Source organism: Orcinus orca, chromosome 15, assembly GCF_937001465.1.
Source record: "Orcinus orca chromosome 15, mOrcOrc1.1, whole genome shotgun sequence".
Lineage (NCBI taxonomy): Eukaryota > Metazoa > Chordata > Mammalia > Artiodactyla > Delphinidae > Orcinus > Orcinus orca.
Genome location: NC_064573.1, coordinates 69,729,558 through 70,004,517, shown reverse-complemented (window position 1 = coordinate 70,004,517; position 274,960 = coordinate 69,729,558). Strand labels below are relative to the sequence as shown.

At 46.6% G+C, this 274,960-nt stretch overlaps 1 protein-coding gene across 5 annotated transcripts; it reads left to right on the top strand.

Moving 5' to 3' along the window:
* The first annotated feature begins 51,595 nt into the window (after positions 1-51,595).
* Positions 51,596-253,587, top strand: SEZ6L (seizure related 6 homolog like). 5 transcript variants are annotated; one of them, XM_033412785.2, is made up of 17 exons: positions 51,600-52,578; positions 174,990-175,760; positions 176,584-176,717; positions 178,716-178,908; positions 180,824-181,009; positions 184,591-184,756; positions 187,399-187,565; positions 187,964-188,158; positions 189,965-190,103; positions 213,994-214,190; positions 220,574-220,768; positions 223,467-223,658; positions 241,215-241,409; positions 244,525-244,557; positions 246,348-246,456; positions 247,797-247,899; positions 250,365-253,587. In XM_033412785.2, exons 1-17 carry the CDS (start codon positions 52,485-52,487, stop codon positions 250,392-250,394), a joined length of 3,099 nt encoding a protein of 1,032 aa, XP_033268676.1. In that variant the 5' UTR covers positions 51,600-52,484; the 3' UTR covers positions 250,395-253,587. The 5 variants fall into 5 exon arrangements, with proteins under 5 accessions (XP_033268679.1, XP_033268677.1, XP_033268676.1 ...); XM_033412784.2 differs by having other exon boundaries at positions 51,601-52,578; positions 246,345-246,456; XM_012538199.3 differs by having other exon boundaries at positions 51,601-52,578; positions 246,342-246,456.
* The last annotated feature ends 21,373 nt before the right edge of the window (positions 253,588-274,960 follow it).

The following is a 274,960-nucleotide window of genomic DNA, read 5'->3' as shown; positions in this document are numbered from 1 at the left end:
GTCCGTTCTGAAGTCATGGGTGACTTTTCACTCCCTTCTGAAGGCACCGTCAGGGTCCTCCATCCCCACGCAGATTTAACCTTATCACCTTGTGTTGTTTAGGGCACTGGAGGAGGGCAGAGACGGTGGATTCGGAACCGTCGGGGATCCACTGGGTTGTTGCCAAACGGGTAAGCACTTACTTTGCTGTTTCTCAGAAGAATTTGCTACTTCCCTATCAGAGCTGCAGCACCCACACTATCAGAGCGGGCGTGCAGGATCTCCTCCCTGCCCCGGGGTTTGGGAATGCAGCCTGAAGCTCCTGAGTAGCTTACCTTGAAACGTCTTTGCTGGCTCTTGGTCTCAAAAAGGAGTGTAAATTTTATGTTCTATTCAATATTATCTGCATTTGTTTTAATATAAAAATGTTTTGCATTATCTACTTTTTCTGCCAAAAAAATCTTCAAGTAAAGATGATCTAGGAAAATGAAAAACAAACAAACAAAAACACAAAAAACGTCGGGTCCATGTCCAGCCTCCACTACTTACTAAATATGTGTAACCCTGTTCAAGTGATTTTGCACCTTTCAGAGCCTCAGTGGCCCCATCTGTGAAATGGGTCTGATAACAGGGTGACATGCCCTCACAGGGGTATTATAAGGTTGCAAGGGGGGACTTCCCTGGTGGTCCAGTGGTTAAGGCTCCGAGCTTTCACTGCAGGGGGGACGGGTTCAATCCCTGGTCAGGGAAGTTCTGCATGCCGTGCAGTGCAGCCAAAAAAAAAAAAAAAAAAAAAAATTTAAGGGGACAAACTTTCTGGAACACTAAAGAGGAGGGTAGAGAGGTTGCCCAGGGTCACCTGGCCACTGCCTTCTCCTCCCAGGTGTGGCCATGGATCTAAGGATGGGGCTGCATTTGCCTGAGGACTAGAAGAGGCCCAGCTGTCTGAGATTTTCCTAAGACGGGCATAGACTGTGAAGGTTCAATTGAAAGGAGATAAAAACCTCAAGTAAACGGGCTTGTGGGGCCACGAGAAACAGGCGTTTCTGGGATCTGTCAGGACACAGGTCTAACCTCACGGAGCGTGTGTTGGAGTTGGGATGAGTGGGCAACATCTTCTCCAGTCAATACCTGGCCATCTACCCGGGAGCCCGCAGAAGGCCAAGTCACTTCCACAGCACCCAGGACAAAGTAAATGCATTATAAATGTTACCTGTTTTTAATCACAAGAACAGTACAGACCCGTTCTCTATTGGCTGCTTGAGGCATCTCGCCCTGATCTGGTTGTGTTGAGAGCTGGGGTCATCCCCCTTGGTATAAAAAGATCAGTTTGCTGAGCAAAGGGTCCTTCCGGGCATTTGAAATGACTGATGAGAATGTGTGTGTCTCTGTGTGTCTCTGTGTATGTGTCTCTGTGTATGTCTCTGTGTGTGTGTCTGTGTGTGTGTGTGTGTGTCTGTGTGTGTCTCTGTGTATATGTCTCTGTGTGTCTGTGTGTGTGTGTGTGTGTGTGTGTACACGCCATCTAGTAACCGCTCCCCGGCTGCTCAGTCACCATGCACGGTGCTCACCCCACTCTGCCCTGACCAGCCTCCACTCAGCCAGTTTCCTCTTCAGCCTCCTTACAGCTGCATCTACTCCAGCCTCTCTGTTTCCCCTCTCTGTTCCATCTCTTGCCAACCATCTCAAGAAAATCTCGCGTCCTTTCCAAACCGACTGCCACATTGCTAGCTGACAGTTTCCTCCCCATCCTTTTCTGAGCCCCCTCCCACCACCAGCCCAGTGCTGGGGACTTTCCGAAGCTCTCAGCCCTCTATCATTGAAGGGAGATGCTGCAGCCCCCTGTAGGGAGGAGAGAGCTGCCACCTGTCAGCATCGCCACCTCCACCAGCCAGGATTCTCTCAGCAGGAGTGAGATCAAAACTTCACTCTGTTCCCTGCCGGGAGCTGAAGGCTGTGCCCTGGTGCACCGTCTCTCTCACCTGAGTTTCTGGACCTTGTACACGCAAGGTCCTCTACCTAGAATTCTCATTTCCCCACCTCGTCTTCATTTATCTAACTCCTCCACTAACTTCAAAACTCTTCCTAGACATCACCACCTCCAGGAAGCCTTCTTTGATCCCCAGACTGAGTGAGAGGCCTCCTCTGGATGCCCACAGCTACCTCAGTTTCCCCCATTAGAGCGTTCAGGATACTGAATCATCATTGCCTGACTGTGAGGTCGTGAAGCCAGGCTTGTTCACCACACTATTTCCATGACCTGGCACGTAGGACACCCTCAGCCGATTGCCGACGTTGTTTAAATGAATGATAAAAATGCGATCTGCCCCCAGGGAAACAAACACGACTGTGTGTTTCTGGATGATTTTCCAGGAAGTTTCCCCAACATAGCCTCTGTTCCAGAGACAGCTAGAGTTTTCTGGCTCATGATGTATAAGTTCCCACAACAGTGGTGGAGGGTGTGGCTGAGAATCCAGAGATGCTCTTCTCTGTCCAGCCTGGTGCCAAGGCTGCGCTCCTAACCTCAGCCCCTGCAGGGTTAGCCGGAGCCCACGTGGCTCAGAGCTGTCCACTGACTCCACGGGTGAAACCTCAGTGGGTTTAGGCAGGGACGGGTGAGGGGTCCAGTGGGGACCCAGAGTATTCTCTCTGCTAGGGCCACCGGGAGGCTGTCATATTATCGTTTGTCTCTTATAACTCCTTTGGGGAACCTGCCGTCATAGAGCATGGGGGTTTTGGTCCTAGGAGGGTATTATTCTCTTGTACAACTGTACGATGGTTTCTGTCCATTGCTATCCGAACGTTGCCTTTTCTAGGGACCTTTAATGATATATTTTTACCTAAGAGCCATGAAGGAGCTTGGCAAATTGTGTTTTCCAAGGATGGAGATAGATACATTCCCATAAACTCTTCCTATAATGGGACTGACACTCCTTCTGCTTAGAAGGGGGTTTGTGTCTCCTCCCTGGAATCTCTTCAGGGACTAGTGACTGTTTCAATCAATAGGGTGTAATGGAAATAAAGCTATGGGGTATCTAAGACAAGATCATAAGGAAGGATACGGTTCTTTCCTGGAGTTCCCCCTCCCCCCCATCTTCACTTCAGACCGCAGCCATCTTGCTAGGAGGGAGCCCAAACCAGCCCATGCTGAGAGACCGCCTAGTGGGGCCATGCTGGGAAGAACTGAGCCTACATCCAATAGTCGGCTTCAACCGCTTGTCACAGGAGTAAATGAGACTCGAGATGGTTCCAGCCGCAGGCTTCAAGTCTTCCAGCTGAGACCCCAGGCATCATAGAACAGAGATGAACCATCCCTGCTGTGCCCTGGTCTGAATTCCCAGCCCCCAGAACCCATGAGCATATAAATGGTGGTTTTGCTGGGTTCTGGGGTAATTTTTTATGCAGCCGTAGTAACTGGAATGAGACTGGAACACAAAAATATAGGGCAACTCCAAGAAATTGTAGATGCAGAGAACTGGGTCACGGAGGCCACCAACCTCCCATTTCTGTATGAGCAAGGGCTTTAAAATCAGAACCCACCAGCTAAAGGGGAATACCACAGGGGACCACCTCAAAGGATTAAGATGATTAATAACCCCATCTTATAGATGAGGAAACTGAGGCTCGGAGAGAGTGGCCATGAAATGATCAAGCAGAGACCCACCCACATCCAGGCACACGATATATATAATGTAAGCATCTCTCCTGGTGAGAATTGTAACAACAGTGAGGATTTACTGAGTGCCCATCACACGTCAGGTGCTATATGTAGTCTTCACCACACTTCTTCAATGTAGTCATTATTGTTCCCTTTCCACAGATGGTAAAATTAAGGCTCAAGGATGGGGAAGTGACTTGTCCCTGGTCAGATAGCCGGAGGGTGATGGCCCTGAGTTCTGAACCCAAATCTGCTCCACCCAGCCCAGGTGGCTTCTCACAATTTGTGCTACTTGTTCCCTTACTGACACTGCTGGCTTCCCCCCCCCCCCGCCCCGTTCCGAGAGCACAGATGATGTCTTCAGTGTTAAGTTAGTAGAGGGTGTGGCTACTGCCTTCCAAGTCAGAGGCTCATGGTTCAGATCTTTCATCTGCTACTTACAGCCTGTGTAACCTTGGGGTAAGATGTCACTTAACCTCTCTGAGCCTCACCTTTTTTGTGAGTAAAATGGGATTAAAATGCCTTCTTGCTGTAACTATCAAAGGAAACACAATATATAAGGGACCGAGAATGGCTCCCAGTAAGCATTAAGGATCTGATCCAAGTTGGTTTTCCTCTCTTAATCCCTATTCAAAGCACCTCCTTCCAAAAGGGTTTCGATAATCAAACTGACAGCTTACAGCAATTGAGAGCTTTGTCGTGTAGTTTGGCATGGTTTAACATGCTTGACATAAATTGCATTTAATCCTCACAGCAACACCATGAGGTCTGGATACTATCGTTATCTTTACAGATGAGAAAACAGAGGCACAGAGATGTAAAGTTGTTGTATTAATGTCCTAGAGCTGCCATAACCAAGTACCACAAACTGGGTGGTACTAGTTTAACAGCATAACAGAAATCTCGTCTCATGGTTCTGGAGGCTAGAAGTCCAAGAGAAGGTGTCAGCAGGCTTGGTTCCTGCCGGGGGCTGTGAGGGAGAATCTGGTCCCTGCCTGTCCCCTAGCTTTGGGTGGGCTGCTGGCAGTCTCTGGCCTTCCTTTGCTGCAGAAGCATCACTGCGATCTCCGCCTTCATCTTCACACAGCGTTCTCCCTGTGGGTGTGTGTCCAAACTTGCCCTTTTGATAAGGACACCAGTCACGGTGAATTAGGAGCCCACCCTACCCCAGCGTGACCTCATCTTAATTATATCTGCAGTGACCCTGTTGCCAAATAAAGTCATGTTCTGAGGCACTGAGGGTTAGGAATTCAGCATATAAATCGGCAGGGGTGGGGAGCACAATTCAGCACATAACTGTTGACTTATCTAAGTTCACACGGTTAGTAAACAGTGGAGATCAACTTCAAGTCCAGTTAGGCTGCCTCCAGCACCCGGTGCTCGTGACCACACCACTGATAATGATCCGAATACCCCATAGGTGGATGAGGCAGAGGATTTCCTGGGAAGAAGACATCGCTTGCAATCCCAGTTGTGCTCCCTTAGAAGCTCTCTGGCTTCCCAAGACCAGCCCCCATTCTGGTGGTGACTCAGAGGCAGCCTGGGAACACTGGGGGTGGCTTCACCAACAATTTTACCAGAGCACAAGAACAGTTCGTTTGCTAAAGCAATTAAAAACGTAATCTGTGCTATTAAATGCCTCCTCTATTTTTCTGCTGTATGCATCCCCCAGCATGCTGAGTTATATGCCTTCCCTAATCATAGCTGGCATGTCATCTCCCTCTTCAGCTGCCATCCTTAGAGATGATGGGGATTCAAGACAGTTTGTTTTAATGTCAGGATCTATGTCTCTGATAATTATATACACACACCCCATTTTCGGGGAGTTCACTGCTTGAATAAGAGGCTAGGTTGACAGCTCTGACATTCCAGCCCTCGCGTCAGCTGCAGATAGGGTGCATGCCAAGGGCACAGGTACCAGTCTCATCACTGTGGGAGTTCACTCGGAGCTGGCTTTCGGTAGCGTCAGATGACAGTCGCTACAGAGTCTGAACCAGAGATGTCAGTCCTTGACAGCCCAGACCATGCAAGGAAAAATCACCCAGCCCACCACACTGCCTTTTCCACAACACGTACCATTTGGATATGTGAGAATGAAAAATGAGATGTACACATAGAGAGGATACTCTGGTCCTCTTTTAATTGGAAGCATTTATTGTTGAGGCTATCATGGGGGTGTGAATGGAAAATATCACTAATTAAGTACCTACTATGTGTCAGGCACTGCTAGACCATTAACATTGTCTAAATTTTCACAATGACTCTAAGAAGGCATATTTTATTGCCATTTCTGGATGATTAAACTAAAGCACACAGAAGAGAAGGATCTAAGTAAGTTAGCTCAGCTGAATTGGATTTCAAAGCTATGATTTGACCTCTGTATGCCACTTTACACTTTTGATAATACCTTTTCATATAACTCCTTTTCCATGATCCTCTGAAGCAATTCTTGGCTTCATTCATACCTTGCTGGACCTTTCTTCATATTTCTCTTTCTGTCAAGGTTCTTCTCTGTTGTTCTATCGTTGAATAACAATGCTCTCTAGGGATTTTCTATGCTCATTATCCCCACTACCCAAAACCCTCCCTAGAAGATCCCACCGAAACCAAATGGCTTCAGCCTTCAGCCACAAGAAATAATGACGTTATTTCTTGAATGAATACATTTTAAAAATTAATCAACAAACAAATGAATAAATGAATGGAGGGGTGGATGGATGGATGGATGGAGAAATGGGAAGATAGATGGGTGAGTTGGAATTGCTAGGCAATATTCTTAAGAAACTAATGACCTGGTATAGGAGCAGAAATGTACAGAACTAATGATACCCAGCTTAATATTATACTGAGTTCTGAGGTATAAGGATTTCATGCTGTAACAAACATGGAAAGTACACATCAGGTGAGCAGAGGAGTAAGGGAATTAGAATAGGCTTCCTGAATAAAGTGGAACCCAGGATGGATCCGGAAGATGGAAAGAAATTGACAGATGCACATGGAAGGAAAGAGTATTCCGGGAAGAGAAACCATTGAGATCCCTATACATCTAGTCTCTCTATTTTACAGTGGAGGAAACTGGGACTCGGGCAAGATGAAGTGAGAGTCAGAATTCACTTTCCCAAAGCGACACAAAAAGTAACCAAAGTGACATGGGATTTAGACTCAAGTTTGGCAGTCCTGACAGCAGATGATTATGATTTGCAGATGACTGGAGAATGAGGCAATAGCTAAGTATAAATCCCTCCTCAAGTTTGGATAAGAGGGTACTCATCTCTTACTGAGGGTCATGGTTTTTGGTTGAGTGTCCAGCCTCAAATGAGAGGCAAGCTGAGACTGGAACATCCAGGGGGAGGTGGGAGCAGGGGCTGAGGCAGAGGCTCGTGAGAGGGGGCATCCCATTAGCCCTGACACACTGTCCGACAGGGACAGGCAAATCTGGTCCCTACTGGGCAAGTCCATTATGTAAGTCAGATTCGGGATCAGGGGCTCGTGTGGAATAGAGAGATGGCCCTAACTGCTCTTGATCACCTACTATGTTCCAGTTCTACATAAAACTCCCACTTATTGACCCTTCATTACATACCTGGTGCTTTATTAAGCGCTTTATGAGGAAGCATCTATTATAAACATCTCCATTGTACAGATGAGGAAACTGAGGGTCAAGGGAAATTACTGGCCCAAAGTCACATAGCTTATTAGTGGTGAGGTGTACAACTGGAATAGGTATGTCTGATTCCAGGGCCTAAAGACTGTTTGCCTACATCAGAATAGTTAATCTCCTTAACCGCCCAATGGCATTCATCTCACCACCCCACCCCACCTTTATAGAGGAGGAAACTGAGGTTCAGAGAGGTACAGCAAGCTACAAACCGTTACACAGCAGTGGGAAGACAAATTTGAACTCAGGTCTCAACTTCAAACTTTCCCCTTTACATTAATGCAGCTTCTGTTTATATGCAATAAACCCAGTGGGTTGGAAGGAAGTGGTGAAGGTGTGGGACCAGGGTGACTCTTTCTATCCTGGATGGAAGCAGGTGATGTATCTAGATCAGTGGTTCTCAACCAGGGAGAGTTTTGCTCCCCTAGGGGACATTTGGCAGTATCTGGAAACAATTTTCATTGTCACAACTGGGATGGGGGAGGAAAGGCTACTAGCATCTGTGGGTAGAGGCCAAGGATGCTGCTAAACAGCCCACAATGCACGGGATGGTCCATCACAGCAAAGAATCATCCAGCCCAAGTGTCAGTAGTGCCAAGGTTGAGAAAACCCAATCTAGACCCTTGGTGAGTGATGTGGGGTTTAGGATTTAGCCATGTTCTTGGGGTTCCAACCATAGTGAGAAGGAGGTATGCGTTGGAGATAAAGGCAAAGGCAAGGCTTTGGGCCAGAAAGAGGAGAGAGATGCTCGACGTCTCACCGGCTGTGTGACCTTGGGCACGTGACCTCACCTCTCTGCATCTCAGTTTCCTTGCCTATGAAACGGAGAAGATAATACCTACTTCTTGGCTGGTTGTGAGGTGGAAATGAGTTCACAGTGGTTCTCAAACTTGAGCATGCTTCAACATCCCTGGAAGGCTGGTGACAGCACAGATTGCTAGGCCCCAGAGTTTCTGATTCAGTAGATCCGGTGTTGGGACTCAAGAATTTGCATCTCTGATACATTCCCAGGTGATGGTGCTGTTGGACCAGGGACTGCTTTCTGAGCCCCAATAAGTTAATTCCTATGAAGAAGTTAACAGGGCTTCCCTGGTGGCGCCGTGGTTGGGAATCCGCCTGCCAATGCAGGGGACACGGATTCGAGCCCTGGTCTGGGAAGATCCCACATGCCACGGAGCAACTGAGCCCGTGCACCACAACTACTGAGCCTGCGCTCTAGGGCCCGCAAGCCACAACTACTGAGCCCGCGAGCCACAACTACCGAGCCTGCATGCCACAACTACTGAAGCCCGCACACCTAGAGCCTGTGCTCCACAACAAGAGAAGCCACCGCAATGTGAAGCCCGTGCACCATAACGAAGAGTAGCTCCTGCTCGCCACAACTAGAGAAAGCCTGCGCGCAGCAACAAAGACCCAGTGCAGCCAAAAAAAAAAACGTTAACGCATCGCCCAGCATATAATAAGTACTCAATAAATTACTGGCTATCACTGCCAGCTTCATCATCACTATCATCATCATCATCACCATTGCATGATCCTGCAGGCTCAGAACTTTCTGGAAAGGGATCTGGATCTTGCTAGCAGCAAAGGTGACAGGAATCAGGACAGGCATGGTGGGAGTGTGTGACTTTATGTCCCCTGCTATGTTCCCTGTAGGGAAGGGAAGAGGAAAGAGGGTATTAAAAATCCTGTTCATGGGGCTTCCCTGGTGGCGCAGTGGTTGAGAGTCCAACTGCCGATGCAGGGGACGCGGGTTCGTGCCCCAGTCCGGGAAGATCCTACATGCCGCGGAGCGGCTGGGCCCGTGAGCCATGGCCACTGAGCCTGTGCGTCCGGAGCCTGTGCTCCGCAACGGGAGAGGCCACAACAGTGAGAGGCCCACGTACCGCAAAAAAAAAAAAAAAAAAAAAATCCTGTTCAGAGTGACACCTCCTGAGCCAATGAGGGTGAGCATAGGGGGCTGGGAATGCAGAGGGTGTGAGTCAGAGGATCCAGCTGTAGTAAAGCAGGGTCATAGCAGTCTACAGCACTGGGGCTCCCTGCAGGGCTCTGACATCTGGCAGAGCTGAATTTGAATTCTGGTCTTGCTTCTCCCCGGCTTTGTGACCCTGGATAAGCCACTTATCCTCTCTGTTCCTCAGTTTCCTTGGCAAAATGGGAAAGATACTAATGGTTTCTACCTTCCAGAGTTACTTTTGCAAATTAAATAAGATATTTATGGAACGTGTTTAGCATGTAGCACTCAAGATCTGAACTCTGTTGTTCGTCTCCCACCCTCCCGGTGCCCTGAGAATAGAAAACATTAAGATCCTTGACTTCCTGGCCTGAGAATCCGCGACTCATTCTGGAAGCCAGAGCTCTGTGTCTCCGGATCATTTTTAATTTCTTTGCATTTTCCTCAGGGCACCTGCCTCTTTGGATGAAGATTTGAATTGTTACCTCCTAGAGCCCATAATATACCTCACCTCTCTACAGACAAAAGTAAATATAATTAAAAAGTGATTATAATCTGGGACTACTTTCATAAGCTTTGCTAGACCTAATTATACAGTGAGCGCAAGTCTCTGGGCGTCAGATCCTTCCTAGGAGGAGCTTACTGACACTGTCAGCTGTGTGCTGGTTGAGCAGGGGTGAGATTTGTGCTGTTGGCATCAGGGTCTGAGCTGCAGGAGGGGCACTGACCCAGGGCGAGCCATGTCTGGGCTTCAGTGATGCTCTTGGTCCTGTGTTTGTTCATCCAAGGAGCATTTATGAAGCATCATCCATGGGTCAGATCCTGCTCTCAAGTCTTATTAAGGGAGAGGGGCTTGTCAATAAAAGCAGAGTGATAAATTCGTAAAAGGGCACTGATTTACTAAAGAGGATATAGAGATGGCAAATAAGCACATGAAAAGATGCTCCACACCATTAGCCATTAGAGAAAAGCAAATTAAAACCACAGTGAGATATCACTACACACCTATCAGCATGGCTGAAATTTAAAAAAAATAGTGACAACACCCAGTGCTGGCAAAGATGTGGAGAAATTGGATCACTCGTACATTGCTGGTGGGCGTGTAAAATGGGACAGACACTCTGGAAAGCAGTTTTGCAGCTCCTTACAAAATATGCACATATCATAAGACCTGGCGATCACACTGGGCATTTGTCCCAGAGAAATGAAAATTTATGTCCACACAAAAACCTGCACATGAATGTTTATAGCAGTTTTATTCATAATAGCCAAAAACTAGAAACAACAAGATGTCCTTCAGTAGGTGAACGGTTAAACTAACGGTGGTACGTCCACACATGAAACACCACTCAGTAACAAAAAGGAAAGAACTGTTGATACCTGGAACAACCTGGATGAATCTATAGGGAACTATGCCTGGGGGTGGGGGGTAGCCAACTGCAAATGTTACTGTATAATTTCATTTATATAACGTTCTTGAACTCCAAAATTATAGAAATGGAGAACAGATGAGTGGTTACCAGGGGCTAAGGAGGAGGTGGGTGTGGGAGGGAAGTGGGCGTGACCATAACTGGGTGACAGGAGGGACCCTTGTGGTGGTGCATCAATCCTGTATCTTGATTGCGTCGATGTTAACATCCAGGCTGTGACATTGTACTCTAGTTTTGCAAGATGTTACCGCTGGGGGAAACTGGGCAAAGGGTGAGTGGAATCTCTGTATTATTTCTTACCACTGCACGTGAGTCTACAGCTCTCTCAAAATTAAAATTTTAATTTTTTTCAAAGAGCATTGTCTCCCTAACTAAAACCATCCAAAGTGTCCTACTGACTTTGTAATAAAATCCAAACTCTCATCTTGACCTACAGACCCCACTGACCTCCCAAATCATCCCACAATGCCACATTCTCCAGCAGACTCTAGCCACCCCAGGAAGCTTTCATTTTTGTCTCTCATATGATTTCAAACCTCCCTCTATGGTGTTTCCTCTCTGTGGAATATTTTTTCCCCACTTCTTTTCTCTTCAGCTCCTTCACATCATTTGGATTTCAGCTTAAATGTCACCTCCTCATGAAAGCCTTCCTTGATTTCCTCCAAAGCAGACTCCTCCACAAGTTTTCTTTCCCTGTTCCTTTTGCTTTGCTTCTTTTCATAGCACTTCGAGTAATTTATAATTATTAGTGTGTTTCCTGGTTTACTTACTTTATTTAGCCTTTTCTGTTAGACTCTAACCTCCTTGAGGGCAGGGACCACATCAGCCGTGCTTATTAGTGCCTCCCCAGAGTCAACTGAGTAGCCGGTACATAGAGGAGACTCCATAAGTATTTGCAAGCAGAAGGAGAGAACAGCAGGGAAGGAAGGAGGGAGGAAGGATGGAAAGAAATGAGAGAGGAAGAGAGGGAGAAAAAAGGGGGATTGGAAGGAGGGCAGGGTGGGTTTGGGAGATGGCAAGGAGACGGCATCAGTGGGACTTTGGCTGTGGGTGAAGGCAGGGAGGAAAAGTCTGTGATGACACCTGGTTTTGGCTTAAGCATCCTGGGGTTTTGGCTTAAGCATCCTGGCAGATGCAGGGACCATTCATCCTTCCAGAGGAAGGCAAGTGTTTATGACGGGAGAAAGGGGAGAAGTTTGAGTTCATTTCCAATGTGTTGATTTCCTTCATGCCCCCGTCTCCTCATATCCTTCTTTACTTATTTATTTATTTTTTTAGTATCTGTTTAGCTACGCTGGGTCTTAATGGCGGCGTGCAGGATCTTTGTTGCTGCGTGCAGGTTATTCGTCGCAGCATGAGAACTCTTAGTTGTGGTATGTGGGATCTAGTTCCCTGACCAGGGATTGAACCCAGGCCGCCTGCATTGGGAACGCAGAGCCTTAGCCACTGGACCACCAGGGAAGTCCCTCCCCATATCCTCCTGCAACTGGTTATCTTGTGTATACAGAGGAGCCGTCTTATCAAACCCATGTAGGGCCAGTAATTCAGTGAATCAAAAGGAACATGGTTAAAACTGAGAATGAAAATGATAAATTCCTTAACACTTGTTTTTTTTTTTTAATTCAAAGACATGGGCATAGATTCACTAACCTTATGACAGAAGGGAAGGCTTTTTTCCTGAGTATGTTTTTGCTATTAGGGCTTCCTATAATTTCTCTTGCAAAGCCACCACTGGGTGCTATGCATTGACTCTGAACTTTCAGTCACCTCCCACACTTAACTTGATAGCGGGAATTTTTTTTTTTTTTTTTTTTTTTGCAGTACGCAGGCCTCTCACTGTTGTGGCCTCTCCCGTTGCGGAGCACAGGCTCCGGACGCGCAGGCTCGGCGGCCATGGCTCACGGGCCCAGCTGCTCTGCGGCATGTGGGATCTTCCCGGACCGGGGCACGAACCCGTGTCCCCTGCATCGGCAGGCGGACTCTCAACCACTGCGCCATCAGGGAAGCCCGATAGCAGGATTTTTTTTTTTTCCCCAGGAACTCTCCTTTTCACTGAGTTTTTGTAGAGCATTGAGTTTCCTATTCATAGCAACATTTTCTTTTCTTTTCACAGTACATTTAGTGTAATTGGTTTACTTAATTAAATTGTATAATTATAAAAACAGGTACAACTGGCATAAACAGGTTTGGGAATAGACACAACTGACTTGGAGGAAGCGTACAACTTGGCAGGGGGGTTGCCAAGTGTCCCATCGAATGAGAATCGTGTCTGTAGCCATCACAGGGTGGTGGGTATCCCTTGTCATGTTTAGGGGAGAGAATGAGTATCTGTAAGCATGGCAAGTTGGTTAAGAGGAAGTTGGCTAAGATTCCATTAGGTATTTACTTAAACGCATAGTTAATATAAACCTGGCACCTGGTTTCTGCCCAAAGCTGGAGCTAGAGCAGATCTTTCCAGAACCTTCAGGCTGTGAGGTCCGCATGTCAACAACTTTTTACAAAAGCAGCCAGGATCCCCTTTGCTACTATCCCTGATGTTTGTATATATAAAATAGAAGTCTGATTTCCGGTATCCCCAAAACTCAAAGGAGAGTCAAGCTCCTCCCTCCTGAGAAGCCCGAGGCAGCCCATTAAAGGGCAATGACTCAGACACTGAGATCAGGCAGATGGGATTTGAATCCCGACCCAACTGTTTATTGGCTGTGTCTTCCTGATCAAGTGACTTAAACTTCCAGAGCCTCAGTTTCCTCATGTGTAAAACAGGAGTTAACATGAATGTATGTGGAATGCCATATTTAAGTGCAGCGCATAGTAGGTGCCTCATAAATAGTAGTTGCTATCATGATTATCATTGAAATCTGGGAGAGGGGCTTCCCTGGTGGTGCAGTGGTTACGAATCCACCTGCCAATGCAGGGGACGCAGGTTCGAGCCCTGGTCCAGGAAGATCCCACATGCCGCGGAGCAAATGAGCCCGTGTGCCACAACTGCTGAGCCTGCCCTCTAGAGCCCATGAGCCACAACTACTGAACCTATGTGCCACAACTACTGAAGCCCACGTGCCTAGAGCCCGTGCTCCACAACAACGGAAGCCACGGCAATGAGAAACCCGCACACTGCAACAAAGAGTAGCCCCTGCTCACCACAACTAGAGAAAGCCCACACGCAGCAGGAAAAACCCAGTGCAGCTAAAAATAAACAATAAATGAATGAATGAATAAATGAATGAATGAATGAAATCTGGAGGAGGTAGGCAGCCCACCCAACAGCCTCTGGTCATGCAACAAATAAATGTTGCTTTTATGTCCTAGAGAGGGAAAAAGCAATTTCCATTTCCTCTCCCACTTGAGTTGATTGCCGTTTCCTTCTGATTAATATTTATGAGACTGGCTTTGTGCCTTTGCAGGGAAAGGGCCCTGTTTGTTGAGCAGAGGTCCATAAATCTGTGTGGTAATTCTCCTCCCCCCTGCTCCACTGCCCCTAGAAGCAAAGATAGCTGAAACAAGGCACCCATGAGTTTAATGGGCAGGAGACACTGCCCATAGAGAAAGCTGGTATGAAAAACCTCTGCAGGAGCTGTGCTGGGGGAAACCAGGGCCTCAGACTCCTGGGATATCAGGGTTAGAGGATCCTCAGAGGTTGTCAGGTCTGATTTGCCAGCCCAGCATTGATTCTACCTGCTCTGGTCACACCACTCTGATTTTCACTGGGAAGCCATCATTCCCCACCTGCAGGGGGAGTCCAAGATCTAGGTCTGGTCAATCAGCATAGTCCAGCCTCCTTCTCCACAGTGATTGGCTTATAATGGGCCCATGACTCAAGCTGGCCCAATCAGAATGAATCTTGGGCCTCTTACAAAAGAGGTGCTGCTAAGCTGGGAGAATGTCAGTTTGGGAGTGCCAGAGGTGATTTCCTGGAGGGTGCCTTCCCAAGAAGATAACCAAAACAGAACCCTGGGAAGACAGAAACAGCCACTTCTTGATGATGTTGTTTGCGTCCTGGATGCAGCTGTGCCTGAAGTCCTCCTCCCGAAACTTCACAGTTATGTGAACCAATAAATGATTATTATTGCATTGAGTCAATTGGATTTGGCTTCTGTCACTTACAATCAAGAGAATCCTGTGACTTTTTACCCCTTTGTTTGATAGATAAGAATATTGAAGCCCAGAGAAATGATGTGACCTGCCCAAGGTCACAGAGCATACTTGTGGGCAAGTCCAGTATGGGTTGATTTTTGTATTTTAAAAACACACTTTAGGCAAACCTTTTTTTTAAAAAAATGCTAACGACCAATGTTGGCATGGTATGAGAAAACTGCACACCCATGCAATAATTAGAAAGCATGAATATTGGTAAATCTGGGGGGCATTTCGGAAGCAGAATAGTTAGAAATCATGTTGATATTTAATCTGCAAATAGATCATATTATACAGAAATCATGGCTGCATGAATCCTGCCTAAAATATACCTATCTTTTCACCCAGCAATTCCCCTTGAAGAATTTGTCCTACAAATATTTCTAAAGAACCTACAAAGATTTAGCCACAAAGATGTTCATCACTGTACTGTTTACAATAGTATAATTTGGAGTGAGGAGAAACCTTAATGGGAAAATGGTTAAAGAAGTAGGGTATATCCATAAAATAGAATACCATGAAAGATTAAAAATCACGTTTATGAAGAATATTTTATTACACAGGAAAATAATCTATTAAGTGAAAAAGGCAGGTTACAATCTGATTTATACCGTGTGATACCATATGACCCAACTTAAGGGAGGAAGCACCAGTATTTACATACGTATGCATATGTGAACGTGGCACAGAATACACAGAGCAGAAAAATAAGCCAAAGTGTTAGCAGTGTTTATCTCTGGGTGATATTTATTTGCTTCTTTGTGCTTTTCTGTGGTTTCCGAATATACTACAATGAACATGTGTTACTTATATAATCAAAGAAAATGGAAGTGTAATATAAAAAAAACTAAATGATGCAGGTTGGTAAGAAATAACTGGGCCAGCCAGCGATGGGGACGTGGTACAGCCTCTGTCAGCTACTTTGTGGGCTCCACAGAGGCTCCAAAATAATTGCCTCAACAATAGAACCGAATCCATAACCTGAATTATTATAGTAGCAAACCTGTATTAAACCTGCACTCAGACAGGTTTAATACAATCTTAATTCTCACATCGACTTCTAAGAAAAGGCATTATCAGTCCCATTTTACAGGTGAAATAGCTGAGGCTCAGAGAGGGTGAGCATGTTGCTTGAGGTCACACAGCTGAGCGAGGGCCAAGGTTGGAATTCAGACCCCATTTATCTGAATCAAACTTTAGCTTGTGAGGACTACCATTCTCTTCTGTCCTGGAGGAGGCCTGGAGCGGTGGCCCATTTTACAGGGAAGGTAACTGAGGTTCCGTGGGGTGAAGCTGTTTGCCCAAGATCGCACAGCTGGGAGATGGCCCATAGGTCCTCAAAGTCTGTCTGGGTGCTATCTGCTGCGCTGACTGCCTCTGGACCAGCCCAACTCAGGCTGCGGTGGGAGGCACAGCCTCTCACGGGTCTGGGCTTGGGAGAACTGCCATGTTAATTGCCAGAATCAATTGGTGCTGGTCCCACACAACTCCGAGCCTGCTGAGACCTGTTTCTATGGCCTGCAAACCTCAAATCGACCACAAGTAATGGAAGTCATTTCTAAAGAGGTGTTTATTGTTACCAGACTCGGCTGTGTTCTGAGCTAGCATCTATTCCTCAAACAAGTGAAACTAAAAGAGCCTTTGAGAAGGAAAGTGGAGGAGGAAATTCACCAATTCCACCTGACCATTCTAGAAACGGTGCTCCTGGCCCTGCTTTGGCAAGGAAGCTGCCCAGAGGCCTCTTTAAATTTAAGATCTGAGCGTGGAGCTGGGTTTATGCTGACTCATCCCCACTCTCTGGCCCAAAGCTGTCCTCCTTTGGGGCTCATGTATCCGTCATTCCTCCAACACGTACGGAGCAGGTGCTGTATACCTGGCATGGCGCTAGGCGCTGAGGTTACAGAGATGAAGGAAACACAGTTGCCCGCGTGGTGAGCTCACGGGCTAGAGGGGGAGGCGGAGAGGGAGACAGAGCAATCATTCACTCAGGGGATGCGCTCATCCATCTCTTCTCTCAGGAAATATTTAGTGAGTAGCTACTCAGTGTCTCCAAACCATCCTGGGACTGAAGATGTGGTAGGGCGGGTTCTTGGGGAAGGAGAGCCTGAGAAAGGGTTCACAGGCAGTAAAGAGAAGCCCTCGAGAGGGTCACCTGTAGAAGGGTGGAGAAGAATGCAGGATGGGGCAGAGAGAGGAGAAGCCACATACAGACCAACACCAGCCTTGACCAACCCCATGAGGGCCCTGGAGCTGGGATAGCCTCCCAGCATTGGTCCAAATTGGACCATACCAATCACTCACTGGATGTGACCACCCCGAGAAGCCCATGACCTTGGACGAGGCAGCTTTCTGCAGCTAAGTCTTCCCTGAATGGGACTGAGAGCAGAGCGCTGCCTGCCAGCAGCACTGGGAGAGGTACCTGGGTGGTGCATCCCCAAGTCCATGATAGGAGAAAGAGTAATGAACAAGACAAACACAATCCCAGCGCTGCCAGAGCTTTCCTTCTGTCTGAGAAAACCTATTCCATGGAATACCTAAAATTGAGCAACCGAGACTGATCTATTCATTATTTTTTTATTTTTATTTATTTATTTATTTTTTGCAGTATGTGGGCCTCTCACTGTTGTGGCCTCTCCCGTTGCGGAGCACAGGCTCTGGACACGCAGGCTCAGCAGCTATGGCTCACGGGCTCAGCCACTCCGCGTCATGTGGGATCTTCCCGGACCGGGGCACGAACCCGTGTCCCCTGCATCAGCAGGCGGACTCTCAACCACTGCGCCACCAGGGAAGCCCATGATCTATTCATTATTGATTAAACAACTACTGTGTTCCAGAGACTGCTAAGGATAACAGCCATGACAAGAGAGATGCAATCCCTGCCTTCACAGAGGCATTAGATAGACAGTTCCGTAATGAATTGTTTTAGTATAGTTATGACAAGAGCTACAATGGAGAAGCAAAGCATGGGTTATCGTAGAAGTACATTTATCTCTAACGGTGTACAAGGTACAAAGGCGTTATCTGTGATTCATTCTAGGTGATTCATTCTAGGGTAGTGCATTCAAGGAAGGCTTCCCAGAGGAGGTGACATTTGAGCCAAGTCTTGAAGGAAGAGTAGGAGTTCACAGTAGGTGGAAGCAGAGGGACGCACATTCAGAGAGAAGGAGACAGCTTGTGCGGAGCTACAGAAGTGCGAGATTGTGACCCCCAGATGGAGGAAAAGAGTTTTTCACAGTCAGGGAAATGCTAAGGTGACCTCAGTCAGGCGTTTCTCCACGACATGACAGTGACCATGAGTCCATCTGATGCAGACTCTTTCGTAGATGCCCTCGGCAGCTCCCAGGAAGGTGGGGGGCCCTTAGCCCGGTTGCTGCCTCAGCCATTACCTCCCTTCACAAAGTCCACGGAGTGTCGATGGCAACATTGCTTTCCTTTCAGAGCAAAAATGCCTACACAGCCTGCTTCTCTTGGACCAATGACATCTGGACTCTTTGGCTGTCAACCGTTTCTATAGACATCCCTTCAAGCCTGTCCCTTGGCAATAACAATATTAATAATAGCTAATGTTTGTGGAGGGCAGTCTACGTGCCAGGCGTATGGTTAAGTGGTTCCTCATATCATTTCAAGTAATCCTCATAAGCCCTATGGAGGGGGTACTGTTATCTCCATGTGTCAGATGAGAAAGAAATCTTCACAGAGGTGGAGTCATTTACACAAGGTCACATAGTCAGCAAGGTGCCTCACCAGACTCGAGCCCTGTCTAACACCAAGCCCAAGGCCAAGTTCATAATCACCATGAAACATACCTCCCTGCACTGCTGTCACCTCCTCCATCACCTTGAACCCTGCGTCCATGCTTGAAGACCTGGCTTCTTAAAGAGCTCAGGTCGTTTCCCAGTAGGAAGCTAACTGGAAAAGGTTTTTCTTACAAAAAAATAACTTTCCTCATTACCACATACACACACATTGTAGAAATATTGTTGCATAAATGAAAGCAGAACAAAGAACAGTATCATCAATTCCATCCCTGCAACACAAGGGTGGTTAGTATTTTGATACATTTCCTTCAGGTTTTGTTTAGAACATTATTTTTGTTGTTGTGGATTTGTCTTTCTGTGGTTGAGATCAGTTACCCAGGCATTCCTGTGTATTATAAGCATTGCCCAGGTTAGCATACATACTTTGTAATCATCAATTTGAGTGGCTACATAATATTCCATTATGAGCAGAATGGGGCAGGACTTACTGGCCCTTATTTTGGACAGTTAGGCTGTTTTCAATTTTTTACTTGCTACAAGTACCACTGCAGCGACCATGCTTGTGTCTGTAAAGCTTGTATTTCGTATTGAGGATCATTTCACAAAGAAAGAATCTCAGAAGTACAGTTACTGCAACCAAAGTCATAAACAATTTAAAGTATCTTGATATGTGCCTGCCCCTGTTGCTTTTTGCATCGATACAAGTGGCCTCTGGCAATGAAGGAAACCAACAGTGTATTTCTCTCTTTATTTCCTTTGTTCACACAAGTAAAACGCGTTCGTTATAGAACAGCACTGCAAGTTTTTAATAACCCTAGATTGAGATTTCTTCCCCAAGGTCGGGGGAACTATCTTTCTCTCAGATACTGCCAGTTTTGTCTCCTTCATTCTTAAAGTGTCTCATTTCCAGCACCTGGAAGGGTTACCATAGCAGCACAGAAAACTTCAGGTGGTCATTAGCTCTCAGGAGCTCAGCATTATAAGAATAGGACAATTACAGCAGCCACGTAAACAGAACCAGTCGTTAGAATTTTTCCACGATAGCCTCATTTGGGCTGATCCCACTAGGATGTTCTCCTGCCTTGCAGAATTGGCTGCTGCAGCTGCAGTAAACACACAGAGGTGTTCCAGCCCTCCTGGATATCAGGACTGCCTCGGTACCATGAAGTCCATGCAAGCAGACCTCCGGCATGGGGGGCAGGGGGCCGTGGATGTGCTGACTGGCCCCCTGGCCCCACCCCCTGTTCCCTTCCTTGCTTCCAGTTCTGACCTTGTGACTTGTTTCTGGTTGACCTTCTTCCCCACCTCAGATCACAGGGGCTCCATCAGAGACCTGGCTTCCAATTCCTTGTTCATGAGAGAAGCCTATCACCAGCTACTGACCTCTCTCCCCTCAAACCTACCTCTTGAATCTGCCCCCTCCTCTCCACCTCCATGGCCACCCCTGCATGCCCCCACCCCCCACCCCATCATCTCTGGTCTGGGCCAATTGGTCTCCCTCCCTCTGCTCTTGCCCCTACAGTCCGTTCTGCAGAAGTCTTTTTCTTCGTAAATTAAAGTGTAGTTGATTTACAATGTGTTAGTTTCCCGTGATTCAGTTACACATATATATACATCTTCTTTTTCATGTTCTTTTCCATTATAATTTATTACAAGATATTGAATATAGTTCCCTGTGCTATATAGTAGGTCCTTGTTTATCTATTTTATACATAGTAGTGTGTATCTATTAATACCAAACTCCTAATTTATCCCCCTACTTTCCCCTTTGGTAAGCATAAGTTTCTTTTCTATGTGTGTGAGTCTGGTTCTGTTTTGTAAATAAGGTCATTTATTTTTAGATTCCACGTATAAGTGACACCATCCGATATTCGTCCTTCTCTGTCTGACTTACTTCACTTACTATGATAATCTCTAGGTCCATCCATGTTGCTGCAAATAGCACTATTTCAATTCTTTTTTATGGCTGAGTAATATTCCATTGTACATATAGACCACATCTTCTTTATCCATTCATCTGTTGATGGACACTTAGATTGCTTCCATGTCTTGGCTGTGATAAATAGTACTGCAATGAACATTGGTGTGCATATATCTTTTCAAGTTAGAATTTTCATCTTTTCCGGATATTTGCCCAGGAGTGGGATTCCTGGATCACTTGATAAGGAGAGTTCTCTCTCTCTTTTTTTTTTTTCTTTTGTGGTACGCAGGCCTTTCACTGTTGTGGCCTCTCCCGTTTCGGAGCACAGGCTCCGGACGCGCAGGCTCAGCGGCCATGGCTCACGGGCCCAGCCGCTCCACGGCATGTGGGATCCTCCTGGACCGGGGCATGAACCCGTGTCCCCTGCATTGGCAGGCAGACTCTCAACCACTGCGCCACCAGGGAAGCCCGAGAGTTCTCTTTTTAATGAAGTTGGAGTCAGCACTTGAAAGTAAGAATCTAGTCATGATGAATCTGGTTATAACCTTGCAGTTATTTCCCATTAGACATTGAAGTCACCTCGCCTCCTGCTGTAATATCTCATCTTTTTTTAACCTGCCTTTGCCATGCTTTTCCCTCTGCCAGCAGTGCCCTTCCTCCCTCTTTGATTTCTGGACTCCTCCTCACCATCCAGGTCTCAGCTTAAATGTCACCTCTTCAGGGATGCCTTCCCTGACCAGTCTCAAAACAGGATCTGAACCCCCTCCCTGGTGGACCTTGTCAAAGCTCCCTGGGCTTTTCCTACATAGCACTTGTTATAGTTTAAAACCATGCCTTTGGGTAATTTTTGTGTCTGTGTGTGGTACGCGGGCCTCTCACTGCTGTGGCCTCTCCCGTTGCGGAGCACAGGCTCCGGACGTGCAGGCTCAGCGGCCATGGCTCACGGGCCCAGCCGGTCCGCGGCATGTGGGATCCTCCCGGACCGGGGCACGAACCCGCGTCCCCTGCATCGGCAGGCGGACTCTCAACCACTGCGCCCCCAGGGAAGCCCAATGCAGTATTTTTTATGACTGGCTTATTTCACTTACTTTACATTCCCACCAACAGTGCACAGGGCTCCAGTTTCTCACCAACCCAACACTTGTTTTCTGGTTTTTTGATAGTGGCCATACTAATGGATACGAGGTGGTATCTCATTGTGGTTTTGATTTGCATTTCCCCAATGATTAGTGATGTTGAGCATCTTTTCACTTTCTTATTGACCATCTGTGTATCATCTCTGGAGAAATATCTATGTAAGTCCTAGTTTTGAATCAGGTTGTTTGTTGTTGTTGAGTTGTAGGAGTTCTTTATGTATTCTGGATATTAACCCCTATCAGATAGACAATTTTCAAAGACTTCTTCCATTCTGTACATTGCTGGGTAATTTTTGATAGTGTGTCTCTACCCCACGACTGTAAGATTCAAAGGGCAGGGAGCAAGTCTGTTCTCTTTATCAGTGTATTGCAAGCACCTAACACGGTGCCTGAATGTAAAAGATGCTCAATAAATGTTGAATGAATGAATGAATGAATCAGTCAATCAAGTACTGTTTGGAGACCCCTTTACTGGGCCCTCCTGACAAGCCTCCTAACGGCTGGACCCCAAGTAGACTCCAGTAGGGAAGTGGGAGGCATGTTGCCACAAGAGTTCAAAGTTTTTTGTTTTTCTTTTACTTCCATTCCTCACTACAGCTTTTTCCTGATGACTAAAAACCTATTTTATGTGAAGCTGCAGTCTTTGCTCGTTTTCTTTCCCCTTGCACTGAATCACATTTTGGTTCACGGCAAAGCCAGAGCATCTCCAGTAACCGAGCCAGGAACAAAACCTTGAGAGAATAAAAGAGGGAAAAAAAATCAGCTTGCTCAGGCAAAAATAAATGCTGGAATCCCTGGGAAGTTGCCTGCCGCCAGAGTTCTTGCAGGAGAGCCAGAGCCGGAAGCTGCTGGCCTGCGGGGGGAGTTAGCGTGGGGTTTGATCTGCCTGCTCGGAATGGCGACTCCGCGAGTCTTGACGGCAGTGTCAAGTGTTGTTATTAGATGTGTGGTCCCCGCGGCCAGGCTTGGAGGGCCGACTCCACGAGGCCAAGAGGAGAGGAATGAGCTGGATATTTGCTGTGACAGCGCTCTTGAAGCGGAAATATCCACGCGGTAGACTGAAGGCAGACCACTTGGAGGGAGCAAAGGGTTGCACCTGAGGCGGAGAGAGGGCGCAACAGGGAGTGGAAGGAGGATGCAGCCCTGTCCCTGGTGCGCAGTGGTCTCCCTGGATACTCACATAGGAGGAATACAGTTGAGACAGGCTCTGGGTAGCTGGAAGATGCGGTCCCACCCTCGTCCCCACCATCAGCTCCTGAGGTGACCCCTGACCCCTGGAATGGTCTCTCTCCTTTGGACCCCTAATCCCCTAAAGCCCCGACCACAGGGCTGACTCTGCAAGATGCTTTGAGGGCAGGGACCTTGTCTGTCTGTTCACCACTGAATCCCTGGCACTTGGTACTGGCCTGACAGGGAACAGACTTCCAATAAATATTTGCTGAGTGAACGAATGAGTCATTCTGTTCCACACATAGTAGATGCTCAGTGAGCATTTGTCGATGAATGGGCATATCCCTGCATGATTCATTGTGGCAGCCTGGGTGTCTAGCCCAGAGCCAAGGGTAGGTGTCATAAATTTGATGAGTGAATACATGAATGTGTGAATGAATAAATGAGTTACTCTGGGGGCACACAGTTGAGTGGTCAGTGCGTATTTGTTGAATGAATGGATGTGAATTCCTGTGGTAGCTCAGTGTCTAGTACAGAAGTGTTGTCATACCCAAGTTCGTGTGCCTGACACACAGTGAGGCCAAATAAACCGAAACATCAGAGTTTGGAGCAGAGAAACGTTTATTGCAAGGGCCATGCAAGGAGAATGGGTGGCTTGTGCTCAAAAGACCTGAACTCCCTGATGGGTTTCAGGGAAGAAGTTTTTATGGGCAAAATTTGTGGGGAGGGCTGCAGGGCATGTAATCCTCCTCTGATTGTTGGTGGTGAGGTAAGAGGGTGGTGCTCCAGGAATCATGTGCTCAGCCTGAAGTTGCCGTCCTCCATCTGGGTGGGGGCCTGAGTTCCTGTAGAAGAACTCAGAGGTCTGTATCAAATTGTTATGCACATCCCCTGAGAAGGAACCAGGACCCTGTCCTAGGGCTGCACTATTGTTTCTTTCTGTATTCCTCACTCTCCTAGTTAGTAACTGCTTGAGTCTATCCTTTGGAACTCAGGGAAGATCTGGGAGGCTGAAAGTCTTTTTTCTACAAACAAGAAATGGGGGACACGGAAAGGCTTTTTTGCCTAGGAGGGCCTCACAGGGTCCTGCTCAGTTTCAGAACCACAGAAAGGCAGTCGGAAACTTGATGAGTAAATGATTGAATGAATGACTCTTTCATATTCACTACAGTATCTCCAGTACTTACCCCAGGGCCTGGCAATGAATAGGTGCTCAGTAAATGTTTGTCAGTGAGTAAATTATCCTAAGAGTACAGCAGCGTGTGCAAGGTGCCTGCCGGAAGTGCAGTCCTCGCCACCACCAGTGTTTGTTTCTTACTTTAACTGCCTAACTTGGGTATGAAAAGGCCATAATTACCAATGCTAAATATTGGAGTTAAGAGATTAAAAACTTTTAACAATTTTTTCACTCTACACTGGCCCTTGTATCCTTGAGATCAATCACATGCACCTCAGGAAGGGGTAACTAGGAAGCCTGAATCTCTCCCCACCCCCTCTCTGTCTGTTTCTGTCATTTGTATATACACACACATCTCTCCACAGCTGTGTATATGGGGATGTGTACGGACTCTCATGCTCCTGGACATAAACATTCAACAGTGCGTGTGCACTAACCTTGTTCTTGGGTTTAACGGGCTTCTTGCTGAGGTTTGAGCTTGTGAAAAGACGGCATTTTGGCCAGGGAGAGCAGGAGACTGCGGGGTCTAGAGTTCCTTCCCTCCCCTTTCTCCCTGCACGTCTGACTCTCTCCATCCGTGGCCACGCCTGGAAGCCTTCTCCGAGGAAGTCACTGCTCCCTCTGCATGCACACATGCACGTGCACAGATACACTTCCACACAGCCACTCATTCCCACACGCTCACCCACACACTCACACTCACACCCACACCCACATCCTTACACACGCTCACCGCCTCTCACACACACTCATGAGCTGACACTTCCTTGCACACGTGTACAGCCGTCTGCTCACTCACAAGCCCTTGATACTCCCGTGCGCCATCTCACACTCACAGACTCACGCTGACTCAAATGCACACTCACACACGCTCTCACACTCACAGACTCTCATCTATTCACACTAGCTGCACCTTTGACCTTGAGCAAGTCCTTAACCTCACCGTATCCATTTTTCCTTCCATGAATTGGTGGATAATTCCCAGGCTAAAGACATATTGGTGGAGCATCTTCTAAAGGCATGTCCTCTGTTAGTTCCTGGGGATTCGCAAGTGTAAGGTACAGCCTGTCTCATGGACCTTGAGTCTTATCAACTGAAAAAAATGCACAACCTAAAAGTTGAGAATTATGTCTTATTTGGTAGACATACTAAGGACTTAAGCCCAGGAGACAGCCTCTCAGAAAGCTTTGATGGACTGTTCTGAAGAGGTAAGGAAGGAGCCAGGATATATAACAGTTTTTGCAGCAAAAAGCAGGTGGTTAGAACATCAAAAGATTACTGTTAATTAAAGAAAAAAACAGACATCTCAAGTTATTGAATTTAGCTCTTTTCTATGTATGGGAAGATGCAAGAGTCTGGGCTCATTGAAATCATTCCTTTGACATGCACCTTAGCTGTCCAGGGCCAGTATCCTGTTTTTTTCCATCCTGAATCCCCTCAGGCTGCACAGTCAGGGGCAGCTGCAGTGGCTGAGGGCTTGATGGCCACAGCATCCTTTGTTTACTGATGCGGCAGGTGACTTTCTTCATCCACATTCTGAGATGAGAACCGTGAGCCCACGTATAACTGTTATGGGTTGAATTGTGTCCCCCGAAATTTATATGCTGAAGTCTTAACCCCCAGCACCTCAGAATGTGACATTATTTGAAAATAGGATCGTTGCAGATGTTGTTACTTAAGATGGGATCATTGGGGGGGCTCTAATCCGATATGACTAGTGTCCTTATAAAAACGGAGAATTTGGACACAGACACATAGACAGGGAGAATGCCACGTGAAGATGGAGGCGGAGGTCGAGACTGTGCTTCTAGAAGCCAAGGAACAGCAAAGATCCCCAGAAAATCACCAGAAACGAGATCAGAGGCATGGAGCAGATTCTTCTTCACAGCCCGCAGAGAGACAACCCTTGTTGACACCTTGATCTTGGACTTGTAGCTTCCAGAACTTGGGACACCAAATTTCTACTGTTTAAGCCACTAGTCTGTGCTCTTTTGTCATGGCAGCTCTAGTAAAATAACACAGTAACCAAGGGATATCCAAGAAGAATCTGCTTGTTCACTCACCAAGCATTTCCCAAGGCTGCTTTGTGCTTACCTGTGAGCTCTGTGAGGGCAGAGGCTGTCTCTGGTTTGTCACGAGGTCCCTAACTCAGAGCGCAGGCACAAGAAATCCTGCAGATGAAAAGATGAATCAATGAGTGAACAATTGGTACTGAGACTCTAGACATATAGTCTGGGGGAGTCTTTTCACAGTGTGGTGATGATGGATGGATGTATGGTACCTCTGGAAAGCAGGATCCTAGCCACAGATATGTGAGCCTCCCTGGAAGGAAGTCAGATGAGATACACAGCTGATGTTTACATGATCTTTTTTTGTATGGGAGGTAAAATCCTCTCAGTTTGTGGACTTCATAACTTATTCTGAACGTATCCATAGCAGCGTAATATATTGATATTAAAAACTGTATTTATATTCAAGTCCTTGTGCCCCTTTTGCCTACCTTTCCAACAGCAGAGAGGAATCCTATCAGATTGCCCTCAGGGAACGGAGGCAAAAGAAATTGAGAACCAAAGTATTGGCTTAGAGTTCTTAGGCAGACTTCTGTGAATCTACAACAGAAGCCGTGGTGTTGAAAACCATGGATTTCACCTGAAAATGTCAAATGTTTTAGCAAAAAAAAAAACCCGCCTTCAAAAAAAAAAGTCTGGATGCTGGCTTCAAATATCAAGAACCTGGGACATAAATCAGAGTGCAGAAGACAGTGTGAAGGCATAATATCCATTCTTCCATGTCAGTGGGCTGGAAAGAAGAATCTGCAGGGTCCTGAGAAGGACCCCAGGGTCCTGATCTTTAGGCAGAAGAAGAGACAGAGGGGCCACTAAAACTTCCCCAAGTTGAGATGCATCCCAGGGCTCCTGGCTCCCCAGATAAGCCTGAAATCAACATGGCTCCTGCCCATAGAGGAGCAATAACCCAGGGAGTTGTCTAGACTTGAGGCAACCTCTCAGAGCTCCCGGGGGAAAGTAAAACCAGAGCCCCCCAGCTGGAACCAAGAAGAATGGCATGTGGGCCTTACAGCTGCAGGCCTTGGTGCCCTTTGGGCATCAGCCAGGTGAAGGCTGACCCCTGGGACCTGGCACAAGGTCAGCAGAGGCCAGCCAGGACAGAAGCCTTCTCTGGACTCAGATGGCACCCAGGGATAAGCAAAGGGGATGAGGGAGAAGAAGCCTGAATTGTCCCAGTAACTGCCCAAAAAGAAACTGAGTTTAAATACTCGCCTCCGGAAGTATCTCTAACCCTAACCACACCCACCCCAAAGTAACTCCGTTGCCTTGACTTAGCAAAGTTAATACAGTTGGCCCTCTGTATTTCTGGGTTCCATGTCCAAAGATTCAACCACATTCAGGGGACTTCCCTGGAGGTCCAGTGGTTAAGGCTCCGCACTTCTACAGCAGGGGGCATGGGTTCAATCCCTGGTCTCCTGTATGCCACGCATCCAAAAAAAAAGGAAACAAAGATTCAACCATATTCAGAAATATTTGAAAAAAAAATTGCTTTCAGAAAGCTCCAAAAAGCAAAACTTGAATTTGCTGTGCAGTGGCAACTGTTTATATAGCATTTACTTTGTATTTAGAACTCTTTATACAGCACTTACATTGTATTAGGTAGTATAAGTCATCTAGAGGTGACTTAAAGTGTATGGGAGGATGTGCATACGTTATATGCAAATACTATACCACTTTATATAAGGGACTTGAGCATCCGTGATTTTGGTATCCACAGGAGTAGGGGGAGTAGGGTCCTGAAATCAATCCCCTGCAGATACTTAGGGACGGCTCTGCCTCTGTTCACAAAGAGGGTCATGAGCTAAGCTGAGTGAATAATGAAGAGTAAAGTGCACAGAAGTCTGTGGCCAACTGTGACTGTATATCAACTGTGGTTAACTTTGAGATTAAACTGAGCTGCTGGAGAGAGACTTGTGGAGTCTCTTGAATTTGTAGCTCTTGTAGGGTAGACAGATTTAGCAAATAAAAATTCAGGACTTCCAGATTTTATCTGGCAACCCTAAGATCTTGGCCCCCCTTGCCTAGTGCTCAAGTGCAAACAACCAGCTCTTTGACACAGGAGGTTGGGGTTCTTTTTAGGGACCTTAGAGAGCCCCTGGTTTGGGATCTGCAAAAGCACAGTGTAGGAGCAGCCCCAGAACACACCAGCCTCCACCTCTGTAGTGACAGATATTACAAATAGATTGCTGAACCTCAAGATTCTTTTCAATACAACACTCTAGACAGAAGCTAGCAGTGGATAGGAGTTGGCATACAAGTCGGAATTAACTGCCCTCCTTGATTGAATTTGAATTCAGACTCAAAGAGGAAAAGAGTAACCACTGAGTAACGGTGCCAAGAACAGAGCCAGGTGTCCTTGCTCCCCAGCTGGACACTTTCCACTGGAGGTGCAAAGTTCTGTTGTGCCGTATTTATAGCTCCTTTGTGAGCAGCATCACGCCCCATGTGTGCAGGAGAGAGGATACCAAAGATTGGTCTGTGCAGCACACCCTCTGGGCCAGCCCCAGGAGGGACAGGTTGCTGCCATGCGTATTGACATTCAGGGAAATTGGTTCTGAAGCCACAGTCCTGAGTTCACATCTTCACCTTGTACTTCCTGACCGAGCAATCCTGAGCTTTTCTTTTCTGAGCCTCAGTTTCTGCATCTGTGAATTGGGAACTGTTGGCCTTTTCCCTGCTAGGTTGTTGTGAGGATTAACATGAGATGATTTATGGAAAGCCCAACCCCTGGCTTTCCTAAATGCTCACAAAATGGTAGTTGGTACCATTCAAGATCCTGCAAGACAATCCTGGTGCCTCTAAAATCCTCCCCTCCAGCTGCTGTGTTTCTTTGCACGAGGCTCTCCAAGGAGAGTGCTGTATTTTGAGCTTGGTTAATGAGTCATTTGCACCTAAGAGCAAACAAGAAAAATAAAATGGCATAAAAGGAAGGACAGTCAGCATCGGAAGAAGTCTGGACTTAAGCCCCTCGAGGATGTTCTGCAGGCAACCTTGCCTGTCCAAGCCTCAGTTTTCTCATTTGTGCAATGCGCATCGAGCTGTGTGTCCCTGGGGGCGCTTTGATGGCAGGGGAGAGCGTGGGTGTGTGCGTGCCTGCTCGCCTGGACACTGCAGGTGGTGAATTCACGCAGCATAAGCTCATTGGCCAGGAGCACACTGGCCTGGCATCTGGCCTGTGGCGGGCTAGGCTCCCTGGGCAAGAGGAAATGAAGTTTGACTCAAGCTCTCCTTAACGCTCCACTGCGGCTGGCCAGGCCTCCCTCTGCTGGGGTTAGCGCTGAAGACGGGGCTGAGCTTGGCTGGGGGCGTGAGGCTGGAGGGAAGCTGCTCTGCCAGGCGGAGGGTGGGCAGGAGACTCTAAGTCACACATCACTGCAGTCAGCGGTGGATCCCATCCAGGAGGAGAAAAACAGAGAAGCGGAATTCAGACACTCCTTCCCAGTCGCTCATTTCTGGACTTCTCCCCCAACAGAGGATGAATATTATACAAAGTGAAAACTGTCCTCGGCTGCCCTCCAGCCTTCAGCCACTGAGGTGCCCGGGTGTGAGCAAACTGCCCAGGGGCTTCCCGGCCAAGAAAGCAGGGAGCCTGGACTCACGTCCAGGTCTGTTAGATCCCCAAACCCAAGTCGTTAACTAATTAACATGCCCTTTATGAGAAATTTAGAGGGTTTGTCTGGAGGAAAAGAAGGGGGGAAGGAATTAACATTAATTTTGTGTGTGTGTGTGTGTGTGTGTGTGTGTGTGTGTGTGTGTATAAAACTAATTGGTAATTGGTCAGGCAATATATTGGCTCCAGACAGGTGTTTTTTTTTTTCCCCTCCTGACACCAGCCAACTCTCTGATTCTCTGAAACCAACTGGGGGTTTTACTGTTCAGTTCAGTTCTGACATTGATGACCCAGAGTCAATGCAGACTCCTCAGGTTAAGGGCTCGGTCCCACAAGACTGCCTTACTTTGGTACTGGTCACAAGTCGGGGGTCCCCAGGTTATGAACACTTCGACCCAACTTGGCTACACATTCCGGGGGTCCAGCACCCCCCACCTCCAGGGTTGAATAATTCACTAGAATGGTTCAGAGAACTCAGGAAAGTGTTTTACTTATTATTACTGATTTATTGTGAAAGATATATCTCAGGAACAGCCAGATGAAGAGATGCACAGGATGAGGTGGGGGGAGGGGTGCAGGGCTTCTGTGCCTTCTCTGGAGTGGGCGTGCCACCCTTCCAGCACCTGGACTTGTTCAGCAACCTGGAAACCCATCACTTCAGGGTTTTATGGCGGTTTCAGTAGTAGGTGTGATTGATTACATCATTAGCCACTGATGATTCTCCAGCCCCTCTGTGCTTCTGGGAGGGGTGGGGCTGAAAGTTACAAGTTTCTAATCAAGGTCTTTCTGTGGACCAGCCCCCATCCTGAAGCTATGTAGGTACTTGTTAAAACAGAAGATGCTTATCACTCAGGAAATTCCAAGGATTTTAGGAGCTCTGTGCCAGGAACCTGACCCAAAGGCAAATAGCTGTCTTGTCATGTTAATTGACTCACTACTATCCTGGTAGCTTTAACTCTGTTTACCTTACTTGGGTATCATAAAGACCAAATGAGTTTATGAACATAAGGTAGTTAAAAAGGTGCTTGGCACATAAAAAGACATCCAAGAATGTCTATTTCTGCCATTATTTTTGTTTCTGTTATTATTATTACCCAAGATCAAATTGCTACAGAGTGGTGAAGCCACATTGAAAGCCAGGTCTGTATAATTTTTCCCCCATCCCTGGGTCACCCGGCCAGTAGTTCCCAGACATTTGGACATCACTGATCAGTCAAAAAAGTAAGCAAATAAAAATTAAAATAAATACATGCGGATTGACATAGTGTTTCCATTTTCTTATAAAAATGACTCCCATCTCTTACCACCATCGTCTCATAAAGCAAAGGCATTTTAGCACCTAAAAGGTAGGGAAAAAACATAATTGCAGGGTAGAGGAGAGCCCTTGAAATTACATGAATGTGGCTTTCTGAGTACTCTCAACATTCTTCTTCTCATTTCCCCACAGACCGGTGGAAACCTCATCAGCGGCCAGCCCAGGTTTCCGCCCAGGTTTCCAAGGCTTTGGTGGGGAGGTGGTGCCGCTGCGCAGAGGTCTGGGTGTCAGAGCATGTTTCTAAATTAATGTGTTTTCAGAAAAGTGTCAGCTGATAAGCAGCTGGAGAAAATATACATATATATACTTTTTATACTTGTATATTATATATAATTTGTTCTTCCCCAGGTAATAGCACAAATTTAACAAACCTGAAAGAAGATTTCTTATAACAGTAATGTAGAAACAGACTGGGATGAGCTTATCTCACAATGTATAGGGGATGCATTAAGCAGAAGCTGAGAAGCTCCTGGTATGAATACCAATCTGGGAATAAGCCCACGGGACTCAGACACACCTAAGCAAGCACTGATTTCCTTCTGCGTCAGTCGTGCAGGGGCGGCAAGCGTGGAGCAGGTCTTTCTCTGTAGCCAAGTCGAGGCAGCAAACCTACAGGCCGAGTCAGCCTCCGGAGGGACTGAGAGAACAGATGAAAGGGGTTCTGAGATGGGAGCCTGGGCCCCTGGTGACTGGAAAGGAAAGCCAGGGCTGAGCTGCCGATGAGAAAGGGTGGCAGCCACAGGCAGCTCATAAAGCTTGGGTCTACATGATAGACGAATGTGAAGTGGAATCAGATTTCTGCCACTTCCTACCTCTGAATCTCAGCTTCCACATCTGTATAATGGGCTGGTAGTATTGATCTCGGGTGGCCTCGGCCTGCAGCGGCTTGAAGCAGGATGTTTGTTCCCCAGCCAGAGATTGAAGTCGGGCCGTGGCAGTGAGAGTGCTGAATCCCAGCCACTAGACCACCAGGGCCAGTGGCCAGTGACAAGGCCTTGGCCCATTGGCTTTGTAGAAATGAACTTCCATAAAGAGATAGAAAGTAGTGAAACAAGTAAAGTGTTTATTAGGAAGAAAAAGAATATGTGTGAATAGATACACACGGGCGAGCTCAGAGAGAGAGTCGCGCCCTCGTGGTAGTTTGAAACACTTATATGGGGCATTTCTTCCAAGTTTCCTCTGGCCAGTTGTCTTGCTTTGGCTCCGAGTCCATATCTTTTATCTGGGCAGGGCTCAGCTCCTCCTCCCTCCTGCTGTTATCTTTATCTTGGAGTATCTGTCCACAGGGGACAAACTCCAGCTGCTCAGCCTGGGGCCCATCCATCTCCTACCTCACTAATAAGTTGAATCATGTGAAATGCCTTTTGTTTTGTTTTGTTTTTGCCGTACGTGGGCCTCTCACTGTTATGGCCTCTCCCGTTGCGGAGGACAGGTTCTGGACGCGCAGGCTCAGCAGCATGGCTCACGGGCCCAGCCGCTCCGCGACATGTGGGATCTTCCCGGACTGGGGCACGAACCCGTGTCCCCTGCATCGGCAGGCGGACTCTCAACCACTGCGCCACCAGGGAAGCCCCAAAATGCCATTTTTAATAGGTAAAAAAACAGTTCATAATAAAAAAAGACAGACTTTAGCAAGCACTGGTGAGTGTGTCAAGAAACTGGAACTACGTTGCTGGTGGGGATGGAACGTGGGACAGCTACTTTGGAAAACAGTTGGCAGTTACTCACAAATTTAAACGTAGCCTTACCATACGACCTAACAATTCAACTCCTAGGAATTTATCCAGGAGAAGTGAATACACGAAGACTTGTACATGAATCTTCAGAGCAACATTATTTGTAATTGCCAAAAAGTGAAAACAATCCAAATGTCCATCAATGGCAAGTAGATAAACAAAATGTCATCTGTCCATACAATGGAATAAAGAGCAATAAAAAAGAAAGTATTCATCCATGCTGCAACGTGGATGAACCTGAAAAACATTATGCTAAGTGGAAGAATGCAAGAGGTCACATATCATATGATTCCTTTTTATGTAAAATGTCTAGGAAAGGCCTATCTAGAGAGAGACAGAAAGCAGATTAGGGCTGCCTAGAGCTAAAGGTAGGAATGGAGGATTGACTGCAAATAGGCAGGAGGGGTCTTTTGGGGGTGCTAGACATGTTCTAAAACTGGATTGTGGTGACGGTTGCGCAAGTTTATAAGTTTACTAAAAATCATTGCATTGTACGCTTTAACTGGATGATTTTTGTGGTCTGTATATTATACCTCAACAAAGCTATTTCAAAAAGTCAAATGTTAGCTGCAAAATATATGAACGAAAAACTGATAGAAGTAAAAGAAAAAAATGATAAATCCACAGTTATAGTTGGCAATTTCAACATCCCTATTTCAATAACTGATGAAACAGTAGACATAAAATCAAAAAGGGTGTAGATAACTGAAGAACGCGATCAACCAACTTGATCTAACTGGCGTTTATAGAACACTCTGCCTAACTACAGCAGGATACAAATTCTTTGTACATTAATATGGAGCACTTTTACCAATATAGACTGTATTGTAGACCATAAAACAAGTCAATACCTATAAAATGATTCAAATTATACAAAGCGTATTTTCTAAGCACAGTGGAATTAAATTAGAAATCCCTAACAGATATCTGGAACATTTCTAAATATTTGGAAACTAAAAACACACTTCTAGGGCTTCCCTGGTGGTGCAGTGGTTGAGAGTCCACCTGCCAATGCAGGGGACACCGGTTCGTGCCCCGGTTCGGGAAGATCCCACATGCCGCGGAGCAGCTGGGTTGGTGAGCCATGGCCGCTGAGCGTGCGCGTCCAGAGCCTGTGCTCCGCAACGGGAGAGGCCACAACAGTGAGAGGCCCACAAAAAAAACCAAAAAAAACACACCACACTTCTAAATAACTAATGGAGCAAAGAATTTTAAAAAAAGGGAAATAGAAAGACATTTGAACTGAATTTTTTTTTAACTGAATTTTTAAAGAGGGCGACATATCAAAACTTGGATGCCACTGAAACAGTACTGAGCGAGAAATTTAGATGTTAAACACTTACGTTAGAAAAGGAGAAATCAATGACCTCAGTTTATACCTTCAAAAACTAAAAAAAGAAAATCAAGTTAAATCCAAAGTAAGCAGAAGAAAGGAAATAATAAAGATCAGAAATCAATAAAATAGAAAAAAAACAATAGAATTAATGAAAGTAAAGCTTGTTCTTTGTGAAAGTTTAACAAAAGTAGTAAACCTCTAGATAGAATAATCAGGAAAAAGAAGACACAAACTACTAATATAAGAAATAAGAAAGGCAGCATTGCTACAGATACTATAGATATTAAAAAAGCAAATTAGGGAATATTATGAATAATTCTATGCCAATAAATTCAACAACTTAGGTAAAATGGACAAATACCTCCGAAAGTGCCAACTACCAAAGCTCACTCAAGAAAAAAGAGATTGCCTGAATACGCTGCGTTTATTAAAGGACTTGTGTTTGTAGCTAGAAATCTTCCTACAAAGAATGCTCCAGGCCCAGATGACTTCACTGGTGAATTCTACCAAACGTGTGAGGACAAAAATAATACAATTAAATACAAATATTTTCAGAAAATAGGAGAAAAAAGAACTTCCCAATTCATTCAGTGAAGGCAGCATTACTCTGATACCAAAATCAGACAAGGGCATTACAATCAGATCGATATCAGTCATAAACATAGACACACAAATGGTTAACAAAGTGCTAGCACATCACATCCAACAATGTATAAAAAAGAATAATACATCATGACTAAGTGCAGTGTATGCCAGAAACTCAGGATTGTTTCATGATTTGAAAGTCAATAGATGGAATTCATCATATTAGGGAATATAAAAAAGGAAAATTAAATGAGCTTCTCAGTAGATGCAGAAAAGCATCTGACAAAATTCAGTATCCATTCCTGATAAAAATCCTCATCAAATCAGGAATAGAAAGAAATTTCTTTAACCTGATAAAGGGTATCTACAAAAAAAAAAAAGAAAAGAAGAAAAAAACCCTACAGCTAACAGCATCCTTAATGGTGACAGACTGAATGCTTTCCCTCTTAGATCGGGAATGAAGCAAGGGTGTCCACACTCATCATGTCCATTCAACATTTTGCTTGAAGTTCTACTCAGGGCAATGAAGTGGGAAAAACAAATATTAAATGCATATTGATTGGAAAAGAGGAAGTAAAGCTAACATGATTTGCAGAAGGCATGATTGTCTCTGTAGAAAATCCTAGCGATTTTACAAAGGAATCCTTAGGAATCCACAAACAAGCTACTAAAAGTAATAAGTGAGTTTAGCAAGGTCATTATACAAAAAATGAATTGTATCTCTATAAACTAGTTAACCCTTTGGAAGTTGAAAGTTAAATAATACCACTGCTATAGCATGAAAAATGTGAAATAATGATAAATTTGACAAAAGGTATTTAAGAGCTCTACTCTGAGAACTATAAAATATTGTTGAGAGGAATTAAAGAAGGCATGAATAAATGGGAGAATAAACCACATTTATGGTTCAGAACATTTAATAGTGTTAAAATGTCAGCACTGCCCACACTGATCTACAGATTCAGTGCAATCCCAATTAAAACCTCAGCAGGACTTTTTGCAGAAATTTACAAGAAGATTATAGAATTCATATGGAAAAACAAAGAACCTAGAAGAGCAAAAATCATTCTGAAAAAGAACCAAGTTGAAGACCTACACTGCTTGATTTTAATATGTATTATAAGGTTACAGTAATCAAGACAGTATCGGTTTGGTATTGACATAAAGACAGACATATAGATCAATGGAATAGAATAGATAGTTGAGAAATGGACCCATACATGTATGATCAATTGATTTGCAGTGGTGTTGCCAAGGCAATTCAATGGGGAAGGGACAATCTTTTCATTAAATAGCGCTAAAACAGTTGGATGGCTATATGCAAAATAAATAAATGAAAGAACCTTGACTCTTACCTCAGATCGGATACAAAAATTGCTCAAAATAGATAATAGATTTAAATGTAAGAGCTGAAATTATAAAACGTCCAGGAGAGAACATAAGAGAAAATCTCTGTGGACTTGGATTTGGCAAAAGTTTGAAAAATACGACACAAAAAAATCACAAACTGTGAAAGATCATTTAGTTGGATAAGATCGAAATTTAAATATTCTGTTCTTTAAGACGCACTTACGAAAATGAAAAAGTAAATCACAAACTGAGAGAAAACATTTAGAGAACGTGCATCCAACAAAGGTTTTGTCTCTAGGATATATGAAGAACTCTTACAACACAATCATTAAAAAATACAAAAATCATTTAAAAAAAAAAAGTTTTCGGCCGTTCCGTGAGGACTGCAGGATCCTAGTTTCCTGACCAGGGATCAAACCCGTGCCCCCTGAAGTGGAAGCACAGAGTTCCAACCACTGGACAGCAGGGAACTCCCCCAAAACAAATTTTAAATGGGCAAAAGAATTGAACATAACACTTCACCAAAGGAGATATATGGATGGCAAATAAACAGATGAAAAGATGTTCATCATCATTAGTTATTAAGGAAATGAAACTTAAAACCACTACACACCCGCTGTATGGCTTAAATTAGAAAATTGAGTTATACCAAGGGTTGGCATGGGTGTTCAGTGACTGGGACTCTTACAAGCTCCTAGCGGAAATGTAAAATGATGCAACCACTTTGGAAGGCCATCTTGTTGTTCCTTAATTAGTTAAACATACACCTACTGTATGATGTAGTCATTTCACTCCTAGGGGTTTACCTAAGAGAAACGAAAACGCATGCCTCACCAAGACTTGTAAACAAATTCTTGTAGCACCTTTATTTGTAATAGCTAAAAAGTCAACAACCTGAATGCCCATTATACAGGTGAGTTGACGAAGACAAATTGCGATCTATCCATGCAATGCAACGCCACCGGTATCTTGATACTTCTGATTCATCTAGTATATTTCACCACTTTCCTTTACAGCATCAGATTACGGGGAAAGTCTGCCTGATATCAGAGAGCTTAAAATAAAACACTCCGAGGGTATATCCCAATTTCTTTACAGACCCACCCCAGGCCTTTGTACCCTCCATGCCCAGAGCCCATATCTTTATCCTGATTGAGAGATCCAGTCCCATTTCCATATAGTCACATAGTTTTATTCATCTCAATATATCCTATTCCTTAAGAAGATAAGTAAGCATGGTCACATCTTCAGACCTTTGTTAAATGGAAAGAAGAAGTTTTCTTTGTCTAACCACACACAGGAATTTTGGCTTGGGAAGTATGGTTATCAGACTCGGTTTGGATTCCTACTTTACCTTTTCTTGCTGTGTCTTTTCCCTCATTTTGGATTCCCAGAGTCATAATGTCATCTCTTCCTTTTGTCTCTACTGGGGAGAGGTAACATATTAATATAGTATAAGATAATGTGGGTTCAAAACCTGGCTCTTCCACTTAACTAGCTGGGTGACCTTGCGTGGATTACTTAACCTCTCTGTGCTTCAGTTTTCTCTTTTGGAAAATGGTGATAATCAGAGTAGTACCTCCTGGAACGTTGAAAGCTCTTCGCGTTGGGCACATAAGCAGTCGATAAATACTTGCTTTCCTTAGCACATGAACCCAGTATCAGGAAAAGTTCTAAAGGTCTGATTCACCTTATCACACTGCCTTATAAAGATCAATTTTAATAGCTGATCCCCCCAGAGGGAGATTACATTTCAACATAGACTTGTTATAGGAAATAGATTCTACCTGGGATTTCAGGCCTGATCAAATCATGCTGGGTGGAAGAGGGGCTAAGGGCAGGCTTTACTGTCAGGGCCCAAATTGTGTCCTAATCACAGTGTACATCAGAACTACATGAGAAACTCCTTGAAATCAACATCTCTGAGGGATGAGCCTGGGAATCTGCATTTTAACAAACCCTCCAGATAATTCTCATTTCCAAGAAGGTTGTAGAATCCCTGCCTATGGGATGCCTACCAGAAGAGAAAGTCTCTTTTTCACTCTCTCTTGCTATTACATTCTTATGTTCTTTTCTCCCCAATTTCTTTTGTTGGGGGGAGGGGGATGGAGAGTGGTGCTTAAAAAAAAACACCCCAAATTTAATTACCTGGAAATCTTTTTTCTTCTTATTTTGTTCTTTTCAGGACTTGTATAGTTTCATTTTTTTATTTTTATACCTATGCGGTAAGGTACGTATAGAATTTTGTATCCTGCATCCAATTAACATTATACCATCTGTATTATTTCATCCTGCTACATTTTTTTCTCACACCTTCTCTTCCTCACCCCTTGCTTCTCTGTCCAGGTGACCATCTAAGGTGGCTAGATGGGTATGTGCCTGTGTCCACATTCATCTTAATGCAAGTCTATAGTTGCGTACATTGAATTTGGGGAACTTGATAGAGCTTTGGTTTCTCATACTGTGTGTATTTTATAAGCATTCTGAAATATTTTTTTTCCTGCAAGCTAAATGAATAAATAAAGGATGCGGTTAGTCTGCCTGTGCCTAAAATTCATATAAGATCTCTATAGTGAAGCTTGCTTTACATTAATGAGGATTATATTTACTCTTTTCACCTCATTTGCAATTACTGGGTGAACTCAGGTCGCCTTAGTTCGTGACCATCATTAGTGCCTGTCAATAACAGAGGGTGTGCCTCAAATGCACAAGTACCTGGGAGCTCATGACGTCTTCCCTCTTCTAGCGGAGGGCAGCTCTGGCCCGCGAGGTGGAGGGCTGGGTTCTGATCATACACGTTACTGCAAATTAAATCTCTCCCTGAGCCTCAGTTGTCCCATCTGTAAAGGATGGTTATTAGGCCCAAGTGGTGCTTCTCTCAGAGAGCCCTGTGGACCACCTGCTTCAGAATCACCATCATACCACTTAAAATGCAGATCCCAAGGCCCCACCCTCGGCCCATTGAACCACAACCTGGGGTGGGGCCCAGGAGCCTGCATGGTCAACAAGTCTCACAGTTGGATCCCATGGACTGTTAAAGGTTGGGAACTACAGATCCCTGTGGTTGAATATCCTGGCAGTTAATCTCCAAACTCTTCTTTGTTCTTTCTCAGGCAGGAAGGAGTTAATCCTGGCTAGTCAGTGTGGTCCTCACCTGCTCCTGCAAGAGCTGCAGCATCTAATGGAGTCAAGAGCTAGAAGTCTACATCCTGGTACATAGTCAGTGGTACTTTTCATATGGATGGGAGGGAAAGAAAGTAGAGAGGAAAGAAAAAAAAAATAGATAGCCTCCTTTCAACTCGAGGTCTCTACAAATGCTGCTTTCTTAGCCAGGAATGATGTCCTATGAATGATCTCCTATCTACTTAACTCCTGAGCTCTTAATGTCTTAGCTAAGAACTTGCTTCCTCCGGGAAGCCTTTCAGACCTCTCCATCACGTTGCGTGTGTAGATAATGCTAACCACTCTCCTATGACCTGGTATTTCCCCCCAATGTAATTACTTGTTAAATGGCTAACTCACCCCAGTGGACAAGAAAATTTCACCCATGTTCCCAGAGTGCATCAAAAGACCTGGCACATAGTAAGTGCTCAATGAATAAATATTTGATAAATGACGTGGACATGGTACCTGGCTCAGCTTTAACATTAGAGCCAAGGCTTTCCTGGGCAGAGCTAGCGCTTCAAGAACTATCTCTTTCTCTCTCTCTCACGCACACACATACACCCACACATACACACACACACACACACACACACACACACACACACACGCTGTTCCCACCCCCATAGCACCCCAAACCAGCCAAATGGCAAATTGCACCCAAAATCTGGGAAAAGCCTTCGACAAGTTATCTTAGAATAGTAACAGCTTCTGTCCCAGCCAGTGCTGTCACAGGCAGCTTAATTATGGTAATTAGCCACATTAAAACACGATTATAACATAAAATTGGAATTAGTCATATAACACATTCAAATTTTTTGGTATGCTTATTGATTTTCTTTCCCTGTTAATCAGAGGGCTACAGTAAATTCAGATAGATCTGGTACAATTAAAACTGAGCCTGTAAATGCTAGTGAAAATTTTAATTAGCCTCTGTCTTTTGTTAAGGACAGTGAGGTGAGGATGTATCTTTTTACAGGGAACATAATCAAGGCATTTGTCTTTGTTTTCTGGATCCTAGGTGGGGCAGACCATACCGTTCTCATTCCTTTTTAAGAAGTGTTTTGAAAGAAGATGCAAGTTGTGAAGACATCTAAGAAATGCCTAAACAAGAAGTGGTCGGTTTAAAGAAAAACAGTCGCACTTGGTGATTGGAGGTATGTAGACAAAACAACCAATTGAATTGAATCATTCTCTTTTCTGTAGGATGGAGTGGCTTTGAAGTTGGGCAACCACGAGTTTACATCTTAACTCTGCTGTTTACTAGCTGTGTGATCTTGAACAGACTTTGTTTTGCCTCTCTGAGCCTCAGTTTCCTCATCTGCGAAATGGGGATAATGGTAGACCCTATCTCACAGGATGATTGAGAGAATTAATGGGATTACACGTTTTCAACGTGAAGTAACACCTTAATAATTAGGAGTTGTTACCGTCATCATTATCATCATCATCACCACCATCATCTTTATCACCATTAACATCATCATTATCATTTTCATCCAATAAAGAGAAGACTCTTGTAATACCTGCCATGACTCTTGAGCTTCATGGTGTAGGGGAAAGGCCATGAGTTTGGATTCAGGTAGCTCTCTAATCTGTGCCACTTATAATGTATGCAACCTCAGGCAAGTCATTATATTTCTTTCCTTATTTGTAAGGAATTTTCAAGGGGGTGTTGGGAATGTGACAAGGGATGCGGGTCATGCCTGGCATGGAGCTAGCCATGTGAGCCATGTTGATTCTCCATCTCGAATATCCAGTCCCATCCGCTCAACAGATTGCTTTGGTGGTGGTGTAGCTCAGGCATGTATAGAATATAAAAGCAAGAATCTCCAGGTTTCAAATCACAGCCTTCACTCAGAGGCTTTTCTGTGCTGCCTCCTGCGAGGCCCGTGTCCCACTGTCATGACTTTAGTTGCCGGGAAGTGTTTCTGCCATCTGTGTATACAGAAGAGATAGTAGAGCTCATCAAATATTCCATGTGGTCCCCTGAATTTCCCAGCCTCCCTCGCAGTTGGAGTGAGGCCATGTGACTCCTTCTGACCAGTAGACTGTGAGCAGAAATATGTCACTTCCGTTTGGAGGCAATTAAAGAGCGGTGGCTGGGAAAGCACATGTAGAGATAACAAAACTGCAAGATGGAAGTTACCAAATCATCAAGTCACTGCAGGGAGGACAGCTGTCCTGGAGAGCAGTGGAATCCCTGTTGGACTTGTGTGAGTGGAAAGTAAACCATTGTTGCATTAAGCTACTGGAAGTTTGAGGCTTCTTTGTTACAGCAACATAACCTAGCTTATGCTGATTAATACAGTGATTGGTCTCTGCCATGAAATCCACTTTTTTGTTTGTGCCTCTTGCTCTGAATGCACTAATGGCTTGTTGGCTATTGGCCATTCTCAGACTGACTGATGCGCCTTTTTTCCAGAACTGATTTTAGGTAGACTGGAGGGGAACTGGGGCTTCTAAGTTCAGAGATTTGCCATAACGCTCATGCCCATCGATGCAGCCTACAGCTGGCCCCTCACTGTTCGGACAGCACAGGTGACTGGGAGAAACAAACATGGAAAACTCAAAATAACAGGGTCCTTGCATGGGTCATTCATAGCCTCATAGACTCCTGCCCATACTGGGGTGCCCAATGGAATTGATATGTCAGATATCATGGGCATCTAGTGTTTCCCCTGACCAGAATTCACGCCCATCTTTATTTTGGTATCAACACTTAGTGTTTTTTTTTGAGACCCACTCATCAGATTCCGGCTTGGTGGGCTTGTCAATCCAGAGGCTTTACCCTCTTCTGTCTAAGAAGTGGGCACATGACCCAACCTCGGTAGTGATTCATACCAAGTGCAGCCTCTTTAAAGGACTCGGGAGGGTCCCAGCTTCCTAGGTCCTTAGAACTGCTGTGATGCTGTCCTCAGACCTGCTTTCCCAACTCTTCTTTGGTCTGTGAGATACTCCTATTCTTCTGACAAAGCTCTCCCACCTTTTTCTGGATGAATTTAGCCAGAATCGGCTCCTTTTCATCAAAGAGTGTTAAGTAATACATAATAATGAATTCCATCCAATATTGACAAAGCCCCTGTCATGTGCTGGGTACCATGCTGGACTCTGTTGCCCTATTACTCTAAGTTTGGAATGACGTTTATGATTGATGGCCTAAGATAACAAAACTCCGAGGTTAAGTAAAACACAGACTTTTAAAAAATAATTAATTAATTTATTTTTGGCTGCATTGGGTCTTTGTTGCTGCGTGTGGGCTTTCTCTAGTTGCAGAGAGCCGGGGCTAGTCTTCATTGCAGTGTGCAGGCTTCTCATTGCGGTGGCTTCTCTTGTTGCGGAGCACGGGCTATAAGCGTGTGGGCTTCAGTAGCTGTGGCACGTGGGCTCAGTAGCTGTGGCTTGCGGGCTCTAGAGCACAGGCTCAGTAGTTGTGGCACATGGGCCTAGCTGTTCCATGGCATGTGGGATCTTCCCGGACCAGGGCTCAAACCCATGTACCCTGCACTGGCAGGTGGATTCTTAACCACTGCACCACCAGGGAAGTCCCAGTAAAATGAAAACTTATTTATTCATTCAACAAACATACTGTGAGTGCCAGTTATGGGCAAATGAACATCTAGGTGCTGGGGATACAGGACTGAAAAAAACAGACCAAAATTTTGTTTTGTTTTGAGAACCACTCATCAGATGCAGGCTTGGTAGGCTTGTCAATCAAAAGGCTTTACCCTCCTGGGCTTCCCTGGAGGGGAAGCAGCAAGGAGGACTCAACGCAGGCAAAAAAAAAAAAAAAAAAAAAAAAAGGCTTTACCCTCTTCTGTCCAAGAGGTGGTCACGTGACCCAACCCGGGTAGTGATTCATATCAAGTTCAGCCTCTTTAAAGGACTTGGGAGGGTCCCAGCTTCCTAGATCCCCAGAACTGCTGTGATGCTGTCCTCAGACCTGCTTTCCCAGCTCTCCTTTGTGAGACTGATATTCTGTTTGGAGGAGGCAGGTGTAAATAACACAGACAATAAAAATACAGAGTAATCAGATGCTCAGAAGTAGTATATGGAGAAATAAAGCGGTACAGGAGGATGGGTAGCATGTGGTGTCAGGGGTGGGATAAAGAGGGCTTTCAATTTAAAACTCTTTGGTCAGGGAAGACTTCACTGAGATTTGAGCAAAACCTGGAAAATGGAAACGTGCGTTCTCTTGTTCTTGTATTCCAAAGTCCATTTTGCAGGTGACTTGGTTTATAGGGCTGTTGTGGAGACAGGACTTGACACTTAAAATGCACACAATAAACATCAGCTGGAAAACAAGTACAAAGAAGCCATTTGGATGCCAAGTCAGCACTGTGTGTGGGGAGCACCAGCACTCATCCTCCAATCCTAAACCATCACCCTAGGGATGCTGCATCCCAGCCCTGAAAACTGCTGAGGCTGTGGCCTCACAGGGTGGTTTGTAATCACCAGTCCCCTTCCCCCATCCCAGCTCCCATGCTGCTCTAATTAGGGACCTCGGGCAGCCCCAGCTGCCGGCTGTTTCTGCTGCTCCCAGCCACTGCTCCAGAAGAACTGGGGGTGGGGGAAGAAGGGAGAGAGACAGAGGCGGGGAGGCAGGGAAGGAGAGAGATACAGACAGAGACACACACAGAGAGAAAGAGAGAGACAGAGGGAGGGAGGGCGGGACGGCGGGAGAAGAAGAAGAGAAAACAAGGAACAGAGAGGGAGGGAAATGCATTACCCAAGCCTGAGAGAGGCAGATGGAACTCCTCTGCAGTGAGCTTGTCCTGGGTGGCCAGGGTACTTCTAACATCTGCAGTTCCTCCCAGCTGCCCCACCCTGCCTACATTCAAGAAATACTCAAGGGCATAGGCTCTGGACACTGGGTTCAGATGGACCTGGGTTCAAATCCTGTCTCTGCCATTGCCTGGACGTGGGAACACAGGCCGTCTCACAAGTATCTGAGTCTCAGTTTCATAATGCCAACTTCATAGGTTAGAGAGAGGATTCTGATGTGAAGCATGGAAAGCACCTAGCCGCCTGCCGTGCACACAGTGCAGGGATCTTGGCTCAGTCCTGGCTCTGGGTCCTTGGACTCCGCCCGCAGGAGACCCTGGTCCCACACATTCACACAGAACCGTGATTGGGACTCTGAGAACCCTGAGCCCAGTGGCTCTTTTCCCGGCTGCACCCTGGGATCACCTGGGGAGCTTTAAAGAACACAGATGCCCGAGTTCTCTCCCCGAGAGAGTCTGATGTAACTCACTTGGGATGCAGCCTGGGCATCAGAATCTGTGAAAGCTCCCAGGTGATCACAAGGTGCAGCGAAGGTTGAAAGGCACTGCTTTGTCTCAGGGTGTTGATTTAACCCCCCCGCCATTTATTCCCAAAGAATGAGAGACACTCAGACAACCTCTCAGACACTTTCGACAGCCTCTCAGACCAGCTGCTTCTTCTTTTTCTAATTTGGTTCGACAAGCATTTATTGAGCATCTATCTGTGCTCCTGGCACACTGTTAGAATCAAGCACTGTTCCTGTCCTCCAACAGCGTGGTGTCTGGGTGACCATATCCTGCTACACTTGAGGGGACCATGGGAAAAACTGGGAGGAGAATATCTCACCCAGATTGCGGGATGGGTGGGGAAGGAGGGAGGTTACAGGATCAGACCTAAACTGTGACTTGAAAAACTGAGTAGCAGCTGGCCCAGCAGAGATGTGGAAAGAAGAAGGGTAACCCAGGTGGCTGGAACAGTACGATGTGTGAACCATCAAGGGGAGAGGGACAGAATGAGGAGGGGAATTACCTCCAGGCAGGTCTGTGAGACAGGAGGACAAAGGGCAGGAGTGGAAGACAGCAGAAGCTTTACAGCCATGCCAAGACCCCTGGCCTTCACATTATTGGCACTAGGGAGCCGTGGCAGGCTCTAGGTTATGAGGCAGTTTTGATCCCGTGCACAAGTATTGAGAGTGCGGCTGCCTCTGAGTGCTGGGGGGTGGCGCCTCCAGAAGAGGAAATAGCCTTTGTTTGGCAATTTTTCCACAAGCAATTTTATTCCATTCCCTTCCATCCTGTAGAAACATGAAGTTATCCAGAGAACATCACTGCCATGGTAACGGTAAGAGAAACAATGCACCCATTTGTGTAAAACTGTCCATAAAGCCTGTTTATTTTTCATACCATTATTTTAATAGGTGGGGGTGGCAGTGATGGGATGGGGAACAGCAGGCTTTAGTGGTGCCGCTAACGTCGCCTTTTCTTGAAACAACTTGAAATGCTCACAGGCATTCAGACATTGGCACTCAGATCATGTCTCCGGCTAGGAACTCCCGCTGCTTTAGAATCTTACAGCTAGGAAGCATCCCCTGTTCCCGGAACTGAAAGGCAGTATGGTCAAGTGGTTATAGACTCCCTCCTGGGGTTTGAGTTCCCGTTCTGTCACTGGTTGGTGACTGTTGGCAAATTTCATTACCCCTCTGAGCCTCCGTTTATTCACCTGCATCATTCATCCCCCTTAGAATCTAGGGGGAGAACACAGATAGTACACCTGGAAACACATAAGGAAATAAGAAAGATGATTTTAGAGAGTGATACGTGCTTAAAAGGATTTAAAACTGAGGAAGTTCTCTCCAAGGAGGTGCCGTTCTGGCTGACCACAGGATGAGAATGAGCCGCGTGTGTACCTATCAGGAGGAAAGACCTCCCAGGCAGGGGATCAGCAATCACAAAGAATAAGAGACAGATCTGAGTTTGGAATGTTTGCAGCTGGACCTTCGTAAAGGGAAGCACAAGAAGAGGTCAGAGAGGGCAAAGGGGCCAGATCTGGAGGACCCTGTAGGCTAGGGTAGGAGTTTGGGTTACAGTGATACAAACTCCTAGGGTGGTTGCAAGGATTAAATGAGATATTGAACAGTAAACTCTAAAGCAGCTGCTTGACAACGTCAGCTTATCTTCTCACCAGGGTATCTGCAGCCCATCATCTCTTGAGTGTGGAAGCTATTACCACAGTGATCGAACTGCAGACCTGGGAGGGCTTTCAGAGATCACTTTTCCTAATTATTTTCCTTTTTCATATGGGTGAATTAAGGATCAGAGAGGGCAAGGGACTTACAGACATCGCACAGGAGTCAGTGGGACAGCCTCTGGGCTCTCCGACTTCTGCCCACTCTCCCTTGGGCTCCTGGACTCAAGTCCATCCATGATCTCTAAAGAGAAATCCCTTGGTCTCTGTTCCTGCTGGTGCCAGGTGGTTTTCCTCCTGGGGAACAGTGTGGGGTAATGGAAAAACACAGAGCCTCAGAGGGTCATCAGACATTAGTCCTCTTCTCCCGCCCTCCTGTCCTCCTGGGAACAAAGGCTGGGCTTTGGCTGGGGAGCTGGAAGAAAGGTCAGGTAATGGGTCAGCAGGGACCTGACAGAGCCTGGTATTTCAATATTCCATTATGAAGAGAATGGTGAGATAGGAGAGGAAGGCGAAGGGCTAGAGGATGTTTCTGCAACTGAACAGAGCAGTACCGCCTTGCTTAATTTCAAGTGAGGCGAGTCACATGGAAAATGAGTTAGATTGGCTAAGTCCCTGATGGGCTTGGGTGTTTTACTGATTCTAAACCCTTAACCCCAGCTGGACTTTCCTCTGGTTCTAGGCATATAGAAATACACTTAACAAATCCTGTTAGAGAAGAGCTTTTTATGGCATTTGGGCCATGTCTTTTCACTTACAATCTGTATAATACATGATAATTCCTCCCACTTACTGAGCACCTACTACAGTGTGGGTATGTGGTTCAGCACTGAACATGCATCCTGTCTCTTACTATTACAAAAGCCTCGGAAGTAGTTACTAATATCCCTTGCTTCGTATAGACAAGGAAACTGAAGTTCAGAGGTGACACATACAGGAGGGAGTTCTGACTCCCTCAAACTCAGACATGTCTGACTCCAGGTAAACCTGCTGATTCCAGAGGACTCAGGTGCTCATAGGGTCACCAAATATGAAAGCCTTAGAATAGCCCACAGGTGTGTACTTCTATGCAGCTATAGGCTGTTCTTCACGGTCTGAAAAATGTGTGTGTCACCGTTTATAGTGCCAGCAGAGTATATAAATATACACAGTACCTTGTATTGATTTTTTTTTTCTCACCTTTGAGATTCAAAAACCTAAACCCAGGAAAATCTCCCGGCTGGGTTTGCAGGAACTTGACCGTGGGGGTCCCATCAGATCCTATATGTTTGTCCCTCTCCTTCAGCCTCCTTCCTGTTTCTAACAGTGTCCTGGTTTTCCTTCTTGTCTGGCCAGACAGGCCTCTGGAGAATGCAGATCCATCTTGCAGGCTCACTTTGTATTCTGTAAACTTTCAGTTTGAAAATAAAGGCAAATCTCTGCTGTGCAATGGGCATTTCTCAAGAGTCAGGACAGGTGATAGAGACAGATCCAGCATTTTCAGGAAAATCAAATGGGCATAATTGCTTCTTTCCAGGTAATGTGGATGCACTGGATGGGGGCGGCTGTGTCACAGCTGATCATTCCCTTGTTAGCGTCTGACCAGAGGGATGTGATAGCCACGGGCTTCCTGCCTGGGGGCTGCACAGGCTCAGCTTATGAAGATCGGGTTGAAAACACATGATGAGAAGATGCTGGTTTGATGCTTTGCCTGCTTTTCAAAGACCCAGGGTGGATTTGTCTCCTGGACTTTACTCTTGCTGGGTTTTTTTTTTTTTTCCTTTTTACTCGCTCCCTCTCTTTCAATTTCAATATGTCTCTTTTATATTCCATTTTTACTCTAAGACAGAAGATTTTTTCTCTTTTTTATTTTCCTCCAGTGATAAAGACGTTTCCAATTCCGGATGTTCCTAGGGGGAGAAATTGATGCTGGGTTTGGGCGGGGCAGGACTGTGAATAAAAACTGACACTTCCTGTATTGTATGTTGATGGGGAGAGTAATTACTGAGTATAGACTACCTGGCACACTCACAGTCAAGCCCCTGGTTAATTATGATCTGCGTAGACAGAAAAATGGCATCAGAGAAGTATGATGACAATGGCTAGCATTTATCGCAACAGCCCTTTTTCAATCTCAGAGCCTTGCACTTGCTGTGTCCTCTACTTAGAACATACTCTTCCCCAGATCTTCATCTGGTTACCTTTTTTGCACCATTCACTCCTCTGCTTAAATGTCTCCTAGCCTGGGAGGCCATCCCTGATCACTCAAAAGGAATGTGCCTCGTCTACTCTCAACTCATCTTGTTTTATCTTCCTCATAGAGCTTTCTGAAATTCTTATCGAGGTTTTACTGTCTATCCCTCACCTGACATGGTAAGCTCCAGAGAGCAGGGACTTTGTTTTATTCATTTATGTATCCCCAGTGCCGAAAACGGTATCTGGCACATAGAAGCTGCTCAAAAAATATTTGTTGAAAGGATGGATAGATGGATGGATAGAAGGATAGATGGATGGATGGGTGGACAGGTGAATGGAGAGTTTACTACATGCTACGTGCATTATCCTAAGGGCTTTATAATGATTGTCTCATTTAATCTTAAATGACAACCTTTCATTGAAGCAGCTTCAGAGAGGTTAAGACAGTTGTTAAAGGTCACACAGCTGTGTGTAGGAGAGAAATAATTCAAATTCAGTTCTGTCAGGTTTCAAAGCCCACTTTTAACCACTCTGCTTCCCCTGGCATAGAACATTAATCTTGAAAAGGATCTGGGCACTCAGGTTACCAGACTTCACTAGACTATCAGCTCTAGAGAGCAAGAGATGGAGTCTGCTGTATCCACAGCACCTTGCATAGAGTTTGGCACCTAGTAGTCACTCAATAAATAGTAGATGCTCAAACAATATTTGCAGATAGATGGGATAGATAGATGGAATAGATGGATGAGTGGGTGGACGAGTGGGTGGGTGAGTGGGTGAGTGGGTGGCTGGCTGGCTGGCTGGATGGACAGATAGGTGGATGGGTGGATAAGGAAACAGAGTCCCAGAGAAGCTGGCGACTCACCTAAGATCACACAGCATATCAGCAGGAAAGAGATCGGAACTCAGGACTCCTATCCCAGTACTGTCTGGCTCACAACACCAAACATTTGAGGATGAAATTGAGTGTTTTCCTGGTTTGCACTGGGCTAAATGCTCTAGTTTATTGGTTCAAGGGATGCTCTCTGTAACCCTATAAACTAAGTGCTATTGTATCTCCTCATGTCACAGTGATATTATCCACTTGTGTCAGTCACCTCACATGGTAAGTGTTATTTTTATCCCTACTCCTCAGAAGAGGAATATAAGGCTCAGAGAGGTTAAATAACTTGCCCTTCTTACCCAGCAGGAAGAGGTGAGGCTAGAATCGAACTCTTTGTCTCCACTGGACCAATATTAGCTGCGTAAGAGCTGATTTGTCAAGTGGCAACATATAAAGTAGACAGAGTTGTGAGCACATGTCATCTGCTCTGCAGAGAATCTGGGATTCTCTGCCTAGGCAGCAGTGGGTAGCAGGAAGTCCACCCTGACGCCAGAATCGAGGCCAGAAGTGCCCTATGGTAATAGAGCATAAGCCTGAACAAAAGGTAGACCAAGTACATGATATTGAGGGGGTCATTTTGCCTTCCTGAACCTCAGTTTCCTCATCTGTGATATGGGTATTGAAATTGTGCTCGGGGAAGATTTTCATCTGCAAGCTGCTCTGGTTCCTTGTAGAATTCTATCCCTATCATGGTATTTCTTCTTGGGGAAAAAAAAAATATGTCAATATTGCTCTTAGAGAATCCCCTTATATTCCCACCATCCAATTTCAGATTACTGGGTCTGTGTCCCATTCTCTCAGGACTTTGTGCCATGTTTCAGCTGGCAAATGGAATGAATAAATCCCTGCCCATGTGTTCAATGAGTTAAGGGTTTGCAATGTCATTTCTGCCACATAAGACACCTGCATGCAAGCAACTGATCTTCTAGAGGCCCTGTGACTTTACCAAAAGGAGTGTCTCTGATGGTAGACTTTTATTCACTCTGGTCTCCTGGTAACAAGGAGGTGTGGAAGCACCAGGGAACATCCATGGAATCATAGCATAGAGGTAGCCATCAAATACCTGGGAAATAGCATATTGAGATGCAGTGGTTCTAACTCTGGACTCAGGCCTGGCATTGAATCCTGTCCAAGTGACCTAAGCTGGGTTGTGCCGCTCTCTAGGGCTCAGGTACTCATCTGTCAGATGGAGACAATCACACCTCACTGGCAGGATCATTGTGAAATTATATTATTATAGCACCTGGCAAACAGTAGCTGCTTATAAACATTAGTTTCCTTGCTTCCACGTGTGGAGCTGGCCTATCTCTGTTTTCCTGTCCCTTGCTTTCTCCCTTTTCCTTTTCCTCCGTCTTTCTTGCTTGTTTATGTTTCCATTCAACAAGTATTATTGTGAGCCTGCTGGATGCTAGCACTGTGTCAGCACTGAGCGGATGGTGATGAGCAAGACAGGCAAGGCCACACCTTACAGAGCCCCCCACCCAACCCAGCAAAGCAACGGGGATGCTTCATCTTCCCCAAAGGAGAAATCAGCTCTTGGGCACCGTGTGCCTCAGCCTCCCCCCTTTTATCTTTTTCTTTTTTGAGGTACGCGGGCCTCACGCTGTTGTGGCCTCTCCCATTGCGGAGCACAGGCTCCGGACGCGCAGGCCCAGTGGCCATGGCTCACGGGCCCAGCCGCTCCGTGGCATGTGGGATCCTCCTGGACCGGGGCACGAACCCGCGTCCCCTGCGTTGGCAGGCGGACTCTCAACCACTGCGCCACCAGGGAAGCCCTCAGCCTCCCTCTTTATCAAAACCGATTGGCTTTACTGCCAGGAATGGAAACTTCTTGCAGCCACTGATGGGGTTTTATTGGGGGCTCTCTACCCCCCAGAACCTGATGCAGATCTGGACCTGTAGTGAGGACCCTGTAAAAGAACACTGAATGCGTGAGTGAGTGGGGAGGCTTTGGGTGTGGAGGGTCTTTTGGAAACCTGGACCAGACTGCTCCCTCCCCCCTCCTTCCTCCTCCACCCAGTCAGCAGCTCCCCCACCCATTCTTTATAGGGACTCCCAGCTCCTCCACTCTGCTGAAGGCATATTCCTCCCCGCTGCTGCCTGCAACCTTCTCTCCATCTGCTCCTCTGCCTGCTCAGGCTGCAACGTGGGGATAGTGTGGCAAGGTGGAGTGGAGGGAGGGAGAAGGAGGGCTTTCTAAATTGGGGTGACAGGCCTGGGAAGCTGGCTGGGTCTGCAAAAGTAGTCCACACAGTGAGTCTCCAGGAGTGGGTGCAAGCTTGTCCCCGTTCCAGCCACTGCCTGTGCCCAAGCATCTGCCTGTGCCCCCCCATCACCCCTATTTGTGGAGAAGAGACAAGTTGCTGAGAATCAGGGCTGGGCAAGAGCAAAGCGGATGAGAGTAGGCCTTGAACTCCAGCTCAGATGGGGGAAGGGAGTACAGCAGGGCTAAAGGACTGAGCTGAGAGGAAGCCTTGGTGAGCTCTGGTGCCCCGTTAACAATGGAAATGTGAGAAACGGTGCTCAGATTAGAACATGGATAAATTTTCAGGTTGGGCTTCAGGGGTGTACAAAGCCCCCGGGTATTGGACGCACAATTTTGTGGCCATTTGTATCCTTCTAGGGAGATTGACAGCTCCCATCAGATCCACAGAGTTTGAGACTTTCTAGGTTATGGGGACTCACTTTGGAAATGCGGAGGGCTGTCAGGGAAGAGGCTGGCTGGGGCCGAGAGAGCTGAAGTTGGGATCTCTCCGAAAAGATGAGCAATGGAAAGCTCTAGACTGCGCACAGGCTGAGGGCTGCGCTCGGTTTTGAGGCCTCCATCTCACCTTCCGGAAGATGGTCAGGACGCTCTCCAGCCTCGCCTCGCCGGCGCAGGGCTGCAGTGAGCATCCGCCAAGAGGAAACGCTCGGCCCACAGGACGCGAGGGGAATCGGCGTTAAACTTTGCAGGGCCGACGGGCCAGCGGCCAGAGGAGGAGGCTGGCACCCCGGGCGCGGCCGGCCCCTCGCGCTCGCTGCCCGCCCGCCCCCTCCCTTCCTCCCCGCACTGGCTCGGCACAGACTCGGCCCCAGCCCCTCCCTCCTCCCGCTCGCGCCTCACTCGTTCGCTCGCTCGCCGGCTCCTCCTCACTCGCCCGCCCGCGCCCGGCGCAGCTTGGCCAGAGCGTTCGCGGGGCTGAACGCGCGTCCGCCCGGGGGGCTCCGGCGGCTGACCCCGGCCCGCGGCCCCCTCCCCGGCTCCCGCCTTCCCTTCCTCGCTCGCTGCCTCTCTCCTTCCCCGGCTCCCGCGCCGTCCGCCCGCCCCGCAGCCCGCGGCTCCGCGCCCCCCGCAGCCAAGATGCCCGCGGCCCGGCCGCCCGCCGCGGGACTCGGCCGGATCGCGCTGCTCCTCGCTCTGCTCCTGGGAAGCCCCGCGGCCGCCCCGGCAGAAGGTAAGCGCCCAGAGGGGCGGGGCGGGGGAGGGGGCAAAGTTGCCGCGAGTGCGGGGCGGCTGGGGGTCCTAGCCGACCCAGACGACTCGCTCCACGTCTGCCGGGATGTGGAGCGGGGGCGGCTGCCCAAATTCGGGACTAGGAACCGCGTCCCCTTGGCCCGGGCTGCTGGGAGTGTGGAGGTGGGGATGTGTCTGAAGGACTCGGGCGCTTTCCTGCCTCGGCCGCGGGCTCCCTTTCTGCCTTCCCGGCTGTGCGGCTGACTCCCCTGTGCAGCCCCAGAGAATCTCCTTGGAGCGGGGTCGCCTCCAGACCCCAGATTCCCGGAGCTCTCTGCAGCCGCACCCGGGGCCGGGTGCCAGGTAATTCTCACCCTTTCGGGGAGAGGACGAGAAGCGGGGGCAGCTGACCCGCCGTGCAAGTGAGGACTAGACTCGAACAGTGCGTCTGGGGGCCGTCGCAGTGCCGCGTCCTCCCACGCTAGGACCCTTTGCTTCCTTTTGGTTCAGGCTGCCCCGAGGGACCGGGTCCCTGGACCGATCCCAACCAAGTGTCTGGAAGCCGAACTTGGGTGTGGCTTTCGCCTGGAGGCCAGTGGAGGGGGCTCCGGGTTCTCAGAACTTAGCGGGGGAGGGAGAGGAGATCTTAGGTCACAGGCGGGAACCTGAGCGGACTCCCCCCCTTTCTTCTCTCTTCAACAGCCGGGTGTCTCTTAACACTACTCTGAATTGGGGGCGGGGCGGGGGGTTGCTAGTTTCACCCGGCACGTGCTAGCCTGTTGGGAAGAAGGCGGGGTGGGGGGGGGTGTCCAAGTTTAGCGGAGGATGGCGGCTCCTTCTTCCCAGACCTGGAGCCGCACCCTCTCCTCCACCCCGCTGAGGTTCCCCAGGGAAAATTGTGGAGGGTGGTCAGGTGTGTGGGGCTGTGAGATGGAAAGGGGAGTATGGCGCCGAACTCATCCAAAACTAACCCGGAGAGCTTCGAGGGTTTGATCAGGCCACGAGGAGACCCCAGAGTGGTGGGAAGCGTTCGTAGACCTCGCCTTTTGAAAGGTCCAACTCCTGTTCCCAGTAACTCGCCCCTCACGTGGGAAAAAGCAGGCAGTGCAGGGTCTCCCCAGGCTGAAGACAACCCGGAGGGCACACACTCTGTCCATCTGGAGCCCCGTGTTTGGCTTCGACCGTCTTGACCCCGAGCTAGGGGACCGGCGGTGTCCCTTCTCCCTGGGGAATTCTGGACCCCTGGCGCGCGCACCTGCTTTCAGCACCGAAGGCCACGGACAGCTCTCTGCTCGCGGGCACTGGCCCTGGGTCTCCTTCTCTTCAACTCTTCCCCACGGCCTGGAGTGCCCTCCTCAGCATAAATCAGGCATTTTATCCCCCACCCCTATCTCTTTAAATGTGGAGCCCAGAGTACAGAGCAAAGGAAATAACTCATCACCTTTTGTTTAACAAAGCATATCGTTAAAGAACCCCCCTTTTATGAGGCAGTAATATTCACAATTTACACCAGATCTGGACAGTTTCTCTGGGAAAGATGGGAGAAGAGAATCGGCTTAAATAAGTCGTTTCCACCACAGCATGCCCTTTCTTAATTAGCTGTCTTTTCCAACAATGGCTTGGTGGCCTTGAACAGAGTCCAGATCTCCCTCCCTCACCCCCCTTTTGAATCTGAAACCTACCCAGTGGCTTGCTGGCTTTTCTAAAGTGATTCTACCTCTGAGGACGGCACTCTCCGATATACCACCCTCCAGGAAAAATGTCTTAACGGCACATATTGAATTGTCATCCAAGACAAGGATTTCATATCCTGCTTCCTCCCCTGGCTTCAAACACAAAATGTGTGTGTGTGTGTGTTTTAATTTTTAAGACATTTTACATTATTTTTTCCAACTGCTCGACTCTGTAGCTAGCCAGCATATATTTTTAATTAACTTCAGGTCGTTGCCAAATTAAAGTCAACCGGTGTACTACTTCGGAAGGTTCATTAATAACGGTGTGGTTCTGACTCCAAGACTGTGAGTCATAAGGAGGGAGTAAGGGTAGCCTATGAGCATTTGGAAACAATTGACCTTCCACAGTATATTCTGTTTTTAACGTGGAGCCCAACTTCCACTAATGTCAGATGGAGACCCATTCGTCTCATTCCGTGTTGCAAGCTGGTCCTTCTGTTTGTGGTGCAGTGAGGAGATTTGTAAATACAGTACTTGAAAGAGACTTGTTGCTAAATTCTTATGTAGGTCACGTGATTCTCTGGGCCATTTTGCCGTAAGGCATGAATAAGTATAAAGTATAACTTGTTTTTGAAGAGGCTTCTTATTGTCTAAGATATGCACATGGGCTATAGCTGTAACTACATGCCAAGACTGCAGAGCCTGAGTGTAATCTCTTTTCTTTTTCCTTGAATTAATAAAGTAAATTCAGTATTGCTTAATAAGACTCAAATGTGCGGCTTCCTCCAGTCTCTAATGTACCCTGTCGTTAGATTCACTTAAGGACTATTTTCATGGTGGATCGGCTTTTTTTTTTTTTGATCTGTGGAGTTTTAGCCGCCCCTGCTGGGGCCACCTTATCAAAGCCTGAGGGATTCTTGGGTTCGCAGGTCTCAGCTGGACATTAGGAAAATAATGTTATATTCCTTTCCTTCCTCTTCCCAGGCAAAAGGATGTTTCCTGATCAGAACGGTTTGTTTTCTAGTTTTGCTTACAAGTTCATTCCTGCTATTCAAAAAGCGATTCGAAAGGGCTCCATTTACAGGTCCTCATATTCGGTCCACATTCTGCAACATGCCATTGGCACAGACCTCCACTAGGGGCGCTCAAAGCTACGGTTGGTGATTGAGGGCAGAAGAGGTGAATTCTGACCTTTGGAACCACCAGGTGTGTGCAATGCCAAAGGTCAGTGAAATGGAGCTCTCCTATTTCTAAGAGAAAAATTACTTGATGGTGCTTGATATATGCGGTGAAAAAGAGGAAGGAAAGGTGAAAAGAGGGAGGGGGGATGCCCCAAGGAAGGCATCATTAGAATACAGAGTCCAACTGCCCTTTTTTTTAATACCAGTTTGTGGTTTCTTTCATGGAGCCAAATTGCAAAACACCAAAGAGGCCATGGCAAGGCTGTTCTGAGGAGTTTGACTCAGCTGGCCACTGGGATTAGATTTATAGGGTTCCAGAAAAGAAGTATGTGGTTTTGGAATCGGAGCGACCTGGGTCAGGCCCAGCTGCGTTGTTTATGAATGTGTGACCTTTGTCAGGTCGATCTTCTCTGGGCCACCATTTCACTACCTGTGGGATGGGGATGGAGGTGGGGTGGGGATTAATGGTCCCAGCCTGGAAAGATGGTTGCAGTGATTACATAGCACTTATACCTGTAAAGCACCTGGCATGTAATAGATACTCAAGTAATGTTTTCTCCCTTTTCTTCCCTACTTTCCAAAGAGCAAATTGCCCCTCCTAGTAGTCACCTGGAAAGCAGATCCCTGAAGTTGGTGTTGGAAATGTTGGAATAAATATCTGGATAATTTAGGCCCAAGTAGAAGGGTTGGAGGTAGGGTAACGAGTAGCCCAGGTGAGAAATTTTCATGACCTGGTGCAGACTCCCTTTCTTTTCAAACTCTCATACTGTATCTCTTTAAACCTCAATATTACCACCAGAAAGCAGAGTTCACTGTACCAGAGATATAGGATAGCAGGATAGTGGTTGGAAGGAAGACCTAAGAAGAGAGTCTTCTGGAAAAAACAGTGATCCATTCATTCATTTAACATTTACTAAGCACTTCCTATGCATGCAGCGGGCCCTGTATTGGGTGCTGGAGACACAGAATAATATGATTAGGTCCTTATCCCGGTAATGGCAACCTAGCAAGAGAGACCTGCTGGTAAGTCACCAGTGTCTACACCATGGGATACGTGTTGGGAGGGGGTGATTGCAATCAGAGTGCAGGGATCTCACAGGTGGTTGTGTTTAATTCTGGCCAGAGGTAGTCAGTGAAGGCTTCCCTGAGTTGATAGCATCTGAGCTGGCCCTAAAGGGATGTGACAGGTACCAGCAGCCACGGGAGATTTCTTCTTTGGGGCAGTGATGATCCTGAAGAAGGCTTCACTTTCGGAACACATCACACACCTGTGGAATTGGGGAAACAGGAGCGAGTGGGCAGGGAAGGGAGGCAGTCACGCACGCGCACACGTGAGAAGGATAGAAGGATCCTGGGATCTGCCCACCCTTTTGGCGTTCCCCTGGATTGCATGGGCCGCTGAGGAGGTGAGAGCTGGAGCAAAGGCCTGTGAGCCGCGGTGTTCACTGTTATCCACTAGAGGTTGTGATGACACCGATGGAATCCTCTCCGAAGACAGCCGAGCCCAGATGCTGAGTACAGACAGCAGTGCACAGCCCTGGGTGAACATTGCTTTACAGGATTTGCATATTTGCATAATCCTCTGGTTACTGTAGTTCCTCTGAAACCCTTTGGTGGTGGTGGAGGGTGGGGATTGGGCAGAGAACAGGGCTGCTTTCAGGGGAGGTTAAAAGGGTGATGCATTGGGCTGAGGTCAGTGGACCCATGTGACGTAATTTACTAGACCATGGCTGGGACTGTGTCAGCGATGAAAACAGCATTTATCGAGTGTTGATTTCATTCCAAGCCTTGTGATGAGTGGTTTATATAGATTTGTTCAGAGCATCCTCACAACAGCCCCATGAGGTAGATGCTGTTATTTTCCTAATTTTATGGTCGGGGAAATCGAGGCACAGAGAGGTTAAGCAATGCGTTGAAAGTCACAAAGCCAAGAAGTGGTTTCAGTCTGGCATCAAACCCAGGCCTGAGCCAGAATCCTTTAGAACCATGCCCCACTACTGCCTCTTACTTGCAGCATTCCCCAGGCTCATGTGCAGATTCTGCAGACCCCTGGGTGGGTGGGGGGGCAATAAATACTTGTCAGGTGTGTGTTGGATGTGTCTCCTGTGCCTGCACAGTTCCTGGCACATTGTAAGCACTCAAGTGAAACTGGTCAAATTGAAGTGAGTCATAAAGTGAAGTAGGCTACAATTAAAGTGTAGGCAATTGACTCATAATCATTATATCTAACGAGTACTTAATATATATTCAGCCCTCACATGGGATATTTAATCTCCACCATTTCTCTGCATTGTGTGGGTGAGGGGCTGTTGTCCGTTCAGGAAGCTCACAGTTGTTAGCCAGGAGGTTGCAGAGGTAGGATTTGAATCCAGGCAGCCTAGCTGCTGCGTTTGTGAACTTGACTGCTGGGCACAGCGCCTTCCAAGCTGGGTCCTGCTGTGTTTCCAAGTGAAATGTGTACAAAGCATGCTTTCACCGTTAGTGTGCAGCCCGGCGGGGTGGGTCCAAACCCCAGCTCACCCAACTCCAAAGACTGACAGGACAGAAACCAAAATCAACTAGGATTTTCCCAAGCTCTTAATAGCTCTCAAAAAAAAAAAAAAAGAAAAAACATAGGGGTTATTCTTCCCAGGCAGGGAAAGGAGACTTCATGAAAGAAGGTGGGAGATACAGCTAGTTCGTTGGTTGATTTTGAAGCTGTGGCTGTTTGTAATTTCTCATGTTCCCAGGCCACTCAACCATTCATGGAGAACTCACAGTGTAGCTTGGTTTCTGTAAGCCGCTGAGTTCAGGACCGAAGCTCAGCCATCTCCTAGCCATGAGCCTCAATTTTCCCATCTGTGAAATGGATCACAGTAACCACTACCCCGTACACAAAGCTGTCCTCACAGGGCTGGGATGAGACCCAGGAGTCAAGATGCTTTATGCACGCCAGGAGTTCAAGCTTCAGGGAGATGGGTGCTGGCACGGAAAGCTGAAGACCCCAGACACCTACCATGTGTTTCTTCCTGGGCTTGTTATGAGAGAATTACAAGCTATAACGTGCTATTTGCCATTGAGCGTGCGCTACTCTGTGCCACAGGACCGTCCACGTGCTTACTCTGTATTCACTCATCTGATCCTCACCCAACCCTATCAGATGATGTCACTAACTACATGTTACTGATGAGGAAGCTGAGTCCTAGAAACATACAGGTGTCATGGCAATGAATGATGGAGTTGCTTAAGGTGTCATGGGCAAGCAATGATGGAGTCAGGATTCAAACCCAAGACTGGTTGACTCCAAAGCCCAGGTTTGTTCTAGATGCTAGAGTATGAGCATATAGGTGTCACATAGCAATGGCTAAATGAAGAGCTGATGCAAATCCAGAAATCAAGGCGGTTTGACTGGCCTCCAGGAGGGGAGATGTCTCACCCAGTGGCAGATGCCGGGTATCTCACAGCAGATCACAAAGAGGAGAGAGAGTTCATACCCACCCTGATGGCTTCTGGGTGAAGCACCCTTCTTGTCTTCTCATGCTGTTCCTTCATCCTGGACTGTCATCCTAGGAGGCTGAAGGAGTTCAGAGAGGACCAGATTAAATTCCCAGATAGCTGATTTAGCATCATGATTTTGAGCTCTTTGCCTTAGCATTCTGAACCTATTCTGGCCTGGTATATAAAATGGGAGGGTCGTGTCTCCCTTGAAAGACTGTCAAGAATGTATGTAGCTATGTGTAGCCCATAGCAAGCACTCAATAAAAAGTTGCCTTTATTGCTAGTATTGTTCACTTGGTGAACTTCTATTCATCCTTCAAAACCTAGTCCCTAATTGTCTCTTTCTATAAGACCTTCCCTTGCCTCTCTCCTCCTTATACCAGTTATGAATGATCTTCTGTCTCCCCGCTCAACGTGTTCTATTCCCCTGTTATGCGTAACTCACACACTGATGTGTTACCAGTTTACATGCCTCCCTCCCACTAGACAATGAACTTTCCAAAAACCTCGGCTGAATCATACTCATCCATAGCTCTCTTAGCCTGTATCTAACCCAGTGTAAGTGGTTACATTTACTCTGTTAAATGACCTTTCATCTTAATCTTAGCGGTGAGGTGGTAGAGTCCTGAGATCTGCATTTCATTCCCGGCTCCTCCTCCTGCATCTGTGTGGTCTTAGGCAGCGGGTATGAGCCTTGGTTCCTCATCTGAAAAACGAGACTAAAAATAGAGTCCTACCTCATAGGATTGCCATGAGGAAAATCAATGAGATAATAGATGTGAACTCACTGAAGAATTCTACAAATAGGAAAAGGAGAAAGGAAAATTAGAAGATGAGGGAGGAGAGAAATTTTCTAAAGAGAAAAAACCCACCTTTGTGCAGACACGTGGCCACAAGGTGGACCATTCATTGACTGCTTGCTGAGGGCATCTTTCTTTCCAAGGGGAATATTGGTTGCAATTATTTACCCTGTGGCTTAGCTCATTTAATATTAGGAACTTTCTGGACACCACACTGGTTGTTGTAGACTCTGCCTTCTCTTGGCTCCCTGGCAGCTGCAGAAACAGCAAACGCCCAGCTGAAAACTGGGAAAGAATAGCAAAGTGAATGAAAACCCAGGCTCTAGAGTCAGAACGATCTGAGTGTAACTCTGTTGCTTTTCATTAGATGTGTGACCTTGGACAAGCTGCTTTGTCACTCTGAGCCAGCATTGGGCCTCATTTGGGGGTAATGGTCTATTCTCTGCCCACTTCCCAGGGATCATGGGATGGAGGGGGGGCCTGGTATAGAGATGCTCTGCCACAAAAATAAACAAGCTACCCTTCCTGGGATCTGTACTATTCATCAGACAGTAGCAGTTCTTCAGGCTCCCCACCTGCCTCAACCCTCCCCCTGATATTTTCATTTTATTGAGGAAAGAGACCCAAAGATGAGAAGGGACTGACTTACTCAAAATCCCACCGCAAGTGAGTGGCAGAGCCAGGACTGGAACCTCTGACTTGTGTCTTCTCACTCCCATTCTAAAGTGACTGCCTCCTCTTTAAGAACCGTAGAATCCCAGCTGTCCTCAAGCGTATGTTCTGAGACCCAAGGAGATGTGGCAATGAAAGCCTTAAGGGCATCTGTCTCCATTAAACCAGTGGCATCCCTTACCCACATTGGATATTTACATTATGTGGCCATGGTGGAGTGGCTGCATTAAAGGAGCTTCAGCAGAAGCTGAAATCAAGCTCTACCTCCCTCCTGTGCTGACTTGGCACCTGAATCTTCGAGGCATCAGTGGACCAGCTTGCACCTGGGAATGGAGCCATCCGAGCAGATGGCTCGAGTCAAGCAAGCAAGAGTAAAGCCAGGGAGGCTCAGAGAGGTGCAGGTCCCAGGCCAGGTGCACCTCCCGGGCTTCCTTGCCCTCACCGTGGGTTGTAGAGAGTGGCTGATTGAGAAACCCAGCATGGGGCGTGGGGTGTAGAGAGCCAGGGAGGGGTCGCAGGAGGCATAGATGGTGTGGTCAGGACCAGCTTTGGGCAGAAAGGACACCAGGGATGATCCAGGGGCTGGAGGTGAGGGCAAGGTGAGTGGATACATCTAATACATGGGATCTGGAGCTTGGGATAAGTCGTAGAAGGAAGAAGGGTGGGTTTGATCCATTGGGTGACAGCTTCCTTGTCTCACCCGTTCCCAGCTTGGGGGTAGGCACGTGCCAAAGCTTAGCTCATAAATCAGTGAGTTCAGGATGCTGAAATGAAGCATTGCCCCAAGATCAGGAGTGCCCCTGGGCAAGGCAGTGTAGTATATTAAAGAGCACAGACTCCAGAATCAGAGATGTCCATTGCAGCCTGTGTGATCTTAGTCAAGTCACTTCACTCTGAGATGGTGGTGATGATTCGTCGCTGCTGCTGTCGTTGCTCTGAGCTGATTCTCAAATTGCCAAATCCGTGCTGGCTCCCAAGGGAGGAACCACGATTTCTTTGGGCTGTACCGAACAAAGACTTGCTCAGGCTAGCTCGAGAATAAGAAGGCTTGCTCAAAGGATACCTCAAATATTGGACCAAGGCTGTTCCGGGGCCTGGCTCCTCTCTGCATTTCTCTTTCATGGCGTCTGCTTCTCTCTGTGCATCTGTTGCCTCTGACTCCCTCTCCACTGCCTGTGCCCCCTTCTGCTCACTCACTGCATCTCCCTCATCACCTCCACTGACATGTGGGCCATTGTGGCTTCACAGTGGAGCCATCCGAGCAGATGGCTCGAGTCAAGCAAGAGTAAAGCCAAGGAGGCTCAGAGAGGTGCAGGTCCCAGGCCAGGTGCACCTCCCGGGCTTCCTTGCCCTCACCGTGGGTTGTAGAGAGTGGCTGATTGAGAAACCCAGCGTGGGGCGTGGGGTGTAGAGAGCCAGGGAGGGGTCGCAGGAGGCATAGATGATGTGGTCAGGGCCAGCTTTGGGCGGAAAGGACACCAGGGATGATTCAGGGGCTGGAGGTGAGGGCAAGATGGGTGGATACAGGGGCTCGTACCCACCCTTCTTCCAGCTCAGACTCTACAGGTGTGCCACCTTCTGTGGAAAGCACTAGTCACGTGTGGCTATTTAATTGTAGATTTGAATCCATTAAATCAAATTAGAATTTGAGTGCCTCAGTCCCACTAGCCACATTTCAAGTACTCAGTAGCCCTGTGTGGCCAGCGGCTGCCATATTGGACAGCATGGAGAAAGAAGGTTTCCATCTTGACAGAAAGCTCTATTGGATGGTACTGCTCTGGACCACGGCAGTCCAGGCAGACCTCCCGATACTCAGCCTCTTCATGTTTCCTGGTTCAGGTTCCTAAGAGGAATATGGCTCGTCCTGCTCAGGCAGAAGGTTGGCCGTTTGTGTTTGATCCAATCATGTGCGCCTGGGGTGGTAAGCACGCATGGGGCATAACGTGGGGCCGTTCAGGTCTATACTTTGGGGTGAGTAATCGCCGCTAATGACATTTCACACACTTGCTCCGCTGCCCTCGACAGTTGCTTCCTCAACCCTTCTCACGGCGAGGATGTGGCTCTGGAACTCGTTTTCCAGTACATCCATATTCATCAAGCTGTGACCTCACTGATAAACACATCCGAGGGAGCTGGAAGGAATCACAGTGTGTTGTAAGTGTCTGTTGATTGGGTTGACTCTTAGTATCTCTCTGTGCTCAGCTGTTTTGTTGAGTGGATGAGTGAGAGGAGGGAAGGAAGGAAAGGAGGAAGGGAGGGAGAAAGGAAGGAAGAGAGAAAGGGAGAAAGAGAGAGAGAGAGGAGAGAAAGAAAGGCATTCTTTGGCCATGAATGGCTCAGATTTGGGGGGCATAGGAAAAAGCATATGTAGGAAATATACAATCTTTACATCATTTGGGTAAACTTAGGAAAAAACAATTTAGGGCGGGAGTTGATGAGAAGGGTCCTCTTAAACTGGTGTATTTAGGCATTTCAAGGTGATCCATCATCTCTGAAAATCAAGCTAGGGTAGAAGTGAAGAGAAACTTCAAGATAGGGTCCCAGGAGCCCTCCCCATCCTTGTGAAAGATTCTTCCGGAATGACAACAATGTCTTTAGAAGCAGTGATGGAGGCCAGTGGGAAAGCAGGGTGGGCTTTTTCAAACATGTTGTTCTATGGGTGGTTTTAGTAACACGGCATTATATAAGGTTGTGATTTCTCCAAAGCTTTAACATTATGGAAACGGGGAGGAGATGTTTAAAAGAACGTACTCAGAGTGAACTTTCTGAGTGGTGAACTCAGCCCTGGGTTAGGACTGAGACAGGCGTGAATGTGGATCCCAGCTCCGGCATTTATGTGCTGTGTGATGCTGGAGGAAGTCCTCTCATCAGCTCAGCTCCCTGGTTTCCACCTGCAAAACGAGAATAGAGTACTTCCTCAGCCTCCCTCCACAGGGTAGCTTGTGAGAATGCAATGCGTATGGTCACTTCCATGCACAGCTGCAGGAGGCGCTATTCATACTGTAGTGTCTGTGAAAGGCTCCCCTGAAGTTAAGCAGTGCACAGCGTATGCAACTGTACGTGGCAGCCCTGAATGTGGAAGGGCACCACTAAACTATAAAGCGATTTGCACAGGGAGAGGGCCAGTGCTTCTCCCACTTCTCATTCCCTAAAGCCTGCTGATCAGGCCTGCACCTCTGTGCCCCTCTTTAGAGCAGGTTTACTGAGTTGTAAAGCTAACTGGGGGCCAACTACCTTGGAAATGCATGCAAAATATGTGGAATCAGGCCTTATTTTCCAGGGCTTTGGAAGGGAAATTTGCCTAATTTATGACATAAATAAAAAATGATGTGCTGGGGCTAATTTGCATACTGTTACTTGCATTGGCATTAGAAACAACATTTTCTTGTGGTTGTTTTTAAAGAAAGCCTCAGACCTCTCTTGTTAATTCAACTGTGTAAGTTTAGGCAAGGTATTTAACCTCTCTAGGTTTCAGTTTCCTCAACTGTGAAGTGAGCATGACAGATGGACCCATATCATAGGATAGTAGCAAGGAGCCGTGAGTTAATCCTATAAAACTTGTAGAACAGTGGTTGGTACCCATAGTAGGAGCTCAATAAGCATAGGAACATATACAATATAACATATATCATCGACACCCTCCTTATTAATTAAACGTGTATCTAGACCTACGGTTGATGTCACAGGAAAGTCAGAAGGATGCGCTATCAGTGTGTACCCACATGGAGTGATTTCGAGTTCAGGACCTAGACTTGCGCTAGGACGTAGCAGGTGTCTGGTTACGGGATGCACGATCAACGGATTATCATCACCATTAATCACTTCCCACAGATGCAGGCATTGGAAAGCCTTTCTCCCCTTCAGGACAATGGGGTCCTCCAAGGCAAGGAATAGATCGCATTTCTTTCTCAGTCCCCACCTCGCAACAGTCCATCTCCAGAAAACAGAAGCTCAATAAATGCACAGTTGTTGGTTGAATGACTGCTGAAGTGTCATCGTTCTTAATTAGTGCTCAGGAAATGCTTAATATCAGCATGCCTGCTAAGGCGTGATGTCTTCTTCCCAGACTAAGAACTCCTCAAGCCTGTGTCACCAACATCTGGTTCAGAGCATGGCACGTCGTGCAGTCAGCAGGTGCTCGTTGGGTGTAGGGCAGTGGCCGAGAGCTCGGAGTTTAGGGCCACAGAGACCAGAGTCTGAAAGCCAGCTTCATCACTTACTAGCTGCATAACCTTGGCAGGTTGTTTGTGCCTTGTGGAAAAAGCATGGGCAGGGAAAATAACTGTACCCTTTTCATCTATTTGAAATAAAGAATGAATTGTACATCAAGAGCTAGCACGGTGCCTGACACAAATTAGGTACTCGATATAGATACAGCTATGAATAAATGAATGAATGACCTTTCCCAAGAGTCTCGACAGAGGAAGAGGGACTTGGTGTATAATTTACCTTACCAGTGGGGACAGAATTCACAATTGCATGAACCCCACAGATAAAACCGTCTGTCGGAATTCGCAGAGGTGTATTGACTTTACAGCACCCACTTCTAAACTATGCTTCCTGATTTAAGGTATTTTATTATCTTATTTAATAAAATTGAGGTTCTAAGCAGAATGCAGGGATCTGGGTGGATGAAGCCGTCACTCCCTGGCCAGTTTTTTATGAGCAAGGTTCATCTCACATCAGCCACAAAAGCCCAAACAAGGAACAACTTGGGTGTGGCCTGGTCCTCTGTGAGGCCTCTTGCTGTCAGGAGCTTCCAGAGGGCAAAGTCTGGGTCTTATCTGTCTGTCTCTCTGCTGTGCCCCTGCCCTGTTTCCAAAGCAAGTAGACCTCTGGAAAGGCTGAGAAGGAAACAAGCTCCTATAATGCCCTAGAATCCCTGCTCTGGCTTCATTTGTAGGATTTTGCTTAATTATTAGCAGAACTTGAAAGGTGACTGTTACAGCCATTTAGTTATAGGTTAGGAAGCTGACTGAGGCTCAGATGGCTAAATGGTGGTGGATTAGGATTCATTCATTCATTCATTCAAGACCACTTTCTCATCCTTCAAGACCTTCTACTCTGTATCAGGTACTTGGCACGGGCTAGAGCTAGATGAATAAAACGTATCCTTGTCCTGAAAGAACTTAACGGCTAACCATTCTTTTCTGTTTTGTTTTGAATTAATTTATTTTATTTTATTGTTTATTTTTGGCTGCATTGGGTCTTTGTTGCTGTGTGCAGGCTTTCTCTTGTTGCAGAGCACGGGCTCTAGGTGCCCAGGCTTCCAGAGTTGTGGCTTGCAGGCTCTGGAGCACAGGCTCAGTAGTTGTGGCGCACAGGCTTAGTTGCTCTGCGGCATGTGGGATCTTCCCGGACCAGGGCTCGAACCCGTGTCCCCTGCATTGGCAGGTGGATTCTTAACCACTGCGCCACCAGGGAAGTCCCAACAGCTAATCATTCTTCAAACTCAAGTGTGAGTCAAAAATGCAAGTTTTTTCTTCTCTCCTCCATCCTCTCTCGTGTTACCCTGATGATTTCCAGGCAAGCAGGCAGCTCTCTCCAAGGGATCAGGGCTGGGAGCCGCCAATTCCCAGAGCACTGCCTGCGGTCCTGGCTAATATCTACACAAAGCAAACTGGCTTGGTCTCACCCACCCTCATTTCTAGAAGAAGAAAAAAAATTAGTAGGTGCTCTTTCATGGGCCACATAAGTGTGCCACTTGAAGAAAACCTTCAAGAACCATTCCAGACTTCAGAGACACAGACAAGAGAGCTCCGCCAGGGCCTGCTGAGAGCAATGCCACTGATTTCACTTACGGCAACTATGTTGGTGCTGCATTCTCTTAGGCATGTGGGAAAATACACCCTGAATTGCAGAGAATTATATAGATGTACCTGGGTGTGTGTATATATGTAAATTACGTACCCACTATGTCCATAAAGCATAAACTTGGACAATCAGTTGATGAGGTTTGGCCACAAGCAAATGACCTCTTTCAGGTCCTGGAGTAGTTTTATTCTAAGTAGTAATAAAAATAGTCATTTACTTGTGTGCATGTGGCAGAGGGTACCCGTTATTGTAGTAGATGGTCACGAACAACTTTGAGAGGCTAGTGATATTGAAAATGAGTCCTGGGCTTCCCTGGTGGCACAGTGGTCAAGAAGTCCCAGCATATACACTTTGAATTCTTACAGCCTGGTACCATGCTCTCCATATTGGTCCGTAACTTGCTTTTCTATTTCTTGGGCCTCTTTTCTGCGACTGGAACAAGGCCCAGAATTAACCCAAGTCAGGCTGTCTTCACTGGTTCCCTCCCCAGTCTCCAATACCGTGTGTCCACTTCTGGGGTCCCTTCCCTAATGCGTCCCCTCCCCCTCCCTCTCCCTGTGCTGGCCCCAAGGCCCCAGGCTGGCACCCCTGCTGTAGTAATAAGCCTGTACTAGTCTCAGTTTTTATTTAAGCATCTGTCTTTCCCAGGAGGGTGCTGGAAATTCACTGATTCCACCACAAACAGCAAATATTTAATGAGTGTCTACTGTGTAGGCTCTGCTCCAGGCCCTGGAACAAAAACCAGTGCCAGCCCTCAAGGAACTTACTCTCGGTGATTTTTCATTTATTCACTGATTCATTCATTCATTCATTCATTTATCCATCAAATATCCATCCATGTGCTGGGTGGGCTGCATCCCCCGCAGCCATCGCTCGTTATTTGCATAGTGGGGTAAAAGTGATGGCCCAGCCCTGCAACAGGAGAGAAAGGGTTCAGCTTGTCAGTGTGTGATAATAAACAAGATAAAGGGTTTCCAAAGAACTTCAGATATTCTCCCGGGGCGCTGTGTACATGAAGAGGTTAAAAAGGGAGCTGGGGACCCTGAGAGTATTTATAACCTCTGAAGAGTATGAGCTGAGTACGTGAGCGCAGCCCTCACACTACCCACGGGGGCTTAGCCAGAGCCAGGCACCTTGGTTTAACCTAACTCCTTGGCATGGACTAGCAGAAAGACCACCCAACCAGGGGTCAGACATCTGCATTCTGGAAGCTGTGTGTGTGTGGAGATGTGCTGTGTGACCTTGGGCCCATCGCTGCCCCTCTCTGGGCCTCAGTTTCTCCATCTCTAAATTTAGCGGCCTGGGCTGAATCAGTAGTTTTCAAAATGGACTTAAGAGGGAGTTAAAATTCCTTGGGGAGCCTTTAAAGACACAAATACTTGGGCTACACCCCTGCCTACTGCCTCGGAAGCTCTACCCACTGTACCTGGAGATTTCTGATGCATCGATAAAGTGTGCCTGGATTATTTGACCCCTAAACCATGACCTTTTATGATTCCTTTGTTCATGATAATTATGCTTACCATTTATATGCCAGACACACGCTACGCCCTTTACTCCCATTTAAGCCCCCATCATGTCCAGCGGGTTAGAGACTATTATGCCCATTTGACAGCAGTCACCACTGGGGCTTGGACAGGGTCAGGGATTTGCTCAAGGTCGCACAGCTCTGGAAAGACTCTGAGCTGGGATTTCTATTTGAGTCTGAGGGACTTTAAAAGAATCCACTGCCTCTCTGTGGTATATGGGTGCGGTGGGAGTCTACTCTGTGTTCCCTCCCCGGGGGCAGTCCCTGTCTCCCAGCTCTTCTCTTCCTGGAAATCTAGTTAACTCCCTTAATGAGCCAAGTAAATGTGCCCCGTGAAGCATGGGATCGATCACACCCAGCCTCCTGCCCACCAGCCCAGGTCTGCCGTGCACAGGGCCGGCCTCCCTGACTTGGATTATCCCTGCCATCAGCCCTCTCCCCCACTTTTGCTCTTGCAGGGGCCAGGCTGAGCCAGGGATGTGTTAGCCGCCAGGATCTAGCTCTGGCCTTGGCCAGGGTAAGTCGCCAGAGTTTGGGGCATTCAAAGAACTAACGGAAAGCCGTTGTGGTCAGAGTGTTGAGAACTGAGAAGAAAGTGGGCATGATGACATTAAGAGGTGGTGGAGCCAGATCCCGTAGGGCAGGGAGGGCTGCCAGGAGACACTGGGAGTTTGTTCTCTTGTGCTTAGAAGCCATGTGAGCTGGAGAGTGGCCTGATCTGTTTTGGAAAGCTGTTGATGAAGTGGAGGAGGGTTATTTAGGAAGCCCTTGCTGGTAGGACTTGAAGGAATTTATCCCACCCCCTCACGCCCCTACCATGAGACAGGCCCACCTGTCTCCTGCCTCTCTGGAAGGTCTGGAACCATTTGAATTCCATTCAGCCCAGCCCACCCCTCCTGGCACAATCTCTCCAAGCACATTGGAAGTGAGGCTGATGCTCTGAGTCTGCTCAGAAGTCCATGGATTCCCAGCCCTTGACCCTCCAGCAGTGTTTCAAACCTCCAACCAATCCACACACTTGCCTCCTCAAACCTGGTCAGGTGCTTTGAAAGGCTTTCTTTGTCCTCCCTGCAGTGGCTAGAACACAGAAAAAGCAGAGAGCAGAGGAAAAGAATATAAATTTGGACAAATGATGATTAAATGCCCCCCCCTCCCCTCCTCTCAGTCCCTGATCAAACTGTCCAATAAAGATCTTATATGTATTATCACTGGCTCTTGGTTTCATGGAGGCCTGATGTTGCAGGGTAAATTAAATGACTTAATATAGCTTAACTATAAAAAATGTGCTTGGGGCAGAAATTAGACATACCAGGACTTTTCCAGCAAAAGACATTTTTATAAATGCGTGAGCACCTGAACAAATTTGGAGGCTCTGTCATTTTAATTTAAAGCCGGGGAAGTGGGGCTGATCCCTAAAGAGGAGAAACAATTATTCAGGTGAGAAAAGATTTAAAAATCCTGGTTCTTGTCACTTATCCGCCTTGGACTCAAAAGCATCATGTAGAGAAGAGGGTTGACTCGTGTGAGAGCCAGGGCCCTTTCATGCCAGCATCACCCATATATCCTGTATGCCTTCACATGCTGTCTCTTGTGGGAAGCCATCCCCACCCGTTGAAGCTGGGTTAGGAACATCTCACTGGAGCACTGACATCCACTTTGTTTCAGTTAGCTATTGCTGCATAACAAACCACCCCCCAATCTTAGTGGCTGAAAATAGCAACCATCTATTATCTCAAACGATTCAGTGGTTTAACAGGGCTCAGCTTGGAGATTCTTCTGGTCCATGTACTGTTGGACAGAGCCATGGTCATCAGGCAGCTTGACTGGTCTGGAAGGTCTAAGGGGCTCATCCGTATTTTGGGCAACTTGAGCTTCTTATCACCAGAGCACCTTAGTTTTTCCCTCACGTGGCCTCTCCATGTGGCTTGGGCTTCCCCCAGCATGGCAGCTGGATTCTAAGCAGGAGTGTTCCAAGAGCAAAGGCAAAAGCTAAAGATCTTGCAAGGGCTGGCTTTAGCAGTTGCACATTGCTTTCTGTTGGTCAAAACAAGTCACAAGGCTAGCTCAGATTCAAGGGGAGGGGAAACAAACCTCATTCTTGATGGCAGAGTCTTGGCCGCCTTCTTTAATCTACCTCTCGTGCTCATTCATGATATAGAATTTATTGTGCAATTGCCATGTGCTTGGGAACTGCTATGCTAGGTACTCGCCTCTCTATACTCAGTTTATGTCTGTATCTCCTCATGCCAGGCGACCCTTGTTAAATTCATTTCAGGTACAAAGGAGGTGCTATTGGTTCAGGTTCGATAGAGAGGCCACAATTCTGGGTGTTCATTTCAAGTGTGGTCACTCTTAAATTTTTTGTTGTTGTTGTTGCGGTACGCGGGTCTCTCACTGTTGTGGCCTCTCCCGTTGCGGAGTACAGGCTCCGGATGCGCAGGCTCAGCGGCCATGGGTCATGGGCCCAGCCACTCTGCGGCATGTGGGATCCTCCCGGACCAGGGCACGAACCCATGTCCCCTGCATCGGCGGGCAGACCCTCAACCACTGCGCCACCAGGGAAGCCCAAGTGTGGTCACTCTTAATCCAGGAGGTTATCGTGAAATATTGCAGGAACCTAAGGACTAATATTATATTCTTTTATATAGTAGCAGCAGCAATAATAATAACAGTAGTCATAATGATGATTAATTGTACCAAGTATTAACAATAGTATAATTCCTACTGCCCTAGAAGTAATAACTGTACCTTACACTTAAGTAGCATTTGGCCACTTGAAAGGCATTTTTATTTCTGTTATCTTACTACTCTATCCAGCAACCTTGAGAAATACCCCAGGAGGACTCCTGTTATAATCCGTAGTTTATATGTGAGGAAACTGAGCCCGAGAAGGGATGGAAAACTTATCATTGGCCAATCATAATGGATATAATTTATCAACGACCTACTATATGCTGGACACTTTATACCAACCATTTAATTTCCTTCTCGTAGCAATGGTGTGCGGTAGATACTATTATTGCCATCATTTTACAGATGAGGAAACTGAGGCTCAGAGAGGCAAACTCCTTTACCTGTCAGTTTCATGGCTGGGATTTGCTTCTAGATCAGTCTAACTCATGAGTCAGTGACTCCACAGTGCTACACTTGAGTGCCTCCCAGATTGCCATTTTCTAAATTACTTTAAGCTGAGAAGATAGATGACGTTCATGTAAAAATAGTGTGCAAAATCAGAGCGAGGGATTCTTCCATGGATAACTTCCGCCAGCTTTAGCGCCCACCCTTTGCCATGTTTTTTACTGTAAGCTTTCATTTTTCACTCGTTCTTAGTTCTTAGCAGCTTCCACTTAGCTGAGGCTACCAAGAAGTAGAGTTCCAGAAAAGTGAGTTGTCATATGTATGAAATGACTTGAGGTCATTCAGTCCAATTCACCGAGGATTAAGTCACTTTGAAGCTGTAAACTAAGCACTTAATGGAAGCAAACATATATTTTTTTCAGCATCTATGATAAAACCCATCAACTGGTATTTTCGCAAGACAGAGTATACACCAAATATTAAAGGCAGGGTATTGCAGGATTAGGCATGCTGTCTTGAAATCAGGCCACCCGCGTTCAAGTTGCATCTCTGACATTTATCAGCTCTACAATCTCAGGCAAGTTATTGAATCTCTCCATGCCTCAGTTTCCTCATCTTTACAAGAGATTTATAAGGGTACCTATTTCACAGGGTGGTAGAGAGGATTAAGTAGGCTAATATATGTGTATACCATATAGTCAGACTTGGTTTATGTGCTCACCTTTGAACCAGTGACTGGAGCTGGAATGATGTAGGACCTGATTGGCCAGGGCTGAGCTCCCCCAACACATGGATTAAGAGGGAGGAATGGAGGCCTCCGAAAGGAAAATCAAAGTGCTGTCACCAAGAGAAAAGTCACAGACAAGTCCAGTATGTTAGGAGACCAAGAGCTTCTTTCTTTTCCTACCATGTTTCAACTGATACCTGAAGGACTCGGGAAGGGACAGAGTATGTGCTAAGAATAAGATGGCATGAGCATGAATCAAGCAGAGGTGTTTCTCCTGAGCAGAGTCTACAAAGTAGTTTGGACCCAGACACAACACTGCCATTCACCATTCTGCCTTTTTCGGGAGACAGCAGGGAAAGTGTGCAGGAAGGATTGTGGGGCTTGGCAAGACAGAGACCTGTCAGTTTAGCAGCAAGTTGCCATCAGTTGTGAAACACTATCCTATAAATACGTAGGGTGCCTGAGAAATAGGCGTGTGCCAGGTCTCTCCAAGTGGCAGACATTTAAATAACCTCCTGCTTGGTTAGAATAAAGGAAATGTGCCATCAGCTGAGTCTCTTCCTTTCTCTGACCCTCAGTTTTTTCATCTGTAGAATGAGCAGGTTGTACTAGGTGATCTCTCGGGACCCTTCCAGTCCTTGTGCTTGAGGAACTGTGACTAAATTTAAATGGCTTTAATAACAGCTTGAAAGTGAGGAATCAGGGCACATTCACTAACTCACTGAGAGATATTGGGCAGGTAACTTCATCCATCCATCTATCTGTCCGTCCATCCACCTGTCCTACCAACCATCCACCCGTCCATCCACCTATCCATCCATCCTCGTCCACCCATTCATCAACCCATTGATTTATCTGTCCATCTATCCACCTATCTGTTCTTCTGTCCTTATATACAGCTGTCCATTCATCCAACCATCTTTTCATCCATTCACCTGGTGATGAATCCATCCATTCATCTGTCTTTCCATCCATGCATCCGTTCATTTGTCTTTTCATCTATCAACTTGTCCATTCATCAGCTCATCCTATGGAAGGCCATTTTAAGACCTTGGTTTGCCCTAAGAAGTCTTATTTTGGAGCCCCAAACTCACATCGCATCATACAAATTAAATGCATTTTTTATTATTTATTTTAATTAATTAATTAATTTTTGGCTGTGTTGGGTCTTCATTGCTGCGCATGGGCCCTCTCTAGCTGCGGCGAGTGGGGGCCACTCCTCATTGCGGTGCGTGGGCCTCTCACTGTAGTGGCCTCTCTCATTGCAGAGCACAGACTCTAGGCACGTGGGCTTCAGCAGTTGTGGCTCACGGGCTCAGCAGTTGTGGCTCACGGGCTCTAGAGCACAGGCTCAGCAGCTGTGGCGCACGGGCCTAGCTGCTCTGCGGCATGTGGGATCTTCCCTGACCAGGGCTCGAACCTGTGTCCCTGCATTGGCAGGTGGATTCTTAACCACTGCACTGCCAGGGAAGCCCTTAAATGCATTTTTATTATAACATTTTAAAGGAAATATTAAAGTTATACTTTTGGAATTATTTTGTTACCACAGTAACTCTCTCAATTTACGTTTGTCTGTAATTTCTTGAAAAAATCATCACACATACTCACATTTCTTATGAAATGAGACTTGAACCCATCAGCTCTTTTCAAATTTAATGAAACTTTGTGACACGAAATTACTAAGATTGACATAATGGTATGGTTATGGAGCCGTTTCAGTTGAGCCTTTATTAATTTTGCTTGTGCAGTTTTATTACTTTGGAGCCAATATATTATTTTTAGCTCCCAGATGTTTTCATGGGCTCTTAAAAAGCTTGTAGGCCTCAGGCCTTAATGGGTAAAATAGGCCCATTTCCCAAGTCCTCTGTTATGCCTCCTATATTTTTTAGTTCCTAGTTGAATGAAAGGAAGGGGTGGTCATACAAATGAGCTATCTGGTCAACCCAAAATAATGTGATTTGTGAAAGAAACACAAAATGAAGCATAAACATCACACCAAAGAGATTTCTTCACGTTCACCCTCCACCCCTTTAGGCATTCCTGTCCTAAATAGAAATAATAATTCTGGACAGATGAAAGAGGACAATAAAAGCAGTTTTCAGCCCTCGCCATAAATTGTAATCAGTACCTACCTAGTAGGGAGCATTTTGATTACTTTCTGAAATGTGAAATAGCAGATTTATCTCCTGTGATCACATCAGGAACAGTTTTTTTCCATATAAAAAGTGGTTTCAAGAATTGCTGAAAGCTTTAGGATAATGAAGGCAAATTGCTCTTACGACAGCAGGGAATTGTGAGCAGTTTTGTGTGTCTTTGAACACGGAAAAATGAGACAATTCCCCAGGGGAAAAAAAAAACCTTTAATTTGTCACCAGAAAATCCATGTGAAAAAAACATGGCTCGATGCCTGAGGAATGTATGTGCATCGGAATACCCTGGTCCATCTCCCTTACTTAAAGATGAAGCATGTAGGACCCAGAGAGGGCAGATAACTTACGCAAGGTCACAAGGCGAGTTTGTGTCAAGGCCAAGAGCTCACCCTGGCTTGATGTTTTTCTTCAATCCTGTTGTTTTACATTGTCCTAAAATAGTGGGAAATGCATGAACAAAAAAGGTACTATTTTTACAGTTTGTTTTTTTCCTTCATTTGACATTTTTGAACATTGAGGAGATGTGTAGAGAAAATTGGTTATCCCATTCCCACCCCACCATGGCATTAGACTGACTTGCCATGGCATTCATTTTGCTCAGTTCCCTGTGGCTCTTTGGGTCAAATTCTCCCAGGAATAATAACCGTGCTGGAGATTATGGTGCTGTGTGTACAGTGCACCCGTGCTGGGTGTTTCTTGAGTGTCAGGAACCGTGCTGGCTGTTGAAGGCAAGAAGTTGTCTAGGACAGAATCCTTGCCCTCAAGAGTCTCAGAGGCTGATGGGGAGGTTGGATGTATAAGCAGACAATTTTGACACATAGCAGTGTGTCCCAGGATAGAAATAAGCCCCAGAGCTCCAGGGATGCACGTGAGCCAGACTAGGGTTTTAAGGCAGGCAGGCCTCCCAGAGGAGGCAAGCCCTGAGCTGAGTCCTGGAGGATGAGTAAAACTCAGCAGAGACAGGAGAGGGAAGGGCATTGCAGACTCAGAGAAGAGCAAACTCAAAGGCTGGAGGTGAGAACTTTGGGACTAAAAGCAATCTTAGATGCAACTAGACCCTATTCCTGAAATTCCTATTTCACAGATGGGAAAAGCAAGGCATTTTTGAGGTTAGGGGGCTTTTATACAGGCTAGCTCGTTCTGTTGACCTTCTTGGCCTTTAGAAGACAGTGGTATTGTCAAAGATGATTATCTTTGATATAACTGGATCTTTGTTATAACTGGTGCATCTTGAAGCAAAGGAGATGTGGATTAAATGTGTATGTGACTGTCTCTCCCCACCCCTGAGTTCAGAGAGCCTTACCTTACACTCACTGGTTGACGAGCTTGGACTGCACATCCATTGTCTGTGATCCACAGTACCTGTTTCATCTTGGCCATTTCATGGTATTTGGGAATCTGCATATGAATCTACCATTGGGCAATGCAATAGGTCTTTAGAAAAGGGTTGGGGGCTCATGGGATGGGGGTATTCCTGATGGTATAGGAAAGAGAATTCTGGATCTTTACCTACCTCAGTGGGAACCCCAGATCCACCACTTACAGGCTGTGCAACTTGGAGCAGACCCCTGTCTCTCTCCATCTTCTCACCTGTAAAATGGGGATAGGAAGAGTTCCCACCTGAAAGGACTTTGGGTGGATACAAATCCATGTAAGGATCTTCACTGAGGGCTCAGAACATCCGAACAAAGAGCTGTTTGCATTATCTTACTTTAATCCAAACCAAGTTCCCTCCGCCTGCAGAACTGTTTAGGGCCAGCTACTTCCACCGACATATTCTTTTTCATCAAGGTTTGTGCTGGGCATAAAGCAATAGGGAGATGCTCCGTTCTGCAGAGCATCTCAAATGTCCTGCAAAGCCTCCCACGCACAATCGGGGGTGACTCGGTGAGGGGAGTTATTTTCATTCGCCCTTTGTCTGCTCTGCTCTGGTTGTTCAGATAACTGAACTTTGCCTGACTTTACAAGACTGGCCAGACTGAGCTCACCTGAAATGCCATCTCAGACTCTCAAGCTACCTTTGCTAGGCCTGCTGCCTATGGGTGAAATATTCCTCATACAGCAGAGTAGGGAAGGGTGAAAAAAGCATCATAAAACTCCTCAAGGTATTAGGAATTCTATAGTGATTGAAAAGTCCAGCTTTGGGAGTCAGAGTAAGCTGAGTTCTAATTTCAGCCTAGCCACTGACTGCCTGGCTGTGTGACCTTGGTCCTATCAGCTCTTCTCTCTGAACCTCAGTTTACCATCTCTAAAATGGGGATAGTAACACCCATCTCATTGGGTTATCATTGAAGATTAAATGAGATTCTATGTTAAGTGCTTGGCATTGTGCTTGGGAAGTTGTAAGCACTCAGCAAATTCTAGCTATTTTATTATGTTATATTCATTCATTTAGAAAATATAAATATCTAAACACTGTCTATATATGCCGTGCTCCAGGACAGATGCTGGTGACATTGTTGGAACCAAATAGATGTGGTCTCCGCCCTCATGAAGCTCAGTCTATAAGAGGAGAAAAACAACAAGCAAGTTAAGTATATATATTTATACACACACACACTGTTACCGAATCGGGTCCAGCTGCACGCTGCTCAAAAATCAGTACTTGAGAGAGAGAGACAGATGTTCGTAGAAAGGAAAGTTCCTTTTATTTATTTATTTATTTTTGCGGTACGCGGGCCTCTCACTGCTGTGGCCTCTCCCGTTGCGGAGCACAGGCTCTGGACGCGCAGGCTCAGCGGCCATGGCTCACGGGCCCAGCCGCTCCGCAGCATGTGGGATCTTCCCGGACCGGGGCACAAACCCGTGTCCCCTGCATCGGCAGGCGGACCCTCAACCACTGCGCCACCAGGGAAGCCCGGAAAGTTCCTTTTAATAAGAATGCCGGCAATCTGGGGAGATGGTGGACTCAGTGTCCCCCACAAACCTGCTCCAAAGATTATGCTCAGGCATGAAAGTTTTTAAAGAGAAAAAAGGACATAGTCTAAGTTAATCATTCAGATAGGGGGTCAGAATCATTGCTGTACCCCACTGTGTGCAGGCTTGTCGACTTCTTCTGATTGTTTTTTTTTAAATATACTTATTTATTTATTTTTGGCTGCGTTGGGTTTTCGTTTCTGCGCGCAGGCTTTCTCTAGTTGCAGCGAGCGGGGGCTACTCTTCGTTGTGGTGCACTGGCTTCTCATTGCAGTGGCTTCTCTTGTTGCGGAGCATGGGCTCTAGGTGCACGGGCTTCAGTAGTTGTGGCACACGGGCTCAGTAGTTGTGGCTCATGGGCTCAATAGTTGTGGTGCACAGGCTTAGTTGCTCTGCAGCATGTGGGATCTTCCCGGACCAGGGCTCAAACCCGTGTCCCCTGCATTGGCAGGCAGATTGTTAACCACTGCGCCACCAGGGAAGTCCCCTGTTTTTAAATCAAAGTCAATAGATTTGTTGGATAAATGTGGGAAAAGGGGAGAAAACAGAATCAAAGTGTCCCCCAGGTTACTGCTTGAGTGACTGGCTGGATCGGATGATACCATTTACAGGGATAGGAAAGATTTCTGAGATTGAACAAGAGCAGCTCTAGAGCTCTTGTCATGCTGTCACTGAATGGAAGATATCTGTCAGCCTCAACCCGGTGTGTCCAGAATGTGGACACATCTCATAGATGGATAAATTTAGGTGGGTGCATACAGATAGCTGTAGATATAGATACACCCCCTCCTACATGTACACTAGGCTCTTTCTATTATGTCCCCTTATTTTATTTCCTTCAAAGCACTTATGAGAAACAGAAGCAGCTTGTTTATTTCTTTCTTTCCATAGGTACCATCTCTCTCCCCAACTAGAATGTAGGTTCATCAGGGTGGGGCATTTGATGATTTTGTTTACTGCCGATCCCCGGTACCTAGCACTGGGTCTGGCACCCAGTAGGTGCTCTGTGAATTCCTGTTAAAAATGTAAGTGTGTACGCTGATGTGGCAATGTGCATTTAACTTCTTTTGCTTGCCAGGTGTTCAATTTCATGTAGCTAAAGTGACCAAATGGAGTCTCAATAGATTCTGTCCATGGGCTGGGGAAAGCCTGAGGCTGGTCTTACTAGGTAAGCTGCATACTGTCACCTATGCAGTTCTGGTGGAAAGAGAGCCAGGAGGGGTCCTGGTGTAAGGACAGATGAATGTCATGAGCTTTCTGTTATGGAAAATAGGGTGGCTGATGGCCTTCCAGGAAGACTCAACAATGTCAATGGACTGCAGGAAGAGTTAATAAGTCCTCCTAGCCCAGCCAACTTGGCTCAGTTGCTAAGCAACCACCTCCCTGGAGTTATATAATGTGTAAGAGAAACTTTTTTTTTGGCAAATGGAACGCAGGCTTTCTAGATGACAGGGGCTTTTCACCGTAATGTTTCTGATCTGCAGTTGGCTCGGGCAAGTTAGACAGGAGAGTGGCCTTGCAGTGGCTTTCAAGCCCCTCTGACTAAAGAGAATGCCTTCATCTGATAAGGGATAGATTTGGAGAGAAGGGTAAAAGGGCCATCTTTCCTCGCATGGAATTCCTGGGGAATTCTGGCATGGTCCAGCCTCCCTCTGTGGATACTCCAGAGGGCTTTGGTGACTTCGGATTTCCCCCGAAGCTTGCACCAAACTCGCAGCTGGATTTGGGCAAATAGGGAGAAGCTCCTGGTCCACCCAGGGTTTCATTAGCTCATGGAATTATCCATCTCTTTGGTCTTTGAGACTACAAACGTGTATTGAATAAATGAAGAGATGACTCATCTCAGTAATCACAATGCAGTATTAGAGAAGCAGAGGGGTTCAGGAGTGAATCACAAGCTTTGAAATCAGACCAAACTTAGTTCAAATCTGGGCTCCCACTGGGGAAATTATTTAACCACTCTGAGCCTCAGTTTTCTCACCTGTAAAATGGAGGTGATGATGATGGTAAAACCAGCCCTAAGTGCTTTGCAGTGCTGTGGCCAAGATCTAGTGGGATGATATATATGAAAGTGCTCCAGAAAGCCCATAAAACTAAGCCATAAGACGTTACCGAAAAAAAACCAAACGAACTTTTTGGCCAACCCAATATGTAGGTATTAGTTATCACTGGAATCAGGCTGAGACTGTAACTTAGACTCAGGGGTTCCTCCGGAAGCTCATGCTGTGAACAGTGATAGCCGGAACAAGCATGTATACAGAGATGATGGGGGAAAAAACAAAAGAGAAACAGAAAGGGATTGCAAGGTAAGGACAACTCATCCTAAAGGTGTGGCTGTATTAGCACGATAGGCAAATCAGGAATTGATTTATAGAAAGCTCTCCCCCTAGATTCCTTTAATTCAGTGGTTCTCAACTACTCAAGGAACTGGGAAAGTTTTATTTTACTTTATTTTTTTGGCCATGCCACGTGACTTGTGGGATCCTAGTTCCCTAACCAGGGATCAACCCATGCACTACCCACCTCCCCATGTCCCCCCTCTCCCCCGCAGTGGAACGCAGAGTTCCAACCACTGGGCCACCAGGGAGTTCCCTTGGAAAGCTTTAAAATGCATAGATACCAAGGCCCCACTCGAGACCAGTGGAGCCAGAATCTGTGCTGGTGGATTCTGGGACATTTGTTTTTTCACTTCCCAGCTAATTCCATGGAATATTTATGGAGTGCTTTACTACAGTGCTAGGTACCAAGCTAAGGACTTTGCATTCAGGCCTCAATTAATCTTCACAAGAATCTTGTGAGATGAATACAAACAGCTCCACTTTGTAAATGAAGAATATGGAGGTATAGAGATGCTAAGTAACTTGCCCAAGGCCACACAGATAGCAATAGAGCTGAACTTCACTTCTAACTCCCAAATCCTACTCTTGACTACCCCAACATACTGCTTCTCTGGGCACTTTGAAAATGCGATTGAAGGCACAATAATTCCATTTACTCACACATTTCCACAATCTTATTATTGGGTAAAGCAAGACTCACCTCTACAGGCTGTATAAGTTATTAATAATATTGGGTCAACTCCTATGTCAGAGAGATCAAAATATACCTGTGGCTTAATTAAGACAGGACTCTGTTTCTCTATCAGTGTGGATGGTCCAGAGGTAACAAGACACATCTGGAATCTCCAGGGACCCCAGGCTCCTTCCAACGCAGAGGATGCTCTGGCATCCTCAACCTGGACCTTCCTTCACATCTTCAAAGACAGCTGTTCCAGCTCCTGTCCTTATACCACCTTCCAGCCAATGGGAAGGGGTAAAAATAGGGAGCGGTGGATACTTCTTTCTGAGGGCTTTCAGCGGGAGTCATACCTATCACTTCCCATTGGCCAGAACATAGCCCCATGGCCATGCCCAGCTGCAAGTGAGGCTGAGAATTGTAGTATTCAATATATCCTAGATGGCCTGTCTGCAGCTAAAATGTGGAGATTTTATAATTAAAGAAGAAGGAGGAAAAACCTACTGAGGGAAACGAGTTTCAGCTTCCCAAGTCCTAGGGGAGTTATGCTCAAGAACCTGGAAGGACACTGGAGTGATCAGAGAGTCATTGGAAATTTCATAGCAAGTCTAGACTATTGAAGACAAGTTAGAGATTATCAGCTCTGGACGGTCCTTAAAATCAGAGTTGTCTGACCACTGGGAAATGAGAAAATGGATTCCCAGAGAATGGAAAACACTGGCCCAAAGCACTTGCAAATTAGTGATGGAGAAAACCAACCCATTGCCTATCTCCAGCCAACCTTTTGTACCAATCACTGTATTAGAGCCTGTGATTTAAAAAAAAAATGTAGATGGAGAACCACACCCAGGTCTCAAGTTGCTTGGGGTCTGATGCTGAGCAGGGGCTGTGGTAGCTACCACCATCCCGCTAGTGTTCACCCTCTGGGCTAAGCTCAAACCTGCTGTCTCCAGAATAGACAGCCTGGGAGGGAGGGGATGTCTGGGAACTGATTTAATTTGTGTCTATTCATCCGAGAGGAAACCCGCAGTGTGATGACATCGGGAGCTACTTTGCACAAAATGATAACTTAAAAGAGAGGCAAAACCATTCTCTTTAATTACCTTGGTTTGATTCGTCTACCTGATGCTTTTGGGGAAAGGTTAATTTAATTGATTCTCTTATGTGCAGTCCCATTACCTCTGAATATTTCCAAAACATATTTATGCGGCAAAACTTAAGCGGAGAGTGGTACATCCAGGGCCCGAGGCAAGGATTAATTTCAAACTGTCAGTGCGGCTTTTTAGCAGTTTGGTGAATCCTCTTCTGCTAATTTGTACTTAGCCATTGGGTAGAGTCCTCCTACAGCATGGCAAGAATGGAAGTTGTGTAGCGTCAGCCCCCATGGGTCTTTAGACTTAACTAAACACGTGAAGATAAGGAAGGAGAGCTGGCAGCTACAGGGAACCGCTCGCACACCTGTGAGCCTGACACTTCTTGTACGTTACCACTTTTATTTGTTTTGTTTTGTTATTTTGCGGTATGTGGGCCTCTCACTGCCGTGGCCTCTCCCGTTGTGGAGCACAGGCTCCGGACGCGCAGGCTCAGCGGCCATAGCTCACAGGCCTAGCCGTTCCGTGGCATGTGGGATCTTCCCGGACCGGGGCACGAACCCGTGTCCCCTGCATCGGCAGGCGGACTCCCAACCACTGCGCCGCCAGGGAAACCCTGTTACCACTTTTAATCTGTGCTTATCATGAGCTCGGTCCTGGGCCAAGCACCTCATCTGGATGGATTCCTTGAAATTTCACGACAGTCCTCTGAACGTGGTACTGTTATTGTTATTTCCGTTTCATGGATGAGGAACTAAGACCCAGTGGTTAAGTTCCTTAGCCAAGATCTCATTGATAGGAAGTGGTGGGGTGAGATGGAAATGTAGCTGGTTCCCAAGACTTCCTGAATCCTTCTCCTTCCTTCTCCCTTCTCCTCCTAACGTATATATTTTCTTTTAACTCCTTTCCTTTCTCTAATATTAGAACTTTGGATATATATGTGTTTGTTTGCATATATGTTTACATGTGTATATGTCTGTGCATGTGTATATGTCTCTGCATGTGTATATGTCTCTGCATGTATATGTGTGTGAGGTTATGTGCATGGGATCCATCTTTTCAATAATTTTTGAGCTCTTTGCCAGGCTTGGTTGTTGATGCTGGACACACAGCCTCTGCCTTCATGGGACTCACGGGCTAATGGGGGAGGGAGGGGTCTTCCCTCTTTCTCTCATCCCGTCACAGGTCAGTGGTCAGGGCTTGTGGAGTCCCCACTGGCCACTGCCTCCCCAGCGTTACCTTCCTTGGCCAGGATCTCACTGTGTCAGGAGCAATGCGGTATTCTTCTATTTGAGAAGGGGTCGAAGGAGGTGAGGAAGACGGTATGGTTCCACATATAAGCAATATCATACATTTATCATTCTCTGTGTAGCTTACTTCACTCAGTATGACAATCTCTGGGTCTATCCGTGTTGCTGCAAATGGCATCATTTCACTCTTTTTTATGGCTAAGTAATGTTCCATGGTATATATGTACCACGTTTTCTTTATACATTCATCTGTCGATGGACATATAGGTTGCTTCCATGTCCTGGCTATTGTAAATAGTGCTGCTGTGAACATTGGGCTGCATGTTTCATTTTGAATTTTGCTTTTCTCCAGATATACGCCCAGGAGTGGGATTACAGGATCATACAGCTACCATATATGATAGCTACCATATATGATGTGATTTTTAGTTTTCTAAGAAACCTCCATACTGTTTTCCATAGTGACTGCACCAATTTACATTCCCACCAACAGTGTAGGAGGGTTCCTTTGTCTCCACACCTGAGGGGTCCATTTTCTACCTTCCCTCATACCTATGTTTGTATCCCCATGGATCCCTTTAAACAAATGGTTAAATTTCTGATTCATGTAAAAGCAGGATCTGTTGCTCGATGATCCCAGTAAGCAAATGGAAAGGTCCTTCCCCCAACCTCCCTAGCCACAGTATGGTACAGCTGAGCAGACACAAAGGTCTTCATGGTTTTCCGTAAATTCGCGCTGGCATGTTCTCTAATAGACACTGAAGGAGGCATGGGCTGTCTCAGGAATGTTCCTAACCTTTGAGAGTGATGGATGAGAAGGCCACCCATCTCCTCCCCTGAATGCTCCCTTGAGGCCATTGTCAGACACAGAATCCTGAGCTAGAGGGACAGGGAGGTAACAGGGGTTAACTCTGATATTCTTCTCCCAGTAAACAATTCATCAGTTTTATGTCTTACTTTTTTCTGAGGAGGTTAGTGGCAGAGGAGAGGGAGAGTTTAATGATGATGTGGTTGGAAGGGAAGATCTGTTCTTCAATCACAATCACACAGAAATAGAGGGGACCTTCGGAAGAACCATCAGTCCCTGGGTGATTTAGAATATTCTCCGCTCACCGTATTATAGAGTTTGCATGCAGGGAATCATTAATCATCATGAACTAATGTTTAATAGAAATAATTTAAAAATTAACACGGAGCTGCAATAATTTTCCTTAATTGTAATACTTATACAACAGTATTTAATTTTTAAATTTAAATTTTTAGGTTTCTTTATATACTACTTTTGTTTTTCTAGTCAAACAGCTAAGGACAGATTATGACCGCAGCTCCCCCTGGTGGAGCAATTCCTAGAGTTGCCCTGGTGAGAAGCAGCTTGGCTGTAAATCTGTGCCTGCAACTCAGAGCCTCTGCCCTTGTGATTGATTTATGAATCAAGGTGTCAGTGTCTAGATCATCTTTCTAGGACCTAGAACATTGTGGGTACAGGAATATGTCCCACAGACATTTGTTGAGGAATAAATCAAGCTGACACTCAACTTGCTTTCTCTCATCTCCATGCCATACACCTTTGCCTGGAATGCCCTTTCCCATCTCTCACCTTCACCTGGGTGGCCTGTCCTTACATCTCTGTGGAGCCTTTCCTGGAACCCTCCAGATTCACTTAGGTGAGACCTTTATGCTCCTTTAGTCCCAGGTATCTCCCTTCTTGATAGCAGCCATGATGCATGTTGTGACTATTAGCTTATATCTCTGTTTCTCCCACTAGTCTCTGAGCCCCTCAAGGTGAAGGCTGTATCTTGTTCATGTCTTTGACAAGCAGTAGGCAATAGAAGGGTTGGTACAAGCCTCTTGAATGGATGCATCAGATCACTCGTTTTTGTCCTCTGTCACAACCCTTCCTTTCCTGGGATTAGTTTCTCTGTGTAAAATAAGGATGTAATAACCACAGGAACACTTACTAACCACATACTGCATTCCAGGCAGCATTTTATCATCTCAACTTGTCAACAACTCTAGGATATGGACACTTTATCACCTCTGTGCTATGATGTGGAAACAAAGGTCCAAAGAGGACTTGACCAGGGTCCCGCGGCTAGCCAGGATTGGAAGCCAGGTATGTTTCACTAAAGACCTGAACCATCGCAGCATCCTGCCTGCCCCGCCTCCAGGTGAGGGCCAGGCTGGGCTGTCTGCATGACGTAGAGCCCAGGAGCTGAGGGGGAACAGAATTGGAGAGAGGGAGAGCATAAAATGATGTTTCAACTTCTCTTTCTGATTTTTGACAAGGAGGGCATTGTGATTATGAGGCAAGAAGGGTTTTACTGCCAGGATTTGAGTGGAGAATTTAAAAATTGCCAAAATGCCTCCCCAAAGGTTCCAAATTTTAAGGCACCTTAATTCTAGAACCCACTCTGCAATCCTAGTACCCACTCCCTCTGTGGCCTTGGGAAAGCACTTTCCATCCCTATATGTCATTGCTTTCTCATCGGCAGCATGAAGATTTGGTTAGATACACTCATCCAATACATATTTTTTAGTATCTAGTATGTGCAGGGATTGGAATCACAGCGGGACACAATGCAGACGTGGTCCCTCTTGGGGTCTTTAATCTACGTGGGGGTCAGCCATGACACAGTTGCTCACACACATAATGATTACTACCATTGTGACAAGAACACAATGCTTGGGGAAAAAGTGGTCCAGAGGGCTCTAACATAGCTGTGTCACCAATGTAGCATTTGCTATGTGCTAGTCATTGTTCTAAGCACTTTACATGCCCTAACTCAACTAATAATCACATTAAATTATGAAGAATATGCTATTAATATCATCCCCATTGTATAGATGAGGAAACTGAGGCTCTGAGAGGTTAAGGCATTTTCCCAAGGTCACACAGCAGCTAAGTGGCATAACCTAAATCTAGGCAGTTTGGCTCCAGAGCCTATGTTCTTAACCACCTGGGTTTATTGCTTGGAGGGCATCTAAAATGGGCATCTAACCCAGTCTGGGAGTTGGGAAAGGCTTCCTTGAGGAAGTATCTTTCTACTGAGAGTAGAAGGATGTGAAGCAGTTTACTAGGTGGAGGGTGGAAGAGTGTTCTGCCAGAGGGAACAGTATATGTGAAGGCTTCAGGCAGGTTGGAGCTCATCAAGTTTGCCAGAGACTGAAGCAGAGATGCTCTAATGAGCTGTAGTTCCAGGATCTTACCTTCTGGATCCATTTTCTGGACCTTCTAATAGCTTTCTTAAGAAGCTTCACAGAAATCCATGTGGTTCTGTGTCCTGCCCCTTCCCAGCTGTCTCTCTCTCTCTCTGGTAAAAGGTCCCACTTTAAACCAGCGTGACTTGTGAGCTTCCAAGCGAACAGACTCGTATCATGTAACCAAGAGATCTCTGAACCACCAGACCTGACTCCCTCTTGCCTTCGTTTGCCCCCCCACTATTCCTTTCCATCGGTGTAATTGGCAGAGCTAACTCAGTGTCAGATCTAAAGAGAGCTGGAACTCCATTTATTTGGTGGATTTCACAGCCTCTCCTTGTTCAAGAATATATGGCTGTCGTTGGCACCTCCCGTCCGCTACCACCACTGCTTACCTAGCATTCAAGCTTCTTTCAAGTCTGGTTTCTTTTTGCCCTTCAAGGTTATCCTCAATGAGTTAACATCTGCCAGGATGGTCTTCTCGTTGCTGGTAAATTCCTCACCTGAATGTGTTCCCCACTCCTCCTCTCCCCCTTTAATAGTCAACTCACAAGTGACTTTCTTCCTGAAGTGTTCCCTGATTGCCTAACCCACAAAGCCCTTGCTTCAATTTAGTCTTGTATGGCTTTCTAACTGCACCCTGACTGTCATTCTGCTTTCCCTAAATCCGTTTTTCTCAAAGTGGGAGGTCTGGGTCCCCTCCCTCAGATTCACCTGGGGCACCTACTAAAAATGTGGTTAATGGTTTCCCATCGTAGCCTTCCTGCACCAGAATCTTTGAGGGAGGGGACCTGGAATTTGTATTTTAACAACTCCTCCAAACCAATCACACTGACGTTTAAGAACCATGGCTCGAACCAAATTGCTTTCTTCTTGAATTAATTTTAATTCTCCTGAGAGTCCTTTCAGAAATCAATTTAGCAGAATCTCTTCCTCTTCAAGAGAATGAATCAAGCCTTCTTTCTGTTCAGGTATTTTTCGGCGACTAGTTAGTCGTCTCTGGAGTGATTTTAAAGTCCATCCTTTCTCCTTCACCCTCCACGGCCACTACCCTGTTCAGGTCACCATCCTCGCTCTTGGGAACCATCACGCCAGACCTTTCAAACTTCTTCAGGCCTCCTCGTTATGCCTCTGGAATGCATCCTCCACCCTCTTGCCGGAGTGATTTCCCCCAGAGAGCCTACAGTGTGTCCCTGTCGGCCTTCGGCATCTTGGCAGCCTCTCCTGTAGAATGGGTGCTCAAATCCTTCACTGCACAAATAGGCCTGCTCACAGCCTCATCATAACATAAGTTTCCAGTTTTCTTCCCATCATTCCAGACAGTGTTCTACCACAGAAGCCTTTGAAAATGTTCTTACTACTCTGGAATCATCTTTCCACTCAACCCACTTAGAAAACGACCATTCACCCTTTAGAACTCAACCCAAGTTGTCCCTTGCCTGAGAAAATGTACAGGACCATCTCCTTTTCTCCCAATTCCTACCCCAGGCCAGAGATAGTAGCTCTTTCCTCTACCTATGGCGCAACAGTTCTGCATAGCGTACAATTGTTTTAAACTTTTAATGAAGTGTGTCCTATATGCCAGCCACTTTATGTCTTTTACATCCATTATCTCACCTAAGCTTCCAAAAGTCCTATGCAGTCGGTACTGTTATTATTGTCTGCACTTTGAAAATGAGAAAACAAAAACCCAGAAAGGTAAAATTACTTGGCCAAAGTTACACAGCTAATGAGATGGAGAGTCAAGATTCAAAACTACAGCCACCTGACTAGCACTAAGCAGCCACCAATAACATGCAAAAACTCAGAAACCCAGAGAGAACAGACTGAACACTGTCTGTGTCAAGACAGTGAGATGGTCCAGCATCCACACTGTATTGTCTTTATGGTAAATGAGGGTAATCGGAATATTCTAGGAAATAGGAAGCAGTACGCATTTGAGGTGCTGTCACATAACCTAGAGAAACTTGTTTTAAGCTAAACTATCAGAGAAAGGTAGAAGAACCCAGAGAAACTGAGCCATCTCTTTGCGAACAGAAAATTGAAAATGGCACTGAAGCATTGGATTTAGAGCTAATCTCCGATGCCTGATGAAGCCACAATAATTTATTTTGAAAACTCCAGGGACAATTTATTCCTAATAGGTATCTATGGAATGAATCCAGTGTTTTTTGAACCATGACAACCCTTATTTCCTTCTTAATGCATCTAAAATTTTGTTTAAAGCAAAAAGCATAAACTTTAATATTAGCTCTACGAGGGATGTTATATGAGGTCACTCACTGAAGGTGGATGTTGGGACAGGTATTTTCTCTTATGCTGCTCTTTTCCTGTTGTTTTTTCAAGTCACTTATACCCACTGTAATTGTCATGAGGTAGTAGGAAGGAAAAGGCAATGCAGCACTCCGTTTTTCTTGCTCTGACACCACAGTACTGATAACCACCCTAGAGGAAGAATGCTATAGAACTATCAGAAGCTTTGCAGTTAGACCTAACATCTTGGTTCTATTAACATCACACTTTAGGCAAGACATTTAATCTCCCTGACCCTTGATTCCTTCGTCACCATGAAATTGACTGTTTCTCCCACAAAGTTGTTATTAGGACCAGATTAAATAATGCAGATAAGTCACCCGGCACATAGTAGGTCCACAGTAAATGGCACCTGTCGTCATATTAACATTTAAGGTATGTGTTGACGTGGGTGAATTTGAATCTTCTGTTTTAGTAGCTTTATTTGTTTGGTTTTTTTCTCTTTGTTTTTCCTTCCTCTGTTCCTCCTTAGACTATAAGTTTTTCTTGGAGTTTTGGCTTTCCCAAGTAGCACTGACTTCACCCTGCTCTAAAGCTAAAAGCCACAAAAGCAAACAATTGAACCCTTGTTTATTTTACTTCTTTCAAGTTTTGACTCTCTTACAAGTCTGTGTATTTTTGTTTACCTTCCAGTGGCTCTGGAGTTTATAGGTGTTACCTGAGGGAGGGTCAGTTATCCAACATCATCACCATATTGTTACATTTTTTAAAGTTTTCTAGTCTTCGATCTTTGAAGGATCATTCTTGGGCTCTGACTTAAAGAAGGGTACTGTGTATGAGCCACAGTAGCGTGTGTGTGTGTGTGTGTGTGTGTGTGTTTAACCCACAATCTTTGAAACTGGTATTTTTATCTCTATTTAAAGATGAGTAATAAAGCCACATGGGCTGGAAATTGGGGTGAATTGAGTTCCAGCCTGACCCCAGGACAGGACTGAGTGGATTTCTGAAAGAATGCCTGGGCATTCTTTGCTATAATCACTTTGTCAATGAAGGCTAGGTAAACATCTGCTTGTGCAGAAATGGCCCAGGTAACTGAAATTGTTATGAGTCATGCGTGTTGGGAAGATGGGAGTTGAGGTGTTTACTTCTTCAGCTGACCAAATCATTGCCTCAGTTTGAATTGCCTTGTCTATGAACAGGTAATGCTCCACATAGAAAAGTCACACCTTATATCCATGGTCGAGGCTCTAAGGTCGGCTTATAAGGTTAAAAAACATTACATAGCATGGAGCCACACCGGAGAACCACACATCTCCTCCCTATCTGTCCAGTATGGCTGGATTTTAATCCAGTTTTGCCACAGATGATCAGTTCTTCGTTTGGTGAAAGAGCTGATATACTAGTTAGGGTAAGTAATGCAAGATGCTATAACAAACCCCAAAATTGTGTACTTAGAGCCTTAAAAGTTTATCTTGCTTATAAAATGTCTATTGAAGACATTCCAAGTCAACAAGTAACCTTCCTCATGGACATTCAGGCATGTAAATTCCTTCTCTCGTGGGGCTCTACCAAGAACCTTGGGTCTTGAGTTCCTTGATAAGTCCTCAGCATCCAACTGGAAGAGAAGTGAGTACTACGGAGGACGACACAGGGGCTTTTAATGCGTTGGGTCTGGAAGTGACGCAACCACAGGCAGGACTCACTCAGTACCTAACTGTAAGGGAGGCTGGGATGTGGAGTCTAGCTTTATGCCCAGGAGGAACAGGAAATGAGTTTTAGTGAAAACCCACAGTCCTCCACCACACTTTTCTAACATTGAGATCTAAAATCACTGCCTCTTTGCAAGAGGCTCACACTCGGAGAGGCGCAAGAGGGTGGAGACTAAGAGAGTGGCAGATATTCGTGACCTATTGCTTAGTCAGTAGTCATCTTGTAGAACGTTAAGCCAAGTTGCCCAAATTATTTAACTTTCTTTCTGTATCTGAGCTCATGTAGATGGATTCATGTCACTTAACTGTGCAGCTGATGTGATTGAATTAGGTGTATCTTATCCCTTCTGCCCAGCACAGTGCCAGAGAGGGAGAGAATGCTCAGTAAATGTTTACTGAATGAAGGAGTGGATGGAGAAAGAGGAAGGGGAAGGAAAGGGAAGGAAAGGAAAGAGGGAGGGAGGGAAGGAGGGAAGGAGGTCAGTCAGTGGAAAAATACATCCTGTGAAGCTGCAGATACCATGCACCTATTTAGCAAAAAATATCATTCATTTGTGAACCAAGGTGGGAGCATAACACAGTCCCACCACCTGGAAAGCCTCTCGGTAAATATAAACCATTACCCTACCCCCACCCTCCGCCCCAATGCACACACCACATATTTCCATTGGTTCTCCTCTGAGATCTATCAGGTCAGTTTCTGTTGGAGGAAAGACAAAGCAATAATAAAACAAACAAACAAAACTTTTCCGTGAACTAATCAAAAGCCTTAGTCAATTCTCCCTGTTTCCTTCTCTCCCCCAGAGAGGAAGAGGGAGGGCTCCCATTCAGAGCACTCATTTTCCTCAGTGGATTCTGATCAAGGACAGAACATTAGGTTTCTTTCCTTTAAGAGAACATGGCACTCCTTTTAAATTCATTGAGACATTTTGGAACACAAACAACAACCGTGGAAGGCACTCCAGTGGTGATAATTTAATGCCATTCCCATGTCAGTGACACACTGTGATGGCCTAGTCAGCTTCCCTGGAAGCAGTTTCTTTTGTGTCTTGCCTGGGAGAGTGGGTGTCCCTACACTCATACGCCAGCCCAGCGCCCTCACCCACATTTCCTCTTTTCCCATCCCCTTTCTCACCGTTCAAAGGACTCCTGGGGAGGCAAAGGAAGTTGGACTTTTTTCCAAGCTTCTAATCAGAAGAGGGAGTCTACAAGCCAAAACTAACCCACATGCATTTTTAGCTTTGGCCAGGAAATATTTTACATTTTCAATGAATTATTCCAGCATTTAACACGGAAGATGTTTGCATGAAAAATCGCAAGTTCAGGCATCCCTAGAAAAATCAGAAGAGTTCACAACCCAGGACCCACATTCCCGTATTGTGAATAGGCGAGCATGCCCCTTAATTTGGCATGGGTTTTTTCCCTGATATGCCATACTGTCCACTTCACTCATATGCATTTTCTCTCAGTTTTTATAGGCATCTAACCGTATGAACACTGCCCGTAAGCTTCATTATCCCCCAAGCTCTGGTCTCCCCCATAGATTTGCCCGGGTTTTTCCATTTCTTGGAGAAGAGAACCACAGAAGCTAACCGGAGCTGTACTGTTGTAATGGAAATTTCCACCCCATGAAAGGAAAGACTAGTTCAAGATTTTTTATTTTTTCATTCAAGAGGTTTTGCTACAGTCAACTTTCAGTCCTGCCAAGGCATTTAGTTGATGGTTGGAATGAGATTGGGCTGTTAGTGGTGTTGGCCAAAGTCTTTGCCATTTCACTGAAGAGCAGTGTCATCGGAAACAAGGCTATGGACAAGAATGTAACCCAACCCCCCTCCTGCCCTAGATCCTGAGCTGGGCCCAGAAGATAAAGTCTAAAGGAAGGAAGACCCACTCTGCCTACCTGCCCATCCTATTTCATTGTATATGCACTAGGACTGCAAGCAGAGTTCTCGAAAGCTTCAGACTCAAAAAATACAAGTGATTCAGTCCAGGGGGTTTTCCATCAGGATCCAGTGGAAATTGGAGAAGTCAATGGTCAGCCCAGGGGGCTTCTGAGCTTCCCATCACATTCAGGCATTCATAAAATATTCATCAAAGCTATTTTGTGGCGGGTAGACAGTGGTGAGCAAAAGTAGACAGAATCCATGCCCTCAGAAAGAAAGTCAGACATAAAAGAGGGGGGTAAGAGCACTGGGGCCATGCATTCGTATGTCAGAGAATCCAGCCTGAGTTTGGTGGCTGGGCTTGGTGGCCTCCTGGTTAAGTGATAAAATCCAAAGGACAAATGGAAACTAACGAGGTGAAGGGGAGCAGGTAGGGAGCGCTTCAGAGAAAGAGGATGGCGGTTACAAGAGCTTGGGGTGGAGGGAACCTGAGTCGTGTAAGGAATTAGAAGCAGGTCAGTGACTGAGATAAAACAGGGAAATGGGAAGGTTTCAGGCCATGCAGGGCTTTTCAGATCATGGTATGGGCCCTGGGCTTTATCCTAAGAAAAATTTAAGGTTTCATAGCCCCCGTGGAGTCAGCCAGAAAATCCCATTTTTATCATCTTTCTATGCTACGATTCATGATCTCACTGAAATAGTGGATTCTATAGTTTAAAGCAGTTGGAAAAACCATTGCTCCAGCCACCGCTTTATTTTTTTTTTAATAAAAAAATAAATATATATTTTTTATTTAAAAAAAAATTCTTTCTTTATTATTTTTTGGCTGCATTGGGTTTTTGTTGCTGGGCGCAGGCTTTCTCTAGTTGCGGCGAGCGGGGGCTACTCCTCGTTGAGGTGCGCGGGCTTCTGATTGCGGTGGCTTCTCTTGTCGCGGAGCAAGGGCTCTAGGCGCGCGGGCTTCAGTAGTTGTGGCTCACAGGCTCTAGAGCGCAGGCTCAGTAGTTGTGGCGCACCGGCTTAGTTCATCTGCGGCATGTGGGATCTTCCCGGACCAGGGATTGAACCCGTGTCCCCTGCACTGGCAGGCGGATTCCTAACCACTGCACCACCAGGGAAGTCTCCAGCCACCGCTTTTAGAAGTGAGGAACCAGGCTCAGAATGGGACATAACCAGGCACAGCCCGAGAAGATAGGGGGCTTTGAAGCAGATGGTCCCCCTGGAGAGAGAGAGAGGTGGCAGGTGGGGTGCAGCTGGAGATGAGAGGAAAGGCAAAATACAATGCCTGGAGAGGAAGATTGCAGATGGTGGCCAGGTATCAGGGTGAGATTAGAGCAGGAAGCTGGACCCCAGCCGTGTGTTCAGCACTCTGGTCCTTGAGACAGGGATTGGCAAGACTAAGCAGAATTGATAAGACATGGGCTGAGCCTGGGTCAGAGGCAGAAGCCCTGTTGCCAGAACCAAAGCCCAATGCAGTATCAGTCATCTGAGAACCCAGGAGGACTGGGTCCTAAATCCCAGAGTGGGGGTGGTCTGAGGGGCCTTAAGCCCCTCCCAGCAGTGGTCAGAAGTACTTGCAATGAATTGTGTGACTGCGATGAGGCTTAATTTGTCCACATAACCCTCTCCTTGACCCCCAGTTTGTTTTTAAAGCAAAATAGCTGTTTCGTCATGGGGAAATTGTCTTTCACTTATCCCTGGCTGATTGCAATTCCAAAAGAGAACAGCAGAAACCTAATACGAGGAAGTAAGGAAATGGATTCAGTTCCTGGCGGTCGGCACAGGCTGGATGGCCCTGGACATGTCTCTTTACCCTGCTGGGCATCAGCTTTCCCGTCTGCAGAGTGGAAGCAATGATGCATTCCACTTTATCTTGAACTTCATGGGAACTGTCATAACACATGTGATTTGTATCTGTTTAGGGGACCATAACCAACTGAAAGGGATGGACACCATCACCCCAAAATGCACACACCCTACACCACTGGGCATATAAGTTAGTTGGTTCACAGACCACATCCCCCCAAAGCCTATCCCTGCAGCCCAGGTTAAGAACTCCTATTTACTTTTTCTTTGTTTTCTTCCGTGAGAGCAGAGCTTCAACTTTCCTTTCTCTTCCTAGCACCCAGCACACAGCTGGACTCAGTCTAAGTTCCTGAGTTAGGGGGGAATTGAATAACTCAGGCAATAGCATGGATTGGGCCCATGTGACGTGTCCAATGTTGTGCAAGGCCCAGAGGCAATGCAGGGGCTACACGATGCCATTTTCTGCCCACACTTTGCTTGGAATTTAGTTGTACCCACAGCAATATTGTGAGGACCAAAAAAGAAACTACAAGAGAAATGGATGGCTTTTGGGGGTCAGCGACCTCCTAAAGCATTGAAGGAGGGGGAAGTTGTAAAGTCTGGTGGTTAAGAAAGAGGCTTTGGAGTAAACTTTATTTGAAACCTAGCTGTGTGTTCTTGGGCAGGTCCCTTCACCTCTCTGAGGCCATCTGAAAAATGGAAACAGTGATAGAGCCTGCCGCACAGAGCCATTCTGAGGATGAAATGTGCTGATGTACATGAAGTACTTAAGATAGGGCCTGGCACATGGAAAGAGGCAATAAATGTTAGCTATTCTTAGCTATTCACATCGAGACCTGTTTGCCCAGATATGCTGCAGGACCCAGGATTCAAGGTTATAGATTCTGTGATGAAAAAGAAGAGGGAGCTAAAACCTGGAACTATACAAAGCAGGAATATCATTTGGAGGATGACGTATGAGAATTTGCTGGCTGGAGCTCAGAGGGAATTTCAGGGAGGAAGCAGCTTGCCCAGAGGAAAGGTGTGAACAGACAGTAACACCTTGTTTTAACAAACCTCAACAAAAGGAATTTGGAGCCAGTTGGCTCAGATTTGGAAGGGAGGGAAAGAAGAGTGGGCAGCTTACACGTAGAAAGAGAGGAAGGAGAGATAAAAGTAGAACATAGAATCGTGGTTTGGGGGACAGACAGGGGCCGGTTGGAAATTGAACTCTTACCATTGATGAACAAAATCATATGCCTGGAGGTCATGTGTCTGGATCCTGGTCCCACTTTTCTCTCAATATTTTGCTGCTAGCCCTTTGGCCGGTCATTTGGAAGAGGAAGGGTTTAAAGTAGGTGACCTACAAGGTTATTTTGCTAGATTTCCACAATCTAACCATCCAGACAGGACTAGCTCTAACAATTTAGGCAAGATCTGTTGACCTCAGGGCCCCAGGGGTGGACACAGAGTTGGGGTGACCGAGGGCCTGGGGCTGTGCAGGAAGAGGATGTGAGCTTGAATCCTGGCTCTGTCACATGCTGGCTATGTGGCTTCACTGTCTGAGCCTCGGTTTCCTCCACTGTAAAATGTTTCATCAACTCTAAGATGGCATTGGTTATAAGATACCTAATATTTTATGGGTCACTAAGGAATTTTAAAATGTGACCAATGGGACAAAGACATACTGTGTGTCCAGATTTCAGAGATGTGTCTCATCTCAGATGTTAAATTGTCAATCAATGTGGACCTGAGAATCGGTGAAATACAGTAACACCTACTTCATGGGGTTGCATGGGTGATAAATGAGATGACGCATTTAGAGTGCCTGGCATGTAAGTGCTGAAAGTGAATGACTAGGTATAAATTAGGCAGGCCCTCAGTATGTGTTTATTGAACTAAAGAAGCGGTTTCCTCAAAGGAGGAGAGCAAAATGGTTCAAGAGAAACATTTCCCAGAACCGAACTTCTATCAGTTTTTACATGGGTGGTATTTGGTTAGAACTGCATTATATATATGTAAATACCTATTGTAATTTTTTTTAATTTAAAAAATTAGAATGTTAAATGAGATCATTGTATGGTTCAGTTTCGGCCTTAGATACAGTTTTGCATATCCAGGTAAGGCCCTGATTTTCTTTTCCTCTGCCTGGAGACCTTTCTTGATGGACTACTCCTGCCATCTTGGATTGGCGAACCAACACGGCAAAGGCAATTCCTCTTGTTCTCAAAAGAAAATTGGCCCCTAATGGAGACACAGGAAGAGATAAGAGAAAGGAAGAGAAGGAGAGACTCCATTCAAAAGGGAATTGGAGAGCAAAGCTGTGAGAGGTAGGGAGAAACCCCATAAAGAAGTGAGTGATCCTAAAGATGCTACCAGAAAACTACTAGAGCTAATGAATGAATTTGGTAAAGTAGCAGGATACAAAATTAATGCACAGAAATCTCTGGCATTCTTATACACTAGTGATGAAAAATCTGAAATAGAAATTAAGAAAACACTCCCATTTACCATTGCAACAAAAAGAATAAAATATCTAGGAATAAACCTACCTGAGGAGACAAAAGACCTGTATGCAGAAAATTATAAGACACTGATGAAGGAAATTAAAGAGATACAAATAGATGGAGAGATATACCATGTTCTTGGATTGGAAGAATCAGCATTGTGAAAATAACTCTACTACCCAAAGCAATCTACAGATTCAATGCAATCCCTATCAAACTACCACTGGCATTTTTCACAGAACTAGAACAAAAAATTTCACAATTTGTATGGAAACACAAAAGACCCCGAATAGACAAAGCAATCTTGAGAACGAAAAATGGAGCTGGAGGAATTAGGCTCCCTGACTTCAGACTCTACTACAAAGCTACAGTAATCAAGACAGTATGGTATGGGCACAAAAACAGAAATATAGATCAGTGGAACAGGATAGAAAGCTCAGAGATAAACCCCCGCACATATGGTCACCTTATCTTTGATAAAGGAGGCAGGAATATGCAGTGGAGAAAAGACAGCCTCTTCAATAAGTGGTGCTGGGAAAACTGGACAGGTACATGTAAAAGTATGAAATTAGAACACTCCCTAACACCATACACAAAAATAAACTCAAAATGGATTAAAGACCTAAATGTAAGGCCAGACACTATCAAACTCTTAGAGGAAAACATAGGCAGAACACTCTATGACATAAATCACAGCAAGATCCTTTTTGACCTACCTCCTAGAGAAATGGAAATAAAAACAAAAATAAACAAATGGGACCTAATGAAACTTAAAAGCTTTTGCACAGCAAAGGAAACCATAAACAAGACCAAAAGACAACCCTCAGAATGGGAGAAAATATTTGCAAATGAAGCAACTGACAAAGGATTAATCTCCAAAATACACAAGCAGCTCATGCAGCTCAATAACAAAAAAACAAACAACCTAATCCAAAAATGGGCAGAAAACCTAAATAGACATTTCTCCAAAGAAGACATACAGACTGCCAACAAACACATGAAAGAATGCTCAACATCATTAATCATTAGAGAAATGCAAGTCAAAACTACAATGAGATATCATCTCACACCAGTCAGAATGGCCATCATCAAAAAATCTAGAAACAATAAATGCTGGGGAGGGTGTGGAGAAAAGGGAACCCTCTTGCACTGTTGGTGGGAATGTAAATTGATACAGCCACTATGGAGAACAGTATGGAGGTTCCTTAAAAAACTAAAAATAGAACTGCCATACGACCCAGCAATCCCACTACTGGGCATATACCCTGAGAAAACCATAACTCAAAAAGATTCATGTACCACAATGTTCATTGCAGCTCTATTTACAGTAGCCAGGACATGGAAGCAACCTAAGTGTCCATCAACAGATGAATGGATAAAGAAGATGTGGCACATCTGTACAATGGAATATTACTCAGCCATAAAAAGAAACAAAATTGAGTTATTTGTAGTGAGGTGGATGGACCTAGAGTCTGTCATACAGAGTGAAGTAAGTCAGAAAGAGAAAGACAAATACCGTATGCTAACACATATATATGGAATCTAAAAAAAAAAAAAATGTCATGAAGAACCTAGGGGTAAGGCAGGAATAAAGACACAGACCTACTAGAGAATGGACTTGAGGATATGGGGAGGGGGAAGGGTAAGCTGTGACAAAGTGAGAGAGTGGCATGGACATATATGCACTACCAAACGTAAAATAGCTAGCTAGTGGGAAGCAGCCGCATAGCGCAGGGAGATCAGCTCGGTGCTTTGTGACCACCTAGAGGGGTGGGATAGGGAGGGTGGGAGGGAGGGAGATGCAAGAGGGAAGAGATAGGGGAACATATGTATATGTATAACTGATTCACTTTGTTATAAAGCAGAAACTAGCACACCATTGTAAAGCAATTATACTCCAATAAAGATGTTAAAAAAAAAAAAGTAAGCGAATGGATAAAAGGAATTCCTTAGGCCTTCATTTCACAGCCTGAAGTTTAGGCCCCTGCAGCCTGTATTGGGCTTAGGATCAAGTTTTCATTTCCAGTGCCTTGTCAGGGATCATTTCAAATATGTTCACCTCTAAAGAAGGGCCATTCATTCGGCTGCTGGCGGTGAGCAAGGATCTGAGGAAAGATGGAAGGCAACTTGTCTGATTAGCTGGGCCTTATCTGCAGAGCCAGATACCATGAGCGAGCTTTGCAAGGTGCTAAATCATCCCGACTTCTCTCTGACACCAGCAAAGCTGAGGTCCCAGCTTCTCCTTATCAAGTGACAGGAGCACTTGGTGAAGCCACAGAAAGTGGATTTGAGTGATTCCCATCCTCCTGTCTCCCTGCCCCCACCCTAGAGCGTTCTGATCAGCCCGCTAGTTAAAGGGACAGTTCCTTTTGGGAGCAGTGCCCAGAGAGGAAGAAACAGAGAAGCAGGGAAAGCCGGGGCCTTGCCAAGGCCACACGATCAACTGGTGGAGGGGCTGGGAAAGGAATCCAGTTCTTCTGGCTACATCAGTCTTTCCCTTGTCTTAGAATTTTTCCCAAGAAATCACTCAACACCTGACGGTACAGCATCCCCAAGGTTCTGGATGTTTCATTTATTGTTCTAAAAAATGATCTAGGAGGTAGAGGCATTGCCCTTAATGCAAATAGAACTTGACCACAATAATAATAATAGTAATAATAGTGGCCATAACTTATCAGACATTAAGCTGCTAATTTTCATTAAATTCATACAACTACCCCATGAAGTAGTTCCCATTATTGTACCCAGTTTGCAAATGGGAAAACTGAGGCTTGGAGAGGAAAGGTCACTTGCTGAAGGCCATGCAACTAGGAGGTCAGTGGCAGGGTTTGGCCTGGATCCCAGGTTTCTGGTGTCAAAGCCAGAGCTCTTAATCAATGGGCTCTTCTGCCTGCCCAGAGGGGTACATGAGCAGAATCAGGATTTGAACCCAGGACTCCTGACTCTTAGCTCTTTTGACTAGTGATGACTATAGTAACTTGTTAATTATTATCTCATTTACTCTACTCAGCAACCTCAAGAACCGGTGTGATGACCTGCAGTCACCCAGGGTCACACCACTAGTCAGCAGGGCTGGGACTCAAAAACTCCCCATGCTCCCCTCCCCCAAGCACCACAGGGATATTTTAAAACCCCCAACCTGATTGTGTCAGCCTTCTGCTCACAACCCTCCGTGAAACCAAACCCAGACTCCTCCTCGGGACTTCAAAACATGCATGATCCAACCCCTGTTTCTGTCTCCAACTGCATTGCTAACATCCTCCCTTCACTCTGTTTGCTTTGACCATGCTGACTCCTCCCGCCGCAGGGCCTTTGCACCTGCTGTTCTCTCTTCCTAAACATTCCCTTCATATGCTCCTCCCTGCCTTTTGGCCTCGTTAACATCTCCTTCAAATCTCAACCTGTCACTTCCACAGAGAGCTCGCTCTCTTACGCTGGGGTATCCATCCTTTTGTGATTCCACATTAATGATGGGATTATTTAATTGTATAATTAGTTAAGTTCCCACCCAACCAGTTCCTATTTGTGCAGCCATGAGCCCGTCCTTTCCCCTTTCTGGCCCTCACTCTCTTAATCTGTAAGACAGATGACAAGCCTGCAAGGGCTGGTCCGAGATGGGCTCCTGGGGCCCTGAGTGGGCCTGGCAAACGTGCTTCTATGGGAAATCTCCTCCCCAAGGGATTTCCACTTAGACTTGCCATAGAACAGCTTCTAAAATCCCTTTGTCACCTGTTGCAATAGAAGGCGAGGAGCCTGGCTTTTTCTCTAAGAGGTGAATTGAATCCTGAACGTGGGAGGCATTCTGAGGCAGGTGCTGACAAGAAATGAACACAGACGTTCATTTCACTGCTCCTTCTACAAACAGTTCCTGGAGATCAGTCAGTCTCCTGGATGCTGGGGCACAGAGGTAAATTAGACATGCTCCCTGCCTTTTATAAGCACGCAGTTGAGTAGGGAAACAGATGCACGGGTGCAAATAACCATCAAGTAGGAGAGGAAACTGAGGTCTCCCCTTTGTTGAGGGCATGTATGTTTCAGGCAGTGCTAAGTGCTTTATAAATACCATTTCATTGTCCCTTTTCAACTCCAACCAAAGCCCTCTGAAGTACTATTAATATCCCCATTTCACAGATGCAGCAACCGAGGCTCAAAGAGGTGAAGTAAGTATCCAGGCCCTGCGAAGAGCAGTGGGCTTTGTTCTGTTTCTTTGCCAAAGATGACTCCCTGGCCACAGCCAGGATTCTCACATGTTTTGATGGGGGCAGCATGCTATAATATTGGAAAAGTCCTGGATTCAAGTCCTGGTTCTGGCACCAACAAGCACATAACTTTTCTAAGCTGACAGAGTAGGGATCCCATCACCTTTCTTGCAGGGTGGGTTTTTTTGTTTTGTTCTGTTTTGTTTAAACTCTTTTTTTTAAAATTTATTTTTTAAATTCTGATAAAATATACACAACATAAAAGTTGCCATTTTAACCATTTTTAAAAACATCTTTATTGGAGTATAATTGCTTTACAATGGTGTGTTAGTTTCTGCTTTATAACAAAGTGAATCAGTTATACATATGTTCCCATATCTCTTACCTCTTGTGTCTCCCTCCCTCCCACCCTCCCTATCCCATCCCTCTAGGTGGTCACAAAGCACGGGGCTGATCTCCCTGTGCGATGCAGCTGCTTCCCACTAGCTATCTGTTTTACCTTTGGTAGTGTATGTATGTCAGTGCTACTCTCCCACTTCGTCCCAGCTTACCCTTCCCCCTCCCCGTGTCCCCAAGTCCATTCTCTACATCTGTGTGTTTATTCCTGTCCTGCCCCTAGGCTCTTCAGAACCTTTTTTTTTTTTTTTTTTTTAGATTCCATATATATGTGTTAGCATACAGTATTTGTTTTCCTCTTTCTGACTTACTTCACTCTGTATTGACTCTAGGTCCATCCACCTCACTACAAATAGTTCAATTTCGTTCCTTTTTATGGCTGAGTAATATTCCATTGTATATATGTGCCACATCTTCATCCATTCATCTGTCAATGGACACTTAGGTTCACAGGGTGGTTTTAATGTTTAAGTGAAGCAAATCTAGTGAACGTTTCCAGTTTCTCTTCATAGAAGACGTTGGGGAAAAAAATGTAAGTTTTCCTCACTCCTGGCAAACGTCAGTGGGAAAGCAGGTAGGATGTGGATAGCATCACAGTGGAAACATAAACAAGATAGAGTCCTGTGTGCCTTTTTTACAGAATCTGTTCTATATAAGGCCAATTTGAAAGAATTAAGCAATTAGAACTTGTCATTGAGCAAATGACTTGCTGCTTTGTTTTCCGTATGAACTCTCGTCTCTGATGTCAACAACCTTTCCCTTGTGAATCTGTCTTCTGAGCCCAGGGAACCTACATAAGCCGGGAAATCCGCCACTTTCTAAAAGCATTTTTTCTTAATCCCATGCCATGAGAAAAACCAATAAAAAGAATTAGGCAGAAGCCCAAGGGGTACTCATTAAAGCTTGTGGCTGTGGGAATAGGGCAAATTTGTCCTTGGCAATGAAGAGGGACATGCAATGCCCAGTGACAGCAATGACAATGATTAGAACAATGTCCGTCCACCAGGGCACCATGTAGGTGCCGAGGAGGCTGGGCGAGTGATACCATTGAGTTTTGGTGGTACAATTAAGCCTCACAGCAAGTGGAAAGCGCATGAATGCTGGCGTCTAATGGCTCTAGTGAGAACCCTGGGTCCACCACCTACTTGCTGTGGGACTGTGGATGCGTGCCTCCATTCTTTCTGGCCACAGATGCCATATCTGCCAGATGGAAATCATCATACACTCATTCGTTCATTCAACAAATATTTACTGAGCACCTGCCGTGTACCAGGCACTGTTCTAGGTACTAGGGCCGCAGTGCTGAACAAGACTGGCAAACCACCACCAGTGGAGCTGACATTTGCATAGAATCTTAAGTCAGAGATAGTAATAATAACGAACCTTCACTGACCCTGTCCTCTTCAATCCCCTCCACATCTCTTTGAGGCAGTCAGAGCAGCTGTTGTGTCTCCACTGAACAGATGAGGAAACCCCCAGCATTAGGGTGTGTCCTCCCAGCTCTTTCCACTCTACCAGTTGTCTTGGGGGGAACCAGATCTTATTGCCAGGTGAGATCACGGGACAGACACTATGCAGGCTTCTTCCTCAACCTGAAATTCATCCCTGGGATGTCACCCTACGTAGCGTGTGCAGAATCTGTGATGGGAATTGGCATGTAGTCCCACAATCCCCTGCCTCTCTCTCCCCCATCAGATTGTGAGGTCTTCCAGGGCAGGGACCATTGTATCCCCAGGGCTTAGCATGAAGTCTGGCACCCAGTAAATGCTCAGGGAATACATGTTGAAATAGAAGAAGGGATGAAGGAGGAAGAAAGGAAGAGAGGGAAGGGAAGAAGGAAAAGAAGAGGAATTTCTGGCTTATATCACACAATAAATATTAGACTGATGGATTGATGACTGGATGGATGGATAGATAGAAGGAAGGCAGGATGGATGGGTGGATACATGGATGGATAGAGGATGGATGGATGGATGGATAGAGGGTGAATGGATAGGTGGATGAATAGATAAATGGATGGAAGGAAGGAAGGAAGGAAGGAAGGGAGGCAGCATGGATGGATAGATGGATGGATGTATAGACAAGTGGAAGGATAGATAGATGGATGGAAGGAAACGTGGGTGGGTGGGTGGGTGGGTGGATGGATGGATGGATGGATGGATGGATGGATGGATAGATAGGTGGATGGATAGATAGATAGATCCATGGGTGGAAGGAAGGAAGGGAGGCTGCCTGGCTAGCTGGATGATAGCAGAAAGAGAGGAAAGAAAAGAAGGGAGGGACTTCCCTGGTGGTCCAGCGGTTAAGACTCCACACTCCCAGTGCATGGGGCCCGGGTTTGATCCCTCGTCTGGGAACTAGATCCCACATGCTGCAGCTAAAAGATCCTGCCTGCCATAACTAAGACCTGGCACAGCCAAATAAGTAAATAAATATTTTTAAAAAAAGAAATAGAAGGGGAAAATGAAAGGAGTAGGAATGGAGAGAGTGAGGAATAGGTGAGCTTCCTTTGGAAGAGTCCGTGAATGTTGAACAAATAAAGAATAAAATGCAACTCAAATTCCTTCTGTCACTCCCACAGCTGACCCCCTGCCCTTGCCCATCTGATTCTCCCCACAGCCTTCAAGGCCCCATTAAATCTTCCCTCTGCTGTCTGTTCCAGCCCACAGAGACTGGTCTTTTTTCTAACACGGTGTGTTCCCATTGTCTAACTGCCGGCGAGCATCTTGGTTACCCAGTGTCACTTGCCCTGATTGAAACCAGCCATAGTGCTTGTTAGCATTGGGCAGTGGCTAATCATGGGGCTGTAGGAAGAATTCTGGCTCTGCCACTTCCTAACAAAATGACAGAAAGTTATTCCAACTCCTGAAGCCTCCGCTGTCCTGTATGTGAAATAGAGACACTGTCACTGCCCTGTAGAGGTGTCAGGAAGACTGCCCATGAGAAAGTGTGCAGCGAGCTTCCTGAGAGACTCAGGGCATAGCGAGCCCTCGCTCAGGTTAATGGCCACCGGTATTATTGTTGTGATCTGTGAACATCTCTTCAACCCAACAACATTGTGAGGTTTTAAAAGACAACTACCATCTCTCCTCCGCAGGACACACACACACACACCCCTAGCACAGGGCTAAGAATCCACGATGCTCGTTGGTTGATGTCTGCTTGGACCCAAGTCCAGGAGGTTTCGTTTCTAAAGATCTATGTTAGGTGAGGTTCGATTTGCCAAGGATTTTATCCAGGCCAACTTTTCAGAAACGAGTGTATTGCAGAAAAGAACGAAAAATCAGTGCACGTTCTCAACAAGCTTGTGGAGCCTCTGATGCTCTTGGGTTATCAGTAGGTGATGATAGGATTTCCCAGAGCGTGGGCCCAGAACCCCTTCCATCAGAACTCCCTAAATCAGAAACACTTAAGCGCTGGGCCTGGGAACCTGCATTTTAATCCGTTGCTTAGGTGATTCTAGTGCATGCTTACTTAGGGAACTACTGCCATGCACAGCTTTGTAGAAACCTACAGTTCAGAGCTTGGGGCCCTTTGAGAGTTTCTAGTCTAACTTCTTCACTTTACAGATTGGGGAAAGTGAGGCCCAGAGAGGGTAAGTGACCTATGCAAGGTCACACAGCAAGACTGTGACAGGGCCAGGACACACACCAAGAGCTCCAGTTTCACTGCCCCACTAGCTTTCCTTCATTGCACCACTTACCTCTTCCTCTGGAAGGAGTCCTTGCTGGCTCAAGGGGAAGAAGGAAATTAGCATTTATTGAACCTTTACTGTATACCAGGCACTTGACACAGGACTTTCCAGCAGTCCTTAGGGCTAGGTATTATGCCTGTCATTCTAGAGAAGGAAGCTGTGAACTGGAGAGAGAAACCATCATATTTGCTGAGAAACAAAACCTGCTGGTGTGTAAGAACAATTCCAATATTACAGGGGAAATTGAGGGGAGCCTTCTCATCATACATGTGGTGAAAATGATTTTAAAATGGCTTAATAGGAAAAACATATTTTTTCATTCATGGAAACAGAATATACTACATATTGAAACCCAGTAGGAATCCCTAATAACACTAGCACATGACATGCTGTTGCCATTATAATTTTATTCGTAGCAGTGGTTCTCAGCTGGGGGCAATTTTGCCCCCCGGAAACATGCAGCAATGTCTAGAGACATTTTTGGTTGTCACAACTGGGCAGCGACCACTGGCATCTAGTGGGTAGAGGCCAGGGATGCTGCTAAACTTCCTGTGGTGCCTAGGATTGTCTCCCAAACCAAGAACTGCCAGTCCAAAATGCCAGTAGTGCCAAGGCTGAGAAACCCTGATCTGTAAGATGTGAAGTTCTCCCTTTGGTTGTGATGGCGTTTGTAGTTGTCTCTACCATTAGGAGGCAGTACAGCCTCTGGTCCTGGCGGCTCACCCCAGACGCGATAGGCTTTCAACTCTTCCCTGGATGTTTCATCTTCTATCCACAAATGAGTCTGTTAGGGTGGTGTGAGAAGAGGCGTGCGGAAGAAGAGAGAAAACAGGTTATATGTGAATGGAGTCTCCTGGCGGAGATTATGCAACTGCTAAGAAGTTAGACGCCAACCCCAGGTCTGTCTAAATCCAAAGGTAATGATATTTCAAGCACTGTCTTTTGCCTTATAGATGAAATTCTCACAAAGCGAGATGTTGCAACGTAAGCCACAGTAATTCCTTTGTATCAAACACAATCTATTTTTTTTCATTATATATATATATATATTTTTTACGTCTTTATTGGAGTATAATTGCTTTACAAGGGTGTGTTAGTTTCTGCTTTATAACAAAGTGAATCAGTTCTACATATGTTCCCATATCTCTTCCCTCTTGCATCTCCCTCCCTCCCACCCTCCCTATCCGCCCCCCTAGGTGGTCACAAAGCACGGAGCTGATCTCCCTGTGCTATGCGGCTGCTTCCCACTAGCTATCTATTTTATGTTTGGTAGTGTATATATGTCCATGCCTCTCTCTCACTTTGTCCCAGCTTACCCTTCCCCCTCCCCATATCCTCAAGTCCATTCTCTAGTAGGTCTGTGTCTTTATTCCCGTCTTACCCCTAGGTTCTTCATGACATTTTTTTTCTTAAATTCCATATTTATGTGTTAGCATGTGGTATTTGTCTTTCTCTTTCTGACTTACTTCACTCTGTATTTTTAATTACATTGTAGAGTAACTTGAGTTTCTCAAGTTGAATTTCAAGCATAATTTATGACACAGAATATCTGCTTCTCAGCCTCTCCTTCAGTGGGAGGAAGTGTTGCTTAGGGACGGAGAGTGCAGATTTTATGCTCAGCCCGAGTCTGAATCGTGGCCCTGATGATTCTTAGCTATGTGACCTTGGGACAATCCCTTCATTTCTCTGGGGCTAATAATAGAATCCACATGAAAAGATTATTGTGAGTTTTAATTCAGATAATTCAGGTAAAGTGCTTAGTATAGTGTTTGGTACATGGAAAATAATCAATGTTGACAGTAATAATTATTATCGTTGTCCTCATTGTTGCCATAATTAAGTCCCCAGGATAGAGAGAAGGTGGGAAATTGAGAGTCTGGGGCATAGCCGGCATTTGTAAAGCAAAGCTGGTACTGTCTGGGTCTGATAATTCATAGCTCATTAAATCTGACCTGTCATCTCTGCTTTTAATGAAAATATATTCAATATCAGAATTAATTACTATTCAAGTGGCCTTGTTATTAAGCACTGAGGGATCAGTGGCAAACCCAGTGGGTTATCATCATTGAGAAAAACATCTCAAGGAAAAAGAAAAAAAAAAAAGCTGACTTAATGCACCATCCTGAATCCAACTGGAAAATCCCTAACAACACAGGCTGCTGCTGACAATTAATGTAAGGAGGCCGTAAATCGTGAGAGAGCTTTTGGAGGCAGAAACTGAGGTGGGAGGGAAATGAGGAAGAAGCCGACTTATCCTCACTGTCTTGGATGTTTCTAAATTGGCAATTCTGCAACCAAGGAGGAGTTAGGGAGGTTTGAGGACACTTGTTACCCTGATGAGCAGTTACTCTCTGGAGCAGAAGGAGAACTGGACTGGGAGTCGGGATGGCGGGCCCTGCCCCGTCTCTGTTCTCTGTAACTAGGGGTGACAGAGAAAGAGAAACAGGCAGTATTGGAGAGGCAGGCAGGGACAGATCACCTCGTGCCTTCAAAGCCATGGCAAAGAGATTGAGTTTTTTTCTAAGTGCAGTGGGAAGTCTCTGTTGGGTTTAGAGCAGCGGGTGATTTAATATGATTGTTTAAAACTCACTTTGGCCACTGGCTGGAGAATAGACTGAAGAAGGGTAAAGTGGGAGAAGTAGGAAGTTATCACTATCATCTGGATAAGAGTTTAGAGATGTTTGACATAGGATTAAGGTGGTGGCAGTGGTGATGGAGAAAGCACACAGTTGCAAGGTATGTTTGCCTCCCCTAGATTAGGGATTAAGTAGCTAGATGGATGTCAATACGTGTATCAGTCAGCTGTTGCCTTGATAATGCTGCATAACAAATCACACCCCCCCCAACTCAGGTGGGTCTGCAGTCATCTGAAAATCAGCTAGGCTCTAAGAAATCTGTTTTAGGGGACTTCCCTGGTGGCACAGTGGTTAAGAATCCACCTGCCAATGCAGGGGACACAGGTTCAAGCCCTGGTCCAGGAAGATCCCACATGCTGTGGAGTAACTAAGCCCATGCACCACAACTACTGAGCCCACGTGCCACAACTACTGAAGCATGTGCACCTAGAGCCCGTGCTCTGCAACAAGAGAAGCCACCACTATGAGAAGCCCGCACACCGCACCATAGAGTAGCCCCTGCTCACAACTAGAGAAAGCCCATGCTCAGCAACAAAGACCCAACGCAGCCAAAAAATAAATTAATTAATAAACAAATTTCAAAAAAATCTGTTTTAGATATGCCATTAACTATTACTGCAAAAGTTCTACAATGAACACGTTTCACTTTGAGATCTGAAAAGAACTTACTAAAACAAATACGCTACTCTAAACAAAGGGGACAAATCAATGCTTTGAAGAGTTTGTGGTGGAATGACTCTAAAGCTGCTTGAAAAGGTTTGTCCCAGGCATCCTACAATTCAGGGCATCAGAGGATGCTCCGATTTATCCCAGACTCAAGCAATTTCAGTTTTCTGATTAGCAGGAACTTTGCATGGCTAGCAGTAACTTTGTGGGATAGATAGCTTTTCACGCCAAACACAGGACGAGCCTGTCGCTGGTCAGGAAGCTGACTCAGTCAGAGAGATTAGCTTGCTTCCCCTAATCAATGCCATCCACATAACGATAAGAATCACAACCACTGCCAAGCCAGTGCGTGCCCCTACATTACTGGTTTCGAACAGTGGGATCACTCAGCCTGTCAGAAGCCATTAGACTCCAGGGTTGGCTGATTTTGAGAAGGAGGGTGAGGGGTCTTTTCAAGGACAAGCTGAACATATAAAAGGAGAAATAGACAGTGACCCTGGTCCAGCATCCACGGCTAAGGTATTAAGTGACTCCAGGAAGGAAGAGAACCAACAAAGTGTTGCTTTTAGCCATGTTGGGGTAATGCATCAGGAGAAAGAGGGATTAGGGATGCCCTCGAGGAAAATTGTTGCCATCCTAAGTGGCAATTTGCAATCTGGACAGAAAGTAAGTAAATGGGACTCAACAAGAACCCTGAAGCAGCTGCCTTTAGGAACAAACGGGGCTAAGTGTGGCTGCCTGAAAGGTGAAAGATTTGCAAAGAAAGGATGGCTTCTAATTCTAACGCAGTACCAACCCTTCACTCGGCCCACACTCCTCAAGCCACTGTTCCCCCCCACCCCGCTCCATGCCACAGACCTGGTCCTCTCTCTCTAGTGTTTGCTGGCTTAGTGAATGGTGCTGCCATATGTGCGCTTGAGCGAGACAAAAACTTGGAAGTCATCTGTTACTCCTTGCTCTCCCTCATTCCCCTTATCCAATCCATTTCCAAGTCCTGTCCTTTTTGCCTCCTAAATATTTCTCCAAGCTGCTCACTTTTTCTCCATCCCTGCTGCCATCCTCTGAGTTGTAGCCACCATCAGCTCTCACACAGCCAATGGCAACAGTCCCCTTGCTGGTCTTCTGGTTTCCAACTTTCAATCCATTCTCCACGCTGCTGCCACAGCCATCTTTGCAAAACACAGATCTGCCAACGCCACCTGCCTGTTTTAAAACCCTTCTGTGGCTCCCCATTGCTTTCAGAATAAAGACTAAAATTATGAATATAATCTACTCTTCCCAGTAGGGTCTGGGTCCCTGCCCACCTCTCACTGCTGCAAAAGCTGTCCCGTCAGCCTGGAACATACTTCCCTCCTACCTTCACCAAGTTCACACAGTCGTCCTTCAAATTCCAGCTCAAGCATCAATTCTGCAAAGCAACTGTGTGCCCTTTGCCTTTGAAATCAGAAACTTAAATATACTCAGAGCATCATATTTCATTCTTTCAGAGCCCTTATCTCAGCTAGTAAATGCACCATCATTTTTTTCTGTGATTATTCCGTTAAAATCAGCCTGAACTCTGTGGCTGAAACTATCGACGGATTTACCCAACACCGAGCCCACTCCTGTCCTCTCTAGCCGTTCTCTGCTATGGTTGAATTCCCAGAATTCCTTGCAGGTAGAAATGGCCATGTGACACTGTCTGGCCAATGAGATGCAAGCAGAAGGTGCTGTTGAGACTTCCAGAAAAGATTCTCCAAAGAGGACAGATTCAACTTGGATGCCATTTGCCCTTTTGCCTCTTCCTGTTGTCCCTGGCTAGAGTACAAACCCAGTGAGGACTGCTGCAGCAGTCATCTTTCAGCCATGAAGGGTGGAGTCACACAAAGACGGGAGAGCAGAAGGAGAAGGAGCTGGGGTTCCTTGTTGCCACTGTGAGGTGGCTGGATCAGCCCTGGTCCACTTACCACTGACCTCTTATTGCCATGGGCTGTGGCTTCGTGCGACTAGCGGTAGCTGAGTTAGTTCCATAGGACTTGCACCTTATTCCCTAAGATTCTAACTGATACAAGCTCCGTAAAGACATGAACTGTGAATATTTTTGCTCTGCACACATCCCTAGCATGGAGCCTGGCACATACACTCAGCAATGTGTACTGAATGTGGATGGAGAGAGCACTATCCTTGGAGTCCAATAGATCCAGGCTCTGATTGCTGCTCCATTGTTGATGGCTGTGTGGCCACTTAACCTCTCTGAGCCCCAGTTTCCTCAAGTGGAAAACCAGGGAAATAACATCATCCTCATCTGTGGGTCTAATGAGGTGATGTGTAGAAAGTACCAGAAGTTCAATAAATGGGAGTTGATGGTATTATGATTATGAGTGATTGCCTCTGTCACATCCACCTGCCACTCTGAGTGCTGACTATATACAAGACTGTGATAGGCACTCGGGCCAAGGTCTGCAGGGTGGCTTCTGCCCTCCAGGATTTGACAGCTTGGTTGGTGAGAAAAGATTCAAATGAACATGTGGTGAAGTTGAAGTGCCAATGACCAGGGGAGGGGCAGAGACCTCAGACTTACTGGGAGCGGAGAACAGGGAACAATCAGATGCATTGGTAAAGTCCTTCCTGGGTACAGCGTGGGGGCGGGGAGCCGGCTTCCTCTCTGCTCACTTGGTTAACAAGCTCGTATTGGTGCTCCCACCGTGGGGCTAAGCGCTAGGATAACACAGGCACGCTCCCGCAGAGGTGCAGACGTGATTACATGCAGATTCTTGCCTGTCTGAACAATGGACTAAGCGAGCAAAAGCACAAACAAATGAACTTCTGAAGAGAAACGAATGAGCTAGAAAATAGATGTAGGTGTTCCCGAGGAAGTAACCATGTTCCGAAAAAAAGTAAGCGTCTGGGGAGATGGAGGGCCAGGCTTGCAGGCTTGTGACCCAAACCAGAGATGGGGAATGTGGTCAGGAGAGAAGGTGAATGAAGGTGTGGGCGGAGTCAGGGAGGAAAGATAAAGCTTTACAACACCCCACCCCCACCTCAGTGTCTCGTAAGTGCTGGCCAGCATGCCATTTGTCACTTCACCCATTTTTATTGAAAGCCAGGTACACGCCAGCATGGTACCAGGCCCTGGGCACCCAATGGAGAAGACAAGACCACTCAGCCGTTTGCACCCCTCACCCTTCCCAAGTATCTCTCTCCTTTCCAGTTCTGCCCCCTCCTCTCAGCCCGCCATGAGAGTGGAGGTGATGGTGGGTCTAATATTAATGGCGGTGCTGATGGGGGGCTTACTTTCAGCAAGGTGCTCTCCAAACATCTCCTTCAATGCTCCCAATAACATTGTGCATTGGGGACCATCACAATGAAGAAATTGAGCCTCAGAGGGGAGGCAAGTGCCCTGGAGTCCCACAGCTGGTACCTGGCAGCACCAGAACAGGAACCCAACTCTCTCAGAAGCCAAACTCTGCCCTCTTAATTACTGTGCTCACCTGCTTGAGTTTTTCTTCTGAACCAGTAAAATTCAGAGTTTAATGTGCATACGCAGAGACCTCTGGGGAAAACGTATAGGTCCACTATCTTGACTGTAGTGATGGTTTCACACATGTAGGTGTATCAAAACGTAGCAAACTATACTCTTTAAATATGTAGTTTATTGTATGTCAGTTACACCACAATAAAACTGTTTTAAAAAAGCAATCAAAACAATGAATGTGCATAACCATCACCCTGCTTATTAGAAGATGTAGACTCTTGGACCCCACCCGCTACCCACAGAGATTTGGATGCAGCAGGCCTGGGGTGATGCACAGTAATCTGTGATTTAACAAGCATCCTCCAGGTGATCCTGACTCAGCTGCCTCAACGTAGGTACCCAGTGGTCCTAAACTGCAGCTATGCCTCAGCATCACCTGGGGAGCTCTTACCAAACATGAAGGTCTGGTTCCCACCCCAGATCAGTTGAGACAGACTCTCTGGCAATGGGGAACGAGGGATGGCGAGGTTCTGCAGGTCATTCAAATGTGCTGCCAGGACAGAGAAGGTAAGAAGCCCTTTCATCGCCACCAGACTGGGGCTGTACAAAGCCAGGTGCAGGTGCTTATCAATGCCCACTGCTCCACCAGGATAGGCAAGTCAGGCCTGCAGATGCTCCAGAAGATGACAGAAGCCCAAACAAACCTCACTAAATTAAGCCCTCCTTCTCTGCCCTGGACTTGTTCTTTTTTATTTTTTTATAAATTTATTTCTTTTATTTATTTTTGGCTGCATTGGGCCTTCGTTGCTACGCGCGGGCTTTCTCTAGTTGCAGCAAGCGGGGGCTACTCTTCGTTGCGGTGCATGGGCTTCTCATTGCGGTGGCTTCTCTTGTTGCGGAGCACGGGCTCTAGGCGCCTGGGCTTCATGGGTTGTGGCACACGGGCTCAGTAGTTGTGGCTCGCGGGCTCTAGAGCGCGGGCTCAGTAGTTGTGGCACACAGGCTTAGTTGCTCCACAGCATGTGGGATCTTCCTGGACTAGGGCTCAAACCCGAACCCGTGTCCCCTGCATTGGCAGGCAGATTCTTAACCGCTGCACCACCAGGGAAGCCCTGCACTCGTTCTTAATGCACACAGTATCGCTTTTGGCCATAAGCTGCCAGGCGCAGTCCCTGACAAGCCATGTACAAAGCCCTCGGCTGCCGTGAAGATGTGTGCCACATAGGAGCCAGGCTGAGCTGTGGCCCTGGCATTGGCATCCCCAGAGCAGGCAGTCCTCCACTTCAGCCCACAGGCTACAGCGCCAAGGATGACTAAGGCAAGAACCTGCTGTTTCAAAGATTCCAGAATCAGAGCTGGTGGCCCATGAGAATAGTGTCACCAAGCCCCTGCTTGCGACTGGGGAAACTGAGTGAGGAGGAAGGTAACCACTTGAGGGTTTTCCTTGATCATAAAGGTAGAAGAGACAGAAAAGGGTTTCTCCCCCATGCAGCTGGCCCTGATTATACCACCTCTCATGTGCTGTGGGAGCTTGGGTAGGTCATGCATTCATTCAACAGATATTTATCGAACACCACTCTGTGCCAGGCCTGGGGCTGGGGGCTGGGATGACAGGGGTGAGGAAGATGGGCAAGATATCGGTCTTTGTGGCCCTTCTATTCTAATGGAATAAGTCAGATAAGAAACATGAAACATACAGCTAAAGGAATAGAAAGTGCAACTGGAATGAGGACTTTGAAGAAAATCCTTCAGTAAAAGTGAAATGGAAACTGATCGGAGTGACCAGTGACCAGAGTGGCCAGGAGAGGCTCCAGAGAGACATTAGAACAGAGGCCTGAGTAAAGAGAGGGAGGAAGCCCCGGAAAGAACTGGGGAGGATATTCTAGGGAAGGGAGCCGTGAGAACAAAGGTCTTAAGAAAGGGATTTGGGGTGTTCAAGGAAGTTTGGGGTGTTCGAGGAACCTGGGGGGACCAGTCACCCCCAGGCCAGGCTAGGAGTTAGTATTGATTGATTGGAGTAGAGCTGATTTACAATGTTATGTTAGTTTCAGGTGTACAGCAAAGTGATTCAGTTATACATATACATATTATTTTTCAGATTCTTCTCCTTATAGGTTATTACAAAATATTGAGTATAGTTTCCTGTGCTATACAGTGGGTCCTCGTTGATTATCTGTTTTATATATCGGAGTATGTATATTTTAATCCCAAATTCCTAATTTATCCCTTTCCCCTTTGGTAACCATGTTTGTTTTCTATGTCTGTGGGTCTATTTCTGTTCTGTAAATAAGTTCATTTGTGTCTTTTTTTTCAGATTCCACAGGAGTTAGTTCTATCTCCAGTGCGCTGGGAAAGCTATGCAGGGTTTTCTGTTTTAAGGGGCCCCTCTGTCTGACCAGCAGTCATTGTCTAGCGTGAGTTTGCACTACGGGTGCAGTTTCTACTCCACTAAAGAATGGCCCTAGAGGTCGATTCGTTGCCCAAATTGGTACTCTTCACCCCTCAGTGTTGCCTTAAAGCTAATGGCTCCAGAGCAGGCCATCCATCACCCCCACCCCCCGCCTCCCATCTCTGCATCTTGGTGGAGACAGAAACCATTCTAGGCTCCCCTGCTCTCATGGGGCAGAAGCTCCAGCCCCTGTGGCTAAGCAAGTGGCCGCCAGTCAAGGTCAATTCCAAGCCCAGCTTTGGCCCTTAGCCCTCACCTGAGCAGGTGTGGGGGAGATGGAAGACCCTGGGAGCCAGCTTGGTGTCCTGTGCCCTGGGGGACACATGTATGGGGAGGAGGGCTGCCTGCCAGAAGGTCCCCAGACAGCACTCCACGAAGCACTCAGACAGACCTGGGGTTGCATCCCAGCTCTGCCACCTCCTTACTCTGTCACCTTAAGCAATGACTTAGCCTCTCTGAGCCTCAGTTTCCTCAGCTGTCAAATGGGCTCATGGTGCCTTCCTCCTAATGGCATGGATGAGGAGATCAATGGGAAGCCTTAGCAAGGTGCCTGGCACCTAGTAGGCACTCGTTCAATCAGAATTCCTGAAATCCTTCTAGCATCAATTGGGCAAGTTCCCAGGAAAATTCCTTCCCTCAGTCAAGCCTCAGTTTCCCCATCTATGAAAGGAAGTGGCCCTGTCAGCTGACCTCTGAGATCCCTCCTGCCCTAAAAGACATTAAGTCACATGCATGTGCCCACACATACACACACACACACACACACACACACATCTGTGCATATGCCAGGAGCTCAGACTCTAGAAAGAGAGAGACGTGAGTTCACATCTCAGCCTGCTCTGCCCTGAATGTATCACCTTGCCCAAACTACTGCATCCTGTGAGCCTTAGTCTCCCCGTCTGTAAAATGGGGATGTGGCCATGTCAGGTAGTGGTCTGGCACTTCAGAGGGATACAGCAGGTTCGTTCTCAGCACAGGGGTTTTAGAAACGGTGTCTAAATATCAGCCGTTAGGCTCTGTCCTCCCCCACGCACCCCCCTCATGGACTCATTGGCGCTCTGCCACGGGTTAATCTAAGATGGGAACAGAAACACAAATTTTCCATTCCAAACCCACAGACCATTTTTGTTCCGTAATAGATTTAAACAAGGTTTTCTCTCACAGCAATCTTCCCTAATCTCCGATTGTTCCCTTTTTAGAGATGCAGTGTCCTTTTGCGTCGAGTGGAGAATACAAATCAGAGATTGTCTGAAATCTCCCCTTGTCTCTCACGGGGTTTCTTCATCAGGGCCGTCTCGCTCACTCTCTTCAGATGCAGACTCTTCTGGGAGCTGCCTCATCCTGTCGTGTGGAGCGATTCTCCCCAGAACATCCTTGCAGATGGAAGGTGGATGCTTGTCTAGGATTGGGAGCTCAGAGGGTCCTGTAGTAACTTCCCAGGTCCATCTACCAACCGCTCACAACCAAAGAAGAAATACTACTACTAATAAAGGGGGCTATCATGTATTAAGAGCACTCCTTATGCTCAGCCCCATGCCTTCCAACACCATGGGGAAGGGAAGTTTATTATGCCCATTTTATAGATGAGCAACCTGAGGCTCAGAGAAGTTAAGTACTTGGACCAATGTCACACAGCTTTTCTCCAAGATTGGGGTGAATGTGCCAGATCAGACGCCTCTTCCTCATTGCACCTGTATTTCCTGAGTGCTTAGTACATACAAGTCTCTGATCTAGACACGGAATGCAGATGACAAACGAGTAAAGCCACAAATAAGCAGGGTGATTTCAGACTGTGACCACTACAAAACAAGTGGGTTGTAATCATGAGCGTCGGGGGCATGTATGTGTGATATCTGACAAAGGTGGTCTGGAACCCCTCTTAGAAGGTGCTCTTTGAGCTGAGACCTGGGCAATGAGGGGCAGCCGGCTGCACAGGGATCTGGGAGAAGAGGGTTCCAGGAAGGAGGACCAGGCTTGGGAATGAGGATAGGAATGCAGGAGGCAGGGCTGAGAAGCTGGGAGGAGCCATCCACATGGGGCTCTGAGGCCAGTGAAGGAGTTTGAGCTTATTCTCAGTGCAACCAGAGGCCACGAGGGGGGCACAGGGCCACCATTTGACATTTTAAGGACCCCCTCCAACCACCTTGGGCAGCCTGGGTGTCAGGACCCAGGAGCAGGGAAGCCTCCCCAGCCTGGGAGGCACCAAGCAAAGACAGGCTGGCTAGCGGGGGAGGGGAGGTGGAAAGAAAGGAGGCAGGACCAGAAGGGAGCCCAGTCATCCAGGGGCAAGCACCCCAGTACACTCGGTGCCCTGGGAAGAAGCTCGGGGGTGGGGGATGGGCCTCGACGCTGGTCAGTCCCGACTCTGGGGAGTACAGCCCCCAGTTACTAATCAGACAGGAGAGGGGTGGTGGTACCTCGTGCAGGAGGGAAGTGTGGGATGGGTGGGTGCCTCGTACAGTGTTACATAGGGTCAGGAGCTGTGTGGGAGAGTGGTGAGTTTAGGGAAACCGACTCCCCTGTTCTCCTCAGGTGTCTCTCTCTGTCTCTCCCTGTCCCTTCCTCCCTTTCCCTGCCCCCACCTCTGTCAACAAAGTGGATGAATCTCAAAAACCATTATACTGAGTGAAAGAAGCCAGAGCAAAAAAAATAGACTACACACTACATGATTCCATTTATAGAAAATGGTAGAAAATGCAAACTAACGCATAGTAACAGGAAGCAGACCCATGATAGTCTGGGGAGGCTGGTGGGGTGGAGAGTGATGGGAGGAGGGAATTCCAAAAGACATGCGCGTGCGCTCTCTCCCTGTCTCTCTCTCTCTCTCTCTCTCTCTCTCTCTCTCTCTCTCTGTGTGTGTGTGTGTGTGTGTGTGTGTGTTTCTCCCTCTCTTGTTCTCGCTATCTCTGTCTCTCTCTCACCTTATGGACGATATGACAGATAACATGACCCACTGGGAGCGGAGGGCAGACTGGCCTGGCGATCGAGAAGTGGGACTTCTTAGTCACCACCTCCTGGCTTGGAGTCCCAGCTCCACCACTTACTAGCTGGGTGATCCTGTGCAAGTGACCTAACCTCTCTGAGTCTCGGTTTATCCTATAAAATAGGAGTAAAATACCATTGCTTTACTCCTCATAGGTTTTTTTTTTTTTTTTTGGGCTAGATTTATTGAAGTATAACTGGCATTCAATAAACTGCACATGTTTAAAATGTATACTTTGATAAGTTTCAAGATACACATACACCCATAAAACCATCCCCACAATCAAGATAATGAGCACATCGATCCCCCTAAAAAGTTTTCATACCTTTTGTAAAAAATTCCTCCCTCTCATCCTTCCCCTCATCTTCTCCAGGCTGCCACTGTCACTATATATTAGTTTGCATTTTCTAGAGTTTTCTATAAATGGAATCATGTGATATGTACTCTGATTTTTTAATCTGTCTTCTTTCACTCGGTATCGTGTTTTTTGAGATTCATCCATGTTTTTGTGGGTATCAAGAGATCATCCCTTTTCCTTGACCCACAGTTTGTTTATCCATTCACACGTGGATGGATAGTTGGGTCATTTCTAGTTTGGGACTATTATGAATAGAGCTGCTGTGGACAAGTGTATAGGTCTTTATATGGACATAGGTTTTCATTTTTCTTAGATAAACACCTAAGAGTAGAACTTCTTAATCACATGGTAGGTATATATTTATCTTTTTAAAAAACTTTCTGTTTTCCAGAGTGGTACTGTTTTACATCCCACCACATACATGTGAGAGTTCCAGGTGCTTCTTTTCCTTGTCAACACTTGCTACTATCTGTCTTTATTTTTAGCCATTCTGGTAGGTGTGTCAGGGTGTCCATTGTGATTTTAATTTGCATTTCCCGAATGACTAATGTGTTGAGCATCATTTCATGAGTTTATTTGCCATCCATGTATCTTTTGGGTGCCACAGTGCCTGTTCAAATATTTTTCCCCCTTTGGGGGATTACTTATTTTATTACTATAGAGTTTTGAGAATCATTTTTATATTCTGGTTATAATTCTTTATCAGATATGAGATCTGCAGATAGTTTCTCCCCATCTGTGGCTTGTCTTCATTTTCTTAATGGTGTCTATCAGAGAGCAGAAGTTCTTAATTTTAATGAGGTTCAGTTTATCCATTTTCCCTTTTATGGGTATTTTTTTCCTCACAAGGTGTTAAGATAATTCAGTGCCTGGCACATTAGCAAGCACTTAACAAATGTTAGATGCCATTGTTATAACTATGAAAGGGAAAATGCAGGATACTGAGTGAGGCCCAGGGGCCCAGCACCTCTCACCCCTCTTTGTGTGGCCCAGCTAAGCGCTCTTCCCCTCTCTGAGCCTCAGTTTCCTCTTGTGTACAGTGGAGGAGTTGTATGGCTCAGTGATGTTTGAGAGCCCTTTATCTTGGACAGATCAGAGTGTTAATATTCTCTAAAGGTTGGAAGGGAATATTGAGGGAGAAGGATTGGGGATTGGGAGCTAGGATGGGGAGGCTCCTTTCCAGGGATCAGAAGTCCTGCCTCCCTTTTGAGCTAAAAGCATCCCGTAGGTGGTTTCAGATCCTCTCTGGCTACTTGGGAGATGCTGGCGTGGAGGGCAATGGAGAACCTTTCACCACAAAGGCCTCAGTGCTTTCCAGAACTGCTAAGATATTAGGATTCTATAGGTGAGGAAAGGAAGGTGCAGAGAGACATGGTTAAGAAGTGGCAGAGCCAGAATTCAAACCCCAAAGCCCATGCTCCCTCGGCTCCCACCAGGCTGGACCCTGGTGAAATGGGAAATGATGGGGCAGGCAGAGAGAGGAGAACTTCAGCCAAAGAAATGTTCCATCTGAAAGTCACAGTACATTCCCTCCCAAGCAGCTGCGAGTAAAAAATAGAGTGGGTCGGAATTAGAAGACCTTTTTTTTTTTCTCCTTTTTAATTTATAGTTTGTTAGTTGACAGGCTCATTGGGAGAACGTCTTGGTCTCTGGCTTGGCAGCCAAGTCAATGACAAAGTAGTGACAGCCCAGAACAGCCTTCCTCTTCCGTGACCTGTCATGACTGGGGGTGGATCTCACCTGTACCCTTGGACATCTCAGCGGTGGTCGTCCTTACACAGGCCTCTCCCAGGTTCCAGAAGGCAGGGAAACCCCACTGTTGGCTTGAAGGCTGCAATAGTTCTGTTCTGATATTCATTTCCCCAAACATTTAGTAAACCACTCGTTATTCTCCAGGAACCAGAAAAATAAAGGCAATTAGGACACAGACCCTGTCCTCAGGCTGGAGGGGAGACAGTCATGTATACAAATAATTACAGGATGGTCCAATGGAAACTGCAGCAGCAGAGAGAAGGGGCAGACTGAGCCTGGGTTGGGACATCAGGGAAGGCTACTTGGAGGTGGTGATATTTAAGCTGGATTTTGAAGGATAAGTAGGAGTTTGACAGGGTAGAGCTACCCACAGTGCCTGATGCTAGGGTGTGTTCAATAAATGTTTCTGTCCTATTCTTTTTTCTAGTGGTTGCTCAGATGTTGCTCTTATGTGATTTGCCAGATTATAAACTTACTAGGGGCAGGGATTGTGCTTTTGCCTTCTTTCCCATTTCCTACAGCAGTGGATGCAGGACCTGACACACAGCAGAATTTCTCAACCTCAGAGCTATTGGCATTTTGGGTTGGATAATTCTTTATATGGGGCAAGAAGGGGGCTGGGGGCATGTCCTGTGCATTGTAAGATATTTAATAGCCTCCCTGGTCCCTCTCCCCCTGCTCCCCACAGTCATGACAGACAAAAAAAGAAGTCTCCAGACATTGCCAAATGTCCCCTGCAGGCAAACACACTGGAGAATCACTGTCATGGAAACTCCATGTAGTCATTCATTCATTTAATTTTTCATTCATGCATTCAACAGACCTTTACTGAATACTTACCACGGTAGGCATTAGGAACACAAGAACGTGTAAGACACAGCCATGGCCACTGTCCTCGGGGAGTTGTCAGGCCAGAGAGGGAGAGATACAAACCAATAGCTATGATGGGAGAGCACAGAGGCTATGGGAGCATGGGGGGGGGGTGTATTCAAGGAAGGCTCCCTGGAAGAGATGACAGCTGTACTGAATTTTAAAGATAAATAGAAATTAGCCAGGTGAAAGGGAGAGAAGGCATTCTAAACCAAGAACATGGGTTAAGCAAAGCCCTCGAGGATGGGGAAACCTGGCCCCTTTGGGGGAGTACAGCAATTCTGCATATGTGGGGCATAGATCTTGCCCTGCCCTCCAGGTTCCCTTCGCAGAGGAGACATTTCGGTCTCCCCCTACCTCTCAATGGCTCTGTCTCCATGTCATCCTCGCCACGCTCTGCAAAGGCCACCTTGCGGTCCAGCAGTTTCTCCGTTATGACAGTCCCTCCGGGTTGACATAGGGAAAAGTTTTAAGCTACCTCTGCTTTTAGACCTGTCATCCAGCCCCTGACTGTGTTTGGAGTTTGAAGACAGACTGGGATATGGTACGAGGCTCATCTCCGGAGAGTCACAGCTGCCAGCCCCTTAGGTCTCTGGAGCTGAACAGAGAGGCTGACCCTCTAATTGCTTGAGAACTTTGGTGTCATTGAAACTTCCTCATGCCTGAATGATGTATGATCTTCCCAGTGTGGCCCCGGCGTTTCTAGCAGCTCTCCAAAAGAGACGACCTTTTTTTTTTTTGAAGTATAGTTGATTTACAATGCTTTGTACAGCAGAGTGACTCAATTATATACATAGAGACATTCTTTTTTCATATTCTTTTCCATTATGGTATATCACAGGATATTGAATATAGTTCCCTGTGCCATACAGTAGGACCTTGTTGTTTATCCATCCTATACATAACAGTTTGGATCTACTAATCCCAAACGCCCAATCCATCCCTCCCCCACCCCCCTCCCCCTTGGCAACCACAAGTCTGTTCTCTATGTCTGTGAGTCTGTTTCTGTTGTGTTTTTTTTTAACATCTTTATTGGAGTATAATTCCTTTACAGTGTTGTGTTAGTTTCTGCTGTATAAAAAAGTGAATCAGCTATATACATACATATATCCCCATATCCCCTCCCTCTTGCATCTCCCTCCTACCCTCCTTATCCCACCTCTCTAGGTGGTCGCAAAGCAACAAGCTCATCTCCCTGTGCCATGCGGCTGCTTCCCACTAGCTAGCTATTTTACATTTGGTAGTGTATGTATGTCAATGCTACTCTCTCACTTCATCCCAGCTTACCCTTCCCCCTCCGAAGTCCTCAAGCCCATTCTCTACATCTGTGTCTTTATTCCTGTCCAGCCCCTAGGTTCATCAGAACCTTTTTTTTTTTTAAAGATTCTATATATATGTGTTAGCATACAGTATTTGTTTTATGCTTTCTGACTTACTTCACTCTGTATAACAGACTCTAGGTCCTTCCACCTCACTACAAATAACTCAATTTCGTTCCTTTTTATGGCTGAGTAATATTCCATTGTATAGATGTGCCACATCTTCTTTATCCATTCATCTGTTGATGGACACTTAGGTTGCTTCCATGTCCTGGCTATTGTAAACAGAGCTGCAATGAACATTTTGGTACATGAATCTTTTTGAATTATGGTTTTCTCAGGGTATATGCCCAGTAGTGGGATTGCTGGGTTGTATGGTAGTTCCATTTTTAGTTTTTTAAGGAATCTCCGTACTGTTCTCCATAGTGGCTGTATCAATTTACATTCCCACCAACAGTGCAAGAGGGTTCCCTTTTCTCCACACCCTCTCCAGCATTTATTGTTTCCAGATTTTTTTGATGATGGCCATTCTGACAGGTGTGAGGTGATACCTCATTGTAGTTTTGATTTGCATTTCTCTAATGATTAGTGATGTTGAGCATTCTTTCATGTGTTTGTTGGCAATCTGTATATCTTCTTTGGAGAAATGTCTGTTTAGGTCTTCTGCCCATTTTTGGATTGGGTTGTTTGTTTTCTTTAATATTGAGCTGCATGAGCTGCTTGTGTATTTTGGAGATTAATTTGTCAGTTGCTTCATTTGCAAATATTTTCTCCCATTCTGAGGGTTGGCTTTTTGTCTTGTTTATGGTTTCCTTTGCTGTGCAAAAGCTTTTAAGTTTCATTAGGTCCCATTTGTTTATTTTTATTTTTATTTCCGTTTCCCTAGGAGGTGGGTCAAAAAGGATCTTGCTGTGATTTATGTCAGAGTGTTCTGCCTATGTTTTCCTCTAAGAGTTTGATAGCGTCTGGCCTTACATTTAGGTCTTTAATCCATTTTGAGTTTATTTTTGCGTACTGTTTTAGGGAGTGTTCTAATTTCATACTTTTACATGTAGCTGTCCAGTTTTCCCAGCACCACTTATTGAAGACGCTATCTTTTCTCCATTGTATATTCTTGCCTCCTTTATCAAAGATAAGGTGACCATAGGTGTGTGGGTTTATCTCTGGGCTTTCTATCCTGTTCCATTGATCTATATTTCTGTTTTTGTGCCAGTACCATACTGTCTTGATTACTGTAGCTTTATAGTATAGTCTGATGTCCAGGAGCCTCATTCCTCCAGCTCCATTTTCCTTTCTCCAGATTGTTTTCGCAATTCGGGGTCTTTTGTGTTTCCATACAAATTGTGAAATTTTTTGTTCTGTTTCTGTGAAAAATGCCATTGGGAGGCTTCCCTGGTGGCGCAGTGGTTGAGAGTCCGCCTGCCGATACAGGGGACACGGGTTCATGCCCCGGTTCGGGAAGATCCCACATGCTGCAGAGTGGCTGGGCCCGTGAGCCATGGCTGCTGAGCCTGCACGTCCGGAGCCTGTGCTCCGCAACAGAAGAGGCCACAATGGTGAGAGGCCCGCGTACAGCAAAAAAAAAAAAAAAAAAATGCCATTGGTAGTTTGATAGGGATTGCATTGAATCTGTAGATTGCTTTGGGTAGTATAGTCATTTTCACAGTGTTGAATCTTCCAATCCAAGAACATAGTATATCTTCCATCTGTTTGTATCATCTTTAATTTCTTTCATCAGTGTCTTTTAGTTTTCTGCATACAGGTCTTTTTACCCTTAGGTAGGTTTATTCCTAGGTATTTTGTTCTTTTTGTTGCAATGGTAAATGGGAGTGTTTCCTTAATTACTCTTTCAGATTTTTCATCATTAGTGTATAGGAATGCAAGAGATTTCTGTGCGTTAATTTTGTATCCTGCTACTCTGCCATATTCACTGATGAGCTCTAGTAGTTTTCTGGTAGCATCTTTAGGATTCTCTATGTATAGTATCATGTCATCTGCAAACAGTGACAGTTTTACTTCTTCTTTTCCAATTTGGATGCCTTTTATTTCTTTTTCATCTCTGATTGCTGTGGCTAAAACTTCCAAAACTATGTTGAATAATAGTGGTGAGAGTAGGCAACCTTGTCTTCTTCCTGATCTTAGAGGAAATGGTTTCAGTTTTTCACCATTGAGAACGATGTTGGCTGTGGGTTTGTCATGTATGCCCTTTATTATGTTGAGGTAGTTTCCCTATGCCTACTTTCTGGAGAGTCTTTATCATAAATGGGTGTTGAATTTTGTCAAAAGCTTTTTCTGCATGTATTGAGATTGTCATATGGCTTTTACCCTTCAGATTGTTAATGTGGTGTATCACATTGATTGATTTGCGTATATTGAAGAATCCTTGCATTCCTAGGATAAACCCCACTTGATCGTGGTGTATGATCCTTTTAATGCGCTGCTGGATTCTGTGTGCTAGTATTTTGTTGAAGATTTTTGCATCTATGTTGATCAGTGATATTGGCCTGTAGTTTTCTTTTTTTGTGACATCTATGTCTGGTTTTGGTATCAGGGTGATGGTGGCCTTGTAGAATGAGTTTGGGAGTGTTGCTTCCTCTGCTGTATTTTGGAAGAGTTTGAGAAGGATGGGTGTTAGCTCTTCTCTAAATGTTTGATAGAATTTGCCTGTGAAGCCATCTGGTCCTGGGCTTTTGTTTGTTGGAAGATTTTTAATCACAGTTTCAATTTCAGTGCTTGTGATTGGTCTGTTTATATTTTCTATTTCTTCCTGGTTCAGTCTCGAAGGTTGTGCATTTCTAAGAATTTGTCCATTTCTTTCAGGTTATCCATTTATTGGCATATAGTTGCTTGTAGTAGTCTCTCATGATCCTTTGTATTTCTGCAGTGTCGTTGTTACTTCTGCTTTTTCATTTCTAATTCTGTTGACTTGAGTTTTCTCCCTTTTTTTCTTGATGAGTCTGGCTAATGGTTTATCAATTTTGTTTATCTTTTTAAAGAACCAGCTTTTAGTTTAATTTATCTTTGCTATTGTTTCCTTCATTTCTTTTTCATTTATTTCTGATCAGATCTGTATGATTTCTTTCCTTCTGCTAACTTTGGTTTTTTTTAATTAATTAATTAATTTTATTTTTGGCTGCGTTGGGTCTTCGTTGCTGCATGCAGGCTTTCTCTAGTGCGGCAAGCAGGGGCTACACTTCATTGCGGTGCTCGGATTTCTCATTGCATTGGCTTCTCTTGTTGAGGAGCATGGGCTCTAGGTACTCGAGTTTCAGTGGCATGTGGGCTCAGTAGTTGTGGCTCGCAGGCTCTAGAGCACAGGCTTAGTAGTTGTGGCGCGCGGGCTTAGTTGCTCTGCGGCATGTGGGATCTCCCCAGACCAGGGATAGAACCCGTATCCCCTGCATTGGCAGGCGGATTCTTAACCACTGTGCCACCAGGCAGTCCCACTTTGGTGTTTTTTTGTTCTTTTCTTTAATTGCTTTAGGTGTAAGGTTAGGTTGTTTATTTGAGATTTTTCTTGTTTCTTGAGGTAGGATTGTATTGCTATAAACTTCCCTCTTAGAATTGCTTTTGCTGCATCCCATAGGTTATGCGTCGTTGTGTTTTCATTGTCATTTGTTTCTAGGTATTTTTTAATTTCCTCTTTGATTTCTTCAGTGATCACTGGTTATTTAGTAGCATATTGTTTAGCCTCCATGTGTTTGTATTTTTTACATTTTTTTCCCTATAATTGATATCTAGTCTCATAACGTTGTGGTTGGAAAAGATACTTGATACAATTTCAGTTTTCTTAAATTTACCAAGGCTTGATTTGTGACCCAAGGTATGATCTATCCTGGAGAATGTTCCATGAGCACGTGAGAAGAAAGTGTATTCTGTTGTTTTTGGATGGAATGTCCTATAAATATCAATTAATTCCATCTTAATTGGAGGAGTTGGGGTGGGGTGGTGGTGTGATGAATTGGGAGATTGGCATTGACATATATACACTAATATGTATAAAATGGCTAACTAATAGGAACCTGCTGTATAAAAAAATAAATTAAATTAAATTAAAAAAAAATTTTAGGGCTTCCCTGGTGGTGCAGTGGTTGAGAGTCCGCCTGCCGATGCAGGGGACATGGGTTCGTGCCCCGATCCGGGAAGATCCCACATGCCGCGGAGTGGTTAGGCCCGTGAGCCATGGCCTCTAAGCCTGCGCGTCCGGAGCCTGTGCTCCGCAACGGGAGAGGCCACAACAGTGAGATGCCCGTGTACTGCAAAAAAAAAAAAAAAAAAAAAATTAAAAAAAAAGAGGAAAAAAGAAAAGAAAAAAAAAGCCTTGTCTGTGGGGGTGGAGTTTAGGGGGGGCGCGGGGGGGAGGGTAGAACTTAGGCAGGGGCGGGGTTTAGGGTGGGGCGGGACCTAGGCAGGTTGGGGGTGATGTTTGAGCATGGGGCGGGGCCTAGGTGGGGCAACGTTCAAGCATGGGCGGGGCCTCTGCTTAGGACCTGCGCAGAAGGGGAGAGGCAGCACATGGAAAGGAGGGCGTCCGGAGTGTGGAGTTCCGGAGTTTGGAGGTAGGGCCCTGAGTGAGGGTGTGTGGGTGGGGTTTAGGCCCAGGGGTTGGAGGGGGTCTCTGATTGTAGAGGTGGGGCCTTGGGTGGGGGTGTAGGGGCGGGACTTGGGATATGCGCGGCAGGAGGGGGGCTCCGAGGGCAGAGGATTAGGCCTGGGAGCCTAACAGTCTCCCCGGTGCCTAAGTGGACAGGGAAAGCACTGGCCCCGTTCGCTTCTGTTCCTTCGCGCCCCTCCCCCAGAGTCTCCCCTGCCGCAACTGAACCCCCTAACCGTGGGTGGGTACCGCTGGGTGTAGGAACTCCTTCCCTCCCCCAGCCACCCCTCAGGGGCGCCAGTCCCGTCCCGCCTCCACTTATCCTCCCCCTTCACTCCCCCCACACCCCATGTCCTACCCGGTCACTGGGAGTTCCTCCCGTCCCCTTAAGTGTCAGTGGTTCGCTACCAGTGCCTGGTAGGTGCCCCAGTTGTGAGGAGACGTGAATTCCGTGTCCTCCTAGTACGCCATCTTGACTCTGCCCCTCTGTTTCTGTTTTGTATATAGGTTCATTTGTGCCCTATCTTAGATTCCACATATAGGTGATAGCATATGGTATTTTTTTTTTTTTTTTTTTTTAGTTTAGCTTATTTTTGGCTGCGTTGGGTCTTCGTTGCTGCGCGCGGGCTTTCTCTAGTTGGCGGCGAGCAGCGGCTGCTCTTCGTTGCGGTGCACGGGCTTCTCATTGCGGTGGCTTCTCTTGTTGTGGAGCACGGGCTCTAGGCGCGCGGACTCAGTTGTTGTGGCTCAAGGGCTCTAGAGAGCAGGCTCAGTAGTTGTGGTGCACGGGCCTAGTTGCTCCGTGGCATGTGGGATCTTTCCAGACAAGGGCTTGAACCTGTGTCCCCTGCATTGGCAGGCAGATTCTTAATGACTGTGCCACCAGGGAAGTCCCTGTCTTTTCTTCCTGACTGACTTCATTTACTATGATAATCTCTAGTTGAGTCCATGTTGCTGCAAATGGCATTATTTTGTTCTTTTTTATGGCTGAGAAGTATTCCCTTGTGTATATGTATCACATCTTCTTTATTTATTCATTTGTCAGTGGACATTTAGGTTGTTTCCATGTTTTGGCTATTGTGAATAGTGCTGCTATGAACACAGGGGTGCATTTATCTTTTTGAGTTATAGTTTTGTCTGGGTGTATGCCCAGGAGTGGGATTGCTGGATCATATGGTAGTTCGATTTTTAGTTTTCTGAGGAACCTCCACACTGTTCTCCATAGTGGCTGCACCAACTTACATTCCCACCAGCAGTGTAGGAGGGTTCCCTTTTCTCCACACCCTCTCCAGCATTTGTTATTTGTAGACTTTTTAATGACAGCCATTCTGACCCGTGTGAGGTGGTACCTCATTGTAGTTTGGATTTGCCTTTCTCTAATAATTATAGATGACTTTAAAAAGAAACCATTTATTTATATATTTGATATATATACATATATATTATGATATGCCTAGGAAGGGAAACATTAAATATTAGGAATGGGATTGGGATGGGGGGGTCAAACCTTTTGAGCTTGTGGACTTGATTAATTCCAGTTGTGACATTTCAAACGGGCCACTCAAAAAGGTATCAACTAAACCGCCAGTTTCCGGTCTGGGGTCCCCAGATCCTAATGGTCTTTGAAAAGAGTGATGGGGGAGGGTCTGAGAAAAAGGGTAAGGGTTTTGAAAACCCTGCTGGGGATTCCATGCTTAGCAAAACAAAGGCTGAATCAGGTTATTCGAGTTTAAAATTTGTCAGTACTGTCTGCAGGATGACACCCTAACTTTGACCTCCGAGGCTCAGCTTGGCATGGGCACTCCAGGCTCTAGGACCTCACTGCCACCATGTCCCTTCCAGCCTCACTCTGCTCTCTTCTCATCGCTTCTTGGCCTTTTGGCTAAGATCAAGTGCTCTCTTCTCTGCCACACAGAAGCCCATACACACCGGATCCCCACACTCACCAGCCCCCCCATAAACACCCCCTCATACATGCCAGCCCCCCATACACACCAGCCTCTCTCACATCCAGATTCTGCTGGAGACCCTTCCCTGCTCCCCGTTCATCATCTGCCTCACCCAGTTCTCAGCTCACCATCCTGCCTTCCAGAAGCTTCTACTGACCTTCTAGACCCGTGTCCCGGGGACCCTCTAGGGAGTGGGATCTTGAGTTACACAGACCTGGCTTCAAATCCCAGCTCAGCCACTTCCCCGAAGCATGAACGCAGCTCTCTGGGCCTCCGTTTCCCCACATGTCAAGCAAGGATAATCATGTTTCTACCTCATAGGGTTGTCACGGGGATCTAATGGAATTGTGAAGGCTCTCAGCACTGACTTGCCTCTGAGATAGTACTCTTCATGTCAGCTGTGGCTTCCTGTCTTTGTTTACAAGTCTGCTTTCCCCACAGCATCCTCAAGGGGACAGGGACCAGGTCTTGGATCCCTTGTCCTCAGATTCTGGTGCAACACCTCACAAATAGGAGACTCCCAGTACATGTTTGCATGAAGATGTCCAAAGACATCAAGGAGGGAGCCGGAACCACTTACCAGCTGGGTGAACCCAGGCAGGTTATTTTCTCTCTCTGTGCTTCAGTTTCCTCATCTGTAAAGTGGGTATCACGGTAATAGTACCTACCTTGTAGGGTTGCTGGGAGGATGAAATGAGTTAATACATGTAAAGTGCTTGGCACAAAGCAAACACTATTTAAGTGTTACTCTTATTATTTGAGTAATAAAACCAGGGAACTGAATGACTTATTACTTCACCAAAGCACTGTGGAAGACAAAACATATTTCATAGTATACAGTGGGGTGAGGGGGCCATTAATGTTCAAATGTTTGTGGCTATTAAGGGGGTCCCATCTCTCCCCTAACCTGTCCCTCCCACTCCCCGGCCTCCAAGCCAAGCCAGTGACTGCGGGGAATAAGGATTTGGGATTTCTTTTTTAATCAGCAGAGTGAGGGTGTGCTATTTCACACACCACCTGTTTAAGTGTATACCTAGTTACAGCTGACTGCATTGGATGATTGGTTGAGGGGGCCGAGTTCCTGTTTGTCCCCAGTCAACCTGGAAACTGAAAAGCGGCCAGAATATTCATTTTCCACCATCAGGCCGCAGCCTGGGATTATTCTGGATGGAGGAGCTGTTCGACCCAAGGTCTTGGGAGGAGGGTCAAGGGCTGTGGGGTCTTCCCGATAACACAGGACGGTAGGTAGATGGACAGAGGCGGGGGCTTGAGCAAACCATGTCCCTGTTATTAATTAAGGGGCAGGCACCAGTCAAAGGGGCAGGAGGGCTAACTAAGGTGGCTTAGGTGTGGCTTGGAGCCCTGTACTGTTGATGTCAAGGTTATATCCTTGACACAGTGTAGCCCAAGGTAAAGCCCAGGCGTGTAGGCTGGTATTTCATAGGCACCTACTGTGAGTTTCCACTGGGCAAAGCACCCAAGAGAGGAAACACAGACGCAAGCGTCAGAGCTAAAAATACGAGTTCCATCTGGAAGAATGGAGAAGTCGGGGAACTGTGTTTATAAAGATGGTCCCACGACAAGATGGCTTTCATTCAATCACTCCTTCGTTTACTTCGAAACTTGGCACCTTACGAAGAGGCGGGCACGGTTCTGATGCGTTGCAGATTGTAGAGGGGAGTAAAACTCAGGCCTTGCTTCCCCAAGAGGCAGCGGCGTAAGAAGCGAGGTCGAGAAAGTGCGCACAGCGGCGACGAACACAGTCAGAGCAAAAGTAGTGGCCGCTGATCGGGTGCTGACAGTAAGCCGGGCTCCGCGCACTTACTTCATTTATTCTCACAATAGCTGCGTGCGATAGGTCCTGTTTTCACCCTCGGTGTGCGAATGGTGAGCCTGGAGCTCTGAGGGGGGTGTGTGCCTCAATGGAGGCCCAGGCAGCCAGGCAGGAATCACCAGTCCCCCCCCAGGAAGTCAAACCAGCCCCATCTGACCCCAAACCACTAGGTTAGCCTGCCTCTCAAAATAACTAGAGCATGTCATTCTGTTCTTGTTTTTAGAACACATCGTTTTAACTGCTGAGTAGGAACTACAGAAAGCATGCACCCAGTTTGGGGGTGGGGTGGGGTGAGCCCTTGGCAGTGGCTTTAGCACCCCGTCCCCAGCACACACCCTAGTGTCTTGCACATTGACTGACACGTTCATTCAAAGCCTTTCTGAGCACCGTCAGGCAGGCGTCTGCCCCCTGTTTCTTTAATGTTCACAGAGCATCATTTTGTCCATCCGGTCCACGAGGAGGGACCGTGCTAACCCTCACTTTGTAGAGGAGGAAACAGAGGCTTGTGAACCCAAGCCCCCAGGACTCCGGAGCCCAAGTTCTTTGACTTTTCATCCACTAGAGGGATGGATTCAAGACGAGACCAGCCCCCAGCCTCCAAATCCTTCCAGTTCCACGTGCTGCCTCTTCCTCAGACCCAAGGGGCAGTTTATCCCACTTGGGTGTCTTATCAACATGAAACCACCGTGGTGTTCTGATGCCTGAGCCACGGAGGTCATAAAACATTCTCTCGTGTCACTTTGCACATTGGAGAAACGCACCTGAAACCTGCCGGCTTGACCTTGGGCTGCTGCATGCAGACCCAAGCAGGAAGCCATTCATTTCAATGTCATCCTCTTCCCTCTCCGACCTCCCACAGCACCCCTCGGGCCCCCACCTGCAGCTCAGCCTCAGCTTAACTCAGGGAGGGCGGCTTCCCTCCACCAGCCAGGGGCTGGGGCTTCTTGAGCTACAAATATCATTGAATCATGGGATTTATTTTGTTCCTTCCTTATCATTCACTGGTGTCTCTCAGGCTCTGTTTCTCCCCCTGGCAGGGGTGCCCTCACTGTACCTTCCGCAGGGCGGGGCCCAGAGTAGACGCATGAGAAATGCGTCTGGCTTGACGCCCATGCCTTTGCTCACGCTGTTCACTGTGTCTCATGTGCCCTCTCCCCTTCTCGCATGTTTGACTCCTCCTTGCAAAGGCTGCAACAACCCACCCCTCCTCCTTGGTGGAAGGGAAGTCCCATTCATCAGGGGCCTTCTCTGTTTGGGCAACTGGTAGACAGGGCTGGCCCTGAAAAGGGGACTTGGAACTCAGGACAGAGTGATGTGGAATCAGCCCCTGCCGTTTGACAGTTGGGTGAATGTGGGCACGTTGTCTCTCTTCCCTGAGCTCCATCAAATGGGGTGATAACGGTACCTGCCTTACTTGGTTGTTGGGAGGAGTGGGAAGGTGATTCATGTAGAAGCATCTGGTCCTGTGCCTGGCAGGCGGCAGGCACTTAATGTAACACTTTGAGCAATTTAAATACTAACTTTCATGCTGCCATTTACAGAGCCGCTGCTGTGTCATGGGCCCTAGGGTAGATATTCCAGAGGCATCATTTAGTCCAGAGGAACCAGGCACTTACTATGCGCCGGGCACTGTTTCAGGCACTTGGAATTCATCAGTGAAAGAAAAATACAGATGATAAAGCCTCGCCCTCACTGGGGGCTGGGAGGTGGTCAGGGAAGGTCTCATGAAGGTGTGATGTTTGTTGTCCGTGTCCACCAGTTCCCCAGCACCAAGGACCTTGCCACGTGCAGACAGAGGAGGGTGACTGTTGCAGCAGACCGTTGAAGGAGTGAGTCACGTGGACACTTCAGAGATGGGCATCCCCGGCTGTTCATTCATTTCATCCCCACGAGCTCTGTCGGGGTATTATGATCCCTGTTCGAGAGTTGATGAGGCTGACACTCAGAGAGGCTGAAGATCACAGAGCTAGCAGGGGACATCCTGGTAGCTCCAAAGTCAAAATATAAGACCTTGTTATGATCCAGAGGTTAGTGCCCCAGGGCACTCTTGCGCCCCTCCTGTGCTGCCCCAGCCGGTTCCCAGCTCCTATCAGCTCTACTTCCGGGAATCAAGCACAGGTTGTGTCACACGCCCGTGGCTTTGTCTTATGCCCTCCAAGGGGCCCGGCACTGGATGGAGCAGAAAGAAAGGGAAACATCACCTTCTTGCTCTGGGCTTGCCTCCTCCATCTTCGAAAGCGAGTCTCAGAACATCTGCTCAACCAAGCCCCAGCATATTAAACAGCCGCCGAGAATGTATTGTTACCTCCTTCAATACATAGCAATTACATGGCGTGGTTTGCTCATTAGCGAGAAATTGACACAGACGCAATCCTGCTTTTGAAATTGCCACTAATCTTACTGCACCTATTTGGGAAGAAGGCGGGAGGAGGAGAAAAAAAAAAAGTTGGTAATAACCATTTCATGATATTTTAAAAACAAACACTTCCAGACTCCCTTAAAAATAGCTTTTGGGGCTTTCAGGCTCCTGTTTTATTTTAAGAGGAGGCCCTTTGCCTCATGCCACAGGCTGGCGTTACTCTCTGTCAACGTCATGGGCTCAAAAGTCATATGTACCCAGGCACAAGGAACAAGGGAGCCCCGGGGTCCGAGCCTGGCTTCCTCGAGGCTATTAAAAGTGAGATGCTGGGCTTCCCTGGTGGTGCAGTGGTTGAGAGTCCGCCTGCCGATGCAGGGGACACGGGTTCGTGCCCCGGTCCGGGAGGATCCCACATGCTGTGGAGCGGCTGGGCCCATGAGCCATGGCTGGTGAGCCTGCGCGTCCAGAGCCTGTGCTCCGCAACGGGAGAGGCCATGACAGTGAGAGGACTGCGTACCGCAAAAAAAAAAAAAAAAAAAAAAAAAAGTGAGATGCTGTGATTAGTCAGGTGTTACGGGATTGGTGTACACATCAATGACAACCATCATACCTAAGAGGCTTGTGGAAAACTGACTTTTGGGGGGTTGATGGGGGGATGCAGATGCCTTCACTGGTGTCCCCAGGGCTCAGAGAGGGGGAGTCAGTTGCCCAAATCACACAGCTCTCCCTGAAGCTGGCATTCAGACTTGCTGCCCAGACTGGCTGCTAGGACCACAGTGCTACATTTCCCACCTCTGTCTCTGTCCACAGGGCCATGTGCCATGCCCAGCACAGAGGCTCACTGCACAGAGTGGGCACTCAATAAACATCCTAACGCTGCCTCCCGAGGCTCTCCTTTGCCGATACCCTCCAGGCCTTGGGTCTGTCTCATTCTGTTTTTGTTTTTTTCGCTGCACCGCGTGGCACGCGGGATCTTAGTTCCCTGACCAGGGATCGAACCCATGCCCTCTGCATTGGAAGCGTGGATTCTTAACCACTGGACCGCCAGGGAAGTCGCGGGTCCATCTCATTCTGTAGGAGGCAGGCTGCCTTGGGTTGAAGCCCCTCTTTGGCTGGGCGATCTTGGGCAAATCTCTCTACCTCTCTGAGTCTTTTCTTCCTTATTTGGAAAATCGAGATATTGATGATAAATACATCTTGAGTTTGTTGGCTGATTGGTGAGAGCCATGTGCAGTGATGGGGCCGAAAGTGCCTGAGAACCTGGCAAAGTGGTTTAGGAGTCATGCTATTACTCTGGAATTGATCACTCCTTGGAGAACATGCTGGGGCTCAGTCTTGGGTTAACGAGAAACTTCTTCAGAGCTTAGCACAGGACTTGGTTCTCAGTGAAGACTTGCCAAAGGAATGCATCCGTTCATCTGAAAAAGTACAGATAGAGCACCTACTCTTGCCAGGCAGTGGTCTAGGAGCTGGGGATGCAGGGAACAAACATATGGTCCTGTCCTCATGGAGTTGATATTCTAGTGAAGAAGTGTGTCTGTGCCCAGAGCTGCTGTCATAAAGTACCACAAACTGGGGGGATTACAACAACAGAAATGTCTTTTCTCATGGGTCTGGAGGCCAGATGTCTGAAATCAAGGTATCGGGAAGGTTGATTCCTTCTGGAGGCCCTGAGGGACAGTCTGTTCTGTGCCTCTCTCCAGGTTTCTGGTGGTCGCCAGCAACTCTTGGCATCCCTGGCTTGTAGATGCATCATTCCAGTCTCTGCCTCTCTGCCATCCCACGGCATGGTCGCTTCTCTGTCTGTGTCCAAATTCCTCTCATCTTGTAGGGGCACCAGTTATTGAATTAGGGTCTACCCCAATCCAGTATGACCTCGTATTAACTTGATGACATCCTCAAAGACCCCATTTCCAAATAAGGCCACATTCATGAGTACTGGGGGTTAGGGCTGGAGCATATCTTTTTGGTGTAGACAATTTGACCCACTGTGAGGAGACAGAAGGTAAACAAACATACAGAGAATGTGTCAGAGAGTGGGAGGTTCCACCTTACTTGAAGACAATTAAGAAGGACAATTAAGAATTAAGAGGATTTCAAGTGATGAATGGGCAGAGGAAGCCTCTGGGAGGAGGTGACATTGAGCAGAGAGAGTGAATGAATGAGGGCATGAGCCATGCAGATACCTGAGGGAACAGCATTCAGATTGAGAGAAGAGCAAGTGCAAAGGCCCTGAGGCAGCATTGTGCTCAGGATGTGCAAGGAGGCCAGGGCGCTGGAGCTGAGAGTGAGGGGGCAGATAAGATCAGCCGTGTGGGGCAAGCTATCATCTTAGAGACCAGCGGCTTCAGCTGTTATTCAGAACGAGAGGGAAACCATTGCAGGGTTTTGAGCCATGGAGTGACTTTGTTGTGTCTGAGGTTTTATAAGCATCACTGTAGCCGACGCATGGAAAACAGATCGCAAAGGGATCAGGGATGGTAGCAGGGCAACTAAATGAAGAGGAGAGAGAGCACTGAAGTTCATCAGAAGACTTGGTCTGGTGATTCTGTTTAACCCATTAAGGCCCCCAGAGAAGAAAAATCAGCAGAGTGGCCCATCGCCCAAGTGGCGTGTGGGTGGAAGCTGAGAAGCCCTGGAATGAGGGAAAGTCACAATGGCCTTTGATGCAAATAAATCCAAAATATATTTGCTTCCTGAGCACCAGTGACTAGAACTTACCACCACGAGGTGCTCAGGAGGTAAATGAAGAGTGCAGGCTCCCTAAACTCAAAGGACTTACAGAGAAGAGGCAAAGGTGCTTTGTACACACACAGCTCGCCCCAGTGAGCTTCCAGAATAGAGAGACATTGGTTCTAAAAGGGGAATCTAGGAAGTCTTACTGGAGGAGGTGGTGGCTTAGCTGAGCCTTTTAAGGATGAGTAGGATTTTGGCAGAAAGAGTTGGGATGGAGACCTGCCTGGTCTTGGAGGAGGAACTTTGAGGAAGGATGTTGAACTTGACTTTGTCTCATGGACGACTGAAGCAGAGGGTCTGCTAAGGGTAGGAGAAATCGGCGTTTTTCACTTTTCATTCCCCTCTCTTCCTTTCCTTGCTGAGTGTCTACGGTGAGCCTGGAGCTGTGCTAGGCACCAGGGAAGCAACAATGAACAAGGGAGACCTGGTCCATCTTGGAGCCCATGGACTGATGGGGTTTTAATGCTTGTGTGTTTCTATATTATGAAGAAGGGGGGCATTTTTAATATCAGAACAAAGAGTTTGTGCTTGCTTTGTCAGGCACTGGGGCTCCATGGCAGGTTTTAAGCAGGGGAATGACATGATTTGAACTGGAGAAGAGATAATCATTAGGGCAGCACGTATAGGATGGATTGGAAGGAGGCCAAAGGCCGGGAGACAAGTGTGCATCAAAGGAAGGCCTGCAGTTGTGCCCTGCCTTTAACTGGGCTTTCTGGTCAACCCAGCCCCTGTGTGGAAAGGAAGCGAGGGACAGAGCATCAGGGGAGGGACAATGGGCTGCAGGTCTGGGAAGGGATGAAGGGTTTCCATGGCAACTTTTGCTTGCCCGTAGCTAAGGTAGCTCTGCAATTCCCCAGGCATCATTCCTGTGGACCTTGAAGCCAGCATCCCTGGCAGCTGAAAGCTTGACTTTAGATAGACTGGAATATAGTAGGATTGGAAGAGGAGAGGTAGAGAGAGTCGGGCAAAGCTGTTCTGCTGGAATTGGGGTACGGGCTTCCAGGCAGCCCTTGAAATGCCCCTGTACCACTTCTTCCTCCCTTTTCCAGGCAGGGATTCTCCCAAGCCTGCCCTTGCCCCTGGGCTTACATCCTACCCCATGGGGGCTTAGGGCATTTGGAAAATGGGCTGACGGTGCCTCCTTTCAGGGTTCTTGTGATGACTTGCAATACTGTTTGCCAAGCTCCCTACACAATGCCCGGCCCAGGGGAATTAGCACCAAATGCTGGCGGTTATTGCTTTCTTTGGCATTGTTATTAAAGAATGCTGGCCTGGGTATCAGGATACCAGGTCCTCCTCTCAGGCCGGCCACTGCCTGGAGTGTGACCTTGAGAGAGTCACTTCCCTTCTTTCCGCTGTCCTTCTGCCATATGGAGATGTTACACTTTCCTATGTGCTGCAGGCTTTTAGGCTGATTATTATTGTTGTTGTTACTATTATTATTGTATTGTCGCTAGTATTAGTACTATTATTATAACCCCTATCCTGTTGGTCCCTTCTGCAAAGGGCAAAGATCATGAGTCCTACAAGCAGTCCCCTTAGTGGAGAATGTGAATTATTATACCAAAGCAGACAATGCAGCACCCTTTCGTCTTCCCTTTTTGAGACATAATTAGAGGAAAGAGCTCATGGAAATTAAATACTGTATCATATATACATCAAGGCAGGATTGCTTGTGGGTATTGAGAGTAATTAGGCAGGTTAATCCTTAAATGTTCATTTGTCTGAGTCTTAATAATTGACCCAAATCTTCTGTCCCTGAGTTCCCACACCAGGTCTGGGTTGTATATCCATTTCCAAACTAGACGATGCTAAATTCGATTGAGAATCCCGAATTCAGACACTTATGAGACATGCCCTCCACCTCCTGTAGAAGAAAAGCACATTCATAGAACAGGTTTAGTTCACTGCTACATTCTTAACCCTCACCCAGTGGCAATAGGTGACACATTGGTTGGAAGGGACAAAGAGAGGGAAGGGGGGGGCATGTTGCTTTCTGAGCCGTTAATCTGGAGAGGAAAGTAGAAGCAGACCCTCTCATATGTGTCTCAGTGGAAAAGCCAATTATTTGCCCCTGGCCCCAGTCTTTCTTTCCTTTTACTCAACGACGCCCAAAGGAAGAAAATAAATATGTCTAAGATGCGAGAGCATCAGAGCTGCAGACCTTCTAGCACTCCTCCTCACAACAGAGTCAATTAACTGATGACATTTCTCCTGGGTTGTTGTCGTTAATTGAATTAAATGAGAGAATATTGGTTGAGTACTTAGCACTGCGCCTGGAAATGTTTATTGCACAGAATTGCATCAGTAACGGGCAGCAACTCTTAGCGTCGTTGTTGCTGTTCTTAATTAGTTATTAATAACCCCCTTCCTTAGCACAGCACTTTGGGACTTCCTCCATTTTCCAACGCATTTCCTGATGACACCATCTGGGTCTCAGTTTTCCCGTCAGACAAGTGGGGTTGACAGTGCAAACCATGTGAAGGTGTCAGGAGGCCATTCACACAGGGCTACGTGTGCGAGTGCATTGCAAACTCTGGAGGGGTTTACAAGCATCGAGACGTGTTGCTTTTTGCTGTCTGAGTGGAGAGGCAGCGGTAGCTCTGTCATGACTGTAGGAAGAGCCCAGAGTCTCATCCCATGGTGTGAAATGACTGCCTGGCTTTCCTCTTTTTGCCCAGACCTTTTTTTGACTCAGGTGCACACGAGACCCAAGTAGACAAGGGGCATCGGTAGGGCGGAGAGGTCCCAACTCTGTCATTAGTGGCATAGGTGAAAGCACAGAGTTGGGCTTTACAGAATCTGGGTTTAAGCCTGAGCTCTGCCACTTCCTCAGACACATCACCCTCTCTCCTGGGTTAATCATGCCCCCTCCAAATTCATGTCGACCTGGAATCTCAGAATGTGACCTTACTTGGATATGACTTGGATAGTTGGGTCTTTGGAGATGTAATTGGTTGAGATGAGGTCATACTGGACTAGGGTGGGCCCTAAAGACATGTGTCCTCCTAAGAAGGCCGTGTGCAGATGCAGAGGAGATAGGAACACTCAGGGATGAAGGAAGCAGAGGCTGGAGCGATGCAGCTACAAGCCAGGGAGTGCCGAGGATGGCTGGGAGCTCCCGGAAGCTGGCGGGGCCAAGCAAGGAAGCTCTTCTAGAGCCTTCAGAGGGTGCTTGGCCCTGCAAACACCTCGATCTCAGACTTCTAGCCTCCAGACAAGGAATGCTAAGAATGACTGGGAGCTCCCAGAAGCTGGCGGAGGCCAGGAAGGAATCTCTTCAGAGGGTGACTGGCCCTGCAGACACCTTGATTTGGGTCTTCTGGCCTCCAGATCTGCAAGAGAACAAGTTTCTGTTATTTTAAAGCACCCAGTTGGTGGTAATTTGTTCCGGCAGCAACAGGAAATGAATATGCCCTCTCTAGGCCTCGGGTTCCTATAAAATGGGGACAAGATAATACAGGCTTGCATGTGGCTAGGTGGGTGCTGTGAGATGATCCATGTAAAGCTCTTAGAATGATGCTGGGCACATACATGGTCGCCCAGTGATCATGCCTGGACACCCGACTCTGAGCAAGACGACCAGAGCTCCGCTGTGCCTCAGTCACAGGCCGCCAGCCTGGACGCAGAAGCCGCTGCGTGTCCACAGGATTGCAGGGATGGGCGAAGTGACAGTGCAATAGCTGGACAGAGGCCCTGACGACCACCCAGCAACAGGACCTACTGTGCCCCAGGCACTTTGTACACATTGTCACGCCGAATACCCAGAAAGCCCTTCAGTCGCAACGTCATTACACTACCTTCCTAATCTGTAAAATGGGAATAATGACATTACTACCTCACAGAGTCACGATTCGGGTTAACTAAGGAAACACAATGCCTTGCACATAAGTATTTAATAAGTGGGAATTACTGTTGGTATTTAGATTATTATAATTATCTCTTTTTCACAGTTGAGAAAGTAAGGTGCAGAGAGGCAGAGTAGCTCACCCCAAGCTGCACAGCCATCAGGCACTGGACCTGGGACCTGGGCATAGGATTCTGACTGTGGCCTCTTGCATCTCAGGCTGTCTCTGGAGAAGCGCCTTTTCTCCTGCTTGTAGCAAGGAGATGGGATGTTTGGGGTTGAGGGTGGGGTTTTCAGTTGAAAACCAAAGGTTCAGCTGATGGTGCATGAAATGCCAACCCTGTTTTTCGGGGTGTTGATGGAAAGGAAATCTGGTTTTGAGGCCAAGAACCCCATGTGGTGCTTCCTACTACAAGCTTGGTGCAAACCGCTCAGTGGCAGAAGTTGCCCTGCAAGGCTGCCCGGCTAGTGGGTATGAACCCCGCTGATATCCATGCATTTCTAAGTCAGCACTGCGTCCCCAGAGGCTACCCCAGGGCCTGCAAAGACTGGGAGGGAGTCAGGCATTGTGCTGTGTGAATATTTGAGGTCAGGGGGTTGGAGCACATTCGGAGTCAGCTCTGCATTCAAATCCCATCTCTGCCCCTCCAACAGAGTTTGGGTCCGTATGCTTCACCTTCCTGAGCCTGTTGCCTCCTCTGCAAAATGGGAATATGGCCAGTGCTGGCCTATCTCAGGATAAATGCGTGGTAAGACAGAAAAGTGCCCTTAGTCGGGACGCAGTGGTATTTGTGGAGTTGGAAAGCCTCACCCCAGGGCCAGGAAAACTCACACTCCCTGAGCCAGGGAGGGCCTCTGTCTCCAAACACATGTTCAGATCTTGTCTGTTGGAGCAAAGGGGTAGGTCTGTATGCAACCACTTGTGCACTGGCACAGTTGGGGTCTGCTCTCCACTCCCCTGCTTCATCCCCTGAAGGCTTGCAGAGTCCAGAGCTCACTCCCATCATCTGAAGCACCCCCATGTAAAGCGATGACCTGAGATCACCCACCCCCATGGAAACCCACGGGGGCAGCCTTACTCTAAGGGTGGTCTGCAGCACATCCCCTGGGAAGTAGTTAGAAATGCAGAATCTTGGACCTCATCCCAGACTTACTGAATCAGAATCTGCACTTTAACATGATCCCTGGTGACTCACGTATACACATTGAAGTTTAAGAAGCACTGGGCTAGAGAATAAGAAGAAAGGAAAGGGTTAGGGAGAAAAGAACTGTGGAATTGAGTTTTTTAGTGATTTATGTACTTACTTGGTACTTATTGTGGTTTCACATCTGAAGGTCACACTCTACCCGAGACCCTTGAAAAACCTTTTGGCAGAGCCGTTCCTCACCAAGTGTCTGACAGCCTGCAATGTTCTTGAAATGAACACAGTGATATTAATAATGGTAGCAAACAGTCTTCGAGCCCTAACTCTGGGCCAGGCACTGTGCTAAGAGTTTTGGGAGCATTATATCATTTAATCCTCGTACCCACCTGGAGGGGTGGGTCTTATTAGTCTCCCTCATTTTACAGACTTGGAATCCAAAGTGACGTGGCTGGTTCAGAGTCACACAGCATGTCAGTTACAAGCTGGGCTTGGAACCAGGTCCTCCTGCCGCTAGGTCCCCCCGCCCAGCCTGGCTGACCATCCTTATTTACTGGGAGGATGTCTCCAGTGTATCCTTGGTCCAGCTTCTGCTCCTGCGTGAAATGCATCTGCTCACAAACCTTTCACCTGCTTTATTGTCATTGCTGCTACTATTGTTGTTTGTTGTTTGTTTGTTTGTTTTGATTGTCCCCAGACCTTTATTCAGGCTGTTCATCCTACCTCCCACTTACAATGCCCTTTCTCAACATCCTCATCTGCGTTAAAAATGGCAGATGAAAAGATATTAGAACCCTTGCTTTCTTCGTTTTTGAATCCACAGTGACTAAGTTGTTGCTGGTACATAATAGGCACCCAGGAGATGTTTGTTGAATTTAGTTCATGTCTTTAGCTGAATTATCATTTAGTTCGGGATCATTAGTCTATTATTACTTCACTAAACTATTTAGTTGAATTTAGTTTGTTGCATACATTCTTAATGAGGGCAATATTGAACCCAGTGGGACGAAGATTAGTTCTTGGGGTCCTGTGTATGTATAAAGCACAGACCTACATACAGTACATAAAGAGATATATAGTCTAGCTGCAGGATTAAATTTTCATGGAAAAAATGATCTTAAAACCCTGCTGGGATGGGTGATAATGAAAAAGAAAAGATTTGATAAACACAGGTTTATAATTTATTCAGAGTTATCCTTTTAAAGATCTAGAACACAAATAGAGTGCATAATTACGTAATTCACCAACATGAACCATGAGTAGAAAACTCATGGGAGACGTTCATCCTTCATAGAGGTCAAGTAAATGCATCTGATAGTGTCCTTGAGGGACCACATTATGCTGAATAAATTAGCTTAAAATGTTTAAACCAATAAGGCTGGGTGCTGGCAAGGTTACTGTAACATTGGTAAGCAAGGATGTTTGTAATTTGAAAGACCCCTTAGGAAGGCAGTGTGGCAGTTTCGTTCAGCTAGAGCTGTAAAAATCTTCATGCCCTTTGACCAAAGAATTTCATTCTGGGTCTGTGCTTGGCAGTGGATTTGATGGTAGCAGAAGTTGTATGCGTGAAGATGCTCATTAGCTAAAGCTAGCACTGGAAAAGGAAGAGAGGGAAGGAGGGAGATATGTCCCCCCAGAATCAACACGTGATGAAGCATCTAGCAGAGTACTGAGCTGAGTACGTGGTAAATGCTCCAAAGGCAGTGGCTTCCCCGGACCTCCCCTCCCAGCTGGCAGTCAGTTAGGAAGAATTGAGTATCTGTCCCATCTGCGGGGTTTTGGGAAAGAAGTACAATGTCAGGGGTCATAGGGAGGAAGGTCTGGAAGACAACCCCAGCAAAGCTAGAACCCTGGACAGCTGCCGAGGCAGGGGGACATCCTACATGGCTCTTTGTCAGTGGGTGGGTGTCTGCAGGCATGAATGTGAGGGCTGTTTCCTGACCTCAGAATTCTTTTTTTCAAATAAAGTATAGTTGAGGACTTCCCTGGTAGTGCAGTGGTTAAGAATCCGCCTGCAAATGCGGGGGACACAGGTTCAATCCCTCATCTGGGAACATCCCACATGCCGCAGAGCAACTAAGCCCGTGCGCCACAACTACTGAGCCTGCGCTCTAGAGCCTGCAAGCCACAACTACTGAGCCCACGTGCCACAACTACTGAAGCCCGTGTGCTCTAGAGCCCGTGCTCCGCAACAAGAGAAGCCACAGCAATGAGAAGCCTGCGCACCGCAACGAAGAGTAGCCCCTGCTCTCTGCAGCTAGAGAAAGCCCGCGTGCGGCGACGAAGACCTAACGCAGCAAAAAAAAAGCATGCTTACAGAAGCATCAAAAGCAAAACATAACACACACACACACACACACAAAAAGTATAGTTGATTTACAATGTTGTGTTAATTTCTGCTGAACAGCAAAGTGATTCCGTTATACACACATATATATACACATTCTATTTTTATATTCTTTGCCATTATGGTTTATCATAGGATATCGAATATAGTTCTCTATGCCATACAGTAGGACCTTGGTGTTTATCCATTCTATATATAAAAGCATATATCTGCTTAACCCCAACCTCCCACTCCATCCCCCCCAACACCCTCCCCCTCAGCAGTCTGCTTCTGTTTCATAGGTAGGTTCATTTGTGTCATACTTTAGATTCCACCTATAAGTGATATCATATGGTATTTGTCTTTCTCTTTCTGACTTCACTTAGTATGATAATCTCTAGTTGCATCCATGTTGCTGCAAATGGCATTATTTCGTTCTTTTTTTATGGCTGAGTAGTATTCCGTTGTATATGTATACCACATCTTCTTTATCCATTCGTCTGTCGAGTCCTGTCCTCAGAATTCTACTACCTGGTCCCCCGAGCTCGTTGCTAGTGAGAGTCGGAGCTTCCAGTTTCTACAGTTAACTTGCATTGGTTAACTTGGGTTAAGGAGCCAGCATCGGGTGTGCTGTGCAGACCAGTTCTGAAGAACACTTGAGAATTCTCTCCCATGGCCCATTTTCCTCTGGCCTAGGGATATGAAGGTATCATAAGGCATTGTCCATCTAAAGCCCAGGCATCTGCGTTTTACAAACTTGCCCTTTGCTCCTCCTAAGAGTCTGGTTAATGCTTTAGGAAGTCTGTGCTAATCCCCTACAGCTTTCCCACGTGGGGAGGCCTGGAAGGCCTGGAGAGAGACCTGAAATCACCCTGATGGGTAAATGTCAGACAGCTTGACATTTCAACATCCTGGGTTGAAATACAGCAGTTGAGACCAGCTTGAGAAATCGCTCTTGACTACCAAGGATAACTTTTGCCAAGATAGTGGGGATTAGCCTTGTCTCTGTCTTTTCCAGGTAATTTCACAGTCAATCTGGGCCCACAGTTGCTGGGAAAGGAGTCCTGGGGCTGTCACTTCCATGTCCGCCAATCGCCTGCACGAAGGCCCTTGCCAGATGCAGACGGGGGAGGGTGCCCTGTGGCAGGTGTCCAGGCACGCTCGCAGCGTTCATTCAGCACAAGGGCAGGCGCCGGGCTAGACACTGCAGTCCAGTGAGAGCAAAAACAGACAGGGCCCCTGCCCTTACGGCGTCACGTGACAAACAGGGATCACATAATTTAAAAATCATTGTAAAACGACATCTGTGGGAGCTGTAGGGGTATAAGTGCACATGAGAGGGGTTCAAGCTGGTCTGGGAGATTAAGGAAGGGATGATGACTCTGAAACCTCAAGGAGGATTAGGAGGGGGGAAGGGAGGGAAGGGGGGCAGGAGAGAGAGTTCCATGTGCAGAGGTCTGCCATCCTAGTCGTCCAGCTCCTGCCTCCCTGCTCGAGATCAAGACAGGAAAATAAAGGAGCGAAGAGAAGAATGGGGAGGAGAATGAACAGGTAGGTGGGCAGGAGGGAAATGAATGAGACTAGGTGAAGAGTGAGACGCAGATAGGCAGTGGGGTACTAAGGGATGAAAGGGGCGTGTGCAGGAAAGAAGAAACTAACAAAGACACATGGGGACAAGGAGATGAGCTAACAAGTGAACCAGCGAAGTGGATAAGAGGCCAGTTGAGTGAGGAGGGGACCAACACACGAATAGAAAACAGGCTTCTTCCATTCCAGCATTTCCCCACGGCCGGCATGGTCCAAAGGCTCCTTTTGAATGAACAGAATGTAGAAAACATGGAGGAGGTGCTCACAGCTCTCCCTGTGCCGTAGGGCAGAAGGTCTTGGTTTGTCTGTAACACTGGGAGCTTTAAGAAACACACATGCCTTGGTGCCACCCTGAAGATGCTGATGTAGCGGGCTTGGGTGTGGCCGAGTCACAGGAGCTGGTAAAACCTCCCCAGGCGGCTCTTGGGTACCGCCAGGGAGGGGGCCACTGCCCTAGGGCACCAGTTCTCAGAGTCTGGTCCCAGCATCACCTGGGACCTTATGAGAAATGCAGAATCTCCAACCCCTCCCGGACCGGCTGCCGCAGAAACTCTGGGAGTGGGACCCGGTAGTCTGGCTCTTAACAGGTCCTCTCAGGGAATCCTGATACCTGCTCAAGTCTGAGGTCCACTGCCAAGGAGGGAGCTTGTCACCTGCTGAGGGTCCTTCAAGGGCAAACATGCTCCTGGTGAAGGAAAGAGTCCAGACTCCTTAGCATGATTCTCAGGCCTCCACCGTCTACGCCAGGAGTTCTCCAGGGGGGTGGAGAGCAGCTTTGCTCCCCAAAGGACGTATGGCGATGCCTGGTGAGATTTCTGGTTGTTACAACTTGTTTGGGGGCTGCTGCTGGCATCTCGTGGGTTGAGGCCAGGGATCTTGCTAATCGTCCTGTAATGCACTGGACAGTCCCCTGCCCCCATCCCCACCCCCACAAGGAATTTTCCTGCCCAAATGTCAGGAGTGCTGAGGTTGAGAAATCCCAATCTAGGTGAATACGTCTAGCAAGGCTCTAGCTTTAGAAGAGAGACGTCCAGTGTGAGTTGCTCTCTTCCCCATCTCATTCCTGTAAGCTCATAGACAGTGGACTCAAAAGGAACCCCAGAAAATCCCATTCAACTCTCTCCCTTTACAGGAGAGCAAAGAAGTCAGAGAACCAAAACGATTCCCCAGGGTCTCCCAGCACTCCCAGTTCCTATCCATTAATCCATTCCATGAATATTTATTGAGGATTTACTATGTGCAAAGTACTGTGTTGGCACAAAGGATATAATGGAAGACCAGACGGCGATGATTCCCGCCCTTGTGGAACTCACAGTAAACGGGGCATCAGTAAAATTATAAAGACTTCTTAACTTAAGATGGCCGGAGAAGGCCCTTCTGAGGAGGTGATGTTTCTGCTGAGATTTGAAGACGGCGGAGGGGCAGCCATGGGAAACGGGAGCAGGGGGTGCCGAGGACCCACCATTTCCGTGACTCCAGCCCGCAAGGAGAGTCCGGTTTTTCCCCTGCAGTCTAGGTGTGTCTGCAGCTCGCTGATCTGGAGGGAGTGGAGGGAGTTGCTGGAACTCGGAGAACAGGCATTTAACTCCAGCCAGCATACAAAGACTTGGAGAAACCCCGGAGAGTTTATCACATCTAGGACCCTGATAGCATCTGTATTAGAAACGAGAGTCTGACCAGACTGCTTATGAAAGGTTAGCTTTAGTTCTTTCAGAATGAGTAGCTTATACCAACTCTAGCTGGCTTTATCAGCGGGCTCCTGCGAACCGGCCGCCCCTCCCTCCATCAGGATGGCCGCCGCACAAGGACTCCTGGAATGAGTCTGTCGTTTCCAATTCAGTTGAGCTAAAAAGTCTTTTGTGAGCATCCACTCTGACCAGGTCTGGGTGGAGAGCTGCGGGAGCGGGACTGGGAGAGAAGCAGCAGCCTCTGCCTTCGAGATACACACAGCCTCGTAGGAGAGTTAGATTCTTACATGTCCATTCATCTGACAGATCCTACCCAAGTGCAGGCCAGGCACTGAGGATGGAGAAGGGGAAGATGCAGTCTTAACTCACACGGCATGTGTCAGATGCACAGATGGTTACAGGACATTGTGAGAAGTGAATAGGGATGGGGGAGTCATTAAGCCAGCCCATGAATCCAGAAAGGCTTCCTGGATTGAGAGTTCAAGAGGAGGAGTTAGCAGCTAACCAGGTGAACAGAGGGCAGAAGCGCCAGAATGAAGCAAGGCACGTAACACAGCATGTGTGATGATACTTTTTAAGAAGGTGTGTACTGTGTTATGACCTTTGCGTGAATTATCTCATTTATGCTACGACAGCCTTCTGATGTAGGTGCTACTACATTTTTTTCTGTTTTTTTAACATCTTTATTGGAGTATAATTGCTTTACAGTGGTGCGTTAGTTTCTGCTTTATATCTATTTTTAAATGAGGAAACGTGTACAAGGACATGACATACAGCTAGCAAATTGCAGAACTGGATCCCAGCCCAGGCAGTCTGACTGTTGGACCTACCTTCCTAACCACTATTCTTATACTCCATGTATCTAGAAATGTATATTTAATTCTGTATCACTGAATAGTTGAATCATAAAGGATCTGGGGTAGGGACCCAGGGGGAGTTGAGGCTGTAAATGCAGGCTTCGACTGGAATTGAAGGACCTTATACACGATGTTCGAAAGAGTCAAACCATATTTTGAGGCTAAAATCTGAAGGATTTTAGGCAGCAGAGGACTATGGTTGTATTTGAATTTTAGAAAACTCACCATGAAAGGAGGATCTTTTGGAGGGAAAGACTGGGGTGAGGGCCACCAGTGAGGAGGCCATAATAATCACCCAGGCACAAGGTGATGGTAGCTTGAGCCAGTGGGCATGGCCGGATGGGGATAGAGGAAGTGGTAAAGTTCGAACAATCACAAGACTTTGTGGTTGACTGAATATGGAGGGACCAGAAGTGGAAGACTTCCAGAATCCTGGCTTCTGTTAGGACTACCCCAATCGCGGAAGTGAGAAGAAAATTATATTTTCATCCCAAATGAGAGTAATAAAAGAGCACTGGGTTAGGATTAGCGTTGGAATATGAAGATGAAATTGGCTGGCACCGAGAGGCAGGATAATGATTACTATTTCCCTCTATCCTTGACAAACTTGGAGAGTTGGGGAAGAACCTCCTATGTCTACAGTAATGAGGTTCAAAATAGGGTTTAGCCTTGAAAGGCAGCCTGAGGTGCAGGTAAAGGCGAGGAATCCGGGGAATCACAGCTGCAAGACTCCTCTGCTGTCTCTGGCTTTCCTTCTTAACTCAGCTGCCAAAGCCTACCAAGGAAGAGCAGAAGCACAGATCATCAGGGAAAAGGCAAAAACTGAGTTCTAAGAATGGGACAGCAGGAGAGAGCGTGGCAGGAAAAGGGGTCGGGAGGGTAAAGGGGAGAGTGGACTTGGAGAGACACCCTGAAGTGTCTTAACACAGGTAGGAGGTCTTAAGGGCACAACGCCTTCAAGTCACTATCTGCTATAGGAGCTGCCCACTGTTTAGAGGAGGCGCCTGTTATGGGGAGGGGGGGGGGTTGGGGAGGTGGGGAGCTGCTGTCCTTTGTCCTGAAATATCAGTGTGCTCAGGGTACCAAAGTACCTTCTAATTCTAGAGTACAGATCATGTCTCTCATCTCTCTCCCAGAGCTCATAGTTTCTCTCAACTTCTTGAAAAAAGAAAAAAAACAGGTTTTTGATCTCTGTGCTATTGAAGGAAAAAAACTGAGCCATGGCTTATGCGTGACCATGCAGGTATTTAATTTTACGAAGGTTTGATTATGCTTTGAACAATTACAAGATGATTTCCCCCAACCCTGGGAACTTGGGTAGGGATCTCATCCCCCCGGCCCCGCCCATATGCTGATTTGTCATCCTTAGGGATCTAAGTAGGGAATAAAAGATACACAGTGCAAAGATAAACATCAGTGTGGGGCAAGTATTTGGTGTATTCATAATAAACACTTGTTGTTGATTCTGCAAGGGATCAAGAAGCAGGGGGTGTGAAGTTGAATCAGGTCTCTGCCCTCATGAAATTTACAGTCTAAGGGGGAAGACAGACATTGAACAAGTAGCTACAGGTGGAATGGGTGTTACGTACAGGAGGTTAGAACCATGTGCCCACTAAGCATACGGCACTACTTGCTGTAAGAATACAGAGTTGGCCAAGACGAGGCCTCCTCTTCTTTCAAAGAATATAGTTGAGGTGGTAGGGTAGACACAGACAAAACAACAAAAACGATGGTTCAGACAGAATGGATACAGGTATTTCAGAGAAGTCAGTTTGGACTGGGGTGATTGGGGATGGATGTGAGAAGGAGGTAGGGTTGATCAAGGAACAGCAGCAAAGGGGACCCCAAGATTTCAATCATGTGAGTGTGCCAGGGGTGGGGAAGTGGGAGCCTAAGTGGTCAGGAGTCAGAAGGAGATAATAGCGCAGAGGTTTGTTTGGTCCAGGACTGGAGGGTCTGAAAAGCCTAGGGACAGTATTTGGATTCTTATCTCCAGGGGGAGGGGGCTGGGTTGTACTAGGATGAAAGAGGAATTCCAGGAATAGTCATCTGGTGGCCAGGGCTAGAATGATGGACATTTTTTGGAAAGGAATCCATGACCCTCCTGAATTAGAAGGTAACTGTGAGGCTCCTGGAGCATTGTAGTAGATGTGAGCCTCAGCCACATGTCATCTCAGGCAATCTGTAGAAAGCCCTGGGGGGAAGGGAGGGAGAGATACGAATCCAGATGTGGCGGGGAGCCAGGATGAGGTATACAGATGCATCCATTCGTTTGTTTGTTCAAGTATTTATTTAGCCTCTTGTGTGTGCCCGCCTCAGAGCTGCTGCTAGTGCTAGTTTTGTAAAAATAGATATTGTTTCCACTCTCAGGCTTCTTTCCAAGGGGAGAGACAGATGTTGAGCAAGTAATTAGAAGCACGGGAGCTCAGGGAGCATGAAATGGGGACTGACCTAGTCTAAAAAGCTGCAGAGGTGATGTTTAAGCAAATAGCCTGAAATCTGAGTGAGAAAGGTAGCCCGTGGAGACAGAGAGAACCAACGTGTTCAGAGTTTGAGGGGAGGTGGGGGTTGCCAAGACCCCAAAATGTGAAGCCCAAATTATTTCTCATGACAATGCTCAGTCCCTAAAGAGAGACCAGCTTGAGGTCACTAGAATTCCAAAGCAATCAGAAAGAAGAGGGGATGGTTTGAGCACAAGACAAAGAACTTTGGTTCCTTTTCAACCTACACAATGACTAATTTTGTATTGTAGAGCTTCCACAGGCATCTTCCCCTCTTCCCATAGACGTCCCCTGCTAGACTGACTACGATTCTGACTCAGATCTAACGCCACCTCCTCCAAGAAGCCTCCCAGGGCACCTACCCCTTGTTCCCCTGAACTCTTATGGGAAGGACTTGATACCACTCAGCACTTCCGTGCCCCCTGTGGTCTGTACTGGGTGCCAGACACCACATTAGCCCTTCCCTTGATCTCATTCTCACAGCCACAAGGGGGTGGATATTATTACCTGGATACCATGATCACTGTAGAGCCCTCAGGCCTGGATTCAAAGTCCAGCTCCACTGCTTGTGGTGGAACCTGGGGCTGGTGCCTTCTCCTCTCTGAGCCTCGTGGGCTTCATCTATAACAAAAGGCTGGCAGTAGTAGGCTCTACCTGCCAGGGCAGGCGTGAGGGTCAGTGGAGACAGGCACGTGACTCACTTAGCACAGTGTCTACCTATCCATGTGTCCGTGTCATCAGAGGAGGAACCAAGACTCAGATAAATGAAATAAAGTATCCAAAGTCACTTGGTGAGTAAGTGGCAGCCTCTGGATTTGAACACCAGTGTCTCTGACTCCAGAAGACCCTTTCTCTCCATCCTGTCACGTGCCTTTGCTGAAATCCTTTCACTCTCATAAACTGCATGTAAGGAACACTGCGTGCTCAGCTCCGCACAAACATTATCTCCCGTGTTCTTCCAACAGCCAACTGAGATAACCATTTCCCCTTTCTGCAGTGACCTACATAACAAACCCGATCTTCCTCCCAGCACTAGTCCTCCTTCAGCATCTTCCTTCTTGGTGATCCACCAGCCTGGGCATCATCCTTGTCACCTTTCCCTCTTTCAGTCCTTCCCCTCTCTACATCCAATCCCGTCCCAAGACCTCTTGACTCTAAGAAGACCTATCTTAAATTTAATTCCCCTTTCAGCCTCCACTGCTAGCCAGACCTCATCATCTTTCACCTGGATTGGTCTCTTTGCTTTTAACGCTGCCCCATCTCCAAGCTCCAGCCAGAAAGTAGAGTGGTCTTTGTAAATCTAGTTATGTCGCCTCTACGCTGCATGTTTAAAACCCCCCATTGCTCTTGAGGTAACACCAAACCCTTCAACATAGACAGCTGAGATGACCTTTGGCCATCTCTCAGATCAAGGATTCCCATCACAAAGTTTACTGCTAGTAGCCCAAAGAATAAACCCAGGGTCATCTCATTTCGGGATTCTTGGCAGACTCTGAGGCTGCATTTGCTAGAGCAGCACTGAGGGGGAGGATGTTAATATTCGGTGACTTCGAGGGCACAGAGGTTGACAACAGAGCATAGATTTTGTCAGGGCTCCCTGGGAGGAGCCACAGGGAGCGAGCGGGAAGGGTAGTTACCTTGGAGTTGGGCTCCTGAGTTTGTGTCCTAATCTTGTCACTTTCCAGCTGTGTGACCTTGGGTAAGTCATGTCACTTCTCTGAGCTTCAGTTCTGTTTACTACACAAATACAAATGAGGAAGATGAATGAGGCAAGCTCTGCAATCTGCGGAGTTTTAACAGTAAAACAGAGCATTAGACTGAACCACGTGAAATTGCCAATATTTTACCTTTTTCTTCTTTTCACGACTAAAATGGTGATTTCACATATCCATACTTCAAACCAGAGGCTGGCAAACTTTTCCTGTCAAGAGCCAGATAGTAAATATTTTAGGCTTTGCTGGCCGTTTAGTCTCTGAGACAATTATTCAACTCTGCCATAACAGCGTAAAAGCAACCATAGACTCTATGTGAAAGAGAAGACATTGCCGTGTTTCCATAAAGCTATTTACCATAACAGATGGTGAGCCACGTTTGGCTCATGGGCTGTGGTTTGCCTACCTCTGCATGGGTTTCCCTTTGCCAGTGATAGTTTCTAATGTGCAATTTGCACAGAGGAGCTGTGAGTGCCTAGCAGGGTGTTTGGTGAGCAGCTTATGTAGGTTCATTTCCTTCCTCGTACCATCTTGCCAAGAAAGGCAATTTAGAAAGAACTGCCATGTGCACTCGTATTGCGCTAGATGTGTTTTTAGGGTTGGAGGAATCATATAGGACCATGCATCACTGACCCCCTCCTCCACTTAGCCCCTACTCTCAATGACGTCATAGGCAGTGCTGCAGGACCACAGGTCTCACTCTCTGGAAGATCCTTCCCGTGGAAACACACTAGAGGAGGTGAGGAAGGCGTAGTTGGGGCAAGTTTCCTTAAATTTGCATCGTGTGCACGTCTCTGGTTGACCTGAGCCTTAGGCTCCTCACCCTTCCAGTCCCCTGGAAAAGTCCTCTGAGCCGGACACAGATTCACATCTGCTTTGTGCGAGCAGAGCCTCGTGCATGCAAGTTCTGAGCTGGGAAGGAAATGAATGCTTCCACCAAATTAGGCCAAGTAATACCTGTTTTCTCTAGTGGGAAATTATTTAAATAGCATCGAAACCAATTTCCGTGCCATTAAGTATTCTGGTCTGTGTTTTAACTGAGACGATTACATATTCCCCAAAAAAGAGAAGAGCTATTTGAAGAATTGTGTCTTTTCTCTCTCGCTCTCCCTGGAACTGACAAGGATAGCACCGCGGAGAGCGGCAGACTGCAGGTTAGCCTGTTTCTGTTCCTGTTCATCTCCTTTAGCACTAACCTGGTTTATTATTTTTCTTTTAGAAATAAAAATGGAGCTCTGAGAGGCACCCAGGGCTCTGGGAACTCTGTGTTCTTCAAATAGAATAAACCAGGTCATTCTCTCTTCTCCTCCTTAAGGAATTGGGTTTTTGATATTCTAAGTGGTAGATGTCCCAGTAGCTGGCAGGTATGTTTGGTCAAAGGGGACAGAGGGATGAGGGTCATTCCCAGCCTCGGCTGCTCCCAGGCCCTGCCCCTATTCAGTAAACATTTCAGGTGCATCTTCTAGGTTCCAGGCTTTCAGTCAGGCTCCCTGAAGTAGCTCCCTGTCTGGTGGGGGAGATGTGCCTGAAAACAAGTCATTAAAATGCAGCATTCTAAGAGCAGGAATAGAAACCAGAGCCCTGGTAAGTGTTCCCATAGCTCTCATCCTGGCGGCAGTTAATTTTCTGTGTCATTCTTTGTTTCACATCTGTCTTTCCTTCTAGACTTTCAGCTCCAGGAGGTCAGAGACCAAATCAGTTCTGTTTCCACTGTGTCCCCAGTGCGGAGAATGGCAGGCACAGAGCAGGGACTCAGTTAAATTAAATGAATAAAGGAAGGAAGGAAGGCAAACAGGCGGGCCAGCTGGTGCGGGAGAACAGGGCAAGGAGCACCTGTGTCTTCCAAACAGATGTAAAGAGGGCTCTACAGAGAGATGACATCAGAGCCAAGACATTTAAGTTGGAGTAGAGGTTTACCAGATGGCCAAGAAGTGGGAAGGTATTTCTAACAGAGGGGATAATGTGTAAGAAGTTATAACAGTATACAGATCTTTCTCGACTTAGGTTGGGGTCATATCCCAATATACCCATTGTAGGTTGAAAATATCATAAGTTTAAATGCATTTAATACCCCAACCTACCAAACATCATAGTTTAGCCTACCTTAAATGTGCTCAGAACACTTAACATTTGCCTAGAGTTGGGCAAAATCATCTAACACAAAGCCTATTTTATAATTGTTGAATATTTCACGTAAGTTATTGAATACTCTACGGAAAGTGAAATCGAGATGGCTGTATGGGTACTAAGTGGTCGTAAGTGTATTGGTTGTTTATCCTTGTGATCGTGTGGCTGACTGGGAGCTATGGCTTGCTGCCACTGCCCAGCATCATGAGAGAGGATTGGACCACGTATTGCTAGCCTGGGAAAAGATCCACATTCAAAGTATAGTTCCTACTGAACATGTATCGCTTTTACACCATCGTAAAGTACAGAAATCTTAAGTCGAACCATTGTAAATTGGGAACCGTCTGTAATGAAATCAAGAGCTAACATTTATTGAGGGTCTACTATTTTCTAAGCTTTTTACATAACGTCTGCTCATTTAACTCTCACAACTACCCTGTGAGGTGGTGCTCTTATACCCATTTCATAGGTAAAGAGACTGAGGTCATGGAGGTTAACTCTGTCAGCTCACACTGCTAGGAAATGTCAAAAATACGACTCAGTGATTCATTGACTCCAGGCTTAGTTGTAAACACTGTATTTTACTGCCTGCCCTTCCAAAACATGGGTTTGGGGAAATATCAAGGAGTTGGAAATGGCTGTAGGGTGAGTGCTTGGAGGATAGGACATGAGGCTGGTCAGGTAGCCAAGAACCTTTCCAGGAAAAGCCTTTTGTACTTCTCTATAGATTACTGTTTCCCAGCCTGGAATTCTGTGGAAGCCTATTTTACGAGACATAAATAGTGAGATGTGGATAAAGGCAAGAGTGGGAGGGGGATTCATATGCAGATGGTTTGGGAAACGTGATTTAAGTCAAGCTGGACACATTTTCTGTTTGCCGCAGGATTTGCTAGAGCCTTTACCAGGAAAGTGGGCATTGTCCAAGAGGAGGAGAAGCATCTCCGAACTTACTTTTGTGGCACACCTCTCTGTAGCCGCCAGAATTTGGGGATGGCTGACATAGATGCCAGAGGTCCATGGAGAGGGGTTTCAGGGAGGGGAAGGTGTGGTCAGATCAAAGAGGGTCACCAGGACTGCAGGGAAGGTGCCTGGAGAACGGAAGGGGCAGGAATTAGATTTGGAGGCTCTGCTGAATTCAAGACCCTTCCAGCCAGGACGTGAGTGAAGACCATCAGGGCCGCTGGCTTGCATCTGGCCTACTGGCATCAGAGAGGGGCTTTTACTCACAGTGGGTCCAGTGGGGAAGAAACTGAATTCACACCCATGGCATTATCCAAACAAAGCCATGTTGCTTCTGTGTAGAACAGTGGGCTGGCTTTTCAGGGTAATTTAATGGCTGTGGCATATTGCCTGGGCCATCAATTAAATTCCAATCCAGTTTCCTTCCAAAACATTCTCTGCCTTGGGAGTTCCTTTTTAATGTGGAGCAACTCTGGCTGATGAGGTGGGAAGAGGGATTGGCCGAAATGCACAACAGTTTTGCCTTTCATAAAGCCAGACTCAGATCTTGTCTCGCCTTCCAAAAGAGGTCACCCAGCATTAACAGAAAATTAGGCATAATTAGATCACAGGACACGTTTAAAGTGATATGAAGAGTCTCATCTAGCCTAATCGCTCTACGCCTGTCCTACCTAAGTGGAAACTGAGGCTCAGCGGGGAGGGGGCGGGTAGCGCGGCCAAGGTCATGCAACGATTAAATAAGCTGCCTAACCTGGTCTCCCAGAATTTACTTTTTCTTCATTACAGTCCATGCTCACTGCGGCAACTAGAGGGATCCAGAGCCCAAACTCTCCAGAAGCATCTCAGTGAACTTCACATCTGGGTGGGACAAAGTAGGGGACGTAGGTCCAGGTTCTCCACGTCGGCATTACTGACGTTTAGGCTGGATGTTTCTTGGAGGTGGGGCTGTCCTGTGCACTGCAGGGTGCCGAGCAGTATCCCGGCCCTTACTCACTAGGTGCCAGTGACTCTCCCCACCCCAGCTGTGACAATCAAAAATGTATCCAGACTTTACTAGCTGTCCCCTAGGGGGCATAATCACCCCCAGCTGAGAACCACCAGCCTCGGGCAAATCCCAGAGAGCATGGTGTGTTGGAAGGAAAGTAAGGGAATCAACGCTGGCTGCTTTGCGTACTGGTAGTAAGGCCTTTGGCACAGCCCTTTACATATCTGAGCCTCAGTTTCCTCCTCTGTAAAATGGGAAGGACAATTTCTTTGCGCAAGATTGTTCTAGGGCCAAAGAGGACAATGGATGTGAATTTGCAGTGTACATGATAAAGTGCTTAACTGTAACACAGTTAAATGCAGTTTTACTGGTGTGATGACATGGTTGTGGGGATATTATGGGATGTAAGTTTCTCCATGCCCAGAATTCCCAAAGGCAATGATTCTTTTTCTTTTTAATTGGAGTATAGTTGATTAATGATGTTGTGTTAGTTTCTGCTGTACAGCAAAGTGAATCAGTCATACATATACATATATCCACTCTTTTTTAGATTCTTTCCTCATATAGGCCATTACAGAGTATTGAGTAGAGTTCCCTGTGCTATTCAGTAGGTCCTTATTAGTTATCTATTTTATATATAGTAGTGTGTATGTTGTCAATCGCAATCTCCCAGTTTATCCCTCCTCCCACCTTATCCGCGGTAACCATAAGTTTGTTTTCTACATCTGTAACTCTATTTCTGTTTTGTAAATAAATTCATTTGTACCATTTTTTTAGATTCCACATATAAGCGATATCATATGGTATTTGTCCTTCTCTGTCTGATTTACTTCATTCAGTATGAAAATCTCTAGGTCCATCCATGTTGCTGCAAATGGCATTATTATTTTTTATGGCTGAGTAATATTCCATTGAATGTATGTCCAAAGGCAATGATTCTTAAACATCAATGAGCATGTGGCTCATCTGGGGACTTGGTAAAAGTGCAGACTCCTTTTGGTCCCACCCCCCAAAAAAATTCTAATTTACTGGGTCTGAGATGAACCCAGGAATCTGCATTTTAAAAAATCAGCCCAGGAGATTCTGGTGCAAGTGATCTTTGGAGAAACACTGGTCTCAGAGAAGGCAATGCCCAGGGCTGTCTGGCAGAGGATCGAGAACTTTAATGAAGGCATAAAAGTGTGGGGAGGTGCGGCCGACACTGTCCCAAGGTCAGCATTGGAACCCCAGCCTCCTGGTTTGGAGATGTAAGTATTCATTGTGTTTTCTGTGTCCCTTTGGAAGACAGAGTTTAACCTCCGTCTCCAACCTGCCAGCCCCTGCCACTGACTACATTTTTCATTTGCTACTTATACAGCGTGACCGCCTCCCAAACCTATTTTGATACTAACATCACCCAGTCTCTGATCAAAAATTATGGTAAAACATTGTCTTATCATGAGGCTAATAAAGCATGCTATCCTGCTTGTCACAGAAGCTGCCTTACAGATGCTGTTTGCTATCCACCAGGGTCCTGCATTAATCTCCCTTCCACTCGGCTACAGGGAATAGAGTCTACCATGGGAAGATCAGTATTGTATTATTTCACCCACCAGTGTCGTTCCATTGGTGGCCAATGAGTTGTCAGTCCTGTGTTACAAGCCTAGTACACAAAGGAAGAGAGGGGGGAGAGGCCTTCCAAGGAGGAGAAGGATGCCATCAGGAAGGACAGCCCTGGGAAGGTGTCAGAGAACCAAGAACACAGGAAGTCCTTAAAAATACTTGCCCTAGAGTTGGACGAACCCATGGACAGTGCTAAGCCTGTGTTCAGAAGCTTCAGGATAATAATTTCATTTTTCTGAACCTCGGTTTCCTTGTCTATAAAATGGACAAAACACAGGACCTGACACAGAAGGATTAAGTAAGATAATGCATGGTGGCGTGTTGAGCCCAGTTCTTGGTACATAGTAAAGGTTCAATTATTATTAATGAGATGTTGTTATTATTGTCATTGTTGTCATCTTCATTACTTCCTGGGTAACACTGGATAAATCACTTTTCCTCCCCGGCCTCACTTTCTCCAAGGAAAAAATAAGGATTCCTTTGCCTCTATAAGAAAACAACACAGTAGTAGCAAAAGCAAGAGGCTTAAGTTGTAATCGCAGATGCGGCAGAGATTTTGGAAACACATGTTGGTGCTGATGGTTGTGATGTGTGTGTGCGCTTCTCCGTGTCAGGGAGTTAAGAATTCCTGGTGGAAGACGACACCAGCAAAGACAAGGTGGCAAAAAAAGTAAGAGGCAAGTGTGCCGAATAGAAACTGTGGATGTCTCCGGTGCCCTGAAGAGGGAAGATGTGGATTAAGACCTCTTGGAGATTTAAATTCAGACCATTGCAAATTGCCCAGTTTCATCTTCGTACCCATCTCTTCTTCATTCAAGAGGAGGTCGAGTTGGTACATAGGGGGTGCATTGCCTCCAGCGTAAAGCCTGATTGCCTAAGGCTGGCTCACATGGAGAGGCCCTCCCTGGTGTCTCCCGGACGCTTGCAACTCCTCCCATGCCTGGACCCCTGCCCCCTGCCTTCCTGCCCCTCTACATGGGCAGCTGTCTTGAAACCTCATTACAGGCGAGCCCCAGCCCCCTGGATTCATTTTATGCTTATTTAAAGAGGGAGCTGCAAGAAGCAATCGCCATTCAAGGGTATAATGAAATGTCCACTAATGGCCCAGCCCACCAAAATGAGGAGGAAGCGTGGCCAGCCAGCCCTTGGAAAATGGAAATTGATATTGCGGTAATGTCCGGTTGGCCTCTCTGGATGTGCTATTGGGTCAGGTTTTTATCCAAACCATTCATTTGGTGCTTAGCATGTGCTTTTGTTCCCAAGTCATGGAAGGATAGGAACAACAGAACAGCAATAAAAATAGTCATTATTAGTAGTATTTCTATAAACAACATTAGGTTTCTGTTGGTCTACTACTTACAGCGTCATAGGAAAGCAGCTGAATAATTTTTCCATCAAAGTTGAAAGACTTGGACTAAATCTTTGGCAGTATCTACTAAAGATGAACATGCCATACTGTGCAACTAGCATTCCGCTGGGAATATACCCAGCAGTAATGGGTATACATGTGCACCAAAAAAAACATGTAATACAATGTTCATGGTTGTACTGCTCATAATAGCCAAGGTCTGGAAGCAACTCAAATGTCCAACGGCAGTAGCATGGATAATGTATGGTATAGTCACAAAATGGAATACTATGCAGCAATAAAAAAGGAATGAACTACCACTATAAGCAATGACGTGGATAAATATAATGAGTGGAAGAAGCTGCTTACAAAAGAGAACATGTTGCATAATTACCCAATGACTTCGTAAACAGGCAAAACTAATCTTCCACAATAGAAGGCAAAATTGGGCTTACCTTGAGGGGGGGTGTGACCAGAAGATACCATATGTACTGGCAGTGTTTTGCTCCCTGATCTCGTTGCTAGCTGTGCAGGTGTGTCCAGCTTGAGAAAGTTCATTGAGTAGACTTTTCTATGCATAGGTTACACTTCAAGTAAAGTTTATGAAAAGGATGAAAAAATAGGTTTGGGACCAAGAGACTCAAAATATGGTCTGCATGACCATCCTCACTGAGTGTTGGGCACAAGAGACTCGAGCTCTCACCCAATTCTCTTATCACTTGGTGAGTCTCCATCCGGGCATCTTATGCCAAGTGGGAGATTCAGACTGTCCGGGCAGAGGTCAGGGACAAACCTCAGGTCACCCTTTGCTCCTGATCCCATAGCCTCAGACAGATGTGGGTGCTTTGAAAGGAAAAGCAGAGGCTCTGGAGTTAGCTCTCCTCCCTTTCATTTCCACCAGCTCTGAGAAGAAAGACTGCTTCCAACATATTGTATACCTCCTTCCACATCTCTGAGCACAGTGCCTGGCACCCAGTGGGTTCTTGGGGAGTTTGTTGAATGACTGTATGAGGGTATGGATGAATGAACAAATTGCTACTGTGAAAATTAAATAAGATAATGTACCTAGAATGCTTTAAACAGGACCTGAAATGGAAGAGAGCTAGAAGTTAAGGGGCTCATAGGTCACACAGTCCTGGTTTTGAATCCCTGCTCTACCACCCTCTCCCAGCGTGTTCTTGGGTGAGTGAATTTCCCTCTCTGAACCTCAGTTTTCCTCAGCAAAATGGGGAGACTAACAGCCCCCTTATTGCAGAGTAGTTCTAAGGATTAAATGATACAGTGCATATGAAACACAGCACATCATAAGCTTCCAAAAGTGGTGGCCATTACTGTCATTAGGTGAAAATTAGGAGTGGTACTGTGAATGAAGCTGAGGTCATTGTTCATGAAAAGGAGAGACTGGCATCTGTCCTCCTTCATCTCTCTGCATCCATCTCTCTTTCCCTGTGTCACAAGCCCCACATGTGCTGAGCCAACCTTGGCAGAGTTGGCTGCTGAGTGAATAAAAGGCGTCTTCCCCCCGCCACCCCAGGGAGATGGCCCGGCGCCAGTGTGTGCAGGCACAGGGCCTGTGAAGGGGGCCAGGTGGGCGCCAGGGCACTGAGGCTCTCTGTGCAGTCTCCGCCAGGCTCGGGGGCTGACAGTGGCCACTCTGAGGACCATCAAATCCACCCACTCTGGCGCTTCCCCCAAGCCCCAAGCCCACCACCTGCCCAGCGGGTGGGCCTGGGAGTGAAGGGAGGCTCTGTGCACTGCCTCGGCCTCAGGCCCATGCACACCCGAGGCATTGTTCTTGTTGGCTGCAAGAGCTCATTAGGCTCTGGACAGAGGCTGGCTGGACTCCAAGAGGCAGACATCAAGGCTCAGGAGTTAGAGAATGGAGGAGCCTAGAGCTTGGCATTGGATGGTGCCAACCCACTCCCCAGGATGCACTGAGCTCATCTGCCTGGAGAGAACCTTGACCTGTGTGAGGCTGAGGGTAGAGGTGATGTGTTGTGCATCCCTGTATCCCCCCAACACACAGTGTGTGCTCAATACCTGATGATGGGTTGGGATGGGATGGGATGGACTGAATTGGAGTGGGGTGGAATAGGATGGGTGAGATGAGATGAGATGGAATGGGATAGGATGAGAGGGATGGGATGGGTAAGATGGGAGGGGATGGAATGATATAGGATGGGTAGGATAGGATAGGATAGAATAGAATGGAATGGCTTCTCCTATTCCCAGCCCAAGTCCCTGTTGAAATTGACCTGGAAGGTAGCAGGTGTGGACCTGGCATGGACAAAGCCACCTGAAAGAGAGCAGGGGAGAAGCGGGGGATAAGTAGAAACTATTTCTTCCTCCAAGCCACAGAATTCTCAACCATGGCCCCCAAAGATAAATTGTCCCTTAAAATCACCTATCTCTAAGACATAGATCTGGAAGGGATATGAGAGACCATCCTTCCAAGTGCTTTACAAAGTATGTTCAAATCTCAACCCCACCAGCTACTAGTTGTGTTGCTTTCAGCAAGTAAACCAAACCTCTTTGAGTCTCAGTTTTCTCATCTGTAAAAGGAGGGTGGGTGGGTAATGATGCCGAAACTTGGCCTCTGTGCACTGGTGCCAAATTGAATCTTGGAGACAAAGTTTTGGGTGAAATAGAAAAGAATAGCTTTGTTGCTTTGCCAGGCAAAGGGGGACACAGCAGGCTCCTGCCCTCAAAACTGTGTGTCCCAACCCAGGGGAATTTGGTGGAGTTTTATATCAATTGTTCAAGGGTGAGTTGCTGATAAGGACCAGGGTGTGTGCAGGGCCTGTATTCCTTTAATCTGGCCTCAGGTGGTCTCCTGATGCACTTCTCTGGAATGAAGAATGCTTCATCAAGTAGTTAACATCTTCCGTTTGTTGGGGGTTTTATTTCTGCAGAAGAACTCAAAGATATTGTTCTGTGTATCCCTTGAGGTGGAACCAGGACCTGCCCCAAGGCTGCACTATTGTTTCTTGACTGCTCTTCCCTTGTCTCCATGTCCCCTCCCTTCCCTGATTAGCAACTGCTTGAACCTGCCCTTTGGAACTCAGGGAAGGTCGTGGAGGCTGAAGCCCATTTCCTACAAACAAGAAACAGGGGACACAGAAAGGCTTCCATGCCCAGGAGCCCCACAGGGTCCTGCTAGGTTCCAGTAATAATATTACCTACGTCCCAAGGGTGTTGAGAAGAGTAGGTGAAATGATCCAGGTAACAGCATGGATGTAAAGGACCTGGCATGTACTACTAGGCACTTACCACCTTTAGCTTGCGTCATCTCCTCACCATCATCACCAAAGGGATAAGGAAGAAGTTTAGGGGGCAGCTCTCAGACTGCCACCCCCACTCCTGATTCAATCCATGAGGTCCCTTTTCTGGCTGATTATGGGGGTTCAGTCATCCCCAAGACAACCCTCAGGTTCAATAATTTGCTAGAAGGACTCATGGAACTCAGAAAAGCCATCATATCCAGAGTTCTGGTTAATTACAGTGAAAGGATACGGACTAAAATCAGCAAAGGAAAAAGGCGCAGAGGGTGGAGATCAAGAGAGCCCAGGCACAAGCTCCCAGATGTCCTCTACCAGTGGAGTCGCGCACACAGTGCTTACTTCCAGAAACACGCGCACACAGTGCTTACTTCCAGAAACACCGTTGTGCAACACCCAGAGTATTATCAACCACCAAAGTTCAGCTGAGCCTTGGTATCCAGGCATTTTATTGGGGGTTGATCACTTAGGTGTGACTGACCATCCTTGTGGCTGATCTTGGTATCCAGCCCCAAGGCCCCCACCATAAATCACATTGGTAACATAGAGTACATGGTGAGGCCCAATGCCCCCAGCTAAACAAATATGCTCTTATCAGGCAGGATATTCCAAGGGCTTAAAGGTTACGTCCCAGGAACCAGGGGCAAGGGCCAAACCTTTCTTTGGAATGTGCAGAGTATGGACAACCTAGACTGGCTGAGTTAATCCTTTACTGCACAGTTATACATTGTCATTCCTCTTAAGGTTTTATTTGAAGAAATGATTCCATTAAACAGAGGATAAAATTGAGGCCCAGAGATGAGAGTAGGTTTACCAAAGGCCATAGGGTGAGTTAACAAGGCACCCTGACCTTCCTAATCCAGAGCTTTTTCCTTTGCAACACAGGCCTCAGTTTGCCCACCTGTGAAATGGGAATGCTGGGGCATCTTCCCTGCCTCTTTAGGTTCTGCCTTTGTAGAAGCCATTCTCCCACTTTTCTCTGTAGTCCAGGCCTTAGGAAGAGCAACCAGTGTTCTGCTGTTCATGGGGCACAGTCAGCATCCTCCTCCATCTCTGGGGACCTCTTAGCTGGAGAAGATCCTATGCTAATTTGTTGGTAGTGGGTAGCCCTTGACATTTTCTCTGGAAAGCAGCCAGGCCAGGGTCAGGGGTCGGCTGGAGGAGAGACACAGAACAAATATAGGTATGGGTTTGAGGGCCAGACAGCCCTAGTTTAAATCCTAGCTCTTTGCCACTTACCCATGTTTCCTCATCATTAAAATGAAGACAACAGGGCTTCCCTGGTGGCGCAGTGGTTGAGAGTCCGCCTGCCGATGCAGGGGACACGGGTTCGAGCCCCGGTCCGGGAAGATCCCACATGCCGCGGAGCGGCTGGGCCCGTGAGCCATGGCCACTGAGCCTGTGCGTCCGGAGCCTGTGCTCCGCAAAGGGAGAGGCCACAACGGTGAGAGGCAAAACAAAAACAAAAACAAAAACATGAAGATAACAATAGCTATGGTTCAGGAAAAGGGGGGGAAAAGCATTTTAATGCCTCAGGTAAAGCCATGAAAATGTTTTGCTTGTCCCCAGCAAATAAAGCCACTGCTGTCCATATTCTGTCTGAAGAGAGCCCTGCCCTCAGCTCTTCAATGAAACAAATTAAGCCTCACAGTTATGAAACTCAATCCTATATATTACTGCACCTCCACGTCACCCCAATTTTGTTTCCTTAAGGTTGACCAGGCAAAGATGACTGTCTTAACTTCACGGAGCAAGAAACTGAGGCTTTGAGAGATGGAGTTTGCCTAAGGTAGATAGCAAAGTGTGGTACAACCAATGCCTGAACCCGGGTCTCCTGATTCCCTGGATCTTCTCCACTCTGAGCATGTCTTAGAAGCATCCCAGGATGCCAATCTATTCTTTTTTTTTTTTTTTTTTTTTTATTTTATTTATTTATTTTTGGCTGTGTTGGGTCTTCGTTGTTGCACATGGGCTTTCTCTGGTTGCGGCAAGCGGGAGCTGCTCTTCGTTGCAGTGCACTGCCTTCTTATTGCTTCTCCCGTTGCGGAGCACGGGCTCTAGTCACCTGGGCTTCAGTAGTTGTGGCACGTGGGCTCAGCAGTTGTGGCTCGCGGGCTCTAGAGCACAGGCTCAGCAGTTGTGGTGCACAGGCTTAGATTGCTCTGTGGCATGTGGGATCTTCCCGGACCAGGGCTCGAACCCGTGTCCTCTGCGTTGGCAGGCAGATTCTTAACCACTGCGCCACCAGGGAGGTCCCGCCAATCTATTCTTTATTCTTGTCTGCAGATCTGAGCACACAGGTGAAGGGAAATTGTGAGCTTACTCATGATGTCTTTAAACTCACTCACGGACCATCTGGATTCATTCCCAAGTATTATATTTGCCTGTGCGAGCATATAGGTAATTGAATCTAGACAGATTTCCCACTATGAGTTTCCTCTCGGAGCTGTCTTGTGTGTCTGTCTCTCAGCCCTCTCTCAATGACTCACTGGATTTCATGTACACAAATAAATCACAGTGTGTTCCTCTCCCCCTCGCTACTGGTAAGAAATCGCATGGCAGCACCATGAGATGTGAATAGAGTTGGGGTTGGAGGGAGGGGGATGGAGGTGGGAAGGGAGAAGAGCGTTTAAATGCTAATCAGTTGGCACTGATGTCAGCCACAGTTAATCAGATTGTTAAAGACAAAGGCAGGATTGCACCCCTGTGCCAACAGCTATCTGGGCTCATTCACGGGGAAGATGGATGCGCCGCCCAGCCTTCGCTCTGATGAGACGCAACTGGACATAAAAGAACGTTCAACGCTTTCTGAACCCAACATGAATTACAAAGGAGGCCCATTTGTGGGGGAGAAGCCAGCTCACAGAGGACAATTATCGGATAATTACTCCTGCAGCCGAAACACTGAAAGAGTCTTTTCTTGCCTGTACAAACTTGTCCTTCTAACACCTGCTCCAAGTCCCCTGCAGCCCCCTGGGCTTCTGCTCTAGACTCAGGGGGGTCGGGGTGTCCCTGGGCTTCTGCTGCAGACTCAGGGGGGTTGGGGTGTCCCTGGGCTTCTGCTGCAGACTGGGGGCTGGGTTCAGAGTGTCTGTTCACAGGTGCAGTTGGTGTGCTCTTTGGGGTGATACGTACATCACACCAAAATCTCCCCTCCATCTGTATGATTATGGCATATTGGGCTGTGCCAGAGAAATGAAGAGACAGACAAACAAATTGACGAGGTGGGTTTCTGTTTGCCCTCCCACTGCTAAAGCCAACTGTGTGATTGATGGGAATGGGCCGCCTTCCTGCTCTCTGTACCGTAATGAGATTATCTTCTGTAATTAGAAGGAGTAGGTATGTATGTTCATGGAGAACAGCTCTCCAGCCTCGAAATCTTAGACCAAAGCATCTTTGTTGACTAAGGACTTCCCTTTATGGTAGCCAGCAGTGTTAGCTGCCTGCTGGTCTGTAATCCCTCACTTAAAGAGGTGGCCTTGATCTAAGACCCCCAGTCTTGTTCTCCACAGTGCTGCAGGCACAACCATGATTCATCAAATAGCTATTGACGAGGGGCCTCCTGTGTGTCAGGCTCATGGTCATGGAATAAGTTCTAGGGTGACAGTGACGAATAGGGCAGGCGTGATTGCTGTCCTCGGGAAGCCTACTTCTAGTACGGAAGAACGGGAGAGACTCCAGACAGGTACGATAGTGCGACTTACGTTGTGGCTTATCTTTTTGGTAGGAGTTAAGTTGAGAAAATGCAGGAGTATCTTTTTGATAGTGTTAGGAGTTCAGGGAAGGACAGAAAATCCGAGAGAGACTGCCGGCCACTAGCAGGGGGTGGTTTAGAAAGATCCCTCTGGCTGCTGTGGGTAGAATGGGCGGAAATTATGAAGCAAAGTCCGGAAGAGAAGCAGGGTTTTCATAACCATGTTGTGGGAATAATAGGATAGCTAAAAATATCTTTTTAAGGTACAACTTGCTCGCTTTGCATCTTTCATGGCGGCCCTCAGGTTCTCTGGTGCCTTGTGAAAATGAAAAGCCGAGCTCATCTGCCTCCCCACTGGACTGTGTGGAATGGGGCCCTGGTGCCTGCCCTGGACGCTTCCCATGCTCTGTCTGCGACTACTCAATACTCCTGGAAATAATCTCCTTAGATGATTTTTTTTCAGAGTGATGAATGTCTGAGCCTGGTGGAGAGGATGGCTAGATGATCTGGGTTATGCCTATCCCATATTGAGGGATTTTCCTTCCTCTCCTCTGCTGGGGGTCCTGGGCCTTTCCTGTGCCCCATGATGGAGGTGTTGAATCACGGATGGTCAGTCAATGATCCTAGCCTCCTCCCTTTTTCCTGGCACTCATTCCCCTGTCAGTTAACTCATCTCCAGGTGGAGGGAGGACATGGGATAGAAATCTGTCCATTTCAGTCCTGAAGAGAAAATTGGTTGAAAAGGAAGGAAATTACTAAAAAACCAACGGGTTAACGAGGAAATCAAAAGGGAAATTTAAAAATGCCTCGAGACAAATGACAATGAAAACACAACCATACAAATGCTATAGGATGTGGTAAAAGCAGTTATTAGAGGGAAGTTCATAGCGATACAGGCCTACCTCAAAAAATAAGAAAAATCTCAAAGGAAACAATCTAACCCACCACCTAAAAGAACTGGAAAAAGAAGAACAAACAAAACCTAAAGTCAGCAGAAGGAAGGAAATAATAAAGATCAGAGAGGGAATAAATAAAATAGAGATTAAGAAAAGGAAGGAAGTTAGAACAATGGACCTATGAGAGGCTGAGAACTGGACCAGAGTAGCTTTCACCACAGTGAGGCCAGGGCACTTGGCCTTCGTTAATAATGTCTGCACCCTGCTACCCACCACCCAGGCACGGCCACATTCAGAATTCTAGAATTTCTGGATTTGAAGGGAACTTCATTATCTCCTAAGCTCTTGCTAAGTGTTCCAAAGCACCCTTTCTCTTCTTCACCCACTACATTCATTGGACGTCTAGCATGTGCAGAGCTTTGCAAGAAATCCAAAGATGCGTTGCCTATTCCAGCTACCCTTTTTTCTCCCCATCCTTCCCCATTCTCCTCACTCTTCCCTCTCTACCGCCTTCCTTCCTTGATGAATTCAATAAATTTTTTTATGATTTCTTCTCCATAGAAGACACTATGGTAGTTGGTAGGGGATATAATAGTGAGTAAAATAAATAAAGTTTATATACTTTTACTGTGCACTCAGCACTGCATTAACTTAGCTTTTCAAGAAAATACAGGGGATACCAAACCCAACACAGAGGACAACAGTGTAGGGGGGTCTTGTGGTTCTCAGACAGCTTCTGAATGTCACAGTTATTCTACACTTGGGACACACGTATTCATGAGAGGTGACATTGCATGAGTGTGGACCGTCTTGTGGGAGACAGTGAACATGACAGCAAGTCACCAAGACCAATTCAGGTTGTGAGAAGCACTCTGAAAGGAATGATGCAGAAAGTGAAAAAGGGGATTTTGGAGAAGGAGAGCTGAGACCTGGATGACCAGAGGAAGCCAGCCAAGCAAAGATATCAAAGAGAGTGCCAGACTGAGGGAACAGCATGTGCAAAGGCCCTGAGGTACAGAATGAATTTGGAAGTTTTAAGGAGAAAAAAAGTGCATGGGGTCATACTGCAGTTTGAGGGGAAGCATGGTAAGAGATGATGTTGGCCGGGGGGCTGAGGGGCTGGTGGTCCAAGGCTAGGCCCAAAAGGCTTTGAAGCCCACTGAAAGGAGTTTTGATCTTATTCTCAGTGTTATGGGCAGCGACTGATGGGTTCTAACCAAAGAGATCCTATGACCTGATTTACATCTTAGAAGTACTACCCATCCACTCCAGATGATTTGATCATTTCCAAGGACTCATCTGGTACAAATCTTGATTGGGGATCGATTTTTGAGGTGTGGTGGGAAATCTGCAGTGGCTGACAGTCTACCTGTGTATGAGGATTCCCATCTGTCTTGCCCAAAGTAGAGGACCACCATGGGTCCCTTGATATAACTGCAAAGTCAAGACTTCCTTGAAGAGCATGAAGTGCTAGGTGAAGTTCAGGTGACTTGTGTTTAACCTAAATGTTATTAATAAGCAAGTCAGTGAGGCCCATGCAAAGTTTCTCCCGAGTCTCTGGGCTCTAATTAGTCAGCGCAGAGAGTGGGGATGGTCGTCACTCCCCTCAGTGGTCCTCTTCTCTGATTTTAACCAAGTGGGATAAAGAGACCCAGGGAGCCAGATGGGACCAGCTTGATTACTGAGGAAGCTGGGCTGTAGACCATAGATGGACACCTACACTCTGTCCTCCCCAAGTGACTTTGATTCAGCCTACCCAGGCCCAAGGAGAGAAGTCTGGAAAAGAGGGGGGACAGAGGGGGAGACCCACTGCTGGCTTTTTGGTCCAGTGCTGTTGCCCTGGAAACGGGATGCCATGGATATCAGATATCCCAAGTACCTCCCTCCCTAACACCTCCAATCAGATGATCCCTCCTCTCTCAGGAGAAGTGAGGGAGAGATGGAGCAGTGGACCACTCCCTGCTGGAGTGATGCACATTTTCCCCACCCCCTGTGGAAATGTGAGGGCCGTCTGAAACCCTGAGAAAGGTTGGGGTTTGTTCTCTGCCCTCCTCTGAAACTGGGGTGGCAAACCTTAGGGAGTTAAGTACTATTACTAATTAGTATTGCTATAAAAATAGCGCACACATGGCAAATCAATGAAATTATTAAAAAATGATGCACAGTAAAAAGTGGTTCCCTCTCCCACTGCAAGCCTCAGTCCTGCTCTGCTAAGGCAATTCCCATTACTTTGCTCAAATGTAGTCCTTTCACTCCCATGAGAGCTGTTATACCCACTACTCTACCTTGATTTTTTTCACCTCACACTGAATTGTGTTGGCACATAGCTCTGCTATTCTTTATGTTATTTTTAAATTAGTTACATAGTTGTTGAATAGGTAATATTTTATCGATACACACACAGCTATGTATGTATAGATACATATACATACACATAGATACATATGTATCGATGTGAAGGTATGTAGTGAAAATTCTCCTTCCCACCATTACTCGCCATCCTATTTCCAGTGTCCCACCTCCCCTATAACCATCATGATTAGTTTCTTGCGTCTCCTTTCAGAGTTTCATTATGCACATATAAGCAAATGCCAACATATCTAGCTTTATTTTCTTTCCCCATTTCTACACAAAAAGCAACAAATTCTGTGTACTGTTCTGCACTTTGCGTTTTAACCTAACACAAACCATGGCCGTCTCTCCTCTTTGGTCCACAGATAGCTTCGCCATCCTTTTCTCGCAGCTGCACAGTCTTCTGTCTGGATGTTCTGTAATTGATTTAACCTTATTGATGGATACTTCGTTTGTCTCCAGGTCGTTTGCGGAGAGTGCTGCATTGCTTAACCTTGTATGTATGTCATTTTGCACGTGGGCAGACATCTCCCTGCAGGATAAATTCCCAAAGTGGACTTGAGTCAAAGGGGAGGTGTAATTCTGAACATTCTCGCCAGGTTACTCACCATGTAATTCACCAGGGACTTCATCTCATCCGTTTGAGCCCTGCGTGTATTCCATCTTGTGTTTCTACAATCATTTAACTAGCCCCCTATAGATGGGCAGGTAAATTGTTTCCAGATTTTTGCTAATAGAAATAATACTTGGTACTGTGAACACTTTGTACCATCCCACTGGGTGTCATGACCGTAACTGTCCTTCTGTTTGGGGACCTGACCAAGCAGCCCATCTACCTAGAAATCTACAGCTGTTTAGATGGAACTTCTTTTGCTACCAAGCCACTGCATCCACACTCTCTTGCTAGCCCTCCTGTGCCACAAATCCCCGGCCTGATCTGTGACACAAAGTCTGGCTACGGTGGGGTGGGCTTCCTGGGTGCTCTGGAGTAAAAGTGTGGTGAGGCAGGCGAAAGGTCGACCAACCGTGGGCACACCTGCAGCAACAACTAGAGAAAGCGAGAGAGCACCTTGGAATCACCTGGGGCGGGGGTGGGGGGGTTGCATTTTAGCAACCCACTATGCCTGGATCCAACTGCCCCAGATTCCAACTGAGATGGTCAAGTTAACAGTCACCAGAAGTTAAGCATAGACAGAGCTGGAGGGCAGCAGCACTCTTGTGTAGAGTAGGTGTCAGGGTAAATAAACAAGTTTAGGTTATTCTGGAAGGTGTTTTTTCAGCATCAATCAAAGTGTTAAATATGTAAGTCTTTTGGCTGAGCAGTACAACTTCTGGTACGTGTTCCTGAAGAATTACCTGGACATGTTCACGAAAGGTATGTCTTTATTGCAGTGTTATTTGAGAAGACAGGGTGGAGAATAACAACCTGAATATGAATCGATTAAGAGCCTGATTCAATAATGTATATGTTTATATTTTAATGTAGCCATTAAAAAAGCATGAAGTGGCCACATATGTGCTGACAAAAAGATGGATTTTAAGTGAAAAAATGGTGGTGGAGCACTAGTGTAATGGAATACTATACAGCAGTGAAAATGAATTGATCAGAACTACACTTATCAACATGGATGAATCTCACAAAATGTTGAACGAAAGGAAAGGAAAGGAAGGAGCAGGTTGCAGGAGGATTCATATATAAAGTTTTAAAACAGCCTGCACAATATATTGTTCAGAGATACTGACACATAATAAACACATGCACACAATAACTAATAATAATAGTAAAATATACATAATAAATGAGAATGCTCAAGGCCAAATTCAGGACGGGAGTTACTCCCAGGAGGTGGAGAAGAAGAAGGAGAGGGTGGTAGGGAGGAACAAACAGAGATTGCCTGTGCTGGTTTGCCTGCTGTTTCTTAAGCTGAAGGTGTACACACATGGGTACTGTTGCCTCACTCTTCAGCTCTTTCTGAATGGCTGGAATATTTCAAAGCGCACTTCTTAGTAGGTGCCAGAGCAATATATGCAATGTCATAACTCTGTGAATGTTTAGATTGACAGTGACAACAGTGCTTTATGAGGGCTGACAGCTGCTCTGTGAGCCGTGCTGTACACTCATGGTCTCGTCTTACTCTCTGACAAGCCTAAGAGATAAGGCTGGTGTGATCCCACCTTACAGATGAGAACAGGGAGGCCCAGAGAAGGGAAGGGACTGTCCAGGGTCTCGTGGGCAGTTAGCAGCAGGCTGAGTCTGGAACCCAAGCAATTCTGACTTCAACCCCACACGCCTATGTGCTGTCACACCTTTTAAGGTGAAAATGCTTTATTATTTTTATATCAGTACATTTTATTTGGAGATTAAACAAGATCCTATTAACAGGAGTTCCCTTTGGAAGGCAGGACTGGTGGATGGGTCGGGGTGGTACAGGGCGGATACTTCTGATTTTACACCTTTCAGGTATTCTTGCATTTTTCAAATAAACTATTTTATGTGGACAAGAGGAAAGGACACAGGAAACAAGGTCAGAACGTGTCTAATCCTACCCCAATTTGCTCTGTGATCTTGGACAGGTCACTTCCTCTTTCTGAGGCTTGATTTTTATTTTCATCTATAAAATGGGAAAAACAAAATGCCAAGTTCACAGAATTGTTTGGAGGTCGGAATGAGATCACAGCTGGGAATGCACTGGCAGAGTGTCAGTCGCCATCTGAGTGTCAGTATTGTTAGCCCGGCACAGGTAGAGGGCTCTGACTGAGCACCCGAAGCCCACCCCCATCTCTGCCCTTTCTGTCCCAGAAAGTCTTCTCAAAGTCCAGCGGGTCCTTGTTCCCGCAGGGCTGAGTGGGCTGGGTCTGGCTGAAGGGAATGGGTCGTGTTCATCAGCTCTGACTGTTTGCTGTCCAAGGTGGACCTCTGGATGCCAGCACCTGCTGCCTGTGTCTGGCACATAGTAGGTGCTCGCTGAATGAATGAATGATCACATGTGAGTGGGAGAAAGAAATACAGCCCTCACTTATGTCAGTGTCCTTATCTGTAAAATGGGGATTAGCCTAAGACCTTCTCCGCCCTAAAATTCAACGATTTAAGCAGAGCAAAGCACATCAACCCCAGGAATGGGAGGGAAAGTCTATTCAGTTCTGGGGGCAGTACCGATGGTCATCAATTAGAGGGGCTTTTGCTCCCCCCGCCCCCGCCCAAGGGACATTTGGCAACGTCTGGAGTCATTTCTGATTGTCACACAGGGGGTGGGGGGAGGTTGCTACTGGCCTCTAGCGAGTGGAGACCAGGGATGCTGCCCAGCCTCCTACAATGCACAGGACAGGCCCTTGCCCCACAGCAGAGAATCATCCCGCCGAGATGTAGCGGGCACGGAATGAACTGACATTCTTTGTTTCTGGTTTTGTCTGATGGGCTTTGATGTGGTTTTTCAAGCCTCAAATAGCCTTGTGTTGTTATGGCTGCTCACATGCTGTGTGACCCTGGGCAGCCCATTTTCCCTCTCTGGACCTCAGGTCCTTCCTCTGGGCACTTTGTAACCAGGAACTCTGGGACACTTTCCATCTATAAGAGGTGACATTTTGTTTTTGGTTTTGTCCCTGTGAAGGCCAAGCAAACCCACCAGCGTGGGCTGAGCAAGTCCTTATTGTGGAAGGTGAAGGTACAAGAAAGCACCACTGAGTTAGATACGAATATTGTTGATGAGAACAGTGACTAACGTTTTTGTACTGCCATTTATCAAAAAGATATCCATTGATCCACCTGCCATTCCTACTTCCTAAAAGTAGCCACTTTGACTACTGATTCACGAGTCCAACGAGAGGAGAGTTATCATCATCCCCACTGGGAGACTGCATCCCAGAGGGGTTCAGTGACTAGTGAATGAAGCAATTCTGTGATTACAAATGTTTGTCTCCTTTCCCTCCTCCTCTCCATCACAAGGCAGCATTTAAACCCTGCTCTTTTCATAAAATTTTTTTCACTTAAGAAAGTTTTGAATACTTCTTATGCACATTTTAGAAAATGTCAAAAAGTAGAAGGAAGAAAACACACCACTGAAAGGCCCACCACCCAGAGGCAACCAGGATCACACTTGGGGGCCTTTCCTCCAACTCAAAAAATGACTCTCTGATTGCGATTTGTTTGAGTTGGTTGTGTCTAGTCGTTTGCATCCACACCATAGAATTTTACGTCTTGCTGTTTTCACAGAACATTGTAGCAGAAGCATCATCCGGCTTCTGTTTGCTCCACTTCTCCTTCTATCCCTTCGTGCCTGTGTGATGTGCTATTGCTTAGAATCCAGGCTGTTCCTGGCCATTCTGCAGGCATTTAAGATACAGATCTTCAACTTCAGAGCCTCAGAACTTGTGCTTTTTCGACTTCAGTGGGATGCTTCCCAGTCTAACCTCCCATCTCCCCATCAACGTCAGAGAAAAGACAGAGGGAGATGTGTTTCCCCCACAACTTGGGTAGCAGAACAAATGCTCAGTTGCCTTCAGCGTTGCTCCATTCTGTCTTGAGAGAGAAAAGCAGCATAAGGATGTAATTAAAGCTCTGTCTCTTTCGTTTGGTACCCGTATTGGGTTATCGCTGTGCGTCTGCCTTCCTAACTTCGTTGTTTTTTTTAATCGAAGTATAGTTGATTTACAATGTCGTGTTAATTTCTGCTGTACAGCAAAGCGATTCAGTTATATATATTCTTTTTTTTTTTTTTTTTTTTTTTTTTGCGGTACGCGGGCCTCTCACTGTTGTGGCCTCTCCCATTGTGGAGCACAGGCTCCGGACGTGCAGGCTCAGCGGCTATGGCTCACGGGCCCAGCTGGTCCGCAGCATGTGGGATCTTCCCGGACCGGGGCACGAACCCGTGTCCCCTGCATCGGCAGGCGGACTCTCAACCACTGCGCCACCAGGGAAGCCCTATATATTCTTTTTCATATTCTTTTCCATTACGGTTTGTCACAGGATCTTGAATATAGTTCACTGTGTTATACAGTAGGACCTTGTTGTTATGCCTTCCTAACTTCTTGAATGCAGGGACCATGTCCTAGAGTGTTGACTCTCTCATGCTGAGGGTCAACCAGCCAAGAGAGTCAGCACCCAGTGCTTTCACTCATCAGTTGATTGACAGCATTCCAGTGGGGCACTGAACACGCACGATAAAGGGAGAACCAGCCAGACGTGACCACGATGATTGAAAAAGTTAAGTGCTATGGGAAAGAGGAGTTAATTTAACCAGGTGGTCACTGGGGCCCCAGGAAAAGCTGGCCTGTTTGAGCAAGTGAAGTCTCTGGACCTCTGAGGCCATGGAATCCAATTCTGGCTAATTCCCACTGGGATGTGGTTTCACATGGCACTCATTTGGCCAGCGTCCCAGCTGAGAGCAAAGGCCGGGTCTCACGGGCTGCATGCCTTGCAGATCACAGAATACACTCACCTGTCTTGAACGTGGCCTTCAGTTTGGAGCCAGCCAGCAAGACCCCAGCGTGTGTGAGCTCTGAAGAGTAAGAAGAGGCCTCGGGGGCAGGGAGATGAATGGTGCGTGTTGCGACGCTTCTCGGGAGTCAGGTGTTCAGTGAGAAAGGGCTGACGCGGTCCAGTGGATCCGCTTCCTAAAATGCTTTCTAGCTGTTGAGCTTGGCACCAGTTTTTCCCTGGGGACCCCGGAGGTGGAGCAGTGATTGGGGGTGGGGAGGAAGTTGACTCCAGGCTCCTCTTTGTTGTATTTCCTGCTGCTTTTCTTGGCTCTGCTGGATCTCCGTGGGCTCGGAGGGGATCCAGATGTGATGGGTCTGCCACAGGAGACCAGACCCATGCGGTCTGGTTAAAATTCGTATTTTAACCAGGAACATGTTGGTGTTGCGGGGTGCTATCTGGGGGGTTGAAGGACGCTGTAGCCCACCCAGCAGAAACGCGAACAGACCAGGGGCTTAGGAGAGAGGGGTTTTGTGGGGAGAGGCCAATTCAAGCCGAGGAGAGGCTGCAGGTGATAATACTCCGTATTTCTTGAAGGCTGGCAGCGTGGTCTTTGCCATCAGGAAAACCAAGGTTTGAAACCCAGCTTTGTTGTATGACCTTGGAAAGTTACTTAATATCCTAGAGCCTCCATTTGCCCATCCGTAAAATAGGAATAATGATTTCTAATTAGTAAGGGTGAGAAAGATTTAGGTGAGGTAACGAATACAAAGCGTGTAGCACACGCCTTTGCACGTATTCGGCACTCGGTAAAGTCATCAGAAATGAAATGTTATAAATATCACTCTTATTATAGCCAAGGTATGTTGATGTGCTTTATGTCATGTGTAATCTTTTATCACCTTTGACACAACTTGTTTTCCAAGTATTTCTATCTCTCACTCCCTCTTCCACTTCCTCTCTCTCCTCCAGCCCCTTGTGATCAAGGGGGCATTTTTGTGAAAAGACTGGCTGAAACGAATGTAGCCACAGGACCCAACAAAACTCACAAGCTAGTGTCAGGACTGAGGTTGTCGCTTGGCCCTTTTTAGCAAGATTACCAACAAGCTCTAAGAATAATTGCCAGTTACCTGATTGTTTCAAAAATCAACAGTCAGAGCTGGAAGGACCCTTAGATTTTATCTAGTCTGGCTGCCCATTTGACACACAGAAGAGGAAACCCACCCAGTAATGATGGGGAGTAGTGGCCAAGACAGGACCACTATCCGGGTCCCCCAGCCCCTGCTTGCATCCAAGCTCTGTGCATCAAACCACAGCTGGGTCTTGGGAGCCAGGTGTCCTGAACCCTCATCCTCGATTGTTCTTGTCTTATCACCTTCTCACTTGACAGTCTACAAAGATGGTCAATACCAATCATTTGATAAAAGTGACCGTGAGCATAAAAGTCACAGCTTTCAAGCAGGGCCACAACTGAACTGATCCTATGAGGTAGATGGAGTGTCTCTACTACAGAAAAGAGGCTTAATGGACTTGCCCAGGTTCACGCAGCTAGTAACTGTCAAAGGCAGGATTTGAACCCAGGTCTAACCCCAAAGCCTCAGCGCTTCCCACCTTGACCAGGAAACCTGCCTGGCACCTGAATGACCTGGATCTGTCCTCAGGTCAGATCTGGCCCCAGGGCCATCGTCGTCCTGGAATGTACACGGGCTTGGTAAAGAGTGTTACACGACAGGAATATTTGTTGATGCCAGTTGCACACTGTTGCAGTCTAGATAGATCAAGCCACTGCCGGTGCTGACTCGTGAAAGTAAAAGAGCCTTTCCAACGGCTATGGAAATAAATTTAAATGACAGTGCGGAAGGGACCTGAGACTGTGGCTGAGTGAGTGTCTTTTTCTGCGGAAAATTGACAAGGACAGCTATCAGTCCTTTGTCCCCAGGACATAATGCCTCTCTATCTCAAGATCATCATCAGTAACATTCTGACTGCTCCAGCCCCCTGCTGAGGGCACGATTACAATGACAAGAGTATAAAAAACAATGACCGATACAGCAGCGGATATATACCAGGCACTCTGTGGGTGAGGGACCCACATGTGCATACATGTACGTATGCTTTCCATAATCAACCTCTTGAACGATGAAAACCCTATGAAATAGGGACAATAGCCCCATTTTACAGCTGAGGAAACTGAGGCTCAGAGAGGTAGAGCCATTTGCCAGCTTGCAGTTGGCAGAACTGGGTCTCAAATAAGTAGATGCAGCTGTTTTCAGGCATGAGTCTGCTAAACAGTAGCCTGGGCCAGCCCTTATTTAAAATTATTAGGTGGTTTTCCTTTCAAGGCAAAAATAAATCACAAGGAGTCAGCAGGACATACAAGGCCCACCAGAGACTGGCCCCCACCTCCCTACCTCACCAGCTCTCTCTTTAATCACCCTCCACCTCTGTCCCCTGTTCTCTTTCATTCCTCTTTTGCGCTCACCTCAGCCAGGCCTCGGGTCTTCCCACACCCCTCTGTTCTAAACCTGCCTCACGATTCTGGATCCTCAAATCTTTGTGAGTTTCCCACAAGGTCACTTGTACATTATTTAGTTAAAACAAAAAAAAAATCAAACTCCCCCAATCCCAGGATAATATAGCCCTGAGTCAGGGCACACAGCTTAGAGAAGAGACTGTGGGTTGGTTACAGCCCCACTCATCCTCTTAGTGGGATAGCCTTGTGCAGTGAGCAACCTGCCCAGCTGTACATGGTGGTTCTGCCCCACAGACTGGGTGAGGGGCCTGTCCTCTTAGCACACAAAGCTTTTCTCTTTCTAAGCGTTTATCACATCAAATATGATTATTTCTACTTTCTTATTCCCCCTCCCAGGGCATATGTAACTGGACTGTGAAATTCTTGTGCCCTTGGTTTCTGTACCTCTAATGCTTAGCTCAGGCTGGCCATGATCAACCCCAGTCTCCCTGGTTGGGGAAAGGAAGGGAAGAAGGAATGAAAGGAGGCAGCCCCACATTGGTTGATTGGGCTGTACCAGCATCCTAGCAAGACTTGGGTACCACCTCAGGGGTGCCACCCTCAGAGTCTGCCAGTTGAGGACCTAAAGCCCCTGGCCCCAAGCTAACTGGTGTCCATTCTCTTTCCAAGATGCGCCACTGGAGGGAGATGCTGGCCCTTCAGGTACTTACTTTCTGCCCTTGGAAGCCCTGGGGAGCAGCAGTCTGAGCCACGAGACCCCCAAAGAGAGAGTGACCACGGCCCCTCTGAATCCAGCGCAGTCAGGGGACGAGCTTCACAAGCCAGAGTTGGAAGGGATGGTCCCCTCCGCACCTCAAGACTCCGCGGCCACGTCCATGCTGCTTCCGCTTCCGGAGGAACCCGGCACCGGGCATGCCTTCCCCCCGACGAAGAAGCCGCCTTCGCTCAAACAGGTGAACTTGACCAGGAGGCAGCTGAGGCCGAAAGCCACCACCGCAGCAGCTGTGCAGAGGGCGGCGTCCCAGCCAGCATCCTCGGACCTGGTCCTCCTCTCCTCTGCCACGGAGAAGCTCCGCCCACCTGGGGACCAGGACCCCGTGGCCTCCGCAGGGGAGGAGACCCACCCACTGTTGCTGTCATCGGAGGAGCCCCTCTGGCTGGAGCAGAAGGAAGGTGCAGTCCCCACGACGCCCGTGCCCCTACAGATCGCCCCCTTCACCTCGCAGCCGCTGGTGGCCCACACGCTCCCCCAGAGCCCCGACCCCGGGGCGCCCGCCGTGCCTGAGGAGGCCCACGAGGCTCCCCCAGGGGATGCCAGCCCCATGACCCTGATGGACAAATGTGAGAACGAGCTGACCGGGTCGGCCTCGGAGGAAAGCCAGGAGACCACGACGTCCACCATCATTACCACCACGGTTATCACCACTGAGCAGGCCCCAGGTGTGTAGCCCCCAACCCCTCCAGCCCTCCCAGAACTGCGATGAGGCACCTGCTGTGTGCAGGGCATGGGAGAGGGGGGCCGGGGAGGTCCACGTCCCACCATTGGTTACCATCTATGGAGCCCTAGCTATGAGCTTGACCCTGTGGCCCAGAATTAATATCCCTATTTTAGAGATGAGATCCCTGAGACCGTAAGACATCGAGTACCCTGCCCAATGCCACACAGCTAAACAGCGGGATTCAAAGCCTTTCATCTTGGAACAGAATCCTTTTGTCTGCCTAGAAGGCCCTGGCCTTTCAAGGTGCTTTTGCTTTTACCGTTACTTGAACTTGATAAAATGCACGTCTGTGTTCCAGTCTTTCTTCTACCTTTTTTTCCATCTTCAAACACAGAGGAGAGACATCAGCTGTCAATCATACATTGATTTTGGACAAATGCAATGTGGCCGCTCAGGAAAGAGTATGAGCTCTAGGTTTGACTCCTGCTTGCTGTGTGAGCTTGGCCCAGATGTGCACCCTCTCTGAGCTTTGCTTTACTTAATCTCTGAGATGAGAATGAAATATCAGTCCCTTCGAGGAGGAATGGGGTCACCCCTGTAGACCGATGAGGTGCCTAGCAGCATGTAGTAAGTTATCATTCTGTGTCAGATGCTGCTATTTGATTATCATGTTGATTCTGGAGCTGAAGGAGAATGAACAGCAGTGGGAGGAGTGGGGACAGGAGAACACAGGTGTCCCCAGAGGCCCTGTTCCAGCCCGCAGCCCATCTGAGAGATGACATCTGAGCTGTTCTCCGTGTCCTAATGACAGTGCTTTCCTCCAGCTCTCTGCAGTGTGAGTTTCTCCGATCCTGAAGGGTACATCGATTCCAGTGATTACCCACCGCTGCCCCTCAACAACTTCCTGGAGTGCACGTACAACGTGACAGTCTACACTGGCTATGGGGTGGAGCTCCAGGTAACCCCAGAAAGGTGCCCTGCAGTGGCTGCCTTTTCCAGCAGGAGGTCTCTGAAGGATTGTCTGAGTCAGGCTTGTTTTTATCATCCTAACCAGTTTGGTTCTGGCTTTGCCCTAATGGGGCAATTTAACCTGGGCTTTGGTGGATGAATAGGAGTTCCTAACTCAGGGCACAGCTGAAGTAGCTTGGCACACATGGAGGGAAGGGGATGTGTTGATAAGTTGTGAATCATTACACCCAGAAGGAAAGTCCTCTGATATCCTGCTTATCAAACACACACATAGTCATGGAAGCCCCATGTGGCTCATTTGATTCATAAACTTTTGGCTGCAAACTAAGAATGGAAAAGCAGGGTAGCATAGTGCTCAAACATCTGGGTTTTAAGTTGCGGCTCTACCAGTTAATGCTATATGACTTTGGGTAAGGGACTCCAGCTCTCTGAGCCTCAGTTTCCCCATCAGTAAAACAGATGAAAATGTTGCTACTTTACAGAGTTTCAGGGAGGAATAAATATGACAGTGCACAGAGGGCATTCATCCAGAGCCTAAGGGAGAGACAGCGGGCACTCAATGCATGTTACCAATTATCCCCACCCTAGTTCCAGGCCATCCCCAACCGACCTCCCCATCTTTAGAAGCACTTTTTGGTATGAAGTAAGATGACATGCCAGGAAGTGGTGAACTGTCCAGTTCACTGTCCCACAGAAGAAAGGGTGGACGTGAAGCCAGAAAGCCACCAGAAGATTTCAAGCAGAGTCAGTTGTATGACATAAGCAGAACTTTACTTTAAGAAGGTTTTCTGATTGCATAGGGAGGATGAAAGGTAAGCCTCTTGGCAGAACTCGTGTCCAGAGCTTAGCACAGCACGCGGCACGTGGTAGGTACTTCGTAAACGTTCATGGACTTAACCTGGAGAAAAGTTGCAGTCCAGCTGATGCTGGCACTTCATGAGCACTTCCTCCACTTGAACAGACCCACTCTGTCTAATACTGTACGGAGCTTTTCATCAGGCACCGTAGAATTCCTTCATTAGCACCTGCTCTGTACCAGTCACAGCAGTGGGGGGCAGGGTGGTATGTAAAACTGCTGCAGTGCTTGCCCTAAAGGAGTCTGCTGTTTCGTGATTGAGATAGACACACGTGGAAGACATTGGGATGCTTCTCCCAATGGTCTGTAGTAGATGTTCATAGTGGATGTTGTGGAATCACAGTGGAGAGACAGGCAAGCTCCTCGGCAGTTAGGGAAGGTTTCACGGAGAAGGGTAATTTTAGTGGGGCTTTGACGAATGAGTAGGCATTCATCAAAGAGAAAAGAGAGTAAGGTGTATGGCCTGAAAGAGGAAAGGCTTGTCAGTAATGCCTGCCTTGCTTACACAAGAGACAAGGGTCTGGGGTCCCAGGCCCCACTAAGAGAAGCAGAAATACTCATATTGGGAACTGGGGACTGACTAAGGTCCCCACCCCACCCCCGCTCCATTTGTTCAGCATCCTTGTCTGCAAGTAAAGTATCTCCCTTCTTTCTCTCCCAAGCCTGGAAAGTGGACTAGGCAAACCAAGTACATGGAGCTTTGAGGAGCCTCTGCCACTGAAGCCACCATTGAGGAGGATAAGAAAGTGGGCCTGAGAAAGCCCTAGAGATGAGGCCCCCCACCCCCTCACCAGTTTATGCAGAAGGGCAAGAATGTATTCAGTCAGTCCATAAAGATTATTGAGCACGTACTACGTGCCAGGCACGATTTTAGGCCCTGGGGACCCTGAGCAGCACGGAAAGTTTCCTGCCTCCCTGGAGCTTACCTTCTGGTGAAATGCCTTCTGTCTCCCTGGAGATGGGACCTCAGGCACAAGCTGATCAAACCCCTGCCCCCACCTGCCAGCTCCAGAAGACTCTGTCTCGGCTGCCAGCATCCAGAAGCCCCTTTCATGGGACTCAGATAAGGGGGCTAACAGATGCCCTGTCCCAAACACGACTCAGATTCTGTCTACCCCTACCTGTCTCCAGGTGAAGAGTGTGAACCTGTCCGAGGGGGAGCTGCTTTCCATCCGTGGGGTGGACGGCCCCTCCCTGACCATTCTGGCCAACCACACCCTCCTGGTAGAGGGGCAGGTGATCCGAAGCCCCACCAACACCATCTCCGTCTACTTCCGGACCTTCCAGGACGATGGCCTTGGGACCTTCCAGCTGCACTACCAGGGTAAGACAGGCTGGGGCTGTTGAGATGTCGCTTTTGTCTCCCTTTCTCTCTGGAGCCAAGGATTCTCACCCTTTTTGTGCCAGGGACCCCCTCTGGCAGTTTGGTAACACTGTGAACCCCTTTTTAGATTTGTGTTTTTAAGAGCATAAAATATGTACAATTCAAAAGGAAGCCATTCGTATTTAATAGCAGTTGTCAAAATATTGTTTTCATCTATGACATCATAACCTCTGTGCTTCTTGATTAACACATTAAATAATATTTCCCAGTGGCTCTGATAATTACTGTAATTTCAAAGGAGCATAAGAAATATGTCAAGATACTCATTTTGATATGAAAATATCTATGATTTCTCTTGGTGACAAAGTCACATGTTCTGTGACTATGTTACACATTGTTGCCTACATTTGTGATTGAAGGAAATACCATTGTTAAGTGAAAGGTTAATGAAGGATGAGCAAGCCCCCTTTTCCCGTTCAAGTTCATGTCTCCTGAATCTGACACACAAATCCCATGAGAGTCCATGGGTTGCTGGGAAACAGCCTTTGCTACTGGAGTCCTTCTCTCTTTTTTCTTCTTCTCCACTGTTTCTTTCTTTCCTTTTTTGTCTGTTTCTAGTCTCCTCTCTTTTGTTTTCTGTTCACCTTTCTCCTCTCTTCTCCTCCCTCTTTTCTTGCTTCCTTCATATCTTTCTTTCCTCCCCTCCCTCTCTTCATTCCCACCCCCATTCTGTCTTCCTTCTCTCTCTCATTTCAATGTCATCCCATTTTCCCCACCTCCTGGGCGTTTCCCAAGATCTCCGGTTACTTCCCTTACTAGGAGCTCCCCCTGGATACTTGCCAAGTATAAGATGGGGAAGGGGAGCCCTTAGCCACACCTTGGGAGGTCAAAAGCCATCCACATTTACGTCACATTGACTAAATGTCTGGAAAAACAATTCATTTAAAAATTTCCCCTTGGATGTTTCTGAAACAGATGGGTGACTGTATACAGGAGTGTCCGTTTCCTCACACCTTCTCAATATGCAGACTACCGTCTGTTGTCTTTGTTAATTAAAAAATGGAAAAAAAATAGCTCATTGAGCCATGAGCTTGAATTTAGTCCTCCTCATGGGAACTGGGAATGCACATATCCTAGGCTGCAGGAGAGGTCAGACCATAGTCTAGTGGTGGAGCTAGGACGGGTTCAGCACCCTCTTATGAAAATGAAACTCAAGGAGCTCAACGTGGTCACGTACACCCTTCTGCCACCCCATCCCGTGAGCTCTGTGCACCAGATATTGGGCTAAGGAGGCTCTTCTTTGGCATTTCACATGTAATCCTTACCGCCACCTGTGAAACAGGGACGATCACAGAGAGGAGAGTGACGTTCAGGGCACTGTGTCAGTTTCTCAAGGTCACACGGTTTCTGAGTGATGGAGTAAGAGAATGTAAACTCACATTCATCACCCTCAGAGCCCAAGTCCTTACCTCCCAGGACGGTTGTTTCCAAGCTTTCATATCTTGGGCATTTCCTGAAGAACTGGTTATTCTAACTCTGGTCCAAGAGCCTGCATTTTTATCAGACACCTAAGCTGTTCGTGCAGGTGAGACTAACCTACCTGGGTGATCCTGTCCCTCCTGTGCTCAAGGAGAAGGCCGTTGTCTCCAGGGAGAGATGGGAACACATTTGTCGCCCCAGACCTGCTGTCTCTGCTTAGGCAGGGTGGGGAGCTTTGAGCCTAGAAAAAAGCGCTCATCTGGCAGTCTCAGCACCACGTGATCAACTCGAGTCACGAGAATACCCTCCTCCAGCACTCCAGGGGCCTCAGGGGCCTCATCTTTTCTCCTCAGCAAAAATTGACTCCCAGGATGTGGGTCATGTTCTTTGTCTCTGCCTCTGAGAGATGACTGTCTGCCCCTGCATTTCTTCCCAGCCTTCATGCTGAGCTGCAATTTTCCCCGCCGGCCTGACTACGGGGATGTCATGGTGATGGACCTGCACTCAGGTGGGGTAGCCCACTTCCACTGCCACCTGGGTTACGAGCTCCAGGGTGCCAAGACGCTGACGTGCATCAATGCCTCCAAGCCCCACTGGAGCAGCCAGGAACCCATCTGCTCAGGTACATGCCAGCCTCAGCCAGACCAAACACGATGGTCCTCTTAAGAGGGGAGGGGCCAGCCCCCAGGGTATTAGCATTGACCTTAGGGAAGGGACTCCTCCAAATACAGGTGGCTGCTGCCGTTTAACGTTTTGTTATATGATAAAATTGACCATTAGTGACACTTAGTACATTCACAACATTGTGCAACCATCACCGCTATCTTTATCACCCCCAAAAGGACACCCTGGACCCAGTAGCAGTCACTCCCCATTTCTCCCTGTCCCCAGCCCTTGGCAACCACCAGTGTGCTTTCTGTCTCTATAGATTTGCCTATTCTGGACATTTCACGTACGTGGGATCGCACAATACGTGGCCTTTTGTATCCGGCTTCTTTCACTTAGCATAGTGTTTTCAGGGTCCATGCATGTTGTAACGTCTGTCAGAACTTCATTCCTTTTCATGACTGAATAATATTCCATAATATGGATAGGCCACATTTCATCTGTTCATTCGTTGGTGGACATTTGAATTGTTTCCACTTTGGGGGTATTAGGAATAATGCTGCTATAAATGTCTGTATGCAGGTTTTTATGTTTTCATTTCTCTGGGGTATATATACCCCAAAGTGGAATTGCTGAGTTATATGCTAATACCACGTTTAACTTTTGAAGGAACCGTCAAACTGTTTTCCACAACGGCTGCACCGTTTTACTTTCCCACCAGCCATGTATGAAAGTACCAGTTTCTCCACATCCTCACCAGCACTTATTTTCGATGTCTTCTTTTTATTATTATAGCCATATAATAATGTGGGTGTGAAGGTATCTTACTGTGATTTTGATTTGCATTTTCCTAATGGCTAATGACATTAGTATCTTTTCATACGCTTGTTGGCCATTTGTATATCTTCTAGGGGAAATGTCTATCCAAGTCCTTTGCCCATTTTTAAAATTTGGTTGTTTGTCTTTTTCTTGAGTTGTAGGAGTTCTTTATATATTCTGGATACTAGACCCTTACCAGATATATGATTTGAAAATATTTTCTCCCACTCTGTGGGTTGTCTTTTCACTTCTTGATAGTGCCCTTAATTTTGACAAAGTCTAATTTGTGTAATTTTTGTTTGTTGCTTGTGCCTTGGATATGACAGCTGCCATATTTTGAGCCCAGTCCATATGCCAGGGCTCTGATAAATCCTCACAGCAATCCTACATGGTGGGAACAATATCCCCATTTTACAGATGAGGAAACTGAGGCCCATGGAGGTGAAGTTTCTCCCTCAAAGTCACCAGATAGAAATTGAACTGAGTCCAGAACCCTTCTCTCCTGAGCTCTTTTCCTTACACCTTCACTGTTCAAAGTGCAATCTGCAGACCAGTGAGTTTATTAGAAATACACAATCCCAAGCCCCATACAAAACCAAGCGAATCAAAATCTACATTTAAGATGCTCCTTTTGTGGTTCATGTGCACATTATAGATTGAGAAGCACTCTGTACCACACTCTGTCTGCCCCAGTGGCCATAACCTTGACCATCCTCAGTTATCAAGAGAGCAAATCTCTATTAGATTCTCAAAAGTCCTGACCATGGCCAGGAAAGTGTAGGCTGCCCACATTAACTGAGCACCTTCTCTGTGCCAGGCCATGAGTCATGTACAAGGAGAATACTGGGAATAAGAAAACATCACTCCTGCCCTCCAGGCATTCATATAGTCAGTAGAATTCAAAATGCAAATGAGAGCTGATGATAAATTCTCAGATTTAATTGTTGCAGTATCGTTCCCCCAAGGCCCTTCAGAATTTTTCTTTTTTTTTTTTTAACAAAGAAAAAAAATTCAAACCATAGGGAAGTTGGTCTCCATGCCTCCCTCACGTTAATTTTTATCTATGTATGAAATCAGAGAGGAATTAAGCCTCAATTTGTGCTAAGAAAGACGGATGGGGAGCCGCGGCTGGCAAATTGAAACCAGTCATCAGTCGGCTTAATAAGGCAGGGAATGGGAGCAGAGAGGCCGCAAATGAGTGGCAGCTCGGGGAGGACAGATGGCCGACGCCCCCCACCAGGGACAGTGTCCATCTCCTTGGCTCCTGAGCTATGGGGCAGTAATGCTGGCTACACTTTGAGCACCTACTCTGTGCCAGGGACAGTGCCAAGCCCTCTACATGCAGTGTTGCATTGACTTAACCACCACAGTCCCATAAAGAGGGTGGAATTAGTATTAACATTTTACAGTGACCTAGAGGTTCAGAGATCTTCAGTGGCTCGTCCTAGATCCACAGCAGATAAGTGGCGCTGGCCAGATTTGAACCTTCACTTTTGGATGGGGATTCAGGAGAGGTAGCTGGAGAGCCTGCGTCCCAGTGCTCTGTCCGTGGTCCTGAAAGAACTACGGTACAAGACCTCTTGGTAGTGTCTTTGCTGTAGGTCACAGCAGAGTCCAGAGCAGAGAAGGGAGCTATCTGTCTTTCTCATCAGTGCACGTCCTTATTAGTCATGCAGTCATTCAGCAAACATTTAATGAAAACCAAATATCCTAAAAATAAGTCTACCTCCCCACATTTGTATAACTCTTTCTAGTTCACAAATCACTTTTTAATATTTATTAAATTTTTATGATAAAAGTAATACATGGCTCTGGTAAAAAAAAAAAAAAATTCCAAGAAAGTGTTGAAGACTGTAGCAAATCACTTTTACATTCCTGGTCTCAGTTGATCCTTGCATATAGCTCATTGAAATAGATATAGCGGACCATTTTCTAGCTTCTTTTTTCCCACGTAAAATATAGTGAATATTGTCCTATATTCTCAAGTTCTTTGAGAACATGGTTCTTCAAAACTATATGAATGACACGCATTTATTTCACCAAGCATCTGTACACGGACATTCATGTTCCTTCTGTTTTTTGCTCTTAGAGGCAATCTGGCAGTGAACATCCTTATTCATACATTTTTGTGAAACTCTCTAAATCTTTTCTTAAGGTAAATTCCCAGAACCTTAATTACTAGGTCAGAGTGTTTGAACATATTTTCCAGAGTTTTCATCAGATTGCCCTCCTGAAAGGCCACAGCAACTTGCAATCTAACCACTCCTGAATGAGAGTGACCATTTCCCATCACTGGAGATAGCTTTCCAGTTTATTGCTGCTTTTTATCTTGACCAATTAGGTGGATAAAGATAGAATATAGTTTAGATTTGCATTTCTTTTATTACCAGTGAGGCTGTATTTTTTTAGTGCTTACTGAGTAATAAAAGTATATTTCTTCTTTTGAGAACTGCCTATTTATGTCCTTCTTAATTACCATTTTGTAATTAGGAATCAGGGCACAGCCAGCGCATGGAAGAATCCTTAAATCACAGCCATTCATTCCCCACCATGGAACGCACATGGCAATGGTTCTAATCATGGAATTAGACCACCTGTCAAACAAGATGAACCTGTCTCAGGAGGATGGGACTTTTCCCATGGTTTCTCTCTTCCCCAGCCTATTTCCTCCCATGAAGGGGTGGGGAGTGGGGAAGGATGAAACCCTCACTTCCTCTCTCTCTCTGTCTCTCTCTGCAATCTTCTCACTGCCCACCCACCCCTACTCTCTGACCCCAGCCCCTTGTGGAGGGGCAGTGCACAACGCCACCATCGGCCGCGTCCTGTCCCCAAGTCACTCTGGAAATACCAATGGGAGCCAGTTCTGTGTGTGGACAATTGAAGCTCCAGAGGGCCAGAAGCTGCATCTGCACTTTGAGAAGCTGTCACTGCATGAGAAGGACAGGTAAAACTCTGAGGGTCCCCAGCCAGCCTCATTCCTTCCCAGAGTGTTAGAACGTGGCTTGGGATTTGGAGTCTTGAAAGGACTAAAATGCTGCCTCATGGACGTCAAGAAAGGAAGAGCTGGGGAGGGTGGCAAGGATATTAGAGACCATCATCTTTGATCTCTTCCTCTTACACATAAGGAAACTAGGACATACAGAGGGGAAGGGACTTACCCTAGTCACACAACAGGGTAGGGGGAGAGACAAGAAGGGAATCCAGTTCCCCGACCTCGAACTGCCTCATCCCTTCTCCTGCGCATCCCTTTTTGCAGTTGAACAAGGAGGGAGTGTTTACTGAGCATCAGCTCTGTGCCCAATCATGTATTAGCCTCCATGGAGAACAGGAGAGAAGTAGGAAACATTGGTTCCTGGCAGTTGAGATGGAAAAACCAGACTTATGTACAAGAAGGAACTAGAGAAGATACAAGACAACATCTAAGCAAGAGTATGTCTGTAGATGCTAAGTTATATGCACAGAATCGAGAATCTGAAAACTCTGAGAACTTATTCTAGAATATTCTGGAATGTTCTAGAAAATTAGGGTCTTAGCTGCTTAGACTTACTGTCTTAGGTTGAGTTTCCTTGGAAACAGACAGAGTGACAAAGATGTGCGAGAAAGTGGTTTGTTTGGGAGCTGATCTTAGCACCAGGAAAATGAGCAGAGAAGGAAAGGGAGTAGATACAGAATGTATTAGTAGGCAGGTGACTGCAGAGACAACTGGGTCTCTATCTTCTGCGGGCCTCCAGGAAGCTGCGTTGAGCAGGGCTCAGAGCGTTCCTATCGGAGGGTGAGGGAGCTGGGTATTTATCCACCCCCACCATCCATGTTGGAGGAGGCGTGCTCCTGGACACACTGACTCCCCAACACTGCCTGCCACCCTTGGAGCTGGCTGATTCTCAGAGACTCTGGAAGCCAGCCGAAAATGGGTAAGGAAAGAGTGCTATGGGGATGTGGGTAGGGCACCGACAGAGTGTCGGCACCTTAGAATTCTGGAATTGTCCGATGTTGATCTTAGAATTATATAGTGTCCTGGCTTCTTTGAAGCTTCAAATCTAGACCATTAACCTCTAGGAAAGGATTCTGAGAGAAAATACCAGAAAACTGAATAAGTTACCCAACTCTGGAGGCTACTTCCTTCCAAGTCATCCAGCTTTATCCTGAACAACTCCATATCAATAAATCACTACTTTAAAGTACAAGGTGTGGGGCTTCCCTGGTGGCACAGTGGCTAAGAATCCGCCTGCCAGTGCAGGGGACATGGGGTCGAGCCCTGGTCCGGGAAGATCCCACATGCCGCAGAGCAACTAAGCACGTGCACCCCAACTGCTGAGCCTGCGCTCTAGAGCCCGCGAGCCACAACTGCTGAGCCCACGCGCTGCAACTACTGAAGGCCGCACACCTAGAGACTGTGCTCTGCAACAAGAGAAGCCACCATAATGAGAAGCCCACTCACCACAACAAAGAGTAGGCCCCGCTCATCACAACTAGAGAAAGCCCATGCAGCAATGAAGACCCAACGCAGCCAAAAATAAATAAATTTATAAAAAAAAAAGAAATTCTCTTCCACCTGGGAACTCTGGGAGCCAGTGTAGACACACACACTAACTTCCCCATTCCTAGCAGCGAGAGAGCAGAGATCATTGTCCCTCATCTCCCATCAGTTAGATGATGGCTGCTCTCAGAGTTTGTTAATTCCCTGACACACTGGCCTGTCACCTGTGCCAGTAGCTGGGGCACTCCAGAGAAAGCCTGCAGGACAAGGAACACAAGTGCAGAGAAATGGTAAGAGCCTTGAGGAGCAACTAAGCACATGCACCACAACTACTGAGCCTGCGCTCTAGAACCCACGAGCCACAACTACTGAAGCCCGCACACCTAGAGCCTGTGCTCCGCAACAAGAGAAGCCACTGCAATGAGAAGCCCGCGCACCACAATGAAGAGTAGCCCCTGCTCACCGCAGCTAGAGAAAGCTCAGTGGGTAGGGAACTGGGGACTAAAAATTGGGACTCCTGACTGCAGGCACGGTGGTCTTAGGAGATAAAAATCAGTGACAGAGTGTAGTAGGGGTCCAATGCTTGGTCATTTGACTTGCATACCGACTCTGTCCTGCGCACTTTATATCCATGGTCTCTAATCCCCACACTCTGGTGTAGGTGTGCTTGTACCCATTTTACAGATGAAACAGAGGCTCAGTGGGGTGCAGTGTTTTTGTCCAAAGTCACTCAGCTCAGAAGTTAAAGTCGGAACTCTGTCTGATTATATATATATCAGTGTTTCAGGAATGATATTAGCCCAATCATCCCAGCTTCTCAATTAGTAATAATAATCAGTATCTATTAATTCATCTGGTCATTACATCACACCCAGCACTTTCCTTAAGAGCTCAGAGTCTATCCATGAGTCTGGGACAAGCATTGTACAGAAAAGGAGACAAATTCGAATAGATGAAGCAGAGTGCGCGGGCGAGTATGGGGTGAAATCGGGATGTGAGTCTGGGATTGAGGCCGCGGAGTGGGTGGTCACAGCACACACCTCCCACTGCTGTGTATCAGCGGCCCGAGAAGACCTCATATTGGCTCTTGTCTCCTTCCCCACTGCCAGAATGATGGTCTACAGTGGGCTGACCAACAAATCCACTCTTCTCTACGACTCCCTCCAAACCGAGAATGTCCCCTTTGAGGGCCTGCTGAGTGATGGCCACACCATCTGCATCGAATTCACGTCTGACCAGGGGCGGGTGGCCTCAGCCTTCAACATCCGGTTCGAGGGTGAGGGTCCCGGAGGCTGCCCCGTCTCCTAGGGTGGCAGCATGGGAGCAGGGGAAGCATGGCGGGGCCGGGTCATGGGAGGTAGAAATCTGACCTGCAAAGGATTGGGGAGAAGCCGTAGCTAGAGTGACTTTTGGACTTCCAAAGGCCGCCTCTGCAGGGTTGGGAGAGCAGAGGTTCTTGTTCCCATTTTAGATAAGAAATAATGAGGCCCGAGAAGCCAAGTGAATGGCCTAAGGGCCCTCAGCAGGTCAGTGGGAACTGGAATGTGGGGTCTGGTACCCGTTTCCCTTGGGGCTTCCCTGAACAGCAGGAGGGGCCCCTGCTTCTGAGACACAGCCCTGTGAGCCACCCCTGACTCATTTGAGCGGCTGCCCTCTTTTGTGTCCTGGCCCCAGCCTTTGAGAAAGGCCACTGCTATGAGCCCTACATTCAGAATGGGAACTTCACCACGTCTGACCCGACCTATAACATCGGGACCATAGTGGAGTTTACCTGCGACCCCGGCCACTCCCTGGAGCAGGGCCCGGCCATCATTGAGTGTATCAACGTGCGGGACCCATACTGGAACGACACGGAGCCCCTGTGCAGAGGTGAGTGGGTCACAGCCCTCCTCCCAGGGCACCCCAGAGCCCTCCACCCCTTCAGATGAAAGGCCCAGCTTATATACCGATTTTAGGAGTAGAATCCTTTCTGGAGCTCACCCTCCTTTGGGTCAGGTTTGCTGCTGGTCCTTGAGAAAATCACAAAATGGGTAAAATTGAAAAGTTGCCTCTTCCTCCAGGCACAAGACCCCATCATGCACAGCTTGGTGAGAAGATCGCTGCATGGATTTCAGCTCCTACCTGTGCTATGCAGACATGTGCAGTGCATAGCCCGCCCAACAGCACATGGCAGCCCTGAGTCTAATTAATGATAATGATAACAGTTGTTAATAGGAGTGCAAAAAACTGTGTTTTTGTGCAGGCACTGCACAAAAACTGTGCAGGCACTCTGTGCCTTATCTGATTTAATCCTCGCTACAACCCTGTGAGGTGCATATTATTATTGATCCCGTGTACAGCTGAGGAAACAAGCTGTGATGTGACATGCTTCAGAACACACTGAGGGTAATTGGCAGAGGTGGGAATGGAACTCAAGTCTCTCTGTTCTCAGAGACCTGTGCCCTGAGCCCCTTTGGACAATGTCAGCTGTGTGGAATCCTCATCTACGGGGACTCCCAGTGCCCTGCCCTCCCCTATTTCTCCATGTTCAAGGCCACTGAGCCACCCCGAGCCTGGACCCATGTGGGAAATGTGGAGTAATGAACAGAGCCCTGGCTCCCGGCAGCCGCCACCTGGATGGTGGTTGGCGTGAAATCACAGCCTTGCCGTGGTGAGGGATTGATCCCTGTATTAAATGTGCTGGTTTAACAGAGTGGAATTTATTGGTGCTTTGGCCTCTGCCACACTGAGAATTTTCCAAAGCAGTAAACACAGAGTGAAATTTAAAGGGCCAGGTGCCAGGTGCGGCCACATCTCCGCTTCCAGTTCAGAGCCAGGGCGTTCCACAGTAACGTTAAGAATTACTGAACGCTTACCTTGTGCCAGGCGTTGTGCTGTGTTTGACATCCATGAGCTCACTTAAGCCTCAGAATAACCCAGTGAAGTCAGCACTGGTGTTTCTCCCTGCTCTATAGAGGGAGGCATCTGAGGCTCCAGGAACTTATTACATGCCTTGTCACAGAGCCTTTGGTGGCAGAGGCAAGACTCGAACCCAGGTCCATCTGACTAGAATGTACCATCTCTAGTTACTATTCACCCTACTCAAGGGGAGGGCTATTAAGGATGCACTTGAAACTTTGAACTCTGTCGTTCGTCCTGAAAGAACTACAGTCATCCTTCAGTATCCACAGGGCACGGGTTCCAAGGCACACACCCCCACGCCCCCAATACCAAAATCCGTGGATGTTCAAGCCCGTTATATAAAAGGGCACATCCTCTCATATACTTTAAATCATCTCTAGATTACTTATAATTCCTAATACAGTGTAAATACTGTGTAAATAGTTGTAAATACAATGCAAATGCTATGGGAATGTCCTAAATGCAATGTTAACGCTATGTGAATAGTTGCCGGTGAGTGGCAAATTCAAGTTTTGCTTTTTGAAACTTTCTGGAATTTTTTTTTCAAATATTTATGATCCCCTGTCGGTTGAATCCATGGATGCAGAACCCACAGTACGATGTCCTTGCCCCACCTTTGCCAAATTTCAGCTAAAGGAGGCAGGTGGCCAGTCCTAATTTAATCATTCCGCACACATGTATGGACTGTCTGACTTCACAGACCACGCTCTTAACTGTTACACCAGATCTGCTTCCTTATGAGTAATGTGTGTGTGTGTGTCTGTGTCTTTACAGCCATGTGTGGTGGGGAGCTCTCTGCCGTGGCCGGGGTGGTGCTGTCCCCAAACTGGCCAGAGCCCTACGTGGAAGGTGAAGATTGTGTCTGGAAGATCCACGTAGGGGAGGAGAAACGGATCTTCTTAGATATCCAATTGTGAGTGTTTACGATGGGTGGACCCCCCAGGCCAGCCAGTTGGGGAAGAAATTGCTCCTGCTTTATTATTTCAACCAATATTAATTAAGTATCTATTGCGTGTCAGGGACTGTGCAAAGAACTGGTGTCCTTATGGTGAGGAAGTGACAACATCATACACACCCAGAAGGAGTTCCTGTCCTCAGGAAAGTCAGTTGTCTAAGGAAACAGGCACTAAGTGAGGAATTGCAGCGATGTAGCTTTGTTAAGCACTGTAAGGAAAGGTGCCTGATGCCATGAGATTCTATAACGGGGACTTGATATAAAGAGGAAGGTCAGAAAAGCCTTCCCTGAGGATCTGACAAAGCTCAGAACTAAAGGATGAATTGGAGTGAATTCATCCAAGAAGGAACAGAGTATGCAGAGGCCCTGTGACAAGAGCAGGCACAGCATTTTCAGAGGACCGAATGGCTAGTATGGTCAGGAGGAGGAGGGAAATATAACATGTACACTCTGTACCACAGTAGTTTATTTTCCTATCTATCTCTCTCAACTAGACCAGAAGCTCCTTGCAGTCAGGACCTGGTCTGATTTATCTCTGTTTCAGGGTCTAACACAGAGCCTGACACATAGTAGATGCTCAGAAAATGATTGCTGAATGAAGAAATGCTGTCATGAATGGACTTACCTGGCTATGTGGCTGTTTCCAATATTCAGTGGGGGTACCTATTAGATGCTCCATCCAGAACTTTCCCTAACTCCCCAGGAATCAGGAGAAGGGGACAGAGACACACAGTGGTGGCTAGAAAAGCAGAAGAAAGGGCTGTCCAGCAGATCCAGACATGTGGCTGGGACAGTGAGGGGATGGCAAGTTTGGAAGAGCCTCTCTGGATGCAGCCTAGGGGTCAGCTCTCCCCTCAAGCCTGAAGTAGAAACCCACTTGTGTGGGAAGCATGACTTGGGTGCTGCTTGGCTTTGCAGAGGAGCCTGGCGAGAGGGAAATTATTTGCAAGATTTTGTGCCAGCACCCTACTGTTTTGATTACTGTAGCTTTGTAGTATAGTCTGAAGTCAGGAATTGTGATCCCTCTAGCTCCATTTTTCTTTCTTAAGATTGTTTTGGCTCTTCGGGGTTTTTTGTGTTTCCACACAAATTTAAAAATTTTTTGTTCCAGTTCTGTGAAAAATGCCGTTGGTAATTTGATAGGGATTGCATTGAATATGTAATTGCCTTGGGTAGTATAGTCATTTTAACAATATTGATTCTTCCAATCCAAGAACACAGTATATCTTTCCATCTGTTTGTGTCATCTTCAATTTCTTTCATCAATGGCTTATAGTTTTCTGACTACAGATATTTTGCCTCCTTAAGTAGGTTGATTTCTAGGTATTTTATTCTTTTTGATGCAATGGTAAATGGGATTGTTTCTTTAATTTCTCTTCCTGATATTCTGTTGTTAGTGTATAGAAATGCAACAGATTTCTGCATACTAATTTCATATCCTGCAACTTTACTGAATTCATTGATGAGCTCTAGTAGTTTTCTGGTGATAGGAAACCCCATTCTAAAGCTCCTTCCTCCAGGAAGCCTTCCATGGCTCCCCACTGCCCTCATGACAAATATAAATTTATGGTCCCAGTTGATGAGCACCCCGCCACCAGAAGTTGCTGGGCAAACCACCTCAGTCTTCAGCCAGGAGAAGAGGAAATCAACTCCTGATATCCTGGCTTCTGCTGAAGGTCCTCCAGCTCCATGCCCCAAGACATGGTCTGTGGTCCCCTCCCTTCTGCCCAGCTCAGCATCCTCTCCTCACAGCATGCATCCCTTACGGGTGGTTTTGCTTCACCAAGACTGACCCACGTCTCCCCTTGGTGTCAGAGGCTTGAAAGAGGAAACAGGAAAATGGGAACCCTGCTTTCATCCCCTCCAGGCATCAAATATTCAATTAACCTTCATCTCAACATGGGATGGGGTTTTATTTCCACTACAAAGCGCACGATGCAGCAGCCCATCCAGGAAACTGGAGCATTTAAGCAGAAATACTTCCCCAAAGCCAGGCCACCAGCAGCGTTAGCGTCAGAAAAGGAAGCCTTGCAGGGGGCGCTTTCTTCTGATCATCTTGGCAACTCTAGAAGTGAGTGCTGGCTAGGAGGGAGGACCCCTGGGCTCCCTCCTCTGTGCCCTGACAGTGGTCCCTGAGCAGCTCTGGACCCGTCACCCAGCCTCTCTGGGCCTCACACTCCTTCTCTGCAAAGGGACGGGTTGCCTTGAACAGAGAGGATGCAAACGCTGACTCCTGCAAGGTCAGGCAAGTATCATAAAATGGGAAGTGGGGCTGTGTGAGATAATGTAGAGCTGGGGGAACTGTGTTGAAGTGGGAACTACATCCCCACCTAACATCATGTAAATTCAAATTTTTAAAAAGTTTATTTTATTAAAGTATAGTTGATTTACAATGTTGTGTTAGTTTCTGGCATACAGCAAAGTGATTGTTATATATACATATATATATACACACATATACATGTATATGTATGTATACATATGTATATATGTACATGTATATGTGTATATATACACATATGTACCTATATATGCACATATATACCTATATATGCACATATATGTTATATATACATATATATGTATATGCCACCATATATACATTCTTTTCCATATTCTTTTCCGTTACAGTTTATCACAGGATATTGAATATAGTTTCCTGTGCTATACAGTAGGACCTTGTTGTTTATCCATTCTCTCTATATAATAGTTTGCATCTGTTAATCCCAAACTCTCAATCCTTCCCTTCCTCTATCCCCCTCCCCCTTGGCAACCACAAGTCTGTTCTCTATGTCTATGAGTCTGGTTTTGTTTCATAGATAAGTTCATTTGTGTCATATTTTAGATTCCACATATAAGTGATATATGGTATTTGTCATTCTCTTTCTGACTTACTTCACTCAGTATGAAAATCTCTAGGTCCATCCATGTTGCTGCAAATGGCATTATTTCATTCTTTTTTATGGCTGAGTAGTATACTCTGTGTGTGTGTGTGTGTGTGTGTGTGTGTGTGTGTGTATATATACACACACACACACACACACACACACACACCACATCTTCTTTATCCATTCATCTGTTGATAGACATTTAGGTTGCTTCCATGTCTTGGCTATTGTGAATAGTGTGGCTATGAACATAGGGGTGCACATATCTTTTCGAATTAGAGTTTTGTCTGGATATATGCCCAGGAGTAGGATTGCTGGATCATATGGCAACTCTATTTTTAGTTTTTTTTGAGGAACCTCCATACTGTTCTCCATAGTGGCTGCACCAATTTACACTCCCACCAATAGTGTAGGAGGGTTCCCTTTTCTCCACATCCTCTCCAGCGTTTGTTATTTGTAGATTTTTTAATGATGGCCATTCTGACCGGTGTGAGGTGGTAACTCATTGTAGTTTTTTTTTAGTTTCTTTTTTGGCTGCATTGGGTCTTTGTTGCTGCGCGAGGGCTTTCTCTAGTTGCGGTGAGCGGGGGCTACTCTTCGTTGCTGCGTGCGGGCTTCTTGTTGTGGTGGCTTCTCTTGCTGTGGAGCACGGGCTCTAGGTGCGCGGGCTTCAGTAGTCATGGCATGTGGGCTCCGTAGCTGTGCTCATGGGCTCTAGAGCGCAGGCTCAGTAGTTGTGGCACACAGGCTTAGTTGCTCCACGGCATGTGGGATCTTCCCCGACCAGGGCTTGAACCCATGTCCCCTGCATTGGAAGTCAGATTGTTAACCACTGTGCCATCAGGGAAGTCCCTCATTGTAGTTTTGATTTGCGTTTCTCTAACATAAATTCAATTTGTTAAAATAATGCCCCCTCCCCTCCAAAAAGTATCTGCTGGTCAGATTCAGACTTGAGGGACCACAAGTCTAGATCCTTTCTCATGGAGGTGATAAAGAAAGCCATTTTCATCATTGAGCACTCACTGTTTGCAAGGTTCTTTCCAAATGTTAATTAATTTACTCCTCAAAGTTCTCCTAGAAGGAAGATGCAACTATTATATTCAACTTATTCCACCTGCCTTCTTACCTCTTACTTGGATGTCTAAGAGGCATCTCCAACGACGTGTCCCCAAACTTAAACCCTTGATTCTCTTTCTCCAAACCTATTTCGCCTCATCTTCCCATCTCAGAAAGGAGTCACCCATCCTGCCTGCTGCTCAGACCCAAAAGATGCGGAGTTATTCTAGAGCAGGAGGACACTGGTCAGCATTCCACAACGGCTTTTCTTGACAAGTGGGGTGGGGAGCAACTTCCTGATTTGCAACATTTGCCAATTTCCATGGTGTAAATACTCCCACTGTGGCCAATATTAAGCAACCAACACAAAGCCAACAGGGTCACCAAATGCCTGGACAGTTAACAGTCAGCGCACATGGCCCAGTAGGAGCCACCGGCTCCAGCACACTCCCTGTGAACAGGATTCTTCCCGTTCTCCTACACCTGTACCCAGGGCCTCAGTACATCCCGTTGATTCTACTCAAGACTTCAATCTGCCTGGAGTTGAAGCATCTCTGACACCCCCACTGCCACCACTACTGTGGTCTAAGCCCCCGCTGTCTCGTCCTCAGTTGTCTCCCTGCTCCTGCTTTTGTCCCTTTGGGGGCTGTTTTTAACCCAGCACCCTCCCTGGGTGATCACATCATGCTCTGCCTCAAACCCTGCAATAGCTCCTCATTCTATTCAGAGTAAAAGCTGAAGTTCTTACAAAAGCCCTATGTGATCTGACCCTGGTTACGGCTCCTGCTTCACTTCTTTCCACTCTCCTCCTTGGTCTCTCCTTTTGGCCGCACTGGCCTCCTGGCTGTTCTGTAAACATACCTCAGGGCCTTTGCACTGGCTGTCTCCTACCACCCCACCGCCACCCCGCCCTGGAATGCTCTGCCCTGAATATCCATATAGCTCACTCCCTAGCTTCCTGCAGGTCTCTGCTCCCATATTGCCTCCTCTGAGATGTCCCTCAATACCCTTATCTAAATTAGCAGGGGGCTTCCCTGGTGGCGCAGTGGTTAAGAATCCGCCTGCCAATGCAGGGGACACAGGTTCGAGCCCTGGGCCGGGAAGATCCCATATGCCGCGGCGCAACTAAGCCCGTGTGCCACAATTACTGAGCCTGCGCTCTAGAGCCCGTGAGCCACAACTACTGAAGCCCGCACACCCAGAGCCCATGCTCTGTGACAAGAGAAGCCACTGCAATGAGAAGCCTGCGCACCGCAACGAAGAGTAGCCCCCACAAGCTGGCAAGTAGCAACGAAGACCCAATGCAGCCAAATAAATAAATTAGCAGGACCTGGAGAAAAAGCTTTCCTGAGAAAGCAACTTTTCTAAGTGGGCGGTTCTCAACCAGGGATGATTTTGCACCACCCCCTGCCCCGGGACACTTAGCAATGTCTGGAGGCATTTCTGGTTGTCATAATTGGTATGTGTTGGGAGGGGGGAGATGCTACTGGCTTCTAGTGGGGAGAGTCCAGGGATGCTGCTAAACATCCTGCAATGCACAGGGCTGCCCCCACCGAGGAATTAGCGGACCCCAAATGTCAATAGTGCTAAAGCAGAAAAACCCTGATCTATGCTGAACCGAGACCAAAGGACAGATAGAAGATGAGCAAAGTTGGAGGGAACAGTGTTCCAGCCAAAAGGAACAGCATGTGCTAAGGTCCAGAAGCAGGAAAGCGTGACTCTCTTGTTATTTGTCTGTAATATGGAATATATGCTGAGCGTTTAATGCATCCCAGGCATTCACATCCCAGGCACCTTCACAACAAGCACATGCAGTGGGTCCTCGTATTATCTCCATTTTACAGAGGAGTAAACTGACGCTTATAGAGTAGAACAGTGACTATGATCACATGGCTGGGATTCCAGCTCTGCTTGCCCTGTCTCCAGGGTCTGTGTTCTTCACCAGCTCATGAGAGGAGCTAGAGGAAGCCCTGTGTGTCTGGAGCTCAGAGATATAGGAGGCGTGGCATCAACAAGGAAGCAGTAGGATCAGGCAGGGCCTTGAAAGCCACATGAGGAAGTCTGGCCTTGCCCAAACTCGGCAGCAGGGGAAGGGGTTTAGGAGCTCGCAGGGTTGAGCCTTTGCAGAAGGGAGCTGAACGCGTGGGTCCCAGCCCGAGGCTCCCCGGCAAACCCTGGCTCACGCTCGGCAGAGCGGCATCTGGGCCCGGCACCCCCTTCCTCCCACTGAGGGAGTGAAAATAGCGTCTCGCCAGCGAAGAATGCACGAGGCCCAGGAGCTGCTGGGTTTAAATTATCTTGCTCGGTTTCCGCTGACAGTTTTAGTAAACCAATTTGGGTTTGATAGTAAAAATAATTCCATCCTCGGGGCCCCTCACGTGGCCTAAGTGTTTGCAGTTGTTATTTATCACGTTGGCGAAGGGGAAGGAGTTTGCACTGCTGACCGAGCTGGGTAGGTCGCCCATAGTAGGTGCTGGAATGTTTGCTGAGTCATGAGGATATCAGCTGAGTGTGCCACGTGAGAGGGGACTTTTCTTCCCCTCATCCACTGGGCAGGTCTGTGGTGCTGTGGGTGTTAGGATAACGGTTCTAATTAGCCATCATTTATGAAAGACCTACTGTGTCCTAGGCCCTGAGCTGCATCGTTTATACCCATGAGCAATAATGAACGTGAACATTATTACACAGAGATAATAATTACATAAATTAGCGCTAATGTGAGTAGAGATAATTACAGAGGGGTAATTACCCAAATTTAGATATAATGTATGCAACGCACATCACGTGGGGTCTGGCACCTAGTTGGCACTTCGTAAATGAAGACTGCAATTGCCAGGAAGCCTCATGAGACAGCTGTTCTCATCACCGCTTTATGGTTTTGGAAGTGACAGCACAGAAAGGTGAATCGGCTTCCTCAGGTCACACAGCTAATGAAGGACAGAGCCAGGGCTTGTGCACACACTGTAGCGTCTACTTTCATTGACTTGAACAGCCTTTGGGGGCACCAGCTATATGTCTCAGTGATGAAGCAGGAAGGCTCCCAGGCCTCCAGCAACTCAAAGGTCAGGAAGGGAAGTAGGGCCATGAACAAGATGCAGGCAAAGTGCTGTGGCTGGAGGAATGGGGCGGGGGGTGGGGGCAGTATGGGGCACTGGATTTACCTCTGCGCATTGTGGAAATGTCACAGAGCGGGTGACATCCAAGCAGGATTCTGAAGAGTGTCAGTTGGTCAAACTGTAATGGGGGAATGGCATTCCCCGAGAGGCCCTTGTGATCAAAGGACCCAAGCAGTGTTATAGTGACCAATAAGCACCCAGTGGATGCCCTGAATTGCAGCATTAATTAGAACCCTCTGCCTTGTATTGTCAGTATTACAGATAAGAAGGAGGGGGTGCATAAGGTGAGTCAGGAGCCCCCAGGCTAAACCTTCTTCCCACCCCAAATGCCTAGTCCCTAACCCACCATGTACCTCCCAGCTCCATCAGGAGTCTGCTGCTTACCCTAAAATGCAACCGAGCATGAATCTTTTACATCCTTAAGCATTTCTTAAATCTCTCTCCTCTCTTGCTCTTGCTCTCAAAGTGTAAAACATAGAAAGGAGAATAAAAGAACTAAGGAATGGTTGGAGAAGACATTCTAGAATGGAAGAGCTGGGAGGTGCCCAGAGAGGGGAGGCAACTTGCCCAGCATCGCACAGCAAGTCAGAGTTAGGACCTGAAAGATAGCCTGAGTGTGGCCACAAGAGCCGAGCCCAGGGGCCAGCCTTGAAGATGCCACATGCCAGAGGAGACACGAAGGTTCTAGAGTCAAAAAAAGAATTGCCTTTAAAGCCTGACTGTACTTCTTACTGGCTCTGCGGCCTCAGGCAGATGACTGAAGGTGGTGATCCCTGCCTCACAATGGGATGTTTTATTTACTTTATCCCCAGGGCCTGGCATACAGTAAGTGCTCAATAAATATTTGTTGAATGAAAGAGAGAGAGAGATAGTGAGTGTGTATGTTAGTTAAACAATACGTAAAGTTCTTAGTAAGGTTTCTGGCATAAAATAGGCAAATAACCATCCCTACTATATGCCAGATTTTTGGTTAAACATTTGGCAGGAATTATTACATGAATGATAACGGCAGTTATCATCAGCATCAAAATCATTGTCTAAATTCATTGAGCGCTTACTGTTTGCCAGTCACTAAGTGCTTTCCCCATGTAAAGTCATTTAACTCTTCACCAAGAAACCTATGTGATAACATTATGATTACCCCCATTTCACAGATGGGAAAACTGAGGCTCAGAGAGGTGAAGTCACTTGCTCAAGGTCACACAGCTAGAAAGAGGCCAAGTCAGGATTTGAACACAGGTCTCTGAGGCCAAAGCCGGTGTTATAACCACCCAATAAATGGTAATGAGGTGCTCCACAAGGGAGAAATCCCTTGCCCCATCTTACAGAAAAAGAAATTGAGGCTCAGAGAGGTGCCTTTCTCCCATTTCCTGGACACCTACATATGTTTCTGGAAGAACAGAATTTCAGCCAAGCTCCAGCTTGCCTTTCTTAGCTCCACTGTGGGGCACAGCCCCAAATATCTCCCTGTTTATGGGCCCCAGCACAGTCCTCCAACCAGGAAATAAAAGAACCTAATGACAAACCCCAGTAACCATATGATTGATAGCTGTGGAATATTTCTCTTCAGCTGCTGCCAGCCTGTTCTGTGCTAAGTTAATTCCAAGCCCTAAAAATTAAGTGCCTGTCCGGAGGCACTTCCGTCCATCAAACAGAGATATAGCTGCTTTGGGTGGAAAGAACTCAGCTCAAGAGCCAGACAAGAAGAGAGAGTCAAGACTTGAGGGCAGCCCCCCAGCAGCACAGATATCCAGACACCAACAGAAAACATGGGAGAAATGGCCACAATAGAAATGAAAGCTTTCCAATCCATTAGTGGAGGGAGAAGGGATTTCCCCAGAGCCACACATTCTAGGGAATCTGAGAGTCATTCTAGGGAATCTGAGAAGGAACAGCATAGTTCATAGGGCCCAAATTCCATCCTATTGCAGATGAGGAAACTGTGACCCAGAGATGGGAAAAGACTGTCCCAAGACCATTCTATCAGTCAGCTATGGCCATGTAACAAACTACCCCAAGCTCAGTTGTATTATTTCTCATGAGTCTACAGATCAGCAAGGTGGTTATTCTGGTCTGAGGTGGCTCACTCCTGTGTCTTTGGGCAGCTGCGGGTTAGGTAGGTGGCTCCGTGAATCGTGGCTGGCCTTTCTTACATGTTTCTTACTGGCTGTCAGACAGTCTAAGCAGCCCTAGCCTGGGATGGCTCACCTCTGCTCCACGTGTCTCTCACTCTCCAACAGTTAGCTCGGGCTCCTTCCTGTGGCGACTGGCCAGGGTTCCACAACCATGAGCAGAAGCATTCAAGGCCTCTTGAGTGAGCCTAGACTAGGAATTTTCTCAGCATCATCTGCCGTATCCTATGGCGAGTCACAACGCAAGGGCCAGACCAGATTCAAGGGGAGGAGAAACAAGCTCCACCTCTTGGTGGCGGATGCTTGGAAGCCTCCCTGCAAAGGGTATGGACAGAGGGGCAGAGCTTTGAAATCATTTTCACACTCAAGCTACCTCAGCCAAAGAGGAATAAGGGTTAGAGCTCGGGTCTCCTGGTCCTAGTCCAAAGCTCCAAATGACATCCCTGTGCACAACTGACCCTAGGAGGTGGCCATCATTATCCCCATTTTACTGATGAGGAAACCAAGGCTCAGAGAAGTGAAGTAACTTGCCTGCAATCCCACAGCTAGGAAGTGAAGGAGACAAGATTTCTACCCAGAGCTTGGTGCCTGGCATAAAGAAAGCTCAGAAAATGTTTCTTTCTCTACCTGATGCTTCCTACTTGTGGGAGGCACTCTGGAAAGATCCTGAGTTTTTTTCAGGAAGAGGAAAAGGCTTTTTTTGCCAGTGATAGGAAGTCTGGAGTTCAGGTCCTAACTCTTCTACTTATTGGCTGTATGACCTTGGATAAGTCACTTTACTTCTCTGAGCTTCAGTTTCCTATCTTTAAAAAGAATAATACTGTGGTACCCACCTCTTAGAGTTCTTGAGAAGGTAGAACTCTTGGCAAGGGCCTGATACCGTGCACACACTCAATACTTTAATTGGCAGCTCTGATGATGAGGGTGATTAATTCCTTCCATGACGTGTGAACAAATTGAGCTCCATTATACAACTACACACACACACACACACACACACACGTTGCCCCTGACCATGGGGTTTTGGTTTGACACTGAGGGATGAAGTGGCTTCATCCTAAGGCGCTCTCCAGGCACCCCACCTGATTGAACACTCCCCTTTCCCAATTTGCAAGGGATTGTTGTGGTCAGTGGTAACTTGGAAACACAAGCTCCAGGACAGGTCCTCCCGCAGCACATGCCTATTCTCTGCTCCTCAGCCATGCCAGGCTCTTCCCAGCCTTGGTGTTTGCAGCTCTGGGAGGGGACCACCCCCTGTCTCGAGCCAGGCCCCTGCTTTGCTGGTGCACACCTAGGAGCCCACGGCATTCGGATGCAATTAGATCCGACATCCTGGGAGCTGCGGCTGCTTGTCTGGTAACTACCTGACGTACAGTGGCCCCAGCACTTACTCTCCAGCAAGTGCTTAGTGAGGATCCACCACCACGCGCCTGGTGTTGCGTTAGGTTATCCGAGGCCTGGAGATAACAGTAACTCACTGCGTGCCAAACTCTTCTGAGTGCATCACCTCCATCAACTTACTTAATTCTGTAAACAACTGATGAGTTCACACGATGATGTTCCCCATGTCATACTGAGGACACAGATGCTCGGAGGGCTCAGTGGCTGCCAGGTTTGGACCTGGCTGTCTGACACTGAGCCCACGTCCTGCATCACCTCCCAGCCTCGCCTCACCTCACGTAGTGGGACCACGTTGTCCTGATGGCAGCCAGCCTCCCTGGAGATTCTGAGCAGGCCAGTGACACGGTCAGACCTGTGGTTTAGACAGCACACGCTGGCAATAGGCGGAGGGTGGAGGGAGGGATCAGGCAGCCGGGTGGCAGCAGAGGCCCTGGGCGTGGTCCTATGATGTGTGGCCCGGCCTGGGGAACCCCTGCACGCCCATCTTGTGCCTCCGGGGTGAGCTCAGGTGAGCCCTCGAGGTTCCAAACGGTTCGTTTTTTTCCTGGAGGACAGTTCCTACCACTCCCTGAGACTGCCCTCTGTCGAACAGGGAGTGTTTTGGCAGCTCAGACGAGCCACACCAGGCTGTACGAGGTGATGCCTTCAAGACTACGCGTCATGATGGGGACTCGGAGTGACAGGAAACGCATGTCCAGCAGCTGTCACTCCTGCTTGGCGACAGCGTGGAACATCTTCCTTCAGTGATGCAGAGTCCCGGGCCCACCTCCCTCTGCACACGTGTGTGTGTGTGTGTGTGCACGTACTCACATATCACACACACACCATACACATCACACACGCCACACACATCACACATACCACACACACACCACTTACATCATACACACCACACACAACACAGATATCACACACTGCGAACAGACCACACACACACCATGCACATCACACACGCCACACACATCACACATACCACACACACACCACTTACATCATACACACCACACACAAACACACAGAACACAGATATCACACACTGCGAACAGACCACACACACACCATGCACATGCACACCATACATAACACATACAAACCACACACACCACATACAAACCACACAAACACACACAACACACACACATACAAACATAACAAATCCCAATCCACCCTTAATTAAGCTCTAATTTACTTATGCTTTAATTATACTCTCTCAAGTTCAGCTCTTTCACCCTGACTTAGAGGTTCTGAAATGAAGAAGGCCTCTGGTCCCACCCACTAATTTTATAAATTTGGGGAAACTCATATCCAAAAAGAGGGAGAGATGTGGGCATCTCCACAGAGGAAAGTCAGGGAAGGGCCACCCTTGGGTCTGAGAAACCCAAGCTTCACCAGCCTGTGTCTGAATCCTTGAATTCCCAAATCCGTCCCTTAACTACTATCGAAGGAGGGGGTAGGGAGTCCAACCTTCTGAGTAGAAGGAAACTGTAGCCACTGTTTATATATATATATATATATATATATATATATATATATATATATATATATATATATATTTTACAACTCATGGATTCTGAGATTTTCATCTGGGGAAACTGAGGCCCAGGCTGGGCAAGCGACTTGTTCATAGTCACAGAGCAGAGAAGCGCTGGGGGGTGGAGGAGGAGCCCTCAGTGAGATCTCCTGATACCACACCTTCTCTGCCCTGAGCAGGCTGTATAGTTCATTGGAAATATATTTTTTCAAAGACAAACAATGCTATGTTAATTGAATTCCTGGCACTAATTATGTTAGTTGCAGCTTTCAAAAATATTATCCCCATTTTACAGGTGAGGACATTGAGGATCAGAGAAGTTAAGTCACTTTCTCAAGGTCACCCAGCTAGAAACCAGCACACTTAGGATTTGAACCCAGAGTCCATTCTCTTAGCACTGCCTCTCAAGATGGAGCAAAAACACCAGGGTGATTGAGGACTGATTTCTTTCTGCTTTCTCAGCAAAGCAACTGAAAAGTGTTGTTGGGTTTGCCCCTGGTCTGCAGTGCTGGGTGGGAAATGCCTTGTTGACCTTGCTGAAGTTTTGCCCACCGCATTCTTAGATGGCTCAGTCCAGGGATGTGGCAGCTCAGCCCGTGAGGTGGTCCCAGAGGAAAGGCACATCTGGTGAGGGGATCTCTTTCTTCTCTTTCCCTTTGCGGGAGTTGGTCGAGGAGGGGGGAAAAGGTGGAGGAAAAGGAGGAAAGAAAGGCAGAACAGAGGTGGGGTCTCATCCGCACTGAAGCTTCCAGGGCAGTGGCTTTCAGTCCTGGCAGCCGGCACAACCTCCTCGGGAATTTCAGCAACACTGATGCACAGGACCCACCCCCAGAGATGCTGAGGGTCCAGTTGGCCTGGGGTCCAGCCTGGACCTCACTGCGAGTTTTTAAATCTCCCCAGAGATTCTTATGTGCAGCCAGGACTGGGCGAGGGCTGGGTCTGAGCCCGGCACAGACAAGCGCCTGGGGAGTATCTGGAGGAGAAAGAAGAGAGGAAGGAAGGAAAAGACATAGGGAAGGACAGAGAGGAACTGTTCATTTTTTACGCTTTAACGGGTCCTTTCGGGGCGCCAAAGAGATTGGTTTTCTCTGTGCTCCTTGGAGGTGACATGGTTTCTTGTCCCACCTGCCATTTTATCAAATTAAATTGAAACCAAATTAGCACTGGGCCAAAGGGCCCCTCAGCAATTCCACAGTGCGGTGAAGCACCTGGTGCTGGCTGTGCGGCTTCGTGCAGGCGCAGAGGCCTTGGGACATGGGCCTTCCTGGCGTGAGTTTACTCATCTGTGAAATGGGATTAGTACATTTTCTTGGACCACCTCACCATGTGGCTGAGGGGATGTGATGAGAAAATGAATACAAAGGAATTCTAAACAGGTCTTTCTTTAAGGCCTTCAGAAAAAATATAAGTGTTTTATAAAAGTTTTGTTGCACTTACAACTGCATTTATGGCTTCTGCTTCTCTCCTGTCCCTTACTTAAATCCGGTGTATTTAATCACCCATCTCTGCCGTCCCGCGGAGGTCCTGCCTTGACTGCAAGATGGTGTTTTCTTGGGAAAGTCATTGAACCCCTCAGTTTGCTCACCTGGAAAAAACAGATAAATTCACCATAATTCATCCATGTAAATGACATTTATTTCACCTGTGCCAAGCCCTGCTGGGCTCCAGGGATACAGGGCATGTGCCTGCAGGGAGCTTGCAGCCCGACATGGGAGCTGACATGGGCGCTGACATGGGCAGGTAGAGTCCTGTGGTTCAGTGCTGGGGTCTTGCCTTCCAACTACATGGGTTTAGACTCTGGCTCTCCTGTATGACCAGCTGTTTGAGCTTCAGTGTGTTTCTCTACCTCTGGGTAGCTCAGTTTGCTTATCTGTGAAACAGGTGAGAACAGTAGTCCTTAGAGTGTTTGTCTAAGGATAAAGCGAAATGGTCATCTGAAGTGCTGGGAACAGCTCCTGGCACCAAGGAAGCCTTATGAAGCCTTGGCTAGTTATTATATGGCCATAAATACAGGAGGGTGTAAGGAGCACAGAAGGACCTATAAAATGATGTCAAGCAGAGAGGAGAGGAGAGGAGAGGAGAGGCATTCAGATACAGGGGACCAGCCTGGCTAAGGCAGGTCTAGGGGCTACAAAGGATCTGGTATCCAGAGATGTTTGAGACAGCAGAGGTGGGCTGGGGCCCATCTGTGGAGCTCATGGAAGTCTTGGAAGGCTGAGAAACTGAGCTGTATTCTGTGGGCTAATTTTTGCCATTTCCACAGTCCAATTCTACCACCAGCCGCTTTTTATTTTCCCCTTCAAATTGGCTTGCATTTTTCTCTTGGCTTCCTCTAAACAAAATAATGTCCGTGAAATTAGAAGTTGGATGTGCAAACCATATATTTATATATTTTTCTAATTCACATTTAAATAAATGCATAACCATTAGACATTTCCAAATTTGTTTGTCTACCTACAATCGTCTTATGAATGCTACTCGGGAAAGACTTTGAAAGGCAAGATATCTAAGCAAGGGTCAGATGTTTGTTGGGAGGGGAATAAAGAAAAGCAAGGTGCTCATCATTTCTTTCGACACCTTCTGTGGAATATTAACTGCAGCTCACCTACCACCTTCTCCCCGCTTCCAGGGTCCTGGTTGGCTGGGGTAAGGATGGGAAGGCAGGGGCGCCCTGCAGAGCAGCGGCCGCATATGCCTTGCTTAGGCGCACACTGCCTTCTGCTGGCCAAGAGAAGATACACTTGCTGATGTGTGTCAGGTTCAAATTTGCCTTCCATCGTCACCTCTTTGGCTCTCTAGACCCTAGTGAAAGCCATAATGAGCGTCCCTCGGGCTGTTTTTATCCCTTTTGAAAAGGTACAACATTCACATGATTCAAAACCCAAAGGTACAAGAGGGTCTACTGTGAAAGCCGTTCCCACCCTTCCCCAGCAAACAGCCCCTCCCTCAAGGCAAGCGCTATACCAGTTTCTTAAGCATCCTTCCCAGACTCTTTTAAAATATTTCCAAAGCCATAACAGAAATCTCATTCCACTAAAATAAAGCCACCCAGACTAAGCAACCAGTTTAATGCTGATTTTATCACATTCTCTGTCGTGTGTGATTGGCAACAAAATGAAATAAATTGTTACCGAGAAATGTAAAATGTTTAGGAGACCAAAAAAAATTTCTATTGGAGTAAAATTGCTTTACAATATTGTGTTATTTTCTGCTGTACAATGAAGCGAATCAGCTATATATATATTATATATATATATATATGTAAAATACCTATATCCCCTCCCTCTTGGACCTCCCTCCCACACCACCCATCCAGGTCATCACAGAGCCCTGAACTGGGCTCCCTGGGCTATACAGCAGGTTCCCACTAGCTAGCTATTTTACACATGGTAGTGTATTTATGTCAAACCTAATCTCCCAGTTCGTCCCACCCTCCCCTTCCCCCCGTATCCACATGTCTTTCTCTGTGTCTACGTCTCTATTCCTGACCTACAAATAGGTTCACCTGTACCATTTTTCTAGATTCCACATATATGTGTTAATATACAGTATTTGTTTTTCTCTTTCTGGCTTACTTCACTCTGTATGACAGACTCTAGGTCCGTCTACATCTCTGCAGATGACCCAGTTTCATTCCTTTTTATGGCTGAGTAATATTCCACTGTATATATGTACCACATCTTCTTTATTCATTCATCTATCATTGGACATTTAGGTTGTTTCTGTGTCCTGGCTATTGTAAGTAGTGCTGCACTGAACAGTGGGGTACATGTGTCCTTTTGAATTATGGTTTTCTCAGGGTATATGCCCAGAAGTGGGATTACTGGGTGATATGGTAGTTCCATTTTTAGTTTTTTAAGGAACCTCCATACTGTTCTCCATAGTGGCTGTATCAATTTACATTCCCACCAACAGTGCAAGAGGGTTCCCTTTTCTGCACACCCTCTCCAGCATTATTGTTTGTAGATTTTTTTGATGATGGCCATTCTGACTGGTGTGAGGTGATACCTTATTGTAGTTTTGATTTGCATTTCTCTAATAATTAGCGAGATGTTGAGCAGCTTTTCATGTGCCTCTTGGCCATCTGTATGTCTTCTTTGGTGAAATGTCTATTTAGATCTTCCACCCATTTTTTAATTGGGTTGTTTGTTGTTTTGATGTGGAGCTCCATGAGCTGCCTGTATATTTTGGAGATTAATCCTTTTTTCCATTGCTTCATTTGCAAATACTTTCTCCCATTCTGAGGGTTGTCTTTTCGTCTTATTTATGGTTTCCTTTGCTGTGCAAAAGCTTTTAAGTTTAATTAGGTTCCATTTGTTTATTTTTGTTTTTATTTTCGTTATTCAAATGAACTTTATGTATGACATTATGAGAACAAAAGGATACAGGGTGGCAGTAAAACAGGGCTTCCTCATCCTGCAGGCTTTATTTGTAATTTTAAATTTGCATTTTCTGAGGTAAGACTGAACCTGGGCACACTTTTTTTTTAATTGAAGTATAGTTGATTTACAATGTTGTATTCGTTTCAGGTGAACAGCGATTGATTCAGTTGTATTTTTTTTTCAGATTCTTTTCCCTTTTAGGTTATTACAAAATACTGAGTATAGTTCCCTGTGCTATAAGTAGGTCCTTGTCTGGGTACACTTTTCGGACACATGTGTATGTGGCTTTCATGGGACATCGTATGAAATAGTGGTTCCTATCTCAGGCGTTGGCTTGGCAGGCTTAGGTTTGAGTCCTGAATCTGATTCCTACGTGACCTTGGACAGGTGGCTTCTCCTGGCTGAGCCTCAGTTTCCTTATCTGTAACACGGGGATGGTTGTAAGTCTTAGCTTGCGGGGTTATTGTTGTTTGAGTGCTTAATACTCAGTAGGCAGTGTTGTTGTTCAAAAGCTACATGAGGTCTTGGTAGACCTTTTGTCCCCAAACACCCATGGGACCGGTGTCTTTACAGCTCTGATACAGGGCAGAGTTGAAAGAGGAGTTCAGAAGCGGAAGCGGTGGATGGCGTGCCCACAAATGCTTGCTCAGGCACTGGACAGGTCTCGGGATGTGCCTGGAGCAGGGTCAAGGTGGGGGAGGGGAGGAAACTAGAACCCAGCTGGTCAAGGTCATGGGTTGACATTGAAGTGGCGTATCAGGCATGTAGGGGCGTCGTGGTATCAGGCTTGATTCTGGTGACCTGCATATCTAAGAAGAATGGAGGGTGTGGGCAACAGGGGTCCAGGAGGCAGGTGGGGCAGAAATCATTGGGGGCAGCTCCCATCACTTAGGGCTTTCAAATTAACCTCTGGGAGCAAGTCCTAAAAGCAGCCAGGGCCAGAGAAGTCCCACTCCCAAGGCTGGTACAGGTAAGAATCCATTTGGGGTCAGGGTCCCCGGCAGAGACGGGATCAGAGCCGCAGTCCGCCTTGTGTGGGAGCTGAGGCTGAGACCCGGACAACCGCTCTGGGCTGCTGCCGATTCACCCAGCACACACTCAGTGCTGTGCCAAGAGCTGGGGACACAGCTGTAAGCAGGCACACGTGCTCCCCAGCCTCAGGGAGCCTCTGGTCTCATGCAGACATGCCAGACCACTGGGGCACGAGTGCTGAGCTCTGTATGAGGGGTGAGCACGGAGGGGCTCCCAGTCCAGACTCAAGGGGGAAGGGGGGAGCTCTATGCGTGAGCGAATCTTGAAAGACTGAGAGTAAAAGATGGGAGGGGTTACCCAGGTTTAGAGAGGGAAGGCTAAGGAAGGATACAGGGTCCAGGGAACAGCATGTCGAAAGCCCCAGAGGTGGGCAAGGGCCACATTCTTTGGCGAGATTGACAAGTAATTCAGTCTGGCTGGAGGGTAAAATATTTGGGTTGGAATATTGGGTTGGAGAGATGAGGCTGTGAGGAGGGGAGGGGATGAAAACATAGATACAGCCTTGACACTGGGATCAAAAACGTGTACTTTACCTAAGGTAAGGTAGCTTTTTTTTTCCATTGAGATGAAATTCACACAACATGTTGTGAACCGTTTTATCATATACAATGCAGCGGTATTTAGTGCATTCACAATGCTGTGTAACTACCACATGTTCATCATCCCCGAAACAAACCCGTATCTATTAAGCAGTCCCACTCCATCCTCCTCGCCTGTCTCCCTAGCCTTTGGCGATCACCAAGTTGCTTTGCGTTTCTGTGGATTTACCTCTTCTGGATATTTCTTATAAATGGAATCACACAACATGTAGCCTACTTTAAACTTTCTCTTTTGTAAGGCTCATCCATGTCGTAGCGTGTGTCAGTACTTCATTCCTTTTCACGGCTGAATAAGACTCCATGGTATGAATAGACCCTGTTTGCTCATCTGTTGAACTGTCAAGTGAAGGGTCCAGCTGTGTGTTCCGGAAGGATTTCCCTGAGTGCTGATGGGAGAGGCATTGGGACCAGGGAAGGATGGAGGTAGTAAGCCGTGAGGTCCTGCCCCACAATCCAGCTGAAAGATGGAGAAAAGCCTATGCAGAGACCAAGGTAAAAGGGGTAGCTCGTGGTGTAGGAGGAGACACGGAGGCTGAGGTCTTCTGGCAGGAGCTCAAGACCCTGTGCCCAAGGAAAGCCTTTCCCTCTGGCAGTTAAGAGGGGCTGGCACATGCAGGGGCTGGCCTTGGGGAGCTGTCTTCCCGTGGAATTCTCCCCGTGGGGGACCTGCTCCACCCAATGCCAGTCAGATCAAACCCACCTGCCTGCCGGAACCACTCCATTTCCCATTAGTTCTGGAGTAAAACTGACACCCTGATTTCTTGGCGCCTCCTCAGATTGTATCTGGCTGACATCTCTCTTCCGCCCTCGGCAAAAAACCCTGCTCTGCCCTTTGGCCGGTCTCTCTGCCTTAATAAGTCTCTGCATTTTCCTCTCAGCTGCTGAGGATGGCCCAGCGGCAGGGACCCTGGTTGTACTCAGTATATCAAACACAGCTGGATGGGCCAGCAAAAACGCAGGCTCGTCTTTGGATCAGGACAGAAAATGAAGTATCAGCATTTGTATATATCATGGGAACCAGCCTCTCAAAAAGATGGATCCAGAAGGATACAGGAGAGAGTAACTTTACTCTTTCTCCCACTGCCCTTCCTGTACCTTCTCCATTTTTCTTTTTTTTTTTTTTGCTTCTCAGGCTGAAAGTTTTGTTTTCATGGGTCTTTAAGAAGTGTAGTTCAGTCTGCTAATCATACAGCTCTAAACATTATTCGTTTTCAAAAGCTCGCCCCTCCCTCAGCAGGGCTTCTTGGGCTGGGAATTCTGTAATGAGAGAGGGCCTTGTGCGCTGCTTCTTTCTCACAGGACAGTCTAATGTCACTGCACTGTTATATTATGGAAGATGTAGAATGCTGATTTTTTTTTTTCCTCTCTCTTACGGGGCATGCTTGATATGGGCAGAGCCTGGATGCACTTGACCTTCGCCTCTGCTGGATTCCATCACCCTTTCAGAGTGGGACCATTTTTAAGGAGATGCACAGTGGCTGCCTTCATTAGGACCTCTGCCATCTACCACGTTTCGCACTAGCCTAATCCAGCACTTTCATGAGCTATTGATGTTTTCATGGTACTGGAGTTAAGAGGCTCTTCCATAGTTCAAAAGCTGACATCAACCCTACTATTTCTGTTGTCATTAGACCTAGGAAACATCCCCATTCTCATCAGTGATGGGTAGCTCACTCCCAGCACCCCCCTTTCTCCCTTTGCTCTGCCCCCAGGTAGGCGGGCAGCTCCAGGCTAATTTTTCTCATTCCTCTTTTCTTGGTGAACATCAAATGCAGTCACTGTCAAGCCACCAAGAATTTCTTCGAAGCTCTCTTCACCAGATGAGGGTGATACACCTTCTCCCCTCCCCTTGGTTCCCCTCCCACAGTGACCTGCCCCGTAAGGCAGCCTTTCCTGCAAGCCTCTTTGATCGCCCAGTGAATTCCTTGCCTTCATTAAGCTAGAAGTGGGTGAAGGGCTCAGATTGAAAGAGCTGCATAGATGGTGGTAGCAGATGCCACTGGTGCCTTATCCAAGCCCTGTAGCCCTTGCCACTGTGTACTCAGGATGGCTTCCTACTGCAACCCTCTTCACCTGAAGGCTCTCTCTGGTACCACGTGGGCAAGTCAGAAGTGCTGGAGATTTAGTACCCCTAGTAGCAGTCCTCAGCCAATGAGGGATGGGAGCTGGAAGATAAATACCCCAGCTCCCTCTCCCCCAAGGTATGTTCTGCACCATCTCTCACAGTTCCTGCAGGACTGAGCCCACTGCCCACGGTGGAACTTGCCCACCTCTGCACCATGCACTGGCTCATTCCCTTCCTTCTGTGTCACTTCCCCACCAGTGCTGCTTGGGGTGGCCTCCCAGATAAGCCAGACTCCAAGAGACACTCACATCTTTGCTCAGGCTCAGCTTCTGGAGAACCCAGTCTTTTTTTTTTTTTTTAATAAATTTATTTATTTTTGGCTACATTGGGTCTTCGTTCCTGTGCACGGGCTTTCTCTAGTTGAGGCGAGCGGGGGCTACTCTTCTTACGGTGCGCGGGCTTCTCATTGCAGTGGCTTCTCTTGTTGTGGAGCATGGGCTTTAGGCGCACGGGCTTCAGTAGTTGTGGCACGTGGGCTCTAGAGCGCAGGCTCTGTAGTTGTGGCGCACGGGCTTAGTTGCTCCGCGGCATGTGGGATCTTCCCGGACCAGGGTTCAAACCCGTGTCCCTTGCATTGGCAAGTGGATTCTTAATCTTAACCGCTGTGCCACCAGGGAAGTCCCGAGAACCCAGCCTTAAACAACGGCCACGTCTATCCCTTTAGAAAGTAGGAATGCTTAGTCCCTGTTGCCTTATTCTTAGCTTAGGGGACTTTGAAATTCCAGGATGACAGGAGAAGTTGCATTTAATAGTTTGTTGCACACAGTTTACAGAATACATTCCCATAAATAAGGGTTTCTCAGCCTTAGCACTGTTGACATTTTGGACCAGATAACTGTGGTCCAAATTCTTTATTTGGGAGAAGGCTATCTTGTGCATTGTAGGATGTTTTAACAGTCTCCCTGACATGGACTCACCAGTGGCATACCTCCCCCGCCCCCCCGGGACAACCATGTCTCTAGACATTGCCAACTGTCTCCAAGCGGCAAAACCACCTCTAGCTGAGAATCACAGACATAAGCCATCTGATGTCATTTGGTATAAATGGCAATCCAAAAAGAGAATGATGGTGATGGCGGTGATGATGGTGGTGGTGACAGTGATAGTGATGGTGATGGTGGTGGTGGTGATGATGGTATGATGCACATAGTAACATTACAACATGACATAACATTCAAATGACCTGACCAGACTTGTTCAGGTGCTACCAGTGAACCTAGAGTCTGATCCCAGATCTTCTGCCTGCCTTACCTCACTCTGAAAGCCCATGACATAGACTGGAAATATTAAGCCCTATTCGCAGACAAGGAACTTCAGAGAAAACACATGCCCTCCATGAAAGTGTCGAACCAAGAATGAAACCAGAGCTTTCTGATTTCCAAGGCTGTGTGCTCCTTCCTGTTTTAGAAAGAACAGAGAGTTGTGCTAGGGTTTTCATATGAAAGCTGTTTGCACCCTTGAAGATGCTTCTACTGCATTGAGATCATTGAAATGAATGATAGAATAAAGCCAAGTTGTACACTGTCTGCAACCCACTGTTACCAGCGGATCGGCTGTGAAGTTGGCTTATGGAATATATCTGCCATCTACCACGTTTCGCACTAGCCTAATCCAGCACTTTCATGAGCTATTGATGTTTTCATGGTACTGGAGTTAAGAGGCTCTTCCATAGTTCAAAAGCTGACATCAACCCTACTATTTCTGTTGTCAAATAGGGTCTCCAGCAGACTCTTTCATGGCGTAGCATTTATTGAGCACCTACTGTGTGCAAGAGAAGGCGGCGACTCCAGAATGTCAATGTAATAGGGCTTTAGCGGCTGTCGCCTGGTTGTAAACTGGCGGGGAGTAGGTGGAGTCTCGGAGCTTGTCTGGAAGCCCTGTGTGCAAAGCAAGCGCACAGCTTTTGTTAGGAGAGGATGTTTGGGGGTGGTGCCGGGGAAGCTGATGGAGGTTATGGGGACAGTTAGAATCTCCCTAAGCCACCTGTTGGGACAACTTGACATGAGGAATTATGGTAGATAAAATATGTCCCCTGCCCTCTGGAAAGAGACCTTCAGCAGTGTGCCTTGTGTTTCTGTTGCTTTGTTCTTACTACTTCAAGCACCAACAACATGGGTGGTTTCCACATCTCCTCCCTGCTCCTGGAGTGGCAGCAAACACCGCCCTTGGGCAGTGGATGAAGCGGGGGCGTGGGGAGGTGGGGACGCCTCTCCTCCGGCAGTGAATTGCTCAGTCAGGATGCTCCTGTTTAAAAATCCTTTACTGTCTCCCATCCCCAGCAAGATGACATCCAAGTGACCTAAACTTGTCTCTCTAAACCCTTCATGGTCTGTCTCCTGCTTCCATGTCTATACCCAGAGCCGGGCACACTGACCACCAGGCAAGTTCCTTCAGGAGTTATGACCCCTCTTCCTTCTTCCCTCTGCCTCAGGCACTGCCCTCTCCCCCCCACCTCCTGTTTATCTGCCTAGTGGTCCCCTTCTCTTTCTTGAGGATCACTTCCTCCAGGGAGGCCTCTCTGATGCCCCCCATCTGAGTTAGACACACTTCTCTGCACCTACCTTGACTGTAACTCCTACCACAATCCCTGGCTTTCTCGTCTAAACAGACCTCTGCTCTGTGACTCCTCGTGTCCTCTGAGCACAGCACGGTGCCTGGCACATAGTAGGTGCTTGGAAATATTAGGGAGGGGATACAAGTAAAGGAGAAAGACATAAGAGAAAAAGGGAAGAAAGAGAGAAGCGGAGAAGGAGAAAGGAAGGAAAGAGGCGTAAGTTAATATCTGTCCATGATTGATGCAGCCGAAGTTGAACTGTCTGGCGTTCCTACAATCACAGATCAATTTTATCCAGCACACCTAACATAGCACAGGTTTCTTTGCCGTACTGAAGTGCTTTCTGGATTATTAACTGTCCATCGCTGTCCAAATATTGAGTGTCAAGGTACTCTGTTGTGTTTGGGTCTTTAAAAATGTGTCATCCTGTGATGCTCTGAATAGTGATGGCAGGTTGGAGCATATTTCATGAATAAGTGCTCCATCCCATTCTCTGTTCCGTCCCCTAAACATAATAGATTAGCTGGTTGATTTTGAGGAATTTGCCGACGATAAGTGCAAGGATCATTTCACCTTGTATAAGAATGCAAGTTATCATTAGCAAGCAGTCAGCTTGCTCTGCGTCACAGAAAAATGGAAGACCCATGTCACACCCCCAGCAGGTGGCTCAATGCCCAGCACTTAGTTTCACCCAGGAAAAAAAGTTGTTAATGACAGGGGTATTGAAGGCAATTCTACAGACAATGCAGCACTTGACTCTGCAGTGAGCTCCATGCTGGGAAGGTCCTTTCATGAATGAGTGTTCAAAGGCCCAATCCATCCACAGATCTGTGTGCGATGCTTTTAGAAGGATCAGCACATCCTGTTCACAGGTTCAGTCAATGCCTTCCTCACCCCCAGTTCCTAGCTTGGGATCTGACGCATAGTATATCTCAAGAAAATGAGTGTTGCTTGAAAAAAGAAATCAAAGGCTTGTTGAATGCCTGTTAACTTGGCTTCACAAGACCCCTTCTCTTCTCTCTGCCCCCCAAGCCTGAACCTAAGCAACAGCGACATCCTGACCATCTACGACGGTGATGAGGTCATGCCCCACATCTTGGGGCAGTACCTTGGAAACAGCGGACCCCAGAAGCTGTACTCGTCCACGCCAGACCTAACCATCCAGTTCCACTCAGACCCTGCCGGGCTCATCTTTGGGAAGGGCCAGGGATTCATCATGAACTACATAGGTAAGTATTCTAGCCAGTCACTTTTTCTCCTTGGGTTTAGGTGCTAGTTAAGACAATTTCTTCTAGATATGTCTTTTGGGGAGGGTTGTGCTACATGAGTTTTTTAATATATTGATACGGTAAATATACCTCGTTTTTTTTTAAGAGGTTGGTCTCTCTAGTCGGAAGGACAAGGGTTCAAATCTTAGGATTATCATTGATGACTGTGTGACCTTGGGCAAGTCACTTAACCTCTCCGAGCCTCTTTTTTGTCATCTGTAAAATGGAAATAGTGATACCTCCTCCACAGGGTTGATATCAGGACTTAGTAGATAACGTCTCATAACTTTAAGATTCATCATTTTTCATTTGCAGTCAGCTGTGACTTTATATCATCAACACACTCTTCCATATTTGCAACTTCTCAAAGCATTACCTATGCCATCTTGCCTGAACTGAAGCTTGGCTCTCCCGTAAGGACTCTTCTTCTCCTGCAGCCCCATCCAACCAAGACAGCCCTTTCTCTCCTACCTCCCATACTTTATTTTTTTAAATTTTTATTGGAGTATAGTTGATTTACAATGTTATATTAGTTTCAGGTGTACAGCAAAGTGAATTAGTTGCACATATACATATATCCACTCTTTTTTAGATTCCTTTCCCATATAGGCCATTACAGAGTACTGAGTAAAATTCCCTGTGATATATAGTAGGTCCTTATTAGTTATTAATTTTATATATAGTAGTGTGTATATGTCAATCCCAATCTCCAATTTATCCCTTCCCCACTCCCCCCCTGGTAACCATAAGTTTGTTTTCTACATCTATAACTCTATTTCTGTTTTGTAGATAAGTTCATTTCTACCCTTTTTTTAGATTCCACATATAAGCAACATCATGTGGTATATGTCTTTCTGTGTCTGACTTACTTCATTCCATATGACAGTCTCTAGGTCCATCCATGTTGCTGCAAATGGCATTATTTCATTCTTTTTTATGGCTGAATAATATTCCATTGTATATAGGTACCACATCTTCTTTATCCATTCCTCTCTTTTTTTTTTTTTTTTTTTTTTTTTTTTTGCTGTATGCGGCCTCTCACTGTTGTGGCCTCTCCCGTTGTGGAGCACAGGCTCCGGACGCACAGGCTCAGCAGCTGGGCTCACGGGCCCAGCCGCTCCGCGGCATGTGGGATCTTCCCGGACCGGGGCACGAACCCGTGTCCCCTGCATTGGCAGGCGGACTCTCAACCACTGCGCCACCAGGGAAGCCCTATCCATTCCTCTCTTGATGGACATTTAGGTTGCTTCCACATCTTGGCTATTGTAAATAGTGCTGCTATTGGCGTTGGGGTGCGTGTATCTTTTCGAATTATGGTTTTCTCCAGATATATGCCCAGGAGTGGTATTACTGGATCATATGATAGCTCTATTTTTAGTTTTTTAAGGAACCTCCATACTCTTCTCCCGTACTTTATATTCTTTCTTGCTGGTGTGTCTTCCAAACCTTTTCTCTTCCCATCATCTTTAAAAAAAATCCTGCTATAAAGTTCAAACTAAGTTCACACGTGAGCATCCAGTACCCGCTTCTTAATTGTTTCATCTACCCACACCCTTCCCTCCTCACTCCTCACCCTGAAACTCCCTCTTATTCATTCCTGGCTCCATCCCCCTCCTCTGCTCAAGCTCTAAACCTTGGAGGGTCCCATCCTGGACCCTGTCCTGCCTTCTCTCTGTGTGCTGTCATCCAGGCCCATGGTTTTATCTGTATTCCATTGACCCCTAGTTTGTACCTACAGCCTTGACCTCTCCCATGAACTCCAGATCTCTCCAGCTCCCTGCTCACTGCGCTCTTGCATGTCCCACTGGCAGCTCAGGTTTAGCACGGACAGAACAGAGCGACCTCTTTGCCTCCCTGCCCTCACCACCTCTCACTGCTCCTGCTGTCTGCCCAGCCCAGGAGGCGGGACCACAACTCTCCTGGTTTCTCAGGCTGCTTCCCCTGTATCCAGTCCATCCTCTCAACTCTACTGCCACAATATATCTCAGATCCAAGTACTCTTCTCCATCTATCCATGTCCACCACCCTAGTCCAAGCTGCTATCCTCGCCAGCAGTCACGGGACCAGAACACTGTGAAGTCCCACTGATCCCAGCCCTGGAAGGGACTTGAACTGAGAGAGTGTCTGGTCCAGGCCTGTCTCGTCACAGCACAAGAAGCCCTGGACCACCAAGGATGAGGGACTTGATCATCAGGGGCAGACCTGAGGCTCACACCCAGGCTTCCTGGCTCCCAGCTCTTAGGGTTCTCTACCCCCAATATTTTTGGCAATAGCAGAGAACCTGGGAGACATAAAGAGGTAGAGAAGCCCTAACTTCTTTCAGCATCCAGGATGGTGGGTGCTTGCCTCCTGGGGGTTTCAGTGGGCAGGATTCAGCCAGCAGTTAGGGGACCTGCTTGCACCCCCCAGGGAAGAGGTTGGCATCTTGATTTCCAAGGTGGAACCGGGAAAAGGAGGACTGATCCTGCCAAGTCTCTCTGCCACCACCAAAGACCCTCTGGCTTGAGCACGATTCCGTGTCTTTGGTTCCTCCCCTTGGCTTGAAGATTTGCCCATCTCTAGCTAATACAAAATGTTCTCTTTGTATCTCCTACTGCCTCCAGAATACAAGCTAGTTCCCTGACCATTGGCCGTCTCAAGGAGCCTCATGCATATGAAAATAAGTCCCTTGCTTTTTTTATTTCCAGCTGGTGGACACTTCCCATCCCCACTCTGCTCTGCAGGTACCTCTCAGAGAAGCAATCACAAGTATTGATCTTTTTTTTTTATGTTACTCAGGGGCCTTTTTACCCTTGATGGCGACACTGGGTATTTTCAGGGTGTTACTGCTGCCACTTTCCATGCGTTCTTTACTGGGTGATGCCCTGGGCAGAGGCTGTCCAGGTGACGTGCCCTCCAGAGTCAGCTGCCTTTGGAGGGAAAGTTTCTGGTGACTTGGCTTCAGTCTGTCTCCTTAGACCTTTCCTCCCCGCCTCCCTCTCTACTGGAAGATGAGGTCATAGTTTTGTTCATTTGTCTCCTCTGGTGCCCGAGTCAGTCTTGCAAAACTGCATTCAGCTTGATGGAAGAAATATGACTCTATCCAAGGCTGCCCAAGGTTGACCAGAAAGCCTGGCCATTGTTCAGTTTGGCAATATTTTGAAGAGGAGGTGCTCTTGTTAATTGAAGCTCAAACTTAGATTTGTGTGACAATTTGCAGTTGGCAAGCACTCTTACATATATTATTTTATTTCATCTTCAAACGCATTATCTCCATTTTCCAGAGAGTTTGGTTCACAAGCTTTCATGCTAAGCCCTGTCCTAGGCATCAGGATACAGGAATGAATAGAATTCTCTCCCTGCCCTTGAGCCAGTTAGTGAAAATGGAAGAGTCCCATTAACAGACAATATCAGGATCATATGCTGATGAGCACAGGATTTCAGAGAGTGCTTCCCAGGGGTATACAGCCTGGCTAATATGGGTAACACAAAAAGAGAGAACAGCTCAACTTTTTTCTTATTTCTCTTAAAGAAACACAGGTTAATTTCACAGAAAAGGAAAGTGGGCCTTTGTATGTCAATGTTGATGTCAATCAATTGCCCATGACTACCCGGGTTGAAGACCATGTTGTTTTCAGAGGAGGCCATGCCTGAAGTCAGTGGAAAAGAATGCCGTGATTGATTAGTGATGTCTGTCATGGGCATGGGAGAGGTATTTGTTACCCTGGGTCTAGATTTAACAAGTCACAGATGCAACTCCCATCCAGTAGAGGGATCAGATGGAAGGGTTAGGGGTTTCTGTTGTCATCTAGAGAATTCGCTTTTTCTTTTTTGGCTGCGTTGGGTCTTCGTTGCTGCGTACGGGCTTTCTCTAGTTGCGGCAAGCGGGGGCTACTCTTTGTTGCAGTGCGCGGACTTCTCACTGTGGTGGCTTCTCTTGTGCTGGAGCACGGGCTCTAGGCACACGGGCTTCAGTAGTTGTGGCTTGTGGGCTCTAGAGCGCAAGCTCAGTAGCTATGGCACACAGGCTTAATTGCTTTGCGGCACGTGGGATCTTCCTGGACCCGGGCTCAAACCCGTGTCCCCTGCATTGGCAGGTGGATTCTTAACCACTGCGCCACCAGGGAAGCCCCTCATCTAGAGAATACTAAAGCTCCTACACTGATCTCAAGGCCTGACCCCAGCTGTGGAAAGTGGCCGAGGCTTATCTGCTCTGGCTGCTGTCAAAACCTTCCATAGGAACACTGGCCTTACATGGTTCTGACTTCCCGTAATTCTCCTTTGCACAGACAGAAGCAAAGACCCATTCTTCTCACTGCTTCTTATGTTTTGCTGTTGTCTGTGGTCAAGTGCATGGGAGGGAAGGGAATTAAAAAGCAGAGATAAGTAAGCAGTGTTTTTCAAAGAGATATTGGTCACTTGTATGTTTATTCCTCTAATCCCAGGGTAATAAAAAGTTCCATATTGTAGGTCAACTCCAATCAAATGACAGTGGCTCCCTGGAATGTTGTGTTGAGAAGGATTGGGAGGTTTCAGCTTGATTCAAAGAAAGAGATTGCTATGGTTGATTAGTGATGTCTGCCATGAGCATAAGACTGGGAAGTGGTGGTATGTATTCAGTACATTTAGGTATTTCTTTTGCCCAGAAGTTGGACCATGGTGCTGATCTTTACTGTGAGCATGGAACCATGACTTCAGATCTCTATATTCCTGGTGCCTGGCACATAGTAGGCACTCACATCTTAGTCAAACAAATCAATGAATCCATATAACTTGTCTTAGTGTTATTTTTATATCCTGCACATTAATTTGTTTTCATCTTGCCTCTAGGGATAGACAGGGCCATGATTCTTGTCTCCATTCTCTGATTGAGGACAGTGAGGCTCAGAGACGTTTATTGACATGACTGGAGTCACACAGCTTCTAAAATAAAGAAAGAAGATTAGAAGGGAAGTTCTCTGACTCCTGGGCCAGTTTTCTCATTCTAAGCAAAGTTAACAAAGGTTCATAGGAACAGATAATTCCAGAAGCTCTGCCTAGGGTGTTTGGTGAACATGCAGACTCCTGAATCAGGGTCTCTGGGGGTAGAGTCTGGGAACTGAAGAACAGAAGGTTAAGTGACTTAGCCAAAACCACCCAGTTAGTAGACAGTAGGGCCAAGGTTTGAATCAAGGCTCTGCTGCACGGTGGCAGCCGCTGAGAATGACAAATGTGATGAATGCTACGGAGGAGATGGGAGGGCCCGTGGAAATGTATAGCCATGCCGGCTCATCTTGAAAAGTCAGACAAGCAAACCTTTCTCAGTCCCAAAGCATCTGGTACAAGGCAGACCACATAGCAAGTATTTGCCCCCATTTCTCCTCTTTCATCCAGAGTTTGAACATTTGCAGCTGTGTCCCAAATCCAGGGCTTGGCTGATTTTTCAAAGGCCTAAAAATAGAGGCTCCTGTCCCCCACCAAGCACTTCTAGAAGCCATTTCCCGCTCCCCTTCTTCTTGCAGACACCCAGGAGATCTCCTTCCCCCAAATAAAATCATGATGAAATCCCTGGAAAAGCCATTGCTTGTTTCTCAGAATGACTTGCCTGCAGACAATGGAGGTACTTTGCCTTTCCCAGAAGCACATTAGAACCGCAAATTAATTATATGGCATAATTAGCCCTCTTCTCAGACTCTGCGCAGTGGGCACTTGGAAGCGAGAGTGATAATAGTGGGCTTTGGATTGCTACCTTAGGGACAAAGGTTTGCAGGAGGAAAACAGAATTATTCCAGAGGAAGATTCTGTGACGATAAGCTGTGTGTAGATTTTCCGGAGTGTGGTTAATGTTCACTGGTGGTAGGCAATGTGATTTGAAGAATGCAGCCAATAATTATTTCTGTCTTAATAGTTACGTATTTATCTTAGTCTGCATTACAAAAATGTATATGCCTAATCTATCAAACCCATAGATTTATGGACATTCTTAGGATAAGGCTGAGTGTAGTAGCAACCTATTGCTACATAACAGATGACGCCCCGCAAAATTAGCAATAAACGTGTACTATCTCACAGTTTCTGTGAGTCAGGAATTCAGGAGTTAATACTGGGCGGTCCTGATTTGGGGCCTGTCATGAGGTTATAGTCAAGATATCAGCTGGGGCTGCAGTCCTCTGATGGCTTGGCTGGAGGTTCCACATCCAAAATGAACAGAAATCATTGTAAAGTCCCCCTAGGGAAGAGTTCTTGCAGGTTAAGGGATTTCAGAAGTTGTGTTGCTTACTTCTGGGGGCTTTTTCTTCTATTTTCTCTTTCCTCTGACATTCATAAAAGGAACCCCCAACGACAAGGCCACCTCCCCATCTAAGGATGATGTTTTTGTTTTAAAGAGGTGTCAAGGAACGACTCCTGCTCAGATTTGCCTGAGATCCAGAATGGTTGGAAAACCACTTCTCATACGGAGCTCGTGAGGGGAGCCAGAATCACCTACCAGTGTGACCCCGGCTATGACATCGTGGGGAGCGACACCCTCACCTGCCAGTGGGACCTCAGCTGGAGCAGCGATCCCCCATTTTGTGAGAAAAGTAAGAGTAGTCTTGTTGTTTTCCTCTAGGTCATTGGATGGAAAATCCCTCCCATGGAGTATTTTTTGCGTGGATGCAGAGGAGCTATTCAGTGTAGAATCTGGCCTCTCTTCTACTCCACCAACACACTGGTGCTGTTCACCAATGTCATTTTGTAGCCCAAGGGCAAGGATCTCAGACCCAGGTGGTTTCAAAAGCCTGGCAGATAATGGAAATAAGTAAAGCAGGCTGGGTGTGAGACATTAGGGAATGGTGTGGACTGTGGTCAGCAGGAATATATGTAGCCTGTGTAAAAACATCATTCAAATTCAAGTCGTTAAAATACCTGCAGAAGCCAAGCAAAACAAATCTAAGTTGGCCCTAGGAGCCCCAGTTCAAAACCCCTATGGTAGGTAGCCAACTTTTTTTTTTTTTTAAGGCACGTGTTATTTTCTCAACAGTTCCAAAATGGAAATAGTTTGATCGATGATAATTTTTTAAAAGAAGTAGCTTGAATTTTCTGGCAATGCCTTAGTGAAGGTGTCTAGAGAAACAAGAAAACTTCTCCTTGTTTCTAAACCTTCAGTGGTCTTTCTCTTGCATTTACATTGAAGTAGACACTGGTAGGTAGCTGCCTTTATCCAGACAGCATCCAGCCCAGTCTCCTGGTTCCTTCTGCCTGCTCCCCTAAGTGCTGGCCTGAGTGCAGGCCAAGTATGTCTAGTGATAGCTGAGTTTCACGTCTTGAAGAGGGGTAGCGACAGCAAGTGCCTCTAATGGTTTCTACCCTGATGTCTTAGTATCGGGGTGGGGGGAGCTAAATTTGGCCTCTCCCCTCATCCATTTGCTTCCCACCTCCTACCTAAAGCTCTAGTCTGCAACCTTCTTCCTGGGAATCCTTTGGTCCTTGGTGATACTTTGGTAGATCTGTTCAGCATGACTTAAATCACCAATTGCCCAAGAAGAAATATTAAGTGCAGCAGAGAAAGAGGCTGTCAGGGAAGGAGAGCATGGGGGGGCTACATACAATTCCTGTCATAAACATTCCAACATCAAGGAAAATTATAACGGTGGGGAACATGAAAGAACTCGCTGAAGATCCCTAAAACCGGCTACACAGACACATCGATTTGTTCTGCAACAGAATGTGGGGTGTGTGCATGTGTGTGGATTGTGATAGAAAATAAAAAGGGACCGTGAGCTGTGCAGTTAGGAGAGATCCGTCACGAGTCCACCAGTGCGATCTGCATCATCATTATTATTGTTTAAACATTTTTAAAGGCTTGGAGGGGACATAACTAGCTCTCTATGGGGGATCCCCTCCCATGCCTCAATTTTTGCCAAGAAAAGGCCCAGAGTAGAGCAAATAAATGTGTATTGGGCTTGTTGTGTGCCTGCATGTTTATGTTCCCAGGCTGGGTGCCACGCTCACTCTGCGTTCAAGACACAGACCCACCGAAGCGCTTCTCTTCTAGTGAAATGAGAGCAGAATAACCTCCTAGAACAATGGGGTCCCACCTAGAAGTCCCTGAATGTTATAGCCACCTTTCATTGGTTAAGCTCCACTCTTGACATTAAAAGATGTAAATATATAACTATATCTTAAAATTGTGCCAGTAACATACGGTAATCAAGTGGTAGTAAAATAATGAGGTAGAAAGTGAAAATCCCTTATGATCTGCTCTCAAGAGTTTATTCTGTTTTATTCCAATTGCATATGTTTGTATGTGTCTGTTACACACGTACGTAAATGTGTGTGTGTGTGTGTATTGTGTATGTTGAGATATTTATGGCTACACATACAGACATAGCTGCAGATACAGATACTTTACCATAATAGGCATCAATTGCTAGAAACTGCCTTGCAACAGCTTTTTTCTTCAACTCAGAAATAGACATCTTTTCATATCACACGTGTGATCTACTTCATTCCTTTTTATTTTTATTTTTGCAGCACAATGAGAAATAGGTTTTATTTAGTCTTAAGATGTTTCCTTTCTGCATAAATATTAACAATAGTGTATCATGAGTCACAGTGTAAAATTTACATTACTGTTGTCAATTTAAAACCCAGTTTCTCTCTTTTCCATACTTCATTCCTTTTTAATTGGTTTATTATTTTCCTTTTATCTATATTGACTTTTTAACTTAAAAGTAATGGACACTTAGGACTTCCCTGGCCGTCCGGTGGTTAGTACTCCGCGCTTTCACTGCCCTGGGCCCGGGATTCGATCCCTGGTCGGGGAACTAAGATCCCACAAGCGACACGGTGAGACCAAATAAATGAATGAGTGAACGAATGAAAGAATGTAATGGACGCTTATTTTCCTGTAGTTAAGTACTGCAAAGAAAGCAGTAAGAAAGAGCTCTTTGTTCTCATTAGTGGTTGGTCAGGATTTCATGGAATGGTTGCCGCATGATATTTAACTCCTCTTATGTTAAAGGATTGCTTTTTAACCATTACAAATATTATTATGTGCAGTGTGCAGTCTTGTATATGGGTCTTTGGGCCCTGATGCAAACATTTCTTTGGGCAAATTTCTAAAAGTGAAATTAAATTCAAGTCTCTTTTGTCCTGGCCTGTTTTCCAGCCGCATGCAGTGTCTTTCAGACAGGGAAAGAACTAAGTGAGGAAATGTTCTAGATCATTCTGTAGTTCTTGGCAAACCAGTGGTCATCAGGCCCTAACACCCACCTGGTTTGGTTTCATCTTGTGTAGTTATGTATTGCACCGATCCCGGGGAAGTAGACCACTCGACCCGCTTGATTTCGGACCCCGTGCTGCTGGTGGGCACCACCATCCAGTACACCTGCAACACGGGCTTCGTGCTGGAAGGGAGCTCCCTCCTGACCTGCTACAGCCGTGAAACCGGCACGCCCATCTGGACCTCTCGCCTGCCCCACTGTGTTTGTGAGTCCTCGTTATTGGCTTGAGCCTCCGGGATGCATCTGGGGGTTGGCTTCTTCTTATTCCCGGTGGAGGGCTGGGCTGCTAGGAGGCGGTACCCACTCTTGGGAGCGTTTATTATCACTGTCCCCCAACAATAGCTACCAGGGATTGAGGGCATGGCTACTCTAACACTTATGGTAAGTTTATCAGGCACCGTGCTGAGTCCTTTACCAGATTTCCCTCTCTTCCTCCCTGGTGCTTCGTGAGCATGGCAGTACTGTCTCCATCTTCCGAAGAGGATACTAAGGTTCAAAGAGGCAAAGTCATTGCCCCAGGTCACACAGCTAGTTAGTTAGGAAGAAGGCCAGAGGCAAACCCAGGCCTGCATGACTCTAAGTGATTAAAATGGAGCCGTCCAAAGGGCAGTAAATAGAGTGATTCAGACTCTCTTTGACCCTCCTCTGTGGGGCCATCAAAGCAAACGTTTGGTTAATAAAACACTTTGGGGGGTTCTCTACCATAAAAACTCAAAAAAAGTCTTCCAAGGTCACTCTGAGAATGGAAGAGTAACTGCATATTCTCACCAGGCAGAGGAGGTGGAGAGCAGGGGTCTTGGGGGGGGGGGGGGCGGGGTCTCAGCCTCGATGGCACGTGGGAATCATCTAGGATGTTTTAAAACGCCCTGGAGATTCGGATGCAATTGGTCTGGGGTGTAACGTGAGTTTCAAAAGCTCCCCGAGGTTTCTGATGTGCTGACAGGGATCGGACCCATTGCTTAAGAAAAGCTTGAGGCTCTGCAGAAGGAACAAAGCCTCACACGATACCTGGGGTTTAGAGATGTCAGCTGCACTGCTGTTTTATGAGTGTGTTTTGAAGAGATCCATTAAGGGCACAGACAGCCCAAGCTCCCAGAGCTACACTGAGGTCTCGATAGTGCTGGGGAATCAGACTTTAAACAACAACAAAAGAATAGATGTTTATTGTATGTTTATGTTTATTGTAAACTACATCTTATGTGATGAACAGAGTGTAACTTAAGGACGTGGCTCTCTTGAAGTAGCTGTGTTTTGTCACTTCTCACAAGTATCAAAGCAGGCTTTGTGGAGTTTTTTCATGGCCACAAACAAGCAGCCCTGCCATTTAGATGGATACAAGCATTCACGGTTTGGAAGACAATTGGAAAGCAAGAAAATCCTTGTCCTTTTCCATTGGATAAACAGATACAGGCAGACCTCAGAGATACTGTGGGTTCAGTTCCAGACCAACACAATAAAAGAAAATATTGCAATAAAGCAAAATTTTGGGTTTCCCAGTGTATATAAAAGTTACGTTTAGCCTATACTGTAATCTATTAAGTGTGCTATAGCATTACGTCTAAAAAAAAAAAAAAGTATGTACCTTAATTTTAAAAGACTTTATTGCAAAAAAAAATGCTAACCCTCATCTGACCACGCAGGGTTGCCACAAACCTTCAATTTGTAAAAAAAAAAACGACACACAGTATCTGTGAAGCGCAGTAAAGCAACGTGCAATAGAACAAGGTGTGCCTGTACTTACGGAGCACTTATTGTATGCCAGGCCCCGTTCTGAGCAGTCACATGCATTAATTCACATTCACATAATTAATTAATAACAGAGATGTTTGTTGCTTCTGATAAAGAACAGAGCATGGTCAAATTCAAACTCTGGGGAGACCTTCCTCTCTTTCTATTCATGAGGCAGCCAAGGCCAGGGTCCCCTGTGGTAGTCCATGAATTCAGCTTTCTCAGCCCACAAAAGGGATTTATCACACAGACCCAAATAAATGAAAAATTTAAGTGCACATCATCTACTTCATAGATTTTCCTTAATTGACATCTGATTCCTTTATTAGAGGAAGATTTATGTTTCTGGGTTCCCATTTTCTCTTCTCAAAAAGGGGGAAGGCGTGGTAAGAACACAACATGAAATGGACCCTTTTAGCAAATCTTTAAGTGTATAATAGAGTATCGTTAACTCAAAGGCATGGTGTTGTACAGCAGATCTTTAGAAGTTACTGACCTTGCATAATGGGAACTTACGCCTGTTGATAAGCAATTTCCCCATTTCCCCTTCCTCCAGCCCCAGGCAGCCACCATTTCACTCTCTGGTTCTATGAATTTGACCTTTTTTTAAAAGATTTTTTTATTGAAGCATAGTTGATTTCCAATGTTGAGTTAATTACTGCTCTACAGCAAAGTGATTCAGTTATACATATATATACAGTCTTTTTTTTTTATACTCTTTTCCATTATGGTTTTTCATAGGCTGTTGAACATGGTTCTCTGTGCCATCCAGTAGGACCTTGCTGCTTATCCACTCCATATATAAAAGCCTACATCTGCTGACCCCAGCCTCCCACCCCATCCCTCCCCCAGCCCCCTTGACAACCACCAGTCTGTTCTCTATGTCCATGAGTCTGTTTCTGTTTCCCAGAGAGGTTCATTTGTGTCATATTTTAGATTCCACATATACATGATATCATATGGTATTTGTCTTTCTCTTTCTGACTTACTTCACTTTGCATGATAATGTCTAGTTGCATCTATGTTGGCCCAAATGGCATTATTTTATTCTGTTTTATGGCTGAGTAGTATTCCATTGTATATATGTACCACATCTTCTTTATCCATTTATCTGTCGATGGACATTTAGGTTGTTTCCATGTCTTGGTTGTTGTGAATAGTGCTGCTATGAACATAAGGGCGCATATATCTTTTTGTATTATAGTTTTGTCCAGATATATGCCCAGGAGTGGCATTGCTGGATCGTATAGTAAGAATTTGACTATTTTTTAAAATAAATTTCCATTTTTTAAAAAATATTTATTTATTTAGGCTGCGCTGGTTCTTAGTTGTGGCACACAGGATTTTTGTTGCAGCATGTGGGCTCTTAGTTGTTTCATGTGGGCTCTTAGTTGCGGCATACAGACTTCTTAGTTGTGGCACGTGAACTCTTAGTTGTGGCATGCAGACTCTTAGTTGCGGCCTGTGGACTTCTTAATTGCGGCATGTGGATTCTTAGTTGAGGCATGCGGACTCTTAGTTGCGGCATGCATGTGGGATCTAGTTCCCTGACCAGGGATTGAACCCAGGCCCCTGCATTGGGAGCGTGGAGTCTTACCCACTGGACCACCAGGGAAGTCCCTGAATTTGACTATTTTAGATGCATCCTATAAGTAGAACCAGACAGTATCTGTCCTTTTGTGACTGGCTTATTTCACTCAGCATAATGTCCTCAAGGTCCATCCATGTTGTCACGTATGGCAGAATTTCCTTCTTTTTCAAAGCTGAACGATATTCCATTGTATGTATATACCACGTTTGCTGTATCCATTCATCCATCAGTGATGTTTGTTTCCACATCTTGGCTAGTGGAAGTAGTGCTGCAATGAACACAGCGGTGCTAAAATCTCTTTAAGATCCTGATTTCACTTATTTTGGGTAAATACCCAGAAGAGGGATTGCTGGATCATAATGCTTGTTCTATCTTTAATTGTTTGAGGAACGTTCACACAGTTTTCCATAGCGGCTGCACCATTTTGCATTCCCACCAAGGGTTCCCTCTTCTTTGTGCCCTCACTAACTCTTGCTGTCTTTTGTTTCTTTGATAATAGCCATCCTACCATGTGTGAGGTGATATCTTATTGTAGTTTTGATTAGCATTTCCCCGATGACCATAACGTTGAGCATCTTTCGTGCACATGTTGGCCATTTGTATATCTTCTTTGGAGAAATGTCTATTCATGTTCTTTGCCCTTATTTTTTTTTGCGGTACGCGGGCCTCTCACTGTTGTGGCCTCTCCCGTTGTGGAGCACAGGCTCCAGACGTGCAGGCTCAGCGGCCATGGCTCATGGGCCCAGCCGCTCCGCGGCATGTGGGATCTTCCCGGACCGGAGCACGAACCCGTGTCCCCTGCATCGGCAGGCGGACTCTCAACCACTGTGCCACCAGGGAAGCCCCCTTTGCCCATTTTTTAATTGGGTTATTTGTTTGTCGGCTATTGAGTTGTAGGAGTTCCTTACGTATTTTGGAAATTAACCCCTTATCAGATACATGGTTTGCAAATATGTTCTCTCATTCAGTACACTGAAGATTTTTCTGATTGTTTTCTTTGAAATTGGACCCTTATCTGACACCATACACAAAAATCAACTCAAAATGGTTAAAGACTTAAATGTAAGACCTGAAACTGTAAAAATTCTAGAAGAAAACATAGGGGAAAAGCTCCCTGACATTGGTCTTGGCAATGATTTCACGGATATGACACCAAAGGCACAGGCAACAAAAGCAAATATAGACAAGTGGGAATTCATCACAATAAAAAGCTCCGCACAGGGCTTCCCTGGTGGCGCAGTGGTTGGGAGTCCGCCTGCCGATGCAGGGGACACGGGTTCGTGCCCTGGTCCGGGAAGATCCCACATGCCGTGGGGCAGCTGGGCCCGTGAGCCATGGCCGCTGAGCCTGTGCGTCTGGAGCTTGTGCTCCGCAACGGGAGAGGCCACAACAGTGAGAGGCCCGCGTACCTCACACACATACACACACAAAAAAGCTCTGCACAGAAAAGGAGAGACTTTATTATTCTGTTTGCACAAGTAACAGGGAATCTTGGACCACACAACCCTGTGTTCCCATCTGCCTTATTCCTAGAATTTCAGAGCTGAAGGGAATCTGGGAGATAAAATGCAATTGAGGATAACCTTGAGATAAAACACAGCTGCCCTCATTTTACAGATAATAAAAATAGTTGTTATCTATCGACTGTGTAAGACATTTTGCTAAGCATGTTATATGTATTTGTGAACATATATGTATACATGTATACAGTATGTGTGTATATACACGCACGTATACATTAAGGAAACTAAAGCTCAGAAGAAAATACAGATAACAGTAGTTATCATGTGTAAAATACATCGCTAACTAAATTATATATATATGTATTTTTGTGAATGTATATATGTGCACACACACATATATAAATGCGTGTGTGGAGGGGGGTATGTAAAGGAAATTGATTCTCAAAGGGAAGTATGACTAAGGTCACAAAACTTCTTTGTGGGCAGAGCTAGGATTCAGATTTAGGGCTCTGATCTCCAAGGCCAGCATCCCTTCCACCAGCCTGGCACCGCCATCATTTTACCATGGGTGGCAGGGCGCAAACTCATACAGGGCTGTCCTAGTGGAATTGTAGTCTATGGTCCTAACCCCTTAGCCACCACCACATCCCTTCCCAGTCCCCAGACCTATGGGCTAAGTTCTGACACTGACTGGTTGGTTCCTGTTTGGGGCTTAATTGTGTCCCCCCAAAAAACAATGTCGAAGTCCTAACCCCCAGTGCCTGTAACCATGAGGTTTGGGGAAATAGGGTCTTTGCAGATATAATCAAGTTAAGATGAGGTCATACCAGATTACGGTGGGTGTTAATCCAGTGACTGGTGTCCTTACAAGAAGAGGGAAATTTGGACTCACATGGAGACACAGACATAGGGAGAGCATTGTGTGATGAGAGAGGCAGTGACGGGAGTGTTGTACCTGCAAGTCAAGGATGCCAAGAATTGCCAGAGACCAGCAGAAGCTAGGGAGAGGCAGGGAAGCATCCTCCTTCCGGAGGTTTCAGAGGGAGCAGGGCCCTGCTGCCTCCTTGAATTCAGGCTTCTAGCCTCCAGAGCTATGAGACAAGGAATGACTGTTGTCCTGCGACCCCTGTTTGTGGCACTTTGTTACAGCAGCCCAGGAAGCAAATACAACTCCCATTTCCCCTTTAAAATACTGAAAGGTGGAAATATTTTTTAAAAGAAAGAAAAGGCACCTCACTAATGAGGCACAGCCTCCAAAGACCCTCTGGGCTGCAGCACCTGCTGGGTTTCCGAGAAGCAGCCCCAGTCCCTCCGGGGCCGCCGCCTTTCCCCAAGATCTGCAGAGCTCTGGTGAGAAGGTGTCCCTGACACCCATGCTAATGAGTTCACGAGTCAAGCTGGGTGTCAGGAGACACGCCATCCTCCTCCCACATGCCAGGAGAACCCAGCATGGGGTTCCAGCATTGATCCAGGCAGATGAGGCCGACGGGAGATGACACATGAGGCAGGAGGACAGTCAGATTCTAGCAGCGAGGTGCCCAGACTGAGGGGGCGGTTGTATCTGGGTTCCGAGAGTATTTTTTGTTTGTTTGTTTTTGTTTTGTTTTGTTTTGTGGTACGCGGGCCTCTCACTGTTGTGGCCTCTCCCGTTGCGGAGCACAGGCTCCGTACGCGCAGGCTCAGCGGCCATGGCTCACGGGCCCAGCCGCTCCGTGGCATGTGGGATCTTCCCGGACCGGGGCACGAACCCGTGTCCCCTGCATCGGCAGGTGGACTCTCAACTGCGCCAGCAGGGAAGCCCCTGAGAGTATTTTTAGCAAGGTTATTGGACATAAAACAGCTTTATTTATTTATTTTTTAAAATTTATTTATTTAGTTAGTTTTGGCTGCGTTGGGTCTTTGTTGCTGCATGCAGGCTTTCTCTAGTTGTGGTGAGCAGGGGCTACTCTTTGTTGCGGTGCGTGGGCTTCTCATTGCAGTGGCTTCTCTTGTTGCGGAGCACGGGCTCTAGCCAAGTGGGCTTCAGTAGTTGTGACACGCGGTCTCAGTAGTTGTGGCTAGTGGGCTCTAGAGCGCAGGCTCAGTAGTTGTGGCACATGGCTTAGTTGCTCCGTGGCATGTGGGATCTTCCCGGACCAGGGCTCGAACCCGTGTCCCCTGCATTGGCAGGCAGATTCTTAACCACGGTGCCACCAGGGAAGTCCAATAAAACAGCTTTAAAATGTTTCTTCTGCTGAACCAAGGAAACAGCACTGATTTGATGAGCACCTTGGCTGTGCGCAGCCCTTCCCCAACATTCACACGTTTAACCCTCACAAAACTGCATGAATGGTTTGCGTGTCTACTTAAAAGCAGGCAGAGAAGGCCCAGAGAGGGTTAGAAGCTTTCCTGAGGTCACACAGCAGGGAAGGGGAAAACCCAGGATTCCAGCTAAAGCCTGCCTAACCCCCAAAGTGTCTTCTTCCTACCTCGTACTCTGCAGCCCTGGTTCCCGGGTGAAGCTCTGGGGCTCTACTGTTGACCAAGACTTTCCACCAACAAGCAAATCGTATAAGCTCTGGACATCTGCAGCCTCTGTTCACAGTCACTTGCCAGCGCCATCGTTCAGTCCAGCTGGGACTCAAAGCCATGTCTTTGCACTCCTGGTCCGTTTACCCCAGGCCACTTCAAGAACAGACAGGTCAGGCGAAGGTAGAGGGAAGAGTCTGAAATTTGCTGTCAGACCCACCTCCAGCTCTGCTGTGTGACCTTGGACCAGTAGCTTGCCCTCTCTGGACCTAGGGCCCCCATCTATGAAAACGGATTACTACTTCCTACCACGCAGGTTTGTTGGATGTAATTCGGTCATTTAACAAGTCCTCTTATCTGCAGGTGCGCGCTAGGACAGAGGTTCCCAAACTTTCTCAACTCACAGTATCTTTGGAGTGTCAGGATTGTTTCGTAGATTTCCTAGGCCAGAATACCTAACAATTCTGTTTATTAAGCAGTTGGGTCCAAACCACTTAATAGGCAGCTGTATCCTGACAACGTAGGAGCTGCTTGAAAAAGTAATGCACATAAATAGAGAGAAAAGATTGTAAAATTTTTATTTCGTTCTTAAGTAATACTTATTTACAATTTACAGTAATAATCCAACTACTGCTGCGGGAGTGTGTGTGCCTCCTGGGCTCTGCCACACTTCTCAAACTCTTAGCATCAGACTGGACTCTGCCACCTGCATCTCCTGTTCCACACTGATTTTGTCACAGTTCTTGCTTTTTAGCACAGCAACCACAGAAAACCTAGCTTTGCAAAGATGGGGCATCATCAAAAAGAATGCAGCTCCATTGTGAAGCAGTTATACTCCAATAAAGATGGTAAAAAAAAGTAAATAAACTACAATCTATATGCACCCAAAAAAAAAAAGAATGTAGCTCAATCTGATGTTAAAACTGAACTTTCTCAAGCTAGGAGTTCACATGAGGCTGGAAGATGTCACTGTGTCTCCTCAACATTTTTTAAAAATCTCACAACACCCCTGTGAGTTCATGGTGGCACCCGGGGGCATCATGGTATATAGTTTGGGAACAATGGTGTTAGGTCCTGAAAATATGGCAAAAATGCAGCAATATGTAAACAGACACAGTCTGCATTGTCAGGGATCCTGGGGTATATTGAAGATGGGGGAGGAGAAACAAGTCTATGAAAGAAATAACAATGGATCCACAGTATCACCTCCTCCAGAAGGGCCTCCCTGACTGCCTAGGCTAGGTCATGTTTCTCTCATCTGCACTCCCATGGCTCCTATAGCTACACAGCACTTGCTGCAGCTTATCGAAATGATCTGTTTATATGTTCAGAGACTCAAACACATACCTTGCTTGCTAGGAACGTATCCAATTGGTTCTTGTATCCCTTGGGCCCAGCAGGCTCAAAAAATGACAGTATTTGTTACTATTACTGTCATCGTCCTTGTTAGCAGTACTAATGCAGGCTTTATTGAGTTTCGTGGCTTTGTTGCAGCTTCCCTTCTTTGGTGGCGGCATGATAGATGGCTGCTGGGGGTCCCATCCAGAAGACATAAACCACAGCATGAAAAGTAATGAGGCTCTGACAAAGACAGCGAGGGTTTTATGGGTGGCTCTCCAGAGAGGCATGTACGAATTCCCCAGGAGGCCCTGGCCCTTCACAGCCCTGCCCCCAGAACACCACAAGTACAAGATGTGGAGATTTCCTGACCTGGAAATCCTGACCTGGATAGAACCCACATGGCCAGACGGTGGCCACAGTAAATGTTTCCATTGATGAGTCATCCCCAGCAGCCTCACCTCGGCCAGCATGCCAGGCTCTAGCTGGGTGCCCTTCTTCATTTAAAAATTCCTGTCTCTGAGGAAGCAATAGCTCAGAGCAATTCACGATAGCCCAGGGAATTTGGGCAGGAGAAGGGCCCTTCATTATAGCAGAACCATTAAGTGCACAGGACTTCAAATCCAGCAGGTCAGGTTTGCATCTCAGCCCTGCCACTTGCCAGCTGCGTGACTTTGAACAAGCCAAAGCCGGTGTCCTCATCAGAAAGAATGATCATGCCAACCGTCAATATAGACGCTCATAACAGTGTGTCTGGTATATAATAAGTGCTCAGTTAACATTGGTTGCTAATTAGCACTCAGTTTCACTGCTCCACTACTGTAGAGTATATTACAAATCATTCACAGCAATAACCAAGAAACCTGATTTTGAGCGTTTCGCACAGATGTGCTCTAAAAATGTACATTTTTCCCTATACTTAAAGGGGGGGGGAATGGGAGGAAGATAAAAATGAGGGTAGGTTTGTGATTATGTCTATAAGACCATCAGTCCAAGTCACTTGAATTCCTGGGAGAGAACAGGTTGAAATCACACGGATTGCCGTCAAAATTGTTTAAACCTTAGACACGTGATTCTCAACCAGGGGTGAATCTGCTTCCCAGGGGACAATTGTCAAAAGCAATTTCTAGAGACATCTTTGGTTGTCACAACAGGGGAAGAGGAGTGCTACTGGCATCTAGTGGGCAGAGGCCAGGGATGCTGCCCAACATCCTACAGGGCACAGGACAGCCCCACCACAAAGAATTACCCAGCCCAAAATGTCAACAGCATCTAAGTTGAGAAAACAATCTTATTTCGAAGTGTGGGTACCTCCTCAGTGTAGGAGTGTCATTGACCAGGCACCAGCCACATCTCAGCTTAAGAGTGGGGTCTTGGTCCAGTCCGTATACGTAGCAGGCAGGAAAAAGTGAAGTCCAGAGACATGAATTGATTCACCCAAGGTAACACAGTAGATCCCGGCCTCCAGTTTCAAATTCAAGTCACTTCCTCATCACTTTCCTGCCATCTTCTGGGAGCTGAAGATAAATACAGATGCCTTCAAAGACAGCTGGTTTCTGCCAGAGGTGGAATTCCATGTGGAATTCTTTCCAGACTCTTACTGATGGTTGGGTCAAAGTTGAATTGGATTGACTTTGGAGGCAAAGACTCAAATCATGACTCAGCCACTTCCGTCTTGTGGGACCTTTCACAAGAGACCTTCCCCTGAGCCTCAGTTTCATCATCTGTAAAATGGCTGTATGGTGCGGTGATTAACAGTGGACTCGGACCACTTGGATTTGAATCCTATCTCTCCCACTAACTAGCTTGACAGGTTACCCAGCGAGATACCCAACAGTTCTGTGCTTCATTTGCACCGATATAAAATGGGGAGAGTCATAACAATGTCTGTGCCTTGGGGTTGTTGTAATAATTAACTGAGTTTATAGGTACAAAAACTCCAGATAGTGCCTGGCTCATAGGATGCTCTCAGTAAACTTTGGCTATTCTGGTCAGTACTGTTACCATCTTTAAAGATTTAGGGGAGGATTAGAAATAATATTTGCAAATCATCTGGTACAGAATGGGTATTTGAATATTTTGGAAATCAGTGGATTAAATTATTAATTTCTTAACCATGTCAAGACACCTGAGCTGCAGTTCTGAGCCCTAAACCCTTCAGCCCTAAAGTTCTGGCTGGACTTTAAGAGTCTATTTCTGTTTTGTAAATCAGTTCATTTGTACCATTTTTTTAGATTCCACATATAAGTGATATCATATGGTATTTTTCTTTCTCTGTCTGACTGACTTCACTTTGTATGGTCATTTCTAGGTCCATCCATGTTGCTGCAAATAGCATTATCTCATTCTTTTTTATGGCTGAGTAATATTCCATGGTGTGTGTGTGTGTGTGTGTGTGTGTGTGTGTGTGTGTGTGTGTGTATTCCACATGTTTATCCATTCATCTGTTGATAGACATTTAGGTTGCTTCCATGTCTTGGCTATTGTAAATGGTTCTGCATGTATCTTTTTGAATTAGAATTTTCTCCGGGTATATATGCTCAGGGAGTGGGATTGCTGGATCATATGGTAACTCTATTCTTAGTTTTTTAAGGAACCTCCGTACTGTTTTCCATAGTGGCTGCACTAATTTACATTCCCACCAACAGTGTAGGAGGGTTCCCTTTTCTCCACACTCTCCAGCATTTGTTATTTGTAGACTTATTTTTTTATTATTATTATTTTTTGCGGTACTTGGGCCTCTCACTGCCGTGGCCTCCCCCGCTGCGGAGCACAGGCTCCGGACGCACAGGCTCAGCGGCCATGGCTCATGGGCCCAGCCGCTCCGCGGCATGTGGGATCTTCCCAGACTGGGGCACGAACCCGTGTCCCCTGCATCGGCAGGTGGACTCTCAACGACTGTGCCACCAGGGAAGCCCATTTGTAGACTTTTTGATGATGGCCATTCTGACCGCTGTGAGGTGGTACCCCATTATAGTTTTGATTTGCGTTTCTCTAATAATTAGCGACGTGGAGCATCTTTTCATGTGCCTCTTGGCAATCAGTATGTCTTCTTTGCTGGCTGGACTTTAGAATCACCTGGGGAGCTTTAATAAGAATATTTGGGGGGACTGATTAAAATTCCTTAGGGGACAGAGCCGGCTCACTGAATAACCTGGGGTGATTCTACTCTGAAGCCAGGTGAGAACAGCTGAGGACACCTCCCCTTCATCTTCCGACCTGCTGTCAGTCTCTTCCTTTACCTCCAGATCTAAGAATTTGTCCTTTGTCACTTTCTATCTCCGCAGGGCCAGGACAGTGCCTGGTATAGGAAATATTGTGGAATACATGAACATTAAGTTACGTGAAGGCAGGGGCCATGTCTGTCTTGCTCATTGCTGTATGTCCAGGGCCTGGCACATAGAAGGTGCTCAAGAAATATTTGTTATACTCATTAATCTGTTCATTTATGAAAGAAAATTCCAGGGAAAGTTTGTAGGGAAATCCTTCTGCATTGCCACTGCCACCTGCTGGCCACTCTGCTACACTGCAGGTAATACACTTTTTTTTTTTTTTTTTTTTTTTTTTTTTTGTCTTAAGGATTTATCTTCTCTTAAGGATCACTTACTAGGAAGCTGGACTCCCAGGAGGATGGAAAGCCAGGGAATCAGATCAGCACTTACCTGGGGTCTGAGTCTTCACTCTCTCCCAGTAGAGCACTGGATTTCCAGGTTTCCTCTGAAAACCTTCCCTGACCTTCCCACCTCTGACTGACTCAGTGAGGTTTCTGCTCTGTGTTTCTCCCATCACAGCTGCTACCAAGCACTGGGTTGCAATTACCTGATAACTGTTCCTCTCCCCCACTATACTGAGTCCTGGGAAAATCGGAACCATGCTTCTTTAGTTCCCTACTCTATACCAGCTCCTGGCACAAGCCTGGAACATAGGGACAGAGCAAATGTCTGCTGGACTGAAGTTTTTTTTTTTTAAACCCAAAGAGTGAATTCTAGACTATGGAAGTTCATCAACTGTAAAGTGTAGTGCATGGAGCTGCATTTCCGAAGGAGTATTGTATACTCCATTGGTGATACCCATGTGGCTTTAGGCAGTGCCCAGATTAACTTTTCAATGTTAAGAAAATCTTTAAAAATAAAACTGACATTTGAAACCTGTGATTATAAGAATGTTATTATTTGGGGTGAGGCTAAATTATGTGGCACTGTTTAAATGGAAAAATAAGTTAATAGAAATTTTTAAAAAGATTAAGTAAACAATAGTAAAGTTGGGTTGAAAGTATGACCAAAATTGTAAAACCCAGAAAAATAACCAGCGTTTACTGGGTGCTACTATATGTTGCTCACCCTCACGTGCATGAGCTCACTTCATCATCATAGCAACCCTACGAGCTATCCCATTTCACAGATGAGGAAGTTGAGGCTCACAGAGGACAAATATCTTACCCACAGGTGCATAACTAGGATCTGAATCCCGGGCCATTAGGCACTTGAGCCCAAGAACTTCTATTCTGTAATCTTCTTTCAGTTGAATTGATGTAAGGTCTTTTAAGAAACATTTATTGGGCACCTACTGTGTGCCAGACTGCTGAAGATACAGCAGTGAGTAAAAGCCAACTCCAGCTCCACAGAGCCCAACCAGGTTGAAGAGCAAACTTTCAGAGGAATCATTAGGACTCGGGTGCAGGGTTTGGGTCGTGATGTTATTGCCTGTGTATATTATAAAAGTAAGGCGTGCCCAACCTGTTTTTAAAACGATACATCAATATGCTATATAGGACTATAAAATGTCAAAGGAAGATTTTCCCTTCCTACAGCTCATACACCAGGCACACTCCGCAAGGTTAATGATACCTTACCCGTCCTTCTAGGTGTCTTCCGTGGACGCATAATACAATGCTGTCTTTAAGGGTTCCCGTGATTGATTGAAGGAAGACATTGTGGTTTGACCGGGGGCCCAGACATGGTAACATTGGCTGTTCTCAAGTGCCCGTGGGTGAACTTCAACCATAGAGATGACCTGGGTTTAGTGGAGGGATTAGCTTTGGTCAGGCATTGGCTGAACCGCCTGGTGCCTCATTTCTGGGAGTCTGAACTGAAGGGAATGCTAGTCCATATCTCTGCCTCTCTCTCTCAGCTGCTCTAACAGCCCCGCCCCCGCTGACTTGGGGGTCTCCTCCAGGTGCCCCTTACTCTTTTGAGCTTCTCTCTCTGATAGCAGCTGCCATCTCTTTTTGTTTACTTGTCCATTTACATTTGTTTGCTTAAAGCACTGAGACCACAGTCGCTGGAGGGCAGGAATGGCGTCTGATTCGCCTTCTGGCCCCACTGCTGGGTGCGTTGTCTGGCATGCAGTAAACACTTGCTAAATGTTTTCTGAATAAAAGCTCGAGCGCCTGCCAAGGTGCATCTGCATTGTTGTAGCCACCCAGCGACCCAGCAAGTCCCTTTCTACAGGCTGGCTTCCTGGATTGCAGGTATGGGAGGAAAACAGTTCTTCACCCCTGACGAAGGCTGTTATTGAATTACAAAGAAAAAATTATTTCAACCTCAAGAGGTTGGAACCCTAGGAACCTTCGGAACCTTCTAAGCCAGGTCCCTATCGACCCACCCATTCAAAGAGATCAGAGCCCCAATTCCTCATTAGTGGTGATTACTGTCACTAAGGCATAGTCATTCATTCATTTGTTCCTTGGAAAGGTGATACATTAAAATGCCTTCCTGAATGTCAGGCAGGTACCATGTGTAGAACAGTAGGGAGTGGTAAGGATTGTGGCTAACTGGGGAGCATACCTCTTATCTAAGGGGGACAGCTTCTACTCAACGCCATGTGAGTTGAGTGCTTGGGCTCCAGGACACAATCATTGCCATGTAGTTATGTGAGCCCAGTATTATCTTATCTTCCAATGTTTCAGAAGAAGCCAGAGATTCAGATTATTACATGAAATACCCTGATTTGCACAAGCTAAGCAGAGCCCATGTGTAGGTCAAATTCACAGAGTAATAGGGTCTAGTTGGGACTTCTGTTATACTATGTGCCATCCACAATTTCCATGGGGCGAGGGGTTATATCTGTTTTATTCACCTCTGTGTCTTCAGTGCTACTTATGTGTTGGCACATAATAGGTGTTCAATAAACATTCATTGACCCAATGAATGAATGAATGCTTCCTGTGATCCAGGCAAGGTGCTAGGCACTGGAATTCCTGGCATGAACGTAAGATGAGTTTCCAGCCTGGGAGTGAGTGGGCAAGGTGAGAATCAAACAGTGCCATAAAAGATTCTGAAGCTGTGTTGGAGGCCTGTGAAGGTTATAGAACAGGGTTCCAAGAACAGGGGAATTCATGCTGCTGGGGACAGATCTGGCTCCTTGGGGGAATTCTTGAGATCTGCCTTGTAAAATAAGGTGCTTGAAACAACCCATATTTATTATCTTACAGTTTCTATGGGTCTGGAGTCTGGGAACAGCTTAACTGGGTCCTTTGGTTCAGGATCTTTCATAAGAGAGACCTGAGTCTCATCTGAGGCTGGAGATCTCATCTGAAGGCTCAATTGGGGGAAGGATCCACTTCCAAGCTTTGGAGCTCCTACTCCAAAGACAGTGGAGAGTCTGCTAGCAAGACAGAACTACAGTCTTATATAACATCCTCATGGAAGTGACAGCCCTTTGTCTTTGCTGTATTGATACTTTATTGGTTGGAAGTGAGTCACAGGTCCTGCTACAAAGAGCTGCAAAGAGTGTTAATACCAGCAGGTGAAGATTATTAAGGGCTGTTTTAGCCTTTCCACTGCACTCTCCTTTATTTTTTTTTTATTGGAGTACAATTGCTTTATTACGTTGTGCCAGTTTCTGCTGTACAATGAAGCGAATCAGCTACATGTATACGCATATCCCCTCCCGCTTGGACCTCCCTCCCACCCCCCTCCCCATCCCACCCATCCAGGTCATCACTGAGCACCAAGCTGAGCTCCCTGTGCTGTACAGCAGGTTCCCACTAGCTAGCTATTTTACACATGGTAGTGTATTTATGTCACTCTCCTTTAGATAGGAAGGGGAAGGGCATCTCAGACAGAGGGAACAGCGTAGGCAAAGCACAAAAGGGTGAAACAGAGTAACCCATCTGGCAAAATGTGACTAGTTTGATGTAAACTAAGGAACCATTTGAGAGGGAGGCAGGACGCAGATGGACAAAGCCCTAATAGCCCAATCTGGAGACCCTGCCTCTTCTCCAAGCGCAGTGGAATCACCAGGTGTGAAATAATAAAAGACCCACCTGCTCCACGTTCTAAACCGAGGGCCTGCAGAGTCAGGATGATGGCAAGCTGGGGGATTACACTAGTAAATTGTAAAAATCACTCCGATATTATAGGAATCCTTCAGGTAAAAGAGGCAGCATGTCATCTCTTCCGAGTTTCACTAATCAACTGAGTATTGGAAGCTGTGGACAGAAGCTTGTTTCTCTGAAACATGTATGGTAGGTGCAGCTGTGATATGTAAAGACTTGGGTCTTTGTACAGCAAAGCAAGATCCAGAAGGAGCAAAATGTTTTAGGATTTGGCATAGAAAACCCCTTGTTCTCTGTTTGTGGGAATGTAAAATGGTGCTGCCACTGTAGAAGACGGGATGGTGGTTCCTCAGAAAGTTACATGTAGGATTACTGTATGGTCCAGAAATCCCACTTCTGGGTATCTACCCACAGAATTGAAGGCAGGGTCTCAAAGAGGTATTTGCACACCCATGTTCATAACAGCTTTATTCACTATAGCCGAAAGGGGAAGCCATTCAAGTGTCCATTGACAGATGGATGAATAAACAAAATGTTTGTCCAGCCATACAATGGAATATGATTCAGCCTTAAAAAGGAAGGAAATTCGAACACAAGCTACAACATGGATGACCCTTGAGGATATTATGCTCAGTGTAATAAGCCAGTCGCAAAAAGACAAATACTGGATGATTCCACTTATATGTGGTCCCTAGAGTAGTCAAAGTCATAGAGACAGAAAGTGGAATGGTGGTTGCCAAGGGTTGGTTGGGAGGGGAGATGGGAAGTTAGTGTTTAATGGGGACAGAGTTTCCATTTGGGAAGATAAAGAGTTCTGGAGGCTGATTGTACAACAATGGAACTGTACAGAATGAAACTACTGAACTGTATACTTAAAATGGTTAAGATGGTAAATTTTATATTATGTAGAATTTTACCCAATTTAAATTTTTTAATAGTAAGACTTTTTAATGTTTCAGGATGTGTAGTCTTGTGTGCACAGCAGTTTTTGCTGGCTTTCCAGCCCATCCAGGTGCTGAAAAGGAACTAGATCACACGCTGGCCCTGGAATGGGTCAAACTGTCAGGTTCAACTCTCCAATAAGTCTTAAGCTAGCAGGTGTCATTTATGATGCTCCTACTGTATATGTTAGGGTCATTTGTGTTCCTACTGTATACCAGGCCCTGAGCTTCCAGCATGCCTGAACAGGCTCATCTCCAGTGAGGGAGACTGGTAGTAAATAATTAAATACAATACAGTGTATGCAATGCTGTGGTGGAGGAAGAGCCGGAGAGATTAGTGACTCAATTAGGGGTAGGGGGCATCAGGGAAGGCTTCCTGAAGGAGGAGATATGAGGACTGAGTATTGAAAAACAAGACTTATCCCGGCTGTGTGGGCAGGTGAGGTATAAGGTGAGAAGCAGGAGGAATATTTCATAATTTAGCAACACCACCGTCCATTATTTACTGAGTACTTACATTTCAAGGGCGTGCTAAAGCATTTGCACGTTATCTTGTTTAATCTTCCAAGTCCCTGTGAGATAGGTGCTGCTATTATTGCCATTTTACTGATGAGGAAACTGAAGCTCAGAGAGGTTGTGGCCCTTGCTGGAGGTCACACAGCTAGTAAGTAGCAGAACCCAGATTTTTAACCCAGATTCCACAGCTCAGTATATCCTACTGTGCCCATGTGTAACCCATGCCCAGAGGTGGGAGAGGGAAAGGGGAGTTTGAGGAGTGGGCAACAGTTCAGTTCAAGGTGGGGATGCAGAGAAATGATGCTGGAGAGACTGGCCTCAGATCACACAGGCTCTGAGTAGGAGTCCCCAGAGATTTGCATCGTCTCATCAGAGCTCCTTTTGGCTTGCATTTCAGCGGAGGAGTCCCTGGCATGTGACAACCCAGGGTTACCTGAAAATGGGTACCAAATCCTGTACAAACGACTCTACCTGCCAGGAGAGTCCCTCACCTTCATGTGCTATGAGGGCTTCGAGCTCATGGGCGAAGTGACCATTCGATGCATCCTGGGACAGCCATCCCACTGGAATGGGCCACTGCCCGTCTGTAAAGGTAAAGAAACCACCGCCTCCCCACCCCCGGAGTCCCGGGGAATGAGGGACCCAGAGATGTAAAGACTGACTTGCAGCGATTCTAAACTTGCTCTAAAAAGCCAGGCTACTGTGTTTCACTAAATCTAAGACACCACCGTTATTTTCTGCACTGCTGAGGAAGGACATGGCTTCCAATTAAACTATGACACGGTGCCTTCTCCTTGCTTAGCATTTTTGTTTTTACTTACTAAAAGAGCTTAGGTTTTTATCATAAAGGAGAGGCAGCCTGCTTTTGACTCCTGCTTGGACAGCGTGGCTGAAACGTTTCCCACCTCCTGCACCCCCTTCTCACAACCACTTGGTTCCCAAGGGTGATGGGTGTTCCCCTGTCGCCTCTGGGCGTTCTCCCAAGATGCTCACACCTATCCTCCGGGTGCTGATGGTCCTGGGCTGATGATTGCACAAGCACAGGCATCTTGAGCGCCACCTGGTGGCAGCGGTTGTAATACCCCAGTGATTGTAAGACACCCCCCATCTCAGAGATGGTGAAAAGGGGGGAGAGTGTATTTTAGAATCAGTGAACCACTCATCGTTGAAATTAAGTTAGGGCACACCTAGTGAGATTTGGATCCATTTATCCGTGTCTTTGAGGTGTGAAATTCATAATCATATCCTAAGTATGTTCAACGCTTTAGGCAAGTGGATTTAACCTTTTATGGTGTTAGTACCCTTTTGAGAATCAGGCAGAAAGCTCTGAATTCTCTCCCCCGGGGGAACTGAAACATGCAGTTTTACATTTCTACTTGGGAACCCGTAACTTCAGCGGATCCCCAAATGCTCGTTCATGAAGTCCAGCGTTCAGGCTTAAAAATACTTTCCCGGCCAGAATTTCTACTCCTGAGTATAGGCACAAAGTAATTGAAAACAGGTTTTCAAACCAACACTTGTACAAATGATCGTAGCAGCATTATTCACAAAAGATGGAAACAACCCAAATGTCCATCAGCTGGTGAATGGATAAGCAGAATGTGGCATGTTCATATAAGGGAATATTGTTCAGCCATAAAAAGGAATGCTGTAACATGGATGGACCTTGAAAAGGTGATGCTCAGTGAAAAGAAGCCAGACACAAAAGGTCACGTATTGTATGATGCAATTCGAATGAAATGTCCAGAGTAGGTAAATCCGTAGGGATGGAACTCAGATTAGAGCTCCCCAGGGGCTGGTGGGGAGGGAAGAGCAACTGCTTAATTGATACCGAATCTCCCTTTGAGATGAAGAAAATGTTTTAGAACTAGATAGAGGCGATGCTTGCACAACGTTGTGAACGTACTAAATGCCCCTGAATTGGACACTGAATTGAAATGGTTAATTTTATGTCATGTGAATTGTACCTATAAAAAAAGATTTTCCCTGCATCACCCCATTGAAGCCTCGTGACCATACTCTGAGATAGGTGAGCCGTCATACCCATTTCACAAAAGTGGACAGAGAAGCTCACAGAGGTTAAGTGACTTACCCCAAACCACACAACTGGTATAAGACAAATTTAGGATTTGAACCCACTTCTGCTAATTATAAATTCCCTGCCCTTGAAACCCCACCGGGTGAGGCAGTGCTGGCCCCTCAGGTACAACAGACCGTCTAGCAGGAAAGACATTGTCTTGGGAGACCATTGCCCTTTTCTCTCCTCTCCACTTCCACTCCTGTGATCCACCCTGCCAACTCTGTAATGAAATAATAAATCACTTCCTCTTCCCCAAAAAAGTGGGGTCCATCGTTTGTGGTCTGGAGTTGGAGAAATGACAGAGCACCAGTGTGAGACCACCCCCTGGGACTCAGGGGCCCTGGGTTCCCAAGGACACTGCCCTGGCAGGTCCAGGAAAGGGCCCAGGAAGCTGCCTCTTAGCACGTGCCCCCGGGGCCCACTGATCACACTCAGAGGTTCAACATTTCCTTCCATTTCTAAGATTTCATGGAAGCTCATGCCCTCCCAGACACGCAGTCAAGGTCCCATTCATGTCTTGGGTAGGAAGCATCTGCCTTAATCTTTCCATTTTCCTAATGCCCTGGCTCCAGAGATGTCTGCAGTCAGTTAGTTAGCTTTCTTGTCGGCTGGTTTTGTTATCATCACATGATAACGATGAAAGTCAGAGAGTCACTTTGACCAAAGCTCTAACTAGGAAATCTCCGTATTATGTAGGACACCGCTATTGCTGGGCCTTTGGGGGGCAGCTCCTCCCACGACCTTATCATGCAATCTTTCCATCGAAGCCCTTCACTCTGGGGGTTTTGCATCCCTGAACCCCGTCCCTGTGGGTATATTTTTGTGCTCAGGTATCATGATGACTTTGATGCCAAAGCGTGAAGACACCAGCCCCCATCATCCTGAACTTCCAGAGGAGTTGTACAGGGAATCCAGGGGAATAAACCAACCGCAGAGAGTTCCAGTCTATGGCAATGAAGGAATGAAAATATGGAATAAAAATCCTATATTCCAAATCAATATGGAATAAAAGTGAAATTAGAAAGGTTCATATAAATGTATATTTCAAAGCAGGAAAACAATTTCACCTCTGGCTGGGCTCAGGATTTCGGATTTGTAATTTTGTCTTGCCCCTCACCATTCATCAGCCTTGGTCCGACGCAAAAACACTGAAGAGACCAGGACTATGTAGTTCAGAGCAAAGGCCCAAGAAAGCCAAGCAAGTTTAAATCCTGCCTCCATCACTTAGGAGCTGTGTGGTGTCAGAGAAATCACTTCGCTTCTCTGAACCTCTGTTTGCTTATCTGTTAAATGGGGATGAGAATAGTATCTACCTAATGAGATTGTTGTGAGTGTTAAGTGAGCAAATATATATAAAGCTCTTGATGCCCAGTATCTGACATATGGTGAATATTCAGTAATTATTGTCCTTTTCCTTTCATATCTGTCTCATCTTCTCTCAGGAACTTAGGAAGGGAATGAGGCATTTCCACTAATTCCGGTAGCCTAAGATTTAAAAAAATAAACAAAACCACAGCACTACAGCAAAGCATGGAATGGACTTTTGCACCTAATTTGGGGGGGGGGTGCTTCATGCAAACAGAGTGAATTCACTTGACATTGAGCAATGCTCCAATTTCTCTTTCAGTTAATCAAGACAGCTTTGAACACGCTTTAGAAGGTGAGTCCCATGAAGAAAAAAATCCCATAAACCAAGCTAATAGCAGAAAGCAAGGGAAGGTCCTTGGAGATCCTTATCGAGGCATTAACAGAAAGTTAAGCAAAAATGCTGCCTTCACACTGCTGAGGATAATTTCAAAACAAATGACATTGTAAAGAAAAAAAAAAATTATTGAATTTGCAACTTATAGTCCTAACTATGACCTAAAAGAGATTTGACGCCCGTTCTGTTCATGATGACGAGGTAAAAACATCTGGGAGTTCACGTGCCTGAGAAACACATACCCTCTTGTAAAACTTTTCAGCCATGCGGTGCTATTTGGGGGAGCTAAATCCAGAGATGCCTCACCCTTCATGCTGAGCAAGCTCCTGGTTTGGGGAGGGAAAGGTCTTCCCCAGGGGATGCTCTGTGGTCTGTTTTCCCCTCCGTCTTTTTCTTCCCCAAAATAGCTGTCCCTGGATCCCCCTTGTTTTCTGTTCTTGTTAGAAATTACCAAGTGAGATTTATTAATGTGGAACAGATGCTAAAAGTGATCCCGGATTTTGTTTTATCTTCCCTTTTCAATGCATCCCACACGTAAAATGTTCTGCATTCTGTATAACCTTCGTTCAGTTTGGTACAAAACCACTCACTGGGCTGTCGTGTCAGGAAAAAAATAACATATTTTGTTTTAAAAAAAAGTTTTAACCAATTGGACAGTTTTTAAAATTATTTTTGGAGCCACTTATCTTTCTGACAATAAATTGTTCACTCAGAATCTGGGGCAGTGGAAATTACATGTCATTAGTTGCTCTCTTCTGCAACAGATGACATTTTAATCCAAGCAGACAGAGCTGGAGCTCAAATACATGTGTAGGCTGTGGGGAGCATGTATCGGTCACTCCACTAGAAGAAGAAGGGCATTTGTGGTGTTAGGCTCTATGCAGGCCCTTCCTTCGCTGTCTTGCACCGGCCAATGGACCATGAGAACATCTCAAAGGCCTGGGTTGCTCAGCGGGTGTGATGCCATCGTAATGTTCTGGGCTCGCACATTTATCATGGGTATTAAGACTGATTTTTCAGACCCAAGGAGTGGTGGCTAACGGATTGCAGATTTGCATAACGCCGAGCTCTGTTAGACGTGGCTGTGGAGAACGGCAGAGTGTGTCCAGAAGGGATGTGGAGTCTGCCTTCAAGCCTTTCTCGGAAAACGCCCCCTTCCCCCCTCCACCTCCACAATAATCATCATAGTTCTTGTGATTTCCTCTAACCACTGGGAGGTAGCGGGAGGCCCCAGGTGAGGCGGAGAGGGTTGCCTGAGAGTGTGCAGCCATGGCCTCTGAGGATGAAAACTGTGTCTTCATGGTTAGGGTGTCATGGGTGTGCGGTTGGGGTGTCATGAGGTGTGCAGGTACCGAGCACTGACCCAGCTGCTCAGCACCCTCTGCTGGAGGGTCTGATTGAGCAGGTCTGGGAGGGACCTGCCAGTCTAGACACAACTCTGTCTTCTCCATGGACTGTCAAGCAGATCTGCCTTTCCAGTTAGCACGTTGGGGATTTTCTCCAGGTCTTCCCTGGAATTGGATTTTAACCAGATTTCGACTGATGACCACCCCATCCAAGAATAGGTCTGCGGCTCTGTTGCCAAGAACCAGCACCATTTCCTTTACTCTTTGCCTCTTCTCCTTTCTGGAGATGGTTCTCCAGTGGCTGGCTCTGTGACATTAGGTCTTGGAGTGGGTGCAGGGCTGGGAGGGCGGGTACTCCCCTGGGAGCCAGGGGCCTTCACCGGCTTGTGCATTTAGTAGCAGAAGCGGCAGCCGAGACGTCTCTGGAAGGGGGAAACGTGGCACTGGCTATCTTCATCCCGGCCCTCCTCATCTCCTTACTGCTGGGAGGAGCCTACATTTACATCACCAGGTATGGGGCTTCGGGTGGGAGTGGGGCTCTCACCCACTCGGCGACCAGCGTGCTGAGGGGCTGGGCTCGTCATGGACCCTGAGCCTCCACTCTTGGGGACAGTGGCATTTGTGTGACTGAAGGGATGGTGTGACTCAATTCAACTCTGAGAAATATTTAGATCGTGCACCTGCCAACCCTTCATGGTAGGAGGGCTGAGCATGCAGCAGCAAATCAGAAGACACTCTCCTGACCCCACAGAGCTAATGTTTAATGGGAGAGAGAGACATTTCCTGTTGCCAGGCACACTGACTCATTCTCTCCTTTATTCACTCATTCCCTCACTTATTCAGCATGTATGTATTGACAGTCTAATGTCATTGTCCCAGGTGTCGGGGATCATAGAACGTGCCTTTAACAAGGAAGGAAGATATTCATCTATGGCTAGCATATTCACTCATTCGTTCAATTTCACAATTATTGAGCACCGACTCTGTACCAGGCCGTTTTCTGGGCTCTAAGATCATTGTCGTGAACAAAACAAAAAGAAATCGTTGACATGTGGGGCACAGGTTCTAATGGGGGAAGAGAGACAATAAGTAAAGTATAATATAAAAGTAAGTAGTACATTAGAAGGTGAAAAATGCCGGGAGAAAAAGAAAACTTAGAAGAGAGAAAAAGGGAGCTGGGGTGAGGCAGTGGTTGCATTTTAAGTGGGGGAGGGGTAGAGGAGGCCCCAGTGAGAAATCACACTTGAGTAAGAGCTTGAAAGCAACAATGAGTAAACTGTGCAGATATCTGGGAGAGGAGGATTCCAGGCAGAGAAGCAGCATGTGCAAAGGCCCTGAGGCAGGCATTTGCCTACTTTAAATGGTCCCTGTGGAGCTCACAGTCTGGAAGGGGGAGAGGAGAAATACACACATTATCACACACTATAATAAACACGATAAAGGAAAGAGACAGGGTGTGGGAACAGAGACCAGATCTAAATAGGTGGTCAGGGAAGGCTGCTCTGAGGCAACACAATATATGCTTAATAAATGCTCATTATTATTGCGCTTGCCCTTTGCATTAAAGAGGGACTTGTATCATCTTACAGGAGAAAACACATTAAGCTCCAGTAAGGGGAGGTCCGGGGTTTTAAGGATCACCGACTGGGTTAGAAATTGAGAGCGATTATGATTTCAGCTTTTACCCCACTCGGATTCTCACCTACAAGAGGCCGTCTCCACACATCCTCCTTGTTATCCATGGAGGTGCCCATGCTCAGGAAGTGGCACCCACCATTCCCCTGTGGGACTGTAAGGTGTCTCCTCGTCCAGGAAAAGTAACTTCTCTTCCCTTCACCGTCTCTTCTCCAGATGCCGCTATTACTCCAACCTCCGCCTGCCCCTGATGTACTCCCACCCCTACAGCCAGATCACCGTGGAAACCGAGTTTGACAACCCCATTTATGAGACAGGGGTGAGTGGGTCTCTCTTCTCTCCCTGGTGCCTCCCTCTTTGCTCTCAATCCATCGACATCAAAACGGGAGGTTTAATTTCCTTTTGCTCACGATGCTGCTGGCAGAAAGGCATGGCCAGTGGTCCTCCTGTCTCATCCCCGCCAAGACCCCTATTGAGGTAACTGCTGGAGAACTCAGCTCGTTCTAGGAATTGATGACAAGCCTGTAACTCTTTATTCTTAGCAGAATGGCCACAGAAAGAAGGGGCTGCACCAGAGACCCATGGAGAGACAGCTAAAATGAGTCCGAGCCCAGCGGTGGCCTGGTGGCAGTGGGCAGCATTCCCAACATCTTATTAAACTACATTCCTTATTGAACGGCAGTGTGCACCATCCCCACACATTTGAGCAGCAGCCTTGTGTTGGTACTAGGGACACAGCTGAACCAAATAGACACAGTCCTTCCGTTAATGAGCTTATAAGCTCACAAAGGAGACAGATATCGATAATAGTAGTAGTCGTAGTAATGGTAATAGTAATATTATGGGCCAGGCGCCTTAAATGCATAATCCCCTTCAATCCTTGTAACTCTTTGTGATGGATTCTCTAGTTATTTCTGATTGGCTGATGAGGACATTGAGGTTCAGGGAGAGGAAAAACGATTTGGTCAAGATTGCACACAGCCAGAACACACAACCTGCAGCCAGGATGCAAACTCTGTTAGCCTCTCTTGCCTCTCCTTGAACCTCAAACAATCAAATATGCCAGTGAATATCTTAATTTTTAAGGGCCAACCATAATTTTTAAGGGCCATGAAAGAAATTGGACAGGGTGCTATGAGTGTGTGATGGGATGGGAGAAGGCCATCTCATCTCATCTTTGAGAAAGCTGAGTCATATAAGGTGGCTGAAAAAGATGCCAGGAAGACAGGAGAGCACGTGCAAAGGCCCAGAGGCATGTGTGAAGAACAAGAAGGCTGGCCCTGAGTTTACAAAACCACAACCTTCAAATTCACTGTGTGATGAGGTACAATCATCTCCCAATATTGGGGGCATAAACTTGTTCCGTGTCCGTGCTAACCTTGCAGCAGTCCTGCTTCCTCTGACCTCCTGTTATCAATTGATGTGTAATAATATTTTTGCAAATTTAGGAGCCTAAAGGACACACATTTATTACCCCATAGATTCTGTAGGTCAGGAGTCCAGGCACAGCTAATGTAGGTCCTCTGCTCCAGGACTCACAGGCTACAATCAAGGTGTCAGTCAAGGCTGCAGTCTCATCTGCGGCTTGACTGGGGAAGGATCCACTTCCAAGCTCACATGACTGTTGACAGCATCCAGTTTCTTGCAGGTCGTTGGACTAAGGGGCTCAGTTTCTTGCATGCTGTCAACCTCAGTTCCTTTGTATGTGTCCCTCTCCGTAGAACAGCTCACAACATGGCAGCTTGCTTTTTCAGAGTCAGCGAGAGAGAGAGAGGTCACAATCCTACAAAATATAAACACGGAAGTGACATCCTAGCACCTTTGCTGCATTCTGTTGCTTAGAAGCAAATCATAGGTTCTGCATACAGTTAAGGGGAAGGGATCATACAAGGAATGTGAATACCAGGAGGTTGGGGACCATGAGGACCACCTTGGAGCCTGCCCCCCAAGCTTGCATCTACCATGAAGCACAGACAGAATTGCTTATCTGTGTTGACCCAGTGGGAACTGTAGACCTCCATTAAAGCATGTGACAGTGACATGGGGCCGAGCCTATGACTTCTTATATCTCCCTACTCCTCTGCCCTGGGGGCCTGGAGTATATTACACACACTCCACGAGTATTGGAGAAATTGAACTGGTTGCTGCCTACGTGTTGTGGTCATTTTAGATATGGCACTGGTAAGACAAGGTTATATGTTATTTTACATTTTGTATAGCTTGTTTCTGAATCCTCAGAGAAGGTCAAGCTGATGAGAAATAGCCCTTTAGAAACTAGACGTTATTAAGACTTATTCGTGTATGTATCAGTCACCTAGCACTATGATAATGCTGAGTAACAATCCCAAAACTCAGTCGCTCAAAGTAACAAGCGTTAATTTGCTCATCAGTCCACGGGACAGTGTTTTCAGCTAGTTTCAGCTGGGTGGTAGTCCTGGTTTGGCAGTGCTCACTCACACATCTGTGGTTGGCTGATGACTCAGCTCTGCTGTCCATGACTCTCATCTTCTTGCCGGCGCTAAAGGCCATCAAGGCATGCTCTACTCGTGGTGAAGGCAGAAGGGCAGGACACCAGCAGCAGAAACACACAGGCACTTTTCAGGCCCCTCTTATGACCCACTTTCCCATAACCCATTGGTAAAAGCAAGTCAAGTTTAGAGTAAAGAGCACTGCAAAGTCCTATGTCCAATATCTTGGATACAGAGAAGGGTGAAGATCCAGAACGATTCATGAGTCACTCTGCCACACAAGGGGTCAACAGATCTGTGCTTCTCTCTCACACAGGAAACCAGAGAGTATGAAGTGTCCATCTAGAGAGAGCTCCACGTGAGAAGGGAACTTACAGATACAAACTCAACTACAGCCTCCTCGAGAAATTCATCCAGAGACCATGTGGCATTTGATGGAAAGCCCAGAGTGTCGGCTGTCTTTTCTTTAGACTCTTTACTGAAGACTTTGTTTTCTTCACTGTATTTATTATATTTAAAATCGAAATAGGTGTGGTTGGATGTATTGCAGCTGCAGCCAAATTTGTGGTACAGCCTCAATCCTGAAGGCAGGTGGAGGACCTGTAAAATAGCAAACACAGCAGTAGAGGGAAAAGGAAAAAAAAAAAACAGCAACAGGCTGTTTCTCCTATCAGCAATTCCGTGCTACGGCTGCATCAACTTGCATGCATCTTCAGGATCCATGCCCATGGTGTTTTTCGTACAAATCTAAGTCCCAAGGTTAGGTTGGAAAAGGGTATTTCTTGTTGGATTAACTTGGGTTGAAATTTAGCACAGAGACTTAAACAGCACTACTCCAAAACCAGTCTGTTTTCTCCCTTCCAATTTCCTCAGCTGCTAAAAGAACCTGCCCCGTCCCCTCCCTCCCATGGCCCCTCTGAAGGCAGCAAAGGTGTTACACAAACATTCTCTTTCACCACCCTGGCCTCGCTGGATGCTGGCAAACTAAGAAAATGTTTTCTTTCTATAAAGGTGACAGGTGACAAAGGAAAGTTTTCAGAGAAGATGAGAGATCTGAGAGTTCCAGTGAAGAAGTGGATGAGGGGCAAAGCTGGCTAAGGGAATCGAGAGAATAAAATGATACTCTTTCAACGATGAAAGAGCAGGTAATTTATGCTCCCAGGGCCAGAATCGATCACCTTGTTCAACAAGGCCACCCTCAAGCCGTGATGATAGATCCGTAGTCTTTGCAGGCGTGAGCAGTACCGCCCATAGTGTTAAGAGGCTTTGGGTTGCAGGGGAGAAATCCAGGGGTGAGCTCTGTTTCCCTCCCGGGGTGCTGCACTGCCAGAGCCCTCAAAATAGGGGAGACTCAAGTGCACTGTCACTCTAAAAGGTGGCACCTTCAGAATACACTTGCAGTCAAGTATTTTGGAGGGAGGGAGGGTCCTATGAGAAGAAACTACTTTTCTATTCTCTGAAGCTCTGCCCGGATGTTGGATGGTGGCGTGAATGCTTGACCATAGAGGTGCCGAGGAACAGGAACGGGGGGCTTAAAGCCACAACGGCATCCACATCACACGATTTGAACTCCAGTGAGGAGAGAAGGAGGAATTTTAGGCCAGAAAGGAACTCTTAGCATCTCATTAATCCCGCATCCTGGTATTTGATCAGAGTCCTTTCACCTCAACCCAGTAGGACTGGTGAGTGTGTGATTATCTGGAAGATTCTTTTCTAAATATAGGTGTAAAGAGAAGGCAAGGGGTGAGGATGCTTGGAAGGAAAAGTGCCTGTGAGGCTAATTCATCTCCCTAATGTCAACCAGTGGCTCAGAGAGGCACACCGGCCCAGCGGCTTTTGGGGTGCTCTTTGGAGCCTTTCCATGCTCTCTAGAATTGTTTTAAATCAGCTGGTTTTCAAACAAGACCTTTCTGGCTGCCATGCCTTTGGGAGAATGGCTGGGAGTCCATGTTTTGGTAGCTTGCGGGTCTGAGGCCCAAATATTTTCCTTCTGCCAGAAAAGAATCCTGCTCATCTGCTCCTTCAAGCAGGCATTCATGATGCACAGCAAGAGATCATAAAAGGCTGCTGTCCAGCTGCCCAAAGCCCACCCCGTTATATGAAAGAACCAGAGGAGAAATGTTCCAGACCATTAGTGAGCAGTGTCATGTCTGGAGAAAGACCAGCAATGCAAATAATGCAAACTTTTTTTTTGAAGGCAGAATCAAATCTTTGCTTTTGTATCTATTTGATGCTGATTCTAATCCTAACCCTGGGTCGTCCAGAATGAAGAACTCTATTAATGATATTTAATTTTAGAACATACTGTGGTTACATGAACACTAAATATTTGCCTTTCATAAAGACTGACAAAATATAAAATCTTTATTCTAACCCTGTTCCCTGAAACTGGCCAGGCCATGGCCCAGGAGCTCTTATTGGCTGTTGGATGGGCTAGAGAGGTGTTGATTTTCCTTTTCTTCCAGGATTCCAGTGTCTTAGTTCTGTCCTAGTCATATAGCACCTGTGACCATGTTTTATTTTTTTAATTTTTTTTGTGACCATGTTTTAAAAGTTTGTTTTAGTCAAAAGATGGATCATGCAAGCTTGACAATGTACAGTGTGATTGAAAAGACAGGTTGGTGTCTATTTTTCTTTTTAAAATACCTGAATGTGTCTTTGTAATATGTAAAGGTAAAACAAATCATAATAATCGTGCCAAAAATTTACCAGGCATCTCATTTCAGCTCATGTCATGTCTGTTTTTAATAAGCTCAATGTTAAAACCCGCTGGGATTAAATATTTTTGAACAGGATACAATCTTAAACTTGAGAACAGACTGAACCTTCCTACAAGCTACTCTTTGTAAAACATCGGGGAAATACGTTTACAGAGATTTCGAGCTTCAAAGAATGCATGTGATGGTGCGTATTACATGCTAATTCGTATAAGCTGTATCTGCCAGCTACCACCCTGTGCTTTAAAAATGCACACACTCAACCCTCTTCAGCTTGGGACTCATCTTTCTGCTTCTTCTGGTGGTAGAGGGTAGAAATATTTAGCCAACTTAAGTATTCTGGTTGCTACTTGATGGCCATCCTTATTTAGTTCCACGGACATGCTTTAAAAATGACCTTTTGAAGTCAGCTCCTTGGAGAGCCTGCAGAACCTCAGGCTGATAGCTTTGGAGACTGCCGAACAGCCCAGCAGGAAACGAAGTGGCTACGTGATCCAAACGGCTGTATGAGCAGACGGACGGGACTGGGCAAATACGTGGGTACGTGTAGGCTGAGCGTGAGCCTTGGGCAAAAATGACCTTTCTTTTGGTCAATCCGAAGGGTATGACTTTCCTATGTTTTTGAGGTCGCTGGGTCATTTGAGGTCCCGTTTTATTGAGTTGTTCGGAACCCCCAAAGGTAGGCTTTCTCCTGGGAAGTTTTCATTTCCATTTTATGCCCAAATAGAATTAAACGCAAAACAAACTTTCTAAGCTAGAATAATGAAATGAAGTCATTTTCCACTTTGTATATATTGATGCTAATAAAAGAAATGAAAAAGAGTCAAAGCTATGGGGTTTTTGTTACAAACACTCCAGGCTGGCGCTGAGTGGAATGTTTCCATTTTCTGGGGATTCGGCTGGGATGACTGAGACTTTGAATGCCAAGACAGGACTGGTTGGCTGGTGACTCGGAATGGTTCCAGGAGCATTTGGGGAATGTTTGGAACAAGACATGTCCACTGCCATCATCACATACCACCACGCAGGACATACCAGGAGCATCAGTGTCCGAGGACAGGAGAGCAGAGATGCTGCAGCTCAAGCAGACAGCAAATTCTCCATCCTCCGCCTTTTGTTCTCTTCAGGCCCTCCGTGGGTTGCAAAGATGCCCATCTGCCTTGGTGAGGGTGATGATCTTTACTCAGTTTCCCAATTCAAATGCTAATCTCTTTGGGAAACACCCTCACAGACACACCTGAAAATAATGTCTGGCCAGCTATCTGGTCATCCCTTAGCCCGGTCAAATTGACACATACAGTTAGCCATCACCATTTTGTCCATTTGACAAAGAAAGCAATCCTCCAGGTGGTACCCAGAAGAAAGCAGAAAAATCCTGATAGATGACGACAAGCAAGGATACGAGCCAGGAATGACCAGTGCAGGCATGAGCCAGGTGCGGCTGTGGTTAGGGGTGGGCGGTCAAGGAGGTGATTTTAAACGGGGACTGAAAGGAGAGTAAAGCCATACGGGGATGTTTGGGGAAGCTTCGGGGCAGAGGGAGGCCAGTGGGAGCTTGTCCCCTTTGAGGGACAGCCAGTGTGGCTGGAGGGTGGAGAGAGGGGGTTGCATGGTGGGAGGGGTCAGAGCAGCCGAAGGGGGCAGACCACACGTAGATAGGGAGGGGAGGGATAGGACTGGACTTTGTGATTAATGCTCCCTCTGGTGGCCACGTGGGGAATCCAATCCAAAATTTAGGTAATTTTCAAGGATGGGGGAAGGGGGCTCCAAGTTCGCCTTATCACCTCAGGGACAACTCACAGTAAATGGAGAACGGGGTGGGGGAGGCACGTAGGGCAGCATCCTGGGTGGACGTCGGGCGTGCTCCTTCCCTGCAGCTATCCAATCACCTTCCGTTATAAAATGAAGGGGTGGGGCTTCTGATAGGTTTCCTGGAGAGAAGTTTCACCAGTGGGGCGGGGCCACTGGCAGGACCAGGGTGGGGCTGAATCATCCATGGGCCTGTCACTCAAAATCAGGTATGGAACCGAGGAGATTCCGAGGAAGGACAGACAAGGTGAAGAAAGAAGACGGAAAGGTAGAGGGTACCCGGGATGCTTTCGGAAACCAAGATTCTGTTTCCCAGGCCTGGCTGCCTACAAGTTTAGAACAATAGTGGAGAGACAGAGCTTCCCCTGAGACCATGAACCCACCTGCACTAGTAAATGTACTTCAGACAAACAGCAGAATGGGCAGCCCTGGGCCAGGAGAGGGAGAACAATAAAGCAGTGACCAAAGAGATCCCTGCCAGGATAACACAGTAATAATCATAACAATCATGGTAATAGTAGCTGGCGTTCGCCGGCTGCTTGCTAGTTCTTTTTGTTTTGTTTTCTACATTTTAAATGCACTTTCTCTTTTGGAACAGTTTTAGATTTCCTAGTTATTTGATGCCCTTTAATATCTCATTTACTCCTGTCAGTAAAATTATTATCATTCTCCTCTTACAGATGTGGCGTCTGAGGCTCAGAGAGGCTAAGTCACTTGCCCAAGTCCACATAGCTCATCCATGAGGGAAGGGGACCCAGGAGGTCTGGCTCCCGGTCGGTGTCCTGGGTAGGAACGCCTGCGCCAGCCTGAGCAGTGCTGGGCACCCAGAACCCAAGCAGGCTCTGATCCTGTGGACGCCCTGAGCTCGGGGACTCTGCCTCACTGGTTTTTGTCCTGGGAGGTGTTTGGCTGTGTTCAGCCGTAGTGAGGAGCTGCAACTCTGGGTTTGAGTCTTGACTCCATCAGCGATTAGCAGCGTATTGGAGTGAGGGACCCCAATAGGGAGGAGTCGCCTTTCTGTGTCAGTGCGCGGCTCCTCGCTATGGGGCTTCTAAATCCCTGCATAAAAGAGGAAGGAAGGGCTTCCCTGGTGGCGCAGTGGTTGAGAGTCCACCTACCGATGCAGGAGACGCGGGTTCGTGCCCCGGTCCGGGAAGATCCCACATGCCGCAGAGCGGCTGGGCCCGTGAGCCATGGCCGCTGAGCCTGCGCGTCTGGAGCCTGTGCTCCGCAACGGGAGAGGCCACAACAGTGAGGCCCGCGTACTGCAAAAAGCAAACAAACAAACAAAAAAAAAAAAAAGAGGAAGGAAAAGTTACTAACTGTCCTAAAAGTGATGGAATGCTGGGGCAGACAATATCCAATATCTGCTTCTCTTCTCTCTGCTCATGGAACCCTAATTTTGTTCAGAGCAGCCATGAACCCATCTTCCAACAAGGGGTCATGGCTGGTTTCAATTATGACAATCCTGTTACCCAGTTCCCCAGCCTCCCTTGCTGTTAGGGTTGATCTTCTGACCCATTCTGGTCAACAAGCGTTAGCTGAAGTTGGCTGTGTGTGTGTGTGTGTGTGTGTGTGTGTGTTGGTGGAGAGTGAGGGTTGCCCTAAAAAGGTGTTTGCTTTCTCGAGTGTTCATCTCGCAGTGGAAGAGTCCAGCGTGAGGACAAAAGCAAGCCACTAAGAATGGACACTAAGTGGATAGAAAACCCTGGCCCGCTGATGGCGCCAACATCAACCTACCTGTCCCAAGTGTAAAGCATAATAATGCATGAAACCAGCTCCACAAATACAGGTTATGGTTCTGTATGTTCTGCAACAGTAGAAACAGAGGAAATACTTCACCAAAGTGGAATCTGAAAGCAAAGATAAGGTATGAATGCCACTTTCTGGAAAGTTCTATCACCACCAACCTCCCATTCCAAGTTTCTCGCCCTCCCTCTGCTCCCCACTCTTTCTCTCTCCATGTTATAACTCTGTCCAAGATTTACTAACCCTCTACCCTAAAAGATGGCGTAGGATAGAAAAAAATCGTTTCGACATGAATTTCATGGCTTAACAAGTTTTAAAGACCTACTTTTTATTTCCTTACATTTCCAGTATGTTTTTATTTGCACTCAACTAAAAAATTCCCATTTTAAAACAATGCTATTAATACTACTGTTTGCAACATGGTTGCCTGGCACACATAGGCATTCTTAAATATTTGTGAAGAAATGAATATCAACAGGGAAGCCCAAGCAAGGTATGGCCAAGGTTGCCGGCGTCTGAGTCCCTTTCAACCACCAGATGGCAGCCTCAGCCACACTTCACTGCCTCACAAGGGTTATTCCCTTTGGACAAAGTCATCTGATGAAATGGACTGTTTCTGATACAACAGTTTTCAGTTTGGAGGATGAGTGGACTGCCCTTGACTCTTGACAGAGAAAGAGAAACGAACATCGTTGGTACTTCCTCCTTGCCCATGAAATAGAGCCAGGCAGAAGGTGTTATGGTTATCAGTCGGGCTCTAGCCCACGGTACTGCGGGATCCCACCTGCAGGGAGGCTCTTCTACCTGGACCTCTTCTCTACCGTGGATATCTACCCACTCTGCCTCAGTTCCCACCCCTGCCACACACACACCCCAGAGTCCCTCCTTCCTGAATTTCAACTATTTTCTACTGGAGGATTCTCTGAGCGGTTTATATAATCAAAATGATTTCATCAAATTATGTTGCAAGAACCATACTTTTATCCCCAAATCATGGCAACCAACCGTATGTCTCTTTAGGAAGACCCTGGTATATTTTGGTGTACATCCCAACATTTTCCAAAAGGAAGGTCGCTTTTTCGTGGCGGGCACGCCACATGCTGTTTGTAATGGAAACCTAGGCTCCCTTCTTTTAGTAATAGCTCCTCCATTTTACTTTGGGAAACCACGAGAGAGAGGCGATCTCAGTCCACGTGCTTGGGTGGAGCCACCCTACCGCCTGACTCTGAGCACGTGACCACAGTCTGGCCAATCAGAGATTCCAGAATTAGCTCAGAGGTGGTCGCGTGACCCAATCTGGGCCAATGGGAAACAGGCTCACTCTTTGTGTGGCAGTTGCCAGGCTGCTGGAGGGATGACAGGACCTGCCGGCAGCCATCTTGCTGTCACGTGGGACAAGCCTGGCTGTAAATGAAAAAAAGACCAAGAAAAACAAATCCCAGAAATGGAAAAGAAGAGATTCCTGGTGACGTTGTTGAGGCTCTTGGATCCAACTGGACTGAAGGTCAGACCCACTTCCTCTTGCCTTTGCAATCATATGAACCAAAACTTCTCTTTGGGATAAAGCCAATTTGAGTTGGGTTTCTGTTCCTTGAAACTAAGAGGTATATTACTAATGGACTATTATTTGTATGTCGGGTAACTGAGAAAATATGTCTTGTGTAGGTGCCTCTCCCCCCAAACACACACCTGCAGTCATATTCACAAAGCATCTATCTACATCTGAAAATTTGTAATATTTGTGTAGTGTACCGACAATTCTATATTTAGTAATAACTTGTATACCGAATGTCAAGACCCACAGGTAAGAATTAAATACTCTACGCGGCTTACAGGGCATCTGGACGCGCTAGAGGGATATACCTGGGAGCAGTTCTCAGCCAATGAGGGATGGAGTTGAGGGATTACTATCCCAGCTCTTAGTTCCCTTGGGAGGAACAACTGTGAGGTATGTTCTATGCTGTCCCCAGAGTTCCCAGTGCTCAATAACAATAATAAGACATTTTTATGGTCTTCCTTCCCTTCTGAGGGTTACTTACCCACTGTCCTTTGGTGCTTCCTGGTATCACCTCCCAAACAACCACTTTTAGTGGCATCTTAACTCAGGGTCTGCTTCTGGAGAGCGCCCACCAGGAAAGCTACATCCAGGTGCAGGAGAATCAGAGCTCACTCCCACCCCCAGGCTAAGAACCCCCGTTCCGGAGGATGTGACACATCCATCAGGTGGTGTCCACTGCAGTGCAAACTGACACGGTGTGTTAGCGACTTCAGAGAAACAAACCAAACTTACAAAACCGTAATTCCTTGCACCGGATGCTTTCACTACACATCACATGCTGAATTTCTGAACTCTGCTCATTCCCGTGTCCCTAGGGCACAGGCAGGCTGTGCTTTTGGGGCTGTGATTTGTTGCTTCCTGCCAATTCTGCCCATACCCCAGTATGTGAAAACTCCTACATTTATGTGGAAGAGCCTTCCTCCTGTTTAAAGTCTACTCCCCTTTTCATCTCTCTAATTTCCCTGCTCACCAGAAATCATGAAGCAGATGCTCCTTCCTACTGAGCCCCGCTTTCTGTCTCCTGTTACTTTCGGAAGAGCAATAGAGACAGACAGGCCTGAGAGTAAAGAATGAGGGCTCTAGGCCAACAGCCCTGGCTCTACAACTTAATAGCCCTGGGACTTAAGCCAGTGGCCTCAGTTTCCTCATCTGTAAAATGGGACTGGTGATAATAACAGCCATGCTGTCTAGTTATTAATGAGAATGAAATGAGATAATACACATAAAATGCTTAGCACAGAAAAGTACTTGAGAAATGGAGAGTTTTGCTGCCATATTTAAGACTGTAGCTACAGGCTAGCAGTCTTAAATATCTGTTGAATGAATGAATGAATGAATGAAGTTAACAGAGAAACCCAAGGTAGAGCCATTGCCTCTTGCCATTCCCAGAGGCCCTGGGGTCCTCGCTCTTCCACCCACTCGCATCTAAGTGAGGGGAGTAGGTGCCCTGCCCTTGGAAGAGCCCCATGCTTGGTTTCATGATCGGCTGTCAAGGTCTTGATAATTTTTGAACAAGAGGCCCCATGTTTGCATTTTGAAAATTATGTGCCCGGTTCCAGGCTGTCGGTAGCTCCCAGGGTCTTTCCAAAGTAGTGTCCTATGAACAAGCATTGAGTGCCTAGGAGAAGTGTCTACTTTGGGGCAGAAACTGGTGGGGAAAAAAGCTAGGACAGAATCAGATCCATAAACCTCTAACATAGCCTGGATACTGGGCTGGGGTTCAGGGCTTCCACAGGCATGAGATTATTGCTAATTTGGCGCTCCACCTGCCAGAGGAAAAATACAGGAGACAGAAATGGGGAAAGTTCCTCACCGGCTAATCAGATCCCTCCCGCCCCCTCCCACCTCCTTTCTCTGCTCCCCTCAGCCTTTCTCTCATCTGTTTCCTTTTTCTCTTTAATCTTTGTCTCTTTCTCGCCTCAAGTTCTCCCTGCCTCCGCTCTTTCTCTCCGTTTTCTTGCCTCTCTCTTTTCTTTTCTCTTTTAATTAACAAATGTCCTCTTCTCTCCTTCTTTCTGTCCTCTCTCTCTCCTTCTGATTCTTTCTGTCTCTCTTTGTATCTCTGTCTCTTTCTGTTTCTCTCTCTGCCTTTCTCTGTGTGTTTCTGTCTCTTATTGTCTCTCTCCTTCTCTGCTTCTCTGTGTCTCTGTTTCCCTCTGTATCTATCTCTCTGTTCCTCCCTCTGTTTCTCTCTTGGTCTCTGTCTGTATCCCGCCCCCATACCCACATCATCCCGGCACCAGCTCCGTCTCCCAGGGACCGGATTGTTAGGCTGCACACATCTTGGGCTGCCCGGAAATCTGCCTTACACAGCCATCGCTGAATTTCTCCGGTGTCCACCTCTGTTAAAAATACCTTTTCACTTTTGAGATTCCAACAAAAAGAGCACATACACACAACTCATTCCTAAGCTTTGTGATTTTGAAAGACACACAACTGGAGGGTCTGGGAGGCCCCTGGAGGTCCCCATGGGTGTTGCCCCACACCCAGTCTTCCAGCTCCTCCCTTCCCACCCCCACTGTAGACTCCGGAGGTGAGCTGAGGTGGTCACAGCTTTGTTCTCTGGAGTCTGTCAACGTGTGCAGCAGATGTGCCCAGCAGTTGCTTCTAAATCCTGCTGAGCCATTTGCCACAAATCCCTCTTTTGTCACAATTTAGCTGTGAGTTTAAGAGAGTGACAAGAGTGGGGAAAAGGGGAGGAGATCTAGGCTGTGAAAGGATCCTGGGGAGGTGTTAAGAACACAGCCGGAGAGCTAGACATCCCTAGGTTCAAGGCTGGCCAGACACATAAGGTCTGGATAACCTTGGGCAGAGCGACAGCTAACAAGTGGTAAGCACTCACAACGTGCCTGGCGCTGTGAGAAGCTCTGTAGAGATGTTCTCATTTAAGCCTGCCAGCAACCTTGTAAATGACAAGTCAGTATAGGTAAGGAAGCTGAGGCTCAGAGAGGCTGGGTAACTTGCCCAGTGTCACACAGCTAAGTGGTCACCCTTCAAACAGTCCGGTTTCTGAGCCCAGTGCCTGGAGATCTTTGGGGGAGGGTGGTTTCTGGGACCTCCCTCCCAGTGCCCTGACCACCACTGTAGTCCCCACGGGAATGTCTTGTCCATCACAGACCCGTGTCTGTGGGCTGTGTAGCTGCTTCTACTGCTGCCTCCCCCCGCTCACCCCCCACTCCCCCACTCAGTGGAATCCGTGAAGTCTCTGCAAGTCTGGGGACCCAAAGGACCCTGGTCGTCAGGAAAGATGAGTGAGTAGAGGGCATTTTCTGCAGGTGTTGGGGGAGACTGGGTCGGTTTCCTGAGCGTCCAGAGCGTCAGCCAGCAGCCTCCCAATGCTTGTCCCTAGGCCACTAGAAAAGAGGAAAGAGTGCGTGGAGAGCTAAGCAACTCTCCCCAGGAAACACCTCTCCACTCTTCAGACAGGCTCTCCTCCAGGGAGGGCAAGATGGCCAGCAATGTAAGACATTTTTCCTTTTCACGTTTGAACATTTCTGAAATCAGGCTGTATCTGACAAATGGTGCCCTTTCATAACTACTCGGCAGTACTCTCTTTACAGTGAGTCCTACAGTCAAAGACATAGCCTTCTATTCCATGAACTGCAGTAGCGCAAAGGCTGGCTCTCATTGGCCCAAGCGGATCACGTGCCTCTCGTTGGCCAATCACTGCAACTCTGGTTGTTACGCCTTAGTCAGGGGCACCTCTGGTGTTAGGGGTTGCAGTCAGCAACTCCTAGCCGGAGGACCAAAGGAGGAATGGTGGTTTCTGAGAAGAAAATCAAAGTGTTGCGGCCAGAAGAGACAGCTGTGGATTCCAGGAAGGTAGAAACAACTGCTGCCTCCTCTACCCAGAGTCATTTTGAGATTCGGTAAGAATATGTGCGTGGAACTGTGGGCCCCTACTACGCGCCTAGTACTCTTGTCTGCTATTATTATTTAAAATGTTAAGTTGAGGGCTTCCCTGGTGGTGCAGTGGTTGAGAGTCCGCCTGCCGATGCAGAGGACATGGGTTCGTTCCCCGGTCCGGGAAGATCCCACATGCCGCGGAGCGGCTGGGCCCGTGAGCCATGGCCGCTGAGCCTGCGCGTCCGGAGCCTGTGCTCCGCAACGGGAGAGGCCACAACCGTGAGAGGCCCGCATACCGCAAAAAAAAAAAAAAAGTTAAGTTGAGATGTTTCACCTGAACCTATTCAGGCTTTTAGACAAAACTCCCAGTTTACAGAAAATACACAAGATGGACGAACGGGTTAAATGACACCACCAGAAACTACTCCGGCAAATCCAAATTGTTGAAGCTAAGCGGATGGTACACAGGTGTTCTGTGCTCTGTGTTCTTCTTTAAAACTTTTCCATGTGTTTCGGAACGAGCACACGGAAAAGGTATTTAATGAGGTATTTCACACCCTCTAGGATAAGCATAATTTTAAACAGAAAATAGTAAGTGGTGGCGAGGATGTGGGGAAATTGAACCCCGTGGAGATAGTTGGGCAGTTCTTCAAAAAGTTAAACATTGAATTATAAGATGCAGCAAATGCACTTCTAGGTAATATAGGCCCAAATGAATTGAAACCAGGGACTCAGACCAGTTCTTGTACGTGGATGTTCATAGCAGCACTATTTACAATAGCTTAAAAGGTGGAAGCAACCCAAATACCTATTAATAGACAAACGAATAAACAAAATTGGTGCTTCTATACAATGCAATATTATTCACCTGAAAAAGGAATGAGGTACCGACACGTCCTACAACGTGAATCAACCTTGGAAGTATTATGCTAAGTGAAAGAAGCCAGACTCGAAGTCACATATTATACAGCTTCATTTATGTGAAATATCCGGAGTGGGCAAACACATAGAAACAGAAGGCAGATTGGTGGTTGCCAGGGGCTGAGGAGGGGGTGGGGTGGGGGAGTGACCGCTTAACAGGTGTGAGGCTCTCTTTTGCACTGCTGAAAATGATTTGGAACCAGATAGAGATGGGGTTGCACAACTTTGTGAATGTACTAAATGCCAGGGAATCGCTCACTTTAAAATGGTTAATTTTATGTTAGGATGTGAATTTCACCTCATTTTAAAAAATTGGTAGGAAAATAAAATTAAATATATAATAAGCCCTCCCAGGAATTATCCACAGGTCAGTAGGGAAATGAGTCAGGAGAAGAGAGGCAGTCAGTAAAAGGTGCAGTAAATAAGTGCATAACTTGCTTAATGAAATTCTCGGGACTTCCCTGGTGGCGCAGTGGATAAGAATCCGCCTGCCAGTGCAGGGGACACGGGTTCGAGCCCTGGTCTGGGAAGATCCCACATGCCACGGAGCAGCTAAGCCCGTGCGCCACAACTACTGAGCCTGCACTCTAGAGCCCGCGAGCCACAACTGCTGGGCCCGCGCGCCACAACTACTGAAGCCCGCGCACCTGGAGACCCTGCTCCGCAACAAGAGAAGCCACCGCAATGAGAAGCTCACTCACCGCAACGAAGAGGAGCCCCTGCTCGCCACAGCTAGAGAAAGCCGTGCAGCAACGAAGACCCAACGCAGCCAAAAATAAATAAATAAATAAATTTATAAAAAAAGAAATTCTCTTCCACCTGGGAACCCTTGGAGCCAGTGTAGACACACACCCTAACTTCCCCATTCCAGGCGGCGAGAGAGCAGAGATAATTGGCCCGTATCTCCCCTCAGTTGGATGATGGCTGCTCTCAGAGTTTGTTAATTCCCTCACGCACTGGCCTGTCACCTGTGCCAGTAGCTGGGGTGCTCCAGAGAAAGCCTGCAGGACAAGGAACGCAAGCACAGAGAAATGGTAAGAGCCTTGAGGATACGTGGCATCTCCTGCAGATTCTAAGTTGAGCATATCTGACAAGGCAAACAGAGGTCTTTCTTCTGTGGCCAAGGCTGATAAAATCTAGAGCAAAATAAATATAACAGTTTCTCCTTTTGCATTTGTGAGAGTGGCAAGGTGTTTGTTGAATCTCATTGAGGATTTCTTTTTTTTTTAAACACATGCCACACCCAGCTCCTTAGGAAGCTGGAGAGGGAGGTCACCAGCTCTCCTGCTGACAGTGCCCCATACCTAGCCCACGTGTAATTGGACTTTTACAGGTGGATCACACACCTACCAGGAATGTCTCCCCAGATCCAGCAGAATCTCAGGGTCTGTGAGAAATGTATGCCCCTCTCTCTCTGCTACATGCAACTATGTAAAAACCATGAATTTTTTAAAATTTACAATGTTGTGTTTAATTTCTGCTGTACAGCAAAGTGACTCAGTTATACATATATATATATATATATATATTATTTTCCATTATGGTTTATCGTAGGGTATTGAATACAGTTCCCTGTGCTATACAGTAGGACCTTGTTGTTTATCCATCCTATATGTAATAGTTTGCATCTGCTAACCCCAAACTGCCAAACCTTCCCTCCTCAACCCCCTCCCCTTTGGCAACTCTCACAACTCTCACAAAAACAGACTCATGAGACTCACAAGTCTTGTGAGTCTGTTTTTGTTTTGTGGATGTTCATTTGTGTTGTATTTTAGATTCCACGTATAAGTGATGTCATATGGTATTTGTTTTTCTCTTTCTGACTACTTCACTTCATATGATCATCTTTAGGTCCATTCACGTTGCTGCAAATGGCATTATTTCATTCTTTTTAATGGCTGAGTAATATTCCATTGTATATGTGTACCACATCTTCTTTATCCATTCATCTGTCTATGGACATTTAGGTTGTTTCCATGTCTTGGCTATTGTAAATAGTGCTGCTGTGCACATTGGGGTGCGTGTATCTTTTTGAATTATAGTTTTGTCTATAATTTATACTCCTGGGGTATATGCCCAGGAGTTATATGATTTCTGGATCATATGATTGCTGGATCATAGGGCAACTCTAGTTTTAGTTTTTTTGAGGAACCTCCATACTGTTTTCTATAATGGCTGCACCAATTTACATTCCCACCAACAGTGTAAGAGGATTTCCTTTGCTCCACACCGGCTCCAGCATTTATTATTTGTAGATGTTTTAATGATGGTCATTCTGACCGGTGTGAGGTGGTACCTCATTGCAGTCTTGATTTGCATTTCTCTAATAATTAGCGGTGATGAGCATCTTTTCATGTGCCTGTTGGCCATCTGTAGGTCTTCTTTGGAGGAACGTCTATTTACGTCTTCTGTCCATTTTTCGATCGGGTTGTTTGTTTGTTTTTGTTATTGAATTGTAGGAGCTGTTTGTATATTTTGAGAATTAAGCCCTTGTCGGTCACATCATTTGCAAATATTTTCTCCCAGTTCGTAGGTTGTCTTTTCATTTTGTTTATGGTTTCCTTTGCTGTGCAAAAGCTTATAAGTTTGATTAGGTCCCATTTGTTTATTTTTACTTTTATTTCTATTGCCTTAGGAGACTGACCTAAGAAAACATTGGTATGATTTATGTCAGAGAATGTTTTGCTTATGTCCTCTTCCAGGAGTTTTATGGTGTCTTGTCTTATATTTAAGTCTTTAAGACATTTTGAGTTTATTTTCGTGTATGGTGAGAGGGTGTGTTCTAATTTCATTGATTTACATGCGGCTGTCCAACTTTCTCAACACCATTTGCTGAAGAGACTGTCTTTTCCCCATTGTATATTCTTGCCTCCCTTGTCGAAGATTAATTGTCCATAGGTGTGTGAGTTTATTTTTGGGCTTTCTATTCTGTTCCATTGATCCATATGTCTGTTTTTGTGCCAGTACCACACATTTCGATGACTGTAGCTTTGTAGTATTGTCTGAAGTCTGGGAGGGTTATGCCTCCTGTTTTCTTCTTTTTCCTCAGGATTGCTGTGGCAATTCTGGGTCTTTTATGGTTCCATATAAATTTTAGGATTATTTGTTCTAGTTCTGTGAAAAATGTCATGGGTATTTTGATAGGTACTGCATTAAATCTGTAGATTGCTTTGGGTAGTATGGCCATTTAAACAATATTAATTCTTCCAATCCAAGAGCATGGGATTCCTTTCCATTTCTTTGAATCATCTTCGGTTTCCTTTGTTAATGTTTTATAGTTCTTAGCAATAAGTCTTTCACCTCCTTGGTAAGGTTTATCCCTAAGTATTTTATTTTTTTGATGTGATAAAAACCGTGAATTCTTAAAGCAATGAACCCAATCTGAAATTTCCTAGCAAGACACATTAGGGTTCTTGGGAATGAATTCCACAAGGCAGGGAATGTCAGCCAATAGGCAAGTCACCTACCTTACCAGAGCTATCTCCTCTCTCTAGCCCAGTGATCACACATGTTTCGCAGACAGCATTCACCACATCTGCTCTGCTGGTGGCTTCAAAGTGGGAGTGCTGAATGACTTGGTGATGGAGAGAGGAACAGAATACAGACCCGAAATTCTGGAGGGCGGAAAGGACTTTGTCATCATCATTCTGTTTCTCTTTCTTTAGAAGGTCAAGTTGGCCATGTCAGAGAAAGCCCCAGAAGGTGGAAATTTTGCCACTGACTTTAGCTGACATACTGACACACACTCCCCATGGTAGCTGGTTTGTGCTGAACCTGTCACCGCCTCTTCAAAACGTTGCTGGTTGCCATGGAAACAGAAAAGCACTTACTGAAAGAGCTGCTGGAAATTTCAAGTCAAGATGTCCAAAACTGTCCCTGCAATATATTTTTCGAAGACCTGATTCGAAAGAGAAACAATGGCACAACTTGGCAAAGAAGACAACGGAAGATGAATGATAATAAGAATGGCTTGACATAATTTCTAGATCCCGACATCCTATCTCGATTCTATCCTTTTAAAAATCGGTCCCAGGGAGATATTGGGTGAAGCAGATTCATGGGCTCCTGACTTGAGACATGACTTTGTTATGCACGGCAAGCCTGTTTGCTGTTCTCAGCATTTAAATCTTGACAGGACAGTGTGGCAACATAACTCGGAATATACTTGCTAAATGAACCTCTTGCATGCCAATCTACCTCCTACTCTCTGAGCTAAAAAAGAGCCTTGCGACTCAGATGATTATGTATCTATTTTTTAAATCCAGTCTGTAAGGCGGTAATGTGAAACGAAAGATGATGCCTTTCTTTAACCTTTGTCAGATTGGCATACCAGAAGATGAGATTTTCTTTTAAACTCCTAAAGAAGATATTCAATTAATTAAAAAAAATAGATTCAGAAAATCATTAGACAAACTGGAATTTTGGAAATTTCTCTTGTGATATAAAAAGTGTCAACTGTGCCCTCCTGTTCTGGCCTTTGGAGTCTGTTTGGGCCATTCAGAAATGGTGGTCTTGTTCTCTTAGTTTTTCCCATGGTTCAAATAGTGGGAAACTTCTGCCTTCTCCATTTCACATGTTGGAATCGCCATCTTTCCTTCCAGTTACCCAGGGTAGAAACTTTGGAATCAACCTTGATTCCTTCTTCTCCCTCAACCCCCATGTATTAGTCAGCTCAGGCTGCCATAACAAAGTATTGGGTTGGCCAGAAAGTTCATAAGGATTTCCCATAAGATGTTACGGAATACCAATACCATAGACTGGGTGGTTTAGACAACAGAAATTCATTTTCTATTGGTTCTGGAGTCTGGAAGTCTCAGGTCAGAGCGCCAGCATGGTCGGGTTCTGGTGTGAGTTTTCTTCCTGACCTACAGATAGCCACCCTCTTGCTCTGGTCTCACATGGCAGAGAGGAGGGGGGCGGGGGGGAGGAGGAGAGAGGAAGAGAGACAGCTCTGTTTTCTCTTCTTATAAGGGCATTAATCCCATCATGAGTGTCCTACCCTCATGACCTCATCTAAATCTAATTGCCTGCCAAAGACCCCCATCTCCAAATACCATCGTGTTAGGGTTAACACGTGAATTGGGGGGCCACAGTGCAGTGGCAGATATCTATCAGGTTCTTTTTCTCCTCTCCATCACCACTACCACTATCCTAGTTGAGATGTTTATCATCTCTTACTAAGACAATTGAAGAGGCTCCTAGCTAATCTCTCTGCTCCCAGACTTCAAATCTCTTTAAATCTACCCCTTTAAATCTACCCTCCATGTAGTAAGTAGCCTTGTCTTCCAAAAAAGTTGAGACCAGATATTATGGTCTGGAAGCCAGATATCATGGGAAGGCCTACGTATAAATGAGAAGTTCAAGAGGTAGATTGGACTTCGTGGAAAGCCCTGCCACCATCACCACAGCTGAAGTCTCCACTGCCCCCCAGTGCTGGCTTCTCTGCCTCCCCTGGAGTGAGGCTGGGATCAGACACAGCGTCTGTTGTACCTGCCACGGTAGGAGCCCTGGCAGCTCTGGTACCCAGGTCCACGAACACACCAGACTCTTGAAGACTCTGATCCTCCCATCACGTCGAGACTTGGATGAACCTCCATGTAGCAGGACCGGGGATCTGACCTCCCCAGCAGCTTCCCAAAAGCCCACGTGGGGACTCAGTGCCCCGTGGGATAAACTTTGACCAATGACCATCAAGAGGCAGAAGAAAATTCCTCTCTCTTCCTCTCTTAGTGAACTGGTCTGAGGCACAGCATTTCCATACAGCCTGTTCACAAATGTCCCACGTGATAGAGCATCTGGCTGTGCTTCTCCACAGCCTCCTTGCACTTGTTTCATCTCGTTCGGTGGCTTATGCGCTGCCCTCTCATGATCACCTAACTGCCCGCGTGTCACTCCCTCCATATCTGCTTCCCTGTCTTCCCACCATCCCTGCCCCACAAACAAGTTCAAAGTCAGGTACCCCTTCTCTCTACTTCCACAGAAATCTGAATTGTTGAAACCGTTAGCTTTATTGAATGCTCCCCCATCACTCTCCCCTACGAGGCAGTGAACTCCGCTGAGAGCTGGGGCCGTGCTTTATTCATTTCTGTGATCCGCAACACCTAGCACTGTGTCTGGAGATTCCGTGAAGACTGGCTAAACTGAAGAGCCCGTTGATGTTCACTTGGTGAGGCCTAAAATAGTACACAAGGTTTCTACAGACATGACGCTAAAGGAGAGCGTCCCTGGACACAGAGACAACCTGAGAAAATGCCTAGATGCCAGAGTAGAGGGGATAAGCCTGGCCAGGTAGGTCGGGGCTCTCTTGCAAGGGCTTGACAACCAAGCCAGTGAATCTGCGTGTCTTTTCGGTAGATAAATTGGGAGCCTTTGAAACCAGGGAGTTGCTTTAGAAAGCTGAAATTGTCCATGATATATGGGGTGAGTGGGGGGAGGGGATACTGATTGGGGAATGGTGCGGATCGGAATTGCTGTGGTAGCCAAGAGAATGGGAAAGAGGGATGCTTGTGGGCGAGACAGTGGAGGTAGAGTCCACTGGGTGCAGCAAGCACTTGGGAGTGGAAGAAATCAGAGTTAGCTTCTAGTATTCAAAACAAGGTCTCTGGGAGAACAGTGGGGCCGGCAATGGAAACTGTAAAGACAGGAGTCGTCTTTGGTTTGGGGTTGGGAGGCAGAGCTGGAGGAGTGTCAGAAGCATTTTCATAAAAGATGAAACTGCTGCAACACGCACACCCCCCCACCACCAGCAACAGCGGACAGCAAGCCATGGTGGTTCTTTCATTTTTTTTGCCACTGTTTTTTATCATGAGCAATGGGCACAGGACTAAAATAACATTTCTGCAAATTCAGAGGGCAAGAGCCATCTGTCCTGCAATTTCTGCTTCAATGTAAGGTGAGTCAGCAGAGGTGAAAGTATTAGCTCCCCCTTTGATCTCCCTGCAAATTCCCCTCTTTCCACATCGACCTAAACATTCATACTGTGGGCATATACTTCCTGGGGCTAACTGAATAAATTCCTTTAGGGACAGATCATGTGATTGGGGCCGGAAGGAAAGCCAAAGAGTAGTGAAGAAACGTTTGGTGAAAGTTACATAACAATAGGAAAATTCCTCTTCTACCAAGTCATTGGTCTTCTAGAAAGGAAGGCACTTGGAGGCTTCATATCCAAGAAGCTGTTATTGTTATCGCTCTCATCATCATTTTCATGTTTCAGGCGCTTATGCAGTGCCCAGCTGTGGCTGTTAATTGGCCAGTGAGTTAAGAGCATTCATAGAGCAGACTCTCGGACAGCCGGCACTAAGGGAAAAATGGAAAATAAAAGTTGCAGTCCCCATCCTCCGAGAGTACTCTCTAACGTGAGTAATTCAAACACAGAAGATCATTTAGAAATAAGAGACTAGAGGCTATGAAGTACTGAACAGTAAACAGCTAAAGGTTAAAATTTAGTATTTCCATAGGGTACCAGCAAGTAGAACTCTTAGGAAGGAGTGTTTGGGGAGCCCAAGAGCAGCATCTTGGGATGGAGCAGTCTGGAGAAAGTTCTCTCTTCTTTTTCATCAAGTTATTCTGGGTGGGCTTCACCAAGGTGATGTATCGAGACATATATATAGAGAGAAGAGCTATTAAGTCGAGTGCTTGGACATCACAAAGTGATTCTGAGATAAGTGAAGGGAGGATAATTCTAGGAGGGAGAGTGATTGGGGGAAATCCAGCAGTTTCTAAGGCAAGTCCAGCGCGTATCAGTGGAGTCCTCAGAATATCTGCCCCAGAACAGTCTGATTCAGCTGGTGGGAATGGGCCAGACAATCCCCGTTCTAACCCGGCCCCAGGTGATCCCGAGGCACCCTAAGTTTGAGAACCATGGCAAGTCTTTCTCCCCGGTCCTCCCATCCCTGTAATGGCTCTCATGTATTCAATCGTGTACGTATTCAAATATATGTACCGAGTCTCTGCTGTGTGCCATGCTCTGTTGTAGGGGCCGGAGATGCAGGAGAAAACAAAAGAGACCAAGTCCCTGCCCTCCTGGAGTTCATATCCTAGTGAAGTAGCCAAACAACAAACCAATAAATATACAATAAATATGCAATAAATATGGTGATAAGCACTGCAGAGGAGCCAGGAAGGACAGTGGCTCCAGTGGACGACGGATCAAGTGCTGTTGTATATCAAAGGACAAGGAGGTCCTCTCTGATCAGTGGCATTTGAGCAAAAACCCAGCCTTTCTAAGTGCCCTGAGACTGCTGGCTGATTTGCCCATTCCCTGAGTTCTTCCTCATCCTCCAAATTCATTCCTTCACCAATACTGAGGGCGTCTTGTGTGCCAGTAAGATCTCTGCAGCACCTGCTGCCCAGCCTCATCAGGGCTGCTTTGTTTTTGTTCCTGCCATTCTCAGCAGTTCCATGGTTTTTCACAGCCCCTGCTGATCGCCCAAGTCTCTCCCACACCCTCCCCACCCACTGTACTTCCAATCCATTGCTCTGAATTTCCATCTTCCCAAATCAACATGGTGCTCCAAACATCACACTCTGTAGGACACAACCCGCAGAAGGCTTGGCAAGGGCTAGATGATGGCTGGAGCTCCAAGGAGTAGGGAAGTCTGTGAACAGCAATAAACTGCATAATCACGCCGGCTCCTCTTGTGGTTAAGCAAGATCCTGAAGGCAGCAGCCTGGATGAAAAGGGTTAAAATGAGTGAATAAGGAGGCTGGGAACAGGAGGACACCGGATACCTGCTGAACGAGACTGTGTAAAGGATTCATGTCATCCCATTGAATCCTATAGCAATACTATGAGGTTGGTATTAAGCCCATTTTGACAGGTGGACAACTGAGGCTCAGGGAGCTTAGGTAACCTGTGTCTGAGGCCACACAGCCAGTGATGGATGGAGATGGGATTCAAACCTGGATCTGAGTCTAAAGCTCCTTGCTTTCTTCCATCAAGTGAAGTGTGAGTTTGTAAAGGAAAAAATTCTCAACAGTGCATCTCAGATTAAGGGAAATCATGACAACTTTGCCAGCTGAAGACTCAGAGGAACTTGGAATACAGCCCTTCAATTCTAGGTAGGTCATATGTGTCAACCAGCAGGTTGAGTTGATAACAATCACGTCGTCACCTGACCACGCTCCCACGCCACTGCCAGATCAGCTAGACAGAATCTGGCGGGGCTGATAAATTTCTACCTTAGCCAGGTGGAAGCAAGGGAAAAATGCAGACCAAAAGACAGCAAAACAGAAGCCTGCAACAAAACAAACCTAAACTAAACCCTAAAGCATCTGGTTCCAGCTGTTGCAAATTCCCAGATGCATGAAAACCAAGTTCGTTAATAAGAAATACAAAAAAGGGGAATTCCCTGGCAGTCCAGTGGTTAGGACTCTACACTCTCGATGCTGAGGGCCGGGGTTCAATCCCTGGTCAGGGAACTAAAATCCCACAAGCCACATGGCACAGCCAAAAAAGCAATGCGAAAAAGGCTTAGCTCCATGGAGCTGTCCTAAGTTCATTTACTGAGCCGGAGCTTGTAACAGTGATCAGGTGATTTCCGGTTGTGACTCCACAGCACTCGTCTCCTCCCTCTGGGAGTGTGACCTGCAACGACAAGACGTCTACCGTCTGGACTCTTCTAACATGCTTCTTTTTCCCTGGAACCCAGGAAATCCTGGCTACCTGCAGTGTGCAAAGGCAGCTGGCCAGGCAAGGAAGCTGGCGCCAGGTCCCAGGGGCCCCTCCCTGGAGGGAGCAAAGTTTGCCTCTCAGGTTGCAGCTGCAGAAAGAGGGAGGAGACTAGGGGGATGGGTTGGAGAGCCGTGGAGGCAGTGGTTTGGACATCAACTCAGTGAGTCATGCCCGGGGCAGCTTTTTACAGGAGTTGCAAATTCCAGTAACAGCAGATGAGGGACATCTCTCGAGGGACTTCCAACCAATCGAAAGTGCCTCTTGATCCATTTTGGCAGTTCTGAGTCCGCATCCAAATAGCTTACCTTCAAAAGCAGATCCTGAAGTTTTTCCTTGCATGGGTCCCTGGGCTTCCTGAAACCAGGAGGTTTTTCTGCCCTGAAGTTGGAGATGTTGGGTGATGGCCATTGTCAGCAAACACTGCGCCTGAGTCTGGCCCCTCTTCCACATAGGGATGCGATTTCCATTTCCTGTGTCCTGGAGGGTGAACTGGGTGTTTTTCTTTTGCCCCTCCAGATCCACTCCCTGGCCGCCTCCCTGTTCTCAGCCCTGGGGAGGCTGACCTGTGTGATCTCCATCAATGGGCTCCCTCTCTTGTGGTGTCCAGTTGGTAGAGCCCCAGCAGGAGATGAGAAGGCAGGCAGAGAGTGAGGTCATTCTTCCCAGCTTCCTGTATGTGGGGTCCCGCAGGCTGACAGGGTCCCTTATGGGAAGAGTACAGCCCTCTCTAAACAGTATCTCTATTTCTAGATTCTGGTAACCACTCTCCGTGTCCTTTCCAGCCTAAGGGAGTAACAGCTCCCCCTGTTACTAGCTCTGGGTACTGCACCATCCTTGAGGTTTCCTTAAACTTTGCCCTCTCCCTTTATCAAACCCACCTCTTTATTCTGTTCCACGACAGTGATATCCACCACTCTGTCTTCCAGCTCACTTATTTGTTCTTCTGCCTCATTTATTCTGCCATTGATCCCTTCTAGTGTATTTTTCATTTCAATTATTTTATTTTTTTAAATAAATTTATTTATTTATGGCTGCGTTGGGTCTTCGCCGCTGCACGTGGGCCCTCTCCAGTTGCTGCGAGCGGAGGCCACTCCTCGCTGGAGCACGGGCTCCAGGCACGCAGGCCTCAGCAGTTGCGGCAAGTGGGCTCAGCAGTTGTGGTGCACGGTCCCAGCTGCTCCGCAGCACATGGGGTCCTCCTGGACCAGGGCTCGAACCCGTGTCCCCCGCACTGGCAGGCGGACTGCCAACCGCTGCGCCACCAGGGAAGCCCCTTCATTTCAATTATTGTTCATCTCTCTTTGTTCTTTAAATCTTCTAGCTGTTTGTTAAACATTTCTTGTATCTTCTTGGTCTGTGCCTCCATTCTTTTTCCAAGATCTTAGATCATCTTTACTATCATTACTCTGAATTCTTTTTCAGGTAGGCTGCCCAGCTCCACTTCACTTAGTTGTTTTTGTGGGTATTAAACCCAGTGGGAGTGTGCCATCTCCCCACTTCTGGGCACCTGAGTGATAGCAATTATTTAGGTAAAAGCCATCTTGACCCACACCTCTTCTCCCCTGCTGTTACTGCTACTCTAACCTACCTCCGCCTACAAGGACTAATAACCAAGTGTCCTTCAAGAGCCTTTGGAGCCTTTGTGGCTGTCGAGCAGAACACACGTCAAGCCACTTAGAATAAAACCCAAGCTCCTTCCCAGGGCCTGAGAGGCCTGAGCCTGCTCTCCAAACCCCTCTCCCTGCACGCTCCCTCTCCCCTCCCCCAGCCACATGGGCTTTCTGCCATTTCCTAAACATGCGGAGATTGCTCACACTTATAAGCCTTTTGCACACACTGTTCCTGCCGCTACCAGGTCCCAAGGTTGTCAAGTTTAATCCTCACTGCTGCAAGTTCCCAGAGGCAGAAATTCATTTTTTAAAGTTTTTTTGGCATCGTTTCGTTCCGGGAGCTACAAACTCAAGTGCCTGTGGAACATGTCAGGTAACATAAACAGGGGAAGTGGCCAAGGCTAATAAAAATCATTCAGCTCTCTTGGTCTGGCTTTTGTTTTCCCACTTTTGACAGAGACATGAAAGCAGAGAAACAGTTCTTACTATAAAAACACACACAGTGCAGAGTCAGTGATGGGGGCAAGTGACAGTCCTCCTTGGCGTTGGGGAGCAGTAGACAGTGGGTGTTGACTGCAGCAAACCTCCTACCAGCCAGTTCGCTGTTTTGCAGAAATCAGTCCCAGTATGACCAGAAATTGCCATTTTTCATGAGAAGCTGGAAATCCTGGTTTGTATGTGGTGTCTCCTAATTTTTTAAGGTTGACAGTTCTTTAAAATTAAAGTGTAGTTGATTTACAATGTTGTGTTAGTTTCTCGTGTACAGCAAAGTTTCATATATGTGTATATATATGTATGTATACAGTACATATATTCTTTTTCAGATTCCATTCCATTGTAGGTCATTACAGGATATTGAATATAGTTCCCTGTGTTATATAGTAGGTCCTTGTTGTTTATCTATTTTATATGTAGTAGTGTGTCTGTTAATCCCAAACTCCTAATTTATCCCTCCCCACCCTTCTCCCTTTGCTAACTATAAGTTTGCTTTCTATGTCTGTAAGTCTGTTTCTGTTTCGTAAATAAGTT

What these genes read in the sequence shown, in the direction of transcription:
- SEZ6L (XM_012538199.3), top strand. Translation starts at nt 52,485, where the DNA reads ATGCCCGCGGCCCGGCCGCCCGCCGCGGGACTCGGCCGGATCGCGCTG. An exon ending in CGCGGCCGCCCCGGCAGAAG is followed by an intron (nt 52,579 to 174,989) that starts GTAAGCGCCCAG and finishes TCTCTTTCCAAG; the next exon opens with ATGCGCCACTGGAGGGAGAT. An exon ending in TCGCCTGCCCCACTGTGTTT is followed by an intron (nt 223,659 to 241,214) that starts GTGAGTCCTCGT and finishes CTTGCATTTCAG; the next exon opens with CGGAGGAGTCCCTGGCATGT.